The sequence below is a fragment of the Labrus mixtus genome, chromosome 16 (genome assembly GCF_963584025.1).
Source record: "Labrus mixtus chromosome 16, fLabMix1.1, whole genome shotgun sequence".
Taxonomy (NCBI): domain Eukaryota; kingdom Metazoa; phylum Chordata; class Actinopteri; order Labriformes; family Labridae; genus Labrus; species Labrus mixtus.
The window spans coordinates 13,311,490-13,551,255 of NC_083627.1; the positions used below are offsets into that span (position 1 = coordinate 13,311,490).

Here is a 239,766-nt window from a genome sequence, read left to right on the forward strand (position 1 = left end):
AGTTAGTCTCCCAAAGCGAGGAAGGAGAGGTGAAAAAACACATCGAATTATCAGGTGCAGAGCCGATTCTGCAACCTGAGCCATGTGGCATTTGGTGGAGGCTTTCATTCTACGCGCACCTTTGATGCAAATATTTTTAGCTGTGCTGACCCGTGTGCAAACTGCTCCCATCACCCTGGCAGTGTTAGCACGCCGCTCCGCCCCCCGAGCTCCACAGAGCCCATTCAATAAAGCAGAGGGGCCGAGAAAACAGACCTTCCCCAGCACCCAGCGGGGCTGGCAGCCGCCCGCAGGCTGGCTGCAGCCCAGGAAATCGCTGAAGAAGCTGACTGGACTGCAGCCAAACGCTGGTGAGTTTTGGCTGTGGTTGGTCAGGTTTTCTGTTAGTGAGCCCTCAGACTGCTGACTAGATCTGCTCAGGAAACATCCAGCATGTGAGTTTCTGACGGGCTCAGAGATGCACATGGACAGAAATCAGAAGGATGTTCATCTCATTTGGTTTAAAGAAGCATTTTAAGCTTTCACCCGGGTGGCTGCACGCGTTTTAACATCGTCTTTAAGATATATTAAGACTCACAGTAAAATTAATACGGTTCATTCTTTTCTGGTTTCAAGTGGGACTCAAATAGTTTTGATGCCTATTGTCTCAGATTCTTACATTGAGGACAAAAATCTCAAGTGTCCCATTTTCTCATTAAAGGAGCAGTATGTAACTCTGACGCCCAGTGTTTAAAATGAGTACTGCAGTCCAAATTCTAAACATTGCAGAGAGCTGTCTCCCCCCTCCCCCTCCTCTCTAGAGTCGATGCTCACACAGGTTGCCATGTGGTGGACACTGAAGCTTCAGTGTTTATCCAGCTCTGCATCGGTCTGTAAACCTTTCTGTGTTCTAACCTCTCTCCATTTTTCAAAAGCATCTCCAATATTGATCCTAGTTTGAGCACGTTTCTGCTCGTGGAGCTTATTAGAAACATGCAGAGGCTTTTTAGGTCGGGTACAATCACTTCTATCTGAACCACTTCTCTTGCCCGCTTCCATCACTGCTACACCTGTTGGTTTGACCTGATAACTGCTCTCATATCTGGCAAACCGAAACAGCCGTGTGGGGGTGCCTTAAAACCGCCCACCTTCTCTGGTCCAAACAAATCCAGAGCATTCAGGACCAGAATCTAAAGTTAGAAGGAGGACATACTGGCTGCTGCATTGTTGTCAGAGAAGCCAGCACTTCAACATAGTGTTTCTTTAATGTCTGATCATATAGTGGTTTATCATTTCACTCAACACACATCTTACTGGTTGATCCTTTAAATAAATATTTTCCAGACTCTGGGTCACAGTTTCTCTTTAAGAGGTGGTATTGGGTCCTGAATCCAGGCCAGTTGAGAACCGCTGATGGTTAGTTTCTGGTCGTCCCTTTTCGTCTGACACGAAAGACAAATATTCTGTTCTGGACCTCCATGACGTCTCCAGATGTGGTGACCAAAACTTTTTAACACAAACTCCCATCCCCCACAACGTAGCGTCCTCAGCTGCAGCTCGGATTGTTGATTAGAGCGCCAAGACGGAAGCAGAGGCTTCAACTGAACCTGCTGAACTGAGCTCTTTGGATCCAGCTGAGGAGGCACCACACTGTTCACACACACACACACACACACACACACACACACACACACACACACACACACACACACACACACACACACACACACACACACACACACACACACACACACACACACACACACACACACACACACACACACACACACTGATTTAAAAACCACATCTCTCCGTGTCGTCCCTCGTGGGCTCTTTCTCTTCTCCTTGACTATCACGTCTACGTCTCTTAACTTCACTCCTCGTTTTGTTCCGTCCGATTATTCGATACTTAACTCGAAATTCCGAAATGGGGTTTCACTTCCTCCCTTCATCGGCACGTTTCAAATCGACGATCACCTTCTGTGAAATTTTTCTATTTTGAATATGAAAATGTCCCATTTCTCAAATCGTCCCCGACTTCTCTCTCCGGCACAGAAAGGTCTCCTGACATTTTCTTTTCTTACTCGTCTGAAAAGGTCCAGGTGTACCTCTCCAGCCGTCACCCCCTCCCCCATCACGCCATCCTCTTCACACACGCTCACTTCTACTTCACAGGCTTGAACCTCCATGACTCACCACCATGAAAACCTTTGTTAAATTTGTTTATTCTTAAATTAAATCGATAGAAGACATAAGAATTATTTCTAAATGATGCAGAATATTTGTGGTTAAACACAGAAGAGAAAAGCAGAGAAGAAGAAACATTCAGCTTGAATTGACCAGAAGTTCCTCCAGAGACCTTGAGATTCAACACATTTTCTTTGCTTTGAGTCGAAGGAACTGAAGGACGCCGGAGGGACAAAAGGAACCAGAAGTACGTGCTGGTTTGTTGGATTTTAAGTTTTCTGATTCACCAACATGTGAACAAAGGACATTTCAGAGACAGATAACAGAGGAAATATCGTCTGATATTTGTGACGGCCTGAACCTCAGTTTGAGCTGGTGCTGCACTGATTTGGTGACAGTGTGCAATAGCGATTAATGTGGACGATACTGACATTTAAGAAACGCTAAGAGTCTCCCTCATGCAGACCGAGGTGAGGATACTCATTGATCGCGTTGTTAAAAACTTAAGAGTTGTGCGGACGTTTCGATCTGGTGACACCTGAAACGCTCTGATCTCTGTGGGGGGGGGGGGGGGGGGGGGGGGAAGGTGAGCTTTCACGACTTTGCTCCTCTCGTTGTTCTTCTGCTCGCCCTCCTCTGACGGTCTGGATTTTCTCCTGTGCAGATTCTGATCAGAACCTCCTGTGACCGACTCGTTTCTGCAGAACAAATCTCTGGGATTAACACCGGCCGTGTTTACAGGCGTCACTCTTTACGAGTCCTGTTTGTTTTCCCTACTTTTGAATGGAGCTGCATGTTCTCTGAGAGAGAGAGAGAGAGAGAGAGAGAGAGAGAGAGAGAGAGAGAGAGAGAGAGAGCAAGAGAGAGACGAGGAGTCTCTCAGCAGGACGTCCACGCCGACGTTAACCTGACTAAACTGTCGTATCATCTCACACATTTTATGGACTCAAACTTAAAGTCGAGGTGTGTTTTCACACTGAGCTGTTGGACGTTCTCCTGGTTTCAGTTCTGACACGAGATCTCGGTTTAGTAACACCTCGTCTCCTGCTGCGATTAGTCAAGCTGTTCAGGTCCGGCCCGAGCTTCAGGGTGGAGAAACTGTTTCTATAAAGACTGACCTCTGACCTGCTGGCTGCGGAACGCAGCCACACGATGCCCGACTGCTTACATCGGGACGCTTTCTGGCTGCTGCTATGTAGAAATTACAACTCTCGGCTCACAAATGTTTCAGATACATCTGAGAGAGTGGATGAAGAATGAATCATCGTTGACAGAAAACAGAAATCTTCTTCTTCTTCTGCTGATCATTGCAGCCAAAAGAACACGTCGTAAAAGAGAATAAAACAGAAACATATAGCAGAGGAGAGTCAGTAAATCACTGGAGCTGTGCAGCCAAACACAAACTACAGATTAAAAACAGAGAGGCGCAGAAAGTCCTCGCTCTTAATGACCAGGAAACGTCTTTGTTTGGTGGTCTGCAGATGATCTGCGTTAACCAACCACCTGTGGAGCAACAAATATGGAACACATTAACGACGTCAGAATCTCATCCAGCTTTAAAACAGTCTCTCCACGTTGCCATTAGAATCTATTTAAACGATTAAGAGGAATCAGAGGAATCCAACGACGAGACATCTCATGCACATCTCGGCTTCATAACGTCTGTGACTCCAGCTCATACGCTCGGTAAGATCTCACACTCTGAGGTCAAATAAGAGATTTTTTTTTTTTTTAAAGATTTATTTTTGGGCTTTTTTTGCCTTTATTGGAGAGACAGGACAGTGGATAGAGTCAGAAATTAGGGAAAGAGAGAGAGTGGGGAATGACATGCGGGAAAGGAGCCACAGGCTGGATTTGAACCTGGGCCGCCCGCTTGGAGGATCATGGCCTCCATACATGGGGCGCACGCACTAACCACTGCGCCACCAGCGCCACAAATAAGTGATTTTAGCCATTAATGATGTCACTCTGGGACACCTGTTGAGTAGCGTTGTGAGATGTGTAGCTCCTTATTTCTCTGATACTGGCGTCAGTAAAATCCCTCATTTCAGCCGCTGTCTCTTCTACATCACAGCATGACGTTCATTTATCGGTGTTACTTTCCACGGTCAAATGATACCAAAATAACTGATGCGAGTCCTACTTTTTTGCGACCCTCCTGTTGTGGTGCCAAGTGCACCGATCCGACCCTAATGGGCGGAGCTAGACACACTGCAGTCTGTCGAATTGCCACTTCCTGCGGGACAGCGTTAATAAAGGACAAACACCAAACGCGAGATGTTTAAATATCCCGTGGATTTCAAGAGAGATATTCTGTTTTTGCTGTTTGTGAATAATGTCAGCGAGTAGCTTCCCCCCCATGGACGACCTCAGAGGTGACGACCTCTACTGGACGTTATGTCAATGATGATCCTGTTTATAGTTAAAAGCCCGTTTTTCAGGCAGCTGTATTTGCAAAAGTCTCGTAATTAAGCTCAGCCGTCATCTCGTCTTTGTACGTTCAAATTGGTTCTGTGGTGTTATTGGCGTCCCAGTCTGTGAGGTCACATAGTGTTTCTTCATTGAGCAAGCACAGCACAGCGGGAGCTCCACATACACACACAGTCATACATGCACACACACACACACACACACACACACACACACACACACACAGCGCTGTTCTCCCCCGCTGGCACAGCTGATCCCGCCTCTCCTCTGTTACTACCTCTGAAGACGGGACAGAGGGGGAGGTCTCTTCGTCCCACCATTATGCCTTAAAAAGTAAATATAAAAAGCCTCCACTTACTGCACTTCCTCAGAGGGGGCGGGGCTTCAGTCGAGGGAGGAGGGGCTCTTCCTGAGACTCCACCTCCTCCTCCGCAAATCACTGCTGGACGTGCTCCTCTTTCTCTCGCTCCCTCGCTCTTCTTGGCGAGCCTCAGGCCAGCGGCACTCTGGGTAATCTCCTGTGGAATCTGAAAGCAGAGAGGGACGTTAACGGAGGAGCGCGAGGAGCTTGAAATCACAGATACTGCTGTGTGTGTGTGTGTGTGAGTGTGTGTGTAGGGGTGAGTGTGTGTGTAGGGGTGTGTGTTTGTGTGTGTGTGTGTGTGTGTGTAGGTGTGTGTGTAAGTGTGTGTGTGTGTGTGTGTGTGTGTGTGTGTGTAAATAAAGGAGTGGTGTGGGCCTTCAAAACTGCACCACCAAAACAACTTAGCCAAAAAAAGAAAAAAAACAGAGGCTGTGGTTACCGTGGCAACATGTGCCAAAACTCAGAGAGCGAAAGAGAGGGAAGCCACAAAGAGAGAGAGAGTGAGTGTGAGAGAGAGAGAGAGAGAGAGAGAGAGAGGGGGTAGCCACAAAGAGAGAGAGAGAGAGAGGATCAGCAGCAGGATGTGTGCTGTACAGTATATCAAAAGAATGATTTATGTTCATTTCACATCATCTTACAAACATATTTAGCATTTTTTAATATTTAAAAAATAACCTGCCTGGATCACTCACGAGGCCAGTTTAACGATGGTGAGGACTCTTCACTTTCAGTTTTAAACTTTATGAACACAAACGATAAAAAGTACGACGCCGTCTCTGTCACGCTCCTCCTCCTGCTGACCGCCTGCAATACACTGTAGGTCATAAGCTCCGCCTCCTCCATGTTGACAGATGGGACGATGTAAACAAGGTGATTTCTAAGACCCCTGAAGATCAGACACTCTGTGATTGTAGATTAGTGACGTAACGTTTTCACACCTGGCTGAGCGTCATGTGTGAACACAAACAGCTGAATGTTTCTCTCTTCACCCGGAGTTTCTCCTCCAGCCTCCTCGTATTTATTCTGCAGAAAGACAGAGTGAGCTGACGGGAGACCGCAGCAGGATATAATCAGGAGAAGTGGAAGCCTGAAATGAGCCGGGTCACGTGATCGAAATCACACGATCTTCGATGTTGCACGTCGTGCACACTTCGCAATCGCCCGAGTATCCCGTCTCGCTTTTCATCATCATGTACAATTTATAAAAACAGGATTTTTAGCCCGGATGTTTTCCCATTAAGTAAAAAATCTATACTAAATACTAAAACTCTATATTTTACTTTCTTTCAGTCACAAACGGTCTTTTTATGACCTTCATGATTTCAACACAGCGAGATTCTGCTGCAGCAACGAGGGAAATCTGAAACGTGCCGATATTAAATCACACAGAAATGGTTTGGGAGTGACGCATCACGTTTCCCTGACGACCCTCAAACTGCACGTCCAACATGATCACCGTTTATCGACCTATCACGGGTCAGGGTCACGGTGCAACGGCAAAAACTGAACCCCGACACAAAGCCGCCGTCACTTTCACAACAGGAAACCAGCAGAGTTATCACTCATCACCTTATCAGGACGTAAAACATAATAAGAGAATATAAGAAAAAATCTAAAGTTTCTTTCTGAGAATATTCAGTCAAAACATCACGAGGCTCCTTTAAGAGGGAATCACCAGCAGTGTTTCCCCCGCCATGGGATGAGTGCATGTGGTGTGTAGGTGTGTGTTTACTCTGTGTGTGTGTGTGTGTGTGTGTGTGTGTGTGTGTGTGTGTGTGTGTGTGTGTGTGTGTGTGTGTGTGTGTGTGTGTGTGTGGATGAGATCATCAGAGGAACACACGCAGCATGAAACAGAGAGAGAGAGAGAGAGAGAGAGAGAGAGAGAGAGGGGAGGTCTTTTCCTCGGAGTCTGGATCCCCCTCAGGACTGACCTCATCCTCAATCTATCACCAACCTGACACCATCCAGCTCCTCTGTGTGTGTGTGTGTGTGTATGTTTCTCACTTGTGTAGTTCATCACTGAACTATTACAGATTAAAAAAAATAGAATATTTGTTCTCTGCTGTCGAGCCGTTTGCACACATGCACCTCACAGCAGGGGGAGTATCCCTGTCAGAGAGGAGCGGGGGGAGGGCTGGGGGGGGGGGTCTCCTGAGGTAAGACATGACGTAAAAAGAACGACGAGGAAGTGGCGGACGAAGCAAGCCTTTAAGTATTAACTCATCCATTCATACACATTCACACGCCGACGCCGAAGCAGCGGCTCACACCTCAGGAACGTCTGACAGGAAGTTCTACTCGGGCTCAAAACCATCCTGGTTATCTCGTAGTGGGTCCCCCTCCTCGTCGATGAATTCCTGATGATGAGCGCTCAGACTGATGACCGTCCTGTCCATATGTCCTCCGCTGGGCGAGCTTACACTCTCTTTGCATCATCCGTGTCCCCTCTCTGCACGCCGTGTTCATATTAAAAGAGTCCCACAGATAAACCTGCTCTACGTCTCACATGAATGTGGAGGAGAGAGACGAGTCCCCATGCATACCTCCGAGCCGACGGGTCTCTTTAAACGTATTGAGGCGGCGGCGCTCGCCGGGATATTTTGCATATCTTAATTAGTGCTCAGAAAACATGCAAATGAGCCGCTCGGCCTTAATGAAATATCTTTGTGTGTTTTCATGGTGAGTGGCGGCGGCGAGGGGGAGGCCGTCCGTCAGTCTTCGCCTGAATCTCATTAATGAGGTCTATTAAAGACGGATCTTTGTTTACAGACAGTCAGCTGATTGATCCGCTTCAATCCTCCTGCTGATCATGTTCTACACGTCCATAATCCAGTCTGTTCTGTGCACCTCCATCACTGTCTGGTTTGGATCCGCAACCAAACTGGACAGACACAGACTGCAACGGACTGTAAGGACTGCAGAAAAAAATCATTGGTGTCGACCTGCCCCCCCATCCAGGACTTGTACCGGTCCCGTGCCAGGAAACGGGCAGGTAGCATCACTGCAGACTCCTCACACCCCGGACACAAATTTTTCAAACTCCTCCCCTCTGGCAGGCGTTACAGAACACAGAGTGTCAGACCTGTCGCTGTGAAGTAACCCTGGAACACTGTTACTGTGAATGAACTTATACAATGTAACAATTCTCTTAGCAGAATTGACATATATTATTTAATTTAAATTATCATATACGCACACTTTTTAATGTAAATACTGTAAAAACTACCTCATGTTTACTTCAGCATCTTTGCACTACTCACCACTGCACTATTATCTTATATCATCCTATGTAGCCTTGTTCATATTAGTCATTGCTTATTTGTTTATTTTTGTGTTTATTGTTGATATTTAATATTATACCTTTGTACAAAGAGAGCACAGTTTACCAAAGTAAAATTACTTGTGTTTTTTTTAGCAAACCTGGCCAATAAAGCTGATTCTGAAAAACACGCTCTGTTGTTTTAGAAGTCTGAATCTGTGGAGGATTTCTTTTTGCAGGTTCTCACTCACACGCCTTCGTCGCTCCTGGTCATCCCAAACCACTCCACGGGGGGTCCCTCGAGACGTCAACGAAGAGACCGCTCCCCCACCCAGAGTCTCCACCCCTCTGGTTTCCTCACGTCGCACCTACATCGGACACAAGTCCGTCGTCCATCCTCCTCCTTCCATCCCCCTCCCTCCCTCCCCTTACTCGCCCTCCCCTCCCTCAGCACGTGAAACGGCTGAATCAACATTTCCAGCATGGAGACCGCCATGGATGGGACTCCAGCGCCCCCTGCAGGAACAGATGGGTGACGTGCTGTTGACCTCGTGCGACCTTTACACGTGTGAAACAGGAGCAGAAATGAGCAGAAAGGAAACATTTATTCCCACCACACAGAAACGACAGGATTAAACGTTTACCGGGTCATTAGGAGCTAATAATTTTTAATTGACCGGATTATCAAAGGTTTAACCCCCCTCGCCCCCCCCTCCCCTGAGCCGAATGAAAATACCTTCCAATCAGTGCTGTTTCTCTTTACTGAGCAGGTTTAGCGCGACAGAGACACTGGACATAAGAGGACGTAAATGTGTTCAAATCAACATGAGGAGTTTTTACTCTGATGGGGCCGCCATGATTATTAGAAGAGAAGAAGAATCCACGAACACAAATCTCTGCAGCACAGAGGCCGTCAACCAGGCCGTCAAAACGTCCGTTACTTTGATACATTTTTGATCACTCGCCTTCACATTCAAACGACATCGTCTTCATCGCGAGAAGTCGCCTACAGAGTCGCCCATTGTTGTTGTAGTCCACGTACTCACTCGTGTCTCCAGTTCACACGACGACAGAGACGCTGTTTTCAAAAGTTTCAGATTTCAAGCGCTCAGAACGCCGTTGTCGTGTAATCGAACGGCCGTAACACCACAAAGCCGAATCAGTCGTGGTGTAACCAGCGCCTGAGTTTAAAGGATTGTATCGTGACAACCGTACTGCTAAAAGCTAAAGATGGTTGTTTACAGTCGGTCGTGAAGTCTTAACCTGGGAATAAAAAACAGCTGATTTGATCGCCTGCTGCGGTTGGCTGCTGCATGAATGGAATACTTAAAGACTAATAAAAGTAGGAACGTCTCGTTGACGTGACCAGAAGCTCTCCTACATCGCTCCCATTGGTTAAAAACCTGCATCACAAACGTCTCGTCTTCTTAAAGGCTTAATATGCGATTTTTTGATCCAGCAGATGTCGCCCTTGAGCACCAGCATGAAACCAAAACAACTCGCGCTGCATTGCTGTGTTGGCATGCTAATGCTAGCGCTCTTTATTATGCTCGTATCTTCACACTGCATGTAAATTTACCCGAAATGACCGTGATCTAAAAACGCTTAAGTGACATTCAATTAAGCGGTCAGTACAGTATGTTCTTCTTCTTTTCTCTAGTCCCTCAATTAAACAACTTTTATACGCGAGCTGGCCGGCCGTCCCGTCCATGTAAACAAAGTGAAGCTACGGCTAGGAAAGCTCGGAAAGCATCACAGACAGCGGGACTCGGATGTCACACCCATTGTAGACAGTCATGACTCACAGAGTTATTTTCAGAGGATATATTTGATTTCTATTATATTTAAGTGTGAAAAATCGCATATTAAGCCTTTAACGAGTGTTAAATTGTCGGGGACGCGCTCCACAGACTCAGCGTGACATCACACCGGAAGACGAGAGAAACTCTGCATCTGCTTGTTTTTGGACACACTGTACACTGTTACTGAAGCATCAGACGTGACGAGAGACAAACAGCTCACCATGAATTAATGAAATCAGAGAGAGAGAGAGAGAGTGTTTAAAGCTGCACGAATTCGATCCTCGGTCGCTCTGCATGAAGCATGTTTAAGATAAATGGAGATTTGGGAAGAAATGTGGCTGCAGGAGCTGGGAATCGAACCCTCGACCTTCCAGTTGAGAGACGATGACTCGACCACTGAGCCACAGCCGCTCATATGGGTGGTAAGAACAAAAGGTGTCGCACATCTGGATCTAAAAGATCTCGGCTCAGAACTAAATCTAATAAATGTGTAAAATATGACAAACTGTAGAAATGTTCTCGTGCTCTCTTGGCGTCCCGCACAGACGTAACGTGACCATCAGAGCTCCTCTCCGAGCTCAATCCCTTTCTGACTGCACGCCATCACAACGACCGGCGCTGAATAACAAGAACGCCACAGATTTCATTACTGATGTGGACAGCGGTGAATTCCTGCGCGCTTATTGATGCAGGATAACCTCAGACGTCTCAATATGTCGGGATGACCGGCGCTCGGCCGAGCTAATAACAGGACGCCACAAAGAAACCACGAGCTGAATAAAGACGAGGGGAGAGGGGGGGGGGGGGGGGGGGGGGGGGAGTCCTCGTCCCCACCTGCTGAGAAAGTAATAAAAAACAGACACAACAGCTGTGACTGACCTGGAAACACACACACACACACACAGCACACACACACACACAGCACACACACAGCACACACACACACACACACAGCACACACACACAAACACACAAACACACAGACACACAAACACAAATCATCCTCTCCGTCTCATTCAAACAGCACGATTGCAACCGTTATACTCAGGCCTCAATCCAAAGAGAGAGGTTCGAACACAGAAAGGTTTACAGATCGATGCAGAGCTGGCTAAACACTGAAGCTTCAGTGTCCACCACATGGCAACCTGGGTGAGCATGGACTCTAGAGAGGAGGGGGCGGGGGGAGACAGCTCTCTACAATGTTTAGAATTTAGACTGCAGTACCCATTTTAAACACTAGGGCATAGTTACAAATTGCTCACTTAAACTTTGATGGACGGAGCAAAACCGTGGCGCTGATAAAGCACGGCGTGCACAGAGCGCGCGGAAATTGGGAGTAAGACAGTTTAAAAACGGGGATTGGGAGAATAGGTCGACTTTAATGTAAAAGGATTTGAATCTGGGGTTGATTATTTCTGATAATCTATTTTAGAACTACACAAACCTCGTTTACTTTGGCATTAAATAAGATTCACCACGTTTTTTTATTCTGCAGTAAAACCTGCTGAGAGCCCGAGCTCACAATTAGTACGTGGATACTTCCAGTGTGGACTAAAATTAGACTTTTGAGTGAATTAAAAAGATAAACGTGTCAGAACTGTGTCACATCAGATCCTACAAATGGGCAACACAAGATCAATAACAGAAGGAGGTTCATTATTTCAACAGTGGAACATTTCTGCAGAGTGTCAGACAGCATGCAGGGTACAGACGGCACCAAGATCTCATATCTGACTTAATCTAAAAACACACATCCTGTCGAGAAGAATCACATTCAACCCCTGAATCTATTGGTTTATGCTTGGTACGTATTTGGGCTTTAGACTTGGATGCTTTCAGATGTGTTCAGACCTTTTTAAACACAGGATTTAATCTGCAGGCGCTCAGGACAAACTGTACCACAGGTGCCAGATTATCATGGAAACCCCGTCAGCTGTCAACATCTCTCGCTGCCAACGTCACCGGCATAAATTCCCCCATGTTCTACGATTTTTTAGCGATTAGAGCGGCTGTGTCAGGGTTCAAACTCCAGCTCGGGTTTGCTAATGAGCAAACAAACAGCCTCTAATAGGGCTGTGAATGCGTAAACAGACTAATGCGGCTGGTTGAAGTCCGCCTGGTGCAACGTGGTGCTGTTACCAACCAATTACAGGACAAGCATGGCAGAGCTGGGGGCTGTGTGAGGACGAGGAGTGGGGGGGGAGGGGGGGCTCATCACTGCACATGCTCAGTGAGGCTCTGGAGAAGGGGGTGTGGTGCTGTGACATGCAGAGAGGAGGAGGGAGGGAGGGGTGGGTGGGTGGGGTGGTGAGGCAGGGCGAGGGGGTGTGTTTGACTCCATTCCTCTTCCTCCGTCCTCTCCGGGGGATCACACGTTGTTTGTACTGTATTTTTGCACCACATGACTTGCAGATTTTTTTTTTTTCCTTTTAAACATTTTTCTCCGTCCCCCCTCACCCCCCCCCCCCCCTCCCCTTTCTCGGCTGTGTGAGGAGAGCCAGGCAGGAAAGGCAAAACAGCTGTGGCAGTGCCGAGCAGCGCCACATTAACGGGGGAATTATGCAAGCAGGAAATTCAAATCAGATGCAGATGAGCGGAGGAGTCTGGCTCTGACCGAACACCTCTCCTCAGAGCAGGAAAAAGAACCCCGAGCGGAGCCTCCGGACTGCAGCCCGGCCCGCCCCACAAGCCCCCCCCCCATCCAAGTCCGGAGCCTCCTGATCCAACAGTTTGTTTCTTCGCCATGACATTAGTCAAATAAATAACATGATTAATGAATCTACTGTAAACGCCGCTGCCTGTGACACAACGCCTCCTGGCACGCCGAGAAGCGGGAGCGTTTGGCTGCTTGAACGCAGAATGTGTAAAACATTCACACCATTTAATCAGCAGTGTTTAAATCTGCAGGAATTCAGACAATGAGAGAGAAAAAGAGTCGTGAGCATCGCTTTGTGAGGAGGGCTGCAGAAGACAAAGTGACACACCAGCTTTAATCTGAACTCGACCACGATGTGTGCGTGCAGGTTCCTGTCATGTTTACGACCTGTGTCAACAGCCAAGTGGCAGATCTTAACATGACTTCTTTCTTTTTCCGTCATCAGATTCAGAAAGTTGAACTCAAAACGGATAAAGAATCAATCTAGAGCCGAGTTTCCGAACCGAAGGAGGTCAAATGAACTCATGTAAACTCAAAACAATGAAACTCAGTTGAAATGATTTTTGACTGGTGAATAAATCGAGAAATATCGCCGCACATCTGGGATCAAATTAGTCGATGGTCACTGGATATTCTAATATCATCCGGTTTATTGGCCGGCTGGTTAATCGGTCGGGCTCTACGTACGAGCAGCATGTGAAGGAGGCCTTCATCACCATCATTAGACAAAATGAGCAAACCGGAGTCAAACTTTGGACTCAGAGATGATCATTTATTGTCTATAAAATCTAATGAATTATAAATCACTGTCTGCCTCCTGCATTCATAAAACTAAAGTTTAGCTCATTGACGCTCTGGATGATGTTTTCTTACTTCTGAAGCACTACAAATAAAATCTATTATTATAAAACACAACAGAGGAGGTGTTGGGATGACGTTGAACAGGAGAGCAGTGATTCTTCTCTCCTGAATGAGTTTCACCACAAACATTAAAGAGCGTCTGACTTCCACCCAGCCTTTAAAACGACCTCTCAAATATAGAGGTCATGTTGTCGAGCGACTTCTCTCTGATGGCCCGTCTCTAATTTATGAATCAGCTGGAATACAAACCGTCCTCTAACCACTCTGCAGACGCAATAACACGAGTGACAACAAGACGTCTCTGTGAGTCCTCTGACCTCCTGTCTCCTTCATGACCTCCTCTCTCCTTAAAGACGTCCTCTCTCCTTCATGACCTCCTCTCTCCTTAAAGACCTCCTCTTTCCTTCATGACTTCCTCTCTCCTTCATGCCCTCCTCTGTCCTTAAAGACCCCCTCTCTCCTTAAAGACCTCCTCTCTCCTTAATGACCTCCTCTCTCCTTCATGACTTCCTCTCTCCTTCATGACTTCTTCTCTCCTTCATGACTTCCTCTCTCCTTCATGACTTCCTCTCTCCTTCATGACTTCCTCTCTCCTTCATGCCCTCCTCTCTCCTTAAAGACCTCCTCTTTCCTTCATGACTTCCTCTCTCCTTCATGCCCTCCTCTCTCCTTAAAGACCTCCTCTTTCCTTCATGACTTCCTCTCTCCTTCATGCCCTCCTCTCTCCTTAAAGACCTCCTCTTTCCTTCATGACCTCTCTCCTTCATGCCCTCCTCTGTCCTTAAAGACCTCCTCTCTCCTTCATGACTTACTCTCTCCTTCATGACCTCCTCTCTCCTTCATGACTTCCTCTCTCCTTAAAGACCTCCTCTTTCCTTCATGACCTCCTCTCTCCTTAAAGACCTCCTCTTTCCTTCATGCCCTCCTCTGTCCTTAAAGACCTCCTCTCTCCTTCATGACTTCCTCTCTCCTGAAAGACCTCCTCTTTCCTTCATGACCTCCTCTCTCCTTCATGCCCTCCTCTCTCCTTAAAGACCTCCTCTTTCCTTCATGCCCTCCTCTCTCCTTCATGCCCTCCTCTCTCCTTAAAGACCTCCTCTCTCCTTAATGACCTCCTCTCTCCTTAAAGACCTCCTCTCTCCTTAATGACCTCCTCTCTCCTTAAAGACCTCCTCTTTCCTTCATGACTTCCTCTCTCCTTCATGCCCTCCTCTCTCCTTAAAGACCTCCTCTCTCCTTCATGACCTCCTCTGTCCTTAAAGACCTCCTCTCTCCTTAATGACCCCCTCTCTCTTTAAAGACCTCCTCTCTCCTTAATGACCCCCTCTCTCTTTAAAGACCTCCTCTCTCCTTAATGACCCCCTCTCTCTTTAAAGGGATACTTCACCCATTTGCATTAGGCTGTGTATCTTTAGAAACCTGGTAGTATTTTAGAATGGTCATGCATCCCGCCCTCGTTTTCCACTGTGTGTGTCCAAAGCACATGAAAATCGTCATTTTGCGTCATCGGAGGCTCCTTTGGTTAGCGGGCGTGAAACTACATAGCTAGTTCCTCATGTTTTCAACACGCCCATAACTCCTCACTAGAATTTGTGTGTGAAATTAATTTCGCCTCAGTCTGGTAGTAGCTAGCTTGGTAGGCGGTGCTCTCTAGATCAATGGGAGTGGCCTGCGGTGCATTCTGGGAATTGTTGTCTTTAATCCTCATGAGCCAAAAAGACACTTTCTGTCTTTTCTCGGTCAAGAAGGCACCAGCTTCAAAATTCTCATTTCTACTACATATATGACCCAATGTCAATACAGATTCATGTTTCAACAGGTGAAGTATCCCTTTAATGACCTCATCTCTTCGTGTTGACCTCTGAACTCCTCTCTCTGTGTTGCCTTGTAACGTTGCTGCTTTTGATACTTCAGCTTGTTCTGAGAGACCTAAACGCAGCTGACGTCCCCGATGACCCGGCCTGAATTATCTTTATTATCCTCGGTTGTACGATGAAGAGCAGTCTAAGAATAGCCGGGTACAAACTTAGCCTTTAGCCACAGATTTAGCCTCAATTCACAGAACAAGCAGCATCACAATAACCCTACTTCCTGCCTCATATACTTTAACATCACGCGTTTTATGAGGGATGATAATGCTGCAGTAATGGAGTGTGTGTGTGTGTGTGTGTGTGTGTGTGAGTGGTAGCTTCAGTAATGTTGCACAGAAGTTACAAATGTGAATCTACAACCTGAGAACCGTCGTCATGATACCAGATTTTTAAACTTCAGAATGATTCCAGTAAAAATCAAACGACCCCCCCCCCCCCCCCCCCCCCACACTCATTGATAAGCACAGAAAGAAAAACAGCAGACAACCTTCTGCACACTTTCTAAGTTGCACTTGAACATGTTTTTGTGCGATCTAGACCGTGTGCAGGAGTTAGTCTGCACGTTCTGGTGGATTCATTCCACTCCTGATTCGTGTTAATTTTTCATCGCTTCGTTACTTCTCGATATCATGGATCCTAAAACTACAGAGACTATATTGTTTTAAAACTTGTGGTATTGAAAGTGTTTAAGTATCGACCATTTAACAACTTTAGTACCGAGCTACAGAATAATCATCCTGCAGAGACGTGGGCTGAAGACGGTGATGTCGGTCGACACACACACACACACACACACACACACACACACACACACACACACACACACACAGACACACACACACACAGACACACACACACACAGACACACACACACACACACACACACACACACACACACACACACACACACAAGCATGACAGCGCTCCGGTAGGCCCGAAGAGCAGCGGGGAGTGAAGATTGAAAAGCAGCCAATAAGGAGGGAAAATTTGTGGTCAGCCTACTGAATGGAGCCAACCAGAATGTGGCTCAGGCTCGAAGGAGGCGTGGCCTGTGAGTTCTGCCTTCCCTGTTTTGTGCTTTTGGCTCAGACTGGGAGCTACATTCCTGCCGTTCCCCCTGCTCCATTCCTCGGCTGCTGGCTGAGTTCAAGAGGTGAAGCAGGGAACTGTGGGAAACTTAGAAGGAGCGAGGGGTGGAGGGGTAACCAAGGGGGGGGGGGGGACCAAGGAGGAGAGGATGCAGGGAGGGGGGCAACCAAGGAGGCGAGGGTGGAGCGGGGGGATCATTTATCCCTCCTTTACGTGTTAAAATAGAAACGTAGATTTTAGCAATATATCCATCATTACCCATATTCTCCCACCCGTACTTTACGTTTGTTTAGACGTTAAAAAATGCATCCACTAGAGGGCGCCGTCTGCCACAGACCTCCACTTCTTCATCGCTGCCATCCAACTGACTTTCAATTCCCGTCCAATCTCCGCCCAGCTCCTCTGATCCGTGGAGAGCTAACCAACTTGCCAATCAAAGCTCAAACAGTTCCAAAGTGTTCTTCTTTGTTGTGTTCGGCTGGTCTGGTTTGCATACACTGCCCACACCATTTCCGGTGGTATTGCAATCCTTGGTCTCCATGACAACGAGCAGAAATATGGAGGAAATTAACCCAGAGTAATTTTATCCATCAAATGCGATCTCTGGTGGACTGAGTTACTGACACTCTGCTTCTCAGTTATAATTACGACTTTTACATCCATGTAGAAACATCCGGCTCATGTTCTGCTCTATTCAGGACTCCACTTGTCTATTTGACTAATCATTAAATTAATTACTTAATAGCCTTCATTATGAAGATAAACAAAAAGTAGTTCAAGACATTAAAGGTCTTTTTCTTCTATCTAAAATAAGATTACGTGTTTGGGCATTTGTGTTCATTTGTGCTGTTCTGATGCCACTATTTGGATAGGCGTAATAGTGTGCCTGGTTGTGCACATAATTAAACGTTTTAACCACTTCCAAGGACAATGGGGGTCCCCAGTTGATAGCAACGTTACTTTTGGGGTCGCGAGCTGAAAAGTTTGGGAATTCCTTGACTAGCTGACGATGAAACATTCACAGAAATGTGGACTGATTGATTTATCGATAAATGGATAATTAGTGGATGAAATGTATTATTGGATGATAGGTGGGTGATGGATGGTTGGTCGGATGCTTAATAACATGGATAAATGGATGGATGGAAAAGTTTGATTTGGATTTATTGATAGACAGATAGTTGGATGATGGATGGATAGAAGGATGAAACTGTTCAATGGATGGATGGAGTTCTTAATTATTGGGAAAAAGGTTGAAAACATTAATTGGAAAATCTTTCTTTCCATCATAAAGTTTGAACATGGATTTATGACCTTTTGAAACGAGGGTCACTGTAACGTTTTCTTCAATGTAAACCTGATAGATTATCGATATCTACTTTTACGTTTAGTTCGGGGGATCTGAGACTTCCTGTCCTTCAGCACAGTGTACATGAAACAAATCATAGTGTCTCTTCAAGCAGCTTTACAAAGTTAAAAGGTTCAGATTAAAGCACGGCTGGCGTCTTGTTGAGTGAACCGGGGGAGAAACAGAGAAGTAATAGGAAACGAGAGAAGAGGAGCGTTTCTTTTTATTTTTACTGCAGGATGAAGGAGAGAGTAGAAACTGGAGAAGGGAGGATGATTGAGGAGGAAGAGGACGAGGACAGGAGGTACTTCTCCAACAGATGAGTTTTCAGATGAGAGCGACTGTTCTGTTCGGACTCGAGTGGGAAGGTCATTTCAGTCCCGAGGAGCCGTGAGGAAGAAGAGGCGAGGAGGAGGACCGGGCTGAACTGATGAAGGAAAGTCAGGTTTTATCGCCGCTCACGCAGATAGAGAGAAGTCAGACCTGATCAATCGCCTGTAGAGCCAATATAAACTGCATGATAAAGTGACCTTACTATATGATCAAACATTAAGGAAACATGTTATGTTGAAGTGCTGGTTTCTCTGACAACAATGCAGCAGCCAGTATGTCCTCCTTCTAACTTTAGATTCTGGTCCTGAATGCTCTGGATTTGTTTGGACCAGAGAAGGTAGGCGGTTTTAAGGCACCTCCACACGGACGTTTGCTCGGTTTGCCAGATATGAGAGCAGTTATCAGGTCAACAGGTGTTGCAGGGTTGGAAGCGGGCAAGAGAACTGGTTCAGATAGAAGTGATTGTACCCGACCTAAAAAGCCTCTGCATGTTTCTAATAAGCTCCACGAGCAGAAACGTGCTCAAACTAGGATCAGTATTGGAGATACTTTTGAAAAATGGAGAGAGGTTAGAACACAGAAAGGTTAACAGACTGATGCAGAGCTGGATAAACACTGAAGCTTCAGTGTCCACCACATGACAACCTGTGTGAGCATCGACTCAAGAGAGGACGGGGCGGGGGGAGACAGCTCTCTACAATGTTTAGAATCTGGACTGCAGTACCCATTTTAAACAATAGGTGTCAGAGTTACATATCGCTCCTTTAATGTTTCTGGGTCAAAAAAACAACTCGTACCTGGTTATATATTTGTACTCCTCATAAGTTGACGGGTTCTTGGTAAACCATAAACATTGGCAATGCTCCCTCACCTCTCCTGACTTTGACTTTTAATTATTTATTTGAATGTCATCAGTTAAGATGTTTGCCTCTTAACCACCAGCAGTAATGTAAACATGGGCGGACAAACAGGCTTCATTGAGTTGCTGCTGTTAGGAAACAGTTAGGTTCTTCTTCTTCATCCTTATCTGTCTGTTTTGTTAATTACTTTGGACTGGTTTTCATGCGGAGAATAGAGAATGGGTTTAAGCTGTGTTTACTGGATTGTCCGATAGTCTTGAACGCACCATTCCTGAGGTGCGCTCAGAGCGGTGCTCTGTCGCTTTAAATGACGTAATAAGACAGGTGAAGTGGCAGCTGATGGAGGACCCGTATGGACGCCTAATTGGAAGCTGTCGACCTGACAGATGACCCACTCCCATGGACTTGTTTTAGAAACCAGCCGTGTCTTATGGGATCCAACTACCACAAACAAAACTGAACTCAAAGACAAAGCTTGGGCTCGTCGCTCTAAAAGTCGTCCTGTGCGATCAGGCCGCCGGTGCCCCGCGTATAGGTGAGCTGACTAACCTAAAGTAGTCTTTCGAGTATGGTAGCATTTTTGGGCGTGTTATTTTGGACAGGTATCGTTTAGTAAACCTTGCCAAAATGATGATTGAGAGCTGATTGTTTCTCTTACAACGCTTTAAAGGCCCTGGAATCCCAAATCCACAAAAAGCTTCTGATTATTTTATGTATGATCTGATCATATCAACTCTCTAAAAGTGTAAGAAGTTACCTTCCAAACGTTTTGTTGAGCTGTGCCGGAGTCGTGCAAAGGCACTACCGCATGCTGCGCTCTAGCCCCAATGCCGGAGAGCTCCAGGCGTCGTCTAACCCCCAGAGCGGTGTCCTGCCTCCCTCTGCCTGCTGAGCGCCAACAGTTCAGCTAGAGTCGCCCCGCCCACCTCCGCTGTTCACTCGTCTTGAGTTTAAGTTTCTTTTCCAACAAACCAACACTACACAAAGCTGATTTTCCAAACAGTTTATGAGCGTTTGTAGAAGCTTAATGACACGTTAAGTTTTGATGTCACAGATTTTTAGTTTGGAGTCAGGTGTCTAGGGGATTTAACATTAAAGTTTTAACATCAGTAATATTCACAGAAGCTTCAGTCGAGCTGAACTCACCAAAGCTTCCTTTACCCTGACATTTAGTAAAATGCTCCTTCTTGTATCCAAGGCTAAACAGCAGCATTAAAGTCTAACTGAAGGATTACTCCGTAATTTGGTTTTTGGTGCAGATTAGTGTCTCTGCTGAGCAGGAAGTGATGTAATCAGCAGCCAAACCGGCTCAGTTTGGTCACATCTGGTGGATCTCTCTGCCTCTCTGGTGAATCTGTCATTTTGGCAAGAAACCAACCACTCAGATGTCCGTATGTCCTTGGAAAAAAAAGATTGACATCAAATTAATTTGGCTATTAAAAGAGCAAGGAGTGGCTGCTGAATTTGGGAAACCATCTGCTGCTGGTGGAGGCACACAGCCGTTTATTTCCTGAGCTGGTGATGATGAGTCAGGCAGAGAAATGGCAGGATGGCGCAAGTCCTTCACCGCCGCCTCCACCTAAAATAGTTCCTGTGGTTTACGCCTTGTCTACACTTCACCAAAACGTGGAGTTTTCTACCACATGAAAAAGTCAACTGGGGAACTAACGAGCACGAGGTCGACTGCTCTGTGCGTCAACGTTCATACCTTTGTGTGTCTGACAACCACACGCCATGAACAGATGGGAACAAAGGGTGTTAAAGACAGAAAACAATTCATTAACATTCCGGTTAAGGTTTTTTCCAGGTTTACATTTTATTTTCTTCATCTCACGTTCAGGCCGGATACAGGCAGCGTCTAATGAAGCGGAAATGCTGCAAAGAAAAGCAAAGATGTCTGCAAGATTGTTCCAGCTCGTTGAAACTAAACTTTCCCTGTTTCATCTCCGCTGTGTACACTTTGAATTAAGCCAAAATACCACTTATAAATATTTAAAACAGACTTCAAAAGAAAGCAGCGAAAAAAAACGGCTTTATGGGAAATTAAGAGTAAGGAGTCTTTTGAGATTAAAGCAACAGAAAATGAAAAAACCTGTTTGCTGTTATTCGGAAGAGATTTCCCATCCTTTGTTTTTGTCCTGCTCTGAAATAAAGAAAAGTGGAGCGTCATTGCTCTTCATCCAGACGCACGCCCCTCAAACACACAAGGCGAGGTGCTCAAACTCGCTGTGAAATATTAATGTGGATGTTAGGTAGCACGCGGCGGGGGGCTCGATTCTGCACACACACCCAGAGTCTGTCTGTTCACATTTCTGTAAGAGCGGCGCTGCAGACACAGAAAGAGGTCACTATGACAAATACGGGCAGTACACTGACCTGCATGCAGCGGCACTCTGCAGGGCAGGAGCAGCAGAGAGAGAGAGTGGAGCGCCCTGCTGCTTTCAGACACACAGGCCGAGCCGCCGGCTTCCTTCGGCTAATAATTACTTCACATCAACTCCATTCAAAGTCGCACCAAAGTGTTTCTCATTCCAAATAAGTGAGAGTGAGACGCAGACGCTTGTTTAATGTAACCAACCAGAGCTGCGGCCGCATGCCTTCACACAACATTAAATACTGAATCCGTTTTCTTTTTAAGGACACGTCTGGTGTGAAAATAAATAATAACCACGGCTCTGCGATCTGAAACAACAACATAAACACAGCGAGTTCATTCAGACAGAGAGGGAATCAAAGACTGTTAACACACTCAGGGGGCGGAGTCAATCACAACACAACATGGCCTCCTGTTTGTGGATAACACCTGTTTACATTTAAAATCACATACAAAACCTTATTTGTTATTATCGCGACAAAAACGATATGATAAACAAAGAATGGCGATTATAACTCGGGATGTTCCCTGTCTACTAACGCCCTAGAGCTAGTGTTGTAATGAAGACCACACTGATCAAGACCAAGACACACCCGAGACCAGAGTACCCCGAGACCAGGACCAGACCAAGACCGAGTCATTTAGGGATCGGGTTTGACATTAGTTTGTGATCCCTAACCACTTCCTGTTTCTGTCCTGACCTTCCATCTACCAGCAGGGCCTTACTATATTTCAAAATAAAAGCACACAGCAAGCAAAGTACTCTCAGCTTAAGACAGTAAAAACATTCAAAATAAAAGCTGAAATATTTTATTTTGAAATGCCAAATAATGGAATTTCAAACATGCAATTAAAAATGTGATTATTGGTGATTAACTATTGTAATCGTTTGACAGCCCTTCTTACATAAAGCTCCAGGTGCTGTCCGAGGCGCTCCATGTTTTCATCCAGTCCGTATCGAGTCTCCTACCGGCTCTGGGATTCACTCTGATCTTCTGTTGACGGACTGAGTCCTCATCAGGGATCCTGACGCTCAAATTAAGTTCTTCAAGACTGATCGGGTAACGTGATTGATTGAGGAACTGCAGCATCAGTTTTCATCCCAACAATATTATTTTAAACTTCTCGACTACTTCCCCTCCAAAAAAGGCTGGGGGGGGGAGGGGGTGGGGGGGTTTGGTAAGCAGAGAAACGGCTGAAACAGATTCTTTCATTAGAGATGAATGAGCCTCCGTCAGGGAGTATCACATTCAGCACGTTAGGAGTAATGGTGGCACTGAGGTTTTGTTCAGAGTGAAGGGACAGTGTGAGTAATGTCTGCCCTCATCATGCCCTCTTTTAGTTACAGCTGGAAGAGCCAGGGGGGACACTGGGGGATACAATGAACTAATCCTAACCCTGATAATCAGGTTTGAGAAGAGCTCACTGATGTCCTCCAGATATTCAAATTAAAGGAATCAGTGTTTCATGAACTAATGCAGATTTCCATCAGATCTCTCTCTCTCTCTCTCTCTCCCTCGCCCCTTACACACACAAGCTATCGGACTTGCTATAACACCTGTTACAGTCCGATAGGTTCTAAAAGTTCCCCTAAATAAATGACCGATCACTCACATTTTAACCCAGAGCTGCTGCAAGTGAAGAGAGAGAGAGAGCGCTGTGGTGGTCCATTCAAATTCACAGGTTGTCTACACCTACACGTTTCTCAAGTCCTTTGAGCGTCTCAAAGATGAAAACATTTGTTTAGCGGTCACAGAGAGCAGAAGAGGAGACAGTAGCCCTACTCACTCCGCTGTTTCAAGGTACCATATTGACGTTTCCCTCTCAATATTTTGTCACAGAGGCATGATGGGGGGTGATCGTGATGATCGCGTTATGTCATAATGACGGAGGAGCTTCGTTTCGGCTTTGTGCGGAATTGCAATGTGAAAAAGGCTACGGTCTAAATTGCACAAATAACCCTAACCCTAACAAATTATTTGGGGAATTTAAGAGTGTGCAGGAGATCAAAAAACAACCAATGACCCAATATTTAGTGCCCAGGACTTCTTTTTTTTGCCATGGTATCGAAACAGATATCTGTAGTGTCTGATTTTTACTTGTATTGTCTAAAAGTTTAAAATCCTGGTATCATGACAACCCTTATTCACACGTGCCTTACAGGAGGAGATTATCAGTCAGACTCAATCTCACAACTCCAAAAACTCAGTTTGGTTTGGACGAGGGGGGTCGCCTGGAAAGTATTCAGGAGGAAGAGAAATCTTCATATGAGGTTGTTTCTTAACACAATCAACTACATAATACAGACAACTGAGACGAGCAGTAAAGAGTATAAAGCAGAGACACTCCGCTCAAGGTGAACAAAGTCATCACCTGTCCACTCCGCTCACTGTAAACACCCCGAGGTCACCCAGACTTTTTACAGTGGGCTATAAAGTCTGCTGTGTCTGCTTCATCGTCTGTATAAAACATGGACGTAGCCTTAGTGACTTGAACCATTAGTAACTAAAGAGAAGTACTGAGGCCCATCGATGGAGGTCGCCATATTGGAAATCATGACTCCATCTAACCTGCAGCTCATCTAGAAGCAGACAGAGAGGTGGAGATGAGTGAACATCTCGCCCATCGACAAGCGAGCGCTGCAAGCAACACGAACAAAGACGACAGCTTCAAGATTTAGCTAAAGTGAAGCTTAGCCTCCTCACTAACAGCTACAACACGCCCTCCTGTCAGACAATCCAGCCCCTGTCCAATAAAGAAATGAGCTGTAGAGAATGGGTGTTTTAATATGGGACCAAATGGGGATAGACTCACTTTAGGAGAAACTGTTGTTTTGTTTTTTTTAACATCTACATTTGCTTCATTTTGCAACGCCAGAGGTTGCAGCTTGCTCACAAACACATCTCCATTAACATCACACACCTGCCCCATCCTGTTGACTCCTCGAACACACAGACGTCACTCGGCTGTTAGCGCCAAAGGTTGGATCAACATGGTGCCTAAGTTCTGTGTTTGTACCTTTAATACAGATGTACCAGGTAGAATTATTTCATCCTTTCTAGGCTTCAAAAGACTGTGAAAGTACAAAACAGAAACCTTTCTTGGTTTCTTGTGTTTTTTGTGTCTCTTCTTCGGCCGCTTGCCAAGGAACTATTTCCTCCTATTTACACTCGGTGTGTGTGAGAGAACAAGCTGAGAGCTCCAGAATCATGAATGCTACATTTGGAGAGAAGCAGGGCAGCAGGATGAGGCTAATTCAATCCGCTTGGAATAATACAGGGAAATAAGAAGTAAGTATGATTCATTTCAGAAACATCAGAGTGTTTATTCTCATTCTGGTCGGATGTGACGAACCAGAAGTCCCTCAAACAAATCTTCCTCAGAGCGTCTTGGATTTGGATTAATTCTGCACCATCTCTTTATTTACCTGCTTTCTTTCTATCATTTCTTTCACACTGGTTTCCCTTTTTATAAACATATCTGAACCTGACGTCTGTCTGTTCTTATTTTATTCTTCGAGGGAAATTACATTTGTTAAACCTTTTATGACCGCTGATGTTTCAGTACAGACTGTTATAAATAATTGAATCTAAAGCGGGCTGAGTAATAAAGGAACTATAATGTTATTACAGTAATCGATTGAGCACATTATCCACTCAAAGAAAGAATGTGCGACATGTTCCACCTCAATATATCAGTATTCCAGTCTATCCTGTGTAAATGTGTCTCTGAGTCATGACTGTCTACAAGGAGTGAGAACAGGGTCCGAAATTAACACCCGCCAAGCGCCAAATGTGGGTAGATTTTCCGTTTGGCGAGTAATTTTCTGAGGGCTATCCGCCACAAGGCGGGTAAATGTTTTATCAAAAAGTCATTAAAAAATAAACTGAGTATTAAGCGCGTTTGACGTAGCCTAGCTGCAGCTACTTTTCCCTGCTCCTCTCTCTGCTGTCATCGCAGGGCACGCTGAGACAGACCAACATACATTGCACCACAAACACACAATCACACACACACCGGAGCGCGAGCTACCACGCACACCTGTTTACTTTTAGTGCTACAGCACACAGTTGATCTGTGATCCGTACGGACCGAGTCGGGAATACACGTGATCCGGTCAAACGGTCAGTTCAACTTTTCTCTGTTCACTCTCACCGTGTCTGCAGCTAACTAAACGACAGCAACGTCATAAATCCTTGCAGATTCTGTATAACAGATTTAGACATAACGTGAGGCTGCATCATTTCCGGTGTCATCGTCTCACGTTTAGCAGCTTTACCGGGAGCAGAAAGTCAACACAAGTTATGTCTCCGGTTTGCAAATAAATAGATAAATATATCCATCTTAGGTTTTCTCCAAAAAGTTTATAACCTTACAAACCGATAACTAGCATCTATACATATAGCTATTTATCTACGGCCTATAGATGTCATGGTAACAGTTGAATACTCATACTAAACATCGGACTGCAGACATCCAGGTTTTATCAAAATCTGGTAATATTACTGTACCTTTTGAGTCGACATGGTTCTTTATCTTCTCACGGCGTCTATACCGGCTTCCTCACCCTCTGCTTGTAAACAAATGCACGTTGTTTCAGATGGGAAGTGTAACCGTTTTACGACAGTGCAGATGCAGTCAAAGACCTGCTGTTGGCACCAAAGCGCACCAAAACTGAAAAGTTACATATTGGGGCTTTAAGCAAAATGCAAATAAATCGAAATAAAACCTCACAGACTGATGAATACACAACACATGTAAAAGTCTGTAAAACATCTGCTGGAATATCATCTTAAAATATTCCTAAAATATCTTAAATTACACAAAATTATTAAATCTATTGGCTGGAGATCAGGCTGCGTCTGAAGGGCACCAGTCTTTTTTTAAACTTGATGTACTCAAATTAAAACGAAATTCTTTATAATCAGAATCATGAATAGATTTAAAAAATGAATCATTCTCAGGCCTAGATATGCGGTTATGTAACGGAGGCTAATCTGAAGTAATGAGCTCAGAAACTTAACGTTATATAATGTTGAATCATGACACAGCAAGAACTGCAGGAATACAAAAGACAAACATTTTCATTATTTATAAATGTGGTGCTTAAATTTTCATGAACGGGGTGAAAAGATGACGTCTTATAAACCGGTTGACTTGTGACTTAGAAAGACTAAAAGGAAAACTCAGTCATGTCCTTTTTCAGGACGATAAATGTGCAGGTTGAGATGAAACTACATTTTAAGATCAAGGTTTATGTTTGCATGACAAATGTTATGAACAGATGAACAGATTCATGAGGGCTAAAAAGCAACTGAAATGGGATTTGTATAATCCTTAAACATTTCTTGAGCCTTGTTCAATCCTGCACAAAACTCCTGAAAAACTCCTGACGTTTTCAGGATGAGCTGATGTGAGAACACAGCAAGATAGTGGTGGGCGATATAACGATCTAGGATCGTGAAGGATTTTAATGTGCTGACGATCTGCCAAAGCAGGGAGATTGTAGAACCGGGTTAATGTGTTTATTCTATCATGCTGCAGATCATGCTCTGACACAGACGCATCTCCCTCCCTCCTTTTTTGCTCCGCAGTGGTGAAAACGAAAACTGAACTTAAAAGTAAAGTCCGCAAAAACAACTCCATCCCGGTTTTATGCAACTGTTCTGATATTTTTCCAAACTGACACGCCGTGAGCAACAGTTAACTTATCTGCGCAGTTTGCACAGTTAAGTTTACATCTCGGATAGCGACACAAAAAAACGTTTAACGAGCCGGAGAGACGTTAACAGTCTGCTGAGAGTCAGACAGAGCGGAGCTCAGACAGACACTGATGGGAGATATAACCCCGGTGTTTAAAATGTTGCTGTCTGTGTTTTCTGCTCTCTCTCAGTTTTTAAAAGTTACTATCAAACTTCTCCACCCGAAGCTCACCTAATGTGATAACCGAATTCATAGGGATTACACTAAACGACGTTACACGTTGTGTGCAGCAGCCAGGTGAGAGTGAGTAACCATGGTGACTGTCTTTCTGTCAATCAACGATGTCCCGCCCCCTCTATGAATAAAACTCTTCTTTCAGTAAAACTTACATTGATCATGTGTCACAGAATGAACACATTCTGTATTATGTTTGATGATAACAAAACTAAAGTTAGTCCAATGATGTCATAAAAAAAACAAAGCCTATGAACAAAGGCTGCAGAGCAGATATGAAGCTACAGCTGTAGGAACTCTGCAGGGCTAAATAAAACAGAAACACAAGAACTCGAAGTCTACATGTTTTTAAATGAATGCATTTGCAAAATGTTCCTGATGAACATGAAATTGTGCATAAATATTTATCAAATTGGGGAAAAGACGTTTCTGATGCTAAAAATGTTCAGGGGTGAGACCTCCGACAAAGATGTTTTTCAAATAGACTAAACTTGTCAGCACAGTTTTTGTGCATTTAAAAACATTATACAGGGAAATAAGTTTGGTTGAACTAGTCAGTAACTTACAAATTAGTCTAAAGATCAGTATGAAAAAGATTGTGATAAAATCAGGTCAGCAGTGTGTCTTACATCGTGTCACGAAAAGATCAGCGACAAGAATTTAAATATATCAAATGTCATAGCTCGTTAGAAAAACAGACAAAAACAGCCCGATGCTTTGTTGGAAAGACGCACTATTACTAAAAACCTTAGAAAACTCTCCAAGCTGGCTCACGAGTATTTATTGAAAAAATGACAGCCCTAGTGTGAAGTCGGGGTGGGCAGATGTGAGTGTGCAGCAGGAAATATTCAGGAAAATTCACGGCAGGAAGTGGGAGGGAGCGATGACACGGCGTACGGCCAGTGCAATCTACGTGCAACGGCTTCATTATGTTTTCTGTTTGCCAGTTTGTTCTTCTCTGCTCTTTTGTTGATACAGTAAATATGTTGACCTACACCTCAAGTTGATTTTAAAGGTGACATATCCTCCTCCTCTTCAACCAGTGTAAATAAGTCTCAGAGCTCCTCAAAACCTGTATGTGAAGTTTCTTGTTCTAAATCCACTCTGATCCTGTATTTGATCATGTCTATAAACCCCTCTATTTCAGCCCTGCTCAGAACAGACTGTTTCTGTGTCTGTACCTTTAAATGTAAATGAGCTGTGTCTGACCACGCCCCTCTCTGGAAGGGCTAGGGTGTCTCGGGCTTTCTCGCTCCATGTCCTATTGTTTACGGTGAGAAGGCAGACTCAGAGGGCAGAACAAACACCTAGCTGTGGGAGTGTCACCCACCTGGGGGAGGGGCTACTGCCCTTTGTGATGTCATGAAGGGAAAATCTCCAATCTCCCTGTTTGAGCACACATTTTCTAAAAAGTGGAGCAGGCAATTTTTTTTACATTATGCGTCGTGCCTCCTGCTGTGATGTGCATGCGTGAGGAACTAACTGAGGAAGATTTCAGGGGCATCATGTCTGAAGTTTTGAGGAGTTCATATACGTGAAGCTAACAAATGATTTAAAGTCCATCAGCTGATGCTAAACAGAATTAGACAGAAATTGTAGAAGAAAAAAAGAAGAAAAACAGACCATTTTAGATAAACGTCCTTTCTTCTCTGAAAAGTCTGCTCCAGCTGTGGACCAGGTGTAAAAACCTGTAAACGCTGCAAAAGGTGAATAATCTCCTCTGTGGTGAAAACACAAACCTGAAGTTCTCTTGAGCAAGGCAGCGTCGTCTCCCGGTGGACGATGAGAGGAGCCTGCAGCGTGAGCGGGCGGCCCCCAGGTGTGAACACAAGGAAACGAATGAATATCAATGAGGACGCTGATGAAAAAGATGGAAGCGTGCGCAGTGAGCTTTTCTTGGATAAATGAGGGTTTGGAACAAGGTTCAAATTAACGATCCAGACATGAGGGGAGGGGGTTCTTTAACAAATCACAGTTTGAGGGTGGGGAGTTAATCTAAGACGTTTTTTTGTGTGTGTCTGATGAGCCCATCAGCAGTGCCGGTCACTCATGTGTTGAGTAATTTAGAAACACACACACTGCAGAATTTAATGAGAAAATAAGCATTCTTTTCTCTCTCATGAATAAAAATGACTTCTTGGAGATTTAAGGGAGAGAACTCTAAATAATATAAACAGTGATAACAAACAAACACAGCATCTGTTTTTTCAAGTGTTTGCTCTAAATATGAGAATCAGAGAATAATATCTGACGCCTACTTTCTCCGTATGATTGATGGGGATGAATAGAAATAATTTCAGCTTCTTTCTTTTAGACACATTATTTTAGAAAAGACAGCTGCAGTATTTAAAATATTCTCTCTTCAAATCTTTAAGGTTTCAACAAGCGGCGAGGATTACAATTTAAAAATCACTGTGACCACGATGTCCCTGAACCCATCATCAAATCAAGAGCAGAACTGTTTTATTAAAATTATTCATTTGTCAAATCATATCACTGCATTCATAGAAATTCTAAATCATTTCAGGCGTTTACTCTCTCGTTTCTGCTCCTCCAAGTTATTTTATTATCAAAACTAAACTACTTTTCATAGTTTTACTTAATCCACAAACACAAATATTACACTTTATTACGCTGTAGTAAACACTGGCAAGAAATCTTTCATTCTCACATAAATCATATAAATAAGGTCATTTTAATAAAGAGAGCATTCCCAGCTGAGCTGTAACCTTTGGATACTTTCCGGCTAAGCTAAAATCAAACCATGTTTTAGCTTTAGTAAGCTAACGAAACTTAACCAGCAGTAGCCAAAGTGAGAACCCATTACATTCTACTCATCACTCAAAGACAAACTGAGAGCTGCTAACGACAGATAATGAATCTTCTACCTGGGCAGTAATAGTGAGAGTGAGCAAAAACGTAAGCTAACAAAACTTTACCCTAATCGGCGCAATTCAGAAGAAGAGCTGCTAACACAAGCTACCGAAACTTTCCAGTCATCAGCCAAAGTCAGACTGAGAGCTGCTAACACATGCTGACGAAACTTTACCGTCATCAGCCAACATCAGACTGAGAGCTGCTAACACATGCTAACGAAACTTTACCGTCATCAGCCAACATCAGACTGGGAGCTGCTAACACATGCTTACGAAACTTAACCCTAACCACCCAACATCAGACTGGGAGCTGCTGACGTTAGCTCATGAAGATATATTAACCACAAAGATGGTTAAAACATTTTATCTCAGACAATGAAAATGTTTCTACATTAAATGAAAGTAAATGTTAATCACCGCCCTCCTAACGATGTTTTATAATGTTCAGCAGTTTTAAATATCTGAGCAGATGATTCTGTTTTTCTTGGTAAATTTTTTTTATTTCTTCTTTGAAGATTAAAATACTGATTTAATTTTTTTTAAGTTGTATTATATTTCCAGTCACACCGTGTCTAACCCATGTGATATTATATTCCGTTGATATTCTTTTGTCATGTTGGCCATTTCCTTCTATATTCAATAAATATCAGTTTAATTATTATTTTGAATTAATCATATCTCCCTCGTCGTGGCGGTAACTCTGTCCTCCGTCCTTTCTGAGCACGGACATTTTAAACTTCTGTCCCACAGAGGAAACGACCGTGACGGCTTCAGAACAAGGTGACATGTTTGTCAGTGATTGGACCGGACGGACAGGACGCCATGTTTACCGTCACACACGGCGTCCTGCAGAGAAGCTTTTCTATACCTCTCTCTCTTTTCTGCAGACGACAGAAGTGAAGCCTCGCTGTGTGTTTTTATTTGCATGTTACATTAATATTAATTACTTCACTGGGCGTTCAGCTGACAAGCACGCGACCACGACGGAGCCTGTTTTCATCCTGTCTGTAAGAACGACTCATTTGCATTCTCTTTATTCTTCCTGTCATTGTTTTTAATTTTTTTTTTTATCCCTGCACAGATTTAATTTGAGATCTAAATTAGGATTTACATTAAGAGAAATCATCGTCTCTGTTTTTGGGTTTGACCTGCACTCGTTTCTCCACGAGGTCAACACTTTTATTTTCAGACTAAAGCGGCCGTTTGTCGTGTATTTCATATTCTCGAACTCGCCCCCATCCTGCCAATAAAGAATGAAACCTATTACAAGAATTCAATTTCCCTCCATTATTCTTAGAAATTAGAAAATCCTCTGAAGCGGTGTGCCGACCACAAACATTAACATAACCGACAGTCATTTATAAATATCAGGTTTCAGTTTAATGATGATTATTAATTATTAATGAATCACACATCAAACAGAGGAACTCTGTCAGCAGCTGATTGGACTCTTCAGTCCTCACAGACGATCAGAGAAACACATCGATCATTCTTGATAGACTTTGAAGATGTTTATTCTAACACCCCTAGTCCACCTGGTGTTGTTTCCACGCAGTAAAGCGCTGCTCGTCCGTCCTGACAACAGTCTGTTAACATCGTCCGCTGTATGACCAACACTGCTCCGTTACTTTTCACTGCATGTTTGATATTTGAGATCTTTTATTTCCCGATCAGACACGGAGCGAGGAGGATGTGGGTACAAGACACGATCAGTCGGCTGCAAAACTATGAGGAATATCAAACATTTAGAAAAGGGCGTCGGTGATGTCAACAGCGCCTTTCTGGAAAGTTGAAAGATTTTTGTATTTTAAGTGCTCGGAGCGGCCGCACAAAAAAGGCGGAGCGCTCGGAAAAAAGACGCTGGACGCGCGCTTTTTCAAACGCTCTCTTCCCCCCCCCCCCTCTGCCTGATTTGTCACTCTATCTACCGTCCTGTTTCTAAGTGAAGGCATGAAGTGAACCTTTAAAAAGATTAGATTTGAACTACAAATATTAAAGTTTCTGGCGTTATGACGACTAACCAACAGAAGGTTTGTGACACGAACACTGAATGAAAAGAATCACAACGATCAGCTGGTGTGTTTGATTTGAAACTCTCAGTATTTGAGAGAAGGAGCATCAGAAAGAGAGGCAAGAAGAAGAAAGTGAAGGTGTTCACATCTCAGTGTTGGTGCTCATATCTTAACATCACGTTTTAAAGCTTGGTCACAAACGGCTCTGGTGACGACTATTTACACGACTTTGTAAACGGCGCCCATGGTCGCGTGGTGAAACATTTGTGCAGAGACAACGTTGTTTCTGCAGGTTTGCAAATCAAAGAAATGAGAAGTGATCAGAGTTGATGATGCAACACAATAATACGAGCGTTGAATATGTGGGGGAGTCGCAGTGTTACGACTGGTCAAATGGGGATCCCCCCCAAAAGGCCTCCGAGTCAACGGTCGGTTTGATCCAACAGCAGCTCCGATACAGCCGCGTGTGTGTGTGTGTCGAGTTTCCCCATGAAGAGCTGCAGCTGAGAGGAGGCAGGGCAAACGTTATGACACACACACACACATCTACACACACACACACACACACACATTCAGACCAGCCCAGGCTCTCTAATGACTCACCACACACACACACAAAATCACCGCCACTTCACTCACTCACACACAACCTGGCACACTCGTACTCTCTTTTCCAAACACACACCCACACATACAGCCTCTCACTATTTCATAAAGCACCAATAGCCCTGAAAACGTGTGTGTGTGTGTGTGTGTGTGTGTGTGTGTGTGTGTGTGTGTGTGTGTCTGAAATAAAAGCTAAAGTAAGGATGAAACACTCTGAATGTGTGTGTGTGTCATGCAGCTGTCATGCATGCTTTCTGCATGTTTGTGCACGTGTGAAATAACTAGCAGTTTGACAGAGCAACAAAGAGTGTGAGTGTGTATGTGTGTGAGTGTGTGTGTGTGTGTGTGTGTGTGTTTGTTCCGGCTCGTATAGCTGCCACAAACCCTTCATGACTGAATGCCACCGGGGGCAACACAAACTCAGAATGGGGTCCATTTCAATCGCCACAAATAATAAAAAAAAACATGCGTGGAGCGGCAATTTTCAGGCGATAAAAACCAATGATGTGAACAGTCTAAACGGTGAAATAAAAGCTCTGTGTGTGTGTGTGTGTGTGTGCGCGTGTGTGAGTTGTGCATTGGGGTGACAGGTCAGGTGGCAACAGCAAATCACAGCTGCACTTCCGAGGAACCGGCGAAATATGTGAGAGTGTGTCAAAGAAATACAGCGTGTCAGAGCAGGAAGAGGGAAGAGCGAGCGTGTGTGTGTGTGTGTGTGTGTGTGTGTGTGTGTGTGTGTGTGTGTGTGTGTGTGTGTGTGTGTGTGTGTGTGTGTGTGTGTGTGTGTGTGTGTGTGTGTGTGTGTGTGTGTGTGTGTGTGTGTGTGTGTGTGTGTGTGGAGGTCTCCCGGCGAGGAAGGGAAAGTGCACGAGAGCTGTGTGTGTTGGCGTTTGTGACAAATAAATAGCAGGCAGGGAGCAGGCGAGCGCGCTCTGATTGGGAGACTGGCAGCATGACTGACTGATCCCTGCATCCATATCATAGGATTAAAAAGGCTGACACGGCGGCGGTACAATAGCGGTGAAATATGAGACAAAAAAAGTCGGTCAATGGAAAAGGAAATGTGATTATGAACCAGAACAGAGGAGAGGGAGATAATATTCAAAAATCTGACACACTTTTGAAGGAGAGCAGTGGAGGAGGTGGATGTTAACGCTGTCACCGGGCAGTATAGAAGGAAAAAGGAAGAGGAGGAGCCGCTGCCAAACACGAGCCTCTCTGCTGTTTTCAGAGCGCCAAGACACACTCCCGTCACACTGTCAGGGATGTGGTGGAGGGTGAAACCTGCCCAAATTCAGTTTACACACCTGTTCCTGTAAGCCGGACAGAAAGCTCCCCCTCTGCACGTCCTGCGAGCGACAATCAAACCGCAGACAATCACACAAACTCAAGAAACCGCGTCCAGCAGAACGCACTTTTCTGACCCGGGTTAGAGGTCGTCAGGGTTTTTTGTTTTTTCATACGACCCCTCAGCTCTGCATATGGCCCTAGGCAGGCTTGCGAGGCGTGCCTAATTATTCATGATTTTATGTAACATGATTTGAGAAGTAAATTGGGTCAGAGAATAAACCAAGTATGAACCGGGTGAACTCAGAAAAAGGGAAAAGTTTTATCACGCGGAAAGAGCTCCCGAAATAAACTTAAAATGTCCTCACACACAGACAAAATATTATATTTAAACAATTAATCATTAAAGATATAAAAGGCTAAATCATCAATATGACAGTATAAGAATAAATAACTGATTATAAATGAGCTTCAAACTAACAAAACTACCAAACAGTGCTTTAAAATGAGCCCACATACACTAATGGTTTCCATTCAAACCAGTACAAACAATCCAAAGTTAGGATGAATTCTCTTTTTTTTTTTTTTTTAAATTAAATAAACCAGTTATGATGGTTCCTATAGATAACCAGTTCATATAAACACTGAAACCATTTCAATCAAATTAAACAATCAGCCAAACTTTTCAGAATTATGTTACCAGCAGCCTGTTTATGAGTGAACCAGTTCAAACTGGTCTTATACTGGGATACAGTTTAAAGCCAGTCTGTAATAATTAGTAATATATTCTTTACATTAAAATGTGTGTCGGTCGACTGTTAATGAGTAAACCCAGTAACATACCTTATTAATATCTTTACAAACCAGTTTAAATCCAGTCTCTCTCCCACTACGTGACGGTCTTTTCTTCATGTTTTAACAGTTTGACGCCACATTAGGCTACTGTAAACTGTCCGCTTTTTACTCACTAAACCAGTATGAAACCAGTATGAAACCAGTCTGCAATTAACTGGCACCAAGTCAACGTCTGTTCACCAAACAGGCAAACCAAATCCACGACACTTGGTTTGAACGTATATCACATTAAACGAGTTAAAAAACGTCATGAAACAAACTTCATCGTGTTTTTAATCTCGACGTGAAAAAGTGAATGATTTTAAATCGATGAACCTACGGTTAGTTTGACTGTAAAACTGTTTCATTTCAAACTAAACGGCGGCTGGTATTATGGTATGTTATCTACGTATCTACGTTAAAATAAGAATAAACAGCTCGTTTAAATAGTCAAACCAGTGTAAATTATGAGATCTACCGGTTTATTGAACTGGAAACCAGTGTACCGTAAGCAGGCAGTGAGTTTCTATACAGCCCGCTGACGGCGGCTTCACCTCAGATGACCCAGGCAGCCAGACTGGCTGTCTGCTAGCTCGCCCCGTTTGAACCTCACATACAGCGGGCAACAACAACACTTGAACCGACACTACCAAACAAGCTGTCACCCGCTCTGCCGTTACCGTGTCACCAAAAAAATGACACCGGGATTATTGTCCACACGGCACGGCGGAGTAACGCTGAGTCTGGAGGGGAAGACGGGGAGAAGGGAGCCAGCCAAAACAAATGCGTTTCCCGACATGAAAGATCCAGAGACGGGCAGCCACGTTTCGTGCTGCTGTGTGCGGGGAAAGGCTAAAGCTAACGCGCTTAGCTTCACCCGGTCCATTGACAGGGGGCTAACTGGCTAACGGCTAGCTCCGCTGGCTAATAAATATATTAAAAGCACTTTCACCGGGGGTGGAGGGGGGACGGCAAAAGTTGGCCGCCGCAAAAAAACAACCTGAACCGGATGACATTCACTTGTCAGACAACTATCCTCAAATATCACCCAAAGCAGTCGCGCCGCAACTAAAGTTGCCTGTCAGCCAGGTATATAACTGTTTTAATTCCAGTTTGGCTGTCGTGGAGGTTTGCTGGGCGATAGCAAGGTGATTCCCCCTCAGAGAGCCTGTGATGGAGGGGACGGGCGCTAGCAGCAGCAGTCTGGGCAGAGACAGCCAGCCAGCCAGGCGGCTAGTCTGCCTGCAACCAAGCCGCTTTAATAACTTCACTTTTGCGGTCACTTTGGTCAAAATTTCCCTCCAAGAGTTAAATAAATAAGAAGTTCCCCTTGTGTCCTACCTGTGAGCGGTCTTTGGGTGCAGGGTGCGACAGCCTGGAAGTTGATTATTCCCAGATATCCAGAGTGGTGCGGTGCGGGGCGCATATAGCTAGCGCTGGGTACAGTAAAGATTGTAGCATAGCTAACCTAAAGACAACAGTAGAGAGGAGAAAAAAAAACCTCCTCGTTGCTCATAGGGGGGATCGACGACAAAAACCACATGATCTTTTACGTCAGCATATATTTGCATAGGATGCCAAATTTATGTTTCGCGTGCAGGTGACGTGAAAATGTACAGAAAAGTTTGATTGTGCTGCAGCCGGACGCTGGCACGGCTGCTCGGGTTGCGGTGGAGAGGCGCAGGCATGTTGCAGCCACACACCCCCTGTCCCCCTCCTGCAGCCCTGATCTGCACCGGTCTGCAGATTCACCACTCAAGGCATGGGAGGCTGCTACTATACACCACTGTACCCGTCCTACCTATGCGTGCATGTACACCTACAGCACACCTGTAGTGCTCTTCATTGACTTTTGATCACTTTAATACACGGAAATCCACTTTTTCTCTACAGAGGAGCGACCATGCTGCCTCTGCTTTTTTTTCTTGGCTGCACTTACAGTTTGATTTATAGCACAATCTCTGTATCTCCCTATATATTTTTGACTCAGTCTTACTTTAAAATATCTCCTCACAACCTCTTAGTCAAATAAAAACCTTCCTGAAAGTGTAACATGAATGCATGATGTGATGAAGTGAAAACGCCGGTGTGCTGGTTTTCTCAGAACACCTGTTTGATCCTGGCTGACCTGACACAAACAGGCTCAGGCTCCTGCAGCATTTAAAGACATGAGACCCTTTACTCCTGACGGGGATTAAACATTTAAAGACTGAAGGTGGAGAAGTCCTCTAGGTGCGGAGGATTGTTCTCTGCAGACAATCGCACTCATGTATCTTTGATTAATGTGTTTGTTGCAGCAGATCAGATGCTGGAAATGTAGAAACATCCACACACACGCAGGGCTGTGAAAAGATAACGGAGGGCGACACCTACAGGAGAACTGGAGAACTGCACGCTAGTGTTATTTATGAGACTTTATTCAGATGTTTTAAGATTAAATATTTACTGACATTTGCATTAAAAACAACAGACGATGAGAGAAGCTTTAAATCATCCTGGGGGAATTTTAATTCATAACATTTTACCCGGTGCATTCTGTGGTTGAAAAATGTTTAAATAAATGAAGACATAAAAATTATCATTAATGAATTCTCATTATACACTTAATAAAAAAGGAAAGGATCTTTTCTAGATAAAGCGGCCCTTCATTTAAATGTGTTTTTCTTGTCTAATCGTTTGGTTTTATTTTTACACTTTTCATTAATCCACCGAGCACCGATGCTTTTTGTCGTTTTGTTCGTGTGGGTCTGCAGGGTCGGTAATCAAAGGGTCATCGGTTCAAGTCCTGGTGCAGACCCAGGTCACCTCCTGAGGACCCCGACCTGCTCGGGCGCTCCCTCGTGCAGCCTGATGTCTCTCCAGGATTCTGTTTGTGTGTAACACATCTCACTAACAGAGTGTGAAAGTCATTTTGTGGGATTAATAAATCTTCTTCTTTAAATTTCCTTGATATTTCTGTTTGCACGTCTCAGACTCCCTAAAAGAATAAAAATCACATCTCCACGGACCAGTGAGAGGAAATAAAGGATTTTATTTCAATAATTTGTTTTGGGTTTAAATTCTTCCGGTGTTAGAAGCATCTTATAGTGTTGTCAGGTGTGATTCTTTACTGTCTCATTTGCGTCATTTTTCTGTGACGACTTCAGATGGAGATTAGCGACTCACTAAATCTGGTGCAGCCATCTTTGATTTTTCTTTGTATAAACGGTCGATGTCGATGCACACCGTCCGGTGATGAATAAAACACATGAAGCGATTAATCATTTATTCCTTTATTTACTCACTTAAATTAATCTGATCTCTGCATGCTTTTTGTGATTTTCTTTGTCATCTTTAAAGTCTCTGTGTTTCAGATTTTATTGTTTTTATTCTGACGGACTCGGAGGCAGAAGATGAAGGACGGTCTGAGTGAGTCTGTTCACATGCGTACCGCCTGATTCTCCAGTCGTCTGTAAAACATCTGTCTCACCTGTACAGATGTTGTGCTAATTAAACATACTCGTTCATTTCTTTTAGTGTCTTGCTGAAAGGCGCCGCAGCCGGCTCGATGCTGCAGGACGAGAGAGGCGTGCTCCTCGCAGCAGACCAACATGGCGTTAATGGTGTTTTTACTCGTGGTTTCATTTTATGCTCTTTGGTTTTTGGTGTTTCTGGTAATCAGTGCTGGTTAATTTCACACAGCCAGCAGCTCTCCAGGTGGTTTCAGATTATCTGGTGATAAAAAAAAAGCCTGAGCTCGTCTGTACAGACGTTCCCCCTAAAACCGTGTTTCAGATTCTTAATGGATCCTCCTTCTGCAGCAGGTTTTCCTCCTCCTCACCAGAGGCCTGCGTCTGTCTGGAGTTTATTCAAAGTCCATCCATCCTGGAAACGAGCGCTTCTATCAGCCAAACACTCCATCTCTAAGCTCTGACGCGATGCATTCAGGGACAATCTGGGATCATTAATAGAGCGCCATCGAACCAGACACGACGCCACAGCCATCTTTGCAGAATCTTTTTTTTTTTTTTTTTGCAACTGGAAGCCCTCGCCAGTGTCTCCAGAATACACAATCAGGTAATGTTGCCAGGCAAAAGTGCCAGCTCTAGCCAATAAGCAGAGTTTTGGCCAACATTGCTTAGCAACAAAAGTTAAAAACTGAACCACTCGAGGCTTAAAATAGTCTTTAAAAAAGTAATCAAGAGCCGACAGAGTCACAAATGTCTGCAAAGAACAAGGAGCCCGAGACTAAATACTGCCAACCCCAAAACCCAGGAAGGGAAATGTAAAAGTTTGTCTCCTGCTGTGACGACAAGAAGACGCTTCGTGGTTTACTTACAAAAAACTTTAGTTGGATGTGATGACAGCGGTGCCGTGAGACACAGACGTATCAACAGAGGACACGATGCTCAAACTGAAGGACGGTAAAGATACCTTCAGGTCCGATACGGACACAAGCAGGCCGTTAATCCTTGAAGGTTGTTTGTCTCGTTAAAAGCAGGATGACAGCGACACGTTCTGTACCGCAGTAAAACGTTTCAGTCAAATCCATTTATGTTCAAACATGTTCGATATTTTCCAGCAAGTATAACCAGAAATTCAAAACCATATTCGTCTCCAAAAATAAGATTAGGTGTAACCGTCCAAGACCAGATGATGGGGTGAGCTAACACAGGACAGAGGCGGACTAACTGGCGTCCTTTGGTAACTGAAGGCTTTTGTGTGAACGAGTGTCGTATGGACTTCTCACGTGATGACCTCACCGGCTGTTGCGTCTCATTGAAGTTGTTCAGCATCACTTGTTTGGTCTCTTTGTGATCTTTACAGCGAGGTGATCGGGCACTTCTACCGCCCCGACGTCCCTGACACCCAACCACCTCCACCGCCGTCCTCATCCATGCACAGCCTGCTCCGACCTCCACCTCAGCGGCGAGGAAGTGTGGCCAACAGGAATGAGAGGAATACAAAGGAGAAATCCTTCCTGCATCTTATCCCCTCTCCCCCTATCCTACGGTCTTTAGTAACTTAACAAAGAGAAATGTCTTTTACTCGCTTGCGTTTCCACAGCCAGCCGTATCGACGGACTGCAGTGTGTCTAACTCTGCCCTTTAGGTGGAGGTTGGAGCAGGCTGGCTGGGTTTGAGGGGGTGATCCTGTGTCTATGTTTTATTTGAGGCATTTTTTACTTTATTGGATAGGACATCTGAAGAGAGAGAGAGGCAGGAAATGTTGTGAGGAGAGAGCAGGGGATGACATGCAGCAAAGCACCGAGGTCGGATTCAAACCCCCGGCTTCTGCTACGAGGACTGCCGTCTCTGTTCGTGGGGGACATAACCACTAGGCCATCTGTCCCCAGCAATGTCTTTAAAATGTAAAATTGTGACCTTGCAGTCACTGAACTGAGACCATCTGGTTTACTGACTGAAACAGAAACAGAAAGTTAATAATTAAAACAGGAATCACTTGTTTATGTATTTTACTCAGCATCGCTCATAACTCGACAAACGGGCGACGTGAGCGACACTGCAGGAGAGAATTAGCATATTATTGTGTTTAGTAGAAAGAGGTTTGTATCTGTGAAGGGATTCATCAACAGCGAGTATCAGAGAAACAAAGAAGCTTTCAGCAGGTTTTCAGCCTCACAGTGGTCGGAAAAGTGAAAATAAAAACTTTTCACTTTCACGTGGAATCAGACTGCAGTCGTGTGGTTTCCCTTCGTTTAATCTCGTGGCCGGAGCGTTTGCAGCCGCTGGCTTCCTGCCATTGATCAAATTAATCCGTCTGAAAAGCAACAAAATAAAAGTCATTACTCGGTGTCTCAGTTCATTCGCTGACGGTCTCTGAGGAGCTGCACATGTGACGGTTTGACTCAGCGGCTCGACGAACATGCAGTCCACTCATAATGTCGTTATGTCATATTTTAAATCATGATGCGTCTATAAAAACAACAGTGAGACACGAGGAGAAGTTCCTACTGACAGGAAATAGAAGAACATGTACAGTTAGCTGATTAACGGGAAGGACGTCTCGTGTCTCTTCAAACATTCTCGTTTCCTCTCTCTGCTTCGTTTCCTCGCGTCTCCCCGTGGATCTGTGGTGGGTCAAATTGAAGTGTGGTGCTTTTATTTTGAAGGTGGTCAAACTTATTTTGAAGGTGGTCAAACTGAAGTGTGGTGCTATTATTTTGAAGGTGGTCAAACTGAAGTGTGGTGCTTTTATTTTGAAGGTGGTCAAATTGAAGTGTGGTGCTTTTATTTTGAAGGTGGCAAAACTTATTTTGAAGGTGGTCAAACTGAAGTGTGGTGCTTTTATTTTGAAAGTGGTCAAACTGAAGTGTGGTGCTTTTATTTTGAAGGTGGTTAAATTGAAGTGTGGAGCTTTCATTTTGAAGGTGGACAAACTGAAGTGTGGCGCCTTTATTTTGAAGGTGGACAAACTGAAGTGTGGAGCTTTTATTTTGAAGGTGGACAAACTGAAGTGTGGTGCTTTGTATTAACGAGCTGTTGACTCAAATCAACACTCAGAGGTTCGTCAGTAAACGGCGCACGGTGAGATGAATAAAGTTTTTCTCAGGTGTTGACAAAGGTCAAAGGTCAACATTTCAATCACAGGTGGATATTATTAATATTCCACTATCTCGACTTTGTAAAACGAGCTAACGAGCGCTGCTGAGTAAGGAGAGAGAGGGTCAGTGTCGTGTAGAGCAAAGCTGTTTGAGATGACGTAACGTTAGCGCATCTTAGCGAAAGTGCGACGGGTTTTGAATGTCGGGTTTTGACGGGAAGCTGCTCTCCCCTCTTTGCTACGTACTGCCACTAAATCTTTTATTGGTTCGCCGGACCGGAGCGGACTACTTTCACCCCTGAACATGACAACGTGTGAGGAAAACCGGCGCACATGGGAGTATTTCTCATGTGGCGTGCATCAAAATTCAGAAACCAATGAATGTCTAGATTTCATGCAGATTCATCTCGGCGCTGAACAAAGAAGAGACAGACTTTAACTCCGCCCCCCGGCTCAGTTATGATGCAACATGAGGAACATGTTCTGTTTAGCTTCATGTGACTGACCATCGCTCTGACGTCAGACGGAACTACAGCACTAATAAAGACGAGCTCGATGACCAATCAGAGCAGACCGGAGACTGATTGGCTGCTGTGTTGATCAGAACCCGTCTGACCGGAGCAGAATGAACCGTTATACATAAACATGGAGGTTATGACTCCTGGCTCTGAGCCTTCGTGGCAGCGCTGCACCGCTCACATTGACTTCTCTGACTTTGAGTCTCGGCCAGAAAGTCAAAACCTCCGAGCCTGAACAGCTGAGACTCTGTGTTTTACAAAACTGTGAACACAACGTTCACGGCTGCTCCAGAGGAGGTCGGGGAAAGGGTCACACTCGCCGCTGGTCCAGGGGAAACAAAGGGTTAAAGCACATTTTCATTACAAGAACCAAAAAGAAGGAACCATGACAACATGATGTTTGATTAGTGAGGACATCGAAAATTGTCCTTATTTGATTTTCTGCAAACATGTTTGAGGAAGAATTCAGAAGATTTAATTTTTTGAAAATTAAACGCACTTTAAAAACTGTCGAATCATCTGCTGTATAACTTAAAGGACCAATCAGTAAGATGTGTAGTGAGTGAAATGATAAAGTGACCTTACTATATAATCAGACATTAAAGGCTTTATATGCGATTTTTTTGATCCAGCAGATGTCGCCCTTGAGCACCAGCATTGTTGTGTTAGCATGCTAATGCTAGCGATCTTTATTATGCTCGTATCTTCACTCTGCATGTAAATTTACTCGAAATGACTGTGATCTAGAGATGCAGTTAAGCAGTGAGTACAGTATGTTATTCTTCTTTTCGCTAGTCCCTCAATTTAACAACTTTTATACCGAGGAGATGAGCCGGCCGTCCCTGCGATATAAACAAAGTGAAGTAGGACTCGGAAAACTCGGAAAGCATCACAGACAGTGGGACTCGGGTGTTACACTCATTGTAGACAGTCATTACTCACAGAGTTATTTTCAGAGGATATACTTGATTTCTATTACATTTAAGTGTGAAAAATCACATATAAAGCCTTTATAAAAACAATGCAGCAGCCAGTATGTCCTCCTTCTAACTTTAGATTCTGGTCCTGAATGGTATGGATTTGTTTGGACCAGAGACGGTAGACGGGTTAGGGTTTTGGACGCCCCTCGGTTTGCCAGATATGAGACCAATAAGCTCAGCAGTGTCAGAAACCACGTACTAACATTCTGCCTACGACATTCAAATAGGATATACAGCGTTCTAATCACGTGACGTACTTCCTGTCCGAGCTGCATGCTATGATTTTAGAACATTCTACATACTCAATGTGACGTCATATTTAATATGGATAGAATGAAAGTCTGCGGTTTGGGACTCACCTATCCTCGTCTTCTGGCGGCTCGGGGAAAGATACTAATATAGAAAAGAACAAATACAGCTTGCTGTAAGGACAGATTTAAAACGGCTTTGTAGGAACTGGCAAAATATATTTCAGGCCTTTCTTGTTCCTGTAGATCGTTTGCTCTGATCTGAGTCATGGACCACTTGTTCCATTGTTGCGGGGGTCGATCAAATCCAGTTTACTTAAAAATAAAAGGGACCAAAGTAAACTGAGTTACCCGATCACGATGCTGGATACCAAAATAAAGGATTTCCAAATAGAGTACTTTATGGTGGTCCTCTGTAGAACCACCCCTCCTCTGCCTGGCTGTTCTTCTTCGTTGGTCCCATACTCTGCTTCTTTCACTGAATCCTCCCTGGATGTTTATTAATCACAAGAAGGATGAGATTATTCCAGAAACATTTCCATAAACGTTTATTATTTTAACGCTTAAAACACGTTTACACACAGAAACCTGACTGTCCACTGTCGGGGCAAGGGTCGGTCATTACAAACATCAGCAGCTCATCACGGTAGCGGCGTTCATTCAGGGTGTGTGTTCGTGGGTTGGTGTGTGTCTGTGAGTTCATGTGTGTGTGTGTGTGTGTGTGTCTGTTCATGTGTTGGTGTGTGTGTTAGTGTGTGTGTGTGTGTGCTCGTACGTTCGTGTGTGTGTGTGTGTGTGTGTTAGTGTATGTGCTCATATGTGTGTATGTTCTTGTGTGTTAGTGTGGGTGTTCGTGTGTTAGTGTGTGTGTGTGTGTGTTGGTGTGTTAGTGTGTGTTAGTGTGTATGTGGGTGTGTGTGTGTGTGTTGGTGTGTTTGTGTGTGTGTGTTCATGTGTGTGTGTGTTGGTTTGTGTGTGTGTTAGTGTGTATGTGGGTGTGTGTGTGTGTTGGTGTGTTTGTGTGTGTGTGTTGGTGTGTGTGTGTGTGTTGGTGTGTTGGTGTTGGTATGTTAGTGTGTGTGTGTTGGTGTGTTTGTGTGTGTGTGTTGGTGTGTGTGTGTGTGTGTTTGTGTGTGTGTGTTGGTGTGTGTGTGTGTGTTGGTATGTTAGTGTGTGTGTCAGTTGATCAGATTTCAAGGTTGATCGTTCGACTTGTTTACACTCGACCTTCCTCGCGAGCTGACGGTGCAGAGAGGAAGTGAGGGAGAGAGTTTTCTGCTCGGCTGCCTCGTCTTTGTTTTTGTGTTTATTGAGATTCAGAATCGGCGCCGCTTCACCTGCTCTGCATAATAACCTCCGAGTGGAACCTTCAGGCTCATTTACACACAGACAAGTGTTTGTTGAGCGCTGTGATGCTCCGAGGTGAGAGGAGGAGGAGGAGGGAGTGAAGTCTAATACTTCTGTTTCTGAGGGGAAATCATAATTCTGTTACGACCACAGACGTCCTCGTTGAGATTTAAGGATACTGAAACTTAATGAGACTCGTGTTCAGCAGGTTGTTTCTGTTTTTTAACTCCTCCGCAGAGTTATGAAGATGTAAATGTGAAAGGTGTTTGTCGGAGTCCCTGCAGAAAGTCATCACCTCACTCGCAGCTCCTGGTGGCTTTTCAGATCTTTAAAGTAAACTTCCACTCCTTTCATTTATCGTTCTTTTTCAGGCTCAGTCGGCGCCAAACTGTAAAAACCGTAAATGATGAAATGAAGCATAGGAAGCCGGCGTGGTGGAGACCAAAAACAGAGCTGAAATAGAGTCATGCTTTTTGATTAAAGATTGTGAAAGTTTGTCAGACGACTCGAATCAAACAGCTGGGCGGAGATCGGACTGGAGCTGTTGGACGGCAGCAAAAGAGAAGTGGAGGTCTGTGCAAGAAAACGCTCTCGAGAGAAGGACAAAGCGGAGAACATGGTTAGGGATGGTTAAAGTGCAAACATGTACGACTCTCCCAGGTGGAGTTCGGAGTAGCTAAGGTGGTTCATGCATTTGATCAAGATCCTTTCAGACGACCCAACGGGAGGAGACCGTGAAATACACACTGAACTCTGGGGGGGGGGGGGGGGGGGGGGGGGGGGCAGCAGTCAAAACACAAGACCGGCCTGTTGGCAGCAGCCGTCTCGCCGCTATATTTATATTTTTTCGCCATTATCAGCTTTCTCCATAGAGCCTGTTAGCATAGCTTCAAAGCAATATGGCGGACGTTAAGTTTCGATTCTGGGAGTGAGTTCCCACCCACTGATCTGTGATTGGTCTGTAGCTTCAGTGGTCGAAAATATGAGGAACTAGCGTTGTAGTTTCACCCCGCTAACCGCAACAGCTTCCAGTGACGCAAAAATTTCCATTTTGCGTCACTGGAAGCTCCTTTTCAGACTTAGAAATACAAAGATTTCCCATCTCAGCTGAAAATGAGGGTGGGATGCACGACCATTCAAAAATACTACCAGGTTTCTAATGATACAAAGCTTAATGCAAATGGGTGAAGTATCCCTTTAAGTCTGATCAGACACACAGATGCTGACAGGAAGTGAGCAGAGATGCCGACAGGAAGTGAGCAGAGACAGAGCACTTTTAAAAAGTACATTAAATTAGCATCAAAACCATCCTAAATTTCATCATCATTAGCGTCATAGGTGATCATAAAGAGCTGGGTCTTTAGCTTTTTCTTAAAGATGCAAAGGGACTCTGCAGATCAAATGAAGTTTGGAAGTTATTTCCACCACCAGGGGTCTACATGAAACATCTGTGCTGTGCTTTGGCCAAAATATAACATGAATCAAGCACCAGAGGAGGTTTGTGACCCTGTATAAACCAGCTCTCTCAGAACGCTCCGTTTTGGTGTGTGTGTCTCTTTAAATGCAATGAGCCCCCCCCGAGTTTTCCCAGTAGACGTCACTCCTCTGTAGCGAGAATAAAAATGGCGGACCTGCTCAAATGTTTTGATCTAGGCTGGGTGTGGAGTCCATGGGTGGAGATACCAGGAGAGGGGAGGGTATTTTTTTTAACCAGAATCCCACTGTGACATCACAAGGAGAGCAAATTTGAAACGGAGCATTTTTCTCTGTGTTGTAAGACTTATGCAGACCACAAACAAAAGACTGGATGGGTTTATTTCATATTTTGTGGGTCAGCAGACACTCAGGTTACTAAAATATATGTTCAACACACTGTAGAAGTTGATTTTTCACATTATGTCCCCTTTAATTTGATACGAGCAGCAACTGGGAGCCAGTGGAGGGAGACGATCAGCGGAGTCATGTGAGCTGAACCCCAATAGTAAAATAGATGGACCGACATGAAATCAGAACTGCAGAGACTTTACAATGAGACGGCTCCGACACGTCAGAGGACTTTCTAGGTGCCTCTTCAGCTGATATTATAATATTTGATAAAACACAATGAAAGAATTGTCTCGTCTGAACCTTCAAATGTCTCTTTTCAAAGCTCACGTTCACTTTGATTTCGTCGCACTCCGCTCCGCCTGTAGATGAGGTTCAGCAGCTTCCGTCACATGCAGTTTTATTTTACAGCAACTCTGATCAAACGTCGTGCGATCTGGCAGATTTCCACCCAAAAGTCGACCTCACGTGAAGAATTGTAATGTGGTTGATTGTCGGTCCCCGGGAGAGGTTAAGGGTGACGTAATCAAGCGCTCGCCCTCTCTTACCTGTGAGTAGAACAAGGAAGTGCAGCGTGAGGCGAATTGATTACAAACAATTGCTGGCGGTAAGTGATCTATTGAGCTTAAAACGTTTCTATCCACACAGTATGAAAGCACATGCAAGAACAGTGCTAAAGTTGCATTTATTCACTCTTGTAGATCGCGGATTTCAACAAGTAGGAGGACGACTGGACGCTGTAGTGACTCATTGTTTTAATGGTACGAGAGTCCTCATGTTCATTATGAATGAAATCATCTCTGTTGGGGTTTAATAATTAGTTTGTATTTTATTATCGCTCTTACTCATCAGCGGCAGCAACGGGAGTAAACTTGCTGATTATTATTGTGCATAATTTATGTATACAATTATGTGACACTGTGTAATTAAAATATTATTATTATTTTCTTATATTTGCACACTGCTGGTCCGGGTGCTAAGTTGATGAATTAAAGGTAGCCTATACTATTTTGGGTTGACACTTTTAAGAAATGTAATTAATATGTTTTTGATGTTGATTTAAAGTCTTGCTTATTTCTCTAGGACTTGGAATTAACTCAAAACTGTCACTGTTTTCCCCCACTTTAATATTTACTTTTGTTTATTTTTAGAAGTAGTTTCAAATTAAATACTTTGACGGGCCGCGTGCAATAGACTTTTTATGGGCAAAGTGCAATTCATGAATTCATAGTAAAGCTATATGGGAGGGGGTAGTAGCTCTGAACGCCTTGATCCCTTTTGCTGTGTTTATTAATTTGTAGTGTTATGCATGAATTATTTGCTGCGTGAGCAGGTGAAGTTAGTGATTTTTAGGGAGTGTTGTTAAATGTATCTGTTGGATCTTGAGTGTGATGAGGAGCAGCTATTTTCCCCTGTGTACCTTGTTACTATGGGGATCAAGTGATTCATCAGTCATCCTTGCACACTGCCACAGTAATGTATGTGTGCCTTGTCTAGTGAACTGTATATTTCTAAAGCTACGGTGTCGCCTGTATTGGTCATTCATTTTAACGCTGTGTTACATTCTTCAATAAATACTATGTTGTTAAAACTACCAACCTCTCGTCTACTATACACGGTAAAAGTGCTACAGAATTAAAGATAGTTTTTTCTCTTTATATATCTCAGGTGGCGTCTACTTCAGGAGGTACGTTTATTCTGTGTTTGAGGGTGTGGAGATGTACGTCAACATTCAGAGAGTAAGAAGGTTTACCGACTACACCTTCTAGATCCTGTCCATGGAAATCACAAACAGAATTGTGACGAGGGGCAGCAACCCCGGTGATCCGATCCGGCTGTTTGAAAACCTTGAAGGTTAGTTCAGTCTCTTTTACTGTCACTTATGTTTTTCTGTTTTTTAGGGGAGATGCAGCTCCAGTCTTCATCGAGGTATAGACGCAGTTCTGATTCAGCTTTAATCACTAACTCGTTCTTATTGGATCAAAACTATTTTAAATATCAAATCTGTACGAGTTGTCTTCATTTCATCGTTTGAATTTGTGTAAAAATGACCGTTGGCGAGCAGCTTAAATACAGAAGATGTTTCTGTTTATTGGACCACAGAGCGACACGCGTGGCTGGACTTGAGTGTTTCTCTGAGCTGAAAATATCCGGCTCGTTAGTTTGACTTCATGTAGATATTTATTTTGTTAAAGGAACGCAGCAGGTGAAGCCCGGCCTTTAAATCAGGTGTTTAAGAGGTGAAGAATAAAGTCAATCATAATGAACCCCAGAGCTGTCTCACCTGTGAACACACAGAAGCATCGATTTGAGGACGGAAGTGATGCGTTCAGATTTTCTGGTGATAGGAGGCCGCTTCAGGTTCGCGCTTCAGTGATGATAAAGATTTATCATCTTAAAAACTGTTTCATAGAGTTTAGTGTGGAGGATTCTTTCATCCTCATGATCTTCAACACGTTTTAAGTTCCATGAAAGAAGTGAAAACAGACTTTCTGCAGTTTGTCATAATTCAAATAGCCTGTCATACCACACTTCCACCACACGGGGGCAGCAGTCAGTCGGTGTAGGAACAGAGCAGCTCTCAAACAGGAGAGTAAAGGTGAAGTGGTTCAATTAAAACTCATCAAACTAAAGAAAAACAAAAACACAAGACGTCTGTATCCGAGATTATAATGACACATACATTATAATCAAACTAACGAGCTGTAATTACTGAATTTAACCACTCGGGGCGCTCAAGAGGATGACGGAGAGTCAGGAGCACAAACAGCTGCTGTCACTTTTTAACACTCAGGAGGCATGACGGCGAGCTCTGTGTTTGACCTTCCTGCTGGTTACCGACCTCTGTGACACTAAATCAACTTTTATATAACTTCTAACCAACGTTATCATAAAAAAAGAACACAATTATTATATTCATTCATAAATATGAACAGAAACAGAAACGAGGGCCGTCAAACGAGTACAGTTTTTAATAGCATGTTTGAAATAAGCGTCAGGATCCCTGATGAGGATCGTCTGTCGTCAACAGAAGAGGATTCAATGTGAATGTGCTGTGATCAGAGTGAATCCCAGAGCCGGCAGGAGAGTCCATACACATCACCTCAACAGCAGAGCTTTATTTAACTCAAACTATTTTTAATCGTGTTCTTTATCATTTGGCATTTAAAAAAAAAAAAGAAAATAGTGAGGCTTTCATTTTGAATGTTTGTTCTGTCTTAAGCTGAGAGTACTTCACTTGCTGTGTGCTTTAGAGTACAGTAAGGCCCTTCCTGTAGAGTGAAGGTTAGGACAGGAAGTTAAGCACAGAAACAGGAAGTGGTTAGGGATCCCAAAGTGAGGTCAAACATCTCAAAGGAACCCTAACAAAAGGTCAATGTGTGATGTCATAAGGTGGATATTACTTTGGACTCGTCAGCTGAGCTGTCTGAGAGTTTGTTAAAGTGAAATGAGACGTTCAAAGATGCAGCAGTGTCCTTCTTTTACATCACTGAGACTACAGGGAGACACTGAGGACGATTATCTACAGAGAGCCTGAAGGGACAAAATAACAGGAGATTCCACAAACTGTGATTTAAACTGACGAGGAAAAACATTCAGACTTCTCAAATCACTCCCGTCACGTTAAAAGTCAACACAGAGAGAGTTTTGTTTTCGCCTGAGGGGAAATCAAACTGAAGAGGAAAACTCGATTAAGTATTTACAGCGCTCCTCAGCGGACCGATGAATTATTGATCATTTATTGGTTCCCAAATGGAAATGAACTTCTCTCTCTCTCGTCTTCCTCCTCTGTGTTCAGATTCAGCGCCCTCTCCGTGTTTTAGAGGTCAAAGTGTCTCAAGCAGCGAGGAGGTGGAACCTTCAGTCTGTCATATATATCTGTCGTATTCATATGGATCGAAGCACATTGCCTCAGAAATATTGAAGTTAATTTAAAGTGATCCGTCTGATCGAAGGGAAGCGGAGTCAAACTCGTGGAGATCTTTTTGGTTCACCTCGTTCAAAGCAAAGATTTCATCTGTGGGAGCCGATTTATACTTCAAATCTTTGTGGGCCAGAAATCAAGAAAAAAAATGTTTTTAAGTAAGAGAGAAAAGAAAATGATGTTACGTACAAGAAAGCTAAAATCAGAAGCTCACTGACGCCGGTTCCGTCTCTAATCGTTAGCACCACATGGGGAAGAAAGCCCCGCCCACTAAATGTCAATAGGTTTTTAAAATACCAATAGAAACTGAATCAGCTGAGGAACGTATCCTCTCGTTATTGATCTCAGAATCTTGTGTTCAGATGTTTATACGCTCTCCGTCTCACAGACGCTCGCTAGTGAAACAGGAAAAGAGAGGGGCGGGAACGTCTGGCAACAGGAAGGGAGGGGGGAGCTGAGGGAAGACGGAGGCGTGTCCAAAGAGAGCGTTTGTTTTGGTCTGAAAATTTGAGTAAGCCTCTAAACTCTGAGGGTTCAGTTTGTGTTTCAGACGATTGCTCGACCTTCTCAGACTCATCAGAGCAGAAGTCAGGTCGGAGGTGTCGAACTTTGCGGCTCACCTGGCGGCTCAGCTGGTTTCCTGCGTTCGGTCCTATCACCTGCTGAAGGACGGCAACACATCAAACAGTCCACAAAGACGACGACAGTAAGGGTTGTACTTCAGTTTTATTGTTCTGAGAAAATCAACACCAAGTAAAAAATAAATTACTTTGCTGATTTGTATTTCTGAACACGTCCTGATCAGAGGGGTAGAGGGACACCTGTGCTCTGCTCACCTGAAGGCCTCAGAAATAAACATTGAAGAGATATTTGGGAAACAACGTGAGCTCCACTTCTGACTTCCTGAAACAAAAACTTAAACGAGGCACATTTTCTGCAGCAAATCAAACCGAGTGAAGAACGCCGTGACCTCTGATAGAACCGAGCAGCCGAGCGTCTGTTTCCAAATCAGTCTCCAGTTTGAGCATGAAATATATAAAAAGTGAACGTGCGCCAGATGGCGGCCCGGGGAAGTTAAAATATCTGAGAGATAAATGTGACGGATGGAGGCAGATCAATCCAAACAAAGAAACACAGAGAGGGAACCAGCTGTCCGTCCTTATCGTCAGATCATTTTTATAATCTCGTTTTAATCGTCTTGTTTGTTTCATCCCTCTGACAACTCGACAAAAAGCTCCTGAAAACGAAACCAAAACACAAACACAGAAACATAATCGCTCTGCTCACAGCAGCTGTTACTGTCGGCGTTTTAAACACCGACACATCGGCCGAGAGCGAAACATCGAGACTGCATGAAGGATAAAAAAAACATCTTCATATCAAACGGTTCAACGTGTCGACCAGATTAAAAACATGCAGAACTTTACATAAATAACTTTTTGTTCTTTTATTTTTAAATAATCTATAAAAGGAAAAAAAGGAGGCGACAGAAAAACGGTAAAAAAATCTCAAATGTGACGCAGGTTCAAAGGTTTCGCTGCAGATCAGGCACGATCACAACCGACCAATCACGACCACTAATGGAAAAGGAGGTGGAGCTATAAAATAATTAGGCTGCAGACTTCTGTCCAGCACAGTGTGATGTAAATACTACGTTGGACAGAAGTCCAGTCGTGGTTATTCTGCAGGACAGCAGGCCCGGCTGAGCTGGTCTCCGGTCTTGGAATGAGGAAGTAAACAACAGCCCAGCTGACGTCAAACGCCGCGATAGCGTGGCAGGCGTGTGTGGTAGTATGCTGTTTGGGTGTGGCGGGAGGCTTTAGGTTAGGGAATGTGGCGATGAGGTTATCTGGTTTTAGTAGCTCTTAATCATATTTTAAAGCGTTTGCAGCAGCAGGCGGCCAACCAGAGGAAAAAGCGCAGCGCTCAGCGTCTTTTTCCAGAACGCCGCTCCGAGCGCTCAAGTTCAGAAAGGCGTTGTTGACATCACCGGTGTTCTCTTCCACATGTTTGACATTCCTCATATTTATGTCATACAGCGGCCGTTGTAAACAGTCTGTTGTCATAGAGACAAATAGAGAAAGTGACAAATTTCTTGTTTGCATTTCAGTAAACTTACAGCCGAGACTTCTACACATTAAAAATCTCCTCCTGTCATCATGACATCGTGATGACCACACACCTGAGATTTCAGGGACGTGGTCGTAATGATGTCAGCGTGCCTGACCTGCAGCGCCTGCAGTGAACTCGCCACGACGCCATCAAACTTAATCAGATGTACGAAATCGGAAAGCCTCTTTCACTTGACAGTGATTTATGAAACTTAAAGGTAGATATAAACGTTGGCATCGTTTCGATTAGATTTAAGCTGCGAGCGTCTCGCCGTATAAACGCTTGCAGAACCTCTTTGCGTTCTTCCAGAATCTTCTGACACCGTTACGAGGCACTTTACCGACGAGCGAAACAAAAAAAACATCAAAAACTAGAATTAGAAATCAGGACTGACATGTTTCTCTCAGCGATCTCAGAGAAAACACAAAAATAAAAACAAACATCAAACGTAGCATAGCGTTACCCCCGACCCGTCCCCTCTACGAAGTCCGTAAGAAATCCTCTACATCAGGCACTTGTTGATTAGTCCGTAACGACTCCACGCCACCCAATCAGAAACAGCGAGCAGCCCTCCGTCCGCCATCACCTCCGCTCACTGCATGAGTCCCGGCGGCGTCTTCGCTCCTCTCTTTAGCCTCCTCTTCGGCCCGACTCTCTCCACCTCTTCGTCAACGCTCCGGACGCTGCGGTGGACGCCGGGGGAGCTCAGTTCGACGTCATCCTGGGCGAACGTGGGGTCGTCAGGCGCCACGGGCCGTGGAGCCGGGTAGTTGGGTTGGTAGTATCGGTACGGATCGTCCTCCTCGACTTCGCCGTAGTTCTGGAAGACGTTGGGCGGCAGTTGGACTGCAGACATAGGGCCTCCGTCAGTGACATCCTCACGCTCTGCGTAGCCAACCAACCAGGCGGAAGCCGACGAAGCCAGAACGCCAGGCAGACAGCCCAAAACCAAGATGGCCGACACCCAACACCACAGGAAGCAATTTGGATTGTTTTTTTGTTTGGTGGGGGGTGGGGGTGGGGGTGGGGGGGGGTTGATTGGGTTAGACAGGAAGAGGGGGGCGGGAGAAAGAAGGAAGGAGCAGGAGACACATGGACAAGCGTTAACAAAAGTGACCGAGGGTTACTGCATCAGGGTTACCATGGTTACCAAGGTTACGGACTGAAGCAGAATAAGAAGGAAGGATGGATTCAGGATTAACAACTACAAATGAAAAGCTGATGAGTTTCCTCAGGCAGTAATTAGACGTGTTACTCATTCAAACTGTCAACATTTAAATTATTATTATTCAAGTGGAATTATTATTTTATTATTATTTTAACATTTAGTGTCCAAACAGCGGGTTGTCGTGCAGATGAGCTCTCAGTTATATTTATAAATGTTGATGTTAGAGGAGTGAAGCCTGAGGTTTAAAAAAGAGGCCGTGGATTCTCGTAATCTAGGAGAGAGAGTCAGAAGAGGACGAAGGGGTCAGTCGAGATCTTTAGAAAACAACCAAAACGACTCTTAAAGACAAGAACAATCAAATGCATGGCTGCACGTCAGCTCAGAGCTTCAGTGTTTTATTTTGTGTTAGTTTAAGATAATTATTTATTTCTGTGTCAGGGCCGCGTGTGTTCAGCTGATGCAGTGACACCACCTGCAGCAGTTCACTGATCCCTGCTGATCGTCGGCTCTGAACGCAGCTCAGTGGTCGTTAAAATATTGAGCTGGAGTCATCAGGAGGAAATAAACGAGCGTTTTGTTTTGCAGACAGAAAGACAGACAGAGGAGGAGGAGGAGGAGAGAGAGACAAACACACAAAGACAGACGAGTCATTACAACATGCAGGCGTTACTCACATGACGAGGCGGCGGGCTGCGAGCTGCACAGCGCCCTCTAGGCTGCTGTTATACCTTCAACCTTAACACATCATGAGTTAACACCATCATGCACTTCAAGATGAATCTTTGAGGGTTTTCTTCACTCATATCAGATTCAAACACATTCACTGTGTTTACAAAAAGCCACGTTTGGCTGATTTGTGTGTTTGCATGTGACGCTGCGTCGACTACAAAAAGTGTTACTTTTTAATTTCCCACGAGTCCGTTCTCCCCGTGAAGGCTGAGAAAACACAGTCGGCGTTGTTTGGATTCTGCAGATCAAATTAACACTTTGCAGATCTGAAAGCTGGCAGCATCACAGATTAATCAGCTGCAGCTTCTCTCTGTATTTGTAAACACTCTGTGGCGGCGGTGGTGGTGTGTTCGAGTGATATGAGGGAAGAAAAGCCTCCATGCTGCATCAGATGAAACCCTCTCCCACGTCCCAGAGAGATTCAACTGACATAAAGAGATCATTCATGACGTGTTAAGATGCAGAATTCAGTCAGTAATGGTGTGATGTTGATGTTGGCGATCATGCAGATTTAATGAGTCTCTGCAGGACGAAGCGACGACCTTAAAGGACGGTTTCACTCAAATCACCAGAATTGTAAATCTTGCTTTTTAAACTAAACTAAGACTAATAAGCAGCCAGTATGCTACTAATTAGCATGCTAATAAGCAACGAGTTAACGGTGAGTTTTGTGACCTTGATTAAAAGTGTTACCAAATAATATATATGTTCAGTAAACACGTGTATGGATGATGTGCGACCTGCAGAGATAAACGGTTTGAGCTGATATTTGAATCTTTTCTTCTGGTGATTTTGGACCTTTGACCTTTAAGGGAACTTCACCTGACAGATTGATCAACTGAATGAAGAAAAGTTGTTTTCAGGACAACAACAACAAGCTCAGAGTGTCAACGTGATCGGAGAATGTTAGAAGGTGTGAGACCGGCGAGCTGAGCTCCCCGTGCGTTCCAGTCTGAAGCAAAATTCTGTATCTTAAATGTATTCGAAGGTGGTTAACCTTTAAATACAGCGAGTGTGCGACTGAATGACTTCAGCGACATGCAGCCCGTTTAACTCAGCGGCGGCTTTTCATCATGAAGAGAAAGCGACTGAATGAAACGTTTCACTTGTTGACCTTCAAACTGAAAAGACGCACTCCGCTCTGAAGAGCTCTCATGCTCGCTTTAGAACACACAACACATGCATGATCTTTTATATGAAAACAGTTTTATGTTTGATTCTTTGATTACGACCTCGACACAGTGAAGACACGTTTGATATTAAGGTATAATAGGGAAGCCATCAGCGAGTACGCCATCTTGGAACCCTGCCATCAGATATTCATTTTCCACATTATCATTTCTAAAGACTCTGTAGACTCAAGCTGGCGACACACGATGTTACAACATGGAGACCACAGACATGAAGACAGTTTCAACTGATGTTTAAGATTTTAATCCGAGGGTGTCAGTCGCCTAGTGGTTAGTGCGCCCTGTACGGAGGCAATAGTCCTCCAGGTGGGCGGCCAGGGTTTGAGTCCCGCCTGTGGCTCTTTTGTCGACATCCTGTCTTTCCAATAAAGGCATTAAAAGCCCAAAAATATTTTTTTTTAAATAAAAACATTATCATCGTTTGGATCTAGACATAATATCTGTTATTAAGTTCTGTAGCTTTACAAAGTACCTTTAAATCATTTTGTTTCCTGAGTCGTTTCTAAACCTCTGTAGTCATGGCTTACACCTGATGTCAGAAAGCCTCACGCTGCGTCTTTGTGACTCTACGTACCTCCAACATTGTAGCCCACACACGAGTTCTGGTCACAGTAGCCCGGTGGTCCAGCAGTGCCAACGGGTCCTGGAACCCCAGGCCGTCCGGGCGTTCCTGGATTTCCAGGTCGCCCTGTGGAACCCTGGCTGCCAGGTCTGCCCTGACCCTGAGCACCTGGAGGGGAAGGAACTCGTACAAATGACTCAAGGGATCAGATTTCATAATGCTGTGGATCTATGGCTGTATACAAAGATGGAAGACATGACAGCAAAACATTCAGAGCTCCCCCTGCTGACTGGCTGCAGTTTAGGCCATAAGCTCCGCCTCCTCCATGTTAACAAATGGGATAAACTATAAAATCAAAATGTTTCTCAAACATGATTTCTGTCTTCATAGTGAGCTCTTCTCACGCTGATTTATGACACAGTGTTCATGTTTTTGAGAAATTTCACTGTAATTAATTTTTGATATAAAAAGGGTATGACATCATGATTGACAGCTGTGTTGACCAATGAGGCTCCTGCGTTGCTGTGTGCAGCGGATTATTACAGCAGAGGTGAGGAAACGTAACAAACCCGAGAGTCTCTGAACTTTCCATCACCGTGAGCGTCTGCTTCAAACCGACACAAGAATCTGTTCTGCTGTGGACTGAACCCACCTGAGCGACCTTTGACCTTTTAGCAGGAAGTTAAAGGTGTGCTTAAGAAGGAGCAGAATGTCTCAACGGTGGCTCCACCTGCCAATCTCTACTGCACAGACTATGGATCAAAGTGACATCACCGTCTTCCTATAGGGGATATTTTGGCTTCACTCTTGCACAACCAGAGGAGGTGAAGGACTCATCGTCCATCTTTATAGACAGTCAATGCTTTGGGTTGGTGTGGTCTAATTTACCCTGTGGTCCTGGAGGTCCTCTTGGGCCTTGGATTCCAACACCTTTCTCTCCCTTCTCTCCTTTATCTCCTGGTTGACCTGGACAGACAGAACAGAGTTACATATGTTATTTCACTGAGACTTTAAGATGCAGCAACTTTTTACTCCAACATATGAAGAATTAACTATTTGGATTTCTTCATTTTGAATGTGTTTTAATAGAAAGTGTCAAAGTTGGTTCGGTGCCTTGCTCAAGGGCACCTCGGCAGTACTCGGGAACTGACCAGGCACCTCTCCAGCTACCAGACAAACTTCCATATTATGGTCCACATCGGGACATGAACTGGTTCCCAAACCAGGTCCCTACGGACTGAGCTACTGTCGCCCCTAAGTATCTGAGTATGAAACATTTTGACGGCCTTAATGGTGACTTCTGTGTGACTAGCCGTGATTTGAATCAGTGATTATGTGTGTAAACTCCGCTGCTCCACTTCACCTCTCTCTCCTGGTTGTCCGTTCTGTGCGTTCTGTCCCGGGAAGCCGGGTCGTCCCGGGGGTCCCTGTTCTCCCTGAGCTCCTGGAGTTCCCTGCCTGCCGGGCTCTCCGGGGGGTCCCGGCACCGTGCGGATGCTCACCGGAGGACTGGGTGCGCTGTTCAGGATAGAGTTGTAGCGAGCCATGTGGCCTGAAAAAACAAGAACAGGGATGACTTCTCTCCAGAGGTTCAGCTACCTGGATGTATCACAGAGGCAGGGCCGTGTCCAGAGGTGGCATGGACCCCCTTTGAAATCTGATAAGCCACTCCTGGTGCAATCCCCTTATCCTTAACTATCATTGGATATTAACCTTGTCTGAGGCGGGGCCATTTGGGCTGAGCTGCAACAAAAAACTGTCTGCACCTTTTTTTTTGTTTTTTTTAAACAATCTTTATGTTATCTGAAGACTTTACAAAAATCCATCATGAGCACAACACTAAGCCACATCTAGCAGAGTTACAGTGGTAGAAACCTCAAGCAGAACCAGACTTAGAGGTTAGATTGTCGGCCCAAGCCCTCCTTTGCCCAAAGCCGGGTCTGGCCAGGATCTCCCCCCCCCCCCCCCTCCCCACAGGCCCGGGCCTTATAGAACGCAGCAAACTTTTACGATAAAAAAATAGGTATGAAAAGTGCGTCTTATACTTTATGGTATGTGCTCTTCATGTTCTGGTCTCTCCTGAATAAACTGAGTAATAAAGCGTTCTCATGGTTACTCACTCTGGATGAGCTGCTCACAGACCTGCCGGGCGATGGCCTGAACGGAAGCTGTCGACTGGAGGTCACCCTGCAGACACACAAACACAAGTACTGTTCGTAAAATCTAAAATCAAACCCTGTCATTTAGACAGTTTCATGCTTTAAAAAACTAACAAAAGGGGCGCTGGTGGCGCAGTGGTTGATGCGCGCGCCTCATGTGTGGAGGCTTTGGTCCTCCAAGCGGGTGGCCCGGGTTCAAGACCTGTGGCTCCTTTCCCACATGTCATTCCCCACTCTCTCATTCCCTGATTTCCGACTCTATCAACTGTCCTATCTCTCGAATAAGGCCCCACAAAAAGCCAAAAATAAATCTTAAAAAAACAAAAAAACTAACAAAACAAACAGTTATTGATTTGATTTGCCCTCTACAGCTCTCCCTCACACATGCATTCCTCCCTCACCTCTCACAACAAACGTGTACAGATCAAATAATCACTATGAGCACAGATCATCAAACCTCCGACCCAAGCCGACAAAAGCTCACACACAAACGAGCACACACCCAAATGAGCACACACACAAACGGAAGGACGCACTCACCCGTTCGCCTTTGTCCCCTTTGCCTCCCGGACCGCCCTGCATGAGAAGAAAATGAAATTAAAACAAGGAAATAAAAAACACAAGCTTGTGAACGATTCGACAATATGGAAAATGTGCGTCTCATTTCTGGGGCTGCATCCTCTGAAGGACGCTTACTGTTACTGTTGTTCTGTTTCTGATTCAGAGCTTTGGCTCCCTCTGGTGGTCGGTTATGGCTTGCTTGCTGGTTACTTGGTTACCCCGCCCACCTATAAGCCAGACTTCCTCAGCTTTCTCTCGCTCTCCCTCTGGACGGCCATCATGCACGACCTTCTGCCTCTCTTTGGGTTGTTGTTCTCGACTTAAAACAAAGTTTGCCCTGTTGACTTCCCTTTACTTTTGACTTTCCCCCAGGATCAATAAAGTATCTACATACTGTTACCGCCTGAACCAGCTCGTCATAACGATGTCTTCGTCTCGTTAATCTTTTAAAGTCTAATTAAAACTAAAAGAGGATTTACTCTTCAAAAATCTGCTCTGGTGTTAACTCAGACAGGGAGAGAAGAAAGGGTTTAAACAGAAGAGGCAGATTGAAGCTCTGATTGGTCGACAGACTCACCGGTGGTCCCAGCTCTCCTTGTTTTCCTGAAGGGCCCGTGTTTCCTGGGGCCCCTGGAGCTCCTGGAGTCCCCTGAGGAGATGAGGACAGACATACTGTAATCAACTTGAAGTTACTGTAGCTGAAATCTGCATTGATTCATAAACATCTGCTGCAGTGACCTCCGGTTAAATCCACCTTCAGGTGTCGAGAGAGAACCAGAGAGACGGCAGCAAAATCTGTCACCATCCACTGACACAGATAATACATTTCCTGTCCTTTTTTACTCTAATTCTTTATTCAGAGGATGGCTGTGTAGTTACAGAAACCATAAAGGGTCATTTTGTGAACTCTTTTCTTCTCAACAGTTTTCAGTTTTTAGCATCAAATAACTTCAAACATTCAATAAAGAGAGAGATGTGTAGCTTCATTAACACACACTGGACTCGTGTCCTGTTGAAAAAACACACAAAGAGATGAGGGACGTCATTGTTAAATGTTCACTTACGATAGTCCCTGCAGGACCCGGTCTGCCGGGTGGTCCGTCCTTGCCTGGAAGTCCCTGTGGAGGAGAAAGACGTGTGTATGATGGACACTGACATTTTAGGGCGCACTCACACAAGTTGTCCTGTACCGAGCTGAAGCTGAACATCCTGCATTGAAACACTTTATGAGAGTTTAAAACGAGGCTCAGCAGAAGAGGTCGACTTTGAGATAGAAAAAAAAATCTAAGAACTAAAACTGGAAATGATCCGATATGTGAACAAACACTGCAGGAAGGTACAAGTGTGGATGTGAAAAATACAATAACAATAAATATCAGTGTTGTTGTAAACATTATAACTCACTCTGACTCCTGCAGTTCCTTCTCGACCCGGACCGCCGGCTCTGCCAGGAATTCCCTGAAACACAAAAACAATAGCAGAGGACGCTGAAGGTCGAATATATCCTGTCGACGCAGACGCTTTCGACCAGCCTCTTCATCGTCGAAATGCTTCATGACACCCACGTTGAACTGCCCAAAGTTTAAATGTACTCTCATTGATGAGCAGATCATAAAACTAGTATTTACTGTGTTCAGTCCGAAGAAAACCTCAGAAACAGAAAAGATTCGGCTCTCTTGTTAAAAATGTGTTCCTGTTGTTGCAGGAAAACAGGAAACAGAAATAACAGAACTCAACCTTTGGCAAATGGCACCATTATTCAGAATCTGACAACTGTGTGCTCCTGAAAGGTCGTGTTGGTGCGAGTGTTTCACAGCAGAGACATAATGACTAGTCTCTTTGTGAAACAGCCTGCTGCCCTCCTCGCTGTCAATAACAAGCTGCATTAGTTTGTATCTCGGACAAACTCACATTTACCAAAACAAATCTGCAGAATGCAAAATCAAGCTGGGTAGCTTTTGAGCTCTGCAGCCTCATGAGGCTGATGTAGAAGGCAAAATGTGAAATACTCACATTACGACAAACTTGCCGTCTGTTGAAAACATAAACTAATTAACCATGAGGTTTGACAAGGACAGCCAATGAGAGAGGGATTTTAACATGCACTCCCTTGGATGACCAGCAGGCGGTGACTCAAGTAGTTGCAAAAAGAAGGGTGCATCCAAATTGTCCCTCTTATCTCCTTTCACTATCCTCTTCACCTTAACCCCGGGGAAAACGTCATGAGGTTAAGGAAAGATATTAGGAGAATTCATAAAGGACTTAGGGAAAGGTGGTCGCGTTGCTCTGACAATCCGAGCGCATTTTCCACTGGGCCACGTAATTAAATGCGACGGGCCGTCGGAGGTTAATGACATGGTTCTGCCGCGGTGAAACTACAATGTTCTGAAAATGGACTACAAAAAGCGCATCTAAAAAACTTTCCCCTGTGCCTTCTTACCGGTGAAATAATCCTAATAACCACGAGGAAGTGAAATAAAAGGCATATAGGCTACCAGGCTCCGAGTAAGAAAAGTGAAAGCATCACCTTCCTGTCCACTCAGAAATCTACATTAATACAAAGTAAGTATGATTGTATGAAATTAATTGTTACATTTACGCAAGATAGCCTATAGCCTACATAAACATCATTTTTTAAGTATACAAATGTAGAACTGCACAAAGCATTCTGAAGTGAATGAAATATGTTGAATAAAACATCATCTGGCTAAAAATGTTTCTTACATGATCTGTCCCTTTACGATTATCGTTCATTTTGGTCGGATGCGCGACTCGCTTTCAATGTTGCGGCCGCAAGGAATTGTGGGGCGTCATATCTCATCTCCTTTGGTAACAATGGTCCTGCAATGCTTCTGGGTCATTTCACTCAGTGAGGAATGTTCCTAACCAAAAATGACATTTCGGATGCACCCGAAGTCTGGTCGTCAAAGACCAAATGGTCCTTCATCTCATTTGATGTATTTTTTTTTAGTTTTCCTCCACACAGCATCAAGTTCACAATCATATCGTAATAAACGTATTGGAACATATGGCATCGTACAACGGAGGATAAAACATGGTATGCTTTAACGCAATCTTCTCATTGACAAGTCGCTAGCACGTTTCTTTTTTATTAATCAAAACTTGTAGCTATTGTTAGCTACACGTGCAACGTTCAAACCAAGCTCCGACTTCTCGTCCAAAATGTTCACCTCTGTTTCCTAGAAGAAGAAGTCTGAATGATCATGGCTTCAAATGGCTCATGGGTGTCTACATTAGAGTGTCTGCATCTATTTATGCCGGGTAAAGAAAGCGTCCTATGAGCGTCCTGAACAGCCATGCTGAGGGTAAATCTGTTCTTTCACATCGTTTCCTCCTTCATACCTGAGCTCCTTGTTGTCCAGCGTCACCTTTCTGTCCTCTCTCTCCAGCAGGACCCTGCACTCAAAAAAGAAAACAGAATAGAGAAAAAATTCAGTGTAATAACAGAATCAAATGATTTCAGCTCTATAAAGAGACAATTAAAGAGTTCTAGTAAAGTAGAAACTCTTGCTCTTCAGCCGCTCCACGGATGGAGGTCGGCGCTCAAAGAACGACCTCAGATGTTTAAATTATAACTCAGTGGACTCCTCTCAGGAAGGATCCAAAGAAAGTTCTGGATCGCACCAATCACCCAGGGCAACTTTATCTTTTTTTTTTTAATTTAAGATGTATTTTTGGGCTTTTTGTGCCTTTAATTGAGAGATAGGACAGTGGACAGAGTCGGAAATCAGGGAGAGAGAGAGAGTGGGGAATGACATGCGGGAAAGGAGCCACAGGCCGGACTCGAACCGGGGCCGCACGCATTGAGGACTACAGCCTCCATACACTGGGCGCGCACTAACCACTGCGCCACCAGCGCCCCGGGCAACTTTATCTTTGCTGCAAAGTTAAATCACTCTGTTGTGTGTTCGTCGTACCGGGGATCCGATGATGGAGCGCCCACTGGGTCCCTGTGGTCCTTGGGGTCCCTGAGGTCCAGCTACACCTGTGTCACCAACTGGACCAGTCGGTCCCTGGGGAGAGAGAGAGAGAAAGAGAGAGAGAGAATTAACAACAGACTGACTTGTTAACAGGTGCAGCGAGTCTTACACAACGCTGTCGAGATACAAAAATGGACAGCAATAAGAATATTTAGAAAAAATAAGCGCACACTGAGGTGACACGATTTGAGACAAGTGAGTCGACTTGTTTAAGAGAAACGAGAGCGTCGACCTTTAGAGTATTTTGTAAAAGAAGCGCTAAACGCTGCCGTAGCCAGACCACATAGCATAGTTTAAAAACTGGTTTAGAGTTATTAAACCACATTAGACAACGTCAGGATGTAACTTTATGGACAAATATTGAGTAACCTGCAGCCATAAAGTTATCATCCAATAATAATCCAGTCCTGCTGTCTATAATCCGTCTCTAGAGTGAACAGAGTCGTTTAGTTTCTCTAGTAAAATACATGAAAGCACACCTGTGTAAAACCTGCTGATTCTTTACACCACAAACTATGACAACATTCTAACGCTGAAGGCTTCTGCTGCTCATGTTTTTGTGAACATCAGATAATTTTTTTTTTTTAAACTTGTGTAACATCTGAGAGCGAGTGAAGATGCTCATGAGGACATGATCGTGGTGATAAGAGGATCTAATTTGAGTGCGACAGGATGTGTGCTTCAGGTTGATAAAGAAGAAAATAAAAGAAAATAATCAAATTCAACCAACGGGGAATTTAAAGGAGTTCAAATCAGTGAAAAATCGGACTGAGGCTGCAGCAAACACCACAAAGCACACTTATCATCCTGAAAAGAAAAAAGCCAGCTCTCAGAAGTTAATCTGGAGTGAAAACCTGAAACATGCAAAAGATGAAAACATTTTAAAAAGTGTTTAGAATGATTGAATATAACCTTCGTTACTCGTAGGGGAATTTGCCTCGTATCGAAAGAAGACAAACAGGACACACATATAACATATAAAACATAAAAACAAATTAAAAAAGGTCCATTAAAGTGTCTCATGATTACAGGTAGGGATTTCAACTAAAGGAGAGCTTCAAAGTTGAAATCATTTGATCATTCAAATAAAACCGAGATAAGAACGAGGCGGTGTGTTTTCCTGTTGTTGCTTTCTGGATGTGGAAACCATTGCAACAACACGTACACCAACATCACAGAGATTTGTGTGCACGTTTATAGACGACACCTTCAGCAGCAGCAGAAGAACAGACTCTGATGAGAAACAAACTGCAACATAAAGCGAATGACTCTCCTCAAAATGTCCTCTAACATTTATGAAGAACCGACTTGCTCCCCGACCGTGAGCTACAGCGAGGGAGTCCAAAAAGACGGAGCAGAAAGAGCAGAGAGTGTGGAGAGAGTGGTCGACATCTACGAGAGCGCCGACATATCTACTCGAGATTATCTGTTAACACGAGATGGAGGTACACACGAACTCAATACACCTTAATCAAAAACATTTAGAACTGTTCACAGAAAATGAACGTGGGTAATTTATTCAAATGAAGGGCTCGTCTCTGATTAACACGTAAAGGAGGTTAAGTGATGTTTTTACCCATCAGGTCGTTTAAGTTCATCAAAGTATTTAACGCTACGATAATTTAAGACAACAAAACGATACGATCACTGTTATCTGCACAAATATGTTGGAAAGGTTTCCATAGCCCCCCGTTGCCAATGTTTAGACAAATTGCAGGACTCTTGAAGTTTCTGTGAATTAAAATAAAGAAATGACCAAATTTCAGCGCTGAGGAGTTCTGTTTTTTTTTTTTTTTTACTGTGAAATCAAACAGGTCTCGTTCTCATTTTGAATAGAATCGCATCATAGCTTAAAGGCAGGGTTGGTGATTTCTTCCAGATCCACTTTTTAACGGCATTTTATCCGATATAAATTAGTCATCTGTTTTGACAGCAGATAATCAGAGTCGAGGAGGAACGGTGAGAGGAAACGAACACTAAGAAAAGGAGTCATTGAACTTTCCATAACCGTGAGGGTCTGCTTCACACAGACACGAGAATCTTTTCTGTGGACTGAACACACCAGAGCAACCTTTGACCTTTAGTCTGTAACATTAATGTGAGTTTTAGGTGAAGGGGGGTTGGTCATCTTTATACAAAGATAAAGATGACCAACGGCTGCATTAAAGGTCACATATCCTCCTCCTCTTCAACCAGTGTAAATAAGTCTCAGAGCTCCTCAAAACCTGTGTGTGAAGTTTCTTGTTGTAAATCCACTCTGATCCTGTATTTGATCATGACTATAAACCTCTCTATTTCAGCCCTGCTCAGAACAGGCTGTTTCTGTGTCTGTACCTTTAAATGTAAATGAGCTGTGTCTGACCACGCCCCTCTCTGGAAGGGCTTGGGTGTCTCTGGCTTTCTCGCTCCATGTCCTATTGTTAACAGTGAGAGGGCAGACTCAGAGGGCAGAACAAACACCTAGCTGTAGGAGAGTCACCCACCTGGGGGAGGGGCTACTGCCCTTTGTGATGTCATGAAGGGAAAATCTCCAAACAGCCTGTTTGAGTACACATTTTATGAAAAGTGGAGCAGGCAGAAGACGGAGAGGATGGACTCTTCTCATAATTGGGGGGTTTGTAGACGGACTAGAGACACATATTAGTGTTAGAGAAACATGGTGAAGTGGATTCTGTATAACATGTGACCTCTAAACATGTTGAATGTCTCAATAGTTTGTCTCTCAGGAGCACGCAGTCCAAAGCGTCCTCCTCCTGCGGTCCAAAGAAACCCTTTTAAAGCTGCCTCACTGATCCTGGCTCTGCTTTGTGTCCTGCTGGTCGCAGCCGTCACTGTGCTGTCTAAACTCTGTGAGGACCATGTCTTTATTTCAACGTCACATCTTCAGTCAATCAAAACTGAATTAAAGGTTTGATTCTACGTCAGCGCTCTGTTTCTTTGTCTTTCCTGGTGCAAACAGACGAGCTCAACATGACGTATAAAACCAGTTACGAGGAGCTGAGCAACAGTTATAGAAACAGTTTCTGCCAGTTTGAGACCACCAGCACAGGTGAGAAACACCTTCAGTCTAATTAATCCAGAACGATTAAAACTCTGTTACTAAAACACAATGAAAAGGATTGTTTGTTCTGAAGGGTTTTGGAGAAGGTTTCGATGCAGCTGCTATTACCGATCTACAGAGATGAGAAACTGGAGTGAGAGCAGAGCGGACTGTGTGAACAGAGGAGCAGATCTGGTGATCATCAACAGCCAAGAGGAACATGTGAGTGTTAGGTCCATTTTATGTCAAAGTGTGAATGTAAAGTGTGTGTTCAGCGTTTCCCGCAGCGCTATAAGTGAAGGTGGCCGACTTAACAACACGCGCCCTCCACCTTAACAACCTTTGTAAAAGAGAAACCTTAAATTGATTAAATCCTCCTGCGTCTCTCTGTGAGATCCAACAGCAGTGCCGGAAGCTGTTGGTTGCTGATTTGGTCAACCCAACGGTTCAGGGCCTTATGTGATCCACAAAACGCAACTTTTTTTTCTGTTTCATCCCTCCGTGTCTGTGTTTATCCCTCATGAATCAGCTGGTGGTTACAGACGTCATGATTTAGAAAAGTGTCATCAGTAACGTAACAGCCTACTATCGTCTGTAGCTGCAAATTGAGACAAACAAACTCTGTAACAGAGCGCTGTGTTCTCAGTCGGCCTTTAGTGTTTCCTGTTTTATTTTGTAGTCCTGTGTCCGCAGCGTTACATGTTGAGTTTTATTTCCTGCCCTTGTGTTTCCTTCCACTTTGATTGCCCTCACCAGTTTCATCTGTGCTTTCCAAGCGGCACCCCTTGGTGTTAAGAAAATGAGGCCGATGCTGAAGTGTCAAATCCTACAGTTCCTTGAGTGTCCACTAGAGTCTGGCTGCAGAAGCACAGGAGGTCACACACACACCCATTCTAAAAAGCCTGTTTTTACAGCCGAGATTAACATGTTTACAGCCTGATTCAAAGAAACAAATAGGTCTGATTAGCTCATGTCTCGATCGACACACACTGTACGGGGGGTGAATGTTTTGATGACTCATCCGTTTTGATTTGATGAAGGATAAGAGTTATTCGTAATAAGGCGTGTAGCTGACCTGATTGACAGGCGGGCGCGTTTTGTGAGGAGGTTTAAAACCCGCCTCAGCTCCAGCTCTCAGCCTGTCGTTAGGTTGACTGAAAGTAACGCTCAGACAGCATTTCCAGCATGGAGACCGCCATCGACATTTTGGTTCTTTTGAAAAAGAAGCTTTGATTTCCCTTTTGAGTATTTGATAAAATTACTTTATTATCATGACACATACTTGTTGTTGAAGTAAAAACTAACATTTATTGTCTCTGTTGTTCAATGACCAGGACTTCCTCTGTGACCTGAATGAACGTGGAGCGTCATGGATTGGTCTGCAGTCAGTAACAACGAATGATTATCGAAAAGAGTGGGAATGGAAATGGGTGGACAGATCGACGCCCATACAACTGTGAGAAATTATGTGTTAAAGAAAACTATATCTTTGCTTAGTAGTTACTTTAAAATAATGAGAATGATTTATGTATTCATATGTATTTGTTTTATCCACATCCGCCACACGAAAGCACCTTTAAATGTAAATGAGCTGTGTCTGACCACGCCCCCTCTCTGGAAGGGTTTGGGTGTCTCGGGCTTTCTCGCTCCATGTCCTATTGTTTATGGTGAGAAGGCAGACTCAGAGGGCAGAACAAACACCTAGCTGTGGGAGTGTCACCCACCTGGGGGAGGGGTTACTGCCCTTTGTGATGTCATGAAGGGTAAATCTCCAAACGGCCTGTTTGAGCACACATTTTCTGAAAAGTGGAGCCGGATGGAGAGGATGGACTTTTCTCATGATTGGGGGGTTTGTAGACAGACTAGAGACACATATAAGTGAACAACATGGTGAAGTGGATTTTAGCGAATATGTGACCTTTAAACCGGGGACCCTCCAGCTCCCAACCCAAACCCCAACAGACTGAGTTACTGTGGCCCCCCTTGACAGATATGTTGACCTTAATTTAAATAGCTATCTAAAATAGTAACCAGAAATATAATAATTAAAGGCTTTATATGCAATTTTTTGATCCAGCAGATGTCGCCCTTGAGCACCAGCATGAAACCAAAACAACTTGCGCTGCATTGTTGTGTTAGCATGCTAATGCTAGCGATCTTTATTATGCTCGTATCTTCACACTGCATGTAAATTTACCCTAAATGACCATGATCTAGAAATGCAGTTAAGCAGTGAGTACAGTATGTTATTTTTCTTTTCTCTAGTCCCTCAATTAAACAACTTTTATACGCAAGGGGATGAGCTGGCCGGCCGTCCCGACGATGTAAACAAAGTGAAGATAGGACTCGGAAAACTCGGAAAGCATTACAGACAGTGGGACTCGAGTGTTACACCCATTGTAGACAGTCATGACTCAGAGTTATTTTCAGAGGATATACTTGATTTCTATTATATTTAAGTGTGAAAAATCGCATATTAAGCCTTTAAATTGTGATTGTTTGCAGAGTACTTTTTATTAAAAATGACTGCATCCATCTTCTTATAAAAATGGTTTTATTTTGAGGCTCTAACACTGTTCAATACTCGTCTCTGTCTACAGCTTCTGGCAGAAAGACACCAATGTGGAACCTGTGGAAGGGTCCAAAGTTTACATCAATCAGGGAGGAAAGATGAGCCCAACCAACAACGGCTCGAGAGGATGGATATGTGAGAAACCAGTCAACACAGACTGACATGTAACGGTGATTCTTTCCTGGTGACCTCACTAACGGTTATGAAATGGATTTAAATATTCTGTCCCCATGTTTATGTCCAAAGCTTCTTGGTGTCAGAGTCTCACATCCTGGTTCTACCCAGATATAGTCTGTTAGGGAAACACCGTGCAGACAGTCGCCTCTGCTATTCACTGCACACCTGCCCAAATGAATGTGTGTATGTACGCGTGTTGAGGAGAGGGGAAGTTACCAAAGCTAACCAACAACTTCTACAACACGTGTTAATGTGTGTCCAGATACTAGAGCAATACATCAAATGTGTCTGTTGTTGATATTAATATCATAAATGTTCAGCTGCTGTAAGCTTTATCATGTTTGTCTCTCCATGAACTCGCTCTCTTTAGCTTTTAGTGTTTTTGTTCCATCATGTCGGTCTGAGTCGCCTTAAACTCCAGCGTTTAGTCGGCTTGGAGGATTTTAAAACCACGATGAAGGATCATTAACGACTGTGTGCACATGTTTCTCTGCAGAGCACTTCTGATTTGTTTGATGCTGCAGTCTCAATAAAGTTTACATTACATGTTAAATTGGACTTGATTCATATTTTGTAAGAAAGAGTGTGATCAGGTTGAGTGGGCAGTGTGCCTCATATGATGTAAGCTTAACGTCAAACTGCTGAGTACCTGCTCTTTGTTCCGGGGTGATTCAAATTTAAAGTAATGTTAAAAGCAATGTTGGATGAGAGTAGAGGAAAGAGGCTCAGTGGCGCACAGATCACAGATCAGTGCTGCATAGATCACAGATCAGCGGTGAACAGCCAGACACAAACTTCATCAAGATACAGTTCATGTTTAGTCCGAACCTCAGTAGCCTTTCGGACTGCTGTCCTTTCTCAGATCAAGTTTTTTAAAAAAGAAGCACGTGTTGACGTCATGTCTGCATATCTATTTTAAAATCAACAAAACTCACCACCGGGCCCGGCTCTCCCCGATCCCCTCTGGCACCCCTGATTCCAGGGCCTCCCTGTGTGAAACAAAAAGTAAAATAAATGTATTGAATGAAACAAAGAAAGTTATTGAAGTAAACAAAAAGTCATTTTCACTCCAACAATGTCTTTCTGAGACGTAGACATCGTTCAAGATTGTCCAAGCTTTCCTGGAAACTTGTTTAAAAAAAAATGTAATCAACATTTGAAGAAAAATCTGAAAACTCAAACTTCCTATGTGTTCCTTTGCAGAATGATCAAAATGTAGTTATCGTCTCTGAAAATCAAGGACTTCCTTGTGGTCTGATCAGATGGTTGAGTGTGTATTTGATGTGTGTTTGGCTCACTGGAGGTCCAGGAGTGCCGGCGGGGCCTTTGCTGTCCTGGGTGCAGGTGCAGGCTTTGGGCATGGCTGGGCAGTCTGCCTCCTTCCTCTGGATGATCACAGCACGATGAAGATGAGGTGAAGACGCAGAAAAAGAAAAAAGAATGAAATGGATTAATAATTAATTCAATGAAGCATGCAAATGAAAGTGTGACGAGTGTAAAATATAGATAACCATCATCTCCCACATGTCACTGTTTTTGTATTTCAAGCCACTAATAAAATAACAGATACACAATAGGATAATAATGCTTCCTTATTTGATGTCATCTCTTCCCATACTGAAACACCACGAATAATAAAATGCCCACACGGAGAATATTAGAATAAAATAAAAGTGCATTAAAGCAATTATTTAAAGTCTGTTTAAACATGCAGAACAAAAATTGTTTTCTTGAGTTTTCAAGTTTAAAAGTACATTTTTGTTGGAAAATAACTCATCAAGCCAGCCTTATATATGATAATTAAGAATTATTATTTATGTACAATTAAACTCTTTCTGTATACCTGTAGGTTAACAACCCTCACAGTTAACTTCTAATGTCCATTTGTTTGTTGATTGTTTTAACATTGAACAACATCTTTAATAAAGATCACTCACACACAAATAAGAGAATAAAATAATTTACACGATTAAACATCACTTTGTCTTTTGTTTGTGACTTCAGGACGAGTAAATTAAGGTTTCGTAGATACATTTTCTGTCTTAGGATTCAAGTGCTGTAATACTAATTTTGGCCACAAGAGGCTTAAGTGCAACTTTTGTTATATGTTCCAAATAAAACTAAAAGCATTATTTTTTTCTACACTGCAAACAGTATGACATCTGGTGCTTTTATTTTGAAGGAGGACAAACAGATGTGTGGTGCTTTCTATTGACGAGCTGTCGCCTCAAATCACAACACTCAAGAGGCTCGTCAATAAACGGCTCGCTTGAGCCGAACACATTTTATCATCCATGTTGACACAGGTCAAAGTACAACATTTCAACATGGATGAGGATATTACTAATGCACCACTATCTACAAGTAGATAATAAACTCTGCTGAGTGAGAAAAGCCAGTTGCAGTGCAGCGAAAACCCGCTTTCGTCTTCGCCCGTCTACATGAGCGTTAGAGAGGAAAATACAACCGGCGGCGCACCACGTTGCTCTGGGTCTCTGGTGGGAAGTCAGGACACTCCCAAAAGGAAACATTAGAACTAAGCCGATTTTGTCCCTGACGCTCGCTCGCTTTGCATGCTGTTAGGCTGTAAGTTGGTTCATTTATTCCCTGCACTCTAAACGTGAGGTACAAACTGTATATTATTGTTTATTCTAGGCAGAGCGTCGGGTATGGGTTTAAAAAGAAACCAAAAATAAAAGTTGCGCTGGTAAAACCTTTAATTGCCTTCATTTAAATCATGATTTTCAGCTCCTCTGGTGACATGGATAAAATATAAAATAATACGTGTCCATGAGTAACGTGATGTTATCGTAACTGATCTCCACGCAGAGACTGTTTATTCATCCCGCTCAGCACACAAACACACCTGGATGAGATGATTAGAAGTTACAAACTATGTACAGCTAAGCGTTCGGTTAAAAGACTCGTAACATCTGAAGTAATGAGGTGTGTTTTATAATAATATTAAAATGTTTTGTGTGTGTGTGTGTGTGTGTGTGTGTGTGTGTGTGTGTGTGTGTGTTAGCAGACACTGGAGTAAACCGGGTCACAGAGACGTATATTGAAAAATAAACTTTGAACCTCACCAGACCAGGAAGTTCACAGCACTTGTCTCTGTTGGCCCACGAGGTGCTGCAGACGATGTCGAAGATCTGAAGCTCGAACTACAGACGACAGAAAAACAAACCAACGTTTTCAATAACACAAAACCATAAATTATGTAAAAATACCAAACTAAACCTTCAACAGTCAGATACTTTACTAATGGCACTTTTTTTTTTAATTTACCTCATTTTTATTTATTGATGCTACTACATTTATTTCTCTCGTCTTTATTCAGTGTCACCCTTTTGGTCACTTTGTCACTCACCTCTAGTCTCTTGCTGATTATCGTATGTGTAAAAGGAAGCTGACTCACTCCAACAAGCAAACTTACCCACACGTACGAATATAGTTTCCTCAAAACCTACCTGCCTACTCCGGTCCTGAATGCTCTGGATTTGTTTGGACCAGAGAAGGTAGGCGGTTTTAAGGCACCCCCCCCCCCCCCCCCACGGCCGTTTTGGACGCCCCTCAGTTTGCCAGATATGAGACCAGTTATCAGGTCAAACCAACAGGTGTTGCAGCGATGGAAGCGGGCAAGAGAAGTGGTTCAGATAGAAGTGATTTTACCCGACCTAAAAAGCCTCTGCATGTTTCTAATAAGCTCCACGAGCAGAAACGTGCTCAAACTAGGATCAATATTGGAGATGCTTTTGAAAAATGGAGAGAGGTTAGAACACAGAAAGGTTTACAGACCGATGCAGAGCTGGATAAACACTGAAGCTTCAGTGTCCACCACATGGCAACCTGCGTGAGCATCGACTCTAGAGAGGAGGGGGCGGGGGGAGACTTTGGACTGCAGTACCCATTTTAAACACTAGGGGCAGAGTTACATATTGCTCCTTTAAGAAAAAAACATGATTTAAATGTATTCCCACAGATTTTAATTTTTGTTTCGTACTGTTGAAAGATCAGAAAGAGTTATGCAATTGTTGAATTTGTTTTTGTCTTTTTCTTTTATTATCATTTAATTCTTTTATGATTTAATACATATGTCATAAAGTCATAATTGTTTTCTGCTTTCAACATTTCCTGTTAAACTTAGACACACTTGTGGTGCCTACACACCAGTGAGGTCAGTGTAAGTGTGCCGTATTTTGATCAAAACCACGTGCGAGCTCGTAGGCGGATAGCGTTTCTGCGTATCTGCCTGGTTCACGGTCTTCGAGCTAAAACCACATATGAACTTAGTATCACCTGTGTTACCTTGTATGCCTTGACATCAAGACCCCATATGAACTTGGTTGAACTTGGTTGAATACACGTGTATGTATCACGTGTATACATGTGTATGTATCACGTTTCTGCGAATCTGCATTGTTGAGGTTTCACAGAATGTTGAAAAAAAGACGGTTTGGCTAGAAAAACGCTGTGTAAAAGCTGATCGAGGTTCTTTTTTGCTTTGCTAAATGAATCCACATCACTCTGACTTTTGAAATCCCATTTTGGGATTTAGTCTCTGAGACTAAGATCTTTTAAAACCTCAAGTGTCTACACTCTCGGGTTTAGACTTTGGTCTTTGTGTTTCGCTTTTCTTTTCCATTTTTATATTTTTACTTTTACTGTTTTGTATTTGCATTTAGAATATCATTTGGAATTTTTTCCCCTCCTAGCGGGGGGAGTTCACAGTTATTTCCCCCCCCCCCCCCCCCGGGGGGTAATCTAGAGTCCTATACCAGGGGTTATTCTTGAATCTAATTATTCTAGAAATTAATGTTAGGCAGATAATCCTGGGGCTGTGATTATAACTTGTTCATCCGCCCTCCAAAGGGTGTTAGAGGAGTAATTTTACATAGCTCCTTCCACTAGGAGAGAGTAGACTAGCAGGTTGGTAGGGAGCGAGCTCTCATTTAGTTTTCTAATTAGTTAACTAATATGTGGTGAGCTTCCGTTAGCTATAGTAAAGTTATTCACCACTTTTTGCATGTCCACGACATGCTACAGTACACAAGAACAAAAACAAAAAGTTTGAAAAAGTCAATTAAAATAATTTGTTATGCAAGTCCACAGAAGAATCAGCTGCAGTCTGCACGCTGTGGACAAATCCTTCATAACGTATTCTTCTGATCTTCCATAACTAAAAGGATAAACTAAGTGATGCATGAAGTTTTTTGGGTTGGATCTACAGTGTCATCCTTTTTCATTTGGACTGAAAAGAGGGAAAGTTAAGATGTGTTGAAAAACAAATTTAAAGTAAATCAGCAGGGGGCATTTTAATCAAAACCTGAGTAGAATTTGAATCGTTGGGATTACGATAAACTGGAACAAATCATTGGATGTTCCAAAGCCTAAAAAAAATTATAATCCTGTCTTTGTTAGACTAAAAAAACAGATTACCTCCACTTTACAGCTTCCCTTTGATCCTGCACAGGTGCATTTTCAGTTTGTCTATCGAGGTGTGGGGACTTCTTGGAAACCAAATGAGATTATCAGTCAAGGGGTCTTGAGATCCATGACGTGAGGTTGCATAAAAATCAATACTGAAGTCCTAAAAAGAACAAATCAAGCTGCTCCTGGATGTGTTTGAACATTAACAGTGAGGATCTGTGTTCTGCTCTGAGGTTATAAATTGTTAAATCAGGATTAGCAGCTGGGTTAAAGACCTCTTTAAAGGCTGATATCCCGACCTGTGTTTTATTTTATTCTGTGACTGCTCAGTTTTCTCACAACTGTGTCGTCAGGTTAAAAAAAGAGATTCTCTCTTCAAAGGGAGATCCATCCAATCAGACGCTGAGTCAGTCTCTGTGCTATTTCTGGAAGACAGGATGCAGATTGATTTGTTTGCGTCACAAAACTGCTGAAGGAAGTGACTTTGATGAAGATTATCAGACATGAGAAAACCTTTGTGGCAGCATCAGATCTGATCAAGAGGTTATTATTTGTTACTCCTGTAAAATGTACCTGCATTTACATGTAGCTTCAAATTCTGATTATAATCCTTTTAGTCGACAACAAGCCCGCCCATGAGGGGGGATAAAGAGGGACAAAGGGGAAAGAGTCGCATGGGGCCGAGTCGCATGGGGAGGGGCCAAGGAGGTTAGCAGAAAACAGAAACAGAAAACATGTTCCTTCCTAATTTTAAGCGACAATGACCACATCTTATTTTAAAACTTACCGTAAAATCCGGAATATAACTCGCACTCTGTTTTGAAGGTCTTTTAGAGAGAAAAAAAAGTTGAAAAACTTTTTCAACTTTTTTCCTGCGGGACGATTTATATTGTGTTCGGCAATGTCTACAACATGCAGTTTCTGTGCAGCTGTGTTGCTCTTAATGTCCCGTCTTTTTTCACGTTCGGGAGTTTGCGTTCCTACTAGCTACAGTACGGTGGTTGAGCTCTCAGCCTGCTGCAGGGAAAGTTGTGAGTAACGGACTCCTAGCTTGCGAGCTGCGCTGCCCGACTCCGCTGGTCACTCTTTAACTTTAATATAAAACTCTTTCAATCAAAAGAGCACTCGACAAGGTTTATTTACGGAACAATAATACCACTGTTTTCTGTAAATGCATGATTATGACCTCGTGAGGAAGAAAATATGTGGAAAAAGTCGCGCAGCCAGACTAGTCTGTGTCACCGTCTTTCCCAGCACAGCGTGCACTCAGATTTCAATACACAATGAATGGGGATGTGTTTTTAATCACGTCAGGTCGCAGTTAGGGGCTGCTGCACCCGATGTAATGACGGCGCGTGTTTCAGTATTTTATACTGGTATATTGGTCACACCGGTGTATAAGACGCAGCCAACTTCTAAGACGAAACATAGGTATTAAAAGTGTTTCTTATACACCGGATTTTACAGTAATGCTCTCTCAAGGCCCTGACACACCAAGAGATCGTCAGCCGTTGGTCCTAGTTGGACAGGTTGGCTGTCGTCGCCCTAGGTTTTGCGTTGTGTCCGGCTCCATCGCTACCCATCGGCCTTTTTTTTTCCGATTCAGGCGAATCGGTGAAGTCTCTGATTGGCTGTTGGGAGGTTTCATTTATCTTCAGCTCTCGACACAGGTTATGATTCTCCATTAGTAGGCTACCTATAATACGAGTGGTGACCAACAGCGGTGTTATCTCGTATCATAACAACGGACTACCGCCGCCTGCTGGCATGGAGAGGTATTTCCTTTCACGCATGAGCAGAACGTACGTGGTGGTTGGCCGTCAACTGTAGTCTTTGCGGTGTGTTCCAGTGCAACTTTTTGGCCAAGACAAAAGGTGACGCAAAAGTCAGCATTCCTCGCCACTAGTTCTTTGCAGTCTGCTTGGCGTGTCAGGCCAACAATTTTTTTTTAAAAAAGCAACAAAAAAAACACTAATTTTATTTATTGTTGCTTCAGTAAAAAGTAGCCTATTTTAAATTCTTCTTAAAATGATATGAACCTTTTTATTAAATGTTTCCGACGTAAGCGGGCCCAGTGAACGTTACTGTTATACCCGTTCTGTTGGAGTAGAACCATTCCAGGATGCACCAAGTTTTATGGCAGAAATGGAAGAAGAAGAAAAGGAGGACGCTGTCTCTCTCTGGGCTCCTGAAGGTTGTGTGAACTAGTTTTATCAGCTAACGTGTTATTGGGATCATAGCGTCGTGTGGCCCTCTCCACTGAGCGTGCATGTGCTTATGTATATTTTAGTGTGGGTATGTCCGTGCACGTGCTGTCCTCACCGGCGCAGAGTTGTCCTTGTTATCTCTGGAGCGGACCATCCTGCCCAGAACCTCCGTGCCGTCAGTCGTGATGTTCCCCGCTGCGTTGATGTTCTTCTCGGCCACCATCTTGCAGTCGATCAGCACCTTCGCGCTCGTCTTGCTGATTGCAATGTGGAGCTGCAGGAGAGAAAACATCAGACTCAATAATTTCAGGTCTTCTTTAAACTTTTGTGTTTTGAGCTTTAAGACCTGAGGAGATGCGCTAAAAATCACCTGAACAAACAGCCGACCAGTTCAGTAGTTTACTATCTTTCAAGCAGAATCTAAGGCGTGAAAATAAATCCAATCCTCTTCATTTTAGATCAGTTGCATCTGCATGATCCAGTTTGGACCTTTTTTTAGACTGACCTTCCACAGAAGGATCGATGCTTTACCAGGTTTAGTATCTGCAGCCTGTACAGGGTTTCAACTCTACATGCTGTGGTTAAACAGCGCCCTCTACCTGATTCACATTGTAAAGTTAACGAGCAGATTTCCCTCCAAATTCAATCTGACACTTTGGACACGCTGGATCCAAAGTGATTTAAAGCAACAAATCTGATCTATTCTGATCCCAGCAGAGGGCTGATTCTGACCGGATTACAGGAACTAACTGTGAGAAAATTTTACAAAACAACTTCAACCATATGACCTGATGAGTAACTTATTACTTTGTCCAACTCCATTAAATATAAATCCCAGTAAAACACAAAAAAATCAGGTTTGTTCAGGAACGTCCATTTAATTATACAAAGCTAAATATGGTCAACAAAGCATTTTAAAGATAGAAAATAGGCCTTCATGATTAACGTGATGATCAACGTCTGTAATGAATGCATTCATTATTTTTTATCTCGTGTTATTTTGTCCCTTTAGGCTCCCTGTAGATCAGGGGTGTCAAACTCATATTGGGTCAGGCCGGATTTGTTCCAATGAGGCCTCAAATGGGCCGGACTAATTTTGACTCTAAACATAAAGTATAAAGTATATATAGGCTGCCGTATGATTATTTTAAAATCTAAATTAACTACTTTTATCGAGAACTTTATGTTAACAGTAACAAAACAGGTCAGGCATAAATTTTTATGCTATCCTTGCATCATAAGATAAAAATATCTATTTCAAATTTTAAAAAAATGTGGCATTCACTAAAGATGAAGGTTACAGATTTAAAACACATAATCTCTGTCATTGCAAACTGTACTTTATTTTTTAATATTGCTATTCAAGGTTATAGAAACCTTGACACAGGAGTTATTCTACCTGCCCTGGGATCAGTGCATTAATAATACAGAGTACAGTGAAGAGAGAGAGGGACAGAGAGAGAAAGTGAGAGAGAGAGAGAGAGAGAGAGAGAGAGAGACTTTAGATGTGTAGGTGTCAGACCACAGCACAGTTTGCACTCTTTAAGGTTCATCACAGACAGAACCTGCTCACATGAATATGTTTCAGAGTGTCTGTGATGCAAATATGATGTCATCTTTGGGTATTTTAGTGCAAGGCATTATAAAACGATCTAATGTTTCCAAACGAACAGACGTGCGCTTCAGCGTTGCGCAGTCTGATCAGCTCCGTGTTGAATTCCACTTTGTCAACTGAGTAAACTCAGTTAAACAACTTTTAATAAGAGACTGGCAGTCCGTTCTGCTACGTGTCCACACTACCGTGATCTAACTCTGACACTGACTTGTATGCGCCATGAATCTCTGCCATCTCCGTGCGTAATTCAAGGAATAATATTAGCGCTCCGCGGTTAAACCAACTGACCACAGTATGATCGGACAGCCTGTGCGTGATCTCGTTTTTGGATAAGAAGGACATTTTCAGTATTTATTACATATTACAGACTGATGAAAGCTGGTGATAAAGGCGCAACAGCAGGCTACTAGAAGTGTTTCAACTGAAAAGTGATCCGCACAACACTTTCACATCTGGGTGACCTAAAAATGAACCATCTGTAAATAAAATCAGTTAATATCATTATTAAATTACTGTTTTTACCATAATCAGAGGTAAAATAAGTTGGGAGATGTATCAGGCTTAATGCCGGTGTCCGCAAACTACACCGAGTTCTGGATGTGGTGAGACAGGCTGGCCCATTACGCATGACGGAGAGGAGTGTTTTTAAACTGGACGAGCTGCTCTTTGTGGCTCACTCCAGGAAGGAAGCAGTGTTATTATCAGCCAAACTTTTGGTTTTCATCAGTCAAGCCAGGAGAAACTGGTAAGAAGTGTGGACAGAACTGAAGACCGCCCGGATGCACGCGCAGTGCAGCTGCGTGCCTGTGGTTAAGTCCTGTAGCTCTAAGAAAATTCTGGCAACTTGTGAGCAGATAAAAGTAAAAGTAAATGTGAATGTGTTTTCTCTTCTATTGCTGCAGTGGAAGTGCTTTTTTGTGCTAAACAAATCAGACATGCTTTCTTGTTTTCTTTAAATCTCCATTTTCTTTACGCTGCAATTAAATTCACAGAATGTTGAAAAGGCTGTTTGGATATTCAAAACCACACAGAGCTCAAAGGAAGACTGTAAACACTAAAGTCACTGCACTGTAATTTAGATTCTGCATTTCTGAATGCTGATGTGTAAGCAATACTTATGAGACAAAGTAAGAAAATACACCCCATGTTTCTTCTTGGACATGAAATTAAAAGTTTTCATTTCACTGTTCTCAAAAGCTGTTTCGCAGCTCTCAAAAGAGTTTGGAGTTTCAGAGAGAGAGAGAGAGAGATCAGAGGAAAAATATAAAGCATGTTATTTTCATTTGGTGGAAATAAATTACTGTTCAGCATCCACAGATGATTGCAGTCTACAAAATTATACTGTTTCACATACAGCAGGGTTTAGACAAAGAGCGCCTTCCCAACGCTGCATCAGTGAGTTTCATTTAAAGCTCAGAAATCCATCCGTCAGAGAAGACCTAACTTTGCTGGGCAGTTTCATTTTTCCTTGGTTATTACTTTAAACTAAAGGTCCCGACTTTGCATTAAAAAGTATTTTCTGCTCATTGTGATTCTCAGAGCATTTTTAAACACTCCAACGAATCATTGATACGTACAGCCGAGTATCATCTGCGTAGCTATGACAGTTTATGAAGTGATTCAAACACTACAATATTCCTCAAAGCTGTGAAATTACAGCTTTAAGTTCGCTGTGAGTCAATAAAAAATCTTCCTATAAAAAAGTGTAAACGTGTTTCGGTAGCTTCATCCACAGGAATGCTGAGATCACCATCATCAGAAGTCCTTCAATTAATCAATCCATCCTTCTGTCCGTCAATCCATCCATAAATATTTCCATCCATCCATCAACTCATCCATCCATCCATCCATCCATCCATCAACTCATGCATCCATCCATCCATCCATCAACTCATGCATCCATCCATCCATCAACTCTTTCATCCATCCATCCATCCATCCATCCATCAACTCATCCATTCATCCATCAACTCTTTCATCCACCCATCCATCCATCAATATATCCATCCATCCATCAACTCATCCATCCATCCATCAACTCTTTCATCCACCCATCCATCCATCAATATATCCATCCATCCATCAACTCATCCATCCATCAATATATCCATCCATATATCCATCCATCCATCAACTCATCCATCCATCCATCAACTAATCCATCCATCAACTCATCCATCCATCAACTCTTTCATCCACCCATCCATCCATCAATCAATATATCCATCCATCCATCAACTCATCCATCCATCAATATATCCATCAACTCATCCATCAACTCATCCGTCCATCAATATATCCATCAACTCATCCATCCATCAACTCATCCATCCACCCATCCATTCATCCATCCATCAATATATCCATCCATCCATCAACTCATCCATCCATCCATATATCCATCCATCCATCAACTCATCCATCAACTCATCCATCCATCAATATATCCATCTAACCATCCATCAACTTATCCATCCTTCCAATCATCCATCCATCCATCATTCTTCATCTATCCATTCATTCATCCATCCATCAGTAGTGTTAATAGATTTGTTGTCTGGTGGTGTTTATCATAACCCTTTGAGTCTTTACTGTTATAATTTACTCCTCAGAGCTCTTAGAGACAAAACAAAACTTTATTTTGAAACTGCTTCTTTCCATAAAACAGCCACAACGTTTAGAAGCAGCATCAGTAAAAGTTGAGGACGCAGCAATTATGATTTTCTGTCTGGGTTGATCGTGAGTTTGCTCAGTCAAAGTGAAAGTTCACAGCTGCTCTGAAATCTGCTCTAAAAGTGATTTTTCAAACCGAGAAGAACTTTGTCAGCAGTGAGAGAAACTGTGTCGATGTATTATTGTTTCAGTGTGAATTAACTCTCCTGTATAAAATCAACAGGACATGTAGTATCAGTCAAACTAATTTTGATCTGATGAATAAAGTTAAAACCAACTTAAAGATAACTAATTGATATGTATAATCGAGAATCATCTGCGTAACGATGTGATTCCTCATAATATTAGCTAAAAGAAGCACATTTAAGGTGAAAAGAAGCGGTCCAAGCACAGAACCTTGTGGAACTCCGTGATTATGATGGTGTGTAAAACATAAAATATGTGAATTGCGGTTAATTAATCTGGTAAGAAATTTGAGGCCTGAGGTCTACAAGGAAATAAAGTGTCAGATCTGCCCTTGCAGCCAAGTTTTCGGCTAAATGTATCCAAAAGTATCAGGGTTAGAATACAATGAAGTCATGGTGGCTTATTTTTAACAGGTCATCCAGATTTAAAGCTGCTGTATCTAAGATAGTCACTCTGTCTACTGCATTCACATTGTGTGTGTGTGTTTGTGTGTGTGTTTCAAAGACATACTGTGCACATTTAAATTGACTTCAGAAGTCTTATGACCCTGCATACTGTAACTTTAATCCTGTGGAGTGTGACTTGTGAAGCGACTCTCTTATCAGTCTTAAAACCTCAATGAAAGGACTTTGTCACTCCTGTCATATTGCCGAGATATCAGTTTTTCAGGAATTAAGAAACACAGACAGCCGGGAACATTCAACGTTTATCTAAGGACTGTGGAAAGTGTCAGCTGCAGAAAAGCTGAACTTTTGTGACCCAAAGGGAACCGCCGACTTCAATAAAGTAAAGACAGGACAAAGTTAGGTGCCTCTACGGAGATAAGCTACATCCTCTGATCCATAATCACATAAACTTATACGAATGTCAGAGAGACGTTCAGGTAGGAACTGCAGGTACTGTACTGGTCCTTTAGGATTATAAGATGAAGTATGTACTGTCACACACACACACACACACACACACACACACACACACATCTGCAGCGCGTGGAACAAAAGGTGGAGAGGTAAGCAGGGGTAAGCTGTGCTGACAGCAAGCAGACGGAAGTGAGAGCAGATCAGTCAGTGAGTCCTGGTTCAGGATCAGGGCATGACACAGTCTGCTGTCTCCCTGCTCAGCTCAGGTTCAGAAAAGAGAAAGGAAGAGAGGAAGTACGGATGGACAACTCAGTAAAAAATAAACTTCAGATATAAACATGTGGACTAATCGTCTGTTTGCAGCTCAACCCGAGAACCTCTGGAGTTTTTCAGGTGTGAACGAGCCTTGAGTGGAGATTTCTTTGTTTCCTGCCTTGTTTTTTTTATAATGTTCACACATGCAGCTCCTCTTGAAAAACTCCTCAAGTCTTCGTGCTGAGCGTCATGTGTGAACACAAACATCTGAATGTTTCTCTCTTCACCCGGAGTTTCTCCTCCAGCCTTCTTGTTTTTTTCTGCAGAAAGTCAGAGTGAGCTGATGGGAGAATGCAGCAGGATATAATCAGGAGAATTCACCTGGAGCGAGTGGGAGGGGGTGGTCACGTTTATTCCCTGTGATCGCTGCACGACCATAGACTGTCTGCACGCCACCTCTACGATCTCCGTGCTCTAATGAACCTGCTGCATTATGTTTCCTGTTCTCCAGTATGTTCTTCTCCACTTTTTAGTTCAGATTGTGATTCTGTTCAACTACACGTAGCACTGATAGAAAGACACATATTCTCATTATAGGGTCGTATAGAGGACTCTGCTGCTTCGTCCAATACTTCTGGATGTTTTTTTTAAGCTCAGTATTTATCTCATTAATCAGTCGGTAAACAGTCAGAAAAGAAGACTGAAGTGTTTCTGACCTTATGGAAGCTGCCGTAGAAAAGCTTTTTGATTTCCGGCCCCTCGAACGTGACCGTCTGAAACTGTCCTTTGTAGTCGTTGTTGAAGAATGTCAGAGTCTTTCCTCTGTCTGCAAGAGACAAAAAAACATGTCGACAAAGAGTCTGTAAAATGGACGGTGCCTTGTCAGACTCCTTTATTTATGAATCTGTTTAATAAGTGTGTGTCCTAAAGTACTGCATCCTTTTTACTGAGAGGACAGAAATCAGTCAATAATTAACGTGTCCTTAATGTTGTTGTTTTTGAAAACTTGATGCTCCCTGTGTTGAGATCTCAGACTCACTGTCCAGGATGACTCCCACCAGCGGCTCGTTGTTCTTGTTGAGGATCTCCCAGACGGCAAACGGCTCCTCGGGAGTGTCGGGCAGCAGTCTGAACAGCAGGGTGATGGTGTAGTCCGAGGGCAGCCCTTCAGGGTGGATGAACCTGAGAGTCACAACCCAAACATGACACGATACTCAGCTTCAGATCTCATCTGTAGCAGTAATTCACTGCTCGTTCATCCTTTGATAACACACGCTGACGTCTATGAGAGCAGCCGTCTGCAATCAATCATTGAATAAACAAGTTCTGGAACATGTCAGGGAGACTCGAGCGGCTATTACCTGGTTGGCTGGACCAGGAGAGCGTCACTGTGCAGGTGGAAACAGGGGAAGGTGTTGAAGGTGCCGGGCACCATGGAAACTCCAGAGACGCTGCTGTAGCGATTCTCCATCAGCCCGAACAGCTCCATCATACGGAAACCTGAGCACAGAGGGGAATACATTTACATTAGGGATAAATAACTGAAGAGAGCCGGAACAACGGAGACTGTTTAATAGTACTTAGTACACAGAGTAGAATATATCCGGGAAACAAGAAAACATCATGGCCGTTGTTTTGATAAACATACGTCTCTACACACACAGGGAGGTTGAGTGTGTGTCTGTGTGTGTGTGTACTAAGACTAAAAAGTGTGAGCTCATGACAAAGCAGTCCTCCTGTGACAGACTTTGTGTTCTGCTGCTTCTTCCTGGTTGATGTTTAGATACTTGGAGCACAGGTACAGAAACAGGTGAGTGATGCTGTACCTGGTGTGGTGCTGCCGCTCATCGGTACGGACGGACACGCTGAGGAAGGAGAAAAAAGATTTGCGGTTAAGAAGAAAGTCTGAAATACTCCAGAATCGTGTTATCAAAGTCGATATTAAAGGTACTGAGACTGAGAGGCATCATATGATCTGAGCGACACATCTGTTTTATAACCCCATTTACATCTCTCTTGTAAGAATCACATTTAAACATACCTAACATACATAACACAAAATCCACTTCCCAATGTTTCTCTAACTCTAATGTGTGTCTCTAGTCTGTCTACAAACCCCCCAATGATGAGAATAGTCCATCCTCTACGTCTTTTTCCTGCTCCACTTTTCACAAAATGTGTGCTCAAACAGGCCGTTTGGAGATTTTCCCTTCATGACATCACAAAGGGCAGTAACCCCTCCCCCAGGTGGGTGACACTCCCACAGCTAGGTGTTTGTTCTGCCCTCTGAGTCTGCCTTCTCACTGTAAACAATAGGACATGGAGCGAGAAAGCCCGAGACACCCAAGCCCTTCCAGAGAGGGGGCGTGGTCAGACACAGCTCATTTACATTTAAAGGTACAGACACAGAAACAGCCTGTTCTGAGCAGGGCTGAAATAGAGGGGTTTATAGGCATGATCATCACAGGATGATGTCATTCCAGGTCACATCTTCATCAGCAACCTGTATGGGAAGCTGAGGTGACTCACTGGCAGTGGCCGCCTCGCACACGAACGTCACCAGCTTCTCTTCGATCTTCTTGAAGGCGTCCAGGTCGTCCACGAAGAACACATGTCTGTCGCTGGGTTTACTGGCGATGCTCACCAGCTCGCCGTAGTCAGCGTCAGCAAAGCCGATTGCAAACACGATGTAACCTTCAGGGGGCGACAAAGGGGGGTTTAAAGAAATGTTAACTTTGTTATGACCTTAAATGACGGCGGATTTAAGTTCCGACAGAACGTCTCACCTTCCATCTGCATCTCCTTCGAAACCTTGTTGACGTCGTCCTGCGATCGGCCGTCGGTGAGGACCACGAGGACATTTGGGATCCCCCTCCTGACTCCTCCCTCCGCCGTGAAGATGTTCTCCTTCACGTGCTGGATGGCTCGACCTGATTGGACATACAGTGAGAAATGTTATTAGTCCAGCAGCACACTTCAAACTAAATTTTAAATATTTGTTCAGCGGTAGGGATGGGCACCGAATACAGGAGCGTGTGTTTCTGAGAGTGCGTGTGTGTGTGTGTGTGTGTGTGTGTGTGTGTGTGTGTGTGTGTGTGAAGAGAGGAGGTCTGTGGGGAAGCAGGCCGAGCTGAAGTCATTAATCAGAGTTTATAAAGCAGCTCGTTTCTCCTGCAGGGACGAGGCTGCACAGAACAGACGTGGACCAGCATCGCTGCTCATGTCAGCCTGTAAAAAACAATCATCAGGAAGCGGAAGAGCACTCTATCACTTCCTTCTGCACAATGCAATTAAAATCTGTTTCCCAGTGTTCCCGTCGACCAGAGGACGCTTTGATTACTGGATCAATTGAAACAACGAGTTCTGCTGAGTGCATTCTTTATAATCTCGCCTCTCTGTGTCTATGTGCTAACCTGCCGACCTTCACGTTCAAAACCAAATCAATAACGTAACCAGATCATCTTTCTATCACCTCAAACACATCTTTAAAAAAAAAAGAAAAGGGAATCCCTAAAAATTCACCCCTGCAGCTTCAGAATGCTGCTGCACGTGCTTTAACCGGGGTACGAAGAAGCGTGCGTCTGTGTGTGTCTGTTGTGCTCTCACCTGTCTTGGTGTTTCCTCCCTTGTAGGTGATCTTGTTTATGGCGTCCAGCAGTCGCTCTTTGTCGCTGTGAGAGTTCAGTTTGAACTCTGTGCGAGCGTCGTCACTGAACTGAGCGATGGCCACCTGTCAGACCGCCAACACACGGACGTTACACATTCAGCTGCCTCCACAGGAGAATCAATAAATAAACAACAACAGAAACAAACAACTACATCAACCCATGTAAACAGAGACAAACCCAGCCCTTCATCTGACCTAACGTCGTTTTTCTCCATTCTGTTTTTAAACTGTTTCGAGGGAAGTGTGGAAGGAATATATTTGTTTCTATATTTCTGAAATTGTCCGTCATGAATTTTCGATCGATGTCATCCACAGTTGCGGTGGCTGTTCTGCGTCCTGTCAGTGTTACCTGTGTGCCATCCGGGCCGATGCGGTCTAACGCTCCCGTGGTACTGTACAGGAAGCGGATGATCTTCAGGAAGTTCTCATCGCCGATACTCCAGGATCCGTCGACCAGGAAGACCAGGTCGGCTTTAGCGGCCTTACAGACTAACGGAGAAAGAGAGAGAGAGAGAGGGAGAAACAGCGTGATGACTAAAGGGAAATTATCACATTGATTGATTTGCTTTCTGTCTCGTCCCACTAGATTTAAAAGAGCAGTATGTAACTCTGACATCTAGTGTTTACAATGGGTACTGCAGTCTAAATTCTAAACATTGTAGAGAGCTGTCTCCCCCCGCCCCCTCCTCTCTAGAGTCGATGCTCACACAGGTTGCCATGTGGTGGACACTGAAGCTTCAGTGTTTATCCAGCTCTGCATCGATCTGTAAACCTTTCTGCGTTCTAACCTCTCTCCATTTTTCAAAAGCATCTCCAATATTGATCCTAGTTTGAGCACGTTTCTGCTCGTGGAGCTTATTAGAAACATGCAGAGGCTTTTCAGGTCGGGTACAATCACTTCTATCTGAACCAGTTCTCTTACCCGCTTCCATCGCTGCAACACCTGTTGGTTTGACCTGATAACTGCTCTCATGTCTGGCAAACTGAGGGGCGTCCAAAACGGCCGTGTGAGGGTGCCTAAACTGCCTACCTTCTCTGGTCCAAACAAATCCAGAGCATTCAGGACCAGAATCTAAAGTTAGAAGGAGGACATACTGGCTGCTGCATTGTTGTGAGAGAAGCCAGCACTTCAACATAGCATGTTTCCTTAATGTCTGATCATATAGTAAGGTCACTTTATCATTTCACACACTACACATCTCACTGATTGGACCTTTTAACAAACGTGATTTTGAGTGAAGAAAAAGAGAAACCAGCTTTTAAAATTAGATTTGAAGACGTCTGAGGATAACAAACGACTGAATAACTTGTAAACTCATTAAATTTAAAACACAGTCTACGCTCTTCGTTTCTCCTCTGATAAAATCCCATTAAAGGTTCAGTTTGATCTGCAGACGGCTTTCATTCTTTGTTTGCTGAGAATATTCTCCTAAACCACATTAGGAGAATATGATTCTCTTCTCTGTGCAGCTGGCACTAATCAAGTCTTCTGACGGGAGAAGTGCTGAGACAAATCTCTTGTTGAATATGAAACAGAAACAGAAATGTCGAGGCAGCAATAGATGAAATTGAGTGTTGATGAGAAGGAATCAAAGAAGAAGAGAGGATGTGGATTAAAAACGGTACACAGACGCGTGGAGCAGCATGTTTATATTCAAAACATTTAAGACGGGAATAAATGACCCTGTATTCACAGAGCCGTCCCTCTCTTCTGTAGCGTTAATATCAGTGGAAGTGATAATGGATGGATTCCAAGTTTGTTCTGGATCAGACTGCGAGCCTCCCAGGTGTCATCAGGTGAAAAGAAAACAGAGACAGTAACACAGAGAGGTAATCATATCTTAAAACATCAGCTCCTACCTTCCTTGGCAGCGGGGATTGTGGGTAGCGGCGTGGTGGTGGGGGGTTTGGTCGGTGCTGGAGTTGGGACGGGTACTAAACGAGAAACACACACACACACACACACGCGCGCGCGCACGCACACACACACACACACACACACACACACACACACACACACACACACACACACACACACACACACACACACACACACACACACACACACACACACACACACACACACACACACACACACAGAGACAGATATGAAAACCTGCAATCATGACCGCACTCATCGTAAAACCATCAGCACATGCTGGGAGACCCCAGAATTAAATCTACCTTAAAAAAAACAAGAGAAGAAGAAGAAGTGAGACAGCCGCAGAGACACGAACAGTTTATAAGGTACGGATCGCTCTCTGTGATTTCAGCCCCCGTGTAATTTTCAGGATTCATCGGCTGCAATCTAAATCAAACTCCCACTGTCTCTGCTTTCAACTCTGTGTCTCTATTTTCTGTGTGTGTGCGTGCGTGTGTGTGTGTGTGTGTGTGAAGCCCCCCCCCGCACACACACACACACACCTGCAGTCCTCTCATTCAGTGTTGTTTAGGTGTTAAATCAGAGACCTGAGGAGGGGAATTACAGCTGATGGTATGAAGGGAGAGCTCAGCGGCGTCCGCCTGCAGCGATGGGGAGAGTCGTTTAGATAAATGGCTCCGGCGTTCATATGCATCAAAACAAAGTAATAAATCAGCACGGAGGCTTTCTGCAGAGATAGAGGACAGAGGGGAGCAGTTTCACGTAAACAGAGACCTGCAGAGGGAGAGAGCATTCTCTCTGAAGCCATGTTTCAGCGTCCACGCTGCATTTCTTGGGCCACGCTCAGATGTTTATCCCGTCTTTGTCCTTACTTTGTTAATGTTGGTACAATATCAATATCAGACCTGCAGACACTCCAGACTTGTTTTTGGTTAACGCAGTAACGACTTTCTATTGAACCCTTCAAATAACCACCAGGAACGACGCTGTAAGGTTTAAGATGTTTATTTAAACACTCTGAGGACACTTCAGTTTTGGCGCCCCCTGTGGACAAAGAGGTACCTCTTATCTCTTCTGATTTTGTCCTGTACATGTGTAAGTCTCGGTGTCCTTCTATCCGAGGTACTTTACAGAAGTCTTTGGGTCGGATTCAAAGACTCACGAGAGTGGTTAAAATGAGAGTGAATTAACCTGATGGTCCGATGATTGTCCACGTGCAGTCTGCAGAAAACAAGCTGGAATAATAAAGAAACTAAAATAAGCCTCGTCTCGTGGGGTGCAGACGGCGTGTCTCTCTGTCCTGATTAGTGTTTGGAGCTGTTGGTGCATAAAAATAAAAACAGGCGAGAGGATTCAGCTGTCTGCGCTCTCCGGAGAATAAAAGATGTTTTCTGTTCAGAAAGACGTGATGGTCCTCACAGCTTCTTTTCTCCGCGCTGACAGCTGACAGCAGCTTCAGTGTGTGTGTGTGTGTGTGTGTTTTTCTGTTGTATTGTTTTTATGACACATGTAGAGTCTCATTTCTAAAAGGAGGGCTGGCACATTGTACAGAGGAGGTGAAGTACTGAGTACTGTGTCAGTGGTGTATTACAGAGAGAGACAACCCCGCTCTGTGTGTGTGCGTGCGGCGTGCGGGCGCGCGGGCATGTGTGTTTGTCTGACTCCCACTGTGTCCACGTCTTTCATTGAGTCTGTCTACACGGACTTGAGTATCCTGCCTTGGATCAGGTTTCTTAAGTTTCCTGTTTTTGTGTTTGTTTATGTAAAGATCACATTGTTTGGTTTTTTTTACCTGCAGAACTCTGAAAGAAAACAGTAAACTGTGGCATGTATACGCCATAGGTCAACTACTTCATCAACATTTAGGCAGATGAAGATGTCTTCAGTCAAATATCTGTGGCGGCAGTCGGACACCACTCACAAAAATACAGAATTTAACGAACCTTGTGAGTCAGTGCATGAACGAAAGGGGCTCACCACGCTCTGCCGGTGTTACAGTTAATTGTGTGACCATGTTAATTGGTGACTTTGAGCTGAATGCCTCTGAGGTTGTTGACAACACAGTCACTCATTACTTTGTTTGCTTTCATTCAAACATATCTGATGATTTGAACTAATAATCATGAAAAATCAAACCAAGAGGTGTACTCTTACCGTTTTCAACGTCTATTGTTACTATGGCGATGACAGATATGAGGAGCTTAGGGCACCAGTTCACATGGCCACTTTATAGACCGTAACACCGGTTAGCGGTGTCAGCAGACAAACTCAAACAGCATCCTGTGAAACGATGAGACGCGAGCAGCTTGGCCACAGTGAGGATCTAGTGATGAGAAGGACACACTCCCCTTGCCCAACAAGCCCAACAGAATTCTGGGAATATAACGAGTTTGTGTGTGTGTGTGTGTGTGTGTGTGTGTGTGTGTTTGTACGTACATGTTTTCCCGTTAGCGGTGATGGCGGGCCCTTCAGTCCCGTCCTGCAGCTGAGCGTACACACTGATCTTATACTGCGTGTTGGGCTTCAGGTTGTTGAAGCAGTGTCTGTTGGCTCCTCCGCTCAGCTTCGTCTCCTGCTTCTGACCATCTGCAGGGAAACAAAAAGGTAGCATCATAAAAAGGCCTCTTTTGATTGGCTTAGCCCGTATTTGTATGGAGGAAATGTCATCAGATATCTTTTACCAGTGGAGTCCAACATGAGGACGGAAGAACTTCTAGATGCAGAACTTTCAGGGTTTTTTTTAGCTTGTGATCCAATTAAATGACCAGTTTTCTGCATTAATTTAAATGCACTTCACACAGCTTGTCTTTAAACTTTGACACCTGAAAAAAATACTTAAAATGATCCATCGTGCAAAGACCTGAATGGCACAACTTCATGGTGTGAAGATGTTTAATTGAAGGTAAATATTGAGGCCTTCTGCACACTCTCCCTCGGGCTTTTGCCTACTTTAAATTAACTTCATGATTTTTTTTTATTTGATGTCCTTTGATGCATTCTTCTACCAACTTCAGCCGTCAGATATCACTGAAGTCACCTCCATCAAAGAGCCGTGTAATTACTGAAATGACTTCCTTGCTTGTGATTCTCGGCAGCCTGCAGCTCTGCACCGACACAGAGACGAAAACAGAGAATTTTCAGCGTTTGTTGAAAACACACCAAAATAACATCAAACACATGGAGTGACCCTGATGAGACTGCAGTTGTGCAACGTTCAGGAGGTAAGATTGTGTTTTAATGCAGCAGCATCCACCCAATAGAAATGTTATTTATCACCTGCAGGCATTCTGCGACGAGTCAGCCGTCATTACGGGCACATTAACGGCACATATTATTGCCACAGCCCCCCTGAGTGTGTTCACCGCTCACAGGCATTGTTCTCTGCACACAGTGGAGCTAAATGGGGATTTATAACGATGCAGCAGGAAAATAATGACAAGAGAAATGTTTCTGCTGCAGCTGTGAGAAAGATGCTGTTAAAAATAAAGAGTTAAAAAAATAAAGGAGGTAAAGTAACGAGAAAACATCAACACAGAAGAAAGGATGAAGAGTTTGAAGAGTCTCCTGGACGAACAGATCAGAATGTACAGAGATCATCTATCGCCACATGAATTATAGTATTAGAGGCCCCGTTGCATTGAACCCCAAATTTTCACATACTCAGCGCCCTGACCCAATGGATCCGTTTCTGGAGCATGAACGCAGCCATGAGCAGCTGTACACACATCACAGGAGAACTACAAGATCACAGGAGAACTACAAGATCACAGGAGAACTACAAGATCACGCGGAAATAAAGAGAACAACGTGCTAACAACACGCTGCTTTGTCTCTCTGAGGATGATTTGTTGTTCAGTCAGTGCCTGTTTTGACGTCATGTTGATAAAGTGATGGAATATACAATCAGAGTCTGTATGTTGTGTTTGATTTTGAAATTGACCGCACGCTCTGTGTTTCCTTGTCTGACTTCCTGTCTGGGTTGACCTATTCTGTCACAGCTTGACGCGTTCTTGCAGCGAGCTCTGTCATAAATAGACCCGCAGCGTATTTGAAACGGAGCAGAGTGTAGTGTCGTCTCTGGCCCACTCTGGAGACGGACCGTGGCGCGCTCCGTGGAAACACAATCATTGACTAGAGTGGCAGCAAACTACGGCGTAGTGCGCTGAGCTGACGGGCCGCGGTGCATATGGAGTACATGGAAATTGGGGGTAAGGCATCAAAACACAAAAAAAACCCTCTAAAAACCTCCTGAGGGAAACATTGAGGAGACAAAATGTATTTTTGTTTCTCCTTCAAGCATTCAAGCAAAGACTCTGATGAGTGTAACAAACACACATACTGACGTCGTCTTTCTTTCCCGTCTTTTATCTCACGCAGCAGAATGTAAATGTCACTGGGCGGCGGTCCATGAGCCTCCGTTGTCTACAGAGCAGCTCCGGCTGCACACACAGATAAACCTTTAAGACTGCAACAACACAATCTTTGTCATCTGAGGATGCTGACGGATCGTGGAAATCAAACGCCCTCTCTGCACTGCATACTCAAACTCCCACTAATGAAAGCATGACGCTATGTATGAACCCCCCCCCCTACCGGCTCAGATATTCAGCATCGGAGCTTCATGGGAGTAGAGGAGAAAAAACATCTGAATATAAACAGTATTATGTATTCGACGCCCTGATTCATGAAGTCTCAGTGACGCTCGATTTCAAATCCACAAGAAAAGCACGATGGCCATTTGTTTGCAGGCTTAGTGTTTGGATCTGCATACGCCCTGAAGGGGGTTTGCAGATACAACTACATTGAAGCCCCAATATGTAACTTTTCAACCTTAAAATATTTGCTTGTAAGTCTGTCTAACAGCGTAATCACGTTCAACAGGGAGAATGTTGTCTCTCCAACGTCCGCATAGCGGCTCGCTGCCTCAATACTCCACTATGTCACTTTCTGACCGCGGCTCGCGCTCATCTCGCGAGAGGTACGTACTGCTTTACGTCACTAGTTTACAAGTCCTCAGAGTTCTCAAGCCGAGACTGTAAACATTAGGAGTAAGCCCGTCTCTGTACTGCTTGATGCAGGCTAAAAGGAAAAGCACATTGACGGATGAAGCTAGGAATAAAATAAAGAATAAAGAGAGAGTGACCGAACAAGAGACCGGACTTGAGTAAATATTGGAGAGGCTTTTACAAGTTGGAGAGAGCTTCGGGGAACGGTGGGCTGTAAGTCCGATACCGAGCTGGCACTGCTGCTGTTGAACTGGTGAGTACTATGCTCGTTATAAACGGTGAGGAAACCGGCATAGACGCCGTGAGAAGATAAAGAACCATGTCGACTCAAAAGGTACAGTAATATTACCAGATTTTGATAAAACCTGGATGTCTGCAGTCCGATGTTTAGTATGAGTATTCAACTGTTACCATGATATCTATAGGCCGTAGATAAATAGCTATATGTATACATGTTGGCGCCAAAGCGCACCAAAACTGAAAAGTTACATATTGGGGCTTTAAAAGACTAAATAAAATATAAATCTGCTTCAATCCACAGAAACTTGCCTTTTATCTCATGGCGTTCCCAGCTCGTGGTCTGTGTGTTGTACTGGTTGTGGCTAAATAATAAAGACCTTGTTCAGAAGTAAGGGAGCGTGTCGCTGTGTGTGATCACTCACTGAGGAGGGACTCGATGAGCACTCTGTAGGAGCTGGCGTGTCGGTGCGGCTGCCACTGGGCGCACATACTGGCCATCCTCACCTGATAGGTGCTCAGGTTAGTCACCCCCAGGTACACTGCAGGAAGGAAGGAAGGAAGTGAAGGGTTAATTAATGAAACAATGTATAACCCAGGAGAAAATAATGGAACAGGTTTAATGAAACATCTAGAATTCAAGAGTTTACGTTCTTTCTTCACTCTGAAGTTCTCCAACAGGAAACATGTGACTCCTTAAAGGTTATTTTAACGGTTATCTTTATGGTCATTTTAACTCATATAATGAAACAAAGTGACGACTTCTCTCTTTGTACAGAAACACAAATAAGTTGAAGATGTTCTAAAATAAACCTGGCGTCCCTCTGATCTCTGAAAATAAGCGTTTAATTGAGCAGTAAGCCTTCTTCTGTACACGCCGCTGTTACATAAAGAAATCTGTGTATAACCACACGCCGCTGTGTTTCCAGATGACTGGTTTAAAAAAATGTACCGCCGGTCGGCTTCAAGGGCGCTGACGTGCTTTTTCAGAGAGGTATAGCACAGAAAAACCACACAGACACACATACACACACACAGTGGTTAGTGCTGGAGGTTCCTGGTTTGAATCCCCGTCTGACAGGAGCCTCTCTGTGTGGAGTTTGCATGTTCTCCCCGTGCATGTGTGGGTTCTCTCCGGGTACTCCGGCTTCCTCCCACAGTCCAAAGACGTGCTCGTTAGGTTAACTGGTGACTCTAAATTGTCCGTATGGTGTGAATGTGAGTGTGGCTGGTTGTCTGTCTCTCTATGTCAGCCCTGTGATTGGCTGGCGACCAGTCCAGGGGGTAACCCCGCCCCTCGCCGAATGACAGCCGGGATCGGCTCCAGCCCCCTTGCAACCCCGAACGGGACAAAGCAGTATAGAAATTATCATGATGACTTGTCCAGCTGTCTGCAAGACGGCGTTCTCCCGTGTGCTCTCTCTCTCTTTTATATTTTAAAAAGCTGAGTCTATGGAGTATCTGCAACAGATTCTTTTTCCACTCGTCCATCACAAACACTTTGAGAAAAAGTATGTGAGGAAAGTCAGTCTCCTTTTTGTCCTTTTGTGATACTTGTGTGACATTGAAGCCGCCGTCCGCTCATCTCAGCGGGTCCATCAGCTTCATTAAGATGCTGCCGAGCAGAACGCCAGGCGCTCCATTCACCTCCTGGGATCCCAACGGCCTCATATCATTACACCTCTTCTTTCAACTCCCCCAATCCCTCCGTCTTTCTTCTTCCTTACCCCATCTCCTCCAGGTTCAGCCCCGTGCTTCTCCCCTCTTTATCTTCACCGAGCCCCCCCCCCCCCCCCCCCCCCCCCCCCCCCAATATAACTCGTCCTTCAAATCAAACCATCGGGGCTTAATTATCATGCAGGTGAGGGAGGCCGTGGCTGCTATACAAAGTTGCGTTCCTGTGATCCGTTTCAAGTTCCATGTTCAGGCGTTTAGCTGAAACTTCAGTCGAGAGCTCTTATTGGCAGAGAAATGAGGACGGATGAAAGAGGTTGGAGGTTGTCGGTCCTTCTCAAGGATGCTTCAAAGGGGACACGGGGCTGCTGTGGGTCCTGTCATGGTGATCAAACCGGAGATCTTTTCAGTTTCAAAGAGAGGCTGTTTCTCTGCGAGGCCCCCATGCGATCAGGTGGTTCATTATCATGCAGGAGAAGGAATCCCCGGATCCCACTCCAATGATTCACGAGAGGAACACTGATTGATCGAGCCAGGCGGACACTTTAAGGAAGTGTCCACATCACCAGAGAGATAACAGATCTGTTGCATCTACAGTTTCTTCCAGAGCCGGGACGTAATTAGGAGGAGTTTCCATTAAAGGTGTTAGTAGGGATCGGGATATCGATGTCCGCAGGCGTCTGAACGCTGCTCTGATTAGATTAGAGGAGACTGTTTGATTCACTTAAACAGCCGAGGGGACAAATAGGATCGATATCGAGGTAAATAAATATTCAGGTGTGCAGCATCAGTCAGAAGAAGTACTGATCTGAGCAGAGTTCATTATCGCTCGGACAAAAACGTCTTTGACTAAGTGGACGGGCTTATAGTTGAGCGTTCGTCTTGTGACCGCAGTTTCTTATAATACATTTGAAAATCGCACTGAACTGATTCAGAAGAGTTTTAAGAGGTTCTCACTCCTGTAGATCGTTTGCTCTGGTCTGAATCATCGACCTGTTTGTTCCATTTCTGCATAACTACCTCCAGTTTGGTCTGTGTTCACACGGGGACATTTACAAGAGGAGCTAAATGTGTGATGAGCGAGGAAACTGCTCTCTGATTGGTCTGAATTTCTTGTGTTAAAACACCCTGAAGTAAACAAAAACTAGCTGCCTCCTGATTGGCTGTGGCTGCTCCAAAGACTCTTTACAGTTTCTAATTGGTCAGACGACGACACGGCCTGATGTCGGCTCTGCTCATCAGTTTTTATATCGTTTGTATTTATCACTGAAGGTAAACGAGACAGTTTGAAAATAATATGTTGATGTTCTGGAGTCTCTGAAGACGGTTCAGGAGAAGGAGCACGTTAGTCCTCCTGAACCAGGAGCTGCTCATCCACCCAAACTGTTTCTGAAGCTCCGTCAGTGTTTGATTGTACACGTTTTGTCAGCCAGCTCCAGACCGAAGCTGTGACATTACATTAAAAACAAAAAGGAGTCTGGACTTACAGGTCTTGGCCCGGCCTACGAGGGCCTCGCTGGACCCCGTGGTGTACGAGGCGATGACCTTGACGCTGTACTCGGTCCCGCTCAGCAGGTTGACGATCAGCATGGTGTTCACGTCCTCTCCCACGAAGGTCTCGAGAGCCGGTCCAGGAGCTGAGGAGGAGGCGGAGAAGGGAAGGATGAGGAGACAGGAAGTCACTGAAGTGTAAATAAAGAATTATTGTTTGAAAGAAAACTTACCAGAAACCGGCTGGTAGACGACCCTGTAGCCCATGGTGGGGGAAGGTGGAACGTCCCAGCTGATCCTGAAGCGGTTGTACCACTCCTCCGACACACGCAGGTTTTTAGGAGCTGAGAGAGGAACTGAGGAGCAAAGAGGACGCAGACAAAGTGGTTCTTTATCATCCTGATTAACGTACATAACAGTTCCTGCAATCGTACGAGATCTTAATCATTCTCTGCTTGCTGGAGAAGCTGGAGGGCGATTAAAGATGCAACCTCCTGCGATGGGGGAGATGAGGTTTGTGGCCGTAAAAATGGACAATAAAAACAATAATTAACCCAGTTTTGGTTCCTGGGATTTATAGTTCAAGTATCAATGTCATGCGATTGTGACTAGAATCGAAGTTTAATATTCTGACCTGACCCTGACACCACGGCAACACTTTGAGTCTCGACTTTGGTGAATTTCTTGTTTTGAATAACCGAAAATCGAAGCAAACTGTTGCAAACTGCAGCAAATAAGTTGCCAACCCATTGAACTTTTTATGGCCCCGTGTCGACCTGGAGTTTTTTTTTTCGGAGCGCTAGCGTCTTCTCTCAATTGTTACCATTGAAGAGAGAGCGTTCTCAACAGCAGGCGGCAGCACCCAGCGTCTTTTTTACGAGGCTTCTGCCTTCTTTGTGCGGCCGCTCGGAGCGCTCAAGTTGAATGAAGTCTTTCAAATTTTCAGAAAGGTGCTGTTGACGTCACCGGCGCTCTTTGGCAAATTTAAGACACTCCCCGTAATATTGTCTCCTACTGACCGTGTCTTGTGCCCACATCCTCTTCGCTCTGTGTTTGATAGGGAAATAAACAATCTCCGATATAAAACATGCAGTGAAAAGTAACGGAGCAGTGTCGGTCATACAGCGGACATTCTTCAAAAGACTGTTGTCATAGAGACAGGACGGACATGCAGCGCTTTTCTTCACAGCGCAAAAACGCTTCATGTAAGAGCTGCCGAGCGCACAGCTAGCGCTTTACTGCCCGGCAACAAACGCTAGGTGGACACGGGGGCGGGACCTTAGACGGCGTCCCCCCCTCTGCTTCCTGCCCGTCTGTTGGAGAAATAAACGTAGCTTTTTCATCTTTTTGAGACGCCACAGGGACTCGAGAAACGTCAGAATCTGCCGACCTGCGTTTGCAGCGGCTTTGATGAAGGGACCGTATCGTTTCGTGGTATCGATAAGTATCACAGGGTCAATCGGCCTACTGAAGGTTGAAAAGTTCCCATCGAGTTCTCGTCCCTCTCACCATCCTACGAGCTGAGACCTTCACATTATACCGCCTCTCCTGCCTCCTCCTCCTCTGTGGTCGACCACTGTCATAAAGACAATCACCCTCTCTACGGCGGGCAGCTCTCCTTCCTGTCAGACTCCGCTGAGCGTTCGGATCCCTTTCTTTCTTCTCTTGCAGCAGCTTTTAGTTAAAAATACGACTGAAGTTCTTTCTTTTTTTAACTTCAGATTGTATCATTTAAAAACACGTGGTACCAAAAAGGATTGAAATCTAGAATCACCTGAACCATCTCTCTGAGTGATGATCCAATCCCCCCGTGGACCAGTCCCTCAGATTATTCTGCCTCTTTCCGTCACATTATCTATCTTCAGTTTGGGACTGAAAACCCAATCATCCTCTCTGCATTCACTGTCATGCCTCCCTCAGCACTAAGCCCATCCCTCATTGGTTCAAACCTCCAGATTACAGCGGCTCCTTTTGTCACATCATCTATCTTCACTCTGAAAATACCCATCATCCCCCTCTCTCTCTGCATTCCTGGCCGCTACTCTCCGGGCGATCATCTCATCCCTCACTCTGTAACAGGAACCATTCATCATCAGCGGGCCCCATCGTTTAAAACCCGGCAAATGACGTTAACGTCTGCTAATGTGTGTAACGCGCTGCAAATGGAGACATGATGGGATGGACTGGAAAGATGAATGACTTGAATTGAGCGTTTCCTCCTCTCTGAGAGTCGAGTGTTTGTTCTCAGCAGAGAAAATCATTAGCCACCGCCGCCACCTTCACAGCAGTCACATTTAAAAGAACGTTTCTGACATATTTCTGTCTTCAGCTTCACAGCAAAGACAATAGAAGTTGAACATTCAGCTGCAGAGACAGAACTCTCTCTCCCTTTCTCTCTCTCCCTCTCTCTCTTTCTTTGTCTCCTTCTCTCTCTCTCTCTCTCTCTGTCTCACTCTCTCTCTCTCTCTCTCTCTGTCTCACTCTCTCCCTCTCTCTCTCTCTCTCTCTCTCTCTCTCTCCCTCTCCCACTCTCTCTCCCTCGCTCTCCCTCTCTCTCTCTCTCTCTCTCTCTCCGAGGAGGCCGAGAGCGCCTCAACAACGATTCACTCAGAACGCCAAAGTTTAAAATCTTCAGTTAACGAGCGGCTGCTGACGTGAAAGGTTGTAGCAACTAAGGCCGTCAAAAGGTTCAACACTTTTTGATACTACGTGTTTTATAAAATCTAGCTGATACAGTCGGCATCAAACACATCCGTTTCACGCTGAGGGGGGAATAATAACCACGTGACACGAGCTGCTGCATGTCCGAACAAAGTGAAAAATCCAAATCTAAGGTTTTATATTTAAACACAGCCGAGTGGGAGAGCGCTGTGGCTGCAAGCCGCCTGTGGGATCTAAAATCTAAACGTGTCTGTAGTCAGCAGCACTTCACCGCCGTATCCAAACAGAGAGAGATTGTTTCAGGGGGTACTCAATGTGACGCAACGCCACGTGACGTCTGGCAAAGCTAAAACAAAACAAAAACTACAGATATTCAGTCCTTAGAGAGAGCCGTTAAAATCACCTGAATACGTAAAACAAACATCATGACTCACGTGTTCGTCCCATCCGTGACGCCGTCGGCCCGTCTCCCTCGGGGTAAACAGGAGTGACGCCGATTTTGTACTCTGTGTCGGACAGCAGAGGCTGCAGAACCAGGCTGCTCTGACCTGTGGGCACCGTCCTCTGAAACAGAAAATATTTAGAGTTAGACTTTAAAGTGATGCCAGCCCAATAACCAGTCAGACTCTTCTTTTTCTTCCCCGTCGTCAGGGCCAGAGCAGCGAGCAGCGACCTCAGAGCGAGGACAAACGAAACAAACGATTCTGCTTCTGTCTTCTGATAATGTAATCACATTTTTGTGGGCTTTTAAAATGCCCCAAAACTCATCATCTGGCATGCACACTGAACTGACGTTCATTTTTTAAAATTTTGTTATGTTGATGACTTTTGCAAATTGGCTCAAGAGCGCCCCCTTCAGATGTTAAAAAAAACTTGTCCCCCATAGAGGTCACTTTGAACCTACAGATATGAATCTGAGTATAAATATTAACTGTGTAAAGTCTCTTGCACCTTGTACCAAAACCCAGCAGGAAGTCCACCATTTGGACTTGAATTTCACAATAATGCTTTTTTTACTGTCCTATTCTCCTTCATGAGTTTACCATTTGACCATAAATCATCTGAGATGTTTATTCAGTTTGTTATTCCTGCTGTCAGAGCGTCGGTCTAAAAACAGAAAGACAAAACATTTTACAGAAACCTTTCAGAGGACAACAGGCGAGAAGCGTGTGGTCTTTTAAAACAGCTGCACTTTAATCTAATGAAGATTTCAAGAGCTAAAAATAGAAATAAAGACGCTGCATTTAACTTTTATTCATAGAGGTGACACAGAGAGAGCCGCTGCAGCGGGGCTCTGAGGTTTCAGCTGCTGCTCAGGTTAATTGTGTCCATGTTTTCCTCCTCACCTGCCGGTGAACTTTTCCTTTTGTTCAACCTGATCCCTAAATGACTCGTCTGTGCAGGTGAGCCGACGCTCTCAGAGGAGAAGAAGCTAATCCGCCTCTTTCCCCCGCGGGCTTTCTCTTCTCTGCTTCAAACTCTGAAGTCGTCTTCTGTCTCTCGCTTTGTGTCCCACGTCTTGACCCTCTCTTTGATTCTTCTTCTCATGAATAATAATCTAAATTCTTTTCTTGTTTGTTCGCTTATAAATCATTATCAAAACAGAGCTTTCGTCCCTTTTATCGCTGAATGATACAGACTTCTGGTGGTGTATAAATATGATCAGACAGTTAAAATAGAGATTTTCAAAGGCCTCGTGTCCACCCAGCCTTTTTCCCCGGCAAAGAAGCGCTCGGGAGTGTTTGTGCGCTGAGAAGAAAAGCACTGCACGTCAGTCCTGTCTCTATGACAACAGTCTGTTGACAAACGGCCGCTGTGTGACCGACACTGCTCCGTTGCTTTTTACTGCGTGTTTTTTTATATTTGAGATCGTTTATTTCCCGATCAGACACGGAGCGAGGAGGATGTGGTGTACAAGTCACGATCTGTAGGAACGTCGTCATGGAGACGATTTGTGGAGAGTTCAGTCTGAACGCCTTCAAAGAGACTGTGCGAGCTGAGAGCGTTTAACCAACCACCTTCCTTGAACCGTGACGTGGAACGGTGCCAGTGTCAATAACGTCCATATTGGACCGGATACTGATATTAGATCGGATCTGTCCAAGGTGAATCTTTACAGAGAATGAGCTGAACGGTCTGAGACTTGCTGCTTTCTACCCAGTTCAAACTGAATATTGCTACGTTTTTAATGGTAAATTTACTTGAGCTTGTATATTTCTGTTCTAGTCTTCTGACTCCTCAAAACGCTTTTACACTGCAGGTCACACCGACACATTCACACCCTGATGGTAGAGGCTGCTGAGTAAAGAGTCCACCAGTATTAACTCATCCATTCATACACATTCATACAAAGCAGTGGGAGCAACTTGGGGTTAAGAGTCTTTCCCAAGGACACATCGGACATGTGGCTGCAGGAGCTGGGGATCAAACCCACAAGAGATGGTTTGAGAGATGACCAACTCAACCACTGAACCACAGCCGCACCACATCGATGTTACTGTGGATTCTAGGAACATTTCTTGTACATTTTGGCTTTTGCAGTTGATTAAAATCGTTTTCTGTAGTTAATATTTAAAACGTTTGATTACAAATCAGTCGTTTTCCACCTTTCTCCTGCGTGAGAGAGAAAGAGCGTGCTGGCTGCCACGAGAACGCTTTCATGTTTCAGCCATTAAATCGACTTCAACTGAAACATGTGCTGACTGACTGGAGAACAGAGCAGGAGAAGACCTCTCAGTGTAAGTGTTTCTGCGTTTGAGACAAGAATAAAGATACGTTTGTGAAGATACGTTTGTGAAATATCATCAGAAGTCGGTTTCATCTCCACCACGTCGCTTCAGAGGAACAGGTGAGCCCTCGTTTTATTCATAGAATCAAACACAAAGAGGGGATTTCTCTGCTTCAGGCCTCTTTTTAAACGCTGCTCTAACTGTTTATGTATCCGAGGAACAGACGTCGTGGGTAAAAAGGTTGAGTTGTTTGTGTGCATGAAGACAATCCTCAGTCTCTCCGTTCCTCTGTTTCTCTCGCCCTCCTCGTCTCTTTGTGCCGTTCTGTCTCCGGCTGTCTGTTTGCATGCTGAACATGTACCGTCTAGCCCCGCTCCATCCACAAACGCTCTCCTTCCTCCTAAAAATTACACTTTCTCAGACAAACACCGCGGGCCTGGACAAATCAATTTCGGCGCCGTCTGATGAAAAAGGCAGCAAGTCTCTAAACTGTCAGCGAGCCACCCAAAGCCACACTCCCTTAACTCCACTTTGTCAATGCAAACACGGCTTCATAAAGTATTTATACGACTCAGAGAGCCAATCTGGATCTCAACAGAGACGCTGTGCAGGCCCAGAATATTAAGTCTGATCCTCCTGAGACTTCTCTGGAGCTGCAGCGCCAAAGGAAAAACCACGTGAGACATACGGACATGTGCGCAGGGGAAGGGAGGTAATTTAAGGTGACAAGTCGGCCTCACAACAAGGACCAGAGCTACAGGTGAACAAGCTTAATGAGCTAAAATCAGCAGAGAGAGGGGTTTAAAGGCGAGATCAAATACAGGATCAGAGCGGATTTATTTAAACTGGTTGGAAAGGAGGAGAATATGTGACCTTCAAGCAATTCTTTGGTGTTTCCGGGTCAAATCTAAGATGTAAATTCAAGGCTCAGATGTGTCCCTGTGTGCACCCACACACACAAACACACACAAAGGGGCGGGGTCCACACACACACACACACACACACACACAGACAGGAATCCTTCTGATGCTCATAACGGCAGCTCGTGCCTCTAAAATCTAGGAAAAGCGAGCCGCAGCTCGTTAATCCAAACTATTTTATTAGACTCAGCAACAGAAACAGAAGCAGGCTGTGAATGAGTGATGTCCCTCAGCGCTGCATGAAATAAGAGCACCGTTTGTCCATGAGCTTAACGGTACTCACAGTACCAGCCAATCATGTACCAGAACCAGATGTGCTCGGGTGGTAACATCTGCTAGGGTTCCTGCGTCAGCTAGTGGCGTTACACGACATGATTGACTGAACGTTTGTATGATGATGTAGCGCGCTGTGATTGGCTGTCCGTCCGAGAGTTCACAGATGTATTTTTCTCGGGTTCTTCTGACGGAGAATATCGATGATCGCTGAATCTATGAAGAGTTTTGACCATGAAGTAGAAGAGCGGTCAAAACGGGTTTAAACTGTCACAACAGGAAGTGAGAGCACATCGTGTACAATTAAAGTAAACGGGTTAAATACGTGACACGAGGCTTACTGTCTGACCAGTAGGTGGCGTCATTACCAACATTGAATATTGGCGTGTGAATATGTTCTGGCAGGGAGATCCATCAAACGTGTAACATTTAAGGCAGTTTGGACACTGTGTGTTTGAGTTCTTCCTCTTTCATGAGGAGACTCATCTCTCTCTCAGACTCTCTGACAGCCAATCACAACGTGCCACAGTACCCATCCCTACTCAGCATGAAGTCAATGTTTTTTCTTTTGACAGATCTTCTTAGTCTGGGATATTTGAAGAGATCTTCACAAAAACACATCAGTACAAATCTCCACGACGATTCCAGCTTCATTACGTTCAGAAAACCTCGAGGAAATCGTTAGTTTGTTTGTTGAAGTTTGAAAGCTGCAGACAATCTTTGACAGAAGGAAAAAACTTTTTAATCACCTCTTGACTTTGTTTTTACCTCCAAGAACAACATTTGTCGGTGAGCGATAATCGCCGAAACTCTGTTTACACTCGGTGGAATTGCACTTGATGCCCGGCAGCTTTGGTTTATTGGACGCTGAATGAAGCAGCACAGGGAAATAATGGAGCTTCACTGAGTCTCACAGCTGTCTGCGGACAGATGGCTGCAGAGTGGAGCCGCCCCACGGCTTCAGCCCACAGACTGACATCTGGTGAGAGAGTGACAGAGAGTCGTCTGAATGGAAATAACCATCGACTTCTGTATCGGTGAGCGTGTAGCAGGCTGAGCAGTGAGGAACTCGGGTTAGCTTGACAGTAATGTGCTTTAAAGCTGCAGTTCTCTTCTTGACCATTAGGGGGAAAAAACTGTTGTTAGTGTGATAAGTGTGGGGGGGTCTCCTGAGGGAAGACTATCGTAAAAAGAACGACGTGGAAGTATCGGACGAATCAACAGAGTCCTCTATACAACGCTATAATGAGAATATTTCATCTCGCACTGTGGTCAGTGAATCTGAAAAATTACAGCGGGAACCCCTTTGTTTCGGGACTCCAGCTGTGCTGCTCCTTGCTGCAGGAGCGGACATGCAATGCACGCGTATCTGGGTTAGTTAAGAGACAACAGACCGAGCATTCAGCATGTTTTTACTAACACCATGTTTACTGATTGTTAATGGAAGTTAGACTGAAGTCCAACCCATCTGAAGTGTTTATATATTCCTTCTTCTCAAAGCACTGTGCAGAAACCTGCAGCAGGAAGTCAAAGATTTAATTACATTTAACATGATTTGGTTTTAACTTCTGTGCCACAACTATCAGCTGTTATAATCCCAGCGGTGATAACTGACATCCAGAAATCAGGGCCGAGTAAACAAGTTATTTTCAGACTGTTCTTTCTGGATGTTGGCCGGCGTCCTTCTCTTCACAGCCACAGAGTGAAACGTAGTCTGAATAAAGCAGAAGAGGAGGAAGCCTGCCAGCAGATAGACATCTAAATGTTAGAGCGCAGCACTCTGTGATTCATAACCTGACCGGGTTGCCAAACGGAGTCCGCAGCTGTTCGCACTTTGATAAGAGATCTCATTTAGCAAGCCGATGGTGTGGGCAGCTGGCGGCTCTTTATTGTCAGGATGAAAAGGCTGATGTGGGACCTGTGGCCAGAGTCACCTGCAGACACACCACAGCTCTCTGTACACTGAAAACACACACACACACACGAGCCAGGTGGAAATTTGAAGGAATATCTGACGTATCTGAAAACGTTTACGCTTTCATTCAGCACATGACTCATCAGTTTGGGGTGCAGTTTGCAAAAAGTCTCAATAAAAATAGTGATGGTTGTACCTCAGGAAGGATGTGGCTCAGAGGAAAAAGGGGTCGGCTGATGGATCAGTCCCTGGTTTATCGGTGTTTGGGCAATCGACTGATAGAGGTGCTGAACCATATTGCTCCTGGAGGCCGATGGGCAGGTTAGTAACACCTTCCAGCTCCATCATGAGAGGCCGTCTAAAGGCTCTGACACGCCAAGCAGACGACAAAGAACTAGTGGCTACGAAGGCCGCCTGTTGGGTCGCCTCACGACGCCTTTTGTCTTGACCAAAAAGTTGCACTGGAACACACCGCAAAGACTGCAGCCGAAGGCCAACCACCACGTACGTTCTGCTCATGTGTGAGAGGAAATAACTCTCCATGCCAGCAGGCGGCGGTAGTCTGTTGTTATGATACGAGAAGACCATTTTCACACCGCTGTCGGTCACCACTCGTATTATATGTAGCCTACTAATGGAGAATAATGTCTGATAAAAAGATGAAAATGATGCTGGCGTTGTCAGCCCTTGATCTTTTAGTGGAAAAAGAAAAAAGGGGGCGGAGGCGACAAATAAGGAGAAACCGCACTAATGAGTGAAAGCATGGATACTACAGCGGCGTGCTCAAGGGGCTTTCCTGAACCTGTGAGGAGAGCTGGAGAGAAATGAAACCTCCAAACAGCCAATCAGAGAGATTCCTCTCACCGACCGCGCCAATGTACAAAAGAAGACAGACGGTAGCGATGGAGCCGGACACGCTGCAAAAACTGGGGCGACAACCGCTCACCGACGGTCCAACTAGGACCGACGGCCGACGATCTCCTTGGTGTGTCGGGGCCTAAAACAGTCGCTCCATCTCTTTTAACTCTTTGTACTTCACTCAGTGTAAAACAATATGAGCCGTGGGACGACTAGAAACGGGCTTTATGTTTGTCCTCCATTTACCACTACACTGTTTGTAATACGAGTTAGAGTGAGTATTCAGCTCGGCATGAATGTTTGCACTTCTGACCCTCACACGATGATCTATTATGCATCTGAATGTTTTTATACATCAGGTGTGTTTGTCTGATTGTTTGCATCATATTTGTCTCGTCTTTCTCCCTCTGTGTCTCTGCTCATTAAAGTGAAGAGCTGCCATTCTCTCACTCACTCGCTCGCTCTCCTGAAACAAACTCTTTGAAGATGTGTCCCTGTTTTCATCATCTTCCTCTCTGCTCCACTCTGAATTCTTGCAATCATCTTCATCAGGACCGTCTTTGTCTGCCTCGCTCCTTCTCTCCACAGACGACATGAAATCACAGAGCGTGCCTTCATCGTAAATCTCCCTCACGCTCTGATCGACACACAGCAGATTCTGATCCTTTAAAATCCAAACCATCGTTCTACTGGCTACAGTCTTCTTCAACCATTCACCGTAACTTGAACTAAATCCTGATTATTCTTTCATTTAATTTCCCCCAGTGGGATTTAAATTGATGGTAGGTCAGTACATGGAGGTTCTTCTTCTTAAATGTATCTGAACGTTGAGCTGGCTTCACATACAAACAGGAAGCAGCAACAATTGTTAGGTTTTCAAATTAAAAGTTTTAAACTGATGTGTCCACTCAGCATTTTTTCCGGGCAGAGAAGCGCCGGCTGTGCGCTCAGGAGTGTTTGCATGAAGTGTTTGTGCGCTGAGAAGAATAGTGCTGTACGTCCGCCCTCTCTCTATGACAACAGCCTGTGGATAACCGACACGGCTCCGTTACTTTTCACTGCATGTTCTGTATTTGAGATTGTTGATCAAGCGTCTTAGATTTCTTTGATCGTGTTTAAAACCTCTGAAACTCCTCGATGTGTGCGCATCGATCGCAAAGCGCTGAGATGCGTCACTCTGTAGGAAGTTTCACAAACCAGGTACAGATTGCTGTGCGGACAAAAAAAACAATCACACATACCGGTGTAGGCAACTATATCCACACATCCCATAAACCAGGGTAACCTGTAGGCTGAAGGTTCTGATGGTTTTTAATGTCTCTGATTTCAGGCGGTGCTGCAGCAGCCTCAGCAGTCCCACTTCCTGCGTCTCTGCTTTAAAGAAAACCTTCAAGCCTCTATGTTTTATGAATCATTGTTTTAGTTATGGAGTGCTGCTGTTGACTGGCTGACTTCTTTACTGACATGTTCCCCGCGTGAGTTAACCGGATTCTGCGAGTAAGACAATCTGTTTCTCACAGTTTATTTTAAGGATGAGCCTTAACTCCACTTTGGTTCCAAACCTTCCTGTCTCACTCTGTGACTCTGACTGTAAAGTAAACGGGGATGGTCTCACCGTCTCTTCGGCTCTGTCTCCTCTGGCGCTGATGTAGTTCAGGCGGTAATGTCGGACGTTCCTCGTGTCACCGGGCTGCCAGGACACCCGCAGACTGAAGGTGGTTTCCTCATCCACCCTTAAGTTCTTCACCCCGTAACGTGGAGCTGGAGGATCAGAGGGAGTATAAATCACTGACGCGCCGCTCAGCATCGACTCAGTGAAGCAGAAAACGGCATCACTCGGATGTTTTTCAATTTATACCAGACAGACCGATCCTATCAGGGTGTCCTGGTTTTGCCATTTCATTTACTCATATCAGCGTTTTTTTTTAATATCAAACTTTCCCCGGGAAAGTCTGGGTGGTAAAACATCCGACAGCCTTCATGACGGATGACACAGAATCAATCTAAAAGGCGAAACACTTTCAGACGCTATCAGAAGCAGCATGGAAGGACGGATCATGTCATGAGAGATTTTCCAGCGGATGTTTTCTAACTCTTGAACTGAGATTGTTCATCAGACGTTTAAAGTTTCAGAAAAGGTTCCAGGAAAATCAACGACGCTGTTTTAATATATTTACAATGCATTTAGACGGGGTAGAGTGAAAACACAGGTGAGGAAAGTTTAGAGGAACACAAACACAGATATTTACCTGCTGCGACGGTGGTTGTCGTAGCGACGGTGGTTGTTCTCTCAACTGAAGAATAAAAGACAAATAAATGTTTGAGTGTTGTGCCTGAGGAAACATTGCAGAAAAGATTTAAAGGATGTTTGTCTCCAGTCTGTTCAAACACATGTTCTCCCTCTGACTGCGTTACAAACACAAACACAGGAAGTAAGTGAGAACAGATCTGCTCTGCGACGAAGCAGCTAACGCACCAAACTCAGAACTTCAATGGGTTCAGGTGGACCTGAGCGTCCTGGTTTTGTTCGGGGGGGGTTTTTAAGTACCGTAAAATCCAGAAAATAAATCTCAGTCTGTTTTTCGGTCTCTCAGGGAGGAAAAAGGTTTAAACTGTTTTCCACTGTGCTCAGTAAATTCTACAAAGTGAAATATCTGTGCAGCTCTTTTTACTCTCGTGTAGCGCTCCTGCTAGCTACAGTACGGCCAACGGGGAAAGTTCGGAAGTATCGACAGCCTGTGAGTCTCTCTGTCCATCTCGCTACTCGAGGAGTCTTTTAATCAAAGCAGTGCTTCACAAGCTTTCATCACTGAACAGTATACCACTGTTTACTTTGAATGCAACATGATGACCTCAGGGCCGAGGAGAGATGTTAAAAAGGAGCACGACAAAATCTAAACTGTAGAAACGCTTCTTTACCGGTGGACTCGACCAGGATCACCTCGTCGCTCTCCGCCTCGTTGTTGTAGATGGCAGCGAGGAGGACTTCGTACTCCGTCAGGTGGCTCAGTCCCGTTATCAGGTATGTGTTAATGTTTCCGTTCACCAGAACCTGAAGCAGAAACAAACATGGGCACCTGTGTTAACGCTCAGCCTCGTACAAACAGTGGAGGTGAGAAAGGACGGGAGAGTCAGCGAGCCGAGTCAGTCGAAAAAAAGTTCATCACTTTCAGAAAACAGAGAATTTCAGAGTTTAGAGTTTTACCCTTTAAAATGTCCCCGATTTAAGTTTGATTACAATTTTGTGCAACATTAAAAACACCTTCTACTTACTGCTGCAACCAACAGTAAGAGAGTTGAGTTTTTTCTTTTCATCTCAAAGTCTTGCTCAGCGACTTTCAGAGCAGATTTTCCAGACCAAAACAAACGCTCTCTTAGGACACACCTCCTTCATCCCTCAGCTCCGCCCTCCCCCCCCCCTGTCGCCACACTTCCCTCGCCCCTCCCTTCCTCTTTCCCCAGCAAATAACCAATTTGAATAAAACTGACACATTTTTCTTTTTTGAAAGCTCAAGATCTAGGCCGACGGATGTGACCTTGCTTCTTTTTATCAAATGTGACCTACGCTACAGTCAAGCGCATTGTATGCCTATATAAATAAATATAAACAGTCACAGCAGGTGTTCTTTAGCAAACTCTAAAGAAGTGAAATTATAACCAGATACTAAGTAGCTGAAGGTAGGGGGTCCTCCCCAGACCCCCCTACTAAAAACAATTTAGCCAATCTAACATTCAAATGTAGTTTTCTGGAGCATTTTGAGATTAGATCATGAGAAATGAGGACTGTGTTAGGATACTAAACAGGACAGTGGAATAAGAAGCCGATTCTGTTCTTAACCTTAAGCAGCCTAAAGTAACAACACAGAAATAAGTTAGAGACGGTAGAGTACAAAAGCATCAAACTCAAGTCTGGAGTAACAACTTTGGAAAAATTGACCTTTTACAGAATATTATATAATACATTTTTTTTTAATGCATTAATGTGTCCATCATTTTGTTGTGACTGCTACAGCTGGAGCTAATCCTACTTGAGTCATATAAATTGTTTTAATTTATTTATTTATAGGAGGATAAAATCTGTATCTACATCTACGGTCCAGTTTTTAGGTGATTCATGTCACGCGTTGCTCTGTGTAACCTGCTGTCGTGCGTTCCTAACGGAGTGTGTCCAGTAGAGGAGAACTCGGAGACTGTTTGCCCGGCCTGCAGGTAATAAAACTTGACTGACGGTAAACTCCGTCATGTCGCTGATTTCATTCTCCTGTATTTCACTTTGGTCGGGTGAATAAAGTTGCGCAGCGAAGCAAAACAAGTCCGGACATGACGGGCGGTGCACATTGATATTCGCTACCAAAATAAAAGCCTCATATACGCCGAGCAGACTTCACGTAGCAGATAAAAGTTCTGACTGTACAGTGAAATGTCTGTCTCTCTCCCCCCCCCACGTGGCGTCAGGGCTTAGAGTCCGAGAGGGAGGGGTTCACGTGACAATCATGTATGAAACATGTTTGATCCTCTGAGTGTGAAACTCTTTCTGGTATCCGATAAATCTCGACCCTCTTTGTTAACACACACACCTCTTGGCTGTCTCCTCCGTCAGTGGAGGTCCAGATGAGTCGGTACATCACCACGTCAGAGGCCGGGTGCTGCCATGACACCCTGAAGCTGTCTGTGGAGATGTCGCTGCTCCTGAGGTCCGGCGGGTCGGGGACGGTTTCTACACACACAAACACACACTTAAAGTCACAGTAACAGCTGATGTCATGATCTGCACGCTCCTGCTGACTCATTGAGCTGATGTTAGTTTCCTACTGGTGGTGAAGCTCTCGGTCACGGCCTCAGCTTGTCCCTCATCGTAGAGAGCAAAGACTCCCACCGTGTACTCAGTCAGGGAGGTCAGGTTTCTTAACATCCAGCTCGTCACGCTGCCGACATCCACCTGGGCGACAACACACGGGACATTTGACGTTTTTAATTTTATTTTGGTTTAAATGTGCAGCAGGGATGTGTTAAGATATCTAAAACCTTCATATATATCATCCTTTGGGAAGCTTTACAAACATCCGATGATCTGCAGCAACTATTCAGTAATAACAGTCTAGTATATCTATGTCTATCATATCTAGTATGAACAGCGAGCTAAAGCGGCGTTCTGACACTCTGACAGGTGTTATTTTGAACTGAACTAGTTTCTGTTCAGACCCAGCTGGAAAACGTCCACTCACCTCAGTGGTCTGGACTCCGTTGGTCTTCACGTACATGACGCGGTATCCTTTAATCTTTCTCGAGGAGGCGTCCCAGGTGAGCCGGGTGGAGCTGTGGTCCACGTCGGAGAATCGCAGGTTCCTCGCCGGGGTAAGTGGTACTGAGAAGGAGGAGGAGGAGGAGGAGGAGACAGGGAGGAAAGAAACTTCAGCAAACACAGTGAAGTCTAAAGCAGGGGGCGCTGGAGACCCATCGATGGCGGTCTCCGTGCTGGAAATGCTGTCTCAGCCTAACTTTCAGTCAACCTAACGACAGGCTGAGAGCTGGAGCTGAGGCGGGTTTTAAGCCTCCTGACCAACTGTTGGTTACTCCGTAGCGACACGCCTTATCCTTCATCAAATCAAAACGGATGAGTCACCAAAACATTCACCCCCCCGTACAGTGTATGCCGATCGAGACATGAGCTAATCAGACCTATTTGGTTTTTTGAACCAGTAAACATCTCTGCTGGCTTTTTAGAATGGGCTGTGCTTCTGCAGCCAGCCTCTAGTGGACATCCGAGGAACTGCAGGATAAAGCGGAGGCCTCAGATGTCTACTATAGCTGTTTTCACATATGCACTCCGGATAATATCTAGATAATTCCAGGAGGACCGCTACGGAGATTCTCCCGACCTAGCCGTTCACATATGCTCCTCACAGCGGGGGACTATCCCTGTCAGAGGGGAGAGCGGATCAGGGGATTTCCTGAGGTAAGACGTGACGTAAATAAACAACCCGGAAGTAGCGGCTGAAGCAACAGAGTCCGCTACACGACGTTATAATGAGAATATTTGCCTTTATATAAAAGCTATGTGTAGTCCGATGGAACGACGACATCCACAAAATAGAGGAGAACAACATACTGATGAACAGAAAACATAATGCAGCCGTTTAATTACGTGCACAGAGATCGTAGTGATCGCCTGCAGACACACTGATCGCTCATGGGGTTTCTAACAAGCTCTACAAGAATCTACTATTTTATACATAAAGTGGACTGAATCTCACCTCCCCTCTGGCTGCACCTCTCTCTCTCTCCCTCTCTCTGCACAGGTGTCCGAACATCTCTTAACCGCCCCCTTTAATATTCAGCCAGGATATCTGATTTTCTTTGAGAGTCTCAAAAAACTTTTTATTCATAGAATTGCTGATCTGTTTTCTAACAGAAAGAAAAAGATCCTGATTGAGCCGACCGCTGCTTCACCTCAATTATACCGGGGGTCAGAGCGAAGACAAAGCTGCAGGGGGAAAAGAGGCGAAGAAGGGAGCGCCTGCCTTGGTTTGTCTGTAGAGCTGAACCAGCGTGAGCAAAGGAGCGAGGCCAGATAAGAAAGTCTGGAAAGTTTAAAAAAACGTAAGCATCCCTACAGAAAACTTCAAGACGTTCACCTCGAGGTTGGATACGCTGAAGATCTAAAATATGCTGAAAAGGTTTAAGAAGACGTCTCTTTTTTAAGGGTTTCCTTTCTGAAGATTTAATTTATTTACATCAGATTTGTATTCTTCTTTAATCTGACTGAGGAACGAGATGTTAATACACATCACCCAGGCACCGCATAGCCTACAGTAGTGGTTATGTTGGGCACTCCATGCATGGAGGCTAATGGAGACCTTTAATGATGTCACTCTGGGACACCTGTTGTAGCGTTGTGAGATGTGTAGCTCAAAAACCTCCTTATTTATCTGATACTGGCGTCAGTAAAATCCCTCATTTCAGCATCTGCCAGAAACACTTCATTTCAGCTACTATCTCTTTAAGGCCCCACCTCCCCACGTGCCCACTCTCCTCTGATTGGCCAGCTCTGTATGCAGTCGGAGGGAGATTTGAGTGAGCATTAAGGTGGGCGTGTCCTACAACTTTGCTCCATGCTTTGCTCTGATACGTCGGCAGAACCTGACGTCAGCTTCTGGCCAAAAGTCTCGCCAAGTTGTCATAACGTATTTAAAGATGGATTAGCAGAATGGATCTTAAGGAAGCCTAATGAAACTCAAATATTTCCAAATCCAATCCACTTCCCTTTGCATGAGGTCAGACTGAATGTTGTGGTGAAAATCATAAAATATTGAATCTATAAAAGACAAAGCGTGATTCATTTACTTTCCCCTGATCGTTATTAGAACTTGAGCCGCATCCAGATAATATTTTAAGATCTGCTCTTCACCGATTATGCAGAGAGTAAACGTGTCAGTAAGTTTCATGAAGCCTGTTAGCTTTCATTTCCATCATGCTGCTTTTCTTTCTGCAGCTGTGATCATCAAAGCTCATTCTGTCCTGACATGAATGAAACAACAGTGAAATAACCAGATGAAATGAGGGAAGAGGGGCTTCAGAGGAGACAAACAAGGCCTGAGCGATTCTGTATGAAAAACCCATTAACGCTCATCGTGCACGTGTCCAGATGCATTATGGAACGTAGCAGACAAAAGAGAGAGACTGATAATTCATAGGAATATTCTCCTGCAAGTTATGAATGAACCAGAAAATACACACAAGGAGGAATGAAGAGCAAGCATTATGCACACAGCGCCACAGCCTTCCTCCAACAGCGGCTAACGTCCTTGTCTGACCTGCGTCCAGAGCCCAACACGCATCATAAAGACGTAAACATGGCCTGCCTTAAAGCCACGAGCCACAGACCTTAAAGTAGACTTCATAAAACGTTAATTAGTGAGTACGGTTAGGGGGAGCGGAGGGGGGGGGGTCGCTCACCAAAGCTTTCAAATTCTTCAAAATGAAAGTGAGATGCAGGAAATAGCACGGAGAGCGGGAGCTGTGATTTTTTATTTTTTTTTGCATCGCTGGTTGCCGGGCGGAGAACGTGCTGCAAAGCCACAAAGCTGCACACGAACACGCTGCAACATAACTGCAGCAGCAGAACTGAAGCTGAAGAACTTGGGGTGAAGAGACGTTTTTCTTTTTGTGCTGCTTCACCTCAAACGCTGCCGACCTTCACTGTATCATTTATAGTTATGACTACATCTTTCTCTGGGAGATCTTTGGTGCCCTTCCTGCGGAGCTCAGACTGACGTGAGTGTATCGAAATGTTCTGCGATGAATGATCATAAAATCAGTCAGGACTTTAATGAAACTTCATTTTCACAGCCGGTCTAACACCTCACGACTTCTCAAGCGATCTCAGAGTCACGGACAGATTTCCCAAAGTGGGAATCAAATGCTGAGAGTTTTCCTCGAGTTGGCTCTCTCGGTGATCTCGGCAGTTTGGTGGTCGTCAACTCTGTTTCTCGTGTTGTGTAAACGTGCTCTGAGACTCACATGTGGTCTGCTGGCTGGTCATCGGGTCGCTAGCCTCCTCTCCGTACATGGCGTAGACGGTCACCGTGTACTCTGTGGACGGGGTCAGTCCCTCCAGCTCCACCTCGTCCACCGAGTCTAGTACCTTCACCTGTACAAACACACACACACACACGAAGATATGAATTCAGTGTCTCCATCGAGCCTCCGTCCTGTCCAGACAAGCAGCGAGTCCGGCTCAGGTGACATGAAATGATTTCTCAATGATCCTCTCAGAGAAACATTTTGTGCATCGTAAGCTGATTCAGAAGATGATTAACTCCCCCGTGCTTCAGCTTCTTAACACACCGCGGACCAAATACTCTGACCTCCACCATCTTCTCTCCTTCCGCCAAAAACAAAAACGATGTTCAAATTTAAAAAAAAGAATCTGGCAAAAAGGAGGCGCTGACAAATGTTTGTCCATCTGCTCTTCTTCTCTGCCATCCCATTAATAAATTGTTTTCACCGTGGAGCCTGGAGAAATCAAATGTACTGCCAAATCTTCAGCTTCAAAATCGGTGTCAAATTTTATGCAGGGAAGTTGGCGAATGATGCTGCCAAAGTAAGTCTTTCATGTTCCTGAAAAAGCCAAAACTATTAGCCGTAGTTGTCAAGCACATGGGCTGGTTTCTACGTCTACTTCGCTGAAGTCTACGTCGCTGAAGAACAGCCTGGATGTTTTAGGATGAAAATGTCGAGCAGACATTTAAACGTTCACAGATCAGATCCTTTAGGTTTGGTTTGAGTTGTCTCCTGAAGAAAGCAGCATGATGCATGAAGGTGTGTAGATGTAGCCCTGGTGCTTTAACTACCTCTCTCATTTCTTCAGATACAAACCTGAAATAAAGTCTCTTCCTGAAGTGATAGAAGAGAGAAAACTACAATACAGAAGCCAGATCCAGCCTGACGAGAGGTTTTCATTCAGTCTGTCTTTAGCACAAATAGCGGAGGGGTGTATGTCTTTTATAAACAAGCAACAGAGGGGCTGGGTGGCCTAGTGTTTATGTTGTATGACCTCATGCACAGAGGCTCTGGTTTGACCCCGACCTTCAGCACTTTGTTGGACGCTCCCTCATCCCTGTTGACAGCTTCACCGTCCGTCCTCGCTCTACAATAAAGGCGTAAAAGTTTTTAAAAAACACGCATTGCTCAGCCTGTTTTCTGACTCACAGAGCGAGGATGGAGCTCTATACGAAGAAATACATATTCACGTAAATCATGGTACATGTGCTAGCTTTTGCTTCTTTTGAAATGGGATTTGAATAAACGTCAGTAAAAACTCGACAGGCGTTTTCTGTTGGCGGGGAAATTCAGTTACAGGGGCACGATCGTCACAGCTGTTTTAGTAAAAACCCAGACCAAGCTGTTCACCTCTTTTAATTTGTCTGTACTATCGCTCTCTCTCTGGTTTAATTTGAACTGAAGCCTCCTGACGAGTTTGAGGATGAAAGCATCTCACTCAGTCAGACCGGACTGGATTTGATTCTGGATCTGGCCCAGATGAGTCCCCACATGGCACAGTGAGGGGAAGCCATACGAGCATGATGCAGCCAGGCCTCCGAGCCAGGCTTATCCTCAGAGCTGGAAAACATCCTGACTCCCAATTTCTCCCTAAATTGTTTTTATTGCTTTGCGCCTGGAGCGTAAAGTGACGGCGGGCGTGATGAGGTCTGTAGGGAGGGGGGGGAGGGGTACAGACGGCTGGCTGCAGCCTTCACACCTCTGCTCCTCTACCTCGCCTGTGTTCTCCTCATGAACTGCTCGATCTCCTTGTCATTGTAGATTTCCAGCAGCTCAAAGCAGGACTCTGTCTCAGGAGTAAAGAAGATGGAGGATTTGAGGGCGTCCACTGAATGATGCAAACAAAGCCAAGTCCTAAAGAGGTCTCCTGCTTAATATTCTCTGGTTCCTCTCCTCCCTGTGTCTCATTTTCCTCACTGAGGAAAGTGCTTAAAAACAATGTGGTCAACACACAGAGTGAAGGAAAGATCAAACATAAAAAGTTAATTAACGCTACAAAGACATCAATACAGGTCGGTCCGATTGAGCTGAAGCCCGTTAGCAGTCTGACACAAAGTCACTCCTCAAGGTTGACAGAGGAAACAAAAAAACTCTGAATGATGTACCGTGAATAAAGTATGAAGCTTGAAGCAGGTCTGTGCAGAGAACTTAGTATGTTAACGTTATATTGCTCTTGCAGAATTTTTGCTGGATGAACATTTCTGAGGAGGTCTGAAGCTTCTTAAAGGCCACATCGAGGACTCAACGACAGTCAGAGGTATAAAACAACTTCTGTAATGCAGCGAGAGACCAAAGCAGAGGACGCACATCGCTCTGAATCATTCTGCAGATTTACTGTAATTATGTGTTCATATTATTTATTTTACCTCCTTTAACCGCGAAGCTTCTCATCTGCTCTCCATAAATAGTCACATTAGAAAATCCCCTCACCTCCTTCTCGTCTGCGGGGTCTCCCTCAGTCAGCGGGGCGTACAGGATCATGTACCCAGAAGCCCCGACGGCGGTCTTCCATCGGACCCTCATGGTGCTGTGAGTGATATCGAACAGCTCCAGGTTGTTCACCATGGGCAGGGCCACTGCAGGACACAAACACAGGATCCTATTTAGCAGATTAACAGCAGAGCGGCGTACAGGAGAGACGACTTTCAAACAGGGTCAAATATTTAACCAGAAGCTGCTGAGAGAGAGAGAGAGAGCGAGAGAGAGAGAGAGAAAGCAGTGTGGTCCATTCAAGTCAACAGGACGGCCAATACTCCATCCACTTTCTGCTTAAGTTGGGTCGTGTGGCAGCAGGTGAAGTGAGTCAACCCAGACGTCTCTCTATCCAGCAACATTTTCCTACTGGGGGATTCTGAGTGGCGCTCCCAGGTCAGGAGGGATATATAATCCGTGCAGCGAGCTCTGGGTCTACCTCGGGGTCTACTTCAAGTTGGGCTTGCCCGGGGAGACCCCTAGAGGGAGGCGTCCAGGAGGATCCTGATCAGATGCCTGAACCCCCTCAACTGTCTCCGAGCTCCCCCCGGATGTCTAAGCTCCTCCCCCTCTCTCTAAGGCTGAGCCCAGACACCCTCACCCGGAAACTGATTTCAGCCACTTGTATACACAATCTTATTCTTTCGGTCATGACCCAAAGCTCATGACCACAGGGGACGGTTAGTCAGAAAAAAACTGACATTTATATCTTAAAAACACAGAGCAGAGGAGGAGACAGCGTCTAAATTGCACGAACACAAAGGCCATTTTATTTCAGTCGGTTTCAACACCTTACTTTAGAGTGAAATTTGTTGCCTCCAACAGTTCAAATAAAACTGAAGCCAAGCTCATTAACTTTGCTCCAAGGTGACTTGTATTAGCATTAGCATCTATCACCCCCCCCCCCCCCCACAGGGAGGAATCCCCCGTCATTCATCAGCAGTCGCTGTGCTGAAAGAGGCGGGTTCAGAGATCCAATCGTGAAAAAGAGGCCTCGAGCGATGAATCCAGAATTAGAGCTCACCACAGGTGTCCTGTCAGGCCTCCAACACATAATGAAACACCTGTGTGGCTTTTCTGGGCCAGAGTCAGTGTGCTGCGTTGTAGTCGACACTGATCTGCTGGTCCATCAGTGTTTCTATCAAAGACGCCGTCGTTTAATGGTAATGATCTGGCAGATTATCTGTTTTTGTTTCTTTTAACCCTTTGAACATCCTCAGAACTAAAGAAAGGGAACATTTACATCTGGATCCTAAGACAAGCGAGACGTTAGTTTAAACAAACACAGTTGATGTCACCGGCGCTCTTTTCCAAAGTGTGCGATATTCCCCGTTGTTTTTCCTCGGCCGTTGTCAACAGACTGTTGTCATAGAGACAGGACGCACCTGCAGCACTTTTCTTCTCAGGTGGACATGGGGCCTTACGGAGGTAAAAAGGACACTGCTCCGTTGCCATGACAGCGGTGGGAACCTAAACCATTTCTATCCTCCCTCAGAGATTTCAAACAAACCCAAATGTCATAACTTTTTAAACTTACGTGTGGTGGCGCTTCCTCTCAGGCCCTCGCTGGCTGAGCTGCGGTAAATCGCGAAAACGGCCACATGGTACTCAGTGAGGGAGTTGAGGTAGGTGAGCTCCACGCTGTTCTCCGTGCCCTGCACCACCTGGAACACATATCAAACCAACACGCTTTAAAGATCTCTGAGTGTGCATCATCTGCAGCGTGATGCTACATGATGCTGGATAGAAACTTCAGAGTGAAGTCGTTTCAGGCTCAGGAGCTTCTCTTCTGACACCACGGTTTTTAAAAAGTCACTTTAATGAGCTCTGATTTGGTGCCGTTAGTCACTTTATTGAGTATCAGAAAACATCCTAAAAGCTTCTGTTTGTTACTCTGTGTATGCAGCACATGTTGCTGCAGGCGTTCCTCTCTCCTCCAAAGAGATTTAAATCGACTGTAACTGGATCAGATCAGCTTTGATGAATCCTTCAGTTTTCCTTGTGGGGTCGTTCCAGCCGAGAGTCGTAATAAACATCAAAGGGGAAGTGGATAAAAATAAGATGGGACTGTATAAACATGAATATGACGGCGCTGCTTGAGTTTAAAATGTGCGGCGACTGCACAGGTCGTCACGTTGCAGAAGGTGTGCTGTTGCAGTTTACCTGAAAATTAACTTTAGATGTTTAATCAGCTGCAGGTTTATCAGGTTGACTCGGCTGGAATTAATTCAAACTATACAGATTTATGAAAATATTTGTTCCACAGCGTGACGGAGAAGTTTGGTTTGATCCTGACGTTATTATTGATTCTGCAGAGCCGTTTCCTTTCATGATGGAAATCACTCTGAGACATTAAAGGAGTTTAATCATATCCCATCCCAGCAGACTTTAATCATATCCCATCATAACGTTAGTATTTCAGTATTTTTATGGGGGGGGGACAAAGTTGCACCAAATCCTCCTGACATGACGGTTAAGCCTCTCAGGGTGTTTTCTTGTAAACAGTCGTAGAAAGGTGATGATTTTTATTTCTCGAGGATTCATGAAGTGAACTGTTGTACAACTCCAGACCGGTCTCTAGGTCTCTGAATCTAATCTAGCATTTTTACTCGGTCTCAGATTGGACCGAATCTGGATTTCCACAGTTTAGAGGCTATTTTTCCACTTCATCCCTGCAGAAGGAAAACACCTCTTTCTAAAAGAACAAATAACTTCAATACATTTGAAGGCTAACTTTTATCCCCCGATTACGGCCGCAAACTTCCCGGTGTTATGGTCTGCGTGAGTGACACGCCCCCTAAACACAAGATGATGATTTCTTAGTGATATTTATGGTCTTGGTCTTGCCCTGCCTTTGACTTTGATTAAAGATTAGACTTAAAATAAAGTCATTTTAGGAGAATAACAACAACAACAACAACAAACGGCAGAAGCAAAGACGGTTTCAGGATAATGTAAAGTTATAAATTGTTTTTTTCATGTACCTTTTCTTCCGGCGCTCCTCCGCTGGCCGGGTAATACACCACGCGGTATTTCTCCACCTGTCCCGGCGCGTGGGTCCACGTCACCCGGAAACTGCGAGCTGTGATGTCAGATGTTTTGATGTCGCGGGGCGGAGCCACAGCCGAGGGGGGAGGGGCAGGTTCTCCGCCTCCTGTACAAGAAACGAAGCGTGAGATAAATATACGACATGCTTTTTCAATTTCCTGCTGGATTCACAGAAATATTCTTTAAGCTGCCGGGTTAACTGTACGGGAATACAGACTTCAGACAAGATCTCCGCCATAACATTTAAAAGAAACAGCTCAACATGATTGGTTATTGACTATGATACACAGTGTGAGCTGCGTGCGAGCTGCGTGCGAGCTGCGTGCGAGCTGCGTGCGAGCTGCGTGCGAGCTGCGTGCGAGCCGCTGCTTCACCTTTGATCTGTTTGTCGAGCTGATCCACTCGGTCGCAGACGGTCTTGGTGAGGCCCTCCACGATGTTGCTCATCACGCTGAAGTCCGCCACGTTGTAGACGTGAGTTTCCTCGGGAGGTGAGGCGATGGCCTTCAGCTCATTCTCGTCGGCGTTTTTCACACCTGGAGGCGAGAGAGAAGTGAGAGGTGACCAAACCCTCCTGATCTGAGATTGAGCTCCACATTTAAGTTTTAGATCGACTGATGAACTTTAGAGTGATGTCGTTAGTCTAGTTGTTGACGTGAGGCGTACCGATGGCGAACAGTTCGATCCCGGCGTCCCTCAGGCTCTGGGCGGGGGGGATCACGTCGTCCTGAGACTTCCCGTCAGTGATGAGGATTCCGATCTTTGGAACGCCGGCTCTGGATCCGGACTCGGGTTTGAAACTGTTCTCCAGGATGAAGGTCAGAGCCAGACCTGGAGACACAAACACACACGGAGAGAGAAACATGACCATAAACGTCCCGATGGCGAGTTAAGTCCTCGCTTACAGAATGATGACACTTAAAGTTTTAATGACGACAGCTCAGATTAAAATAATTCGAAGATGTGTGTTGTTGTTGAAGATAGGATTGATTGTTCCAGTGTTTCCTGCAGCACTGCATAGTTACTGAAAGACGGCCGCCTTAACAACACGCACTCTCTGCCTTAACTACCGATGTAGAAACATCGATTAAATCCTCCAAAATCAATGTCATGATGGTTTCAAAGTGGAAGAAAGACCAGAACCTATTTATTTTCAAGGCTTAATTAACTCCTTACTCCTTCGGTGTTGCCGTGAGGAGCTTGCAGAAGTTTAAGCGAACTGCTCCGACCTTCTGACTCATCGTTTGGTCTCATCAGCTTAAAGCTCATGAACGTTTGAACACTTAATTGCGAGGAACTGAAGTGGCTTTAATAAGCTGATGTCGAGGACTGGCGGCCCTCCAAGTCTTCCCCTGATCTGTGACGTGTACGGAGGGACGCTGTGTGTCGACCTCACCTGTCAGAGTGTTTCCTCCTTTATACGGCAGGTTCTTCACAGCGTCGATCACAGCCTCTTTGGTGGTGTGAGCGTTAAGATGCCACTCGATCCGAGGGTCTCCACTGTACTGAGCCAAGCCTGCGAACAATCAGACGGAGGGGAGTCGTTAAATCCAGTTCACAAATATCCCGCCGGATGTGTTTGGTAGCTTTGGGAACTCACAATACAATAAAGAACCTAAAAAAAAAAAAAAACAGGAATAAATCCACCCGTACCAATCCTGGTCTGGTCAAACTCCACGTTGAAGGCCCTGACCAGGTTTTCCAGGAAGGTCCGGACCAGCCTGAAGTTGATGCGGCCGATACTCCAGGAGCCGTCCACCAGAATGACGATGTCGGAAATGGCCGACGTCTTGCACATAAACTCTTCAGCTGCAGAGAAACACAAACACAAAGACATGAAAAACATATTTCCTGAAACACGGTTTGAGAACAGTTTTAATCTGTTGAGGAAATTAAACTGTAATAAATGACGATAATCATCAGTCCCTCAAAGATCTATATCTGTGACTGTGATGGCCTAAAACTCCTGATTTACAGCAATTAAAAAAACGATTTGAAATTGCAAGTAGTGACATTGAGGCTTTTCCTTGTTTTCTTTTATTTACTGCTAAATTCCACCACATGCGTGTTCTGTTTCGCAGAAGCGTCTGAATGAATGGAAAGCTGCTGCAAACTGTGTTTTTATGTTAGTTATAATCAATGATTTTTAATTTAACATGTGTTGAACTGCTTCAAACCAACACAAGAATCTCTTCTGCTGTGGACTGAACCCACCTGAGTGACATTTGACCTTTGAGCAGGAAGTTAAATACATGATTTGGGTTAGAGGAAGGGGCGGGGCACAGACCCTGGCTACAAATGTTGTCACCAGCATCCAGCACAACACCAGCGCCCGTCGCCGAGGTATTTTGGCTTCACTTTAGTACAACAGGAAGAGGCAGAGACGTGTTTTCGATCTTTATAGACAGTCAAAGGTAGAAGGAGTTTAGTTGACTAGAAGACTCCTGAACCTAAGACATCAAAAAGAAGAAGAAGAGGCAAATCTGCGTGAGAGCTATTTGTGCCCTGAAACCGTTCCTTAAATAATCAGATTTAGAAAACAGAAAAAAAAACAGAGTCAAGCCGCCGCGAGGCAAAAATAAGACGATGGATTATCTTCACACTGGATTAAGCAAAAACTGTTAAGAGTAACCACTTTAGTGTTAGGCAGACAAATGAGCATCAGACACAGATTTTCAACGAGAATAAATGTGACACATAGCTGGCACAGAGCTGTCATGATGAGTACATGCGAGACGCTCACTCTGCAGCCGCCAGCACACATCTTCTTATCCTGCAGATTTCCTTCAGGTTACAGCATGTTTCAAAATCTCACTGTCTGTGTGTGTGTGTGTGTGTGTGTGTGTGTGTGTGTGTGTGTGTGCATTCTTTAGCAGTCATTTCATTCGTCATTGACAGGAGCTCAGAAGTGTATCACTCCTACAAGTCTCTACAGTGTTGGTATTTGAACCTCCTCCTCGTCCTCAGACAGGAGTCTCAGCTAACACGACTTCATCAGTGACACAATAAAGACGCACGATTACCGCAGCGCTGTGCACAGAACGAGCCTGCAGTCGGCTCTTAATTATCAGCTGCTTGTGAGGTAAGTGACACAGAAAGTCTATCTCTGCGGGATTCTCAGCGGAATAACACAACAACAGTAAGAGTTATAATAACATTCATGAACCCTGTATCAGTGTCTGCATTTTAAATGTGAAGAACGCCATCGTTGGGCTTCAAAAACGCTAGAACGCAAGAAACCTTTTAATGACATTTTCCCTGCTCATCTCGAAGCAAAGCAACGGCGAGAACACTTCTTTGCTCGTGTCTATTTTCCCCTATTTATTTTATTTGACACATGCAGCCTCACTCCTCAGGTGCTCCCAGATGTTTTTTCCCCAGATGTGTGCAGGCGCTTTTGGAGCAGCCACGCCTATTAGACGCATCTCTGAGTGATAGGGGCCCTAACCCCCTGTAGGAGCCATGTTTAGGAAGTGCAAACACAAATTGTTCCTGCAGGTGTCGCCTTTAGGTTAAGGTGAAACTCTATACAGGTAGGAACTATCACTGGGGTGTCAGGTGTTACTAGATGGGGAGCAATTTCACTTTTTTGAGCGCTGTACGCCACGCTATGAGGTAACAGGAGTGAATGTAAACGGAAATGTCTGGATTATTGTTTGAACATCTCCCATGTGACATCAATCGAGACAACGATGGAATGAAATATAAATATTCCTAAACGAAGAAGATATTGGACTGTCTTATTTCAAATTCTTACGCTCAGGAGCGAAGCCGGCAAGCTCGTCAATTAATAGGCTAGATTAGCCCTTCTATGAAGCCCCTCGGTGGCTTTAAGTTTTAGGCTTAGCAGCTATACCCCCAATTGCGCCGTGCCCGGTCCGTCAGCGCCACGGTTTTGCTCTGTCGGACGGCGTGAGCCCTGCCGCACTGGATCCGTTTAAAGAGCGTGAGAGCAGCTGAGCAGCTGTACACACATCACAGGAGAACTACAAGATACCAAGAACTACAAGATCACAGGAGAGAACTATAAGATCACAGGAGAACTCCAAGATCACAGGAGAACTACAAGATCACAGGAGAACTACAAGATCACGCGGGAATAAAAAAAACAACGACAACATGTTGCTTTGTCTTTCAGAGGATGAGTTTTTGTTCATCCGGTGCCTGTTTTGACGTCAAAACAAAGGAAGTCTGCAGGTTTTCATCTATGTATTCATGTCTGAACTGCACAAAGGTGATTCAATTTAATTATAATGATTTCTTTATGGAGACAGGATCTAAAAAGATCCAAGAAAAGAAAGACAGGATTATTGTTCAGGAAGAGACGTTGAAGGGCAAAACAGAGCGAGTGCCAAGAGAGAAGAGGACGAGCTTCCTGCTAAATATCACGTCTGGGAAATGAGAGAGAGAGAGAGAGAGAAAGAGAGGTGTAACAGGTCCTTTCATGAGGTTGAACATACAGACATGACTCCGCTGCAGTTAACCATGATGCTTTTTTTGGCTTCATCTTTCCCTTCTCTTTTGTTTTCTTTTCGATTCACTGACTTCGCTTTCCGGGTTCTTTTCTCTTCTATGAGGCTGACTGCTGCTCTAAATACTAATTACACAAGAGCAAAATCAAAACAAGATGGGACAGGATGATGAGAACGTACAAATGTGTTGTAAAGGAGAGAAGATGAAAGAGGAATTGACAGAAATCAAAGAAATGCTCCTTGTACTTTTCGTATTATTTAAAGGTCACATATTCTGTCAAATCCTCTTCACCATGTTTCTCTAACTTTAATATTTGTCACTAGTCTGTCTTAAAACCCCCAGTGATGAGAAAAGCCCTCCCCCAGGTGGGTGACACTCCCACAGCTAGGTGTTTGTTCTGCCCTCTGAGTCTGCCTTCTCACTGTAAACAATAGGACATGGAGCGAGAAAGCCCGAGACACCCAAGTCCTTCCAGAGAGGGGGCGTGGTCAGACACAGCTCATTTACATTTAAAGGTACAGACACAGAAACAGCCTGTTCTGAGCAGGGCTGAAATAGAGGGGTTTATAGGCATGATCAAATACAGGATCAGAGTGGATTTACAACAAGAAACTTCACATACATGTTTTAAGGAGCTCTGAGACTTATTTAAACTGGTTAATGAGGAGGAGAATATTTGACCTTTAAAGTCTGTGTTGTAACCATTCATGACTTGGATGTTGGAGGTGTTGGATTTCCTTTAAGCTTTGAAATAAGTCTATTTCTCACCTGCTGAAATCTGAAATACCCCAAAATAAAAACAAAGAAAACTCAACAGAAAACAGAAACACTGATCCCCCCTCGCAGGGAGAGCAGCTTCGTCACGCTCGAGTTCCCGCTGTTGTTCTCTTTGATGAGAAAACGTCCCTGATATGATCTGAAACGTCTCGATGTGACACTGTGTGGATCGATGCTCAAAGCTGTGACCGAATGGGAGGTAGAAGTCAATAGTCTCAGCCGTGACCGACTGATGTGAAACTGTCTTTTGATTACAGTAAAAGCTAACGGTTCAGCCTGTCCACCGTGACGCTGTGGTAAAAAGTGTCTTCTGCAGGGAGAGGCGGAGTCTTAAAGACAGAAGAAGAAGAGGACGAGGATAAAGGGAAGGAGGTCACAGAAACAAATAAAAAGGGAACTTTTCTGACAGATTTCTGGAGCAGGTCGCTTCACCCTGAGGCAGAGTGTTTCTCTCCGCAGGTCAGAGTCCGAATGATGCCGTAAAAGGGTCAAGAGAGCGAAGCAGAGGATGTGACCCCGGGGTCAGAGAAGTGTAAACAATATTATAATGAGGCCTTTGTGTTTACTGACAGCCTCTTACATATTCATGTCTGCAATCAGGACGAACAGGACGATACAGGCTGCGCTCAGGGTGAGTGTTTGAAACGTCTTCTTTAGTCAACAGGAAAAGTATTTATAGTCTCTTCATCTGAAACTTTCATGAACTGAAGGTACCAGTTTGACATTAACAGGGCAAAAATTAGGGCTGCTTGCAAAAATCATCATCTCGATTATTTAGATCACGATTATTAAACACGATGACTCGTCGATTGTACAACCGTTTCCTGCGGCTCAGGTTGGAGTCCAGCCTGTGGCTCCTTTCCCGCAAATCATTCCCCACTCTCTCTCTCTCCCTGGTTTCCGACTCTATCCACTGCCCTATCTCTCAATTAAAAGGCACAAAAAGCCCAAAAATAAATCTTTAAATGAAAAAAGAAAAAGAAAAAAGAAATAGTCTAATATTGGAGTCTAGGCTTTTCTGCTTTTGTTGCCCTGGTGTTAAATCAGTTATCGATATTGTCAGATTTTCTAAGGTTAAAACTCTGGTATGGTGACGGCTCTTCAGCCCATAATTGTGTGAGGACCCCCTCTGTCACATTGCATTATGGGAAACGACCTGTCAGCAGACGGGGGTAATTATCACGATAGTTGCAGAATGATTTAACAAAGGTCGTTAAGTTTTACATTTTCTAATGTGCGAAATGCAAAAAATGCAAATAATGTTCTCTTAATTTCAAGTTTGGGATGAAAACAAGCGAGAATGTAAAAACAACCACGTCTCTGCTCTTCGCCGAGTCCAGCAGAGAGAGCGAGGTCAAAGCTAAGCTTACTCCTCCTCAAGGCAACAAGGTACTGCAAGGCCAACCAATACCTGCAGTGTTAAAGGTGAGCGTTCACACCTGAGGGCTTTGTGTGAGGGATTTATCTACGCTCGGCTAAAAGGTCGACTCTAAATCCAACTCTGTGCAACCGCACGACAGATTGTGAAACATTTCCAGGTCGGCTCCTGTGGATTCCACGTTTTCATCCATGTGGAAGGTTTCACAGGTAGAGCAGGCGGCCGGCTTCTTCAACACACCTGCATGATATACAAGAGGCGGATACCTCCGTGTAAACGACTCTGGACTTCAGCTTTTTAACATCAATCAAAGATGTTCAAAAGGAGAACACACCGTCTTTCCTTTGTATCCTTGATGGCAGATCCAGGCTTTCTACACTCAGACATGATGACACAGAGGGCGATCTGCACTTTAATGACAGTGAACGCGCTCTCTCCCGTCAAGAGGATAGGAGTTTATCACTTTCAAACTGTGTCATCGACTTTAGGCGTCTTTATCACCAAACAAAAATATGGAAATCTGAACAGGAAATGAACTCTCTCATAAGCTGTCACGAGGGGGCCCTGGAGCAAAGCACGGAGCTCTCGTTTGCACCGCGGTCGCCTCTGTGGCACCGAGTGTGCTGCTCCCAGGAGCTGAAACGTCTGACAGTATAAATGTGAAGCAGGGGCTGTGCAGTAAACAAGCACGCTCAGCACAAAGAGCATCGCAGGGAAAATAAAGGCTGCACATAAATAATAACTGTCACATGCACAGTCTGCAGGAACAAATGTTGCAATGCCACAGATCTAAATTTAGTCGCTCTGAACAGTCAACAGTAAATATTCTGCACATTAAACCTCCATCAGGCACAAACTCATCCTGTTTGGATCGTGCTTTTGTTTTGTGGTTGAGCCCAGTTCAGCCTGTGGAGAGGAACAAGCAGACGCTCCGGTGCACAATGCTGACAATAAGAAGGTTGTTTACGTTTAAATACTTACCTACTTTTCGACCCTTCACCGCTCAATCAAAATCAAGGCGGGGCAGGACTTCTGCTTTCATCTTTGTCAACAACAATGGCGGAGGAGACCCTAGTCTGACCCGTGTTTTGGAGGGAACAGTTTCCAGTTGTAGAGCTGCTGCTGATGTCAGGACACGGCTCCTTTAACACCGTCTTCATGTTTTCTTGGTGAGATTTCTTTGAATTAAAGTAAATATTAAAAACACGGAGCGATCTGTGTGCATCATGAAGATGGAGGTAACTGAGTTATAAACTGCAGGAGATGAATGCCCCTCATCGATGTCTAAATAAATCAGAACAAGGTCAGAGAAGCTCGTGAATCAAAGCTCATTTCAGCCGAGTCTCAGATGAAGAAATGAACGGCCTCAGTGCAGAAGATGAAATATGGCTGTCTCTACATGGAAGGGGTTTCTCTGGACAGCAGTCTGCAGAGTTTCTATACGAGAGCCACTTTTCTAATTCTCCCTCCTCATCTCATTCATAGTATGATAGCAGCCAAACAGTTTCTCTCCATTAGGCTCATTGAATTCAGTCTCCAGGACTTTTCTACAGCCTCCACCCACTGATGCTGATACCCTGTAAAGTCTCAGCCCGGTGAAGCTCACTGAAGAAGTCGGCTTTCATGTTTCCGGTTTGTGAAGTGTCAGGAAACCTGAATGCATCAAGAGAGCAAGAGTCCAGGGCCGCTACGCATTAATGTCATGTCATTTTAAGTCAAAGGAATCTTCCTCCAGCATACATATAAAGATCTGAAGGAGATAACTGTTCAGGGAAATGTCCTTCTGACTGTTTAAAGGTTTAAATCACTGCTGCAAAGGGTTAGAAGTTTATTTGGTAACGTCCTAATTTGCCCAAAACGTCCTCCTTCAAAGTGTTTTTTATTCACCAGCTTTCTGCATCTCTGAGAACTTTACAGACAGCCTCATCCTTCAGCAGCCGCCGTCTGGCTGGTATGACTTGCAGCTCATTTTGTGCTTATTGAATGATTAGATAATTGGGTGTCCTCATGCTCACGTGGCGTGTTCTGAGCTTCTGGTGAGAATCATTTACCGTCCTCGGCACCCTCGCATCCTGTAGACTTGCCAATCTATGTACACATTACCCGGTGTAAATATGCAGCTGATATGAGGACGCCATAAACAAAGTGATTCCATGTAGTTTTGTGACATTGAATTAAGCAGTGAGTATAGTAGGTTATTCTTCTTTTCTCTAGTCCAGGGATGTCAGACATACGGCCCGCTGTAATACGTATTTTCCCCGAATTGTATTAAAACCTGTAAACCATGTAAAATGAGCAACGTAAAGGTTGATATCATGATACGAATATTAATTAAACGGGGCACTTTGAATTATCTTCTCAGCAGGGAGTAAAAAGACAAGTGGCCGAGCGCACGAGCTGCTCCTGCATTACGCTGGTAATACATCACATCAGCAAACAGGCTGAACACCTGAGAGAGGTGACACAGAATGCAGGTTTTCAAGAGAGATCGAAGGAGCGATATTTCTTTAGTCTTATTTGCTCACAAGTTGCCAGAATTTGATCAAAGCTACGGGACTCAACCACTGCACTGTGCGCGCATCATGACGGTCTTCAGTTCTGTCCACACTTCGTACCAGTTTCTCCTGTCTTGACTGATATAAAACAAAAGTTTTGGCTGATAATAACAAAGCTTCCTATGGAGTGAGCCACAAAGAGCAGCTCGTGCAAATAAAAAAAACAATCATCTCCGCCATGCGTAAAGGCCCAGACCGTCTCCACACATCCAGACTAAGTGTAGGTTGTGGACACCGGCGTTGAGCCTGATGCATCTCCCGACTAGTTTTACCTCTGGTTATTATAAAAACAGTAAATTAAAATGAATAATAACTGATTTTAATTACAGACGGTTCATTTTTAGGTCACCCAGAGGTGAACGTGTTGTGTTGATCACCTAAAAGTTTCAGTGCGACATCACTTCTAAATGCAGTAGCCTGCTGTTGCGACTTTATCACCAGCTTTCACCAGACTGTAAAAATATAACTATTACTGAACATTTCATCCTTATCCAAATACGATATCACCCACAGGCTGCCTGATCATACAGAGGTCCGCTGGTTTAACCGTGGAGCAGTGCTAAAATGCTTCCTCGAATTGCGCACGGAGATGGCACAGATTCATGACGCATAAAAAGTCAGTGACAGAGTTAGATCACGATAGTGCGGACACGTAGAAGAACGGACGTAGAAGAACGGACTGCCAGACTCATATGAAAAGTCGTTTAACTGACCTACTTAGTTGAAAAACGTGCACTCCACACGGAGCTGATCAGACGTCAGTGCACAAAGCTGAAGGAGAAATTCAAGTCTTTTGGTTTGGAAACATGTTATCATTTTTTAATGCCTCATACTAAAATACCTGAAGATGATTTCGGCCTTTGCATCAAAGACACTCTGTTTGTTTGTGACAACTTACTCATGAGAGCAGGTTTTATCTGTAATGAACCTTAACGAGTGCAGGACATCTTCGGACACGGGACAACTACACAGCTGTCAGCGAGTTCTTGTTGGCAATACTTTCACAGGTACATGGATCACACTGCAATCAACACCGAGGTGTGTGTGTGTGTGTGTGTTAAAGTGAGACAGAAGAGAAGTAAAAGGAGAGAAAAAGATAGTGATGTTCTTTAAAGAGCGCTCTCACAAAACGGAAAAAAGAGAACTAACACCAAAAAGTGTCACACAGGTCTGCACCTACAGTAAATCCACAGGATGGGGGTGTGTGTGTGTGTGTGTGTGTGTGTGTGTGTGTGTGTTACGGAGTCAGTCGCTGTGGATTTAACTGCTCATTCTGACTACTTTTCTCCAAACTCTTAAAATAAGAGGCTTAAAATAAAAAAATCGTTCACAACTTTTTGGAGATTAATTCCCCCTGTGATCATCGAGTCCATCTTCTTTGTTTTTAAAATATTAAAGTATGAAATCAAGCATTGTAGCTTAGGATGTTCTCGCTCCTGTAGATCGTTTGCTCTGGTCTGAATCATCAACCTGTTTGTTCCATTTCTGCATAACTGCCTCCAGTTTGGTCTGTGTTCACACGGGGACATTTACAAGAGGAGCTAAATGTGTGATGAGCGAAGAAACTGCTCTCTGATTGGTCAGAATTTCTTGTGTTAAAAGTCCCTGAAGTAAACAAAGACTAGCTGCCTCCTGATTGGCTGTGGCTGCTCCAAAGACTCTTTACAGTTTCTAATTGGACAGGCGAGGACACGGACTGATGTCGGCTCTGCTCATCAGTTTTTATATTGTTTGTATTTATCACTGAAGGTAAACGAGACAGTTTCAAAATAATATGTTATTGACAGTTCATGAGAAGGACCACGTTAATCCTCCAGATCCAGGACCTGCTCATCCACCCGAACTGTTTCAGAAGCTCCATCAAGTCTGCCTGTGGTCTTTAACAGGTGTTCAGTGATGATGAGCAGAAAGCCCACGGTGGTTACTTCCTGCAGGTCGGATGGAGGTCGCTGCATGTTCTTACTACAAACTAAAAGTGGAGTGAGACCCCCCTTTTGAGGCGGTCTATGTACGGTTGTTTGGTCCACAGCAGGGTTTGATATATACAGCTTTCACATCTGCACAAAGGAACCACACTAACTTGGCATAACAGGCAGACACTACATTTAAGCCACATTGTGAGCCTGCATCAATACAAATATGAGTGACAAGATTCACCAACCAGACTAGCGAGGGTGTCGTTAGCGGTGTCGTCGGCTAATCGTGCACTTCCCTAGCATTAATTAGTGGTTACCAACTGTCTTCTTTTCAGTCAACAAACAGAGCAGTGTTCATTTCCATTTCCATGCAGCTGGCTTCACACTGTAACCCTGCTCTTTGTCTCCCCATCAGTCTCCCTGCATCTTTTCATTCCTCTGATCTAAACGAGGTTGTCACTGTGTCAAATAGAAGCTGATGGAGCTTCAGCGCCGCCTCGCCTGCATTACTGAGCAGCCAACCATCCCCCCCCCCACCCCACACGCTCTCTCCCTCAGATCTCACTAAATCAACATCTTGTCTCCTCTGTGGCCTTCGCAGCGCTCTGCACACACGATTTATCGGTTAATCATTCATCTTTATTTGTGGCTCAGCAGGCTGACATCACATTGAGTTGCTGTTTGTAAATGCTGATGTGTCCCTGTTCTTCACCTGGAGCCTGTTGAAGGTCAGGAGCTTGTCAGGAGCTTTGTCTGTCTGCTCAGGGTTTACAAGTTTACGGTCCCTAAATCAGCTTTTATTAACACGATATAAAAAAGGTGTTTGTGTTCCTTTAGAGGAGAAATAACAACAGAAACAAACACTAGCTGTATATTCGCAGCTACTGAAGTTGTGTTGCTAGAAAAGTGTCGCCTGTAAAACCGTTGTTATCCTTTGCTACAGCGGGTTTACCGTGCGCTCTTCTCTGATCCTGTACGACAAGTTTCCCCCACTTTTTTGACACGCACACAATTTTAAACATTTTCAACTTTACAGCTCAAGACGACGAGTCGAAGCAGCCAATCAAATATATTAGACCCTGCCTCTCGCCCCAATGACCGCCGGGATCAGCTCCAGACCCACACGACCCTGAACAGGAAAAGCGGTATAGATGATGTCCCTGAGCAACCGTCAAAGACATCGGACTAAAACATGTATTCTTTCATATTAAAACATGTGATAGTTAATAGTCTAGAGAAGCTGCCGAGTGAAGTTTGTGAAATGTGGAGTGTAATCCAGCATCTTTGAAGGACATTTTCATGAGCATCATTTTAGCGCCCGCAGTCTGACTGACGCCTCGCTCTCCCACATTAAGACTGCACAGCCGACGAGAAAGCAACCTGATTATAAACACAGGAATGTAAATCAGAGCTCGTAACAAAGAGGAGAGAAACCACGGCAAAGCAAAACTACCTCTGGATAAATATCGGTTAGAAAAGTACACAAGTCATTCTCTGCATAGTTGTGGGGAAAGTCTGGTCGTGGAATTGTGGGACTCAATTAAAAGTTAAACGTTTTGGGACTTTATTTCCTTTTACTTTCAAACGGACACTTTGTGAAGCAAAACTGTGATTTCCTTTTGACCCGCCTGCCGTGCCTCTTCCGACACCGCTTTCTTACTTTGGTGGAACCGAGTTAAGAATTAGACGTCACTCTTAAACACACGCACTGCTCCTGCAATCGGGGGAATTTTATCAGACCTGGACCCCTGAGACATTTGACATTGCGGAGCAGCATTCTTTTTCACTGACAAATAAAGATTATTTTAAAATGTACACGTAAATGTGCGCTAACATTAGCACAACAATGCAGAGCACAGGTGACTGCAGTTTGAGGAAAGGAAAATTTTTTTCCGTTGCTTGTGCTTCATGGTGCTTAATTATTGTGCGTTCTAATTGACTAACTTCACGCGAGAGCGAGTGGAGGGGGGTTGGAGGTGTGTCTCTGGTGGAGAGCGGAGGCTTCAGTATGGCGGAGGTGTCGCCAAACAGAAGTTTGTTTTGGTTTAATGCTGGTGCTCCATGGCGACATCTACTGGATCTAAAAGTCGCACATCCGTCCTTTAAGTTACCATCGTCGTTTTCACAGTTTGTGAGCTATGGGATACTCCTGATTTTCCCCCAGGGGATGAATCAAGTATCTATCTATCGATCCATCTAATTATGACAGGAGCAAGAAGGAAGTCAGGGGATGGGAATAAAAGAGCGAGAAAGTCTTTCAGGGCGGCGGGCGGCGGAGGGAAATGGAGGATCAAACACACCCAATCTTTACCCAGAAGTCCAGAGTTTAATCCCATGTGAAACTAAGTCACTGTTAATATTGAGTGTATATTTAAGTGACATCATAAAAAAAAACTACAAATCAATATTTAGCTTCTGTGGAGTCGTGTATTGGATTTAGATTATGTTGTCAGAAAAACATCTGAACTTTCACCATCAACACCTCAGTTTGATTTGCTTAGACATTTGAGGTTCAGGAATGTAAGAACACACACGCATACCTGTGCCAATTATGTGCACAGGTGAGTAGACTTTAGCAACAAGCCGGCGATGTGATGTATGTCAGAGCAACGGCACCGAGACAGCTACAAACAGCACGTCGTCTTTGAGACCGATCAGTGAACCGTGCCCTGGAAATGTCTGGATTCCAATCAGGTAAGATCACAAATCAGGATATTCTGAAAGAGTGAAATAATGAAGACGGGGCTCGGTGTGTTTTTAGAAGACTGTAATGTTACACCTGCGAGTCCACACCTGCCCGCCTGCCGCTCGGCTGCCAAAAAGGTGCCCTGAGATGTAACACTGAAGGAAACTGAGACTTTAAAAACCTGGAAAAGAGCAACGCATAGCGAACATTTTGAAATCTTCCTGCAGGTTCTTGTTTGAGCAACGAAGCAGAAAGAGCCTGAAAGAAATGAGTGACGTACGATGACCGGAGTCCTGCAGTCAGTCGGTGATGTAACTGCTGTTAAGAAATATGCTTTAAAGGTCACATATTCTCCTACTCACAGAAGTCTCAGAGCTCCCCGAAACATGTGTGTGAAGTCTCTTGTTCTAAATCCACTCTGATCCTATATTTGATCAAGCCTTTAAAACTTGAGGACTTGTTAAACTGGTCACCACTGGACTCCTTTCTAACCGCTGAGAATTCAAACTTATGACAGCTGCACGTTTCTATAAGGAGAAACTCGTAGCTACCTTTCACGTTTCGATTTGAGCAGAGTTTTCCTTTAAGAAATGAGCCGGAGAGGCTGCCAGCTTTGTGAGTAAGAGAGCTGTAAGTACTTGGCCTGCAGAGACAAGCGCGCAGGAAAGCAGACGTACACAACAACACCGTCAGACGTACAAGCAGCCGGATCTGCAGACTGACAGCCATGAAGTCAGGAAGGCAGCTGTTAAAAGTCTGATCAGCAGCAGAAGGAACAGGCCTGTGAGGCGATAACTGTGGTATTCAGCAAGTGTGGGCACGGAGCGGACCGTCAGCTATGAGCGAGGAACAGCCGAGTGAGAAAAGGTGAAGCTGAGAGACGGGACAGAAGAAGGAGAGAGGTGGAGAGATGGTGCTGAGACACAGCTCAAAATCAACTCAGAGAAGTTAAGGAATAAAGGGACAGCAGGAAACATGATGACATTCATTATGATTCACATCTATTAAAAAAACGTTCTCTACTTTTATCGAATGAGTGCTGTCGATTATACTCCTCATACTCAGAGGGAGTCCATGTGTCTGCATGGTGGAAGAAGGGCGCACTCACACGAGGGCCAGTTACCCCCGTACCGTGCTGAAGCTAGATTCCCCCGCTGGCCTGCACTCACACTGCTGCAGGACTAACCGGGTCTGAGCACGGTTACCTCCTGTTCATAACGTCGTAACACAACAGATGCATGACTTTACGTGATCAACAAGCGAGCGGAAGCTTACAAGACAGGCGGACTTCCTTAAAAAAAAAAAAAAAAAAAGGGACGTGCTGTTGTAACTTTTACCTCAAGTGTTTCTGTGTTGCAGTGACATCGTCTTTATGCGTCTTTTAAAGTTTTGGAGCTCACTGAACTGTTCCTAAAATACTCTGTTGCTTAAACGTAAGATGATCCTTTTGCAAACCGATGTTTAGACGAACCACAATCACAAGTTAATAACATTTTTTTTTTCTTAAATCGATTTCATCATCATGTCGCCTCAGCCGTGCCAGACATATGAGCTTATTCTGTTTACCGAGTTAAATAAATGTCTACATGTTGTGATCGATAACTTCATACATGATTTAATAAGAAGGGGAGAAAGAGAGACGAAAAATAAATCAAAGCGTGGCCAAAGAGCGTAATCACAGGAAGTAACACAATAATAAAAAAGTCTTCAAAGAGAGCGAGAGAGAGAGAGCTGATGAAAAAACGAAGCTGGAGGGGATGATGATGGGCTTTTGATGGAAGTGTGTGTGTGTGTGTGTGTGTGTGTGTGTGTGTTTTTATAAGACAAGTGAAAAAGGTGACGGTGAAGTGAGGTGGAGTCATATTAAAAAACTTAAAGTGTTTCATCATTGGTTGGCTCCTCTCTCCTCCATCTGTCCTGTTTAGCCTTCGGCTAGTCGGAGTTATTTGGAGAAGTAGCAGGTGACTCTCACACACACAAACTCACACTGACCTTATACAGTTATCTACATTATCTAGACAGGTTTCGTCAGTCATGTTGGTTTGACTGACAGTTTTTCTAACACTAATTATATTTTTATTAACTAAACTATGTGTCTCTAGTCCGCCTACAAATCCCCCAATGATGAGAAGTCCATCCTCTCCGTCTTCTGCCTGCTCCACTTTTCAGAAAATGTGTGCTCAAACAGGCCGTTTGGAGATTTTCCCTTCATGACATCACAAAGGGCAGTAGCCCCTCCCCCAGGATGGTGACACTCCCACAGCTAGGTGTTTGTTCTGCCCTCTGAGTCTGCCTTCTCACCGTAAACAATAGGACATGGAGCGAGAAAGCCCGAGACACCCAAGTCCTTCCAGAGAGGGGGCGTGGTCAGACTCAGCTCATTTACATTTAAAGGTACAGACACAGAAACAGCCTGTTCAAATCAAATACAGGATCAGATTGGATTTAGAACAAGAAACTTCACACATGTCTTTGGGAGCTCTGAGACTTCTTGTGAAGAGGAGAATATATGACCTTTAGAGCTTTAACTTTATGACAATCTGCTGTTCTTCATGTTTTACACGATAACATGAGCAACAACGGCACTTCTGTTTCTGCCATTTGACTATTTGTGCATTGTAACCTGTGGGTTATGTTTTCCTTATAATAGTTTCCGTACTCCTGCAGCTGCTTAGCACGAACATTTTCCCACTTTAGGCTAACTAAAGGTAAATCACCTCTCACCGTCTGAATATGTGCAGGAGGGACACAGACTTTAAGGAGACGATAAGCTCTGTTGACTGTGCTGAGAGTGCACAAGGGACGTCACTGCTCAAGATTATATTTTATCACACATTGATCGCCAAAATAACCATTGATGTATTTATTTCTGTCGCTCTAAAGCGGTCAGTTCCTCTTCATGAATAACTCTTTGGTACAAACCATAGAAGAATATTTAAATTTGTTTGAGGAAAAGACATTTGTTTCCGCCTTAGCTGAACATTTTCTCAATTTTCTGCCACTTTGGCCAAATGGCGAGTCGTCCTGCCAGAGCGAGCATCATGAAACGCCACGAGATCTTTGAAAAACATAACCAACTGTTACCATGTCGGCCGCAGACGGGCCGTGGGGGCATTCTTCCCCGTCTCCTCTGGTGACAGCTTCCAACGCTGAGATTCAACTCCATCCTCTGACTTTTCATTACATCACTCTTTACTTAATTTTAAACTAATATGAATAATTATAAATGTTTTATATTTCTCTCTCTTTATTTTGCACAGATACACGAACGACAGAGTAACAGAAGTTTAATCCATGTTTCATTTCCTGCATCTGCTGTTTTGGTTATTTAAGACTTTATTAAAATCCAAACTTTCAATCTACCACAAAATCAAAGCTGAGTAAAAACTGTTTGGATTGAATTTCCGAACATGCGATTAAAACGTGATTAATCGTGATATGAGTTACAGCATTTAATTATGAATGTGTATGTGTTCGTTTAAAAGCCGTGTTGGATTATTGTAAACACCTTAAAAAACTTTCAGACTTTGATCGTCGATATAAATCAAGTCAAACATTGAGAGTGTCGTTTGCAGAACGCGTTTGCAGAACGTAGCTTTGGCTTCTGTTTGTTAAAGTAAACACACATTAAGAATATTCTTTAACGGTTCAGCTTCACACAGAGTGACAGATAAAAGGAGGAAACAGAAGAAGACGGGCTGTAAGTAGCAATCATGCAACGCCAGAGAGGCAATAACGAGTCCCAAAAAGGACTTTTATGGACGTCTTGGCTGCAATTATCTCTGAGTTTTGGATCAGATCCCTTTGGACTTGCTGAAGATCTCCTCCCTCTATCTTTCTCTCGACTCTCTCTCTCCCTGCCTCTTTCTCTCCCTTTCTCCCTCCCTCCCTCGTCCTCACTCTCCCTCTCTCTCTCCTCCCTCCCTCTCCCTCTCTCTCATTCTCCCTCCCTCTCCCTCCACCTCTCTCTCTCTCTCATTTTCCCCCTCCCTCCCTCCCCGCTCTGTTTTCACTCGTCTGGTGCAGCGAGTGCAAACTCTAGCACTCGATCTGAAACATCTGTCTTACTGTAAGTTTTCTACAGAGAAACAGCTGACATCAGAAAAGTGTCACTCAAACCCCCACGCTTTGAGACACCACAAACATCCGTACATAAAGGGAGAGAAGGGGGGGTGTTCGTAGGATTGTTTTTCTTTATGGAAGAAACATTGAAATATTCCAATCATCAGGCTTCAGCGTTTGAACTTTAAATCTCACAACTGATCAACTTAAAACATCAGAAGATTTAAGATTCCGGTGACCTCTTATAAAATAATGCACAGCCACACGATATTACATGTGGCTTTAGAATGATTCACTTGTGGTCACGCGATAACGGAGATCTGATGAAAACAAAGAATTTCCCTGAGATCAGCGTATTCTTAGTATTTGAGTTGTGCATTCTCAGCAGCTGAATTTAGTCGTCTCTCGCTTTGAAGACCGCCATGCCCTGAACCCGAGTGATTTATATGACACTGTAATTCATCCCTGTATCAACATAAATCTAAATTAATTTGAACTGTTCCTGTGTGAGTTTGCAAGCGAACGCATCTCATGTCGTTGCATTTTCCTTTTTTTTTAAACCAGATGTCTTCAGAGACTCTCGAGTGATTCTGAAGCATCTGCTATACAAGAAGCAGACGTAGCGTCCATATTTAATGTCTTAAACATGCATGAACAGCAGGGGGCGACTCCACCATTTAAAAAGAAGTTGATTTTTAATAATCAGCAGATTTTTATTTTGCTCCCATTAGTTCAAAAAGATTATTTTATAAACTGGTCTGGTTAAACAGACAACTACGGTTGTAACAGTAAGGTATTCTGAGTTACTTTGTGATTGAGAAATCCTTAGGGACGCACTCACACTAGGCAAAGTTGATCCGTACTGTGCTTAAGCATGAATGCCCCCCCTCTCCATTCCCCCGCTGGCCTGCACTCACACTGCTCCAGGACTAACCGGGCCTGAGCACGGTTACCTCTGATACGTAAGGTCGTAATACAACACATGCGTGACTTTACGTGATTAGTTTACAAGCTGGTCAAGTCCACACATCGGAGAACAACTCAGAGGACATGACAGCTACTTTACTGAGTTTGTGGCGTTTTTTGAGTCATTTTAGTCCGATACAGGCATACGATCCAGGATTTCTCAAATAATGGCGGCAGGGATCAATAATACTTCATGTCCACATTGTGTACCCGTGCTTGTGCTCGTCTAAGAGCAGCTGTGACAGGCTGAAGCATGCCTCTTTGAACCGTGCCAGGATAAAGTAAGTGTACGGAGTACACTCACTAGTCAAACAAACTCGACTTTGATGGTCAAACGTGCTTGGGCATGGTTCAGATTGTCGAGTGTGAGTTCGCCCTGCAGCATGTCCCTCTGTCAAAGTCTTCAGTAGTAAATGTCAAGATTCAGGTTCATATTCAAACTGATCAACACTAAACGCATCGAGGCCCCTAACTGAGACCTTCGTTTGTCTAAATGTGCAGCAACACAGCGTTACCAAAGGGACCGGGCCTAACATTGGGATGAGCTTCTATTAGAAGTTTTACGGTATGTTTATGTTCGCAGTCCGTTAATTTTCCCAGGGAGTCGTTACTCAAGTTTAATGCTACTCAAGTTTAATGCTACCGCACTCCAACGATAGTTAACCCTTTAAAGATATCACACTTTGTCATTGGATGAAACTTCAGGAGGGATTAAAATGACCCCCGGGACGTAAGAATGAAATTAGTCTACAGTCGGCTACGAGCAGAAAAAAACTCCTCACAATGAAGTGAAATCTCTAAATCACTACGAGCCTTTTTTAGTGCAAAAGGAAAGAGAGAAAAATCATCATAATCATTTAGAGGATCCAGTCTGTAATTATGGGGAAAAATCTGAAAATCTTTATTTGAAGTGAGGAGAGCGTTAACGTTGGGATGACAGTGTGAAGTTAGAATCTTATTTAGGAACAGAGACAAGAGGAGACGAGTCAACGAAGGTAAATCTAATAACACTGAAACAAGAAGGAGCGGGGAGAAGTTTCTCCAGAATCAACGGGATGAGGCAGATTGAGACGCACTAATAGGAAGATTTAGAGAGACGTGATTTATTCCATTGTGACAGTTTTAAGAGCAGAAGCTGTAATTTGGGTTTGAGACGGCGGCTAAACGTCTGCCAGGACTCCCATCTGCACCATCATTAACACCATTCCTCCTTTTTGAGGCTTCCAAACACAACGGCACTCACACAAAGCGACACGTCACACATTCACGAGCTGCAAAGGAACGCCATCAGGTTCTTTGTCAACAACATACAGCAGAGTAAACATCCCCGTTGATGCTCAAAGGTTTTCACGACATGTTTATTGAATTCTGATTGGTTTGGCAGCCGACAGAAACACAAATACAGATATGATATGAATATGATGAGCACCAAACATGAGAGGCTTTTCAGCGCACACAGAAGAAAAACTTTTCAAAAGAAACATTAATGGATACATCATCGACATAAATTTCTCCGACACATGTAAGTGCAGCTCAGCAGCAGACGGACACACGGTGAAGAAAAAGGCTTACCTGTGTTGTTTCCATGTGTCCTGTTATTTCCTGCGGTGTGTGATTATGCACCTCAGCGTACACCGCTTCAATCACGTTCACAATAATGATAATAGGTTTGTTTACAACTTTCAGCTCTGGATTCATTTCCTGATTGTTGCAGGCTCTCGTTTAAATTCTCCATTTTTTTCAGCACTGCTTCATTTCCTCTTTCCAACAATTTTTTTCATCATCGAGGCTCCATGATAACCACTCTGTAAGGGCTGGAATAAAACACTCTGGAGGCCTTCTTCCATCTTCAACCAGCGAGGACAGGAATTATTAAACGTTACAAAATGGTTTCCAAAAAGGACAGCGAGAGGTGGAGAACCGGCCTTTGATTTACGAGGTGAATCCAAATCCTTCCCTGGTGAATGCAGCCGTTTGTGAGGCCTCTTCAGCTCCTACTTACCTCGTTGTGACACCATTGTGCTCGTCCTCAATCAAAAGCTCGGTTTGAAAAGGTCAGGGTTTTAAAATGATATCTTCGTATGTCGCTGTCAGAGCAGCCTTTTTTAAACTTTGAGTCGTGAGCAGCTCTTCTTCTTCTTTGTCATTCTTGTAACTTGACGCTCTGGACTGGCAGGTTGTCTTCCTGATAATCTCCTCGAAATAACATCTTCCTCATCTTCTGACAGAGAGTATCCAGACACTCAGAGACTTGTACCAGACGTCTGAGTGCTTCTGTTCACCTGGTTTGCCTCCTGTCTGCCTGCGGTGGATCTTACCTTCTGAGATCTCGTTGTTCTCCAGGGTGACTTCGCCGTCTGGTGCCCTCTGAGACTGAACCATCTCCACGCCTGATCGCTGAGCTGGAAGGGGAGAAACACACGATTTGACAATCTACATTTATAAAAGATTGGGCCGGAAAGGAGAGGAGAAAGAAAAACAAGTCGGCCTGGATTTAAATCAAACCAGAGAAGAGAGAGGGCAAAGCAGAATCCTGCTGAATCCCGGGATTACAATCGACCAGAAAAGCAACAAAAACTAACGTAAGTAAGAAAAGAAGCCAAGAGGAAAACAACATCAAAACCTTATTAACTCTGATCAATTATGCACAGTGTGATTAAAGTCTAGCTCCTGGTGAGCCTGAGGATCTCAGTGAGTCGACACTGATGCTTCAGTTTAATTTATTAAGGCCAAGCCATCAATACTTCAAATCATTCTTGCAGTCTGAGAGACACTGAATCACTTTTTCAGGACTGATCATTCAGCGATTCCCACAGAACGACGCCGTACCTGGACCGTGGAGTTGGCGGGGGTGGAGGTAGGAGGTAACCCTAACCCACTACTGGCGTGATTCATGGAACGCGGCCGCTAATAGCGCCAAAAAAAAGGTGCATAATTTGCTCTGTTTATGTGCTCCATCCCAAGGTCTAACTCTCAAAGCATACAGCTCTGATGATATTCAGACACACCCAAAAGGTCCGTGCTGTGTGTTTTGTGTCTTAATTTGCGTCTCTTCAGGGCTCTTATCAGGGTTTGATGCCAGACCATCGTGCATCCTCGTGCGTGGCGGCTCCAGAGCTTCTCCATCGATGCGGTTATTGTATGTACCCCCGGTTATTCTAATAATAGTCACGTCAGTGTCATACTTACAGACTTTATTTACAGAGCTTTTATTTTGAAGGTACACAGAGGTGGCATCTCTTATAAATACGGTGGCGCAGTTACTGCCAACTCTCAGCAGGTGTAATTTCTTCACTCTAAATGTGCGTGGCTGTTAGCGCTGGTGTTTGTGAATTAGACACGGTTTTTGCAGTGAGACTGATTTGCAAAGCAAGGATACATTTTTTTCCCGAAATGACTGCGTGATGTAATATTTAAATACGCTTCAAGGTGCAGTTACCCGACCGCTTGTGTTTTGGAATCAGGCCTTAACAGCGCAGAAAAATGTCTGCTGCAGCTGCAGAACGATATCCAAAAGAAGGCATAAGAAGCTTCTGTTTTGACATGAGACTGTGGGGACGTACCAGCGGACTCTCTCTCTCTCTCTCTCTCTCTCTCTTTTATGGATAAAGCAGGTCGGAAATAAACCCGGCGCCCGGGCCAAGTATCGTCTATGTGTGGGAAACACTGGATCATAACTCAAATGTGACAACGACACAACGCCTGTTTTTAGGTTCAGTTCTTCTCTTGGTTTGACTTCCAGAAGAGTTTTTAGAAACCAACACGGCCTCGGAGAGTAAACAGCAGCCATGACTGCGGCTGTTTAAATGTCAAACAACGTCAGCCACTTTTAGATTTATAATCGTCAGCATAGGAGAACATGCAATTGTGGATTCTGCAATACTGTGCAGCTCCTTCATGTTTGTCGAGCTGAAGGATATTCTGAGCACTGAATACATTTCTTGAGAAAACACAGCTTTAAAGGTTTATTTCTAATCTGTCTTTCATGGCGCACAGTGTGTAAAGTAAAGATCAGCAGGTTGCGGAATGTCAGAGAATGAAACAAAGTAAACAACACATTTAGCTCTGAGACTCTGCATGCTGCAGTTGTTGTTGCTTCTGTTGGTTTCCCACTTTGCTGAACTTGTCTGGTCTTGTCTCACAAAACAGCAAAGCCGATCCAAATCTCAAAGTGCTGCTGTTAGGATCTCTACCAGATCTGATGTCAGTGATGTCACGGTGGCATCAGAGTCTATAATGACATCAGTGATTGGAGCCAGGAGTGCAGACCCAGAGGTAAATAAGTTCTTGAGAAGTTCCCAAGCAAACTCTGGCAGATTCAGGATCCTGTTCTTAATCTGCAGAACTGTTCCCGCCTGTGTTCTTAATTTAATGAATGTCAGGTCGTCAAAGGATGGAAGCTGGTGCCAGTTTTTCCTAATTAGCAATCTGCAGGTAAACGCCCCTTTAATACCCAAATCAGGGCATGAGTGTGCACAGAAGTCACAGAGAAATGCCACAGTGTTAATAAAAGAGAAATTAAAATTCAAAACTGACAAAGCACTGTGTGTGCGACTTCCTGTGCTTCTGCAGCCGGCCTCTAGTGGACACGTGAGGAACTGCAGGATTTTACACTTCAGCATCGGCTTCACTTTTACAGCACCGGAGGTTGCTGATTGGCTGGAACACGTGACACACTTTGTTCTGTGTGTAGTTAGGTCATAAATGTTGTGAATAAGTTCTTATCAACATCAAGCGGAAACCTCCGGTGTTGAAAAATGAAGTCAAACACATTTAATGTCCTAAATGTTGTTTAATATGCTCCCTAGTGCTTGTAGAGTTTTTTCTTTGCAACATATTTCTTCTTTAGAGATCGATTCAGCAGCTTTCTGTCACGAGTTGATCCTTTATATCATCACGTCTTAAAGCTACAGCGATACCATCTTAAATCATGCAGAGACATCGTAGATTAGACTCTTACCTTCATGTTTGGCATGAAGAGGTTTGCTCTGCTTTCCCCCACTGAGAGCAAAGATCTGAAAGTTGTATTCCTTAGACGAGTCAAAGTCGTTGATGACCAGCTTCGCGTCCTGCTTCGATAGCTGCACCTCCTTCTGCTCTCCGCCTGATCCAGAGAAAGTAAAGAACAAATATTCAGCAGTCTGGTTATAAAAAGAGAATTTCTCTGTTTGAATCCTGATAACACGAGGACGACATTTCTATGATTCACTTAAAGAGAGAGTCAGCAGCTTCTTCCATCAAAATAAAATACAGACTTCTCCTAAAGTGAAGCTGCTCCATCGTCCCTTCTGGGCCTCCGTACATGTGTGGTGGGTGACTGTGTCTGACTCTGTCCTCTGACTGGATTTTACTGTTCTGGTTTGTTCTGGTTGATTCGGGACGTTTCTGGGCGGAGCTGGTGTGTTTCCTCCAGCCAATGACAGCGCAGCAGGTGAGTTTAGGAGTGGATACAACTCAGTGATTGGACGTGATTCAAACTGGTGAATATGACGGACGTGGAAATAGCAGCAAAGAAGAGAAAATATAATCACAGTGAGGTAAAACACCAAGCGGATAAAGCTCGTTCTAAAACAAGGGTGAACCTTGTGTTTTCACCCGTGGACGTGGAGTTGGTCTGCTTCCTGTTGGACAGGCAGGTGACAAACACCAGCGGTTAGCTTGTGCTAGCGTGCGTTACTTTGCAGTGCAGCTACAAGCAGTAAACGTACACACTACTTCCTGCATGGGGCGGGGCTTCTGGGGGAGATGAGGAGTTTGAAGGTTATGTTTACACACATTTCTACTGACCCCACCTTTAATTATTCAAAGAGGAGACAGGCAGACGCCATGAGTCCTCTGAAAAAGACTTCACAAAGAGCCAAACAAAATCTGATTCAGGACTTTATTTCTGCTCTATTTCGATTTGGGGACATGCAAACAAGAAACTTGAATTATTGGAAACAATTGGAACTCTTGAATTATTTCGATTGTTCTGTTTTTCTTGCAAAATTCAAAACAGACATTTCAGAATAATTTCTACTGTTTGGCGTCCTGAATGTGACAATCACTCTGCAAGCCAATTCAGAGATATCAGAGTAATTATTCAACGCCATCTGAAAACTCCACATCAACACTTTTTACCTCCTGATGGAGAAGCTGGAGCTGCTCACTGAACTCTTCTCATCCCCGTACAGACGGACAACAACACTCAGCTAAGGTCAAATAAAACACTATATCTGAGAGAAATATTTATCTGTCGGACAAACGGGACGTGCAGTGATTGTGGACCGAAGTCTTTTGAACAGCTGACCTGCAAACTCTGAAAGAACACGCAGATGAAAAGAAGGAAAAGGCAAAAAAAAAAAAGACATGGACAGAAGAAGGAGATGGACGACGCTGCAGAGATGGAGAAGAAGAAAAGAGGACGTGTATACAAAGATTTAATTTAATTTTTAAACATCATCCCTCCTGTGTTTGACAGAAGTTGCACTTTCCACCTAGCGCATTTCTTTCCGAGCGCCAGCTGCTTTTGTCAATTGTTTCTAATGAGGAGAGAGCGTTTGCAGCTGCAGGCGGAAAAGTTGGCTGCGTCAATGCTGACAAACGCACCGTCATTAACGACAGTGCAGCCGCCACCATCACACACTGCACGCCACCGGAAATGTTTGCAAGCAACAATGAATTGAGGTGAATCTTCAAACTGTTGAGATACACAGACGAGGCTGGCGGCGCCACTTCTTAACATCTTTTGTCCGTCAAACATTTAAAGCAGACGATGGTTTCAATGTTTAAACTGGTCAGTAAGTAAAGCTTGTGGCGTGCTGCTTCGATTGAAGGACTCCTTAAATGAAGTCAACAAGTGACCAGCGGAGTCGGGCAGTGGGACTTGCGCGATGCTGGAACTCTACAACTTTCCACCGTAGGCTAAGAGCTCGACTACCGTCCTGCAGCTAGAAGGAGAAACTCCACAAAAAGGGAAAACAGATGGGACTGCACGTTGCTGAGCACAGTTTAAACCTTCTCTCTCTTTCTCTGAGTGACCCCCCCTCCCCGAAAACAGACTGCCTCTTATATACCGGCGAGACCTACTGGTGGATTTTAGGGTTACCCTGATCCCTGAGTTGAGAAAGATGAAGTTCCTCCAGCGGTCATTTGTCCCCGGGTAAAGAATCTGCAGCTTTGAAGCTTCATTTGAGTTTAAATGTTTTTAGTTTTATATCGGTAAAAGATGAATTCAGTATTACACAAATCAAACTTTGTTAGCGTGGTGTGAGGAACTTCTTGTTCAGGGACACTTCAGCGTAACGTATAACGGCTGATGTAATTGACATCACCAATCATGACCATCAGTTACGAGGTCTCTACTGTAATTACACAGGTGTGCTGTACACACACCTAATACACACCTGTGCTGGTGTTCAAATAGCCTCAAACTGCTGCACATATCTGAAAATGATCCCTTAAAACTGCAGGGTAAAGAAAAGGAACATGGAGAAGCCCTGGAGCATCGCAGAGTGAGGAGAGAGAGAGAGAGAGATTAACTTTATTAACGCCCGAGGTGACCATGAAGCTCATCACAGCAGCGAAGACCGAAGAGAAAACAAAGAACTGAGAACAGTTCAAACGTACAAACTGAGACTGTGGACAAAAATGAAGAAGGGAGAAAAGATATCAATCATCTGTAAAATGTGGATTCAGCGTCTAATCCTGCCAAACGGGCTTTTCTGTGGTCGCTGCAGCAGCTTCGGCGGTCAGTCAGCGGTTTACAGATCGAATGGAGAGTCTCACACATGAACACGTATCGATTAAAGTCCGACATTGTTTGAGGAGCACACGTAAATTCAAATTAAGATTTTTGTTGTGGAAGAAAAATGCTGATAACTTCTGTTTGTGTCATTAAATCAACGATGAGTCATTTTGATCTTTGCTGATAAAACAGAAAAATAAATAACATCTGTGGATCCGTGTGAACGGCAGTTATCAGTGGATTGTTTTCTTGTACAGGTGGCCTAAATAGACAAAGGACTGTTTTGTAAAAGATCGGAAACATTCTTGGGCCCCCCGAGGGTATGGTCTATGTGTGGAGGAAAAACTGCCTCAACCCTACTACTGTTTAGACGTTTAAATATGTTTATTGAAATAAAAATGACAGATTCATCTGTTTGTTTTTGCATCCTTGAAGTTAAACGGCAGTAGTTCAGTCTGTAGCGACTTGGGTTGAGATTCGGAATTCAAGTCCTGGTGTGGACCAAAATATAGAAGCTTGTCTGGTAGCTGGAGAGGTGCCAGGCAACTTCCCGAGTACTGAGCAAGTTACCGAGCCCCAAACAGCTTCGGTGCGCTCTCTGTGTAGCAGCCCCACTCTGACATCTCTCCATTAATGTCCACAGGTCCTGTTTGTGCGTGTGTGTGAAGCATGTCTCTCTCATGTCAGTGTTTCCCCTAGGTTTACAGCGCTGGCACGCCGACAAGAACACTTGAAGGAATCTTGGTGTTCATGTGTTACTTTTAATGACAGCTGTCCTTTTCTATCGGAAAGGTATCCTTAAATGACTTCTTTCCCTGATTTCCGGCTCTACCCACTATCCTATCTCTACAATAAAGGCACAAAAAGCCCAAAAAAAAAAGTAATAATCTCCTTTTTTTTTTTTAAATGACCTTTAAGGGGGGCGCGGGGGGGCTGTTGGGGGGCACGGGGGGGGGGCGTGGGCCGCCCCCCTAATATAATGGTAGGGGAAACACTGAGAGTGTAAACTAGAATTTCCCTCAGGGATTAATAAAGTATTTTAAAGATACAAAATAAACTGGTTCTGTGTGCCGCAAACGTTGACATCTGAAGTCATGTCCTGATGTCCTGACTTCAACCATAAAAGAAGAAGAAACATCCAGCGGAGTTTAAAAAAAAACTGCCCCCTGTTAGAAGAAGATTAACTGCAGCTCTGACTGCTTTTTAACTTCATTACTCTCATGCTGATACCAACAGCCTGCAGCGAGAATATGACGGTCCCCGTCATTCACCTCCCTCACTCGGCCCAGGAGGCGCGCACACATCTCCTACACTTCCACTCACTTCTTCTTCTTGAAATCAGTTTTTTTTTCCTCCTGTTTCTGAAAACTAAGCACTACCCAGAGGCAACATGTTGCAAAGCAAGCTGTGTGGGCATGTCTCAGAAATGAGGCCAGCATGCTTTTGGTGTAAATGTCAAGCCAAATTGAATATCAGTAGGAATATTTTGAGCATATGTGAGGCTCCAGTCCTTCTGTCACACTGATCGGCATTTACAGTGTGTGATGACAGAGAAAGGCTTTGAACTGTGAGCTTTATGTTTCTTTGAATTCAGCAAACAAAGCAGAGCAACATGGTTTTGTTCTTTGACAGACTCTGCAGAGTATCACATTTTGTCTCCATCCATCACTTCCTCTGCTTACTTCAAATCTTCATCCCTCTCTCTCCTCCTCCAACCTTCATCCTAGTCTCTCCCTCTTTTTGTATTCTGGTGTCAATCCCTCCATTCATTGGGCTCTCCCTCGAGGTGTCGGGGGATGGCTACCTGCACGTGCTGACTGCATCTCATCTGGCATTTTCTCCATTACTGTGATCACAGACGGCCGAGACATCCCAAGAGCTACAGGTTTACTCCGCCGCTGGTGCGAACAGAGGTCGACTGTAGCTCAGCCTTACAGACACAACTCATCAACTAATCAATAAAAGGGGAGATAAAGTGACGACTGTGTGCTGTTTCTCTGCTGAACGTTTCTGATTGATTGGTTAATATTTGTTTGTTCTCTGTGTGAAACTTTGATACTGCTGGCCAGGACTCTCTTGAAAAAAAGATCTTCTATCTCCAAGAATATTTTGCTGTAAAATAAATAAATAAAACACTGCTATAAAGAGAATCGAAACCCATGACTCATCCAATGGCTTTGCTTTTACAGATTCTTCTTGCACACACTCAGCTGAGTCAATAATAACAGTGTGAAGAGGAAAAACTCCAAACAGTTGTTCCTGAGATGCAGAAGGACGCACTGACCGCCGGACAGATTGACCATCCTCAAACATAGAGCTGGCAGAGATGCACAAACCCCCAGTGGAGTCTGAGGAAGACTCAAAACGTCACCTGTCCATAAATCCTTTCAACGGGAGCTCCTTGGTGTGCCGATCTTTTTGTTGCTTCTTTACACCAAACCCACAGAAACATTTGAAGGGACATTTCTTTACAAGGTTTGTTCAAACTTTATGCGTAAGATTTGTAGCTTTTAAGAGCTGAGTGAGAACGTCACCGTTTGTTTTCCATGGAGTAGTGTTGTAGTCAAGACCACATGAACCCAGACCAAGACATACCCGCGACCAGAGCGCTCTAATACCAAGACAGGACCAAGACATTTAGGGATCAAGACCGAGTCAAGACCAAGGCAGGGCGATACAGAGACAAGACCAAGACCATAAATATCAAAGAATCATCATCTTGTGTGCAGGGGGCGTGTCACTCACTTGGACTGTAACACCGGGAAGGTTGTGGCCGTAACCGGGGGATAAAAATCAAGTTATTTGTTTTCCTTCTAAACACAGTAATGACATGGAAAAGTAGTCTGTCAGTGGTGGTCTTGATCGGGCTTGATTTAAAATCTGGAGACTGAGACCGCGACAAGACAGAGTAAAAATGCTTGAGGCCGAGACCTTCAAAAAGTGGCCTCGAGATTTTGAGTACTACAACAGTGACATGGATGCTCATCATATCAGCGGTGGTGCGGCCAATGATGAAGTAGACGGAGCTACATCGGTACGGACGGGAGGACTCTTCCTCTCTTCAAACCTGTCCTGGATGTTCTGTACAGAAACACATCACAAATCCGTTTTTATAGTTTCTTCCAAGGGAAAGTGTAATTAAATGTCACCAGTCCCACAGAGAGACCCCCGCTGAGATTTACAGCTGACCCTGGGAACCCGTTTTAACAGTTCTATAATTACACGTCCTCAACAGATGAATTCTTCAAGCCCTCCGTCATACAAGCAACGAGAGTGCAGGACCGTTTTTACAGCCATGCATGCAGCGGCACCTTTTCCCCGCTGCAATAAAATATCTCTGTGCAGGCTGCTGTCTTCTTCAGAGAGTAAAATGAACAAACACAGTTCCAATAAAGGAAATATGACTGTGTTTAGGCTGCAGTTAAGCTGAAACAAACTAAATATTAGGTCTTAAGTCTTCAATATGAAAATAAATAAGAAAAAACAAGTCCTTATTTTCATGCTGGGGTTATGTTTGTATTTTTGGTGATTTATCTCCTCAAATTCTTATTTTGATCATATTATGCAAATGAGCACACACCTCAAATTAAAAGGAGGAGTCGGAAGAAATGTTTATAAACCCAACAATCAAACTGGGCCCCTCCTCCTGAGCTCATCGCCCCCAGGAGCTCTCACTCACTGCAGGACGTAGTGTGTACATTTACTGCTTGTACCTACACTACAAACTGATCACGCTAGCACAAGCAGAACGGATACTTTGATGCTTTTCCATTCCGTGTGTTTTAAAACGCTTAGTTCTCTGGTTTTTTTTAATAATCGGCCGTATTAGAAAGTCATTTCTGTAAAATCTATTTCATTAGAAAGGTGCGTAGAAGACTCATGCACATGTTCTGAATTTCACAAAAACATGTGCAACATTTTGTAGGCAGTGTGCAGAAGTTTGTCTGCAATATTTGTAGACGAGAAACATTTCCATTTCTGTTGCTATGGTATTGAACTGGTATCGTGTGACGACCCCTCTACACCACTAGGTGTTTCCGTCTTGCTGGTTCTTTCTTTCCTGTTGTAGGTTCCGGTAAAGGCGGGGTTGTGATCAGGGGTCAGGGGTTGAGCTAAACCTGGGCCCGGTGTAGTCCTCATCAACAGACAGACGCTCTCTCTCTCTCCTTCTGTTCTCACGCCCTGTGAGCATCACGGCACAGCTGTTTCTTTTTCTTTTTTTTCTTCACACTCAACATTTAATGATGTTGTAAATAAATGAGGTGGCATTTTGATCGACCTGGTCTGCGCTCCGTGTTGTTGCAGCCTCAGAGGCAGGCTGTAACGTTTGATTTTTCAAAACGTTTTCAAACGAAGTGTTGAAGGTGAACTTTCTGTTACCGTGACAAACCTGTTCCACTAAAGTAAAAAGGTCCTGAGAGAAACAGATCATTACGACGTTTACCTCAGATAAGTCGGTGGGCGCCACGCTACATTCAGTAAAAGCTTCTCTGATGTCACATTATAAATTAATAACACTATAATTACACAGAACGAAGGCCTGTGGCATCACATCCACAAACAATAAAAACGTCTTCAGTGCACCTGTTTTCACCCGGCGTTGTAAAACCTCTGCCCCAGATTTCTGACTTAATAACAGCCCTCATACTACACTCAAAGAGTTCCTTATGATCGTATACGAGTCTGTACGTCTTTCTTTATGACTAGTATTACAGAAAATCTGTGACAGAGAATACGTTGCATCACCATAGGAGCAGAAGATAAATAAAGATGTTTTTTAGAGATGCGCTCAACGAGCCGATTCTTCAAACCTTGTGCAGACTAAGAGACTGACAGTGAAGGTTTCAGCAGTCAGCTACAAAAACACGTTAATTACAAACGCCTGGCTAAAACGATGCAGAATAGCCCTGCCATCATGAACTTCGTGTGCACTCACACAAGGCAATCCGTACCGTGCTCACGCATGTTTGACCCCCAAAATTCTGTTTGTTTGACTAGTGTGAGCGCTCAGATCCGTGCTCAAGATTTACACTTCCTCGGCCCTGGCACAAACGGAAGACTTGTGCTTCGCCGCCGTACAGTTGCTCATGAACCAGTTCTCTGTTTCTGACTACCATAACCCAAACTAAGCCACACAGTCAGTAAAGTTGCTTTCATGTTCTCTGTGTTCTTCTCTGATGTGCGGACGCTGACTCGTTTTTGAATTTTTCCGTGCGTGCTTGTAAACTAAGCACGCTTCAAGATATTATAAAGCAATGCATGATTTGTATTACGACTTTATGTACAAGAGGTAACCGCGCTCAGGCCCGGTTAGTCCCTGAGCAGTGTGAGTGCATGTCAGCGGGGGAATGGGGAATGGGGTTTGGCAATCATGCTTCAGCACGGTATGGAGCAACACAGTCTAGTGTGAGTGCCCCTATAGTGGTGCTGATGAATTTGACAGACTTGTTTTGAGATATACTGAAAATAAATAAAATATTTAGCCGACCCTCATTGACCTTAATGGGTTTAAATGGGTCAAGTGATGAAGGGCTGGTGTTGACGTCTCAGGCAAAGTTAATCACTCACTTCTCTCAAAACCACCGAACACAGCAGCTGAAGAGAATTCAATCACTTCCAATTAACAAGACTCTTCAGGTGTTGCAGCGATGAAAGTGGGCAAGAGAAGTGGTTCAGATAGAAGTGATTGTATAAGTATTGTAACCTAAAAAGCCTCTGCATGTTTCTAATAATCTCCACGAGCAGAAACGTGCTCAAACTAGGATCAATATTGGAGATGCTTTTGAAAAATGGAGAGAGGTTAGAACACAGAAAGGTTTACAGACCGATGCAGAGCTGGATAAACACTGAAGCTTCAGTGTCCACCACATGACAACCTGCGTGAGCATCGACTCTAGAAAGGAGGGGGCGGGGGGAGACAGCTCTCTACAATGTTTGGAATTTGGACTGCAGTACCCATTTTAAACACTAGGGCTCAGAGTTACATACTGCTCCTTGATCATTTTGTGCCAATTACCACTTAGGAGCCCTTAAGCAAGGCACTAGACAACCAATCCATCACAGGGCTAACTGCTGAGCTTGCAGGTGTTAACGCCAAGATCTGTATGAACCCAAAGCACGACTGAACAGAAGCAGGGTGAATTCCTCGTCAGATTTCGCTCGATAACCGCTCAAGAACGAGAAATTCCACCATAAGATCGTTGTGAACAACACAAACATAGTGCTGAGTGATTATCAGACGACTAGCTTAGAAATTAATCTCTAAGTAACATAGTAAGACTTCTTAGTAGGAGAAGACGCAACAATATGAAGAGAAGAAGAAGGATGATAAAAGTTCCAACATAAAAACATTCTTCCTGAATATCGAATATGCACGTGTAAGACGACCTCTCCGGCTCAGTTCCGTCTCTTACCTGGTTGTATCGTGTAAATGACCTTGTAGCTGTCAAACGCTCCTTTTGGCTCTTTCCAGGACACGTGCAGCTTGGTGGGGCTCAGGACTTTGGAGCGAAATCTCCGGGGCGATGAAACTACGGAGAAAAACATCCACATAAACAGTTTTAAACCGTCCCTGCACGGCTGAAACGTTCTGTATATAAGTGATGAAGTCATAAAAAAAGAAGCATCCCTGTCATGCATCATCCACACCTCCAATATTCAAACATGACAATTAGACAGACTGCCTTCAGTCAGTGTGTTTTAGTGGATTAAACCCATAACAGTGGAAGGAGTTCAATTTAGTTCAGTCAACATTTTATATTAAAAAGACCAATTTTGGTCTAACAATGCTGAAAGGAGAATCCTGTTAGTTTAACGCTGGGCTCTGATTCGTTCATATTTCAGGGTCTAAATGACTCGAGAGTTTAAAGAAGATTCGGAGCGGCTTGATTGTTTCAACAAGCAGCTGCTAAACAGGTCTCTTTGGGTGTCTGACGATTCAATTCATTTTCAACTCTTGGGGTCACGATTCGATTCAGAATCTATTTTTTGATTCAAAACGATTCTGGATTCATGGATCCATGGAATCAAAGTCTATTTTTGAATTAGTACAGATAAAGAGATAAAGATAAGAATCTAGATTTTCACAATCATACTGCTACATACTCAAAATATATACACACCGCATACTGAACACTAAGCCGACCGATTAAAGGCAGATAATATTTCAAAGATAGATCTAAGACAGATATCGGCCGATATATCGGAATCGGAATTTCTTTTCTCCCCAATACCGGAATCAGCCCCAAAAAGATCCAACATCGGACAGGCCGTAGTTAGCCTGCCGTTGTCAACGTATTAAAATTCGGGTCATGCGACAAACTTCGTCGATGAGCTAGCATCAAGTTAGCGCAACCGTCAGTTCGTAAATATAATACAACGACTTAAGTCTTTTTATTGTTTGGCAACATGTAAAATGTATTTCAGCACGAACTAGTTGGCTGGCTGACGAGCCTCGTGATTGGACAGTCTGAGAGCTGCAGTGCATTGTGGGCCGGTTTAGTATGACCATTATTTTCCCGTTTCTTACTTTAAAATTCTGTCCGACTTAGTAAAGATCTGTTTATGTCTCGCATATATTGCATGCTATGAGTTGGTATCATGCTACATACTGAATGTGACGTCTCATTTAGTATGATAACCCTAACCCTCTAATCGACCCTTAGCAAAACAAGACGTTTTAGTCGAAACACTTTGAAAAGTGTCAGATTTGACCTTAAAGCCATTACAGTCGGTTGCATGGCTGCTGGTTGAAACCACTCCAAACGTTCTGCACGTATTGGTCTTTAAAATTCAAAAGATGTGAATTGGCCCACGTTTAAAGTAGCAGCATTCCACTTTAAGTTCAGATTTTGTTTTCTGTGTCTGTTTTACACCTCTCGATTTATTAAATAACACAAAAAGGTTTCTCAAACTGCTGCCAGAAACAGATCTTGTGGTGTCCCAGCTGAGATGCAGGTTTTATAAAATGCGGTCGATTATCAATCACAGCTCTGACTGAGTGACTTAAATTGAACTCCTCCGGGGTTACGGTGAAGATAAAGGCTCCATCGCTCCATCTGTGAGTTTAAAACAGGTAAGAAAGGAAAAACAAACATACAAGATGGATAACCTGTATCTCATCCAGGTGGGAGGATACATTTCAGAGATATTAGCTTGCACAGATGTCACATTAAAAATCAAAGTCCCATCCTCCTCCTCATCCTCATCTTCCTCCAGTGCTGATGAGCCCGCATTGTGCTCGTCTCTGTGGGGAGACGACAGGTCGTCGGCTGTGTTCCACTTACCGTCAGCATCAAAGCGACGCCCCTGCCTCTCATCATGATTAGTTGTTGGCCCTGTCTGCCGTCTCGAGGCCTACCCCCCACCACTTCTCTGTATCCTTCCCTTATATTCATTTTCTCGAGCGATCGCTGCCTCTCCGTCTCCCTCATCTGTCCCTCAGTCTTTTTCCCTTCCCTGTCTGAACCCTCCCAGTCCTGATCTCATTTTCTCTCTGCACTTTGAAATTATCGTCAGGGGTAAGACGAGGATGAGAAAAAGAAATGAATGTGACTTTCTTTTAAGTGAAAGGAGAGAAAGAACAAAGGGCACCAAAGGGAAAGGCACTGGAATAGAATCTGTTTACTATTCCTCTCCTGTCCTGAGCAGGAGTGTTAAGATGTATAACACACAGTGACGAGATCCACCAAGCTGCACGATATCCAAATACACTTTACAATGGCTTTGACTGGTGTGTAAATCCTCAGAAAAGTCAACGACGTGGTGAGCGTGAACTGTAGATCCTCGTACACAAGTGTATGATCACATTTCACTCAGCTCGAAAGCCGTGTTGTTGTTCTTTTCTCCTTTAACGCATCAGTTCAAACACTGGAACAAGGCCATTGCAAAGCACCGCGATGCCAACAACCACATTTCCAGGGTCAACGACAACAACACCCCATCATTTCTACACCCACGCAGCCAAATCCCATTCGATGAATATGTATTCAGAAGCAACACATTCCCCAGTCTGAGTTGGTTAACAAATAAAAAGAGAGCGAAGCATGGGGCCTGAAAATAAAATGTGAAACACACAAACTGGTTCCTGTGTTTGTGTCCTCATTATGAGGTGAGCCATCTGCTGCTGCCGACTTCTTTAAATACCTACACGGGGATGAGTGTCTCCTGCTAGAGCTCTGAAGGCTTAAAAGGGATGGTTCACCCAAAACAGAAGAGAAGAGATTTTCATTGGTGATATGTTTTCTCTCTACAGCACCTTTCACATGATCTCCTGAAAATCTCAGTGCATGATTCGGACGCGGGCTACATGGAAGAATCCATGTGTTTGTCCACCCTGACATGAAACGCTCAGCAGCCTGACAGACTTCCTCCTGCACACACACTGTGTCCGCTGCACGACTGTAGACTGTCTGCACGCCACCTCTACGATCTCCGTGCTCTATTGAACCTGCTGCATTATGTTTCCTGTTCTCCAGTATGTTCTCCTCCACTCTTTAGTTCAGATTGTGATTCTGTTCAACTACACGTAGCACTGATAGAAAGACAGATATTCTCATTATAGCGTCGTGTAGAGGACCCTGTTGCTTCGTCCGCTACTTCCACATCGTTCTTTTTACGTCATGTCTTGTTAGAAGACCCCCCCCCCCCCTCCCCTCCTGTCTGACAGGGACAGTCATAAGTTACTTGTGTACTATGGTTACATTAAGGCACCAAAACGTATCGGTTTACGTTAAGAAGTTATATTAATACATTATTCAGAGTTTTCCCCGTTTCTCATCAAGCGTTAGTTTTTAAAGACAAACGAGACATTGCTTAGCTACTAATGCTAACCTCAGAGTCGGAGTGGATGCTGTTCTTCATATGTACAGATTTTACTCCGCCCACATGCAAACCTGACACCACAGGTGGACCTTAATCTGCAATGACAGCGCTGTTTGTTTCGTTCGAGTGAGTCTGTTTTTGGATGTTTTTGTTGGTGGGCTTTAACCAGCCCCTCTTTAGCTTCATTCTGTGTAATACAGGATTTAGTGAAGCTGCTGGGACCTGTCACAAACACCTCTGCAGCATTTTGGGAGAACCACCTCCTTAAGCTCGCCATTATCTGCAGGAGAATACTCATGTAGGTATGCAAAGAACCTTGAGATCAGCACAGGGAGGATAATCCTGAGTTCAGTGGAAAGAATGTGAAGCCGGCGCATTCAACAGCGGGTAGATATATCTATAAACAAACACACATAAGGAATACTGTACCAATTATCTCACCAACCTGGGGATGAGAGTGAAGCCTGCTTGGGATTTCGGCGAGGGGTTTAGCTCTCGGTGTTGGAAACAAAGGGCATTCTCTCGTCTGGAGAGGAGAGCGCTGCTCAAATCCCAAATGATTCGAGAAGCAGATTTCGCACCTCTCTGTTTGTCGTCGAAGTGTGCTGATGTTGTGTGCCGTGTGTACTTGTGCGAGTACATACATACGCATGTGCACGGGTACGAATGAATTATACATGTTTGTGTGCCACTGGAGGAGAGTATATCCTGGTGTATGCACATACAAAATCTTTGATGGTTGTTTTTTTTTTTTTTTCTCACGCCTCTTCAGAAAACCAAGCAGTTCCTTTGCAGCATTCCACACACACACACACACACACACACACACACACACAGAGCACATACTGCATCTTCTCTGTGAGATGTTGTTCTCGCAGAGAGATGAGTATGCTGAGAAAACAGCCTGCTGAAGACAAAGGGCCTCGCCTATCGGGACGAGAACTTCATCTCTCATCTATTTTTTATGGAGGACCTTGTGCAAACAGCCGAGCTGGCTCCGGCTGTGGGAAGGAGAAGTGTCCGTCACACCCACTGTGAGCTGTGCGGCAGAGTCACACACACAAAGTTTGTGCATTTTAAATGTTCAGCGGGAGCAAAGAATCCAGGTCATGTTGTTAGCTGAGTGAATATAAACCCCTTTGTTTATGAGACAGGGTTCCGTCTTATGAGAGCAAACTAAAGCTTTCAAAGTTTCTGCTCAACTTGAATCCAATTATTTCTCCATTTCTTATGCTGACAATTTCCTCTCCAGCCCCGTCAGCTTCTGATTATCTTTCTTGAGCGTCAGTGGTTCTGTGAAAGAAAGCTTTCAAAATGTGACCTAAAAAAAATGCAGCCACTAAAAAAACTCTGACATTTGACCACATTCCCTCTCGGCCTGTTTCCCCTCCAGCGACACAAACCCTCCGGATACTTCTTACATTATTTCTGCAGGCGAGGAAAACAAACCTGAGCCACTAAAAAACCCTTCCTGACCTTTCACCTCTTTCATTGGATTTTCTGAAAGGTGTTGTGTTGTCGAGTAATAGAGGACATGACTAAGTAATGACTTAATAACAGTCTTAACTCCAAACGTTAAAAGTGTGGTTATCAGAATCACTGAAAGGAATGATCTACAGTGACCGTTACCGGGTCCAATTTGATTTTCATTTCATTCTAAAAATCTGTCCTCTTATCCGACTCCTCTGGAGCTCTAAGGGAATCAGTACAGAGGAGGTTTTCTGTGGAGACTCTCCAGGCTGAACATAACTCGTCCGCTCTTCTCAGGTCACTGATGTAGCCGAGGTTAGCACACTATGGCCTCGTCACTGAGGAATGCTTTGTTTACACCCCGGCCAAAAACCTGACCAGTGTCCTTACAGTCAAAGACATATTCTGTTACACAAGCATCAGGCTGAACCTCATCTGCACCGTTAAAGCTGCAGACAGAGAGCTCCACATTTCTTGGAGCTTAAAGGTACTCTCACTAAAATGTCACTGATTTCAATGATTGATTACTTTTAGCTTGTTTGAGGCAGAAACGTTGAGAGCTACAGCTTTGATTTTCTGCATTCCTTTGTCTGAGGCGTGAATAATTTCTAGCCCGGATTTTAAATGTTAGTTGAAGAATAACTAACAAATATCGAGTGATTATAAAACATTTGGCAGATTTATTAACGCTGTCACTTCGGTTCCAAACCTCATCTTTCTGGACTTCAGGTAAGCAGAAGTAACAAATAAGGAAAAGCTGAGCATTATTTATTTCTTAGGCTTTTCTCTGATTTCAAAAGGTTTCAGTTTTTTTATTTTTCAGGTTAAAGCGGCAAACCCCAAAACCAAAGTATAGTAATGCTACATTCCTGCCAATTTCCACATAGCTGCGGTATGTTAGCGCCAAGGTTTTGCTCCATCTGACTGCGCGCGGCGTGCCGCGATGAATCTGTTTCTGAGTATAGCGAGCACAGCTGTACACACAGGTTCACAAGATCACAGGAGAACTACAAGATCACGCGGGAATAAAGAGAGCGACGTGCAAACAACATGTTGCTTTGTCTTCCTGAGGATGATTTGTTGTTCATCTGGCGCCTGTTTCGAATAAATGTTTATAAAGTGATGGAAAATACAATCAGGAGTCTGTATGTTGTGTTTCATTGTTTCAAAATGGCCAGATGCTCTGTTTGTTTCCTTGTCTGACTTCCTGTCTCGGTTGATCTATTTTGTTCAACTTGACGCGTGCCTGCAGCGAGCTCTGCCGAAAAGAGACTCACAGCGGCGCTGCTGGCACGCTCCAGAGACAGACCGCGGCGCTTGCTGTGGAAACAGGAGCATTGACTAGAGGAGAAGCACACGGCACTGAAGGAACGCGGCGCGCCCGGACTATCTGGAAATTTGCTGTCGTCTCTGTTCTTCCATTTTAGCCGCCACACATCTTCTGACAGTCGTCCAGGTTCGCAGGTTAGCATCCTGACCTTTTCAAACTCTTTCAGTGGTTATGGGATGGCTCTGGTTCAGTCCCTCTTCTGTCTTTATGGTTATGGACGTATGTCAGCGGCTTTGGTTCTTCACCACACGACTGAGCAGGTTCGGTCCGGTTCAACAACGCCAAAAAAAAAACCCTTTGAAATGTGGCAAACGCTGAACGTGCTGTGGAGGAGCAAAAGTACCTGAGTGATGTTAAAGTGAAACATCGCTCTAACGTGTTTCTTCTTCCTTCTATCTGATCCAAAACATTAAGATTCAAATAAAGATTCAGCATCTTATCGTCAAGCCATCGTCAGGTCGGCTGTAAAATGAGGCACTCTGCACAGATCATTTCAGACACGCCGTGAATAGTGATTGACTCTGCACTCCCACAGAGAACGCCGACTTAGAAGAAGGACTGTATTAGACTGTTAATGATGAAGATGACATTAAGGAGGCTCTTTGCACACGAGGTAATGAGGGAGGTTATGTGTTAATTGCTGAATAAGTGAATCGAATTAATTAGGGTAAGAAAAGAGGTCAGAACACGGGTTGTCAAAAGAAAAAAGGACTCCTGAAGAAGAGCTCTTGAATGAACAGACAGTGAGGTGCTTCAGTTTAACACACAAACGCTGTGAATTAACAGACGTACACGAGCTGAATGCTGCTGCACGCAAATATATAAATGTTTGTTCAAGTGATAAATCACAGCTGGGACTAGTGGAGTATTCGACTCCTGAGTTAGACCGAAATCTGTCCTGAAAAAGGCGATGAAAGATTCCCTCAGATAAATATGTCACACACCTGTTTGAGTGATTACAGACGAGACATAATGAGCAGCTTTTCAAACACACAGCTTCTCGTTATGATGTGACTTAAAGGCTTTTCCCTTTGAGACAAACATGGGGGTAAATGTAAATTAGAAGGACTCATTAAAGAAAAACTTCACAGGTCAAAGGAATTTCCTTTGGCAGCAAAGCAGCAAATCAAAATTTCAGTGAGAGCAAAGATAAAACATAGTTTGTGCATTTCCACAACAGGGCCAGGGTTATAATCTGTTTCATAATGCTGACAGCGACTGAAGTTTAGGAAGGTTTCTAGCCCTGTAGTTTCAGGTACTGTGAATGAGGAACCTATAGACTCTGCATAGCTTGGTCTGGAAGTCAAGTGGCAAACCCTGGGTGGCCCTAACCTCCTAAATCTGAAGCCCAAGAAGACCCTGCTTAGCACCACAATGGAAAGCCAGAAGAAAGAACCTCCTAAGCACCGAAATCTGAAGCCCAAGAAGACCCTGCTTGGCACCAAAGCTCTAGAAAATCCAGCTAAGTGCCACAATGAGGAGAAGTCACAGGAAACCCTGCAGCAGACCCTGCTGGGAGAGACCCTGCTTAGAGCCATGAGAGAAAAATACCTGCTTAAAGCCATAAAGAGAAGCCCTAGAAACCCTGGAACAAAGATAAGTCTAAGGAAACCCTTCCATGCTGAGCACCACCTACTGTAGAAGCCTAAGGAACTCTGCTTGAGCGATGATGAAAAATTCCAGGAACCCTGCAACCCAACGAGAAGCCCCGAAAGACCCTGCCTAGCGCTATATAGGAACTCCATAGGGTGCCGTGTTTGGATCTGTGGTGGTGAACCTTCGGCCCGATTTACCTCTGCTTTGTATCTACGCCGGTTCACATAGTCGCAGAAGTATAAACCAGGCTTTATTGTCCTCTCAGTAAAGGTAGAAAACTGTTAAGAGGCTATAAGTCGTTTTGAAACTCATGGCAGTCTCTAGCCCTGTTCCCACCGAGCGGTCCAGTACGGCTCAGTACAGTTTGGTTCGGTAAAGCCTGATCCTGTTTGCGTATCCGCAGCCAACCGTTGTTACCGTACTCTTGTTTTGGTAGGCGGCGTGTAAGCCGGATGCCGATAGCCGCGTCAGCTACTTAATAGCGTGACCTCATAGCAGCGCGACACAGTATAGCCCGCGAGGAAAAGTACAGCCGTCCTTTATTAGCGCCGTCGCACAGGAAGTGACGATCCTTTTCGACCAATCAACGGACTGCAGTGTTAAGCTCCAGCTTTTAGGGTCGGACCGGTAGACTTGGCACCCCAACAGAAGGGTAGCAAAAAGTAGGACGCTAATTTTGGGACCTTTCCCGATGTTTGATAGTGGAAACGCCACGAAATGCGTGCCGTGACGAACTGAACTGAACTGCTTGGTGGAAACGGGGCTCATGGTAAACTCTTGTATCCATGCTTAAAGAGGAACTTCAGGTATTCCATGTTTGAGGACAATGCAGTATAAGAAAGCCAAGTCTCTATAGTTGTTAAGGGGATTATACAGCATATAAATGGGACTATAGCTTGCCCTGTAGGGAATCATGCGGGGGGGAAAACACGGCTGTCCATTTTGGTCCTTTTCTACGAGCCCAGTTTGGCCATGTTAAGTCCTGAGCAGCTGTGTGGTTAACCCTGATTGACCTTGTTGACCCCTGTTGTCCCCTGAGTGAAAAGACTGATTGGAGGTACTTACCTTGGCCCCGCGCTGGCTGAGGGAACAGCGAGACGAAAACCAAGCCCAGCAGGCAGAGGCTCAGCGTGACTGAGAACTGCATCCTGGTAGCAGCAGAAAGGAGGACACCACACACCTGACGGAGAGAGAGAGAGGGTGACAGGGACCAGGAGGAGAAGGGGTTAAGGAGGAGAAAAACAGGACAGGGACCAGGAGAGGCAGATGAAAGGATGTAAATAAAGAAGAAGAAAGGAGGGAGCAAGACGGACAGAGTGTAGAAAAAAGGGATGTGTGAAAGAAGTTGGAGAAGATAAGGAAAGGAGGACAGAGAGGGTGGAGAGAAGGAGTACAAGGGGAGCAAGAAGGGGAGACAGATAAGGAGAGTGAGGAGAGAGAAAGAGACACAAAGGAATTTAAACAGCGTGGGAGAGGACATATAAAGCATGTAATCCAGGATTCTTTTGCAATATTAAGGACATTAAATGGAGTCAAAATGAATCAACTTTAAACATGTAGTTACCAAGGAGACATTTAATAATGTGTTGACACAAAAACAAGCGTTCTTTTACATCACAGGTGGTGTCTTTTTTTTTTTTTTTTTTTTACCTCCCAGCCCCCTCCAACACCTCCCTCCTTTACTGACATCTCATTGGTTTAGTCGTTTAACCATCCCTCCTGGGATTAGGCTCAGGGCTACTCGATTGTGGCAAAAATCATAATCACGATCGTTTTGATTGATATTGAGATCATGATTATTAAACACGATTACTCAGTGATTTAACAACATCTGCATCACGTGCATTCATCAAACTTTAACTCTCTGACGACTTTTAGGGAGTGATGATGTAACAACAAACCTTTTAGAATTTACCACACGTAAAAAAAAAAAGAAAAAACTCTGGACAGAAAGAGTGAAACACCGCATGCTGCACGGTCATCATTTAATTTTGATTATTTTGTTTTCATGATCGTGGGAAGACAAAATCATAACTGAAATTTGATTACTCAGCACTAATTAAGCTGCTAAATGTATCACATGATAATTATCCTCTCTCCTCCTTCAGGTCCTGCAGCACGTTAACTTGAAAATGATCAGGATAAAGCAGATCAATAATCATGTATCATGACTGTCACACACTGTACATGTGTGAGTCTTACTAGCTGCATAATCCCCTGCAGAAGGATGTAGCCGCAGCATTTCCCTTCAAACTCTAAAAAAATAAAGACGACATGAGGTAATAATGAGCTCTAAAGATGAGAGACTGCAGACGTTTTCTAATAACTACATTTCATTTCAAACCTTTATTTAAAGCCTGAAAATCATTGAGGTGTCCCTTACTTACAAAAGATGTCGAGTTACATAAGAGAGCAAATTGGAAAGAACAAAGAAGGGACGATTCTCAGTGAAAACAATCGCCCACTGTGGTGAAGTGGTTTGAGATCGTTGTCTTGATTTGTCCAGGAGGAACAAGAGAGTCAAACTACGCGCACTGCATGATCGTCAGATCGCTGCTTCTGATGTGTCTCCCGAAAAAAAACACCTTTAGTTTCCAACTAGCGCTGCAGCAAACTTTTAATTTCATGCTACTGTTGTATAATTTATCGTCACAGCTGACAATTTGCACTTGGCATTTTAACCACATCAGCACGCTGCAGTTTTAAGGCAAGCAATGAGACGGAAACAAAAACATCTAAATCATTTTCTCTGTAAAATGTAGAATTAGGATGACAATATATTTACACAGCAGTCTCACGTGGGATTTTAAGTGTGTTTACTTTAAGAATAATCTCTAGAATATCTGTGATTATACCCTCGGGGAGTTACTCTGTGACTGTAGTTCAATATAGTAAGTTTATGACGACATTGCAGTTCAAATTAGAGTGTCAGCCTCTACCTGATTTAGAGCTCTAGATGGCATTAGTACTGCTCCCTCCTGCGATCTCTCAAACATCTTTAAGTTAATGTCAGATCAGTCACTCGCAGGTAAAGGTGCATTAGGCCTACAGGTACAGGATATAAAGTAGTAAGAGCACAGTCACAGAGCAGCTTCATGTGGAGATTGTAAAGTCTAAATATTGCAAACAGCTTCTTCTGTTCTGCTGGCTGCCTGATCACTCACTGCAAACTTCACCTCTTTGAGGAGAGACACCAAACCCTGGTTAGTTCAGCAACAGACTTGTAGTCATATTACATTTTTATAAAGCTGTGTCTCCTTACATCCTGCTGCACCCATCTTACCCTTTAACTTAACTGCTTTATTATTGTACGGCTGCTGCAAATTAGCATTCCGTTGTAAACACCATGATGCATGCATTGGATGGCTGTTTGCAGTTTGTCTGTGTATATTATCATCTGTCCATATAACAAACAAACCATCAATAAATAAATAAATAGACAACAGCCACCAAAAGGCTGAGAAACGAGTTGAACGTAAATAAAAGCAGCGGAAGTTTCCCTTAATTGAAACGAGCACAGGTGAGGTGTGCATGCACGCCGCTGCGCCATCAGCTAGACAGGTACCAACTCCACGCGGCGAGGTGTTCAGGTGGAGAGAGAGGAAAGCTCCGTGGGTCTAAGGGCGTGTTGAGCAGAAGGACGCAGAGAGTAAATTAAAAAAAAAAAAAAATGTATCGTACCTTCTCAGATCATACGTTTCCAAGCTGCGCAGCTCTCCTCCGAACAGCTGGACGACAAGCTCAGCAGTGCCCACACAGCGTGTCTGATCCACTCTGTTCAACCAACTCTCCGCTCCCTGCACAGTCCCGACCACGAGACAAGGCAGAGCCGAGAACGCACGAGGATACCGGGGGAACCTTTCAAAATAAAGGGCCAAACGACAATCACACTTCATGAAACACAGGACAGTGTTTACAGTGATTTTTAACCCTGCATGCATTTAAAAACGCACACTTTAAACACAATTAAATGGTATAACATATACATCAGTTTCCTGCCTTTTTACCTTTTTATGCTGTGTATGAGTTTTATATTTTACAGAAGAGAGACATAGCCTCATGATAAGAGGAAGATTGTTTTCCATTATGAATATAGAGAATAACGTCTAAATGTCGAGAATTAAGTTGAAATAAATTATCGTGAAATTGTGCCTTTATTCTCGAAATGGTATTTCAGTTTTATTCTCCACGTTTGAACTATGTTGTCCATATTTCAACTTAATTCTCGTATTACATTGTGACAACAAATCTCCCTCCTCTTCCTTTATTTATTACTTATTTCTCATGCATGACCCTAACCATCTCCTGTAATATTTAGACTATCATGATAGTCCTACGTTTCCCCCATATTTAGCTTTAGCTAATAAGTTATATCTTTTTTTTTTATTTCTTTTTTTTATTAGGTGCAATAGAGTGACAAACTGGTGACCTATACATAACAAACGAGGCACAAAAACAAACAGACAAGGTCAGGACAACAACTTCAAAACACAGTAAAAAAAAAAAATAATAAATAAATAAATACAAATAAAGACAGCAAAATACTAAGACATCAATAGACACACACCAGACTACAACCAGCAAATACATTACAAAACTATATGAAATACCTAAGAAAGGATACAAGAAGTGAAAGAAGTGATAGAGAGTAGGGGAGCGAGAGAAGGTGCTTTGTAAAGGGGACTTGAGAGGTAGAAGAGAGTTGAGGAGTGTATATGTGTTGAATATGTTGATGTTGAACAATGTTGTGGTGTGAGAGTTGAGAGTTTGTATAATGATTATGTTTTAGCAGTAGTTGATTGAAGCCGGGGTTTTGGGGTTGGTTTGAGCGTTTGATTTGATTTGAGGGTAGGATGGATATATCTTAAATTTAATAAACTCTTTCCGTGGAAGAAATTAGGACTCATTACAGTTTTTAATGTTAGCTAATTGATGCTGAAGCTAGATAACAGAATTGTCTGTAAATGTCTGACGTGAAATCAACAATAAACCTATAAAATGACAATAAACCTACCATTTCATGTAGCTTTTCTTTTCTTTTCTTTCATACTTTGCTAGCTGGTGGCTAGGATAACGCGTTATATTAGCCAAGTTCATGCTAGCTACTGTCGCTGTTTAGCTAGCGAGCCTTTTACTGTAGCTCTCTGAGATAACTAGTTTAACCACTTTAAAGAAGTTCCGTCCTTTAATGATCAATTCATAAATGCAGAAAGAGAAAATAAATAAGGCTGTGAATACGTTAAACAAATTTAAAACCGAATTTTATCTCATCCCAAATCATGGAGTTCTTTAGTTAACAATCAGAATACACTAACGATAATCAACGGCTGTCAATCAATTATTTAAGCTCCTCCCACTGCGGATTTTCTCAACCAATCAGATTCCCCCAGCGTCCAACTGTATGCTACTGATCGTTTTTCATGTTCTACAATTGTATGATTTCATTGTACGTTATTAATTGCTTTCCATGAAATAGAGAATAGTTAATCAAACAATAATGTTGTGTCCTTATTATTAGATGTTTTAAGACAAAGTACCAAGACCCCAAAATTGTTAAGACCTAGAAGTAGGCTAATAGCATTTTTAGGCTATTTTGCTGCTAACATTGTGTTTTAGGCCCGTTTCTAGAACAAAATGACTTAGGGTCTTGGATTAGTGAGGATTCAGCTACAGTGACAGGCAACAGAAATTAAAAACAGATCAGGTGTTATGGGTCTTTCATGTGGTCCCCGGGGAACAGGCATGTCCTGACCATCTGGGGCCCGTTTCTGAAAGAAGGTTCAACAAACTCTCAGTCTAACCCTGAGCTCTGAGTTGATTTACTCTCAGATGGGAAACTCTGAGTGTTCGGTTCCAGATCAGCAGATTTGAATTAGTTAAATCAACTCTCAGTAGGTCCACTCGGTGTTCAGCGCGTGCACCACAACGATAAAAAGCCAACATGAATGGAGCCCCGATTCTACGATTCAACATGGCAACAGGTTACAAAAAAGAGATCCTCGTACTTTAACCATCTCCAAATATATAAATATCTTCATGTGGCCATAGGCTACGACGAATATGAACAGGTTTTAAGAAGGAAACAAAAGTAACACTGCTGCAGCGGCAAAGGAGAGAAAAGTGGCGTAACAGAAAACAGCTGCTCACGTTACCATAGTAACTGACTCAGAGGTAAAGTAACCTCGCCCTCTGAAACGGGGCTGGAGTTACCCCTCTTTCTCGACCTCCTCTTCTGAAACGGAATACCCAGAGTTTCCCTCATTTCAGGGTTAACAGACTCAGAGTTTGCACTAAATCTTCTTTCAGAAACGGGCCCCAGATCATGGATGTAGCCTAATAAACACGATCTGAGTCACTGTTGTCATTTGAAAGCCTTTATTAATTACTGTTAAAAATATATATATATTGCTATATTTTCACGTTCAAACAATTTAGGTAGCAGAAATGAGGTTGCAATGCAACCTTTTGCACCCTCATAGAACCGGGCCTGTAGTATTTGTTTGTTGTTTGCATTCTTCAAGGTAAGTCTGCATTCACCTGCCATCAGTGGGGGATATTTAAATCCAGTTCATCCAAAAAGAAACACCTTCCATTAGACCCCACAAAATGTATTTCAATCGAGAGGCAGCCTCTGGAAGAATGAAGCCGATGCTGAAGTGCAAAATCCTGCAGTTCCTTGAGTGTCCACTAGAGGCTGGATGCAGAAGCACAGGAAGACACATACACACCCATTCAAAAAAAGCCAGTTTTAACAGAAGATATCAAAATGTTTACAGCCATGGAAATCACACTCTTCCAACCCCCACTTTGGTAATCACTACGTTAGAGCAGGGGTTCCCAAACTTTTCATCTCATGACCCCCAAAAATAAAGGTTTCTACAGACTGTGGACCCCCACTGTCCCTGGAGGTTGTTAAGGTACATGACGTAGTGCACAGCCGCCCCCCCCCCCCCCCCCCCCACACACACACACACACACACTAACACGCTGATCCAAACACTTACACTAAAAAACAAAAGAATACAACAGCATAAAAACCGTAAAATCATTTTGTATATAGTATATTTATTGTAAGAAAGGTAAGAAGCCAAATTTTATTCATCACTAAGACAGACAACAGACAAACAGTTTCAGACTTTGTCTTTTCCAAAATATCTTAAATGCATCATGAAGATATAATTTAATTTTCCTGCTTTAAATATGAAGAGCACACATCAGTGCTTCCTGTCTAGCTGTATGTAACTTGACGGTGCACTCTGTTCTCCTCTCAGTTGAGACTTGCCGAGGACTGATGGGTGTTTCCCGCTTCATTCACCATCCTGCCCTGCAGCTATTCATTCCTTTTACCTGGTTTAATGCGAGGCGAGGCTGCACACTAAAATATGTGTTTGAGCGGCAGCAGGCTGAGAGGGCCTGTGTGTTTCTGTGACCTCCGGCTGTGTGGCTCCCCAGGGCTCCTCTCTGTGTCCTCCTGACTCCTGGGCAGGTGGCTCGTTGTGAAAGTGAAAGAATGGAAAGCGCCTCACTGGTTTTACACTCACTCTACTTCAAGGTGGGTTGCATAAGGCCACAGAATAAAAAGGAGTACAATCCACACAGACACAAGTCCTAGTTTATGTCTACATTGAAATGATTCCGACATTAGACCAGAGAAGACATATTCAAGTGCACATGCTTTTCCCCCTTTTTTCCAAAGTTATGTCCCCCTCAGGAGACGGAGAAAGCAGGGGCGTGTCCAGACTTTTTTAGGCTTGGGTGGCCAAACTGGGCATGAAGTTTGTGTGCACAAACAAACATAATAATTAGCATTTCCTATGTAATATTTCCTAACGTTAAAGGTGCAGTCCGTAGAAATGTTGGTTGCAGTTTGTAAACACAACATTCCAACTGGGCTCCTCTTCCTGAGCTCATCGCCCCCAGAAGCTCACACTCCCTGCAGGACGTAGTGTGTACGTTTACTGCTTGTACCTACACTGCAAGCGAACGCTTGCACAAGCTGCCTGTCCAAAAGGAAGCAGACCAACTCCTGTGACCTGCGGTGTTAAAGCGCTTTGAGTAGTCAGAATACTAGGAAAGAACTAAACGAGCTCACGTCCATTTACCATTTAAACTAAATATTAGCTGCTACACTCATGTTGACATTCTTCCACCATACGAAGTGTTAGTACATAATAATAAAAATGATCTTGTGGGGCGCCTAGTGGTTAGTGTGAGCGCCCAATATACAGAGGCTGCAGTCCTCTGAGCATGTTGCCCGGCCTGCATGTCATTCCCCACTCTCACTCTCTCTCCCTGACTTCTGACCCTATCCACTGAACTATCTCTCAACTACACCCCCCCCCCCCCCCTTCCCCAAAACCACTGATCTTGTAAGCCTGTAGACGTTTCCAGAGGAACACAGTAACGTGCACACGGAGCTGCAGCAGGTGCAGGTGTCCTTATCTTTGACACAGCACAGAGCTCTGAATGAATGATGGGCTTCTTTCTGCTCTCTCCCTCTCTCTCTCTCTCTCTCTCTCTCTCTCCCTCTCTCTCCCCTCTCTCTCCCTCTCTCTCCCTCTCTCTCTCTCTCTCTCTCCCTCTCCTTCTCTCTCCCCCTCTCTCTCCCTCTCTCTCTCTCTCTCCCTCTCTCTCTCTCTCTCTCTCTCCCTCTCTCTCCCTCTCCCTCCCTCTCCCCCTCTCTCCCCCTCTCTCCCCCCCCCCTCTCCCTCTCCCTCCCTCTCCCCCTCTCTCTCCCTCTCTCTCTGTACCTCGAATGTTTAACCAACAGGAGAACTGAGTGTCTCTCAGCGTTCTCGTCGTGTCCTAATCAGAAACAGAATCTTGTACAGTTCACTTTGTTCCCTTCAGACGTCAGTTTCTCTGCAGATTTAATGAACAGTTTGACATCTTTACTTTTCTTCTGCAGGAGTTCAGCTTCAATCTGTTTACGTGTTTCTGTACTACTTTAAGAATATAAACATTTTTTAACTTCTATTTTAGTCTTATAACTATAAAAGCCCATACTCGTTGGAGTCACTGAGAGTTACTGAGTGATCACTTTACGGTAAGGATGCCAAAAGGTTCAATGCTTCGATACCTTTTTGGTGGAAATGTGTTTTAAAATTGGAAGCTGGGACTGAGGCCAGTTATGAGTCTGACAGGCTATATGGATGGACCAGACGATAACAACACACCATGTGATAGTTGGTGGGCTAAAGATAGAACTTACGCGATACTATCAGTGTGATTGATTTAATTACACAAAGAGGACTAAGCTGCTCATAAACACCACAGTTACATCTGAAACGTGACTGTTGATGCACGCAGCAGCCATGTTGGATTTGAACTCAGGCTACTGAAGGTACTCAGAGTTTCTGAGTCGGACTTCAGGGAGCGTTCCTGATGATGTATCAAACCGGCAACTCGGAATTTCCGACTTTCAAGATCAAATGGAACGCTAGCTGTGGGAGTGTCACCCACCTGGGGGAGGGGTTACTGCCCTTTGTGATGTCATGAAGGGAAAATCTCCAAACGGCCTGTTTGAGCACACATTTTCTGAAAAGTGGAGCAGGGAGAAGACAGAGAGGATGGACTTTTCTCATCATTGGGGGGTTTGTAGACACATTGGGAAACATGGTGAAATGTTTTACATCATATGTGACCTTTAAATGATGGTTTAACAGACGTTTTTATACATTCTCAGTTTCATGTTGTTCATCATGATCTCTAGTGTTCACGGTGTGTGTTGTTTCTATCGTCTGAGTCTATGTGCCAGGGTTTCTATCGGTCTATATATGTTTCTGGCAAAACTAATAGAACTAGAAACTAATCAAGAAAGTTGATGTTGTGGCATGAATTTAAATCACATATTTTGTTGTTTTTGTCAAAGTTATGACTCGTCTCCAACGACAGGTTTGTCTTTGTCAAACAGGGAACACTGACTCATCTCTGCTGCTAACATCACCGTGTACTGTGTGATGGCGGCGGACGTCGTGTTTTGGGGATCAGAGCATCTTCTCTGTCCCGCTTTAATGAAGCAGAGCGCGCAGACTTCATTATGAGACGGCAGATAACGAACTCACTGAACTGAAATGAACTCAAAGTCTGTTTCTGTTATTCTGCAGAAAACAAGAACATGAACCCGTTCACCTGCAGAGTCACAGGTACGCTCACACATCAGGCCTTGATTGTGACCAAGTGGGAAATAATGACTGTGTGTGTGTCTGTGTGTGTGTGTGTGTGTGTGTGTGTGTGTGTGTGTGTGTGTGTGTGTGCGCGTATGTGTGCGCTCTCACGGATTAAATAAAAGCTGATGAAGTGGCATGAAAATCAAGATCTTTTTATTTTCACACTATTCGGGTCTAAATGACGCAACTCGTCTAATTTTGGAATTGCTCTGGCAGATTGCTTCAGCCACAACACATGCTGTGTCTAATTTGGTCCACTAGGGCTGACTCCACACTGGACGATAATAACCCAGACGATTGTCGTGAAGGCGTGGCCTGATTTGATTAATCAACCGATTATTAGTCCAAATAATCCTGCTGTGTGTGGTGTCACTACAGTTACTGTCCTGCTCCTGATCCAGTTGGAGCCTTTCCGATCTTGAATGATATGAGAGCGAGAGCGAGCAGACCGGGAAGTGTCACCAGCCGGATGTTGCCTCACTTTAAGAGCTCACAAACATGGCGGCAAGTTAAACAGAACTGAGCACCGAGCCGGGAGGAATACTGAAGAAGAATAGCAGCTTGTGTAACTATGGCAACAACACAAGTGTCTTTATAACGTCTCATGAAGTCAAACCACACAGTCAGCTGACCACGACCATCGTCCACCATATTTGTATTTCTTCCGAAGTCCCGTGTGATCACTGTGAAGAGTTTCTGAGGACAAACCGTCTTCATGTCGGTGGTCTCCCATTTTTTAAAATCGGTCAAGATTTGAAAATTGTCTTACTTATGTTGCCAGACTCTCTATCTCTCTCTCCCTCTCTCTCTCCCTCTCTCCCTCTCTCTCTCTCTCTCTCTCTCCCTCTCTCCCTCTCTCTCTCTCTCTCTCTTTGTCTCTCCCTCTCTCTCTCTCTCTTTGTCTCTCCCTCTCTCTCTATCTCTCTCTTTGTCTCTCCCTCTCCCTCTCTCCCTCTCCCTCTCTCTCTCTCTCTCTCTCTCTCTCTCTCCCTCTCTCTCTCTCTTTGTCTCTCCCTCTCTCTCTCTGTTAAGACAAACCATCACTAAACCTTTCAGAACACGGGATCTGCTTGTTGACCACTTTCTTGAGCCGTTCTGTGTTTTGCGTGAACTCGTCTTGTACGCACGTCGTGCAGAACTCAAGTTTCACTTTTAAAACACACAAACAGACGTCCTGATGGACGGCGAGCAGAGTCTCCTGTGTGCTGCGCGCTAAAACGAAGGCGTCTGATGTCTCATGTCCCAGCTGTTTGTGGTTAAAAAAAATCAACAAAAAGCTCTCTCTTTCAGCAGGGATCCTTTCTGTAAATTTGTCACACACTCAGAGTAACAACCTGAGCCTGTCAGGGACCAAAACAGGCAATTTGAGAGCATTTTCTCCCGGAGAGCTCCATTACAATCATTACAGCTCACTTTGCAACTAGCCAGAGCAATCAAAGGGAGCAATTCTCAAACATGTACCTGTTAGCCACTCAGAGCCCGAGAGGTATTTACTTCCCTTTTGTCCTCTCTCAGTCAGAAGTCCTGATGTTATAGATGTGATTTTGCTGCTTATTAACGATGTGGGTCGATGTGCTGGTTGGAGATTTGTTCCTGAACCAGTTTTAGTTCAGAAAAAGGAGTTATGAGGACAAAGCGATTGTTGTCTTTACTTTTACTATTTTTATAGTGAAGACCTTTTTCTCATTCGAAACCCAGAGAAAATCAAAAGACGGTGGGAAGACGGCTGCGGCAGATATCAGCAGTCAAACGTTAGAAACTGTATGAGGACTCAGAGAGTAAAAGGTTAACTTCCTTGTCTGAAAGCTGCTCAGTACACCTTTAGTTTTTGCTCGAGGGCATCTCAGGGGTAATTTTGTGGCCTCTTGTTTTTGCTCATCTCATTTCTCCTCTCACTCGCTGCAGCAGCATCTAGTTTACATTCTGTTTATCGAGCGGTCCAACACAATCACAGCACGAGCGGATGATGCTGGAGCGACTGAAATCTTTCCTGAAGCTTAGTTTGGCTGCTGCCGCGGCAGTGCCACGCCTCGTTTCAACTCTGTCATCACGAGCTGTCAACGCTCATGTTATGATCCGAGCTGCAGAAAAGAGAAAGCCCAGTCAGCTAAAGATTTTTTTAAGACTTAGTTTTGGGCTTTTTATGTCTATTTTTGTTTAGATAGGACAGTGGATAGAGTCAGAAACCGGGGAGAGAGAGGGAGAGAGAGAGCGGGGAATGACATGCAGGGAAGCCACGGGTCGCATTCGAACCCGAGTAGCCTGCTCTAAAAGACTTAAGCCTCTGTGCATTGGACATTTGCACCTACCACTAGGCTACCGTCAGCTAAAGCTTTAACCTTCATCATGTTTTCTTGGATACACAGACTACAGACATCTTATTATTTTTAGTTTAGTGGCCCACTGTTCATCAATACTTTCTCTCATCGTGCAGGATTTAAACTTTACCCACAGACATGATTTCATTCAGCTGATGCTGAAATCAATGGTTGGATCGGGGTGTTGCTTTGAGACAACATGGCAGACAAATCCCTTAAATCATCGCCCCGCAGTTTCACGTTGATCCTTCCTCCAGTCCGTCCACTCTCGTGTTTTTCTTGTATGTGTCTCTACAAGCTCCGAGTGCAAAGCCTCTCACCTGGAATTCCCTGAAATCCTCTGAAACTTTCAGGAATGTCATTCCGCCTCACTTATCACTGAGGCGAGAGGAGAGGATGTGATCAGGACAGGAAGAGAGGAGTGAACCCTCCCCCTGGAGCTCAAGGATCTCATGAGGAGTTAGAGCTGATTTTATATTCAAAATCAATCTAAACAGGAGCAGGAACAACTTTTCTTTGTACCAGAGCAGTTAGAAATATTTAAGGATGAGAGAGAAACCAATAAGATGAGGCTGTGAAATGTGAGAGCTCGTACTGTACTCGGCCTCCTCTCACCTCACGCCCTCAGGTCTTACAATTTATGTTCTCGAACCCTGCATACAACCTCACTGAACTCTGACTTCTTTTTTTATGAACTTGGCCTAAATCACGGGAGGATCCCCTGAGCTGACGGCAGAGAATGTCAGTAATGACAGTCATTTTGAAAAAGCAGGAAAGTTACAGCAGAAAGCCCCACCCCAGGATTTCACAACATGATCATATGTTAGGACGTTCTGATATTATATAATTAAGAAAAGGGGAAAGAATCCTCTTTGTGTCTGGATTTCACAGAATGAACATCCCTTAAAGTCTTTGTCTCTCTTTCTCTGACACCCTCAGGTTGTTTAATGTCTCGTTGGGTAACAGGCTTGGTGATACACACGGTTAAGAAGTGCAGACTAACTTTTGCACAACGGCCTCAACTGCAGGAAATATGTCGGCCTATTTGTGCATTTTAGACAATGTGCAGAGTTTGTCTGCAGTGTTTGGTCCAATATTGGTGCCTAGGACTTCTACTTTTGTTACCGTGGTATTAAACCGGCATGGTATTGCTCGGCTATCATTCGATTCTTAATATGTGTTACATCAACATTTAAAATTCTGGTATTATGACAACCACAGCAACCACAATCAAAGTTTATCTTAACTCTGCACATCCTCTCAGCTCCATGGTTTGTGTCAGTGTCTCTGACTTGAAGCTTTTTGTGCGTCTGTTCATCAAATCTATCGACCTTGATTCCCAAAGTTAGCTTGAAGCTTCTTCAAGACGCCAGCAGAAGTGCACACAGACGCAATATTACCTGCCCACTGCCCGCCCGCCCAGGGACACTCTGCATCATAATGTTGTAAATAACTTCAGTGGAAGTGGTCAGCACGATGCATCAAGTTCACCTCCCTGCAGGGCCGTCTGCGAGTCTTACATATACCTCGTGTATTAATCTGATATTGCACTGATGTCATTTGATACCAAAAACAAAGCAATCACAGCAGAGAACATGACAGACTGCTGCATCAAACAGAGACGGTGCCGCCACCTTCTGGTGGAGCTGCAAACTGCCTCGTCACTGATGTGTTCATATGACCTGACTGTGGAGCAGCTCTGACCTCCTCCTCACCTGCAGAATATCTGAGGAGGCGCCCAGTCGTTCCGGTCATGGTCATTGAAGCATGATCCAAAGGCAACTGGATATTCCAAAAAGTCCATTTACCTTCGGTTCAAGCTTCGGTTCACTTGCAGAATAAAACTCTTCCATTCTGCGGTCTGCTGACTCTTTTTATTTGGTCTTAAACTGAGATTTTTTTATGTTTAAGTGAAAGTCTAATACTATTTATAACTGTTTCAATACAAAAAGACAGAGGCCGCAATATTGGATCATTCCTTGATTTTAATGAATCGGAAACTTCCGGCAAACTCTGGCACGCTGAAACAGATTTCCTTGTTTCCTCTCTCCTCTGCTTCGTTTCCTCATGTCTCTCCGTGCATCTCTGGTGGGAGGGACTAAGACGCAAGTGAGGGAAGCAAGTGAAGGATATGTGGATGCAATTTAAGAGAGGGACGTACCATAAGAGACATGAGAAGTACCCTAAATCCACACTGCGTCAATCAGACACAGGTGAAACCAGAGAAAGGGAGGAAGGAAGACAAGAAACACCGGGGACAAGCACTCCAAATTAAAACAGGAAACACTAAAGACGAGGGGAATGCACACACAGGGATGGATGTCAAAATAAAAACAGGAAATTAAATTCAAACAACCAGACAAAACGAAACCAGAAACTAATGAAACCTTCCTGCTTTTTTTTATTTGTATTTTTGTAATCCACATGAACACAACCAACCAATCAAACACAATGCAAGGCAAACAGAAATGACAGGCTGAGCAGTTAGAAGCAGAATGCCGCACAAAAGTTTAAATCATATAAAATAGAAACTTCAGTTTCATCTTCCGTGATGTCACACTCTAAGAGCACACTGTTTGCATGTAGATCACATGAAACCTTCGACGTTAACAGCATAGTGAAGATTTCCTCGTTACCCGGTCTTTGAAACAACATGCAGCCAGACGTTTAATACGCGCTTAAAGGTGTGAGAGGAGCCAGGAGACAACGTGAGTCTCCAGACCCTGCAGAGAAAAAAACATGATAAAACAGAGCGGAGGAAAATCACACAAACACTAAAGACACAAATACAGTTTAAGGATTTAAAAAGACGAGAGAAACTGTGTGAGGGTTCAAAACAAAAAAACACTTCTGCCTCCTCTTGTAGTGAAGTTGTTGATCTACTTCTCTTCATCCTCTCCTCCTCCTCTTCTGGGAATCAGACGTCGCACAGAGTGGATGGAAAAGTAAACACGCCTGAGGGAGGGGCACGTGTCAGGACGTGTGTGATTGCAGCTTTAATACACACGGGTAATGTGTTTGTGTGGACGAGGCAGTGAGGTGGCACGCAGGGTTAAAAGTCCAAACGGCCCTCATGAAGAAAACACCAACTGTCAGCGAGGCGTCAACAACATGATCTCACGTCAAACCTTCAAAGCTTCTGATAAATACACCGTCTGTGATCGCTTTATACAGAGAAAGGAAACATCCCTTAAAGGTCCACTCAGTAAAATGTGTAGTGAGTGAAATGATGAAGTGACCTTACTATATGATCAGACATTAATGAAACATGCTATGTTGAAGTGCTGGCTTCTCTGACAACAATGCAGCAGCCAGTATGTCCTCCTTCTAACTTTAGATTCTGGTCCTGTATGCTCGAGAAGGTAGGCGGTTTTAAGGCACTGCCGTTTTGGACACCCCTCGGTTTGCCAAATATGAGACCAGTTATCATGTCAAACCAACAGGTGTTGCAGTGATGGAAGCGGGCAAGAGAACTGGTTCAGATAGAAGTGATTGTACCCGACTTAAAAAGTCTCTGCATGTTTCTAATAAGCTCCACGAGCAGAAACGTGCTCAAACTAGGATCAATATTGGAGATGCTTTTGAAAAATGGAGAGAGGTTAGAACACAGAAAGGTTTACAGACCGATGCAGAGCTGGATAAACACTGAAGCTTCAGTGTCCACCACATGGCAACCTACGTGAGCATCGACTCTAGAGAGGAGGGGGCGGGGGGAGACAGCGCTCTACAATGTTTAGAATCTGGACTGCAGTACCCATTTTAAACACAAGGTGTCAGAGTTACATATTGCTCCTTTAAAATAGAAAAACAAGAAGTTTTAAATAAATAAAATAAAAAGGTTGACACAAAGAACACAGTGCCTTCATCAGAAACTGAAAGATTGTTTAAGAGATAAGTGAAAACAAACATTTGAGGAGAGTAGCTGCATTACTGAAGAGAAGGACGGACGCAGTACAGGAACAGAAATCTTCCTTTTCCTCTCACTTAAGCCGAGGCCATATTTACACCCCAAACTAGAACAATGTTCATTTTCACTAAGAATGGATCCCGTCTGCTAAGAGCTCCATCGTCTGTTTTCTCAGATCCAGTTCACAGCATTTTGTCTTATTGATATTCAAGCGCAAAGCGCCCATGAAGCTTCAGATCTTCTTACACATAGCTCTTGTGTTCATCTGATTGTGGAGAGAAGCTTTCATCCTGACCGAGCTCTGAGAGGGGGGTTGACATCTTTATCGGTTTGTTGGGAAGTTCAGATGTCACATCGTATGCTTGATCGTAAATCAAGCCAACTGATAAAAAAAGACGACCCTCCTCCCTGTCCTGCTGAGCGGCCCAGACTGTAGCCGGGGTTGAGCCTCAGACAACCCAAATGAAGCCTTTAAATAAAAAACTAATCGTCTCGTCAAAGCGTGTTTGCAGAGTTTATTTCCGCATACAGAGTCACACTGAGGTCGAATCGTCACGTTCACCAGAAAGTTAGCATGTGACTGTTAGCATTATTACAGTTACCACCGACTCTCAGCAGGCCGTAGAGGTTTTACTCCAACTCTGCAGGGCTGCAAGTGCTTGTGAACTAGACATTTTCAATGATGCTCATCAGCATTGCAAAGGGACAATTTTGCCCCAAAAGTGGAAAATAGCTCATTTACATCTGGACAATCAGAACACAGAGATGCCGTTTGCTCCGCAGCGCAGTTTGGGGAGCGTTTAACCCTCCGTGTGTGGTTTGTGGATTACATGTTTTTTTTGTCTCATTTGCACGAGTTTAGCAAGTTCAAAATCTCCGCTATCCCTCTGTCAATCAGGCCTCGAGTGGAGGAATCAGACTGAGGGATACTTGAACATTAAAAATGTGCATTTGAAGTCGTTATTCTGTCTACACAAACAATAACATTATAGTTTGAGTGCACAGGATCGGTCCTGTTCTGAGAGTCATGTCCGACTTTAAAGGCCGTCAGATTGGAGTCCTTACTGAGGCCACTCGTCTAAAGGAGCGAATGTCTCAGAGGATGTGACCGTCATTCAGCACAAAAGATGATCTTGAGTTTTATCTTCCATATTATTAATGTAAAGAAACATGGCCGCCGTGTAGAAACAGAATCTTTCTCATGTAGTTCCTGAAAAGGTTTCCTCTTCCAGAGTTCTTCTCTGGGGTTTATAGTTCAGGAAACCTCAGACAGGACTCGCACCTGTTAGCGTTTCTTAAAAGTTTTTCTGTGCCCGTCCAGCAGAGGTTCTTCCACCGCTCAGTTTTCAGTTTCCTCCATCACCTCCATCACCACAGTCTTCGGTCCGGTCAGGATCAGGTGGCTAACGGTCCGGTAGTCCAGATGAAGAACGTTGATCCCGTTGACCGAAACCACAAACTGACAAACCTTCAGAGAGCGAAGACACCAGACAGTTAGTCAAAGAGGAAACCTGGCAGACCACCATGATCGCACCGAGTGTGCTTTATGGCATTCAAACGTCTCTCTGCAGCGAGTTACTACACATGAACCAATCAGAAATCGCTATACAATTTAAAAACACTCTGTAGTTCCCTTCATGGCCAGTAGATGTCACCTGTGTTACAATAAAAACAGAAGATTCCCAATGTAGCTTAGACAACTCAGCTGTCTGCACAAGCTGAGGCCTTGGACGATAATGTAACTGCCTTTAGTTAAACTCCATTTCCCATGATTCCTACCTTCATCCCAGCAGCAGCAGCTGGGCCGCAGGGCTCCACCGCCTGGATGTGACACGGCATGTTCCCTCGCACCACAAACCCCCAACCGACTGCATCGGCCACAATCTGAACACACATGGAGGAAAGTCGCATATTTATCTGCAGCGGAGGAAAACTCCTCCCTTCATCGACTCGACTCCGGACTTAAATGTGTAGAAACAAAAGAACTTATGATTGAGGAACATATTCAGATTACTATAGTAACAGGATGTAATCACTTCGATCGAAAAAGCAGCACATGAACATGCCGCTTCGGGAGCACCGGCGTGCCGCTGTTAATTGTGGCAGGCCAGTTCCACAGCGACATGGCACAGTTAATTCAGCTGCATCTGCCGATGGCCTGCCGGCGCCGTTTCCCACTCATCTGTCGCTCCAGAATCGCCAATCTTCCATCACCATGATTCATATGTACATTGATACCAGGGAATTTGCTAAACAACATTCACTGCCCTTAAAGTGTTCTTTTTGTCATATTGCAACAATTTGAAGTTATTAAATTGGCTGTTTGGAAAACGTTGCGGTGAAACTCTACAGACTAACCAGACTCCATGTTTGTTCTGAGGATAATGAACTGACTTACTGTAAAGGTTTTCTTGATGTACGGTCCTCCGGGTCTCTGCAGCTCCTCGGTGCTCACTGGTCTCTTCAACACTGGACATGAAACAACAACATGACGGTTTATATATATATATATATATATGTATATATATTATCACACCACGTCTTTGTCATCCTGGACCGAGGTTTTGTCGAACCCTCAGAGTCCTAAAGACGCTCAAAGGAACCATTTGTTTACACCTGATTCATCTAGTGTCAGCATCAACGCACCTTAAGCAGCAATGCCATCTTAAACTGACTGCAGGCTCTGTCTGATACTACCTGTCCTACCACACGGCCACCACAGCTCCACCCTGCAGACTGATGGAGAACTTTCTGCTTCCTATGTGACCAATAGTTAACTACAAACAACGTCTTTGTAGTTTCGACGTCCTGCACAATGACTGTGTAAAGACTTGGATCTTGATTCTTCCCGACTTCCTTTTGGGCATGCCGCATCTTATGGAGCGAGACTGGAGTTGATGTTGGGAAAACGTAATTTACAAGCAGCTGCACTTTGATGCAGTTTGTGACATGGCCAAACCGGTTAGGGAGGAGACTGCTGTATTATTATTTTAAAGTGATCTAATTTAAATTAATTTCTTGCCTGGTTAAATCCTGTTGCGATGTCTCTGTCCCTGTATATCATGTTTCTGTGTGGGGTGAAGTCTGCAGTCAGCCTGGTCATGTGACCTGCTTCAGCTAGGTAGACACAGGTGTGTAGGGGGCGTGGCCTGAGGTGAACAAAGGGAGAGGGAGAAATGTTTGTGTGGGTTTTTTTGACTCTGGGAAGTGGGCAGAGGAGAGCTGCTGGGCTTCTTTTTTAAGTTCCTAACCAGGTTTTATCATTAATATAAGATGACTGTTGATGGTTCCTGAAGTTGCCTTACGATGGACCTCTTTGCACCCTTTCTTCTCTCTACTCTGACTGTTTTCCTGCGCTCAACGAAAACTCTAACACTAAAACCAAAATCTGATTCTGCACCTCGTATCTAAATTCTCTTTAGAATCTGTACATGGAGATGTATTTGTACCTGATTTGGGGTTGAAGAGCACAGGTGAGGATGACGATGAGTTGTTGTTTGTTAGGCCGACTCCTCGCCTGCTGTACATGCTGCCGTCACTGCTGCTCCTCAGACGGGCTCCTCCCTGACCTCCACGCTTCACCTCCTTAGACGGAGCCACTGACAGAGAGGGTTAAAGTCTTTAACTTCCTCGATTCTGTTTCCAACAATGTAGTTCCTAGAGCGGCTAAAGTTTGGCCTGTGTCGTTAATGTTTGGGTCCAGCAGGGGGCCCCAGAGGGCAACAGAACGTCTGTTTAGCGTTTGAGTGAACACGCCACGTCTCATACTAACACAACACTTCCTGATCGGGGCTTAAAATTAATCCACAATCTTGTAACCATGGTAACTGCACCGTCATAAACAAGACCAGAACGAGTCCATGTTTGGATTCGGTCACAGCAATTATACTTTATGACACACACTTCAAATTAACCGACAGCTTCTGGACGTATGAATCGTCTTCTATGATCGTAAAAGCATTTTTATTTCGTTGTGTCCCACTCCAGTGCCATGACTCAACTTCAACTTTAATTATAATCCTACACACCTCCAGACTCTGATGTTTGACTCTGACACACTCTGGATTCTCTCTCTCTCTCACCCTGGACTGGTCATCAGCCAATCACAGGGCTGACATATAAAGACGGACAACCAGCCACACTCACATTCACACCTACGGACAATTTAGAGTCACCAGTTAACCTAACGAGCACGTCTTTGGACTGTGGGAGGAAGCCGGAGTACCCGGAGAGAACCCACACATGCACGGGGAGAACATGCAAACTCCACACAGAGAGGCTCCTGTCAGACGGGGATTCAAACCTGGAACCTCCTCGCTGTGAGGGGACAGGACTAACCACTGGAGCACCGTGCAGCCCAAGTCGAAGGCGGTTACCGTAAAACTTCTAATACAAGCCCATTCCAGTTCAAGGCCCAGTCTCCTTTTACTAGCCTGGTGTTGCTGCATGTTTAGATAAATAAAGGCAGCGCTCGATTAAAGGCTTCTGTGCATTTAGTGTTGAAATGGTTTGCAGATGGGGCGCCTGTAGCCTATTGGTTAGTGTGTGCGCCCCATGTATATAGCTAGTCCTCCAAACAGGTGGCCCGGGTTCAAATCCGACCTGTGGCTCATGTCATCCCCCCCTCTCTCTACCTGATTCTCTGACCTGTCCCTCCAATAAAGCCCCAGAATAAAAAAGCAAAGATGAAATAAGTGATTTCTAATTTATTTTTTTAATGGTATCCCAATCGTCTCGTCTGGCATTGACAAACATTTTTAAAAGGACACGCCCGAACAAAGAGTTATAAAGAACAACATGTTAATAAATCCTTTAACAGAGCTCCTCGGTGTGCAGATCGCTTTGCTTCTTTATCCCGCCTGGTCCCAAATAAAGGCGGGGTCACTTCATAGACTGATTTAAAGTTACCCTGAAGCTGAAATCATCTGTGCTGTATTTCTAGATGTTTGTTTCTTTGCACTCTTTAGTATTCTGTCTGTCCGGTCAGTTATCCATCACAGAAAGTTCTTCAGCTGCTTCTTTAAACAAGCGTTTTCATTAAAACAAGAACTCAGTGTGTTGACTTTGACAACTGACTAAACGGCCTTGGAGCTCTGAAGAGTTCACCTGTTCTCTGAAACATGTTATCTGACGTCAGTTTGGGTTTCTGATGATCAGCTGAGATTTAGAACTGGAGCAGCTCTTACCTGCTGTCCGAGGTCCCATCTCTGCTCAAGTTTATCCAAAGACACAAATTCTGCTGAGGACGAATCCAGAGGAGGAAGACGTCTCGCTGCTCATAGAGACGGCGTTAACAAACAGATGGACAGAAGAGGATCAGACCGATTTAAAGACGACAGCTCCAAACGTTTCCTCCATCAGCAGCTCCGTCAAATCTCTCTGTGTGTGTTAACAGATCTGAAAGGGAAGGATGTGTGTGTGTGTGTGTGTGTGTGTGTGTGTGTGTGTATGTGTGTGTGTGTTAAATATTAAACCGCTGGACAAACAAACCGACCCTCAGCAGGATGGAGGAGGAGACTCTTTGAAAAAGTAAACACAGGGTGTCACAATAAAACAGCTTTCAGGTTTCTAACAGAACTTTTATAGAATGATTATTTTATTTTATTTTATTAACTTTAGTTTTTGTGTCCTTGTTCAAACCGGAAGAGGTTTCCTGTGAACGATTGAATCTAAAGCTAATCTTTGATGAAAACACACACACACACAGACTCACACTGTTGTCATGCACTAATGGGGAGATATCAGAGGGGGGGGGGGGTGCTCGCTCCTTAGCTGGTGAGGGGTTAGTGCCTTGCTCCTCTCCAGCTACCAGACCATTTTACAGGGACCCTCCAGTTACTGACCCACGTCCCTACAGCCGTTTGCAGTCGCCCCTCCCGGGCCATTGTAGATTTGCACATTTCATTAAGATGAGATACACCTTTATTCATCCCCACGATGGAGACATGTACAGCGCCACAGCAGCAAGGAGCGTGGAGAGAGACAACATGAGAAAATAGTTTATGGAGACTGCGGGTCGAACCTTTAGGAGCAAGATGAAACATCAGCATGTTTAGAATAAAATATCAGACACAAAAATAAAACTCTTAAAATTCTCTTTCATCAGCCTCACGTGGATCAAGGTGACAACGTTTGAGAGTTTCAGACTTTCTTTTCTGAACATCTGAACGGTCAGATCTGACCGTTCTGTTCCTGAATAATATTTATGATAATCTCTGTGCTGAACCTTTCGCTCCGTCGCTCTCTGCACGCCTCAGCCAGCGATAGAAATGTGAGTTTCACCATGAAGACATTTCACTGAGCAATAAAACAAACTCCTGACACAAAGGAGGAGCCTGCTTCGTCGAGTAAGTGCAGAGAAACAACGCAGACTTTTTCTGAAGACTCATTCTTAAACTTTGTGCGAATTGTCTTTAGAGGCACGCTCACCTCTGCCTGTCCCCGTTTTTTATTAATAAGTGAACGTGTGAGTAGATAAACTCAAAGAAGTCTCTGAACCTGCCCTCGATTCTTACGTCTCAGGGTGATGTGATCGAGTCTGTCTCTTCTTATAAATATCTCAGATTCTGAATCAAAGGGTCAAAGGTATCTTTATTATCCCCACAGGGAAATTTGTTTGCAGCTGGAGACATACAAATACATAAACAACACTAATAAATAATCCAAACCAAACAATCGATGATTCTCCGTCGTTAAGCTTCACATTCAGAAGTTAAAGCTGAGTTTTTATTTTAAGAATAAGTCTTTTTTTCTTTTGCAGCCTTTCCTTCTTTCACGCCCCTGATCGAAGACGATTATTTATGCTTCTTCTCAGGGCCTCAAATCTTTGGAGGCTGTTTATCATGGTGCGTTCAGGTTCATAACTAATCGTAGGGCCTTGTCAACAGTTAGTAGTAAATAGTTAAATGTTTGGGGCCCCAGATCAGTAGGGGGCCAAAGCAGAGGCCCAAATTTAGCTAATTTTGCAATGACAGTAGGAAAACACCCTAAGGGGGCCCCATCTGACAGCAATGACTCTCTCGTCACCCTGCTACGCGTTGCGTGCATCGTCGCTGTGAAGACCAAAGTTGATGAAAGTCAACAAAGGAAATGAAGGGGAATGATCCGTCTATAGGAGAGAAAAAGGAATCAGGAGAGAGAGGAGTAAGCGTCAGGACACTTGGAGGCATGATGGTGATGAACGTGGGTTTGAGGGCCAAAAGATTTTTGCCTCGGGCCCCAACAGACTAGAAGCTCTATTGTCTCTAGGATCGAGTCGCCTTGCCTGCACTGATCATTCAAAGACTAATTCACTGACATGTCTTATTTATGAGGCATGATCGCAGGACGATCCGTTTTCTGAGGGAGCTGGTCTCTTTAAATCTTTTTAAAAGGTAGAGTGAAGGTGTTGTAAGACGATACTTCGGGCTGTAGACTCTCTGACTGATGACTTTTCATACATTCATATGCTCCTGAAGCAGCTGGAGCAACTTGGGGTTAAGTGTCTTACCTAAGGACACATCGACATGTGGCTGCAGGAGCTGGGGATCCAACCCCCGACCTTCCGATTGAGAGACGACCGACTCTACCACTGAACCACAGCCGCCCCTTATTTATTGTTCTGCTGCTGCCCCTCTTGGTCAGGACTCCTGGGTCAGCTAAAGAATATAATAAAGTAGATTTCTGATGCACAGTTTCTGCATTTAAAGCATTTGAAACAAATATAAAACTGCTGAGTCGGTTGGACAACGTGGCTGAAATAGATCCTTTGCATCGTCACCGTCAACAACAACAACAACAACAACAACAACAGTGTGCAGACAGTAAACATGTTGGAGATAATTCCACATTCCTGACTCTTTACATCACAGCTGATGGATCGGCACACTTCCTGATCATGAGTCAGACCGCACACACGCTTTGTGATAAAAACACAGATAACGGGATGGATGACAACAAGACAGGACGTTCACAGACGTTCCAGGAACAGCTCGGCTTGTTTGTGTTTACATAGTTACACACATTCAAACCTTTGTTTGGCAACGCCAGATAAAAAATCCTGACGACGGAGAAAGTTCAGTCGTGTTACTGATGTAAGCCGTGAAACTCTAACTAATGTTTCATCTGGATTTGTTAGGACCAGAGAAGGTAGGCGGTTTTAAGGCACCCCCACACGGCCGTTTTGGACGCCCCTCGGTTTGCCAGATATGAGACCAGTTATCAGGTCAAACCAACAGGTGTTGCAGCGATGGAAGTGGGCAAGAGAACTGGTTCAGATAGAAGTGATTGTACCCGACCTAAAAAGCCTCTGCATGTTTCTAATAAGCTCCACGAGCAGAAACGTGCTCAAACTAGGATCAATATTGGAGATGATTTTGAAAAATGGAGAGAGGTTAGAACGCAGAAAGGTTTACAGACTGATGCAGAGCTGGATAAACACTGAAGCTTCAGTGTCCACCACATGGCAACCTGGGTGAGCATCGACTCTAGAGAGGAGGGGGCGGGAGGGAGACAGCTCTCTACAATGTTTAGAATTTGGACTGCAGTACCCATTTTAAACACTAGGGTCAGAGTTACATACTGCTCCTTTAAGGTTGAACGTTGGTGACATCAACGACATCATGAATCGTTTCATAAATGTGTTTAGAAAAGATTATTTCAGATAAAAATGATAACCTTCTCTCAGCTGCATTACCTCAAAGAGGATTTAAAGGATTGAAATCAGATCATAAAAAACCTGAAAGTGAAAATGCTTCGTCTAAAGAATGCAGAGATCAACACGTGTGTATTTACTTTTACAAACATTTGCACAACACTGACATTAGCTGTGAAACATCCATCCACAGTGAGCATCAATTAAAACTCCTGCATAACCTTTTTTAAAGAATCAATAAATCCCATCGACTCCATCAGTGAGCTCAGACATTCTTGCTGCTCTGGAAGTCGGCTAAAGGTCGATGACGTCACTCAAACACAGCAGACTTCTTTTTTATATTTGTTTCTTCGCTGTAGGAACATCTTCAGCTGTCATTTAAAGATAAGAAACAAAAACCTTTGGAAAGATAACGATGGTTTACTGAACCAGATCAGCTTCGTGTTGTTGGATGTCTTTTGGGACAAAATCTCCTCAAACGTTCACCACGGATCTTTGATTAGGAATTCTTGTGTTGTCAAGATACCGGAGTATTAAACATCCATATGATTCTCTTAACTGTTTCGTTACCCTGGCAACCAAACCAAAAATCCTAAACACCCATTATTGGATCATTTGTTTTTTAAATGATCAAAAAATCTCTCTCTCTCTCTGTTAAAAATACGACTGAAGATTTGAAGTTTCTTTAAAGCTTTGGTACTTCTTACCTTTAAAATAACAGAGTTTGTAACTTTTGTCCGTAGGTGTGAATGTGAGTGTGGCTGGTTGTGTATATATGTCAGCCCTGTGATTGGCTGGTGACCAGTCCAGGGTGTAACCCCGCCACTCACCCAATGACAGCCGGGGTCTGCTCCAGCACCCTGCGACCCTGAACAGGAAAAGTGGAATAGATGATGGAGGGATTGATGGTTTGAAAAAGTATCTAATGGCAACTTTAAAAACTAGCTGAGCCAAACTCTCACTCACTCAGTCAGTTGCGTCCTCACCTTTGACCCAGTGACCTGTGAGCTGTGTTGACTCACCTCCATGTCGTTTACGTTTCTCCCCATAAGTAAATGAATTCCTTTAAAGCAGCGGTTTGTTTTAGAAGCTATGAGTGTACAGCTCAGGGCTCACGTTGGCTCCTTATGGCATCAGGCGATGTCGTCTTTGAGAAACAGCAGAACGTTACGTTAAACTTATACACTTAACTTGTAAAATCTTGGAACTAGCACAGTCAGCGTGAACGCATTAATCACCATGAGATTAATGGGGACATATTATGAAAAATCCACATCTACACTGTTTTTGAACATATATTTGGTAACCTGAGTGTCTACAGATCCACAAAATGTGAAATAAACCCATCCAGTCTTTTGTTTGTGGTCTGCATAAGTCTTACAACATAGAGAGAAATGCTCCGTTTCAAATGTGCTCTCCTTGTGATGTCACAGTGGTATTCTGGTTAAATAAATCCCCTCCCCTCGCCTGGTATCTCCACCCATGGACTCCACCCCCAGACTAGAACAACACTTTTGAGCAGGTCTGCCATTTTTATTCTCGCTACAGAGGAGTGATGTCTACGGGGAAAACTCAGTGGGGGGGTCGTTGCATTTAAAGAGACACACACACCAAAACGGAGCGTTCTGAGAGAGCTGGTTTATACAGGGTCACAAACCTTCTCTGGTGCTTGATTCATGTTATATTTTGACCAAAGCACAGCACAGATGTTTCATTTAGACCACAGGGGACTGTTTGAAAAGGTGGAGAAGGGGGATAATATGTCCTCTTTAAGGTAAAAATATAATGCATTAATTGCCATTTTGCCCCTCAGTGTCTTCCTGCAGCCAGAGTGATGGAAACAACACTGCTGCATCTTTCTCATTTCACTTTAAAAAGCTCTCAGGCGCGGGGTGCTGATAGCCTGGGGGTTGTGACATGTGCCCCATGTACATAGGCAATAGTCCTCAGCGCAGCAGCCGTGGGTTCGAATCTGACCTCTGCCCTTTGCTGCACGTCCTCCCCCCACTGACGAGTCCAAAGTTAAATCCACCTCATGACATCAAACCTGTCAAACATGAATACAGCCGAGCAACATCTCCTGAAGCCTGAAGGATGATAAAAGGTTAATGACGTGAGAAAATGAAATGCAGCCGAAGTCTTCCCTGATCATGTGACCCTGTCCTGCTCGGTGGCTTAATGCTGTCGTGTCTTATTGATTTCTGTGATCAATAATCTGGCAGGCTGCAGGACGGAGACCAGCACAGTCAATACAGAGAGTTATAAAAACCTGCAGAGCATCATGTCCACATCGATTCAGTCCTATTACACCTGGAGGTTTTCTGAGGTCCGTCTCCCACACACGGAGCGATCGGACCGAGCTGATCGTCCCTCTGCTGCAGGGCCGTCTCCAGGATCGCTGGGCCCCATGGACAGATCTCACACTGGGCCCCTCCCCCACAACCTCAGCTACCCCTGTGACATCACTATAACCAAACCTCCATCGCACTAATGACCCATTACAAGACTTTAATAAAGGTCGGCAACATTTTACTCCTTCAATACTTTTAGATACCGCTTAGAAGTGCCAGAGAACAATGAGTGCATCCAAAATGTAAAGTAAACTTCTGCACAGACTAAATTACACCAAAATATTGGCATCTTTAAGACTTGTGCATCGGACTGCACAAAGCATGTTCGTGCGTAAATCCCTTACATAAATCCTGACGTTTTCAATGAGGTTGTTGGTTGTAGAGAACAGACAGTGTTACAGGAGTTCTTTGTTTTTTACCAGAGGGGGGGACTGGGACGCTGAAGACCCCGTCTCCATAGGTGCAGAGTCTGGTGTGTGGCATGGACAGCAGGCCGGAGGTTTAGGGTCATGGTGTGAGGGTGCAGGAGGTCTGAGAGGTGCTGAGGGGCGAGGGTGAGGAGGGATTTATAAGTGAGGAGTATTCTGTATTTAATTCTGGGTCTAAGTGGGAGCCAGTGGAGGTGGATGAGGGGTGGGGTGATGTGCTGCCGGGGCTTGGTGTGGGTGAGGACTGGAGCAGCAGAGTACTGGACTGTCCAGGGCTTTGTTGGGTACCCACAACAGGACTCCAGTACAGATGGGAGGTGAGTACTGTAAAGTGAGTTTGGTGGTGGCTCTTTCATACTTTATCAGAGACGGTGCTGCCCTCTGCTGGACAAAAGCTTCTGACACAATCATGCCCAAGATCAGCTCACAACCACATCTTCATCAACAGTGTATCCTTACTGTAATCCTGTTTGTCTTAGTTTAATTCTTTAATCTTCTAAGCATCAATCAGACTGAAAATGAATTCCTTCTTATAAGATACGTGAAGTAACAGATAGAGATGGTAGAAGTATTTGATGGTTAAATGACCTGGAGCTGATGTGTTCTTATCACAGCTTGAAGGTAAATCACCCAGAGGAATACTTTGAATCCTGACTAATCTGTCAATCATCCAAAAGATCTAAGCACAGTTTAAAACGTCAAAGTGTCCGACCGACTCCGAGCGTTAAAATGATCTAAAGATACATTTCAGAAAAGTTTAACATGCACAGAAATGTTTCTCTGTTTTCTCTTAAAGGAGACACGTGGACACAGGAACAGGCTGTGTGTGTGTGTGTGTGTGTGTGTGTGTGTGTGTGTGTGTGTGTGTGTGTGTGTGTGTGAGTGTGTGAGTGTGTGTGTGTGTGGGTGTGTGTTTGTGTGTGTTAGTGTGTGTGTGTGTGTGTGTGTGTGTGTGTGTGTGTGGGCGTGTGTTTGTGTGTGTTAGTGTGTGTGTGTGTGTGTGTGTGTGTGTGTGTGTGTCTGTGTGTGTGTGTGTGTGTGTGTGTGTGTGTGTGTGAGTGTGTGAGTGTGTGTGTGTGTGGGTGTGTGTTTGTGTGTGTTAGTGTGTGTGTGTGTGTGTGTGTGTGTGTGTGTGTGTGTGTGTGTGTGTGTGTGTGTGTGTGTGTGTGTGGGTGTGTGTTTGTGTGTGTTAGTGTGTGTGTGTGTGTGTGTGTGTGTGTGTGTCTGTGTGTGTGTGTGTGTGTGTGTGTGTGGGTGTGTGTTTGAGCATCATGAGGCAAATATTAACTTTGTCCAAAGTACATTAGTGTTCCTGAATTACGATGCACAAAAGTCAGCAGAGTGAACGTATCGGAGCATTATCCGCTCTGAACCTCAGACTCTCCGATCCTTCAAACATCAGAGTCATTAAAGGCTCGTTTCCACATTTCACAATCAGACGCTCAGCGGGTTGGTATGAAAGGAGACATGAGGAAAACTCATGCTGAGACGCTGGAGCTCAGAGGACAAAAAAAAAGACGAGTGATCAAAAGACATGACCCTAAACAGACTCACTCCTTTCATCGACTGTTCTCTCCCGGAGATCCTGATTTACTTTAAGAAGAGCAAACAAAAACCGTCCTTCTCAGTTTGAAACAATCCTCCTCTCCTGGTTATGAGAGATTATAAAACAACGCCTACAAGAACTAAAGGATGGAGAAGGACATGCTGCATGACTGAAATCAGTCATTCTTCTCACTTTGTCACTTTTTACCTCTCTCACATTTTCTTCCTGACCTTGAACCTGACCTTGAGATTGAAATCTGTGGTGTAGTGCCGGCTCTAGTGTAGTACTCGGTCTGGAGACTTTTTGAAGGTCTCTGTCTCGTCTCAGAATCAAAATCAGTTTCACTCGGTCTTGTCTCTGTTGGACAGTTACAAAATCTGCTCGTCTTCTGTTTATGTTAATTTTATAAGAATCCCAACTCCCTTAAGTCAAGCAGCATCCCGTCTCATCTGAAACCCTTTTCACACATACAGAAATCTCCTGAAAAACTCCGGAGATTTGGCTACCCGGAGGTTCTTTAGGCTATGTGTGAACGCAAACAGCCGCATTTTTCGCGCAGACTTTACCCGGAGTGTATCCTGCCAGACCCCTTGTATTTTATCCGCAGAATATCCGAGTGAGCTGATGTCTGAACGCGGCCGAATATACTCCGGAGATTTTCAATTCGAGCCAATGGGAAGAGAATGACGTTTATATAGAGTGACCGGCTAAAGTGTCTGCAAGCGATCACTACGATCTCCGTGCATGTAATTAAACGGCTGCATTATGTTTTCTGTTCGTCAGTATGTTGTTCTCCACTCTTTTGTGGATGTTTTCATTCCATTGGACTACACATAGCGTTGATATAAAGGCAAATATTCTCATTATAACGTCTTGTAGAGGACTCTGTTGCTTCGGCCGCTACTTCTGCGTTGTTTATTTACGTCGGGAAATCCCCTGCGCCCCCTCCCCTCTGACAGGGAAATTCCCCCGCTGTGAGGAGCATACGTGAACGGCTAGGTCGGGAGAATCTCCGGAGAAGTCCTCCTGTAAATATCTAGATATTATCCGGAGTGCATATGTGAAAACGGCTTGAGTGAGGGAGGTTTAGAAACTCAGCAGCTCTGGTTTAAAGATGAGAAACATCAGAAGAAACTCGTCTGTGCGCACACAGAATGTAGAGATGTTGTTTCTGCAGCCGATCAAACAGAGCTCCTTAAACTTTGACTAAACTCAGAAGTGTGATGTCTCGAGGTCGAAGGTGACCGAGGCCGTTTAAGCTCATCCTGAGGCGTCTGAATCCTGACTCTCCTCTGTCTGTGTCTCCTCTGTCTGCGATGACAGACCGGCGTCGTACGAGGTGAGAGTCTGAGCAAACCGACGAAAAGTTAGACGAGGTGAGATAGCAGAAACGGACGTCCGAGCTCTTCATGCACAAAAACACGAGACACAAGAGATAAGCAACAAACTAATATAAATACATATTTCGGCCTTTGTGGTGATTGTCGTAAGCTCAGTGTGTTTCTTCAGACGTGTGATGAAAACATGAGGATGTTGTTGAATAAGCCGCAGAGCGTACCCGTCCACATCCTGCTGTCAGGTCGCCCCACACGGACGAGTCCAGGTGTGCTGAAACTTAAGCTGCAGCCCGACTTCCTGCCAGGATCAACCTGCTAATCACAGCCTCGGGTGATGAGGGACACGCCGGCCAATCAGATTGTCCCGTGGTTTATGGAAGCTAATCTGTGCCAGGGGGCAGAGTTTGTGTGTGTGTGTGTGTGTGTGTGTGTGTGTGTGTGTGTGTGTGTGTGTATGTGTGCTTTGTCATTCAGAACACACACACACAATGAGGTTTTATCATTCCAAATCTCTGTATTTTCTTTACATGTCTCTGCAGATCTGTGTGTGTGTGTGTGTGTGTGTGTGTGTGTGTGCATTCGTCGATGTTTGCATCTGTGTAGTCTTCTTTGTAAGACGAGGATGTTTCCCCCTCAGGTGCTGGATGTACAGATCACTTTCAAAGCAGAGAGATTTGTCCCCCCTCCCCATGAACAAAATGTTCCCGGCAGAGTGCGGAGCCTTTCTAAAGCCCTGTGTGTGTGTGTGTGTGTGTGTGTGTGTGTGTGTGAGTGTGTGTGTGTGAGTGTGAGTGTGTGTGTGTGTGTGTGAGTGTGTGTGTGTGTGTGTGTGTGTGTGTGTGTGTGTGTGAGTGTGTGTGTGTGTGTGTGTGTGTGAGTGTGAGTGAGTGTGAGTGTGTGTGTGTGTGTGTGTGTGTGTGAGTGTGTGTGTGTGTGTGTGTGTGTGTGTGTGTGTGTGTGTGTGAGTCTGTGTGTGTGTGTGTGTGTGTGAGTGTGTGTGTGTGTGTGTGTGTGTGTGTTTATAGCAGCACTGTGAAAAGAAGCGTGATGCTGCAGCTTTCTGTGCTTTTCATCTAAAAATCACAGAGTAGCCGTCAGAGGGGCTGACAGCCGTCCTGCAGAGCGCTCAGGTGGAGGAGTTACCTGCTGCAGAGATGGCTTTAAACGGCGCCGCTCTCCTCACAGCCAGGTGTCTTTGTATCTTTGTTTACAGGGGACATCAGAGAGGGGATCTCATGACACCCTCACAGCTCAGCTCTCTGTTAGCTCTCTGCAGGTTTCAGGTTTTATATCATCACACACACACACACACACACACACACCTACACACACACACGCGCGCCTCTGAAATCTTGAGTTGCCCTCCCAGTGAGGTTGTTTGTGTTGGACAGGAGAGTGGGGGTCATGGAGGAGAAGTCATGACTTAAAAAAAGAGTCAAATGGTTAAAAATGGCAGACAAATAAATGTTGGAAATAAACAAATTAATGAATGCTGGCTTGGTGGGGGGAGGAGGGGGGGGGGGGGGACTTTTGCCTGGTGGGCCCACACAGAGAGCGACAACTGTAATTTATAAAATGAACATCTCGCTTTCTTTAAAGGCTCTATTATGTAACGTTTCACATGTATAAATCATTTTTTATCGCCCATTAATAAGTGAACGGTTAACTGATGTGAAAAAGTAGATCGTCGACGTAGAAAGTCGACGTCCTCCTCACTCCGCTCTGCTTAGGGCCCTGACACACCAAGCAGACGGCAAAGAACTAGTGGCGACCAAGGCCTCACGTCGACTTTTGTCTTGGCCAAAAAGTTGCACTTGAACACACCGCAAAGACTGCAGCCGACGGCCAACCACCACATAGGCCTACGTTCTGCTCATGCGCGAGAGGCAATTAACTCTCCATGCCAGCAGGCGGTGGTAGTCTGTAATCGTCATTCCAAAAAGGGGAAACCTGAAGAGGACGAGGAAGAACGCGGATACATAAACCGTTGTTGTGATACGAGGAGACAATTTTCTCACCGCTGTCGCTCAACACTCGTAATATAGGTACTTCTAATGGAGAATAATGTCTGATAAAAAGTTGAAAATGGAGCCGATGATGATGCTCGTTCGTGTACGTACGAGAGCGTGCAACAGGTTACTGGTGCAGTTCGCCTAACGGCCTGCGGTGTCACTACAAATGCAGTATTTTTTAAAGTTAAGAAGAATGAAAACTAGAGATTGAGATTATAAAGTCGCCTGTGAAATGTTTACTGAGATAATCACTCAGACGTGAAGTGGGGTACTTTCTGGTAGAATAAAATCTGACATCTTTTTGCAACCAGTGGAGTTGCCCTCCTGTGGCCATTATACGATCCTCTTCTGGTGTGTGGGGATTTTGGACTAGTCACAATATAAACTGCGGACCCCAGGAAGAACAGCCTCTGGCTATACTGAAACTGATGGGGATCCAAATAAAACAAACAAACAAACAAAGCCATAAAACAAATACACTGTCAGATTTCCTTTTCTATGCGCAGATAAATATTTACACTTGAGACACCAAGGGGTAATAGAAACGTAAATATTATCCCTCCATATTCCTTTAAGAGTGACTGAAAAATGAACATTATACAACATCTGTTCTCCCTCTGAGTGCCCCCCTCTCTCTCTCTCTCTCCCTCTCTCTCTCTCCCTCTCTCTCCCTCTGTCTCTCTCTCTCTCTCTCCCTCTCTCTCCCTCTGTCTCTCTCTCTCTCCTGACTGTGTTGGACTCCGGAGCGTCACCCCGACCTGACGCACTCTTGTACCAGAGCGCAGCTGTCACCATTACTCCACGCTTATTGGCCCGAGACCGAGAGAGGCAAACAACTGGAGAGAGAGAGAGAGAGAGAGAGAGAGACAGAGAGCGAGAGAGGGGGTGAGAGAGAGTTGGACCTCTGCTCCATCGATCTGCGGACGCGCACTGAGGAGTTTCTCTCGGACGTTGGCCACCTTTTCTGCGCTTTCGGTTTTTTTAAGGGGGAATGCCAAAGCGGATTCACAGCTAGAACATGCTCCTGGGAAATCTGGTACGGTAAGACTGTGATTGTTCTGTTGTTTAATCCACATGTCGTATTGTTTTAAGCTTTCATCAGATCAGCTGCCCCCCCCCTCCTCCCCTCCGCCCCCCTGTGTCGTACAGGGCTGATGTATTGACCTGCGCGTGAGAGAGCTGCACTTTGACTCGCAGCAATGCGAGCTTTAAAGTTTGGAGGATTCACCTTCACAGAGGACCTTACGTAACTCTGAGAGGTGAAATGAATTATAGAGCAGAGATGACGGGCTGCTGTTTTTTTTTTGGTCGGACTGACACCGGGACAAAATGTCGTCACAAAATGATGATGATGATGAAGAGGGTGAGGATGAAGAGGGTGAGGACGAAGAGGGTGAGGATGATGGAGCTGCTCAATGTCAACAGTGACACACAGGTTTGCTAACCTGGGGGAGGTAATGTAAGCACGAGCTGCAGGTTAATGGTCACTCCAAGGACTGTCCTTGTTTCCGCTCATCATCATCATCATCATAACCATCAGCACCTTGAATATCAGGATGACGCTGAGGAAGGTTAATATGTAGCCTAAATATATCAATAATCATATGAAAGTCACAGTGACACTAAAGTCATAGAGAATAATATTTATTGTACTGAATGAATTGAAAGGAGGTGTCAGTGGTCATGCAGGCTTGTGGGGAAAAACTGAGCCTCGTTTTTACTTCTGTGTCAAATCGACGCCGTCGCATAGCCCTGTATACGCAGAAACTTACAGTACGCACTTTAATTTATAGCATACTAATGAGTCGAATCTATGGCCTAGCAACGTCACTACATCCGTGTGTTGGTGTGTCTGCTCGTGGGGCCCCTGACCAGTAAGGAGCCCCACGTGGGCTGACAAACTTTAAACCATCAGTGGATTCAAATGTGAAAATGTATCAATGACGGTAGGAAAACCTCCCAAAGAGGGCTCTGCTTAGCATGGCATGCATGATCCCTGTGAAAGCCCAAGTTAGTCAAAGTTATGAAAGAAAAATAAAAAGGAATTATCCGTCTGGAAGTTTTTTTTTTTTTTTTTTTTTTTTAAAGGATGAGGAAAAAGAGAGCAAGACATTGGATCTGAAGTGTCTGACACCAGCAATGGAGAAAGAAAAAGTGCCCACTCCTAATGGTGATAACGGTAACCATTATCTATAACATAAAGGTGATCAGTGCTGGCTGGAGGCCCTGTCCCCCCTGTACATTTTCACATGGGGCCCCAACACGCTCCAGAATCACCACAGTGTCTGCGTAGCTCTGCAATGCTCCACCTACAAACGCTAGCTGGCAGTGAGATTTATATGCTAGTTATTTCTGCAACATTAGAATATGACAGCGATACAGGAAATGTTGTAAATGCTTCCCAATGGACCAATCACAGGGCTTGTGGTGGCCGTTGTTTCGACACATAGGCTAGTTACATTTCTTCTGCGTAGGTGCAGCGCTATGCATATGTCGCCGGGGCATATTGCGTGTACTTTGTTGTGACATAATTGGGTGCAGGCAACAAACCAATTCCTCAAATCTACGTGCCGATAACTGAGAATATTTGAAGTGCATTTCCTCATCCATGTATCTCAATGGCCAAACAAGAGCAAGAAATTCCCTCACCCTCTGCCGCGACCGAGTCAGCGCACGTTTATCCATCTTCTCCGATGTCTCCTGTCTTTTCTTCTTTGCAATAATCAGCTGCTACTCAATAATTATCAGGTCCTCTAACTCCAACATTATACATTTGGTTGCCATGGTTTTCTGAACACAAACAAGCAGAAATTGCCGATATAACTAGCATAGAAATCGCACTGTCAACAAGCGTTTGTATAGTGCTCAAGCTAGCATAGGGCTCCAGCTAGCATAGTGCTTAAGCTAGCATAGTGCTCAAGCTAGCAGAGTCCACTACGTGTAATGTCCGTGATACTGTTATAATTAAATCTTTGTTTCGTACAGTAGTCTGTTTTTGTCAACTTAGTGTTTACATCCTTAAATACTGCGGTGCAGTCACCACCAACTCGCAGCAGACAGATTTGTCTTCACTTTTTCTGTGCATGGCTTCGGTTTTCTTGTTTAAAAACTGCATTTGCAACGAGATGAGCCGATGTTGTCCCAAATGAATGCACAGTGGCTGGTTTTAGTACATGCAAATGTCAGAGGTCATGAGTGCTGCCAACACAGATAGCACCTTTAATGGACATAGGCCCTTTCAGCACTCAGAATACCTTTTGGCCAATCAGATTACTTGGTCAGGACAAGCTGGTCTATATATAACTAATTGACTCTTCCACTGCAAAAAGAGATGCCTATGGCAATCAAGAGTTTCTGCTTTTCACAAAGGTTTGGTTAGGATTTACCATTTAGAAGGGAGCGATAAATGCCCAGCAGAGATGATGCAGTCAGACACAAACATGTTCTAGAATTTTTACGGTTATATATCCAGATGTTGAGGTTCTGATTCCAATTTGGAAGACCGAACTGAAGATGTGAGATCTCTGAGTGTCTTTTTTGTATTCCTCATGTGACCCCTCTGATTTATCACGTGACTTGCTCCAGAGTTTTACTACAAATTAACTGCTTGCTGTATTCGTTGGTTCTGGGTCTCAGATGTTTCCAGGGAACTACTCCATGGGGTCCTTGAGATGTTTCCAGGAGGTTTCTCAAGAATATTAGTTCAAGTCACCGAACATCTGTTGAGCTGAAGTTTAAATCTTCTCTCTGTTGGTCTTACTCGCTCTCAGGCGGTTTCATCTGCTTTGTGATGTCCCAGCATGACTTTGGGCATCTTCCCCTCAGAGCAGCTTTAAATGTTGGAATGATTAATTGTTTTCTGAGTTTCTGCTTTGATCGAACTTTTAGTGCAAACGTATTTGCCAATGTATTACTGGCAACACAATCATCAAGCAGAAACCTTTAAAATGACAGTAAATTACAGTTACAGCTTCAGATTTGTGAGTGTTTGATCACACATCTTTGGCTTTTGAGCATCACGTTAAGCTTTGTATTCTGGATTTTTTTTTATAGTTTAAGAAGTTCACTGGGAAAATAATCATTGATCTCCATGATGACACAAAGCTGCAACCCAATTTGATTCATTCAAACAATTCCTCCTTATTCTACAAGTAAACCACAGACTGTAAATATTAATGGAGGAAGCCTGAGTGACTTCACTCAACTGTTCCTGCAGGGGGCGCTGGAGACCCATGAATGGCGGTCTCCATGCTGGAAATGCTGTCTCAGCCTAACTTTCAGTCAACCTAACGACAGGCTGAGAGGTGGAGCTGAGGCGGGTTTTAAGCCTCCTGACAAACCGTTGCAGCGCGCCCACCTGTCAGTCAGGTCAGCTACACGCCTTATTGTGAATAACTCTTATCCTTCATCAAATCAAAACGGATAAGTCATCAAAACATTCACTCCCCGTACAGTGTGTGCCGATCGAGACATGAGTTAATCAAACCTATTTGTTTTTTTTAACCAGGCTGTAAACATGTTAATCTCTGTTGTAAAAACAGGCTTTTTGAATGGGTGTGTATGTGACTTCCTGTGATTCTGCAGCCAGACTCAAGTGGACACTCCAGGAACTGCAAGATTTTACACTTCAGCATCGGCTTCATTTTTCAACACCGGAGGTTGCGGCTTGGATTAAACCTACTTTAACAAACTCTACCTCAGCTCAACTGAGCAGGAACGTCCAGTTATCTAGTCTTCCTGTCAAATTTCCAAGTGCGATATCTTTCTGTAGGAAAAAAGACGAAACAGCACCCAATCGTGATGCCTGGTGTGATGTTTTTGATTTGAATCAAAGTGTTGTTATTTCCTCTCTACAAGCCTAATTTCTTTCCCCTGTAATTCAGGGTTCAGTTTCATAAGGAATGATAAGGGAGGGATTTTCAGCAAGGAGATCTCTCAGCTGGTTTGTTTATGTGTTTATTTAACAGTGACATAAACAGATATAAACAAAATGATGCTGCAGATTTTGACTTACTGACCATCACCCCCCCCCCCCCCTCACTATCTTCTATCTTTGTTGGGAGCGGAAGGTTTATCTGCAGAGGTTAAGTGACGGCTCTTTTCTCTGAGCTAAACTTGGAACAGAATCACACAACACTCAACTTCTCCAGGGTCCCCCCTCCTTTCTGCCCGTTGACCTCTGACCCCTTTGGTGAGAAGTGAACATGAATGTGTTTCAGAGGAGGAGAAAATGAACTCCTCATTAGTGAAACAAGGTAGCATGAAAACATCCTGGCTCAGCCACCCCGAGCTGGGACTCTCGGGCTCTGCTTGGATTAATAATCCTGTAATGTCAAGTCTAATCATGTGTGTTTCTTTATGTAGGTAGTGGTTGTGTTCTGTCTGTGGAGTACCGACGTCAGCAGAGCTTATGTTTTTCAAGCCAGTGGGCCATCAGAGGGAGGAGACAGCCCCCCCTCTCAAGTTAAAGGTGAGTAAAGCCTCCGTGTCAGGACAAAAAGGAAAATCTGCTTGTTAAGGATCGACACAAACGCCTCACCGAGAAGCCCATTTTACACCGAGATGCTGCTGCAGCACAGCATGTTGCTGTCCCAGTCTGTGAAGTCACAGTGCGGTTCGACGTTTCAGCTTGAGCTCCACATACACACAGTCAGACAGGCACACACACACAGCGATACAATTTCTCCTCCTGTTACTACCTCTGGTGCCGACAGACCGACTTAGCCCAACCTTTACACCTGTGTCTCATTCACGCTGATGCTGAAGCATAATGGAGGCCCAAAAGTTCAGTCTTGAACACGCAACAGAAAAGGGGCTACTGAGTTCAGAGATGCATGGTGCACCTAGCCGGTTATTCTCTTATCCAAAAAAAGTGTTTTTGAAGTTCATTTCCTCCCAGGCTGAAGGTGGTTCAATAAGTCAGACTATTTTTTAAAACATGCACGTACTTCAAACCATTACATTTAAAATGTGTTTGCTGTGTTGAATTAATTTCATCCTATTAAACTGGACTGATTGGGGGGCTTGTAGACAGATTGGGACACATAATGAAGTGTATTTTACATAATCAGGTGAATAAAAACATCCTTATCTGATGTAGGAATATCTCAAGCAAAGTTTTGCCAATAAATCTGCAACATCTGCCGCCCTGTGTCTGAATGAGTCCCTCTCCCCCCACCAGACGTCTCAGAGTGGGTCAGCTCAGCGGGGTCCTGTAAGGGGAGGTGCTTTGAGCTGGAGGAGGCCAAACCTCCAGGATGCAGGTGTGATAATCTGTGTAAGACCTACCAAAGCTGCTGCTCCGACTTCGACAAGCTCTGCCTGAAAACAGGTCAGTGTGATGTCACCATTCCTCAGTCTCTTCTTCCTGTTTTGATCTTCTTTAGCATTTCATAGCCAACCAGGACTGTTGTGAGCCACTTCCTGTTGTATAAGCACCAATATAAACAGCTTTGCAGCCTTGCATGCCTCTCTTAGTCCTCTCTAGTTGATATGACTAAACTTGTATTCAGGTAATAACTCTCTTCTTCACCAGTTTGAGTTGTTGAACATTTCCATACTAAATAAATGATGGCCTTGTGTTTGTGTTTATGTCTGCCCTGTGGTGGTTACTCAAAGCTCATTAGTCTGTACAGAAGATCTGAAGCTTTAAAACACCTCATCATTGTAAAGTTTCAAAAGTTATAAAAGAAAAACACTCAATAACTTCCCTGAATTATTGGTTTTTATGTGCCTGTGAACCAGATGAATCCATGAACTCGTTTCATCCTCACAGAGATTTTCCTCCGCCCAATGACATTCAGGCCAATCACAACCGTTCAGAATCTAATATAGGGCGTAGCTTAGGGCCACTGAGTCATTTTTCATAAACAACAAAGATGGCAGCCGCTGATGAACAGTGTTCTAAATCTGTTATTGCACCAGTGTCCTAAATCACGTCCTGCTAAAAGTCTGTGTGCTGACCAAGAAGCCAAAGGCTCCATGGTTCTGATCGGCTGCATGCTCCTACTCATCTTCCGCTGTAGAAGGTAAAAATGTACAAGCTCCCATATCGTCTCCCCCCCTCCCATGTGCCCTCTCTCTTCTGATGGCCAGCTCTCTGGACGCCTTCCTGGTGAGGCAGAACGCTGCAGGGCTGCCAGGGGAGGGCTGCTCTCCAGAGCTGGGAGAAGAGAGTCTATGTAAGAAGTTTCAGTGGCTTACGTAGAGGCTTGAAGCCGTCTGGCGAAATTCTTGGTTTCATATCGGGGAACTATGGCGTGATTTACAGAACAAGCCGTTTAGCGCCCTCTGCAGACTCATCCTGGGATTACTACAACATATGTTTGCCTCATGATCTGACACTTTGCCCACGTTTAGTTTGAGCATCCAGCATCGTAAAACTATATGAGAGTTTTAAAATGGGGATCAGCATCACAGGTCAACTTTAAAGTTCCTGACTTGGTAAACCGTAACCCTAATGAAGAAGTGTTGCAAAAGTGACGTGCAAACAGACAACTGAGAGGCCCGCCTCAGCTGGAACGGATGACTTGAGTGATTTGCCGCAAATAATGTACGCATTTACAAACCGGCCTACATAGTGGAAGACGTGTGTTTCCTTACCTGCTAGTCCTTATCTGAGGCGCTCTCAGAAATGTTTGGATGATTATTTTCTTATTTTGTTGTTTGCAAAGGCCGCAGTAAGAAACAAGTTTGTTGTGGAATACTTCCAAGTTTATTCTTTTATTTGTTTTGCGCACATCTTGGACACATCTCATGCTAATGTCAGTGATATCAAGCTGTGGTTTTCTGTTAGGTTTGATGTTGACCACCACCAAAGTTTGTAATAGTACTAAGATGTACTCTAGCAGGTCAAGTGCTTAGAAAGCTCGGTGTACTCAACATGATGAGTGCTATGTGGACAGAAGGCAGCTGCCAAAGTGTTGAGATTTTCATCTGATGCTGGTTTAGACGTTGGCTTAGCGAGAGTAAAACTGCATCTTGAACACATTAAGCACACAAGGCTGGGACGTTTTCCAAAACCAAACAATCTGATGATTGTTGCTTCAGTTTTCTTCATAAGCTACTGCTGTGTGTTTCTAACAAGCTCTGCTTTCCTGTAATCTGCTAATTTCTAACAGACCGTTGGTGCCTGAGCTGTAATTAGTCACTGCTCAGTGTGTTCAGCCATGCTGCTTTTTATGAGGTTGTCGGCTTCATTGTTAGGATTTGAAAGACTGCTGTAATTAAGAAATGGATCGTGAGCTCTCCTCCTTCCTGTGTCTCAGCGGGGGGCTTTGAATGCATGCCGGATCGCTGCGGGGAGGAGAGGAATGATGATCACGCCTGTCACTGCTCAGAGGACTGTCTGGAGAGAGGGGACTGCTGCTCCAACTACAAGTCGCTGTGCAAAGGTACTCACCAAGAGACACGTTATGCAACAATGAGCAAGTGAGAATGATTGTGCACACAGCAGGTAACGACTCTGTGCTCATGTTTTCATGTGAGGTGAGACTTCGTGGGTGCAGGGCGACTGTGAGGAGATCAAGAGTCCTGAATGCCCTGCAGGGTGAGTCTGACGTCAAACTATTAAACACCGGAAAGTGAGAGCCGTTAAAAACGAGCTGAGATTACATATTTACTTTTATTATATTGGAGAGTTTTTCTCTTAAAGGCCAACTTCTGTAAGAATCTGAACCATTTTCTATATCCTTCACATGCAGCAGGTGAATTTGCTCTTTTTCTCCTCTTTCTGCTCAGCTTCATCCGTCCTCCGCTCATCATGCTGTCTGTCGACGGGTTCAGAGCCTCCTACCTGAAGAAGGGCAACTCTGTCATCCCCAACATACAGAAGCTCAGTACGTCAGGAAACCATGTTTGTTCATGATGTCTCAGTTTATTCTTTGACCAAAGCTGTTTGATTGTAAAAGTGTTTCTTTAACAGTGTTGTTTAAGATATTCTGATTTATTTGGTCTTTTCTGTTACACTGCTGTGGGCTGGGAGAACATCATTTTGTCATTTCATTTCCAAAACCTTCTAAAGAATAAAACTGAACGTTTGTTTCCTCTCAGGAACGTGTGGTACAGCCGCACCGTACATGAGACCCGTCTATCCGTCAAAGACCTTCCCTAACTTATACACGCTGGCCACGGTGAGTGAAACCCTCATGAGTGCAGCAGGACAGTGAACATGTTCTCTCATGTTTGTGGGTTAAGTCAACATACATGTTTGCTTTCAGTCATGTTGTGACGCTGCTGCATGTTTCTGTGCAGGGCCTTTACCCAGAGTCCCATGGGATTGTGGGTAACACCATGCACGACCCGGTGTTTAACGCCACCTTCAGCCTGCGTACCAGAGAGAAACTGAACCATCGCTGGTGGGGCGGACAGCCTGTGAGTAAACTCTGAATACCGGCTTGTGATTAGATTGAGCACTTGAACCAGTTCCAACTCGAACGTGAAAACAAAAAAATATTCATGGTTAACAAATGGTTCCATTGGGTGTTGGCGCCATCGGACAGAGCAAAAGCCATATGGTGTGGACAGACCACCGAGCACACAGGTGCTGTTGGGTCTGCAGGTTACTCGTTCACTTCCTCATAACCTCTTTTACTTTGTTTTTTACAGATCTGGATCACCGCGCAGGAACAAGGAGTGAAAGCAGGCACATTCTTCTGGCCTTGGTACTTAAGTTAGTACTGGAATATTTTTCAATAGCCTCAGACGCTGAACGCAGCACTGCACCAGTTACTGGAAAAAAACCTCTCAGGACGTCCAGTGTAGAGCCGGGAGTAGAGTACTAGAGTACGGGAGTAGGTTATTTCATGTTTAAAATATGCATTCCTCAAAAATGTTTTAAGCAGTGAAAATATATCACAAACTAAATTGCAGAAATACATTGCCATTTTTTTCTGCACTTTAGACCGTGTGCAGAAGTTATCCTGCAAGTCCTGGTAATTGAAAACAAGAAAGTATACAATATTGGGCATCTAGGACTTCTGTTTTCGTTGCAGTGGCATCAAAACATTTACTTGAATCAAATATCGAAGTTTAAATTCTGGTATTTGGAAAACTTTACTATACTGTACTCTTTATGTTATTAACAGAAACCCAACATGGATCCACCAAATCCACCAAAGAGCTGACAAAATGATTTCATAGGTTAACAAAGAAGCACGTATGCTAATGATAATGCCTCATTGAACTTGACTTTATGGATTTCCCAGAAGCACGGAGAGATGTTTGAACGACGGCCAAAAGCTGAGGCCATGTTTACAAGGACGAGGACAAAAAACCCAGAGTAGCAGGACTGGGTGACTAACGTGTTTAACAAAGCTCTAAAAAGCTGAAAATGGGAAATCCCTTAAAATGTAACCAAAGTTATTAAAAAATAAAATAACTGCATCGGTCAAATACCTAAACAGTTCTTTGTTGGTTGGATTAGACTGATTTTAATTCCCATTAACTTAACGAGCAGGAATATAAATCATCCTTTCACTGACTCCCCGCACAGACAGATGACTTTCAAACACGTCTGAATATCAGTGACTGCGTGGTCACGAGGGCTCGCCACATCCTTCAGACTGACAATGGCTTTGAACACACTTTATATAAACACACACACACACACACACACACACAGAACAATACCCCCACACACACTCGGAAACAACAGCGCCCATTGACGAGTATGAGAGGCAGAAACACCAACTTGTAGAAGCCCTTAGAGTTAAAGTTAGACAAGTTAAAGACAGACATCCGACTATTATTCATTTTCATTTGATCATTTATCACTATTTTTCCTGTTAGCTCTGGTAAGTTGGGTATCAAAGTATATGCTGTAAAGAATCTTTGACAGTCTTTTTTGTGTATGGTTTCATTACGCAGTAGCTATATTTTTGAACTCCTTTATCATCCAGTCTTGTGGGTTTTTTCATCGTCAGGGTGATTCCACTGGAGAGGAGGATTTTGACCATCCTGCGCTGGCTGCAACTTCCCGATGATGAGAGGTTGGTCTCTGTAGTTTTGGTACTTATTTTTCTATTGAAACTTTCTAATGAACACATGAAACTTTTTTCATGTGTTTCCGCCCAGGTCTCCTAAGGGGCTCCGTAAAAAATGACAGGGATAAAAGACTCTAAAAAGTTTGAAAAGCAAAATAAAAAAAACAGTAAAAATGGAATAAGACAAAATAATTGGCAGAGATAAAGACAAAGTTCAACCCATGACAGACATTTTGAGGCCACATGCTGACACAGGAGCTGGCAGTCAGTGTTTTTAAGCACTGGGGATTTGTGAGTTTTGAAGTGTCTCTCAAAGACCTGAGGATGAAGTTGGTTTGTATTCTGGAGGAGATGTCGGGTCAGTGAAAGGGTTACGAGCTGTTCACAGCAGTGAGTAGGGATTAGTGTGAGTTCAGGTGAGACGCTCGCTGCCAGAAAAAACATACTCAGAGAAGGTTTTTATCTTGTTTACTCATCCTACTGACCTTAAAAAAACACTCTCTCTCTCACCTGAACCGTTTTTGAGGTGAAAATCCTGATTCTCTGATGTGTGTCTTCGCTCTCCAGGCCGTATGTTTACGCCGTCCACTCGGAGCAGCCTGACACCTTCGGACATCGCCTGGGGCCGCTCAGCAGTGAGGTGAGTGTGAAAACAGACTGAAGCTGCTGAAAGAGTTATTCATGTTGGATGGAGGAGTTCGGCTTTATTACATTTGATAATAGTTTGATTTTTCACTTTTAGTTAGATAATCCTCTGAGGGAGATCGATAACATCATCGGCCAGCTGATGAACGGTCTGAAGCAAATGAACCTGCACCGCTGCATCAACGTCATTATCGTAGGAGATCATGGTATGAACAAATCCCCTCCCCCACCACAAGAGTAAAAAGCCCGGCTGTTATTATTTAAGTTATAAAAATTATGATAACAATTGTCATAGTTCCATTTTTTATTTTAAAAAAAATGTAGACTTTTATTTTGAATGTATGGGCTGTCTTAAGCCGAGAGTACTTTACTTCCTGTGTGCTTTTATTTTGAAATAAAGTAAGTAAATTCTGGTAGAGTGAAGGTTAGGACAGGAAGTTAAGCACAGAAACAGGAAGTGGTTAGGGATCCCAAACTGATGTCAAACAGCTCAAAGGAACGGTAACAAAGGTCAATGTGTGATGTCATAAGGTGGATATTACTTTGGACTCGTCAGCTGAGCTGTCTGATGAGACATTCAGAGATGCAGCAGTGTCCTTCTTTTACATCACTGAGACTACAGGGAGACACTGAGGACCACTATCTACAGGGAGCATGAAGGGACAAAATAGCATGAGATTAATCGTGATTACAAAAAATGAATGCATTCATTTCAGACGTCAATTGATCGTGATTAACTCGTTAATGATGCAAACAATAATAAAATGTGGACAGGAAATGGTACCCCAAAGGCACAGCTTTGTTTTGGTTTGAGAGACTGGAGTTAAGGTGTCACATCCACTGGACAACTACTCTGAAAGTTGCATATATACCTTTAATGAACGTTTGTTTTGTACTGCCTGCTAGTGGTAGGAAAAAAATAATAAGAATAATAATGACCACTTTTTGTAATGGTTAATGGACTTCAGCTTATACAGCGCTTTTACACCACATGTCACAACTTGGGTTTAAGTGTCTTGCCCAAGGACACATTAGACATGTTGCTGCAGGAGCTGGGGATTGAACCCTTGACCTTCTGGTTCAGAGACAACCGACTCTACCACTGAGCCACTGAGTGTTTCTGAAAAGATTGATTGCTTTTACGTTTTCCAACGCTGAAAGGACGCAATGCAACATCTCAAACAAAACTAATATTGTTTTTTTTTATACTCCGAAGTTAAGATTAACATAACACTGGCTGTCCCTTTCTGTCCTTAAGGTATGGAGGAGGCTCACTGTGATTGGACAGAGTTTCTCAGCAACTACCCACTCAACATCGAAGAGATCAACCTCGTCCCGGGCTCGGTGGGCAGAATACGACCCCGAAACCCCAAATCAACCACATGTAAGAGTGGCTATTTTTGGTACAATAGTGGAAAAAGGTTGTTTTTGTATTTAAAGGAGACTAGCGTCATTCAGACACGTTTTTCTTTCCAGATGACCCGAAAGTTGTGGTTGCAAACCTCACTGTGAGTACAACAACAAAACACCGAGTCACGACTCAAAACAAATGCCATCTTCCCTTTAATCAGTCCGGATTCTGGTAGCTGTGTGTGTGTTTGTGGGAGAAAGCAATGAAGAGAGTGCGAGAGGTAGGTGAGGTCATTCAACCCTGCGTCTGCTGCTTTCAGTGTAAAATGCCGACTCAGCACTTCAAGCCGTACCTGAAGCAGCATTTACCCAAGAGGCTTCACTACGCCAACAACCGCAGGATCGAGGACGTCCAGCTGCTGGTGGAGAGGAAGTGGCACATTGCCAGGTAAACTGAGATGTTTACACTCATGTTTTCATATCAGTAACAGTTCAAATAAATAACTCTGATGAAGAGCACATTTTTAAAAATGGAGTTCAGAAATCCACTCCATAAAACAACAATTTATGAACAAAGCACCCTAACCATCAGATACAAATTATATCTCAACATTAATTATTCCTATTCTGTTCCTATAGTCTCTTATATTCAACAGTTTGTTTTCTTCTTTAGGAAAACGCCAGAAAAAATGAGGACTCATTGTGGTTTCTTTGGCGACCACGGCTTTGACAACAAGATCACCAGCATGAAGGTTTCTTTTACTTCATACTTCTATATGAATTAAAAAATGAAATAAAATGTGTTATATGGTATTTGTATACCATAAAACACTCTAAAACATACGCTTTAACTGGTGTACATATATATATATAACTTCTAAAATTAACTCTACTGAACACAGTTGGTTTTGTTTCATCAAAGGAAGAATATTTTTTGATCCAGCAGATGTCGCCCTTGAGCACCAGCATGAAACCAAAACAACTGGCGCCGCATTGTTGTGTTAGCATGCTAAAGCTAGCGATCTTTATTATGCTCGTAGCTTCACACTGCATGTAAATTTACAAGAAATGACCGTGATCTAAAAACGCTTAAGTGACATTCAATTAAGCAGTGAGTACAGTATGTTATTCTTCTTTTCTCTAGTCCCTCAATTAAACAACTTTTATACGCGAGGGGATGAGCCGGCCGGCCGTCCTGGCGATGTAAACACACTGTAGATACGGCTCGGAAAGCTTCGCAGACAGTGGGACTCGGGTGTCACACTCATTGTAGACAGTCATTACTCACAGAGTTATTTTCAGAGGATATACTTGATTTCTACTACATTTACTATGCTTAGCTTTTGTGCTGTGAAAAAATTGTAGACACAAACGCTCGATGATCTTTTCCAGATATCTAACTTTATATTGTACTGCATGAATCTCTCTAATCACACACACCAACCTCTTTGTTTAGCTACTGTTGCTTTGTATTCATTATAATCCAGGCGAAGCAGAGATTCAGACGGAGCACATTTTATTTCTCTGGGAGTAAAGTGAATATTTTCCTCTTTTCTTCACGCAGACCATATTCATGGGTCATGGACCAAGCTTCAAGTTCCAGAAAAGAGTACCAGAGTTTGAAAATATAGAATTATACAACGTCATGTGTGGTAAGAAAATTATAACTTCTGATTAAATGGTGTGGAGTTTAACTGTATGTAGTCTTAGGGCGCACTCACACTGGGCCCAGTTGCTCTGTGCCGGGCTGAAGCACAAATGTGATTGGTGAAGTAGAAAGAAAATCACAAAACATGGATGATTGTTGTTTGAATAAACCTTACTATCTTGTTACAAAAGTGAGTGGTAAACGTGGTTACTATTGTTAACGAAATAACGGAAACTAGGTTGTCAAAATCATTTGAATTCTGCTTGTGCCCGTCAGACTTGTTGGGGTTGAAGCCAGCTCCTAACAACGGGACGCACGGCAGCTTGAACGATATGCTGAAAGATCCGCCGTTCCATCCCGTCATGCCAGAGGAAGTGACTGAACCGTCCCCGGCCTCTGACCCTGAAGCCTTCGTCACCCATGACCTGGGCTGCAGCTGTGATGATGAGGTTGAGTTTGACAACGCAAAATCTCTTCTCTGACTTTTAGCTAGCCACATTGTATTTTAAACGTGTCGAATAACAGAAAACAAGTTGTGTTAATTAATGTAAATCCATCCGGCAGCAATTTGTGTTTTTCTGTTACAGAACAAAGTGGAGGAGGTCATTGAAGCTTTCACTCCAGCACCAGATGGAATCTACAGCTACAGTAAGTTTAAGGATGAATACAGTAGCCTTTTGAAGGCCCGTTTCCACCCAGTGGTCCGGTTCAGTTCGGTTCGTTACGGTAAACATTTATTGTCGTTTCCATCGTCAAAAGTTGGGAATGTTACTAAAATAAGGAACCCTTCTGTTGGGGTGCCAAGGGTACCGATCCGACCCTGAAGGGTCCCTTGTTTATTGTGTCCCGTTCTTCTTCTTCGTTGAACTTGATTAATTGCGGGCTACACTGTGTTGAGCTGCTATGATGTCCCACTGTTACATAGCTGACGCGGCTATCTCCATCTGGATTACACTCTGCTAACCAAATAATGGAACAGTCAACAAGTTCAGGGTTTACCGTACCAAACTGAACCAAACTGTACTGAAACAAAGCGGTGGAAAGTCTTTTAACAGGTACAGTGAACCACACTGACCAGCTCTAATTACAAAGCAGCAAGATTTATAACTTTAAAGCATAGACTGCGTATAAAGATTGACAAAGTGTCTGCACCTCCTCCTGTATTACTAAAGCTGTGACGGGGTAATGACGTCCCGCCCCTTCCTCTAACTAAAACACACATTTGAACATTTAACTTCCTGATAAAAGGTCAAAGGTCGCTCAGGTGGGTACAGTCCACAGCAAAGCAGATTTTTGTGTCGATTTGAAGCAGACACTCGCGGTTATGGAAAGTTCACTGACTCCTGTGTTAGTTTTCACCTTTCTTCCTCTACTCTAATGATCTGGAGCACACAACAAAGCAGGAGTCTCAGGAGAGCTGGTGTTATTTTCCTCTGATATCATCAAATAACAAATTAAAAATGAACTTCTCAGATCAATGAACACTTGGACATGAATCAGTATGATTTGAACTAACTCTAATAACCATGTTTTAAGAAGCATATATTTGACGTGTGATTCGATATCTCATGTGGCATTGTGGAGGAGGCGGAACATATACAATTTTCTGAAGATAGTCAACTGGGGGACATATTTTGGGTCCACTTTTGGGCAACTGTTTTGTTGTCCGTCTTTTCATACGATGATTGGGAAAAAGGTATCAACTGGACAGACTTTAAATAAATTGTTTGTGTGTTTGTGTTTTTTTTTTTTGTACAGATAGTACTCACCTCCCATTTGGTCGCCCAGCAGTGATGTTTGACACGCAGTACAGTTTGCTTCATCACGTGGAGTTCATCAGTGGATACAGCAAAGAGCTGGCTATGCCTCTTTGGACAGCGTACACAATACCGCGACAGGTACAAAAACACAAATATACCTTTCTTTATGACAAACTGAGGACTTTGTTTAAAAGGAAATAGTGGGGTCCTCTGTGTGGGCAGGTATAAACAAACATACACATACTCGTTTATATGTCAAACAGGACTTTTATAATATATCAACTAAGTGGGGACCTCTGTGTGGGCAGGTATAAATACACACATACTTGTATTTATACAAACTGAGGACTTTTAAAATATATCAACTAAGTCGGGTCCTCTGTGTGGACAGGTATAAAGACACAAATACATGTAAATATGACCCACAGAAGACTATTAGTTTGTAATAACAAAGGGAGGACCTCCGTTTCAGGTTATCTTGACAACACTTAAAAATATAATTATTTTTAATAGATATTTAAATGTTAATATTTCTCAGAATACTGCATTTTTACTTTAAACACAAGTTGTTTTTGTATAGTTATGACCCTGGCTCAGGGGAAGCAACATAAAGGAGTCAACAACACTTTGTCTGCAAAATCATCCTTATTCCTAACAAGGTTAGACAGAAATTTCAGGTGAAGGGAGAAATGGTGGCTGAAACCATGCTTCTGTCTGGCTGCAGATTGAGAGAGAGGGGGAGGAGCTTGACTTGAGGTTTTGTAGTCCGCCCAGAGGTGCAGCAGATCAGTCGTGAAGGAGCATATGGCTCGAAAGAAACGAAACACTGTATACAGGCACATAACAGTATTGCAAAATACTTTTTTATTTTTTCATTTAGTAAAGTTGGATACACACTTTTTATTGCATTCACCTGCATTTTCCCTTTCCGTGATTTACCTAAATCCCCTTTTTCCATTGCCATTTTCCATTTTAACTTTTTAATAATTCTACTAACAAACACCATTCTTTGCGTTTAGAAATACTACCTTCCTGTCAGTCTTTTCATTTTCGATTATAATAAAGTTTGGGTACACAATGTTTCAATCAAAAGTTCCCCCTCTCTACCAGACAACATTCAGCCGCTGGCTTTCGTTCCTTCATGCTGTTAAACTGAGTGTCAGGTTTTAAAAGTCTGACACAGAACATGTTATTGACATACAATGACATGACGTTGTAGTTGTTTATAGCGTGTGACAGGGCGTCGGGGCAGAACATGGCTGAGCTGCACAAACCGAAAAACATGACCAACAACACGAGTGAACACAGAGTCTGTGTCTCTAATACTGGACACGTTGGCATGTTTTCAGGAACATGCTGCAGGTTTACAAGGTGTAGCTTCTCACACATGGGACTCACACATTTCATTAAACAAAGTCAGCTCAGAAGAAATACTCACAGAAATTATCCTCAACATTATGGCACCCAAATCACATAATCCATTTGGGGTTTTATACCAATGTCACTTTTATTTTTTATCCCATAAAATGTTATTCCTACTCTTTCATCCACATCATTACCTTATTTTTTACAGAACACATGTGGGATGATATTTTTTATCCAAACAGAATATTATGTTGATTCATTGGTTGTCCTGTTCCTTGATCTCGTGTTCAACGATAAGTGGTTTATACCTGTGACTTCTGCTCCAGGGGCCTGTATGAACATTACTTGAATGTAGTCCACAATGTGACCGTGGAGCATCCTTGAATATCTTGGTTATTTATTTATTGACTTCTTTATTACTGTTGTTCTTGCGCTGTGCTTCTTGTCTGGCACCCTTGTAGGTGTCATTGCCCAGGGAGACCACACAAGGGTATCAGTGTGCAAACGCTGACCTTTTTCAAATACTGATTTGCTTGTTGTCTCTGATTAATCTCCTGCTGTTGTTTGTTTTTTTGTAAATGTATGCATGGTCTGGGTGGAGTGTGGAATCGAATTTCCCTCTGGCATAAATAAAGTTGTCTAAGTCTAAGTCCTTGTCTTCCAGGAGGATTTGACCCCTGTTCCAGACGTTTCTCCAGGTGTTCAGTGTATCCGAGTGGACTCCAGAATATCAGCTGAACACAGTCAGAGCTGCACCACCTACAACCAAAACTCACACCTCACCCACGGCTTCCTGTTCCCGCCAGGTAAACCCAGCAAAACAACCACAGGGGGCTCTGCAGACAAAATATAAATGTACAAACCCAGATATTCTTTTACAGTACTGTAAATTAAACCAATTATTTACTCTTGTGACCAGAATGTGTTCTTTGCTGTTTTTTTTAATTCTAATTCACAATTGTGCATATAATTTATGTATCTTATATTATGCGCAATATATTTTTAATGTTATGTAATGTTACGTGGTTAATCAGAAAATGAATGCTGTTTTTTTTAACTGTATGTTTAAAGGTATGGAGTACATTTACCCTTTGTGCAACACATCAGTTTCATGCTTTGTAGTGTAACTATTTTTTAACAGTACTATTCTTTTGTTGTTGACAGAGTTGGCGTCGTCTCCAGAGTCCAGATACGACTCTTCGCTCATCACGAACATCGTGCCCATGTACCCCGCATTCAAGAGTGAGTCATTTACTTCATTTACACTCCGAATCGAACATTTGAAAGTAGGATGTTTTAGTTACAAATACTGACAGCATGAGAAATAGAACGGTCACACATGAATTTAAGGCAAGGCAAGGCAAGTTTATTTATATAGCACATTTCAACAACAAGGCAATTCAAAGTGCTTCACACAAGACATCAAAAACATCATGACAGAGGAAAGAAAAGAAGAAAATAAAAAAGAAAATTGAAAAATCACTGAAATTATTAAATCTGAAAATATGTTCAAATAAAAATAATTCAAATGAAATTAATTGAAATAAATAAAGTAAAAATATAAAAAGAGTTCAAAGTTACAGTGCAAAGTTAGAGTTTAAAATCTTATTAAAATTGTTTAATGAAAGGCAGCTGTAAACAGGTGTGTCTTCGACCTCGATTTAAAAGAGCTGAGAGTTTCAGCAGACCTGCAGTTTTCTGGGAGTTTGTTCCAGATATAAGGAGCATAGAAACTGAACGCTGCTTCTCCATGTTTGGTTCTGACTCTGGGGACAGAGAGCAGACCTGTCCCAGACGACCTGAGCGGTCTGGATGGTTCGTAATTAATCAGGAGGTCACTAATGTATTTTGGCCCTAAACCATTAAGCACTTTATAAACCAGCAGCAGGATTTTAAAATCTATTCTCTGACAGACTGGGAGCCAGTGTAAAAACCTCAGAACTGGACTGATGTGATCCATTTTCTTGGTCTTGGTGAGGACTCTAGCAGCAGCGTTCTGGATCAGCTGCAGTTGTCTGACTGATTTTTTAGGCAGACCTGTAAAGACACTGTTACAGTAATCAAGACGACTGAAGATAAAAGCATGGACAAGTTTTTCCAAGTCCTGCTGGGACATGAGTCCTCTGATTCTTGATATGTTCTTCAGGTGATAGTGGGCTGATTTTGTAATTGTCTTAATGTGGCCTTTAAAATTGAGGTCTGAGTCCATCACTACGCCCAGATTTCTTGCCTGGTCTGTGGTTTTCAGTCTTACTGACTGAAGCTGCATGCTGACTCTTAGTCGCTCCTCCTTTGCTCCAAAAACAACAACCTCAGTTTTGTCTTTGTTTAGCTGGAGAAAATTTTTGCACATCCACTCATTGATTTGTTATATGCATTTACCCAGTGCTTTTATAGGACCATGGTTGCCTGGCGACATTGTAATATATATTTGTGTGTCGTCTGCATAGTTATGATAACTTATTTTATTGTTTTTTATAATGTGAGCTATTGGGAGCATGTAGATGTTAAACAGAAGAGGCCCCAGGATGGAACCTTGGGGAACTCCACAAGTAATTTTTGTTTGCTCAGATTTGAAGTTACCTATAGACACGAAGAAGTCCCTGTCCTTTAAGTAGGATTCAAACCAGTTTAGTGCTGTGCCAGAAACTCCCACCAAGTTTTCCAGTCGGTCGAGTAATATATTGTGGTCAACTGTGTCGAACGCAGCACTGAGATCAAGTGAAACTAAGACTGAGGTTCTACCACTGTCTGTGTTTAAATGGATGTCATCAAACACTTTAACCAGAGCTGTCTCAGGGCTGTGATTTTGTCTAAAACCTGACTGGAAGACATCGAAACAGTCGCTCAATGACAAGAAGTTATTTAACTGTTGAAAAACAGCTTTTTTGATTATTTTACTTAAAAAAGGAAGATTTGATATAGGCCTGTAATTGTTAATTATTGACTTTTCTAGATTGTTCTTTTTTAATAGTGGTTTGATGACTGCTGTCTTCAGGGCCTGTGGGAAGACATCTGAGAGAAGAGACAGGTTTACAATTTGTAACAGATCTGGAGTCATGACTTGGGAAACTTTTTGGAAAAAACCTGTTTGCAGAAAAAAAGACAGCAGGAGGAGGAATTTAATTGTTGTATAATGTCCTCCAGGTTTTTAAGGTTGATTTGATTAAATTGTGTCATGGTGCTTAAGTTGGTTTTAAATGGACACAGCACATATCCTGATCCTGATGTTGAGTTACTGACAGTTTGTCTCATTTTATGGATTTTTTCAGTAAAGAAGGTGGAAAATGTATTACAGGCCCTGGTAGAATGAAATTCAGATGCTATTGACACAGGAGGGTTTGTTAGCCTGTCGACAGTAGCAAACAGGGCACGAGCATTATTATTATTTCTGGTGATGATGTCAGAGAAGAAAGATTGCCTTGCATTTCTCAGTTGTGAATTATAAATATGAAGTCTCTCTTTGTCGATGTCATAATGAATCTGGAGATTAGTTTTACGCCACCCGCGTTCAGCTTTTCAACAATCTCCTTTTCCGTTTCTTACCAGTGTCGAATTTCTCCATGGAGATTTTTTCTTACCAGAGACAACCTTCACCTTAGTGGGAACAATGGAATCCATAACATTTGTGATTTTAGAATTGAAGTTATCTACCAACTCACTGACTGAGCCCCAGGGCAGGGCAGGTGTGGAAGAGAAAACCTGGTTAAAGATTTTGCTGGTGTTTTCAGTGATATACCGTTTTGTGATCACTTTTGAATACTTTTGTACACTGAGATAGTACTCTCAAATAAAACACAGGAGTGATCAGAGAGGGCAACATCTGAAACAACAACCTTGGAGATGTCCATGCCCTTTGAGATGATTAAGTCCAGAGTGGGCCCTCTGTTGTGTGTGGGCTCTGTCACGTGCTGAGTCAGCCCAAAGCTATCATCGAGAGCCGTGTCGGAACGGGCGAAGGTGGGCGCCATCGGATATTTATGGGAGAGAAAAGGGGAGAAGGGCGGGGGGTACTTTTTAATCCAGCATTGACCAGCTCCTTCATCTGCTCAGTGAACTCCAGGTGGGGGGAGGAGGGAGATAGGGTGATTAGGGAGGAAGATGATGATCTGATTGGGGTCGAAGAGGGGTGGAGACCCCTCCTCTTGGTTCCGATGTCTCTCCTCAGATACTGGCAGACGTGATTCTTCACGAAGGTTTTCATCCCGCTGTGTTTTGTCTTTTTTGAAAGCTGTTTTCTTTTGTCTCATGTCCTTGGCAGAGAGAACTGATGTTTGAAGCAGGGAGTAAAATAGGTTGGAGGTGAACGGTTTCACTCCTGACATGTTCAGGCAAAATCCATCTGCTTTAAAAAGATGCCTGCGTTCCCAGAAAATGTTAAAATTGTTAATAAAATTCACTGAATGGGCATTACATGCAGTTGTAAGCCAGTTATTCAGTGCCAACAACCTGCTGAATCTCTCCTCTGCTCTTCTGACTGGTGGTATGGTATCAAGACTTCAGATTGTTGTTTTGTGACATCATTTGACCCAATGTGCAGTATAACATTCTTCACAGTCGGATGTTCAGCCACAATATGCAGGATCCTTTCTGCTAAATCAGAAACCATATCTCTGGGAAAACACAGTACTTCTGTGTTTTTACTGCACATCCTTTGTACATCTTTAACAGCAAAGTCACCCACAATCAGAGTTTCAAGCCCAGGCTTTAGCTTTCCCTGTAGCCTTTTACTTTTTGATATGCTTTCAGTCCTTACCCTGGTGTCTGAGGATGGAGGACTAGATGAAGATCCAGGGCTCTGCAACAGAGGGGAATATCGGTTCTGTAGTTCCACATTAGTTTGTGGGGGAGGTTTGATCCTAACCTTGACTTTCGCAGCTGTCCCTCTAGATACAGGGGTTGAAGAGGCACTTTGCAGGGGAGGTAGTGCAGGCCAGCCGGTCTCATCACATATCTCAGCTCGCTGTGCTCTGCCTGTTATCCGTCCTCCCATTTCCCAGAGAAATGATTTATTCTTTGGCTTAGCACGAAGACAGTTCCAAGGAGGACTACCATTTGTAGACTTATTAGACAAAACAGATCCCACCTTTGTCTTTGTAGACTCTGTGCTCCTTAGCCGTGTGTTAGCTTGCTCTTGTCCACTATTCTGAGTTAGTGGTAATGTGGTGTCATTCCAGCACAGTCCGTTCACTTCCACATTCACTTCTAGGCGATTCATCTTTGTCTCCAATTTTCTGAAGAAGTTTGTGGTAATCGTCCTTGGAGAAGGGAGGCATCTTGTTGCTGATTAGCTTTAGCTGTGTACAGCATTTCAAAGTACTGCGGCACAGGCTTGTGCTCTTGTCAGGCCACAGTCATGTAGCGATGCAGAGGTCAAAAAATGTTAAAAATATGGCTAAAGGTTTGATATGGCTATCAAAAAATACAGTCTATTAAATTAGGTTTAGAAAAAATAAGATATCAGCAAAAGAATGTAAGCAAAGCAGAGAGCAAGAAGAAAAGCGTCTGCACTGTAAGAAAGCTGGAAGTAGATTTATCAAACTAGATTTATATTTATGAGATCCTCGGAGGATGTTCAAAATGCAATTCAGTAAACAGAATATTTTTGTTTATTTATTTATTTATTTAACAAGGTTGGTCTTGGTCCCATTGAGATTAAGAACCTCTTTCCCAAGGGAGACCTGGCCAAGACATGCAGCACTAAAAACACAAAAGCCCTGTTTCAACCAAGCGGCTGTGAATGTTACCAAAATAAGGGATCCATAACGTCCTACTTTTTTGGTACCCTTCTGTTGGGGTGCCAAGGGTAGCCGATCGGATCCTAAAGGGACCCTTTGTTTACTGTGTCCCATTCTTCTTCTTCGTTGAACTTAATTAATAGCGGGCTACACTGTGTTGGGCTGTTATGATGTCACACTATTTCATAGCTGACGCGGCTATCTCCATCTGGATTACACTCGCAAGCATGATCAGGGTTTACCATACAAAACTGAACCAAACTGTACTGAACCAAACCGGACTGCTTGGTGGAAATGGGGCTAAAGTTACAGACAAAGGCACAAAGAGAGACAAAGTACATTTTACAAAAACACCAAATTTTGCATTCAATGAAGTAGAGTCTTATTCCATGTGGCTTTTCTGTATAGTCTCCTTCTGCACACCGACATTATCCAGTTACATCACATGAGACAGAGGACAGCAGTGATGTCATATTTGAGCGAGGACAGCCTGATACCCATTGTTTCTGTTTCTGCAGAGAGAATTATCAGGACAAAACAAACTCTCACTCTCTCTCTGAATTGCTGCCTCATGCCGATGACTTCATCACTATTTATTAAACGAGTCTCTCTCCTTCTCAGTGTGCTTTTCAAAGATTTAAATAAACGCATATTTAAAGATGATTAAATTATATATTATCAAAAGGCTTTCTTAAAGCCCCAATATGTAACTTTTCAGTTTTGGCGCGCTTTGGCGCCAACAGCAGGTCTCTGACTGCATCTGCACTGTCGTAAAACGGTTACACTTCCCATCTGAAACAACGTGCATTTGTTGACAAGCAGAGGAAGCCGGCACAGATGCCGTGAGAAGATAAAGAACCATGTCGACTCAAAAGGTACAGTAATATTACCAGATTTTGATAAAACCTGGATGTCTGCAGTCCGATGTTTAGTATGAGTATTCAACTGTTACCATGATATCTATAGGCCGTAGATAAATAGCTATATGTATAGATGCTAGTTATCGGTTTGTAAGGTTATAAACTTTTTGGAGAAAACTTAAGATGGATATATTTATCTATTTATTTGCAAACCGGAGACATAACTTGTGTTTACTTTCTGCTCCCGGTAAAGCTGCTAAACGTGAGACGATGACACCGGAAATGATGCAGCCTCACGTTATGTCTAAATCTGTTATACATAATCTGCAAGGATGTTCATTCTGTCATCTAATAGTTGCTTTGCCATTAGACGTGAGAAGGATCATAATACCGACTTGTTTGGACAGTATTATAACTAGTCTGCGACCATGTATATGTAATAAGTGTATGAGGTTTTTGTTTTTCAACATCAGTTTTCCTTTTATTCCAGGATTCAACCTAAACTTCAACTCGCCATCAGTGATGAGCAGGAGCCCGGAGTGGAGCAGCATCACAGGCTTGCAGCATATAGACAGTGTGTGTTATGATAGCATGGCTGCTTGGGAAACAGAGTTATGAATCAAAGCTGCAGCGTCTGGAGAATCAGAGATTCTTTCCCAAGTACAGTATCTTTGCTACAGGGTGTGTTGCCTTGTGTAAAAATGTGTCTTACAGACTTGTAAATACCTGTTGTGGCTTTGTTCAGTATTTTTGTTCCATTTCAAGTTGAGTTTGTATGTTGACTTCCTTGAAGTCTTTTGTTTTGACCAGTTTACATAATAAAACAGATATCCTTTTCTTCTACTCAATTGTTGTGATTGCATTTAGTACCTGTAATTGACCTGTACTGGTAATGGTTATAACAATTAGTAATTTGGTGCATTGCCCACTGATTTTTAGTTCTGTCTTCTTATTTATATTTACCAAATAACAAAAACATTATCAAGGTTTCAAGATTCAAGCGATCACCATTGGGCAGAACAACAACAACAAAGGTAATAATAAAATAGGATAATATAATAAGGAGGAAAAGCTAAAGAGATCAAGATAAAATAGTTATTTATTAGACAAACATTGACTTTCTATACAAATACAATCTGAAGCACATTTGGGCACTTCTTTACACATTCAGCTGCTGTGGGGGGTCGGGGTCTACACTATCCTGGAGCTTTGTTATGATGGACCTGAGCTCTGATGATGCACAGCTGTAGATACAGGCAGGCAGAAAGTTTAGGAGCAGCTTCTCCCTGTGAAATGTGAGTAAAGGTCAGCTGTGGGTGGTGCCTGCTGATCATCAGCACCAGACTCTGTTTTGTAGGAAGGCCCGTTCAACTCTGGATTTCTCTTTTGCATCAACGGCCGCAGGACCTTGGACAATAATATTATTTTGTATTAGAGTGGTTTCATATTTTCAAAACTGTTTAGGTAACAGCAACCATACATTTGTATGTTATACAACTGTACTTCTAAATACTTACATCTTGTGTCCATCACGGTTTTGAGCAGGAAGTCGGCGGTTCTGGTGGTTATAATCAGTAGCTGCAAGCAAGGTCAGTGTTCTGTATACAGGTGGGTTGTGACCAAACTGCTTCTCTGCATACATTAGGATGTGCTTTTCTCCAAATCTGAAGTTGTCCTGTTGGGTAGAAAAGGCAGACAGAAAAAAACCTGCTCTGTTAGTGACATACTTCTCACTTCTACTTCATACTGCACCAAATAACATAAAGGTGAGCAGAGTCCTCAGCTTGAAATTCAGCTGGAGATATAGAAAGAGTCAAAATATAAATGCAGTGTGCCATTTCAAATATATTTTGTAATGGTCCTAAATAGCATTGATGCATCATGCAGCCATTGTCGTTTTGAAAAAAAGTGGAAATGTGTTTGTATGGAAATAATAACAAATACAAGCATTTGCATGACTGGAAGGTGATCTGCGAAATATATATTTGTGTGTTTGAGATGTAAGTCAAATTTACCTGGATTACAAGACATCAGCCTCCTCCTCTTCCTCATTCAGTAGCTGAACACCTTGGACAGCAAACACATCATTCCCGAATCACAAGACAAGTAGAATATGACATCTTACCATTCAATGACAGTATTTTTTTAGATAACGTTACTCCATGAAAACATACCTGTCGCGGTCTGACTGTAAGACTCTGGCAGTTGTAGGCTGCATTTTCTGCTTTTCCTCTTAGCCTGCATCAAGCAGTACAGAGACGGGCTTACTCCTAATATTTACAGTCTCGGCTTGAGAACTCTGAGGACTTGTAAACTAGTGACGTAAAGCAGTACGTACCTCTCGCGAGATGAGCTATGCGGACGTTGGAGAGACAACATTCTCCCTGTTGAACGTGATTACGCTGTTAGACGGATTTACAAGCAAATATTTTAAGGTTGAAAAGTTACATATTGGGGCTTTAAAGAAGCTTATCACCACTTTCTTTTTTCCTTTCTGTCTGCAGGACTCTGGAGTTACCTGCAGGGGGCGCTGCTGCGGCGTTATGCAGAGGAACACAACGGCATCAACGTCCTCACTGGACCAATCTTTGATTTCAACTACGATGGCCTCCGAGACACTACAGAGAAAATACAAGAGTAAGATCTCAACTCTCATAAGATGATACAACTTCATATTTTACTATTTGATCAACAACTTTAAACTTGAGCAGGAAGAATTCGTGGTTTGGTAAAAAAAAAAAAAAAAGAACTAAAAAAGAATTTATCAGAAAAATCACTCAAAAGATTTTAAAGTTTTTTGGTGGTTGATATTTTTATTGGTGATGATCTCAGGCATGAAGTAAAACAATTAAACCTCATTTTGTAGCTTCTTTCAAAGAACTAAATAACACACATATAAACATTTTCTGTCAAAGTGAGAAACTGTTTTATTTTTTTTATTTTAATTTCAATCAGGAGAATCAAGTGAAATAAGAACATTATTTAATACAATGAATAACATGGAAATGTGACCTGACAGAAATACTTTGGCGCTTTGACTTGATAAGACCGGATGTATGATGATTCTGTGAAGACGAGCAGTGATGGGAAGCGGGAGGGGTGTATGAAAACAACAGCATGAAGGAACTAAAGGAAGAGAAAGAATCATAAAGGGGAGTAGAACGATGGTAGGCTGACAGTGAGGGAGGAAAGCCATGCCCAAGGTTGAATGAGACAGCTGACGGGATAGCTGATTACCCAAAGACGAGAAAACATGAGTAAGCGTGCAAAACGGGATGATTGAGAAAGACCCGATGGTGAAATCTTCCTGACTGAACTCACGCTAGAGCTTCATTTATAACTGTTCCTTTGATGACTTTCATCAACTAAATCACCCTTCTTATAAAAAAGAAAATTCCCAGCTCTTTGAGTATCTCCGCCCTCCCTCCTGTGTCCAGGCACACGACTGACGCACCGCCCATCCCCACCCACTTCTACACGGTGGTGACGAGCTGCGAGGAGGTGAACCAGACTGTGGAGGAGTGTGACGGCGAGCTCAGCGTCTTTTCATTCCTGCTGCCTCACAGACCAGAAAACAACGAGGCCTGCAACGTGAGTTTAACTTACTCCTGGAGCTGATGTTATTGATTGAATGAGTCTGAATAATGCCGTGTGGGAAGGGTCACGTCAATGACCAGACCAAAACATTTAACATGTATTCATTCATACTGCCAGCAGGGGGCAGTGCTGCTCCAGCTGTAAGTGTTACAGTGACACCAGCAGAGGAGGCAAAGAGACACTGACTGGATCACATTCTGCTTTATGTTTAAATTACTCAAACTATCCTATATCCCGTTAACTTATCTAAGAGCCACAGATAGTAGATACAAATAGATCTTAAGCAAGGCATTTCATTTATTTTTCAATTAAAGGTATACTATGTTTACATTCAAGTAGGGCTGGGTGATGAGACCTCAAATCAAATCATGATTAATTGAACATTTAAAGATTTTGTGCCTTCAATGGAGAGACAGGACAGTGGATAGAGTTTGAAATCAGGGAGAGAGAGTAGGGAATGACATGCGGGAAAGGAGCCACAGGTCGGATTTGAACCTGGACCGCCCGCCTGGAAGACTACAGCCTCCATACATGGAGCGTGCGCACTAACCACTGCACCACCAGCGCCCTGATTAATTGAACATTTAACCTTGATTATGATTATGAACGATTATTTCCTTTTTGTTTTTTTGCCCTCAGAGTTCCCTGACATGGTCTCTAAAGCTGGGATATGTTTTCTAATGACAGAGTTCATATCTGATGAACCATTCTGTGGTAATTTATTGAATATTTCAAACTGAAATCAAAGCATCGCTTGAAATGAAAACGACACATTTTAGTTTTAAAGTTGAAATTAACTTCTCTAAAACAGTAGAAAATAAATAACTTGCATTACTTGCAGGCAGTTTATCTGCAGTGTTTACATTTGACTTATTTTTGTTCGGTGTCGTCTCCCCTAACGACAAAGCAGAGAGACAGTAGCAGAGAGAACTCCCAAGATTCCCCGCCAGCCTCGACTTCATCTTTTGTTGTTGTGTTGATTGAGAGCCCCCTGGCGGCGGATTTTATGTACCGTGCGTTTAATATAAAAGTAAATGATAACTTATTTATGTGGTTCTAAATGTTCTCAATACAACAAAAAGATTAGTTTATGAATAAATATATGATGAAGCTTGTTTGAAGATTTTTTTATGATGTAATTATTTATCTTATTCATACCGCCCATTATAAGTATTTTCTGAATGCAAGGTTTAAAATACTTTAACACAAAATCACTATTTCAAATCTCTTAATGTTGGCTGTAGGAAGTGATTTGTAAGTGGTGTTGGGTCCTGAATCCAGGCCAGTTGAGAACCACTGGTGGTTAGTTTCTGATCGTCTCTATTCGTCCGTCAATCGTCGGCCATTTTTGTTTCCGTCCTGGTTGGTTATTCTGTTCTGGACCAACGTGACAGCTCCAGATGTGTTGACTGAAACTCTTTAACACAAACTCCCACCCCCCACAATGTGGCGGGGTCGGCGTGGCAGCGTCCTCAGCTGCAGCTCGGACACCAGAGACAGTTCATCAGAGCGCCAAGACGGAAGCAGAGGCTTAAACTGTGTGAATCTGTCACTACACATCTCACTGATTGGACCTTTAACCTGCTTCCTTCATACTTGTGTCATTTGAATCATTTGAAGCTTCAGTCTTCAGTCACAGAAAGTATTTTTGTTATATGTTTCCTATGTGCGTCTTAAAATGTGCAAAAGGAGTTTCAGGTGGAATTTAAACATCGCACATGTTTAGAAACACACTGCTAGACAGAAGAGCCCTCTCAGTGTAAACATGTCAGAATAAGATGGATTTAAGTTACCAGTGCACAGGCCACTTTCGCAGGCACTGTGAAAGTGACTCATTTGTTTATGTTTGTTTTCAACAATTCCTGACATTAGTTTGACTTTTTGGGCTTTTCAGGCCTTTATTGTAGAGATAGGACAGTGGAGAGATCAGGGAGAGAGAGAGTGGGGAATGACAGATGGGAAAGGAGCCACTGGCCAGATTTGAACCTGGGTGGACCTCCACACATGGGGGAGTTTGACTTTTTTTCAGTGCAAACATCTTTTTCTGAAAGGCACATTTAGCGTTGTGAATCTTTGAATACCTCCCCAGCTCTTTTTTTAATTTATAGAACTCTGTTTTCACGTTGTGATGGGTGATTCAGTTGTTTTCTGGAGATCTGAAGAAACAAACTTGTGATGACTGCAGACAGTGGGGAACATGATTGTATTGTGTCAGTACACGTAAAGGAGTTATGTCAAAATAAAATGAGTTGGTTTCCTTGTCGGGGTGAATCATGAGGTTTTGGTTTTTATAACAGGAAAGTGTGTAGCGTTTAACATGCGAGTGTGAAACCAGGGGGAACTCCTTTGTTTCCTTCCTGGCTCAATTTAATTCCTTAAGTTTCCTTGTTCCAGTTTCAGAATCTATTTCCCCATCAGACTAAAGATCCAGCTGGTTATGTTGTTAATACTCAGATCCAGCCACAGTGTGCTTTCCCAGCATGTTTGTGTTTTCACTTTTACTCTGCCAAGAGAAAGCAAAACATGACTTTTTTAAGGCTCCCATGCACATACAGAGAGCAATGAAAGGACACGCATCATAGTGACATTTCTCTGAGTCGTTAGAAAGAGCCCTTCTTATGACTGGATTAGTCAGAAGTGAGTCAAAGGAGGATTATAATTATAATAGTGACTCCTCTGTTCGGTACATGCTCTTCTCTTCTTCTTGTCTCATTATGTAAAATTCAATATTTTACAAGTATTTATTATTTGTAAATGTTTCGTGAAAATACACTCAGTATAATATGAGTTATCATGCTGTTATTTACCGTTGTTATTGATCCTCGGCCATTGTTAAGCTGCGCGTTTCAGTTGCGCGACAACAATGATGTCACTGTCAGCGGCCGGTGAGTGAGCGAGTAGTGTCCGAAAAGTTTTTTAATTTTGCGGACGGATAAGGAGAAACCGCACTAATGGGTGAAAGCATGGATACTACAGCGGCATGCTCAAGGGGCTTTCCTGAACCTGTGTCGAGAGCTGGAGATAAATGAAACCTCCAAACAGCCAACCAGAGAGATTCCTCACACCGACGCCGATGCAACATGTCGAATCGGACAAAAAAAAGGCAGATGGGTAGCGATGGACACACCGCAAAAACTAGGGCGACGACCGCTCACCAATGGTCCAACTAGCACCGACGGTGAGCGGTCTCCTTGGTGTGTCAGGGCCTTTACTCCCTCTAAGGGCGCGGTCACACTGGCCATCCGTACCGTGCTGTACCCAAGCACGATTGCCCCCCCCCCCCGCAGCGCCATTCCCCCGCTGGCCAGCATGGGGGACTGGCGGGGTTCATTATGTTATTATGTTCATTATGTTATTATGTTCATTATGTTATTATGTTCATTATGTTATGTTATTATGAAGCGTGCTCAGTTTACAAACAAGCGGACGAGTGAGAGAGAGAGAGAGAGAGAAAAAAAGAGACGCACAGTCGAGTCCGTGTCTGCACATCAGAGAACAACACAGAGAACATGACAGCTACTTTACTGGCTTTACAGCTTATCTTAAGCCATTTTAATCAGACACAGCAATAAATAAATAAATAAAATAAAATAGGCCGAGTCCGCGCGTGAGTCCGTGTGGACGCCCGCACATCGGAGAACAACACAGAGCATGACAGCTACTTTGTGGCTTATATTGAGTCATTTTAGTCAGATACAGCCATGAAACTCTGGATTTCTCCATAATGAAGGCTGTCAGTGTTGTTTACCCGCGTGCTTGTGCTCATGCATGAAGTGTACCGTGCCGAAGGTTGAAGCGTGCCTGGGCATGGTACAGATGGCCAGTGTGACCGTGCCCTTAGTGCGGTCTCTGATCCGGTTCATCGTGGAGAATTAGTGATAAACGTTGCCATTTTTGGACGTCATCGTCTTTACCTCAGTCCAAAGTCAGCCACTGATCTTTTTTGTAATGAGGGAGATCAGTTTTGGACATTTGCAGGTGAATAAAATATAAAAACTGGATCACTTTGTCAAAGGTAGAAAGCCAAAGTTCTTTCACTGCAAAGTCAGGACTTAAACTTTTACTCTAACCTCTCTTTAAGTCTGAAGGGAATTTATCATTTAGAAAAATAAACGTTATGTCTTTGTTTCACAAAGTAAGAGTAGTTCAAAACCAGCCTCCCGTTTCTGCGTGAAGAAAAGATCTCCAGCTATCTGGTTTGAAGTACGAGTTTGTATTTAGGAAATGTTGAATTCTGCATTTAGCACAGCGTTGTCTCAGGCTGGCTGCACACGAGACGATTTGACACCCTACACAAGAAACCACAGGTAGATCCTCTCACTACCTCTTAAGGGGAGATAATGATTCAGCACAGAACACCGCAGGAGACCCAGAGTGTCTGTAAGCTCCTCACACCTGAGCGTAATCAAAGCCAATCAGTCACACACACACCTGACTGTCCATTCTCTCTCCTATCTCACAGAGTAGAAAGAGCGTGTAAAAACATCCATAAAAGCTTCTTAAACAGGCCGAACATCTTCTTATAACGCAGTAAACTTTATAAAACCAAAGTAATATGATGTAAAGTCAGTAAAGAATTGAGTTTCTTTTCTACACATTGTACAAAAACAACAATTTACACTTTATTGTAGCAGCGGGCAGTGCATGCAGTGCGTCCTGGTCCATGCTGGTTCCGTTCCCCTACAAGTTAGCGTGACTAAAAGCCACACACAGTGAGGTTAAACTTAAGTAGGTGAAGTTATGGAATCGTTTTGAACTTGTCCTGGAAACCAGCGGTATCCATAACAATAGAGTCTGCGGACTCCCTCGTTTATAGGAAATGAGTCAGCGGCAGGAGGGAATCCTCGTTATTTATGAAACGCCCTCACTGCTGCAGGCTGAGGCATGCCACTCAGAAACATCGAGTTCAAATGTGTCTCTCTGGGATGATATTCAGATTCCTTCTTTGGAAACAGGGTGGAAGTCAATGATTCAGTTTTATTGAAGAAAATCAGTCACTATTGTTGTTGGGATCACTTTAGGAACCGTTTCCCAACAAGCAGACGTTTCTTAATGTTTCACTCTCTTACTGATGAGTTTGAAGGCTGTCCATGTTATGTACCCGGGCTTGTGCTCGTGCATGAACTGTACCGTACGGTTTGCCAGTGTGACCGTGCGTTCAATTTCTTTTTATGGCTTCCTTTGAAAATATCTGGTCCCTCTTTTTGCAATAACTTCAACGCTGATTCTTCCTGTACTCCTCATTATATAAAGTTCTTCTTTCATCTCTCCAATTTAACCATCTTTATACTCATTTTGTCCTCTACTGCTGTTTTTTCATTTTATCAACTTGAATTTGTTTTATTATTTATAAACATTTATAAACGTTTGTTACTAAAGCTACAGCGAAACTTAATCTGCAGTTCTTCAGTATGACCTCGCCATTTTCTCCTGGTCCTACGTGTCCGTCTGGTTTTGTCCCGTTTGTCCCGTTTATCCCGTCCGTCTGGTTCCCTCCTTCGGTCATGTTCGTCCCATCGCTTGGATCACACCTTTCCTGTTTGGATTGTCTGTTAAACGTCTTTACAAATAGGCGTGTATTATGTATTCTTATGAAGTCTTACTCGCAGGTTGGCGTGATAATTCAAGATTAAGTGAGCACGCAGGCAGCAGGTTTCAAGGGGAGATGCGTCTGCGTGACCAGCGTTTGCATCTCTTCAGGCGTGTAGACGGAGCACTGAGGGAATTCTACTTTCAAAATCATGCTAGTTTTGGAAAATGACCAACCCTGCCTTTAAGCTGAAATAAGGATCATCAGAAGTCAAAGAGAAGGACTTGAATCTGAACAGGTTGATTGATTTAGTAAAAGTTTTTTATTTAATAAATTAATAACCATTACACATGAGTAATATGCATTAATGCAACTTCATAATACAAAGTATATCAGGTCAAATTGGAACATTTTCCTTGCCTTTAAAAGATTTTTGAGGGCGCATCCACACAAGCCAATCTGTATCGGGGCCCAAGTACATTTGACCCTTAAGTCCAGTTCCTCAGCCCTGCCACGCTTTGAAGAGGTGTGCTTTGGCCCGCTACAGTTCATACAGGAGCTCAATCACGGGTACATGACGTGGACAGTCTTCGTTACGGTGAAACCCCGGATTGTTCTGTCTGTATCTGACTAACATGCTGGGAGAGGCTGAGATTTAACGCTCCACAAACATCTGTGAATTAGAACTGTTTTGAATGAATTTTTTTGAATGAACTTTGGGCATTTTGTACAAAAACAAGCTCGTCAATATATATTTTTCCTCAGTTGGGAAAAGAAGAAAATGTCGACGCGACAAAGTCAGAAAGAAAGACAGAAGCGCAATCAATCCACAGGAGAAAACACCACCTGTTGCAGGTATGGAAGGCATCTCGGGTCTTTCTGAGATTTTAAAAGAAATCAGGGAATTCCGTGTGGAAACTGCTGGGAACTTTGGAGCATTAAAGAAGGAAATAAATGAATTAAGAGAACACACCGGACAACTGAAAGTGAGAATGGACGCAGGCGAATTAAGAATCGCGGATAACGAGGATCGTGAAATTGCCGTGACACAAGTGCTCATCCACAGTCTGCGCCTGCAGAAACAATTGGAAGCAAAATGTGAGGAAACTGAAGGCCGTGCTCGGAGAAAAAATCTAAGAATTTATTCAGTGCCTGAGAAATGCGAGGGAAATAACATGATTGCATTTGTGGAAACCATAATACAGGAGAAACTGGATGTTAACGAGGCCATCAAGATAGAGAGGGCACACCGAGCCGGACCATATACCGGACATAACGAACGTCCTAGGTCAATAATAGTCCGTTTTCAAAACTTTAACGATAGGCAAAGGGTGCTTCAAGCTGCCTGGGCAAAGAAGGATATTCGGATTAATGACCACAGGATTTATTTTGATGAAGACTTCACCGCTCAGGTGTTCGAGGAACGAGCAAAATACAGACAAGTGAGAAAACAACTTCAGGAAAGAAAGATCAAGTCTCGTATACTCTTTCCAGCCAGACTGAAAGTATTTGACAGGGACGGGAAATTCAAGGTGTTTGACAATCCTGCAGTGGCGGCAGAGGGTTTACGTGAGTTCGGCATCACCATGGAGATTCCAGCTGGGGAGCTGGACTTGGAGTCAACACTGCAGGCAGCAGGCTGGGAGACGGCTTGCTCCAAGAGCAAGAGAAAACCAGCGAGTGAGCTGATGCGTGGTATAAAGACAATAATGGACTCTCTGGATCGGCATGTAGGAGAAAAAGATTAAAAAGGTATGCGCAGATCATAAAAGCAGAGACAAATGTGTTTCCTTTTGGGCACATACATCTTTCTAAAACGAACAAATGACTGAAACACTAGGAAGCCAAGTCCTTTCCAGATCTGAAACCCAGGAGTATAAAATGTATGATTGTGAATCGGATGTCGACCCAGAGAGTCATGTGTTTAATCACATTAATGACACGTATAAATATTATACTGATAATGATTTCAAAGACAATGTTGAATTAAAGAATAGATTTTCGTTAATACATTTCAATTGTGGAAGTCTTTATGCGAGCTTCACCAAGATCAATGAATATCTGAGTTCATTTCAAGGTAAATTTAAGTTGATAGCCTTATCTGAGACATGGTTAAATCAAGAAAAAGGTGTTGATTTTCATATTGAGGGTTATGAGTTACATTATATGAACAGAAGCAATAAGAGGGGAGGGGGTGTGGCCTTGTTTGTAGACAGTGACCTGAAATGCAAACCAGTTAAATCCATGACAACAGCAATTGATGATTTAATGGAGTGTATAACTGTGGAAATTGAAATGGAAAAGAACAGAAATATTGTTGTAAGTTGTGTGTACAGAACACCAGCTTCAAATATAGACATTTTTAAAGATAAACTGGAAGAATTAATGGATATGTTAAATGAAAGAAAAACATGTATTATTTGTGGGGATTTTAAGATAGATCTCCTAATTACATCTAAACACAAAGCCACATCAGATTTCCTTGATGCATTATACAGCAGAGGGCTATACCCACTGATTACCAAGCCCAGTAGGATAACATCATCAGGTGCAACATTAATCGATAATATTTTTATAAATGTTGTGCAAAATAATGCCAGAAGTGGCCTATTAATTAATGACATAAGTGACCATTTACCAGTGTTTTCAATAAATGACTGTCAAATAAAGAGCAAGAAGAATGAAGTTCGTAACAGATATGCAAGATAAAGAACTGATGAAGCAATACATAGACTTCAAAATGATCTTTTCAAAGAACAGTGGGAAGGTGTTTATGTAGAAGAGATAAATGCTTCCTATAATTCCTTTTTGAATGGATACTTATCCCTTTACAATAAACATTGTCCCATCACTCAATATAAACAAAAAGTTAGTTATATTAAAAAGCCATGGATTACAAAGGGCTTGCAAAATGCATGCAAAAAGAAAAACAAACTTTACAGGGACTTTGTTAAAGTCCGAACAAAGGATGCAGAAAGGCAATATAAGGTTTATAAAAATAAGTTGATTTTTATAATTAGACAAGCCAAAAAAGATTATTATAATAAAGTGTTACAGGAAAACAAAAATTACATCAAAAGTACATGGAAAATTATGAACAAGGTGTTAGGAAATAATCCTGTGTCCACAAGTACACAGAGCTATTTTAAGAACGACAATAATGAGATTTTTGAGAACATGAATGAAGTGGTTAATGAATTTAATTCTTTTTTTGTAAATGTTGGACCTAATCTCGCAAAGTCTATTAAAAAACAAAATGATTGTCAAATGGCAGGTGGCTGGAATAGAGAAGGTCAAATATTGCAGTCTATGTTTCTTGAAGAAGTGAATGAGAGTGAGATAAGATCTATTGTGGCAAAATCTAAAAATAAGACATCAACTGACAGTGACGGGATTGATATGATTATTGTGAAAAAGACAATCGATTGTATAATTCAACCTCTTAGCCATATTTTCAATCTTTCTTTTCGTACAGGTATTTTTCCAGATAGAATGAAAATAGCGAAGGTAATTCCACTTTTTAAAACAGGAGACAAACACAGCTTTACTAATTACAGACCAGTGTCTGTATTATCACAATTTTCAAAGGTACTTGAGAAATTGTTTGCAGAAAAATTAGATAATTTTATTGAAAAAAATAATTTGTTAAGTGAGAGTCAGTTTGGATTCCGGAAGAACCGCTCTACAGCTTTAGCATTAATGAAAATAACAGAAGAAATTTCTACAGCAATAGACAGTAAAAAATATACAATTGGTGTATTCATTGATCTGAAAAAAGCGTTTGATACAATAGATCACAAAATATTAATTTTTAAATTATATATGTATGGTGTGAGAGGAGTTGTTCTGAACTGGTTAAGTAGCTATTTAATTAACAGACAGCAATATGTACAATTTTCTGGTAGTACATCTGAGTATTTGAATATTGAATGTGGAGTCCCACAAGGCTCGGTTTTGGGGCCTAAACTCTTTAATTTGTACATTAATGACATATGTGAAGTTTCTAAGTTACTGCAGTTTGTTTTATTTGCTGACGATACAATTTTTTTTTGCTCAGGACATGACTTAAAAACTCTAACAGGAAGTATTGAAAATGAAATGGTCAAATTAAAAGCATGGTTTGACGAAAATAAGTTAAAGTTTAAATCTTTAAATTTGAATAAAACTAAGTTTATGATTATTGCAAACCAAAAAAAGGATGAAAACATTTTGTTGTCTACAGATGGAGTTAATATTGAAAGAGTGTCTGAATTTCGTTTTTTGGGTGTGATCATGGATGATAAGTTAACGTGGAAATCACATATAGCTCATGTTAAAAAAAAAGTGTCCAAGAATATCTTTGTTTTAAACAAAGCAAAGTTTCTCTTGGATTGTAAGGTACTGCGGATTTTGTATTGTTCACTTATTTTGCCTTATTTTAGTTATTGTGTTGAAGTGTGGGGTAACACTTACGTCACAAACATTAATCCGTTATTTATTTTACAGAAAAGAGCGGTAAGAATCATTTATAAAGTCCACTATAGAGAGCACACCAATGGGCTGTTTTCAAGATCAGGTTTATTGAAACTGAAAGATTTAGTTGAGTTACTTGTAGTTATGTTCAGAGCAAAGAGTAAAGTATTACCAGAGAGTTTACAAAAGATGTTTGTTTTTAGTTCAGAAGATGAAGAGCATAGAAGAAAATTTCATTTTAAGCATCAGTTTGCGAGGACAACTTTAAAACAGAAGTGTATATCTGTCATTGGAATTAAATTGTGGAATTCTTTAAATAATGACTTGAAGGGCTGTGTTCAGATATTTCAGTTTGAGAAAATGTATAAGAACAAAGTTATCAGACGGTATGAAAGTGGCAGTTAGGGTGTTTTGAGTGTGTTTTCCTTCTTATTTCTGAGGAAGTAAAGACTGAATTGTCAGATTTGTTTTATGTTGGCATGATATTCATTCATTGATTGTAATTGGACAGACCATCCAGACATTTCTTGTTGCTTTTTGAGTAAGGGGCAGGCAAAACAAGAATTATTCTTCTCCCTGCTCCTTTCCGTACATGGGATAAAGTGTGAATTGTTTTTTGTTTTTTTCTTTGTCCTTTTCTGTTGTTTGTTTTGACATGTACGGAACAAATAAAAATAAATAAATAAAATAAATAAAATATGACTCACAGTAAGACACAAAGTCAGTAAAGTAGCCGTTCTCTGTTTTGTGAGGATGTAGCTTCGATCGAGCATCCCTTTTTTTTTTTTTGCGTGACCAGCGTTTGCATCTCTTCAGGCGTGTAGACGGAGCACTGAGGGAATTCTACTTTCAAAATCATGCTAGTTTTGGAAAATGACCAACCCTGCCTTTAAGCTGAAATAAGGATCATCAGAAGTCAAAGAGAAGGACTTGAATCTGAACAGGTTGATTGATTTAGTAAAAGTTTTTTTATTTAATAAATTAATAACCATTACACATGAGTAATATGCATTAATGCAACTTCATAATACAAAGTATATCAGGTCAAATTGGAACATTTTCCTTGCCTTTAAAAGATTTTTGAGGGCGCATCCACACAAGCCAATCTGTATCGGGGCCCAAGTACATTTCAGCACACGTCAGCTGGTTTCCTGCCAGGACGCTAACACACAGCTGCAGAGACAGAGTGTTCTGTTCTCTGTTGGGAATCCTCTGTTTACAAAGAAGCTCATGAACTAAAAGGATCGATGACTGTCGAAGAAATCCAAGAACCCAGGAAGGAGAAAGGTTTACCTTCGGTCACAGAGAGTCCCGACATCAGATTAAACTACTATTAAACGATTAACAGAGGGTCAGAAGAATTCACCTCTTAGGGTTAACTTCAGCTTCACACTTTTAAACCGATCAAGAATAAATGTCCAAATTATTGGAAGGACTTAAATCAAACACTCTGATAAACTTGCATCTCTCCGGGAAACACAACAAAGATCCCGTATTCTTTTAGAGAGCTGCTGTGAGCATCTCAGAAAAAGTGTCTTAGACAGAACCCTGACTGTCTTTAAACCCTGACTCAGACTGCAGGCTTCTTGGGGTTGAATTGAGGTTTAACCCCCGACAATCGCCTTTGTTGTTCCAGACTTGAGGCTGCTCGGAACCGATTATCTTACCAGATTGATTTAAAATCTTAACAAGTACATCATGAAAGTGGTGTCTGACTACGATAACCAGTGATAACCACCATGTTTAGATTCCATTCAGTGTGGCGTGCAGAGGAACAGTATAGTTTGAGCATTTGTGGGTGTGAAGTTTCGTCAACGATCATCATAGTCATAGGTCACAGAAACACCTGATGCCACCTGACACCTGGTGACCTTCCCAAAGTAATCACATGAAGGTCATGGGAATTTGAATTTTGGAGTGCATGTCTAAAGCAACGATCTGTAACTCCTCCTCCTTCAAACAGTCGTTTCAAAGTCGATCTAATAGAACAATAACCTCCAACAGGGAGAATGGCGTCTCTCTCACGTCCACAGAGCGCCGCGTTCGCCTGTTTTCAGCGGGCCGAGGTCATCTGGTGAGAAGTGCGAGGATAAGAGGAAGAGGACGGAAACGGAGGAAGATAAGAGAGAGGGAGTGGGAGAGAGAGTGAGAGAGAGAAAGTGGGGAGAGAGAGAGGGAGAGAATGAGAAAGAGAAGAGAGAGGGGGGCGGAGAGACAGGGAGAGAGATAGAGAGAGCGATATTATTCAGAACAGATTCAGATGTTAGCTTGTATCGTTAGCGGTGTCATCGTTGTCTCTCGTGTTTAGCAGCTTTAGCGGCTGCAGGAAGTCGTCTAACCCAAGTTAAGTCTCAGGTTTGATACAAAGAAATCAATAAGTCACCATGCTCACTGTGTAAGATTAGGCCAGCACAGAGTCGTGACTTGACCAACAGACATGACTCCACGGTGGTACCCGACCAATCATCACGGCCCGGGCGGGGCAAGACGACACATTGGAAGAAGAATGTAAACAAAAGAAGAAAGAGTTGTTTCCAGAGTTCGGCTAACGTTTGCATCTTTCATCATTCTTCTTTTGTGACTTTTGCACCTGCATTCAACCGCTCTGTGCTCCCATTGGTCGATGTCACTGATGTGAACAAACACAAAACACAACAACATGCTCGACTTTCTGTCGGGAGGTCGGGAGGCGTCCCAGATGTGGCCTTGATCGCCGTTCACTGTGACACACTACACGAAAAGAAACGATTGATGTGAAGCACTCGTCTGAAGACGGGTGTGGCTGCAGCACTGGCACTCTCTCGTCTCATGTGCTGTGCCCCACTCCTCCAGAAATTTACAATGGCAAGTGCGCTGGGTCAAGAAGCAGTTTCCGAACTCCCGCATTGATTGAAACAATACCACCGCGCCAAAAGAAGACAAGATCATGTGTGAGTGCATATACGGCACACAAGAGTGCTGGAATTGTTTATTTTTTATTTAGTCTTGAATGTATATGCATAAGCACCTAGTATGTTTGTAATATATCACATGCAACAATTCAATTGCATGATTTCCGGAGCTTTATTTTGAAAATTAGAAGCTCAAGGGGCGCAGCTTCAGGCCACCAGGCGAGAGCATCCAGGGCTGCAGACATACACTCTTGCTCATCTGCCCCTTCGGGCTATCATCATTGTCTTAACGTGTTGACTGACCTCCGTAAATACATGAGCTGTTCCTTTTGATCTCCCATCACAGAAATGACCTATGACTTCCAGACAATGAAGTGGTGGGTGCAGGAGGTGCAGGACTTTTGACCCCGTCTACGTGCATCTTTATCGAGACAACCTCCAGGGAATGACAGCAATTAATTTTCATGTTGATGTTCGTTTCCAGGAGTTGTGTGGAGTTTCCTGCTCTGTGTTCCTGCTTAATGGAGATAAGACTGGTTTACGAGGAGCAGGAGGAGACGTGATGGATGCCAGACCATTTACTTCCAATATTATTGTAAAAAAAATAATATTTCTCAGTATTTGGATTCATGGCAGCCTGTTTGATGCTGCTGCTGTGTAAGCGGTCATCAGTGTTTACACAGAATTGGAAAGGCTTCTCGGAACTTCATACATATTTATTTGATTTCCAAAAGAATTCAAGGAGAACATTACACGTAACAGACCTCAGCACTGTGCTGCACATGAAAGAAGTGAACAGTGCAGTCTAGATTTCCTGGGAAGCTTTATTCATATGCTTTACAAAACACTCAGGATAAAAAAAAAAACAGTTACAAATATAATTACTAGGAATTAATAAATCACAGCAGCACATGAAATACCATGTGCTGCTTTTAATTGGCTTGCTATGACCTCTGACCTCCCTGTATTCAGCTGCAGAACATAAATGTGGCTATTCACTCCTTTAAACTGTTCAAGCGGCTGATGTTATCTGACCTAAACGGCAGGTATATCCTCGTATCATCAGTATGACAACAGTGATTGTTAGGTTAACTTTTGGGCCTTTTTGTTGTTATTAGTTGGACAGCTGGAGAGAGACAGGAAACGGCAGGAGGTTAGAGGGGGTGGGGAAGTTTGGAAACTGGGCCTGTCTTCTGTGGAAGTGATATACAGAGGATTGTTATCTAAATGTATTTCGAAGGAAAGCCAGTGATGCAACCGACTAAGAAGAAACCTTATTTTTAGACTCTGTTGTTGTGGTTAAGTTGTAATAGAGGGTCATTTCATGTATCACTTCCTCTTGTGTCACTTAAATCACTTCTATTCCATTTAAAGATATTTTGGGGCTTTTAAGCCTTTATTTGATAGGACAGTGGAGAGAGCGGGGAATGACATACAGGGAAGGAGCAGCACTTTCCTGCGCCGTTCACTTTGCCATATTATTTTCGAGTTGGTTTGAATTATCACTTTTTAGCACGGCAAGTTTGAAAAAGAAAAGCCAAAGACCTTTTCGTTTTCATCATGGTCATGAGCTTTGGGTAGTGGGTAGAAAGAATGACATGGCAGATACAAGTGGCTGAAATGAGTTTCCTTTTGGAGGGTGTCTGGGCTCAGCCTTAGAGAGAGGGAGGAGCTCAGACATAAGGGGAGCTCAGAGAAGAGCTGGTACTCCTTCACATGAAGTGAGCCAGCTGAGGTGGTTCAGGGATCTGATTATGATCTTGGCTCCCCCCTTTTGAGGTATCCGGGGCACGTCCAACTGGGATGAGACCGGGGGTAGACCCAGAGCTCTCTGGAGGGATTATATATCCCGCCTGGCCTGGGAATACCTTGGAGTCCCTCAGGAGGAGCTGGAAAATGTTTCTGGGAACATCTGAATCAAAGTTGAAAACACTGTTATTATGGTATTATAAGTGTGTTTGTTTTGCGTTTGCATGTTGATCCTGCAAATTCTTTCCTCAGGACTCAAGTCTTAATGTCGTCTTTTAGAACCAGCCAACATTCCAGCTCTCCTGATGCAGTTTGCTGTGTCTTACAGTTTGTGCTGCCCGCTGTGGTCTGGAAACATTTTCATGTATTCCCTTTATCTGCCAGCACACGTCATCGGTCTAAATTTAAAGCATGATATAATGAGGATTTTGTTACTCAGTATGTGAACTGTTGGAAAATGTGCTTAAGTGCTTTCTGGCAGAGACCGACATCAGTAGAATAATACCGACTTTACCGACTCCAATAAAGTTCTTCTGTAAACAAGTTGCAACTGAGCCGTTGTGAAGTTGTGTCAGGAAACTCAATGAAAGAACAGCAGAATTCCTGTATAAACTTACCTCACATTAACATACAACATATCTTCATATAAACAGGGTGTTGTACTGAACCTGCCTGTGAGTGCTGAATTGGCTTTGACTATAACATACTTATGTTATTATTATTTATTAAAACCATAAGAGACTTGACGTGGACGTGAGTCCTAAAGATTTGAGACTTGACTTGGACTGGAGTCCTTAAGACTTGAGGTGGACTTGTGTCCTAAAGACTTGAGACTTGACGTGGACTTGAGGCTTGACTTGGACTTGAGTCCTAAAGACTTGAGACTTGACTTGGACTTGAGTCCTAAAGACTTGAGACTTGACGTGGACTTGAGGCTTGACTTGGACTTGAGTCCTAAAGACTTGAGACTTGACTTGGACTTGAGTCCTAAAGACTTGAGACTTGACGTGGACTTGAGGCTTGACTTGGACTTGAGTCCTAAAGACTTGAGACTTGACTTGGACTTGAGTCCTAAAGACTTGAGACTTGACTTGGACTTGAGTCTTAAAGATTTGAGACTTGAAGTGGACTTGTGCCCCAAAGACTTGAGACTTGAGTCCTAAAGACTTGAGACTTGACCTGGACTTGAGTCCTCTGTCTCGAAGCCTTCGGCTTCGTCCTGTGGCTATACTAACGTAACGTTACAAATCCAAAAGTTTCCACAAACACTGGATTCTGAAGTTAGCAGGACACCAGTGCAAAGACGTGAGGACGGGTGTGGAGAGATCTTTCAGGAGAACAGCTTGGCGGCAGCGTTTCTGATGCCCATTGATTTAACGCCCATTGCACGCACGCTCTGAATATGTGTCAACATGTAGACGTCATTGATGTCTATGATGGAATGGTAGTAATTTCCTGTATTTCCCTGTGGGTAGGGTGTGGAGTGCTTATGATGTGTAGATCAAGGGATACATTGGGAATTTCCCTGGCGGGGTTGTATGTTTTTTAAATATTTTCATAGTGTCATGTCAGCCATGAAAGCCCTTTCATTTGTCACTAAAGGGAGAATTCAGCAAAATGTTCACCCTAACTGCGAATTTTGCCATGAGGTTAGTTTTCATTGAGAAGGGCCAATCTTGCCCTTAATGTCTGCATGCATGATGGCTCAATTAAAATGGTGTCAAAAGCACCGGAGCCCAGTGTTTACTGTTCACAGTTCACAGAGTAGCATTTACCCCTTTGTGTGCTTTGTGAATTCAGTGGTTTGTTTTTGTCTCGTCTGCAGAGATGCAACAGGTGCAAAAGCCGCAAAATCATTTTGTGAATCAGGCCCAATATTTATTTTGTTGAACTGTGCAACTTCTCTGTATTCCTACGTATGCAGCCCATGTTCTTTAAAAACAAGTAAAGAAGGTCTAATTGAGCAAAGAGGGGACAATAATTTCTACTTCTGTGTCTCTGCAGAGCGCCGAGGACGAGTCGCAGTGGGTGGAGGACCTGCTGAAGCTCCACACCGCCCGGGTCCGAGACGTGGAGATCCTGACCGGCCTGGACCTCTATCGCTCCACAAACCTCACCTACATCAGCACCCTGAGCCTGAAAACCCGGCTGCACACCTTCGAGAGTGACGACTAATCACACAGACAGATAAACACACACAAATATACAGGATGTAGCTCTTTTTGTAGAAGTTTTGCATTTTCACTGCATGCTCACTGGACAGCCGGCACACGAAGAACGGAAACCGTGGAGTTGAAAAGGGAACACACATTTTTGAAAAATTGATTTAAATGATGGTTTGGCAAGTTGTAGTTTGGGAGATTAAAACAGGAAAACTATACAACAAATAATAGAGAAATAAGCTAGCACAGGAACGATGCAGGACTGGACTTTATCAACACTGCAACATAACAGTATATCCTCATGCACACAACACCATATCCTTGTTTGACCTCTTTGACGGTGTAGACTCTGTTTTCATTATTAACACATTCCTCTGATGTCATGATCATTGTGGGAAGCTCAAATACTGTGAAAATGTAATTTTACTGATTACTTCCTCTGATTCCTGACACCAGTACATGCTTTCTACCACTCACTGGCTGTAACTGCAGTGACTCCTACATACTGTTAAGTCATGTGCATACCCTCTCATTATATCTCTGGTATCTTAACAATCAGGAAGCAGAAAAGCCGTTTAAATGATTGAGATTCGTCCTTTGAATAGGATTTGAAACCTGAATTACAGATGGTTGACATTGTTACAGCATTTGATCCTCCCACACTTAGCTTGATTTTAGAGGAGAGCGGCCTACGTTGGCTGCTACATTAATCTGATGCTTTATGAAAAGGAGTTTAACCCAATGTCTGCCTGAACACGTGGAAAAAACAAGAATCAAGAATGTGAAAGACAGCAGTCCAACGTAACCTCTTTGCAGCTTTGGGCTAAAATGTGCAAATTTGCTGGTTTTGTTCTGTGATGATTACTTTGAGTTTTTTGAGGAAATACACTTATTCTTTGTCTTGCAGATATTTAGATGAGAACATGGATGCTATAACGTCAACTAGCAGTTAGCTAAGCTTAACTTAAAGGGGGGAAACAGTGAGTCTAACTATGTTGAAAGGTAGAAATGTGCCAACAGGAACCTTATAATGTCTCTTATTAAAATGTCATATCTCTCCAAGTTACAGTATTATCCAGAGTGTGAATCTCTTCATTGAAAACTACATGAATGATACACAAATACATCAAGCAGACAGACCCACAAACAAAGAAATGCAAAGTAGGAGCCATAAATATCGTAACAAAAGCCTGTTCAGGAATTCTGAAGAAATGTTTTCCATGCAAGAGAAGGACTTGTTCATTCGGTAACCAGATATGTCTAATATTGACTAATGATGTGATGACTGTTGGGCCTGAAATGGGCCATAATGTTTGGACAGCTTAGTCAGATATAGAGGAAAGTACAGAACAACATAATCCTCACTGCATCAATAACACGTAAATCAAGCTGTATGGTTATGGTTAAATCAACTAAGGGGGACGGAGGACAGCTCATTCCTTTTTTTTCAGCTGCTGGACAAATTGTTCATTTCTGCTTTGGAAGAACAAACCGTTAAAAGACCAACGATAAGGAACATGGGTTAGGGTATGAGTTCATTTCCCAACACTGTGCACACTGAACAAGATATACACATAACATCCGCTCATCTCTTTTCCTTCCCTCTGTCACTGCTGATCATCTTGTTGTATATTTTTTATAGAAGTTTTCATATTTATTACATAGCATCATATTAATGAGAGCACCTAGTGTCACAGTATTAATCTAGTGTCCCCTCCTGGAAGTAGATCAGTGATGCAGTGATCGTTCTTCAGGAGGTGACGAAACTGATGCTGCCTTAAAGGAAATTATTAAAAACCGGGTTCCTCTTTTTAAACTTCTAACTCAACAGAAGTGTTAAGTGATGTAGAAGTCGTCTTTTGAATCCATCGCCTGTATACATAAAGGACGTATCACCTGTGATATCACTCATTAGTTTCTCGTCTGCCTAAATAAAGCCTTGAGTTCTGCAGTGGCCAGCACCATTTTTCTTGGTTCTCCTGAGCCAGAAGTGACCATATTTGGAGTAGAGGGTGGAGAGGAGCGAAAGGTAAGCAAACGGCAAGATATCAAAACAAAACAGTCTCCTGTCTGATTCATGGACTGGGGAATGAACTGGTTTAGCTTCGTGTTTCCCACAGAGTGAGAACATCTGTTCATCTATCGGAATAAAGTCTTTCAAAACGGTGCGTTTAGTTACCTTAAATGCAGTTTGCATGTACGACAGGCCAAAAACGCTACATTTTGAAAAATGCCCGACTACATGTGGACGAGGCCTCAATCTCATCATATCATCGTCTTCTCTTCATTTTGTTACCAAAGTCACCTCTTGTCATTATCAACCTTCCTGCATTCCCT

At 43.6% G+C, this 239,766-nt stretch overlaps 6 protein-coding genes across 13 annotated transcripts in view; 2 read left to right on the top strand and 4 right to left on the bottom strand.

Moving 5' to 3' along the window:
- LOC132990790 (uncharacterized) overlaps positions 1 to 18,814 on the bottom strand; it is a 527,599-nt gene extending 508,785 nt beyond the window's left edge. For both annotated transcript variants that reach the window (XR_009676111.1, XR_009676110.1), the window contains exon 1: positions 18,729 to 18,814. The gene's annotated coding sequence lies outside the window, so the exon portion shown is untranslated. The remainder of the gene's footprint in view (positions 1 to 18,728) is intronic.
- Positions 1 to 36,727, bottom strand: part of LOC132990791 (zinc fingers and homeoboxes protein 2-like) — a 112,851-nt gene extending 76,124 nt beyond the window's left edge. The window contains exons 1-2 of the mRNA XM_061059229.1: positions 36,307 to 36,727; positions 4,955 to 5,123 (exon numbers count right to left, since the gene is read on the bottom strand). The gene's annotated coding sequence lies outside the window, so the exon portion shown is untranslated. The remainder of the gene's footprint in view (positions 1 to 4,954; positions 5,124 to 36,306) is intronic.
- Positions 36,728 to 51,057: 14,330 nt separating this feature from the next.
- Positions 51,058 to 163,817, bottom strand: col14a1b (collagen, type XIV, alpha 1b). 5 transcript variants are annotated; one of them, XM_061059219.1, is made up of 48 exons: positions 163,682 to 163,817; positions 161,066 to 161,180; positions 152,196 to 152,312; positions 143,017 to 143,160; positions 140,375 to 140,458; positions 120,897 to 121,052; positions 120,640 to 120,759; positions 119,910 to 120,074; positions 119,618 to 119,779; positions 119,180 to 119,349; positions 117,733 to 117,859; positions 116,154 to 116,299; positions 113,682 to 113,811; positions 110,387 to 110,526; positions 109,974 to 110,100; positions 109,739 to 109,878; positions 108,081 to 108,213; positions 107,411 to 107,455; positions 106,777 to 106,922; positions 98,900 to 99,029; positions 96,038 to 96,160; positions 95,801 to 95,950; positions 93,065 to 93,181; positions 89,833 to 89,982; positions 87,375 to 87,449; positions 85,864 to 86,003; positions 85,454 to 85,577; positions 84,634 to 84,777; positions 84,377 to 84,541; positions 83,674 to 83,712; positions 83,209 to 83,347; positions 82,887 to 83,029; positions 82,564 to 82,673; positions 76,374 to 76,532; positions 71,708 to 71,785; positions 69,920 to 70,006; positions 69,557 to 69,610; positions 62,770 to 62,865; positions 62,195 to 62,248; positions 60,236 to 60,289; positions 59,896 to 59,949; positions 59,409 to 59,480; positions 58,811 to 58,846; positions 58,232 to 58,298; positions 57,475 to 57,663; positions 57,000 to 57,077; positions 56,124 to 56,279; positions 51,058 to 53,308 (listed from the first exon to the last, which is right to left on the bottom strand). In XM_061059219.1, exons 2-48 carry the CDS (start codon positions 161,145 to 161,147, stop codon positions 53,055 to 53,057), a joined length of 5,571 nt encoding a protein of 1,856 aa, XP_060915202.1. In that variant the 5' UTR covers positions 161,148 to 161,180; positions 163,682 to 163,817; the 3' UTR covers positions 51,058 to 53,054. The 5 variants fall into 5 exon arrangements, with proteins under 5 accessions (XP_060915202.1, XP_060915201.1, XP_060915206.1 ...); XM_061059218.1 differs by having other exon boundaries at positions 51,058 to 53,347; XM_061059220.1 differs by lacking the exon at positions 51,058 to 53,308 and adding an exon at positions 53,488 to 53,901.
- LOC132990810 (CD209 antigen-like protein A) lies at positions 64,027 to 69,174 on the top strand. Of its 3 annotated transcripts, none has more exons than XM_061059264.1 (6): positions 64,027 to 64,277; positions 65,547 to 65,681; positions 65,792 to 65,881; positions 65,967 to 66,094; positions 67,207 to 67,328; positions 68,473 to 69,174. In XM_061059264.1, the coding sequence occupies exons 1-6, from the start codon at positions 64,097 to 64,099 to the stop codon at positions 68,603 to 68,605; spliced, it is 789 nt and encodes a 262-aa protein (XP_060915247.1). In that variant the 5' UTR covers positions 64,027 to 64,096; the 3' UTR covers positions 68,606 to 69,174. The 3 variants fall into 3 exon arrangements, with proteins under 3 accessions (XP_060915247.1, XP_060915248.1, XP_060915249.1); XM_061059265.1 differs by having other exon boundaries at positions 65,562 to 65,681; XM_061059266.1 differs by lacking the exon at positions 67,207 to 67,328 and having other exon boundaries at positions 68,473 to 68,590.
- Positions 163,818 to 175,619: 11,802 nt separating the features above from the next.
- On the bottom strand, positions 175,620 to 181,777 carry LOC132990812 (DEP domain-containing mTOR-interacting protein-like). The gene is made up of 5 exons (XM_061059268.1): positions 181,581 to 181,777; positions 179,844 to 179,993; positions 178,793 to 178,863; positions 178,174 to 178,278; positions 175,620 to 177,862 (listed from the first exon to the last, which is right to left on the bottom strand). Exons 1-5 carry the CDS (start codon positions 181,597 to 181,599, stop codon positions 177,734 to 177,736), a joined length of 474 nt encoding a protein of 157 aa, XP_060915251.1. The 5' UTR covers positions 181,600 to 181,777; the 3' UTR covers positions 175,620 to 177,733.
- An 11,664-nt stretch (positions 181,778 to 193,441) lies between these two features.
- enpp2l (ectonucleotide pyrophosphatase/phosphodiesterase 2-like) lies at positions 193,442 to 238,503 on the top strand. Its single transcript, XM_061060162.1, has 25 exons — positions 193,442 to 193,736; positions 198,065 to 198,170; positions 198,882 to 199,031; positions 200,968 to 201,093; positions 201,188 to 201,248; positions 201,440 to 201,537; positions 201,752 to 201,831; positions 201,953 to 202,072; positions 202,307 to 202,362; positions 203,623 to 203,688; positions 204,250 to 204,322; positions 204,425 to 204,533; positions 205,586 to 205,711; positions 205,804 to 205,835; positions 205,998 to 206,125; positions 206,351 to 206,429; positions 207,242 to 207,329; positions 207,602 to 207,774; positions 207,913 to 207,973; positions 209,084 to 209,223; positions 211,115 to 211,256; positions 211,615 to 211,692; positions 219,553 to 219,685; positions 220,486 to 220,639; positions 237,272 to 238,503. Exons 1-25 carry the CDS (start codon positions 193,719 to 193,721, stop codon positions 237,440 to 237,442), a joined length of 2,568 nt encoding a protein of 855 aa, XP_060916145.1. The 5' UTR covers positions 193,442 to 193,718; the 3' UTR covers positions 237,443 to 238,503.
- The last annotated feature ends 1,263 nt before the right edge of the window (positions 238,504 to 239,766 follow it).

Bases quoted from the DNA above. Each gene is read 5' to 3' on its own strand.
- LOC132990810 (XM_061059264.1), top strand. From the start codon at position 64,097: ATGACTCTCCTCAAAATGTCCTCTAACATTTATGAAGAACCGACTTGC. The intron at 64,278-65,546 runs GTACACACGAAC...ATGTCTCAATAG, and splicing joins TCTGTTAACACGAGATGGAG to TTTGTCTCTCAGGAGCACGC. The intron at 65,882-65,966 runs GTGAGAAACACC...TTTGTTCTGAAG, and splicing joins GTTTGAGACCACCAGCACAG to GGTTTTGGAGAAGGTTTCGA.
- col14a1b (XM_061059218.1), bottom strand. From the start codon at position 161,147: ATGCAGTTCTCAGTCACGCTGAGCCTCTGCCTGCTGGGCTTGGTTTTC. The intron at 96,161-98,899 runs GTGAGTCATGAT...TTTGCTCCTCAG, and splicing joins GTCACGGATGGGACGAACAC to TTCCTCTCTCAGCTCCTAAA. The intron at 83,348-83,673 runs GTACAGCATCAC...CTCTGTGCTCAG, and splicing joins GAGCGGCAGCACCACACCAG to GTTTCCGTATGATGGAGCTG.
- LOC132990812 (XM_061059268.1), bottom strand. The intron at 178,864-179,843 runs GTACAAATACAT...TTTCATGTCCAG, and splicing joins GCTCTTCAACCCCAAATCAG to TGTTGAAGAGACCAGTGAGC. The intron at 177,863-178,173 runs GTAGGAATCATG...CGCTCTCTGAAG, and splicing joins CTGCTGCTGCTGGGATGAAG to GTTTGTCAGTTTGTGGTTTC.
- enpp2l (XM_061060162.1), top strand. The intron at 205,836-205,997 runs GTGAGTACAACA...TGCTGCTTTCAG, and splicing joins TTGTGGTTGCAAACCTCACT to TGTAAAATGCCGACTCAGCA. The intron at 211,693-219,552 runs GTGAGTCATTTA...TTCTGTCTGCAG, and splicing joins CATGTACCCCGCATTCAAGA to GACTCTGGAGTTACCTGCAG.